Consider the following 288358-nt stretch of genomic DNA (forward strand, 5'->3'; position numbering starts at 1 on the left):
TCATAGCAGATAGGATAGGAACTTGGTAACACTGACCCCCCTCCAGGACACTCACTTCTTTGGGCCCAAGTTCTGAATTCCTTAGGTCACCACTTTCCAAGGAACTGCTATCTCTACAATGAGGCGCAAAATTTTGGGATGACTTTAGAGGTCTGACCTCTTGCACCAGCAAATAGAAGGTTTTGGATTTCTAAATGCAAGGGCTTGTAGTCAAGGCATCCGTACAAGTGACCATAAGGTTTTTACATGTCACGCGGACATTGAGGGAGACATGACACCATTATGACAACATATAAGACTCGTCGCTCACAACTTTCATCACAAACGCATTTATTTATAGTGGCTTGGCTTCAACCTGTTACCACTGGGTCATTCCCTCTCACAGAGCCTTAAGGGCTTCTCGAGAGGGAGACCCTCTAAAAGATAAAACAAAAAGAGCCTATTGCTCAAGACACAAAAGACATGGTTAATTTTAAAGCACCCATTGAAGTGTGATCTAATCTAAAAATTAAACAATTAGTTTTAAATCACAAATTATTCGACATGCATCCTACATCAAATAACATTAGCAGTCTCAAAATATGTCTTTGACACATGAGAATGGATGCCTTGCACAAGACAAAATTCAAAAGATCAGCCTCCCAAGATTTGAAGCAAACTCAACAAAGAAAACAAACCCTATAGCTAACCAAAAAAGTTCAAACTAATAACAGACAGCTCTATCTTAAAACAAGCTGGCTAACCTAAATAACAGGAAAAAAGTATGTAAAACAAATCTATCTAATCAATTAGCTAGATAATCTAAGTCAAAATTGATCTATTTAACCCAATTAAAAAAAATTAAACTCTGATTTAAAACAAACTAGATCCTAATCTAAAAAAAATCCTATTAAAAACTATATTAAAATCTAAAATAGAAAATCTCATAAAAATCTAATTTAAAATAATTAAAAAATCTAATTAAAATCTAATTAAAAAAAAGCTAAAATCTAATTTCTAATTTACAAAACTAAAATCTAATTTCTAATTTAAAAACTAAAAATCTAATTTAAGAAAAAAACTAAAAACAAAAAGTAAATTTAATTTTAAAACTAATTAAAAACTAACATAAAACTAATTTTAAGAAAACTAATTAAAAATTAATTATAAAAAACTACTTTAAGAAACCTTTATTAAAAATCTAATATAATAAAAAAAGGCTAAACTAATATAAGACAAGCCCAAGGAGGTTTCATGTGGGCCTCCAAGGAGCCTACGCGGGCCTTAAAAAAGGCATTGCGCGAGTCTTTTAATGGCTTACGCGGTCTATAAAAATAGCAAACACAAGCACAAAAATAGAAACGGTTACAGTTTATGCTTGCAGAGGCTAATCTCACACGTCCAGAAATGATTGCAGGATATGCACAAAATGGATTTGTTGAGAAAGCTTTTATTTTGCATGCATGAATAGACTGTTTGCAAAATGTTTAAAAGCAAAGACAAGGCGCGTGAATAGTTCCAATAAATGCCTCAATGAAACACCTCAAAGATGCATGTAAGCTGAAAATCTACAAAGTGTGGGGAAGAAAAGATACGTTGGCTGCACAAATAGTATGAGATGCCAAATATAATTATTATGGATGCGAAATATAGCAAGGTAGCGGTCATTGCTTTAACGTGGATGCTAAAACAACAAAGTGTTATAAAATTCTTTGATTGAACAAGAATTTGGTTCTATTGCACTCTTATCTATTAATTGTTTGATTGACTGATTTTTTTTAGATTGCTATTATTATTATTCTTCATTTAAAGATCTTATTTTCAATTTATATTTGACATTATAAATAACATTAAATTTTTACACTATAATATATTTTGACATATTTTTGAATTTATATTCAACATGTATATTTAAGACAAAATTATGAAAAAAAAAAAACTTTAATATTTATATTTTTCATGATAATATAATAATACAAATTAAAGTAACAATATACAAACTATAATTTAATAATATAAAAATGATAATATACTAATAATAATTTAATAATAATATAAAATAGTATATTAATAACAATGCATTTTTAATTATTACAATAGAAAATTGTTTATTATATTATCTTTTATGATATACTACCTTATATTGTTTTTATTGTAAATTCATGTTTGTTTTTCTTATTATTCTTATTATAATAATTAAAAATGTTTAATTAAAAATATTAGGGTTAGAGTTAATAATAAGGTTCAATTAGGATTGGAGTTGGTGTTCTTGAGATTTAAGATAACACAATTGTAGAAAGATAAATAATATAAAATAAAATAAATTAAATTGAACAATATACTAGTTACAATTAATAAATTACTATTTCAACTACAAATTAACAAGAAAGATAATCAACTACAAATTAACAAGGCAAGTACTGGCCACTATGTGGCACTTGTTTATAATGTTCTTAGGGTTGAATTCAAGTTTCAAGACGAATATGGGATAAAAGGTCACTTGTGGAAATGTAAATGTTTATCCCATATTGATTAGGTGGATGTAATAGATGGATATGAAGAATGATAAATAGGGAATGGATTGGGTATGCAAGAGATTTAGAAAATGGTTTTAATAATATAATATATTAATGGATTAAATGAATTAGTGGACAATAACTGAATATATGGATTTTACATGGATATTGTAATAAGAAATAAGATTTTTAAACAATGGATCCATTTAATTAAGAGGACATTATAATGAAAATTTTGATATGTCTACACACACACATACATACATACATACATACATACATACATGTATATATATACATATACATATACATATACATATACATATACATATACATATACATATACATGTATATGTATATGTATATGTGTATATGTATATGTGTATATGTATATATATATGTATATGTATATGTATATGTATACATGTATGTAGGTATGTATGTATGTATGTATGTATGTGTATATATATGCATGTATGTAATGTATGTATGTATACACACACACATATATGTGTATATATATATATATATATATATATATCCATACACACATATATATACACACATATATATATGTATACACACACACACATATGTGTGTGTATAGACATATATATATATATGTATGCATGTGTGTGTGTGTGTGTGTGTGTGTGTGTGTGTGTGTGTGTGTGTGTGTGTGTGTGTGTGTGTCTATATATATATATATATATGGAAATTAAGGTGAAGAAGAGTGAGAAGAACTTCAGAGACTGGAGCAATGAAACAAGGGAAAGCATGAGGAGGACAAAGAGAAATAACTAAAAAGGCATATGAAGATAGTAGAGTCTATCAAGGCAGTGGAGAAGTTCAACAATATAACAAGATCTGATTCATTTAGGGAGACATAAAAACACCACATTCACACAACTAATTTTAAGATTGGGTTGTGAGTCTTAAGCTATCGTTGTGTGAATGTTAGCAAGAGTATTTGCTTTCTAGTTTCCTTCCCTGAAAATATGATTTGCTATGACTAATTTGAAGTATTTTAATAATTCCTTAGCTATGTTCATCAATCTATCTAGCTTCTAGTTTTGAGTTCTACCCACTCTTAGAGCATTGATGATCACAACAAAGTGTCCCTCAATTTCCAATTTCTTAATGCTTAAATATTTACTAAGTAGGAGACCTTCTATTAGGGCACTAACTTTTTCTATATTGTTAGTTGATTCCCCAATAGGTCTTGCCAATCTAGCTACCTCCTCTCCATCCCAAAGATGCATAACATAGCCTATCTCAGCTTGACCTGAGTTTCCTCTAGAGGATCCATCGAAATTGAGTTTGTACCAACCTCTCTCTGAGGGCACCACCTACACTCCTCCCTCTTGTCTTTAGTAAATATCCCTCCTTTTCCTCTAAAAAGTAGAATTTTAAGTCTTGCCCATTAATTCCTGATCATCTCATCTCTGGTCAAGAAGGAACCTTCTATGTGCTGAGATTTACTCAGATTACTATTAGCAACTTCATAATAGAAACTTCAATCTTATTTAGGAGATTTTTTGATGTAGGAGCATTGTGCAAGTATTCTCCACTAGATTGAACACAAATCTTGTCGACACATCAGTAGGAGATCAAACAAAGAATGAGCGATTAATGAATAATGGAAAGAAGAAGTTACAAAAGATAATGTAATGGACATGAGAATCCAGACATTGAAGATTTGGAAGTAGCTGATTAATGTGGGTAGGCCGATAGAGAAAAGGAAGTTTTGGCTGAATTTGAACAATCAGAAGAAATTGAGTTGCCAAAAGAGAAATTGAAATGACTAGACAAACATAGGCTTTAAAAAGGGAGAGAGCGGTTTAATAAAGTAGAGGTGTGAGAAGGGGGCTTGGCTTGTAGGCCGAACCATAGAAGATGAAGTATATAATCGGCCTACAAATAGAGAAACCTGAATGATTGTTATATGTAATCATCCAATTTTATATGTAGCCATCTTCATTTGTTGTGTAATAATAAAGTTGTGATTTTGGCATTCATATATTGTCTTGTTGATTATTCCTGTTCCTATGTAACTGGGTGTTGAGAGAATAGTTAAATATTTTCTGGTATCGATTTCTGTTATTCTTTTGTTCTATTCCTATCACAAATCTGCCAGGAAGTCTGCAGATGCTAATTGTTTTCCCTAAACTCCCTATCATTATTGCCTGAGTTTGGAGTAAGTGTTTGGGGTTTAACTAAAGTCTACTACATCAATTGGTATCAGAGCATGTATTAGCCAAGTTTTTTATGTCAATTGGTATCATATCACGTATTAGCCAAGTTTGTTACGTCAATTGGTATCAAAGCAAGAAGATCTTGAGTATGTAGATAGATCGCCAAAGGAGGCAATCTACACTAGGACCTTGCTAAAAGGTTTGAGATTTTGTGTTGCTAAGTTCTTTGGTTGTAGGTTGATCTATCAAGGCTGCTATAAGGAAGAGGTTTGTGTAGGTGTGTGTGTGGCAAACATGAAAGAGGTTTGTGGTACTATCTCCAACAAGATGAAGCTAGGTAGAAGGCATAGAGAGAGAGAGAGACCACTAAGGAAGGATGGTAGTGAATCTTCCAGGATCTTGGATGGGTAGATGGTAGTATGTTTGTGATTGTGTGTGGAAGAAACAACATGAGTGATGAATATTTGAAACCTTTAAGTGTGCAACCTTGAGAGAGTTGTTATTATGCCATTGATGGGAGTAGTTGAAAGGACAACCTTGTGTCCTTGTGAAGATGTAGTTGTGAACTTGTTGAAAGAGGCATGAAGATGAAGACAAGGATAGGAAGATGAAGATTTATGAAGGATGAAGAAATAGTATAGAGGCACATGTTGATTAATAGCCCATGTGCAGGAGAACATGTTCTTTTGTCTCCTAGGGAGTTTGATGCAAGAGCATTGCACAAGTATTCTCCAATAGATTGAACACAAATCTTGTTGACACACTAGTAGGAGATCGAATAGAGAATGAGTGATTAATGAATAATGGAAAAAAACTATTAGAAAAGATAATGTAATGGATAAGAGAAGGCAGACATTGAATATTTGGAATTAGCCGATTAATGTGAGTAGGCTGATAGGCACAAGGAAGTTTTGGCTAAAGTCGAACAGTCAGAAGAAATCAAGCATCTAGAGGAGAAATTGAATTTACTAGACAAACGCAGGCTTTAGAATGGGAGAGAGTGGTTTAATAAAGTAGAGGTGTAAGAAGGGGGTTCAGAATGTAGGCCGAACCACAAAAGATGAATTATATAATCGAAACAAAACTAGAGAAACCCGAATAATTGTTATATGTAATCATCCAATTTTGTATGTAGCCACCTTCATTTGTTTTGTAATAATAAAGTTGTGATTTTGGCATTCATATATTATCATGTTGATTATTATTGTTCCTATGTAACTCTGTGTTAAGAGAATAGTTAAATATTTTGTTGTTATCGATTTCTGTTATTCTTCTATTATGTTCTTGTCACAAATCTACTAGGAATTTTAGAGATGCTGATTGTTTTCCATAAACTTCCTATCATTATTTCCTGAGTGTAGAGTAAGTGTTCGGGGTTTAGCTAAAGTCTACTACGTTAATTGGTATCAAAGCCTATATTAGCCAAGTCTGTTACGTCAATTGGTATTAGAGCATGTATTAGCCAAGTCTGTTACATCATTTTCTGAGGGTAAATGCTTCCCTTGAGGTATATTGGCCATGCCTTCAAGAGGCTTAGAAGATCTTTGGGGAAGATTGTATACTAGACGAGCTTACTTACTAACCACCTCCAACAATTAATTGTGAAATCACAGTTAAATATCAAATGATCCAAAGTTTCCTTAGATCTTTCACAAAGAGGACATCTAATAGGACCCTCGTACCCAAACTTCCTAAACCATTCCATGGTTAATATTTTACCTTGCATTATTGCCCATAGAAATAGACCTTCCTTAGGTAGGCACAACTTGTTCTAGAATAATGCAATTGGTAAGTCTGTTTTAAGATTTTGATGACCTTGATTAAGAAAATTATAGCCTTCCTTAACACTATATTTCCCAGTCTTCAACCTATCCTCACCCCCACCTAGGTTTAATTGCCTCCCCTTCAAGATATCCTTTAGCAGGTTAGACTTAGAGTTTGGCAAATTCATCTTATTCAAAGGTTTCCATCTCCACCCAAGGGCCGGATCAATGTTGTCTAGTATTACATAGTCTTTCACATGTTTTCCTACTTTCATTTCTAAAGTCTCCCTTAAGGTTGGATTATTTAGGAGGTTATTGATTGGGGGGAATCCCCCCCATGAGTCACTCTAGAATAGAGCTTTAATACCATATTCTATTCTCCATGATAGATGATTTGATATTATACTTCTACAATTCATTAGGAGATTCCAAATTCTGGACCCCTTAGGGGGATCAACGATTCTAAAGATGCTAATTGGATCCTTAGCATTAATATATTTATGATTCAGGATTCTAACCCATCTCAAATGAGGTTCCTTATACATTTTCCAAACCAACTTCTCTCCTAAAGTCTTGTTCTGATTAGATATGTTTCTTAGGCCTAGACCTCCCCTAGCCTTCGGTAAACACATTTTGTCCCATGCTATAAGAGCAAACTTTTTGTTTTTGAGAGCCCTTGCTAATAAAAGGTTCTAAGTTTTTTTGCCTAGCTTGTCTTTGATCCCTGTAGTTAGGGGAAGGCGAGACATTTGAAATTGGGGTATTGTTGATAAAATTGATTTTAGAATAATAACTCTTCCTACTGTTGACAACCATTTCCCTTTCCAAGATTAGATTCTTTTATCTAGTTTAGCTAACACATTATCACACAAATTTGTAGATTTAATTCCCTTTTCCAAGGAAAGTCCTAGATATTTACATGGGAGAGACCCTCTACTAAACCCTAGAATGTTTTGAATACCTCTTTCCTTCATCTTATTTGTATGAAAAAAAAAGATTTCAGATTTGGCCTTGATTGTTTTCCCAGAATCCCTCGAGTACCAATATAAAATAAGTTTATACTTTTTAGCTTCTTGCCTACTGCTTTCCCTAAACAACAATGTATCATCTACAAACTATTGATGGTTGATAGGGGGAAGGTTACTAGTGATCTTAATACCTACAACATTTCCTAACCCTTGATATTTCTATATTGTCCTACCTAATGCTTTAGCCATAATAATGAATAGGAAGGGGGAGATCAGGTCTCCCTGTCTCAAGCCTCTAGAGATACTAATGAAACATTTCGGGTTCCCATTAACTAAAACAGATATCCTTCAGCTTGAGATGCATTTGAAAACAAGATTAATCCATTATTTAGCAAAAGCAAAGGCCTCTAGACACTTGCATAGAAATATGCAATCCACCTTATCATAGGCTTTTTTAATGTCAAGCTTGACCAACATGCAAGGGGAGAGGTATCCTCTATGGCTTCCATGGATTGCTTCTATGGTGATAATTACCCCATTGTAGATGGACCTACTAGGGAAAAAACCTAACTGGTCTTCTGCTATTAAGTAGGGAAGTATCCCTCTCATTCTATTTGCTAGAGCACAAGGAAATGGGTTTGTATTCATCTAGATTCATAGACTTATCTACCTTGAAAATGAGAGTAATGAAGGTATTGTTGATTTCTCTCAAAAATCTTCCTAAATTCCTTGCACTCTCTAGGGCCTCCATCATCCCATCTCCAAGGAAATGCCAACACGTTTGAAAAAATCAAGCAAGGAAGCCATCAAGGACCAAAGCCTTATCCCGATGGAGTTGGTTAAGGGTTGCTTCTATTTCTTCCCTAGAAAATTTGCTCAACAAAATCTTGTTTTGTCCCGTGGTTACCACTTTAGGTATATTGTTAAGTAGACTGGACTGAGCTTCTAGGTCAGAAACCTCTTCATTGTTCAAGATTCTTTGAAACAAATCTACCGTGCCTCTATCAATGTCTTCTGGGTCTTCTAGGACTCTACCTACCTCATCCTTTAATTTAGTAATCTTGTTGACATTATTCCTAGCGTTGGCATTGTTATGATTTTTTTTTGTATTTCTATCTCCCTCCAAAAGCCAAGTCTCTCTCGATCACTATCTCTAGAAGATTTCCTCTTTGGATAGAATATCCTCATACTTTAATAATAGTTCCTTTTCTTTAAGGTAGCTCTCTTGATTCATACCTTCCTTCAGTACCTTTTCAGTCAGTCTCTCCATATCTTCCTCTATTTGGATTTTGATAGCAAAGATGTTCCCGAAATCTATTTTGTTCCATTCCTTTAATTTAGTCTTAATGGCTTTCAATTTAGACATAGAACAAAAGAGTTTGGATCCTGACACCTTCACCTCCATCCACCACTACTCCACCATTTCCATGAAGTTGTCCTCTTTCATCCACATCTTTTCAAATTTAAAAGGACATCTTTTGGGTCTTTGATCCTCTAAGAGAAATAGTTGGACTGGGTAGTGGTCTAATTCTGAGATGGGAATGATCGATGCTTTGAGGATATGATGGAAATTTGGCATATCCCCTTTGAAAAGGAATCTGTCCAATTTTTTAGCTATCTAGTTAAATCCTACCCTCCTATTACTCCAAGTATAAACCACATTACCCATCTTTATGTCCATTAAATTGTGAAGTTGTTTCTAGGCTCTAAAGTTAATTAGGGACCGAGGTTCTCTCTTTATACCCTCACCATTCTCTGATAGATCTAAGATAACATTAAAATGTCCACTTAGAATACTATTCCAACTAGGGTTTGAGGTCAACTGCTCCCCAATTTCATTCCATACCTCTATTTTCTTATGATTAGGGATGGGTCCATATACATTGAATAGAGTGAATGATAAATTTCTGCTCAAGCTCCTTACCATGGAGCAGATCCAAGATCTATTTTAAAGTACTACTTCTACAGAAACTCGGGGTTCTAAATGATCCCCGACCCTCCTGATGCTCCTTCAATTGATACCTCTTCCCATTTGTAACTTCCTATCTTCTTCCTAAACTCCTATAAATCAGAGTCATTCAACTTTGTTTCTTGAAGCATGAGAATGTTTTCCCTTGCTGAAAAAAAAGAAACACTTAAGTAAGCATTGCTTGTTAGGGGCATTCACTATAGAAGTTATCTTAGTTTGATCTATTTCTGCCCCTGCTTCATTTTGTAAGTTAGAGAGAGATTTTCTACCTCTTCTCTTAGGGATTTTGGCAGAGTCTGGTTTTGACCTTCCTTGGCTAGAATGAAAAATGCCAAACATACCTTCTTTGGTTACTTTATTCCTATCCATACCTCTTTCTACTAGATGCGTACCCTACTTGCCCTCCCCCATTGCTACTACTCTACCTTCCATATCTTGATCGAGTTGAGGGATACCAATGATCTCTGCTTCTCCTTCCTCTAGATCTATTGCGAGATTGTCCTCCAGTAACTCATAGGCTGCCTTTAAATCCGAGGGCATGTCTTCTTCTCCAGTATTGCCACATTCTAGGATAGGGGATGCTGGTTGATGCTTGAGCCCTGTTTCATGTAGTTGCACTAATTGTTCCATAACATTCACCTTGAATTCTTCAGCCTCTCTTAACAATTGATGTAGGGTTTCTTTACTCGACGTTGCCCTATCCACCCTATTCTCGTTGTTGCTCTTAGAATTTTTAGGGTTCTGAACTACTAGGATAGGGTTCTGGTTTAAGGCAGAGCCCTCTTTAGACTTATTCAATACTACTATGAAACCACTACTTGTATTATTAAGTCTAATAGAAACTCTCGGCTCTTGAGTCTTTTCAACCCTACCTGATTCCTCAATAGGATATTTTCTTTCGAGTATAATATCTGATTCGTCAATAACCCCACTATAGAAGATTGGCTGGAGGAGCCACCTTCCTTTCTCCATCTTAATTTCTAAGGGTTCTAATGAGATAATGTTTGAGTCTAATTCTACCAAGATTTTAACTTCTTTAGCGAAATTGCTACGGAGGATGCCTTCGCACCCTAGAAAGGAGCCCACCTTGCTTGTAGTCATATCTACAATTTTCGAGCAATGATATTCAGTAGGTATAATGTGAATATTAACCCACTTAGTCTGTTTTTCTGGTTTGTAACACCTAGGGTTAAAATTGGGCATCCAATCGATACAATGGAAGGGGTAACCTCTGAGAAGTCTTAAATTACCATAGAGAATGTCATGTTTGACAGTTTTATTATCACAAATTATCAGTAGGAAATTATTGTTCTAGGATAGAGATACTTACCTGGTCTGGATATTTCTCCTCCCACCACTCTGTGATTTCCTAGAGGGAAGGATCCGATCCATACCAGACTGCTATCACACCATACTCCGAGTAGAAGTACCAATGGGATTGCATAATGTTGGAATTAAGATCCAGTGAACTTCTGGTTTGGTTCCGTTTAGGATTTGGGTGGGCTCTTGATAGGGTAGGATCATTTCTGCCTCAAGGGTCATCCTTGGCCTTGAGATCCACCTTCGACCGAGAAATCGTAGGCTGCCCCACCTACCTTCTCTGATTAGCATTCCCTTGACGACCTCTCCCCCCGATAAAGTCTCGATGGCCACCATGATTTTTCTGCGCATGTATAAATCTATTCCAAGAAGGCCACAGCGGCTTCAGATAGAATGGTCTGCTTTGATCCTGAATGAAACTGCTCATAAACCTTGCATTTGAAAATCTTTGGGGCAAGAGGTTCAGATGGATGACTCTATTAGCCTCTCAAGGGGGTGGAAAAAAGGGAGCTTTGTCAACCGGTGGTAAAGTATGTCGATTAGGGTTTTCTGTAGAAAAATTCATAATCCCCGTTGACAATGAATTAACCCTTGACAGCGCTGGATCGAGAGGGTATTGATGAGCATCGAATCTAGCTTGCCTTTTGGCCTTCCTTCCCATTACCATTTGCCAACCACCTTCCTCATTGCTTGAAGAAGGATGGGTTTTCTGCAAAGGAAATTTCGTGATTCGCATGGAGAAGTTCGCAGATTCCGATACAATATCAACAAATCGGAGAAAAGTTAAAGATAATAAAAAATCTCTTTTTTAGTGTTATAGGCTTTATAAATTTAATTTAGATCCAAAAACAGTTAATTTTTTATCATGTCTATTTTTCTTTTCCCTTAACATTTATAAAAAGAAAAAATACTTATGAATTTTACTAATCTTCCAAAAAAAAATATTTTTGTTATGCCTAACCTTCTTTTCTCTTTACACTTCTACTACTACAATTGCTTTGGTGGTTAACTTATGATTTCCACTAAACTTACACTATATCTTACTAAGTTAATATTTATTATGCTTATAAAGAAAGTAATAATAGAAATTTAGGGTGAATTTTAGATTGTAAATCTTTAACTTTATGTGAGTCCTCTTCACCATGATTGTATCATTGTCACCGTTTATAAATATGTTTCTCTTATATTCTCACACTAAATTAATTAATGGTATCCAATTACTTGATTAGTCAATTGCCTCCATTCACTCAACATTCTTTGCTATATTCACTCAAGTATTCTCAACATTTCTTGGCTATATTCCCTCAGGTATTTTCGAAACCATTTCTTTGATATGAATATTGTCAAATTGGCTTCTAGAAAAATATTGATAGAGAATGATAAGAGTTTTTTACCATTAAATTAATAGTTCTACTATGTACATGATAGAGAATTACAATGGTTGTTTTTTTTTCGATAAAAGTGGATTATTCCACTAAACTTTTTTATTAATATTTTTTATTTTTTGCATAGGATTCAAAGAGCATACTAGAGGAAAGAACCCTAGGAAGAAAACCTCCGGTCACAGCTCATAAAATAAACCTATAGTATCTAACAGATCAGTTTATATATCCCACCCAAAACCACATACAAAATGCGGTCACAACACATATAATATCAGTTTTACATAGAGCCCATATGGCAATTTGCAAACCCATTGGATAATTTTCAAATGTAGACTCCACAACTGCTATCAATGGAAGAAGACATAATTTTCCAAAGCCCTGTGCTAAATCCCATGAGCCAAAAACCTTCCTGCCAATAAAGAAATTATCAAAAAACCTTTGGAAAAGCACTATTGTATCAAATACCATGAGATCAGACTCTCCTCCAAACAACGAACATGAATACTTGTTATGAAAAGGGAAAGCAAGAATAATTACCATCATAAAATTTTACATCAACATTACTCAAGAAAATCACATAACTATTGCTGCAAACCTTCCCATACCCTAGAAGGAATTTCCTCAAAACCCACCTCTCGCTGATTAGCATTTCTATCAATGGCTAAATTTGCCAAATAATCTGCAATCTTATTAACTTCTCTGTAACAATGGGATAATAAAAAAGATTCAAACAATTCTAATTTTTGTAAAATGAGATCAAGTATATATTGCAAATTCCAACAATTCGATTTCTTTTTCATAACACATTGAATCATCACCATAGAATCACCTTCAATTATTAAGTCCTTAATTCCCAAAGAGATTGCCATATCTAATCCAAAAGACAAAGCATGAAATTCCACATAATTGTTAGATTTTAAACCAATAGCATGACACTTAGCTTGAATAAAATTTGCATTGTGATCATAAATTACCATGCCTACCCCAATCAGCCTAGGGTTACCACGAGAGGCCCCATCAAAATTCAGTTTAAAGTGCCCCAGCAGAGGAGGTTTCCATCTAGTAGAGCATCTCTTACCTATTACATCATTCTTTTTAAAAATTAAACCATGAGAGGGTAAAACCGACAACATCTTCCAAACTCTAGTAACTCTACTATCCCAGTGCGAAAAAGAAGTAAGATTTTCCAAATTCTTATAAATAAATGACAAAACAACCTCAGAGATTGAAGACTCAATTTTTAATAGAACCTCAGACACAGGAGAACTTGTTTTTTTAAATATCCCATTGTTTCTCTCTAGCCAAACATTCCAAATAACAATAGATGGAGATATGATCCAAAGGCATGAATAAAAAGATGAGGCAAACATAAAGGGCCAAGATCTAAAATGGGAAATGAGATCCTTACCAATAACAAAGGATATATTTAACTTCTCAAACAACCATTACCAACATTCATAAGCATAATCACAATGTAGGAATAGGTGTGAAGAAGATTCCAAAGTTTTGTTACAAATGACACAAGGGAAAACAATAGTAATGCCAAGCCTGTCCAGTCTTATACCTATAAGGACTTTGTCCTGAACTGCCAATCAAGCAAAGGCTCCAGCTTTAGGAAGACAAGCCTAATGCCAAAACAAATTATAAGGCCGAGATGATAAACCTTTAGCAACCATAAGAGAGTTGTAACAATCTTAACAGTGTACTTACCAGAAATATTCTTTGTCCAAATAAGTTCATCCTCAGAATCAAAAAGAAATAAAGTTCTATCCCCCAAAATCTTCTCAAAATCTAATTTCATACTTTGATCAACATCTAAGAAATCAATCGACTTCCATCTAGCTAGCTTAAGGTGTCCACTAGTCACAATTTCAAAATAATCTGCTACAAAAACACCCCAAAGGGAGGAAAGAGTAGTGATCAGAGGAGACCAGTCCCTAATATTCACTAGAGATGTGTGTCCATTCCATACTTCATCCCAGAATCTGACCTTTCTACCATTATGAACAATCCATGAGAGATGAGGCAAAATAACTGATCTACATTTACAAAAGAAATTCCAAATAGCAGAACCCGAAGGCAAATTTGAAACTTTAAAAATGTACTCTCTCGGTCCATTATTTAAATATTTGGCAAGCATAATTTGTGCCCATAAGCAGCTAGGCTTGTCATATAATTTCCAAACCAACTTAGCACCTAAGGCTGAATTCTGATTCTCTAGACTCTGAATTCCTATTCCCCCAAGTTCCTTAGGCAAACATACCTTATGCCATGCAATTAAAGGGAGTTTCTTCTTGCTATCTTTATTATTGTTCCAAAGAAAATCTCTAAGGGTATCTTGTAAACTAACAATAGCTGCTTTTGGAGACTTCAAAATAGACATGAGATATATGGGAACAACATTCAAAGCAGACTTGATGAGAACAATTTTACCCGCCAAAGTTAACCATTTATGATTCCATGAGAGAATTCTTTTAGAAATGACCGAAATAATCTTATCCTATTTAACAAAGAAAGGAATTCCAAGGTAAGTACATGGAAGATTTCTAGTCTCAAATCCCCAAAAGGATTGCAACCTATGCTGAACCAGTTGTGATGTATTAAGGAAGAAAATCTTTGATTTATCACCATTCACTTTTTGACCAGAAAATGATGCATAATTCTTTATTATTCCTTTAATCACTTTTGCCTCAACTAATAAAGCATGCCCAAATAAAAGAGTATCATCTACAAAGAGACAATGAGAAATACTTTGGGGAATATTCTGAATCCTTATACCTTTCCAAAGCCCCCCCACTTTAGTAGCCTTAATAGCCCAACTAAAGGTTTCAGCTAGGAGAATAAACAAAAAGGGAGAAAGGGGATCTCCCTATCTCAAACCCCTGGAGGAAGTGAAAAAACCACAGGGAGAACCATTAATCAAAACTGAGAATCTTGCAGAAGAAATACATGCACGAATCCATTTGACCTAGGCCTTGGAAAAACCTAACTTCTCAAGAACAACACATAAAGCCCCCCACTCTACTCTATCATAAGCCTTCATCATGTCTAGTTTAAGTATCATGGTCAGGGTTCTCTAGGTGGAAATAGAATGTAGCACCTCATGTGCTATAATTGCACCCTCTGTCATCTCCCTGCCAGGAACAAAACCACCTTGCTCCAATGAAATGATCCTAGGTACAATTTTTTCCAACCTAAGGGAAATTGCCTTCGTAAATATCTTATACAAAGTGTTACATAAATCAATGGGGTGGAAGTCAGCAAAAGTCTTAGTATCCTCTTTTTTAGGAATAATTGCAATCATTGTAGTATTAAGTTCTTTTAAAACAGACCTATTTCTGCTAGCTTCCTCGAGAGCCAATATAACATCATTTCCCACAAAATCCCAACATTTATGAAAAAATAAAGGAGTAAAACCATCTGGTCCTGGACCTTTATCTAGATTCATGGCAAAGATAACACTCTTAACTTCTTGTAAGGAAAAGGGAGACATCAACATCTTATTGTCATCCAAAGATACTAAAGGAGGAATATTAGACATAATATCATTGCTGAGATTTCAATCTTCCAAAGATAATAATGACTTAAAAAACCTAACTACCTCTGAAGCAATGTCCTTTGGCTCTGTCAATAAATTCCCATTCTGACACTGAATACAAGATATCCTATTCTTACATCTTTTAATCTTAGTTGAAGAATGAAAAAATTTTGTGTTCCTGTCACCATCTGAAAGCCATAACTCTATAGATTTTTGTCTCCAATAGATTTCCTCTCAAGCTAACACCTCCTCAAGTTGGAGTTTTAGTGACTTCAATTCATTAAAAACTTGTGGCACCATACCATGTTGAAGCACATGAGTATTAAGACACTCAGTCATATCTTGAATCCTTTGTTTCTCCTGAAAAATGTTCTTAAAATGCGAGATATTTCGTTCCCTAATATTCAATTTCAAATAACTTAACTTCTTAGCAATCTGAAACATATGGGCCCCTGAACAAAAAGGAGCAGAATTTACTATTTCATAAGAAGAGGCAAAAATGAAGAATTCCTAAACCACATGGGCTCAAATTTAAATGGAGAGTTAAAAGAAGTCCTATCCTCAATAACTGAAAGGGAAATTGGAAAATGATCCGAACCCGAGATCGGTAGAATAGAGGAAGAGAATTCAAAATCTGAATCAATCTAATTCTTAGATAACAAAAACCGATATAATCTCTCAGCAATCTGAGAAAAATCCCTTCTCATGTTTATCCATGTGAAAACCCCATTCTGAGACTTACAATAAAAAGGGCTCATATTAGAAATGAAATCCCCAAAGTCATCCATAATCCTTTTATTAGGGACAACACCTCCTCGTTTCTCATGTAAATCAGTGATAGCATTAAAATCACCCTCAAAGATAATAAAGGAACCATGTCTTAAGGGAGAAGAAATCCTCTTTAATTCACCCCATAACTTAATCTTTCCTTGAATTCCTGACAGAGCATAAATGTTAAAAAGCCAAAATTTAACCTTCGAAAGCTTGCTTATAACTAAAGTCAACATCCAATTTGTAGTAGATGCCACTAAATCTATCTCAATATTATAATTATTCCAAAGCAGTGCCAAACCTCCTAAAGCACCACAAGCAAGAGAAGAAAGAAAATTTCACTTTCTCCAAGATTAAAAAACCAAATCAGCAAACTCCTTTGACAACTTTGTTTCTTGCAACATAAAAATATCACACTTAATTAAGTCCATCTGGGACTTAATTAAGCATCTCTTGTTAGGGGCATTTAAGCCCCTAACATTCCAAGAAATAATTCTCATTGTCCTCAAGGGGAGGCCGAATCTCCCCTCTTCCCATTAATCAGAGAATTTTTTATTTCCTCAAAGCAACCTTGCAAATTACGTTTCATAGCCCCTGATCTTGTCACAGGAGGACTAGTCACAAATCTTTTACTCCTCTTTCTTTTTACACTTACAGGAGTTAGGCATGTTTTCTTAGGCCTACCAAGAGAGACCGAATGCCTCCCTTGCCCACCAAAATGAGAAAGGGACAAAGTATTTTGAATTCCAACATCAATTTCCATTTGAGTCTTAAGATTATTTGGAGGCCTACCTCTCCTAGGAGAAACCATTGATGGTGAAAAAACCAAAGTTGTTTGGACAATTGGTAAACTCTTGCATGACTTTGGAGAAGCCAGGATAATTGGATTATCTTCAAAACCCAACTTCGTTGTAGCCAAAACCGCAAAAGGATTAGCATATGTAGAAATTGGAAGGGTCAATTTTATACCCCCCAAATCATTCTGAATTAAACAAACAACTCTATCAGTAATTCTCTCATCCATCTAATGTGCATGATTATTAAAAATATCATTTAGTTGTTATACCAAAATCTCATCTGGCATAATAACAGGGACAACCTCTGATAGATTACTATTCCCTAAGAAAGATTCATTAGCCATATTAATTTCAACATTCAAAGGGGAATTATTAGACACCAAATTCTTAATTTCCTGAACTAAAGAAGTATCATTAGGAAAACCTATGGCAGGTACCTCTTTAATAGTTTCCATATCAACCACTGCATTTTTATCTAAATTCACATTCTTTGAAGAATCCAAAACCTCCTTATGAGTGCATGAAGACAAATTGTTGTCCTCACCCTTTATGTGATTATTTTGCATCTTAGGGAAATCTATAGTCAATGGATGATCTACTCCATTTATCAGGTGATTACCATCCATCACTAAACCCCCGTTATTAGAAAATGTCTTCAGTAAAGATGAAAGTGAGACCGAACCCGAAGTGTGATCATTTGGTTTCCTAGAACTACAACACAATGGGTTATTTTCAAGATTAATGTGACCTATTTCTACCAATTTATGTGAAGAGACATTTCCACATTCTTCAACCAAAGGTCCCATCGACAAACTATCTTTATTAAGGGATTTAGGGACAGAGCCAACAACCTGTTGGTTTTTCTTAAAATCCATAAGTAACGGAGCATCCAAAGTTAAAGGAGACTTAAGAAGCTCCGTATCTAATTTCTCAATTGACTGGTGCCAAATACCATCATGAGACTTGATATTACAAGTATAGGGGCAAACATTGTTAGGGTTAATAAGAACACAAATTTTTACCAGAACCCCCCCTCCACAAAGTCCATTTTAGATGTTAAAAAAGTTCCAATAGTATTTCCAATTTTCTCAAGAACATCAAGATCCATAAATTCAAAAGGAATTTTAGGTAAACCAAACCAGAAAGGAATAAGTTTCGAACTAGACCAAGCAGGAACAAAAAAAGGTTTCCAAGCCGCAATTGATAATGTTTTCCAAACCAATGATGTGAAGTTCTTAATACCTCATCTCTGAAAGAAGAAGAATCAAAGACAATAATAAAAGCATTTGCAAACAATAATTGAAAATAATGCATATCCCCCCATCTTTTCTGCAATTTATGAGAAAGCTTTAAAAACTAATTTGATCTCTGCAAATTTTTCCAGAAATAGCATTCGTATGCAAACAATTCGCTTTCTTATCGACATAGGAACCCAGAAGATCGATACAAGGGAAAGGAGCCCAAACTTGTGATGAAGAAACCCCCAGCAGAATAGTATCACTAGGTATCTTACCTACCTTTTCCGGACTAGCTTCCTTGAGGTTCACAGTTACCTTATTTCCCACCTGCTATGAAGAAACAAAAATCCTAGCCGTAGTCTCCTTATTTCCTAAGCCAACAACCCTAGCAAACATTTTCTAATTGCCCAGATCCAAAGACCATTTCCCTAAAAATCCCTTCAATTGCTTCTCAGAATTCCCTTGACTCACACCATTATTAAAATGCCCTTGAGTGAATCTCCTTCCATTGTTATTCTGCCTCCATGCCACACTGCGTCTGTTTCGAAAGAAGCCTTGAAAGTATTTTGAAACTGGTCGAAAAACCTTGTTATTTCTGCTCTGATTTACCTGTATCACAATGTCCTTCCATCTGTCGTTCATGTAGACCCACTGCGGAACATGAGGCGGGTCTTCCCAACCCACATTTGCCCATGAACCCAAATGCCTTCTATCGGCCATTTCCAATCGCACAGAGTTATTCATCATTATAATATTACCTTAATTCAATTATGCCCTAAATTTTGACGAAGCTCTTGGCAAGAATTGGATGATCTTTACCACTGTAGTTCTGCTAGATTCGCTCTGCCACTACAAAAGGCTAGGGTTTTCTGAATCCAGATCTTTATTTTGGTATGGTTGTTGGTGTTGTTGCTTCTGGTCACTGTGTATCCTTCCACACAATTGTAATTATCCAGACTGCAGATCGCTTGAAATATAGACCATTTAAGGCCGCAAATTCGTCACAAAGATCAGCGCCAACTGAAGAAAAATCGACGCGTACCAATTCAGATGATTCTCTAATAATTTCCATCCGCAAAATAGATTTCCGCAGAAACCCTATCAATAATGGAGAGAATTACTATGGTTATTAGTTTGATGGAATTTCTCATTACCTATTCATTCATTACAATTAAAAAATATTTAATTACTATTACAAATATAAAGTGACAAGTACATTTTATTATTATATTATTATTAAAATATTATTATTAAACGTAATTATAATCAATATTGTCATATTTTTTTTGAGGGCTACTTATGTAAGAATTATTTTGATTAATAATTTATAAGAAAGTATTGAAATTATTTTAAATTTTAAATAAATACTTTATATTTAATTTGAATTGTCAATTTTTTGTGTCATGATATTTTTAATTGAATAATTATAATTTAATATGTTTTTTTAATATATACATTCTTTACATATTATTATGATGCTAATATTATTATTATATTACATAATATTTTATTTTATTTTATTATAAATTTTATATTATATTACGTTGATATAATTTACTAAATAAAATTATCTAAGATAATTATTGTACTATAACCTTAACTATTATTGTGTAAATGTATTCCTTTTTCTCTGGAGAAAAACACAATTAGATAGTATTGTAGAGTCAATATTTTTTTGGGGGGGGCTCATTTTGAGCCATTCAACATAGGAGAGCAAGGGCCCATATGCTTTTGTCACAATAAATATTATATTGGCATACATTTGGAATTATTTTAGTTAATATAAGCCTATTTAAATTTTTTTTAAATTTATTTTTTCATTTAAATTTTTTATTTTATTTACATAGATAATTATTCTATTTTATTTTGAAAGTAGTTAAGATTTTTTATTTTTTTTATTACTTACAGGTTATTTCAACAAAAGTAATTTAGGGGATAAGAAAAGAATCTTTTGAAAGAGTGATTAAGTTTAATATAAAATTATTTATGTGACAAATTATTTAAGAATCATCAATAGTAGGTTTTTACATTCTCTAAATTTCTAACCTCCAAAATATTATTGATATTTCTAATTATTTTTTAACCCTTCTCCAATAAACCTTTTCATCTCAAATAATTCATTTATATCTCACTATCAGCCTCACCCTTGCACCCTCTTTTGGTGCAAGTGCTAGTTTAATGTTTAGTGGTAGAAGTCCTCAAAATAGGCATTAATTGTATATTACTTGGAAGAGTAAGAATTGACATTGTTTTTGTTTGGTGTAATCTGTATTTTAAAGTATCAAGTACATAATATTTTAATACATATCTTTATTAGCAATCAATTAGATTGACTGAGCTCTTTGTTTATATATTTTTATAAGATGGTGAGTAGTTGTATACATTTTGGTGTTAAGATATATTATGATTAGTACTTTTAAAAATAATTATTGATATTTTTTTACTCAAACATTAATAACAATATTTTCAATTAATAGATCGAGCTAAGACAAGTATTGACTGATTTCTTATAGATGCACATGTTGAAATTTATTGTTATTTTCTATTTGTAATATGAAGAAAGAATCTTTTACTTTTGAAAACCAAAATAATCTTAATCTACCAAAAAGATAAATATTGTACAGAATTATTGTTATACTAATAAAATATAAATAATTTTTTCTCACTTGAATGAAAGAATAGAATTGAACTGAACCATAATCAAATTAAATATGTGCCATTATAAGACATATGTATCACGAGTTGTTACATACTATACATGTTCATTGTGCTCTAATTTATAGGCATCATCAAGGTGCTCACATCTAAAGGTTATTTTTTCATCTACGTGGGGTCATCTCTAAAATAATATCATCACACCATGGCATGAAACAGGTTCATTGGTTGCCTAGACTAACAGGAATATTTCTACCAACAGAAGATCAAACTTTCAAACTTTAGAAAGGTATTGCAAAGTCAACTCCAGAGGTGCAGATAAAGGTTCTTGAATTTTATTTATGTTACAAGTTGTCTGATCTATCCTCCATTGTCAGGCTCATGCTCCATGTCCACGATTTGCCATCTCCCCTGCTTGTAGTGTTGCCATTCTGTCCTGTAAGCTGCCAGTCTTTGATATATCCAGGGCGACATTGTGGTGGATTAATTTCCATTGCCCCTCCTAGCATGGCAACAACCTGTGACATTGAAGGTCGTTGCGTGGGAGTTGCCTGTGTACATAAAAGAGCCACGTGAATCACTCTCACAACATCTTCTGCGTAGCAACTGGAAAGAATGCTGGTATCAACCAATTCTAGAAGTCTCCCTTCCTCGTACAGTTGCCAGGCCTGCAAGTTCATTGAGGGGTAATATAAGACATTACTTTCTAAGAGTAAATATTAAATAGCGAATTTTTTTCAAACATCTGTTGAATCTTTGGTAAGTGTCAAATGATTCTAATTTGATAATTCAATAGAACAAATCACTTATGTTCGAAATCTAGAAGAAAACATTGCTACCAAATCGAGAAGATAGACCATCTCATCTGGCAAGTTCCTGTCTTCATGACTTCTGTTGCTAACAACTTCTAGAGCAACTACTCCAAAGCTAAAAACATCAACCTTCTCCGTGAGATGTCCACGCAAAGCATACTCGGGAGCTAGATATCCGCTGAAAGCATTATGAATTTAAACTTTTAGTATACATCCAAAGTACGGTGTCCGTCCTCATTTTAATTTTTAAACCTTATTAGCATTCTGTGTTAGGGTGTTTTCATTAGAACATTGAAATCAAAATAATCTGCTGACTGCTTCCGGCCAGTATCTGCTTGGAAAAATGAAAAAACATATGAAATGTGCTACAGCCACATCTTAAATTTCTCTTGGTATCTTGAGTCCTACAATTATTATAACTGGAAAAGAATTATTTCTCAATCGCAACGTGATCAACCTATCTGCTGACATAAATTTTTCAATTTAGGGAAACAACCACTGGGAAACTCTCTCTGTAAATATTAATAAGACAGAAATCTTACATTGTTCCTGCCACTCGAGTACTGATGTGAGTTTTCGCAGCATCATAGAGCCTCGCCAATCCAAAATCAGCTATTTTTGGATTTAAATATTCATCTAGAAGGATGTTATTTGGTTTAATGTCTCGATGTATAATTCTAATTCTCGATTCTTGATGAAGATATGCCAACCCACGTGCAACTTCAAGGCAAATGTTAAACCGTATAGGCCAATCAAGGCTTAGCTTAGATCGATTAGAACCTGAGGTTTATAAACAAAAATAATAGTAATATTAATTTTTATTTAAATGATCTCAAGACACAAAATGGACTCTTAGAGGTCGTAGTTAATATGTTAAAGAAATATAAGGCCATACCAAATAAAGCTCGCCCAAGACTGTTGTTGGGCAAATATTCATAGACCAAGAGTCGCTCTTCGTCTTCAATACAACACCCATAAAGTTTGACGAGATTCCGGTGTTGCACAGCAGATATTGTGGCTACCTCATTTAGAAATTCCCGTTTTCCTTGACCAGACGTGGACGACAGCTTCTTTACTGCCACAAGAATTCCATCTTGTAGGACACCCTACAATTGAAATCATATATTGTAATATAAGCACTTCAATTTTCTATTTGATTTATTTACCTTCTCTAAAAATAAAGCTTATACTCTAAATATAACTAAAGGTTGTATCTTAATTTACCTTATAAACTGCCCCAAACCCGCCCTCCCCTATCTTATTTTCAATATCAAAATCATTTGTAGCTATTTTCATTTCTGTTAAACTGAAAAGATGAGCTTTTCCAGCCATACTCTTCAAATCTGGAAAAACAAGCAACATAGAAATTATAAGATCCATGTTCATGGCAATCTATTGCTCAATATTATTTTCATTTACAGGAGAGAGAAAATGTTATTGAGCTGATCTCAAAACTGTAGGGATTTCTGTGTAAAGCTTAGCAACATGCATTATCACCTTCGCTATCATCGGCTGAAGAAAATTTTCTATTCCTTCTCTTGTTTCTTAAAACCACTAAGAATAAGCATAGTAGAACGCCAACCCCAACAACAACTCCAATAATAATTCCAGTGGATCTTGTTCGGCTGTGGTTGCTGGAACTTCCAATGCCAATTGTTGCCTTGAATTCTGCAACAAGCAAGAGAAAATAATTTCTGAAGTGACACATTCACAGCAATGCAAAGCAAAATCCAGAATGATTGTCTCTTATATTAAGGTTAGAAACTTATTAATCTCCATAGCAAATATCCTAAGAATAAAAACTGTATAATAACATATTTATGTAAGGCCAACATAGCATCTTACGAGGAATAACCCTAATTGCTGACAGTAGAGGTCCACGCGTCCAGTCCGACGGTATGCCAAAAGTTCCCTTCCCAGCCCAAAAAAGATGCACATCAAGGATGTTTTCAGTCACGTTGACATTAAAAGTCCTTATAATTGCAACGTTTGAGTCTCCAGCGGCCTGCTTGATATTGTAATTTCGCAACTTTCGAGTTCCCTGCACAAAAAAGTGTCGCAACAGTGAAAGACATGTCAAAGGTTAAAATGACAAAATCATAGTGCGAGACATATAACTATTCTAATATCTTCTCAACGTTTAAAATGTTGGAGGGTGTGGATTGTGGAAGTTGCTTAAGTTCAGCAAGAGAATGTTTTCTATTATGTAATTAGAATATTTTTTAGAGTTGTGAGGTTAACACCAAGAGCAGTTTTACGTGTGAGATGGTCTGAGTTATGTAAGAGTTTCCTTTCTCTTGCTTCATGTAAAGAAAATTCTAGTTTGCATCATGCAAGGAATGTTTCTCTTAGGTTGTGTTGTGTGATGAAAGTTTCTCTTCTCTTGCATAATTGATGTTTCATCAAGAAGTTTATATATGTAAGATCACTGTAACAACTAGGATTAGATTCTTAAAGAATTTGGAAAGAAAGTTTGCTCTTGAGATTGAATAGAAGATTCAACATTTCCAGGTTTTTCCCCACATTGGGGTTTACTAGGTATATCGGTGTTATCTGTGTTATTGTGATTGGCTCGTTATTTTTGCTTCTGATGTTATTAGCTATTAATTATCCTAATGTATTAATTGTTATAAATCAGATAGACCCAAATTGTTTTGGTTCTTTTTGTGAATTTATTGAGCAATTAATCTATTGCTAGATAATAAGAAATTAACATGGTATCGGAGCTTTAAACTTTGAATACAAAGCTAAGTTTTGTGACATAATTTTTTTAGATTTCAGTTTTCAATTTCTTTGAGGGTTTTATTTCACAATGGAAACCAGTGTTCGATATGAGGATAGGTTTGAAGGTGCATCTAACTTCTTACACTAGTGGATGGTTCGAATTATATCCATTCTCAAGGAGAACAAGTCACAGATCTATGCTAGTATAGAAGTGACTCCACCAACAAATAATCCTATTGCCCTAGATTCACATGAAATCAAGGAGGCCAAGGTTCAGAGGACTATCCTTCATGGGGTAAAATATCATTTGATTCCTCATCTATTTGAGAAAGAAACCACCAAAGAAATGTGGGATACACTCACAAAACTTTATCAGAGCAATGCTCAAAGATAAATTACATAACACCAAGATGTCCAAGGGCGAGAGTGTGACCTCTTGTCTAGATTGACATAGGTCAAGGACGAGTTGAGTATTGTTGGAGAGAATATTACTGATGATGAGCTTGTGCGGGTAGCCTTGAATGTTTTCTCAAAGAATTGGAAAGTGTTTGTCAAGTTTGTTGTCAGTAGAAATTGCTTACCTGACTGGGCGAGGCCTTGGGATGATTTTGTCTAGGAAGAGATCCGTGAAAATGCTCATTAGGGAGGTCAAACAAAGAGGTTGAAGATGAAGAAAATCTCGCTCTTGCAAGCAAGGGTAAGAAGAACTTCAATAAAGGGCAAACTAAAGGGTCTTCTTCCAAGGATGGGAAGAAGAAAGATCTAAGTAAGATAAAGTGTTTTTGTTGCCATTAGATGAGTTACTATACCAGTCAATGCCTAAATAAGAAAAAAAAGGGTAAGTCGAAGAAGCAAGTTGTGACTATTGCAGAGGTGGATGAGTTTGAAATATGGTTTGAGAATGAAGTTTTCACTCATTGCCTGTCTCTCAAGTTCAATTGCCAAAAGTGTATGGTATATTGATAGTGGGGCTTCTTGCCACATGACGGAAGTGAAGAGAATATTTCAGCAAATTGGAGGAGAAGAAGTTGGATTTTTGTATTGAGCTTTGAGACAATGCCAAGTACCATGCAACTAGTGTTGGCACGATCAAGTTTTAGAGGGAGTCTAACAAGCCTCTGTTGGTGGAGGACATGTTGTATGTCCCTGGAATGACCAAGAACTTAGCTTTGTTTCTACTCTGGAGGACAAGTGTTACATCGTGACCTTTGAAAAGAGAAAATTCTATCTTCTTCCTAATAATTCCAAGGTAGCAAAAGTAATTGGAGTTAGACATGGAAGCTTCTTTCAGTTACAGTTTGAGCTAGTATGTGCATTGGTAAGTAGTTGTAGAGGGCTTGGAGAATTGTGGCATAGGAGGATGACTCATCTTGACCATGGAGCACTTAATATGGTCAAGGAAATAGTGACGAAGCTTCCTGAGATGAAAGTTGAAAAGCATGAGGTGTGCAAGGGTTGTGCTCTTGGGAAATATGCCAAGACCAATTTTCCAAGTAGCGACACTAGATCCAAAAAGATTTTGGGTATCATACACTCAGATGTGTGTGGGCCCATGTCAACAACATCCTTGAATGGCTATAGGTATCATGTTACTTTCATGGATGATTTCTTCAGGAAGACATGGATATATTTAATATAGAATAAAGATGAAGTCTTTAGTAGGTTCAAAGAGTTTAAGGCTCTTGTTGAGAACCAAATAGGGAGGAAGATCAAGATAATGAGATCTGATAATGGAGGAAGATATCAAGAAAGAGTTGATAGTTTTGTACAACCCTCAACAAAATGGGGTCGCTAAATAGAAAAATAGGGCTATAGTTGGAGCAGCCAAGGCCATGCTTCATGATCAAGATCTGCCTTGGTTTTTGTAGGTAGAATCTTGCAATACAACTTTGTATTTCTAGAATATGAGCCTACACAAAGTGTTGGGAAAATTGACTCTAGAAGAGGTGTTCACTAGGAAGAAACCAAATTAGGAGAAAATTCGCATCTTTGGATGCCTTTTGTATTGTCATGTGTTACTGTGGAGAAGAGAACAAAGTTGGAGCCAACTACGGAGAAGGGTATCCTTGTTAGGTACAGTGAAACTTCTAAGGCCTATGATCGGGTTTAAACTCTTACCCTCAAGAAAATGGTTGTTCATAAAGATGTGAAGTTTGAGGAGTAAAAGGCTCTTTAAAAATTTCGATGCTTGATAAAGGTTCAGGAGGAGGCGTAGGCACCCAAGGTTGAGGCAGCACAGATTCCTCAAACTTTGGTCATGCAAGCTGGAGATCAGAGCAAGAAGACTGAGCAAGTTGATCAGTGAGAGGAACAAAGGATTCCTCAGTCTCAAAATTCTATCACACAGAGGAGGAGAAACAAAGAAGCTAAGCAGAAACTGAGAGAGGCCCAAGAGTATGTTGGTCATCCTCAGGATCCAGTCAGATAGAGAGAGGCTCCCAATTGATTTTTTGATTGTATGGCACTCATGGTTGAACTAATTGAGGTGGAGCCTTCTAGCTTGCAGGAGGTATCCAAGCATCAGGTATGGAAGGATGACATGGTGGAAGAGTATTCTTCCATCATGAAGAATAGTGTGTGGGAGGAAGTACCATGACCTGAAAATAAGTCAGTGGTAGTGTTGAGATGGTTGTATAAGATCAAGCATGCTATAGATGGTAGTGTAGAAAAGTTCAAAGTTTGGTTTATGGCTAAGGGGTCTCCTTAGAAGGAAGGGATCAACTATGATGAAACCTTTGGTCTAGTAGCTAGGTACTCTTCCATAAGGGCTATCATTTCTATAGTAGCACAAATGGGTTGGAGGATTCACTAGATGGATGTGAAGATGACCTTCCTCAATAAAGTAATTGAAGAAGAGATTTACATAGAACAAACAAAGGGTTTTGAGGTACATGGGAAGGATTCCCATGTGTGTAGGCTGAAGAGAGAGTTGTATGGATCAATTAGGCTCCCAGGACGTAGTATGTGCGTAATGATGGTTACTTGCAGAGAGTGGGCTTCACCAATAGTGAGGCTGATCCAAAATTGTACTATGTTTAGGTGAAGGGTGAGCTCCTCAAATTCGGGCTATATGTTGATGACTTGTTTCTTACATGATCAGAAGAGCTCATAGAACATTGCAAACAAGATATTGCAGGAGAGTTTGAGATGAAGGAATTGGGATTGATGCACTACATTTTGGGATTAGAGTTGTGGCAGAAAGAGGGAGCTAATCTTCCTTGGACAAGGGAAGTATAAAATTGAAATCTTGAAGTGATTTAGGATGGAAAACTCTAAGCCCATGTCCACACCACTTGTGACCAATTGGAAGAAGATTGATGCTTCCAAATCAGAGGTAGTGGACCCAAATTTGTACAGACAGTTGATAGGCTCTCTTATGTATCTAGTCAACACAAGGCTAGAGATTTGTTTTGTAGTGAATTCACTCAGTCAGTTTATGGTGGAACATAAATGTGTGCACTAGATAGCTACAAAGAATGTTTTGAGGTATCTCTGAGGCATATTTGATTATAGGTTGAAGTATATTCAATAGGATGGAGTGAAGTTCAAGGGGTTCACCAATGTAGATTGGGCAGGCAGTACCGCTGATAGGAAGAGCACTTGAAGCTGTTGTTTTAGCTTGGGATCAAGAGTGGTCTCTTGGTACAACAGGTAATAGAAGTCCATTGCACTAAGTTTTGTTAAGGCCGAGTATATGGCAGCCAGTATGACTACATGTAAGGCTATCTGGATTTTGAAACTTCTAGTTAGGATCTTTGATTAGGAGCTAGATTCAACCATCATTTATTATGATAATCAGAGTTGTATCAAACTCTCTGAGAATCTAGTGTTTTATGGAAAGTCAAATCATATTTATTTCAAGTATCACTTCCTTAGAGATTGTGTGGAGAAGGGAAGATTGAAGTTAAAATACATTCATATGGATGAATAGATAGTAGACATTCTAACTAAGGCCTTGATGAAGAGTAAGCTTGTATTATTCAAGGATATATTGGGTGTTGTGCATAATGCCTTCCTCACTAAGAGGGAGTGTTGATTTTTCTATAGTTCAGAAGGTGTTGATTATGTAAGTTGCTTAAGTGCATCTCGTGTTGGATGTTCAATAAGAGAATGTTTTCTATTTTTTAATTAGAATGTTTCCTAGAGTTGTGAGGTTAACAACAAGATCGGTTTTATGTGTGAGATAGTCTGAGTTATGTAAGGCGAGTTTCCTTTCTCTTGTTTCATGTATGGAAAGCTCCAGTTTTCATCATGCAATGAATGTTTCTCTTAGGTTGTATTGTGTGAGGAAAGTTTCTCTTCTCTTTCTTAAATGATGTTTCATCAAGAAGGCTATATATGTAACATCATTGTAGCAACTAGTATTATATTCTTGAAGTGATCAGAAATAAAGCTTGTTCTTGAGGCTGAATGGAAGATTCAACATTTGTATGTTTTTCCCCACATTGGGGTTTCTTGGGTATATCTATGTTATTGTGATTGGCTTGTTATTTTTAGTTCCACTATTGTTAGCTTTTAATTATCCTAGTATATTGATTGTTATAAATCAGATAGACAAATTATTTTGGTTCTTTCTGTGAGTTTATTGAGCAATTAATCTATTGCTAGATAATAAGAAATTAACACAAAAATAACAACTGCAATATGCGAGGCCCTAAGAAAATAGACCATAGTGAATTGATAAACATTATGCAACATTAGAAAATTATGGTGATAGTGTTTACCTTCTCAACAACAATTTATATTGCATGTCATCACATTCAGAAAGGCGATGACAATGTATGTTGTCCATATATTCCCATTTCTAGTTCATCAATCTTAAATTTCTTTGAGATTATTACATGGTTTGATGTGTGGCCTTGATCAAGCACAAATGGTTTTTTAAATAGTTTTTATGTATTTAAATATTTTTTGTGTATTTACATAATTTTTTTTAATGAATACATGTGTCAATTTTTATTAATTTATAAATATATACACATATCCACAAAAAAATATAGGAGGGCATGAGGTCACTTCTCAAAGTCACACAAAAAGCTCTCATTGATGGCCCCATTCTCCCCAAATAAAAATTGTTGTCTCTTTCTCTTGGTTATAAGGAGCAACGATTCTCCTACTTGTAAGCTAGTGGTAGACATCAACAACTTGGACCTTGCATATCCTTTTGAGAAAACATTAGCTATTGCTAATGTTTCTTCCACTGTCTTGGATGCCTTATTCAACTCCCCTCTCAAAAATTATTTTGTTGATGGACTTCGCAAACCCTCAAAAGTGTCATTCGCCCAGCCTGTGCCTCCTTTGTGTCAGAGTTTGTTCTTGAAAAGGAGGTGTTGGATTGTATTTCCTATTTTCAAAACTTGGCACTTATAAGAAGGTTTAATCACTTGTGGTCATCACTCCCTACAATACACTCCTAGATTTCTGAGCATTGGAACCCACTGGTTTTAAGTAAAGTTAAAATTTACCCTTGTGATTGTGGCTTCTTCATTATTTGTGTTAACTCTGCTAATGATAGGGATTATGTTCTGACCATGGGTGTTTCGAAATGGGGTTCACAGAATCTGTCCCTTCACCCTTCGTCACCCTCCTTCAATTCTCTGGTGGATCCTATTGAGTTTTCTCCTAACTAGGTAAGCCACTTTTGGTGCAATGCTACCTATAAAGCTATCAACAATAAGATAGGTCCCTTCATCATAGTTGACCTTAACACTAGCCTTTTCTTCCATACTTCCAACACTAGGATTTTGGCAGGTTTGGACCTTGCTAAGCTACTTCCTACTCATATTACACTTAAGGTTGATGAGCTACCTTGGAGATAGATTCCAGACTATCAAGGCATACCTTTTAATTGCACAGACTGTATTGCTACTGGGCACTTAGCCTCTCTATGCCCTATGGTTCCTGCCTTTGTTCCTCTCCTAACTAGTGGAAAGATGTGAAATGGTGCCATCTCCTAGCATTTCTTATAGATTGAGACTTTAGGTTAGACTCTCCTACAGACTTTGTGCCTCCCTCTCTAAGTGCTATACCCACTTCAGTGGATTGAGCTATCTTTTCTCATGTGGACCTTGCTCTTGCACCCCTATTTCGATGATTCATGTTGTTCCTACTTAAGCAGCCCCTTCTCTCATGACCCCTTTTTTGTCAGTTCATATTGTTAATGTCCATATGTCTTCTAGTTCTCTTTCAAGCTCTAGCCTCATTCCATCCATGGTTCTTGACTCTATCCTTGGACTGTCAAGTTCCCCTTCTTACCTTAGTAACCCACTTGTCAAACTTGTTTGCAACTTTCGATTTCACTTTTAGCACTGCTCCTTTAGATTATCTAGAGAAAGATGTTTCTTCTTGGATTGTTGTTTGCTGCTAGAAAAGGGATCATTGCCTCTCTACTTAGAGAAATTTGATTGTCTCATTGGGCCCACACTTGGATCCCAACTCTAATATTCAATAAATTATTTTGGAAAGTTTAGGTTTACTTTTTTCTTTTCTATATCGTATTTGGTTATCTTTTGGGTAACCCCGATGATCTTTCCTTCAACAACATTTTGTTCTATTGATCGTTTTTTATTCTATAATGGTTTGGGTTCCTTCCCCATTTACTTTAATAAAAAGCAATTTTATTTTTAATATTTCCATCAACCTATGCACTTACATACATAGTTGGACATATTGCATACATGCTATTGTAGATTATTGTGGATATTACATACAAATTAATGTTGTATATTGCTGAGAGTTTGTTGGAATGATGTGTTGTCATTGATGTCAACATATCCTTCTATGTTTTCTAGTGTTGCAGTCAGATTAAATAAGTTCGTTTGGCCAGTGTTTTGTAGTTGAGCTATTTCAGTTTGATGGGTTTAGAGATAAGTATATAAGTTTTAGTGGTCTTCATGATGGTTTGATCATGTTGTAAGATCCGGTATTGTGGTTGGTTTTTGTGTTGTTTGTATCATTCGATATTCTGGTTTCTGCTCCACATTGCTTCGAAATTACATTATCTTAATTTATGGATTTGGTAGAGTGTTTGGGATGTTCACATCTATCCTCAATATAGCTGGTTCATGATTTGGAAGTCTGCAAGTGAATATTATAATTTGACAGTCAGTTTATTTGATGTTCTTGAGGTTCGGTATATCGATGATGGAAATTCTAGTAAGTGGTGATATTGTAGGTGTTTCTTTGGTGATTCACATTGCTTGTGGATGTTTCTAGATTTTGTTTTATTCGTTTTGATGATCTGCATTGATTTTTGTGCATTTTATTGATCATTTTCTTGATCCGATGGTGTTCTTCATGTTATGCAATATTCTTGGTGATTGTAGCATGTTGCAAATGATTGAGACGTAATTCTTGGTGGTGTTTCTTGATTGTGCTATTGTTTTGGGTCCAGACTATGTCTTATCCGACATTGTTTCAGTCTACATGTATTGTTGTAGTGTGTGATGTTATATTCTTAATTTTTGTGTTGAGGGTTTAGCTGACCTTGAAATATAGGTTGATGATTTGTATAAATATATGTAATATTAATGTGAGAGATGTATTTGCATGTGTGAACATTGAATTAATCTTTCAATAGCAGAGGAGAAGTACGAAAGAGTGTGAATAAGTGTGATAGAGAAGAGTTTGAGTATATGTACTTAACGGGAACTGTAACCAGGCATGTGGAGATGCTATTTCATCAGCTCATGATTCTCTAGATCTATTCCAAATGTTTTTAGAAGACAGTGAGTCTTCCTCAAGGTTTTGGCCCTTCTTGTTTTGTGATTTGAGATGTGAGCTCTAGGCAGTGTGCCAAAATGCATGTGCATTCCCCATTGTAATATTTACACTTACTCCTAACAGGGTATTATCTCATTGTGGGTAGGTTTCTACCATGGTTTTTCCCTTAACCGAGTTTTCCACATCAAAAATATTGGTGTTATGTGTGTTATTGATGTGGTGTTGATTTGTTCTTTCATTGTTAATAATCAACTCTGAATTTAAGTTTGAGTTGTGTAGAGTTTGTGAGAAAACTGATTCACTCTCCCCTCTTAGTTTGCTACATTGATGCCAACAATTCGCATCAGAGATAGATCATCCAGAAGAAGCTTGACCATTTGAGGAGATCAAAGATGGCAACCTTTGATTTTAAGAATGATAATCCTAGATTCAATGGAATGAATTACACTCTCTGGAAGAATCAGATGGAATGTCATTTGAGATGCATCAATGAAGACTATTGGAAGATTACTAAGAATGTGAATACTTCTCCTCAAAATGGACCTACCACTCCACATGAGATAAAGGAAGCTAAAGTCAATATTGGAGCTAAAGAAGCATTGTTGAGTGTCTTGTCTAATTTTGAGATGACTATTGTGATGGATTTGCAAACTACTCATGAGATGTGGAGGAAGCTAGAGACTTTGTATGAAGGTGTGATCCATGTGAAAGTTTCTAAGTTCTAAATCTTAAAAGGAAAGTATGAAATGCTGAAGATGGGTGAAGATGAGAACATTACCTCCTTTATACAGAAAGTGAATGAGCTTGTGTTGAACATTGTATATGCTGATAGAGTATTGGAAGAATCTAAGATTGTGGCTAAAGTGTTGAGATCCTTGCCTCCTACTTACAAGCACAAGGATGCTGCTATTGAAGAGATCCAAATTGTGACAAATGTGACTAGAGATGTTGATTGAAAAGCTTATTGCTTTTGAGTTGAGCTAGTTTGCTGAAGCCCCTCCTAAATCTGAATCTGCATTTAAAGATACTGTATCCGGGAAGAAAAAATATGATCCAGGAGAAGTTCAACAAGAATATCCAGATATGAGAAGGAAATGAGAGAGATTGAAGAGATTGAAGCCTTGATTGTCAAAATATTGCCTAAAGTCCAGTAAGTATCAAGGAAAGTTGCCTCTTAAATATCTTTCATGCAATAAGATAGGACATTATGCCTCAAGGTATCCAGAAAGAGTTTCTAAGAAGCCATTTAAGCCATATAAGTCTAAATATCAGAATAAATGTTATTTTTCTATTGATGAAGGTGTGAGAGATGATGAGTCTAATAAAGGAAATTCAGGAGATCATTGGGTGTTCATTGCTATCAAACAAGATGATCTGATGACTATTGATTCTACTAGTTGCATTGTTGAAGAGAAAGCTTTAGTTGCTAGAGTTGAAGAGAAATATGAATGGGTTATTGATAGTGGTTTATCTCATCATATTACAGGTGATAAGAGTAAGTTTGTGATTATGGAAAAGTATGATGGTGGTGTAGTGAGGTTTGGTGATGACAAAGATGGTATAATTCATGGTAGAGGTTCTATTTCTCTTGATGGTAAGAGTAACACTAATGATGTCTTGTATGTTGAAGATCTAAAACATAATCTTTTGAGTGTTGGACATATGGTTGACAAGGGTTATGATTTGCAATTCAAGAATGGTAAATGTAATATCTTGAGTAGCTTTAGAATTGAAATTGCATTAGGTACAAAAACTAAAGGTAATATCTTTCACTTGAATGCTTGTGGTAAAATTTGTTTGATTTCCTAGGTTGATGAAAGTTGGTTATAGCATAGAAGGATATTTCATGTAAATTTTGACTACATGGTTAAGATAAGTTCTACTCAAGAAGGGAGAGATCTGCCTAAGAATACAAAGCCTTCTAGTCTGGTATGTAAGGAATGTCAGTTAGGGAAGCAGATAAGAGTTTCTTCCAAATGAAAACAATATACTTCTAATAGGATATTGGATTTTATGTATAATAATTTATGTGGTCCCTCTAGAGTAATAAGCTTGCAGGGTGATAGGTATTTCATGTTGTTGATTGAGGACTATTCAATAATAATGTGGGTTTCTTTCTTAAGGGAGAAGTCTAAAGCCTTGGAGAAGTTCAAGATTCTCAAAGATATGGTTGAGACTAAGACTAGATAGAATCTAAAGTGTCTGAGATTTGATAGAGGTGGTTAATTTACTTGTGGTGAGTTCAATTATTTTTGTGAAGAGCATGGGGTGAAGAGACAATTATCTACTCCATGGACCCGTCAACAGAATGGTGTTGTGGAGAGGAAGAACAGGACAATTCAGGAAGCTGCTAGAACCATGATGATTGAAGGAAATGTTCCACATATCTATTGGAGAGAAGCTGTGAGTATTACAATGTATACATTTAATTGGGTGCATATCAAAGGTGATATTGGTAAGACTCCTTATGAGTTATGGTTTGGTCATGGTCCTACAGTTAGATATTTCAAAATTTTTAATAGTAAATGATATATTAGAAGAGATTAAGATCTAGGGATGTTTGATGCTAGAAGTGATGAAGGAATCTTTCTTGGTTATTCCACTAAGAGTAAGGCCTACCGGTGTTACAATAAGAGATTGAGGAAGATAGTTGAAAGTGATAATGTGGAAGTTGATGAAGGAAATGAGAAGCAAATTACATCTTGTGGATATGATTCAGATGATCAAATTGTCAGTGCAGATAAAGGAAAGAAAGTGTAGACCTAGAACCAAGTTTAGAGTGCTCTGGAACATCTTGAGAATGAAGGAGAAGCTAGTGCAGAAGAAAAAGGTCAAGAGTCTGAAAATCATGAAAATCCTAAGACTCCTAGGTATGTAAGGTTAAATCATTTAGAATAGATTATAGATGATAAGAATAAAGGTGTGATCTCTAAGAGAAGAGTATTGTTTGATTTCTAAGATTGAACCTAAATATGTTGATGAAACTTGGAAAGATAAATATTGGGTTAAAGCTATGAAAGAAGAGTTGAATTAGATTGAAGAGAATAATAAATGGATTCTTGTTCCCAGACCTAAGGATAAAAATGTAATTGGAACTAAATGGGTGTTTAGGAATAAGTTGAATGAACAAGGTGAAATTGTAAGGAATATAGCATGACTTCTTTAAGGGTTTTTCTAAGATGGGAGGTATTGATTTTGAGGAGACTTTTGCTTCGGTAGCTAGAATTGAAGTTGTCAGAGTATTTCTTGCTTATGCTACTTATAAAGATTTCAAAGTTTACCAGATAGATGTCAAATTAATATTTCTTAATGGTGAGCTGCAAGAAGAGGTCTAAATTGAGAAACCAGATGGTTTTGAGTTGACAGATCAAAAAGATATGGTTTGGAAGTTCAAGAAAGCATTGTATGGATAGAAGCAACCTCCAAGAGCTTGGTATGCCAGATTGGATAAGTATTTGATGAAGCTTGAATTCAATAAAGGTACTACTAACAATCATTTGTACTTCAAGATTGATAATGATAACATCTTAATTGTTGAAGTTTTTGGTGATGATATTATTTTTGGTGGAAATGATAGTTTGTGCAAGAAGTTTGCTGATGATATGCAAAATAAGTTTGAGATGTCTATGATAGGAGAGATGAAATTCCTTTTGGGATTGCAAATTACTCAGTTCGATAAAGGTATCTTTATATCTCAATCTAAGTATGTGAAGGAATTGTTGAAGAAGTTTGGTTTGGATGATGTAAAGCCTGTTGGTACACCTATGGTGACTGGATGTAAGTTGACAAAGGATGATGATTCTCCAAAAGAAAATCAAACTAGATATAGATCTATGATTAGTGGTTTGTTATATTTGACTTAGACTAGACCAGATATTATGAATGTTGTGTGTCTTGTTGCTAGATTTCAAGCCAATCCTAAGGAATCTCATGTTGTTGCTGTGAAAATAATTTTCAAATATTTATAGGGAACAATTAATTTTGGTTTGTGATATCCTAGTGATGATGATTTCACTTTGAGTGCTTTTACAGATGTTGATTGGGAAGGTAATGTTGATGAGAGAAAGAGTACTAGTGGTGGTACATTTTTATTGGGTAAGAGATTAGTTTCATGGATGAGTAAGAAGTAAAATGCTATATCTTTGTCTACTATAGAAGCTAAATACATTATTTCTGCTCGCAACTGTACTTAGGTGATTTGGATGAAGTAGATGTTGAAGTATATCAGAGTTTCTTTTGAGGAGCCTATTCTTATATACTATGATAATTCGAGTGCTATTTAAATTTATAAGAATCCAGTGTTGCATTCAAAGACCAAGAATATATCGATCAATTTTCATTTCTTGAGAGAGAAGGTGAATGAAAAGGACGTTAGATTAGAGCATGTATCTACAAAGGAAGATATTATAGAGATGTTCACGAAACCTTTTACTAAGGATACTTTTGAGTATCTTAGACAGAAGCTAGGGTGATTTCCCCTCCTGATGAGAACTGAGATTCATGAAGTTACATCAGTCCAGTGGACTTCACAAAGATATCTTATGATCTAGATTGATGAGTTATGCTGCTACTAAGGGGGAGTAGTCAATGTGTGGTTTAGTTGTTCAGATTTGTGTGTTTATCTAAGGGGGAGAGATTATTTGGTAAGTGTGAGAGAATAATAATTCGTGTTGTATGTGCCTTTTACATTGATGTCAAAGGGGAAGAGAAGCATGTGAAAAAACCTTTGGGGGAGAGAATCATGAGAAAAACTGCTAAATCTTGTGTTGATCACAGGGGGAGATTTTTGTGAGTTATGAGGAGATTGTTAGTTGTTGATTTCTTTCTATGCATTGATTGTTTTTCACATTCATATGTTTCTATCAATGTAAAAGGGGGAGATTGTTGGATATTGCTAAGAGTTCACTGGAATGAGTCAGATTAAATAAGTTGGTTTGGCCAGTGTATTGCAGTTGAGTGATTGCAGTTTAATGGGATTAGAGATACTTATCTCTAGTTGATTTAGTAGAAGTTTTAGTGGTCTTCATGATGATTTTATCATGTTGTGAGATTCGTTATTATGCTTAGTTTTTCAGTTGTTCATAAATATCCTCAATTTAGATGGTTCATGATTTGCAATTTTGCAAGTGAATCTTTCAGTTTGACAGTCAGTTTAGTTGATGTTCTTGAGGTTCATTATATTGATTATGGAGATTCTAGTAAGTGGTGATGTTGCGGTTGTTTATGTGGTGATTCATGTTTCTTGTGTTTGTTTCTAGATCATGTTCTATCCATGTTGATGGTTCACATTGATCGTTGTGCATCTTATTGATCATTTTCTTGATCCAGTGGTGTTCTTCATGTTGTGCAATATTCTTGGTGATTGTAGTGTGTTGCAGATGATCGAGGCGTAATTATTGGTGGTGTTTCTCGTTTGTAGTATTGGTTTAGGTCTAGACTATGTTATATTATTGATTTTTGGGTTGAGGGTTTAGACGACCTTGAAATATAGGTTGATGATTTATATAAATATATGTAATATTCATGTGAGAGATGTATATATGTGTAAACATTGAATCAATCTTTTAGTAGTAGAAGAGAATTATGAAAGAGTATGAAGAAGTGTGATAGAGTAGAGTTTGAGTATATGTGCTTAACCAAAACTGTAACCAGGCATGGGGAGATGTTATTTCATCAGTTCATGATTCTCTAGATGCAATCCGAATTTTTTTGTAAGACAGTGAGTCTTCCTCAAGGTTATAGCCCTTCTTGTTTTGTGATTTGAGAAACAAGCTCTAGGCAGTGTGCCTGAATGCATGTGCATTCCCCGTTGTAATATTTACACTTACTCCTAACAGGGTATTATCTCATTGTGGGTAGGTTACCACTGTGGTTTTTCCCTTAATTGGTTTTTCCACGTTAAAAATATTGGTGTTACATGTGTTATTGATGTGGTGTTGATTTGTGCTTTCATTATTAATAATTGGATCTGAATTTAAGTTTGAGTTGTGTAGAGTTTGTGAGAAAACTAATTCAACCGCCCCTCTTAGTTTTCTCCAATGTTTCCAACACTTAAACCATCTCATAATACATTGTGAGAGGCATGAGAGGTTGAGTGGTACCATGCCAATAGACATAGTATATGGTAGACAAGATCAAATCAACTAGCATTCAAGGTAGCTAGATTAATGACCATTGATTAATTTTAAGAATATGAGGTCTACATGAAATTTGGCATATGTGAAAGGAATTACTTGGACAACCCAAGGAGGTATAAAAAATACCAAAATCTTGAAGGGCCCCATGCAATAATTTGGACACCTTTTGTAAATTTTTTGCTCGACCATTCAATGGCATAACATTCAATGTTACCAATAATCTATACTTTCTAATATGTCTACTTGGTTCCAAGTAGGTTTTATGGTAAGTGGATTTATTATGATGAAATCATCATATTCTTAGGAATTCTCTTTGTTTTATAGGCTTATCAAATGGCCTTATGACATGTTCTTTCCAAAATTAAAAAGCCTCTTTCCTTGATATGAAAATTTTAGGTTTGCTGAAAAATCCTTGTGACCACCCATATTTATTATTCCTCATATTGGTCTCCTTTCAAAGAATACTAAATGAAAATGTAAAATATCCTTTGAGGAATTCTATTCATCTCTTTAGAAAACAATAAGGGTTTTCATTGAGTTGCATAGGATTTTTATTGCCTCACTTGTGAATCAAAAGGGCTAGGGTTGCTATCCACTCAATAGCAAGGGTCGAATCTTTGTTTCAATGGATTATTTATGCATTTATTGCAAATGAAACCTAAAAATATATTATTCAACATTGTGTTTCTTCTGGATATCCAATTAATTATCCTATGTAAAAGGGGATTAATGAAGCTAAGTTTCCCTCTCTAATCTAAGTGAAAATAATATTGGTTGAACCATGCACATAGGGATTCTATAGGTAAACATATTCTAACAACTTACCAAAAAAGGGGGGAGAAAGAAAATTGAACCGAAAGAGGTGATCCACCAAGATTTAGAGTGATTCCTATTGCTCAAAACAACATGGAGAAAGAATAAGAATAAGATTATTAAAAATATTGCACAGTCCCTTTTTATTGCTACTTTTAAATTTTGAATTCAAGTTGAGGTTTAGAAGACACTAAGAGTAAGGAGATCCCTTCACAATTATAATTGTAGATGATTTCAACACAATATACAACAAGCGGGAACAATAAAGAGCCTATCCATTCATAGATATAAACAAATTACTAAGAATGAAGGTAACAAGGAGAGGCAAAAAATAATGAATTTTCTTGAATCTATGGCTTTAATGATAGTTTACAGTTCTACAAGTATAAAAATTATAGACATTTTCTCCAAAACATTTAGGAGGAATCCATTAAAAATGAGAAACAAAACTTCTTTTATTAATCAACAAACATGAGAGAGAGAGAGAGAGAGAGGTAATGGTGAGAGGAATATGAAACTTTGTAAAAAAAAATTCAATCTTTAGCTAGGAAAGAATATTCCAATGCCCTTTGGAAGGGCCGAGTTAATGAAAAGGTATAGAATCTTTAAGAGAATCACCTAATAGATCTACAAAAATTTTGATTGAGCATGGTCACACATCTAAAAGGAACCTAATAATATTCAATGCAATATGGGCACCACATTTTCCCTTTGAACCCATATCGGAGATAATATAATACCTGCCTTAAATTATTTAGATTGAGATTAGATCACCTAGAGAGAGTTATTACAACATTCAATGTGTCGCAAGGAAGTTTATGAGAGAGAGAACGCCAAAAAAAAATCAGATTGTCCTTACGAACAACCAAATGGGATTGTTTTTTAGATAATAAGGTCCAAGATGTAACCATGTACTCCCTCAACATGTTTTATTTTTTCAACTTGTCTTTCTCCAATTAGTTAAAATTTCCCATTGAAGTTGGATCTTAGGCTCACACATTATTTCATCCCCTAGCAGTGGGCTGGACGGGGGTCTCACTTTATCTTTTCAACATCTTCATTTATTCTCTAAGTCCATAGAAAACCTCTTTTTGGGGTCTAGCCTCATCTTCTTGTTCTTTATATTCTTTTCTCCATGGTTAATATTCTTCATATCATTAGGGGTCATTAGTTTTAAAGGAACATCGAACCTTTGACCCTTAGGATATTTCCTTAGCCCTTTTTCCTCAACATGTTCTCTATGACCACCTTCCTTTGTTTAGAGCTCCACTTGTCACTCATTAGAGGTTCCCAAGTAATATGGAACCTTCTAGGGGGTTTATATGGTTCCAAGAATTGTTGGAACCTCCATCACTTCTTACTTAGTTGATTTTTCCCTTTTCTCAAAATTTATTTTCCTAGGGCTTTTTCCCTATTAGCCTAAGCATCACTTAACCTATCAAGTTGCACTCTATACCTCTTCTTTTTTGCACTCAAGTTGCCCTTTGGTTGGCGATGTTGGTTCCCAAATCAATAGATCCATTAGATCCTAAAGAATAGCTACTTTCTTATGCTTACGCTCAAATGTGGTTTTGTCCAATGAACAAGATACATTCAAAAGATTGAAATCTTCTACACTTTTGGCTTTGCATGACCAAGGTGGGTAAAACTAATAATTTCTAAGGATTTAACACATATTTTTCATAGACATTGTACTTTTTTCATAGATAGTTCCCAATAAGATTCACCAAGGATAGTCTAAATAAATTTAAATCCAACTTTGATCTTGGTCATTTATACTTTACTCAACAGCTGGGAACAATTCCTACACTACACCTAAAACCTTCATTAAAAATTTAGAAGAGATTTTGATAATTTTAAATGTTGCTAAACTAGATCTGGGAAATATCACAAATCAATGCCTAATCCTCAGGTGTGCCAAAGTCAAATATAAAATCCTAAATGCAAATTCAAATAGAAAATTAGTGGCCCTTTTGACATTAATGCAACCCCTTATGCTACTAAAGAATCATACTTATAGATCTAGATTATATTCTGAAACCCACAACAATTTGCTTAAAGAATTTAATTTTTCCCTTGAAGGAAACCCATATACAAACCACACAACTACAAGGAAATTGCAATGAGAAATGTTAATACCCTTGGTATTATCAATTCATATGAATCTCCAGAATACAATATGGAGAAAAATTGTGCAATATTTCCACTATTTAAGTCAAAAACTAATTAGAATTGTTGCAATAACTACACATTCATTCCCCATTGAAAAAATTTCAGCCTAAGGTAAACATGCCTATTCTATTTCTCAAAAATCAGAAGTTTATAACCCTCACAAATGAGAAAAAGAATATATAGAAAAAAAAAACTCTAGATTTTTCCAGCTTCTGACACCTATCCCTTTATTTTTCAAATATTATTTGTTGCAAAATACTTTCCCTCTATACTTCTTTTAATATGCATTTTCATTCATTTTCAACCAAAATCCTTTTGTATTTTTTCTCTCCTCATCTTTCATCTCTGTGAAAAACATTTCACCTCTATAAGAGATAATCACTTTGTTGCAATCTTTTACTTTAGAATGGAAAATACCTATTCCCATGTGCTCTTTACCAAACACTAAATCTTTAGCCTTCTTTCACAATAACGAGCACCCTGAGTGAAATACTATCACTCGAGTGATAGTACCTTAATTTGTTGTTGCACATTAAATATTTGTAGTTAAATTTACTTGGCATCTTTTGTGAAAATATTTCACCCTCGAGTAAATCCATTTAACTTAACTTGTTTATCCTAGGAAAACATTTTCACTTACTGACACTATCCTATCTCGTAATTGCGCATTATTGTTGTTGGTGAAAATAAAATCCTTTAAATTTGAAAGATCTCTAAAATATTTTGTAACATATTTTTCCTTTCAAACCACTTTCCACATCATACCCTGCTCTGAAAACCTACATTCCACATCTACACCAAAACAAGCTCCACATAATATGATTTATTTCAAAACAATACTATGGTTATCATGAATCAAGAATGATTCACCATTTCAAACCTTTTTTTTAGTATATATTGTAGTCATGAGCTCAAACCATGGTCATAATGCTACTTTCAACATTTAACAAATGGATTACACCTTGATTTGCAAATTCAAACCTTGGATTTGAGCTTAAATCAACACAAAATACCATAGATACTAAACATAATTCTTGTTAGACACCGTTGCCATTTCCAAAAAGGTCGAGTTGTCGATGAATACCATAGTGACCAGAGACAAGGATCTATGAGAGGTGGTTAAGCATATGTCATGAATCTTGAGGTTACCACCGAATGTCTATTATAGACTAGAGGGTAACAATCCCCCCCTCAGCTTGAACTGTGGGATTCGAACCCGTAACCCAGTGCTTTGATATGACTTATTGGACATTGTTGTCGTTATGCCAAAATCTTGAGCTATCAGTGAACACCACAGCGGATAGAGACAAGGATCCATAGGAGGCGGTTAAGCATATGTCACAAATCTTGAGGTTAGTGTTGAACGTCTATTACAGACTAGAGGGTAACAATTCCCTATGTTAAAATTTGTAGTAATGTATTTTAATGTACATTCCTATCAAGTCAAGTGCCTCAATATTCATTCTTAGCCAACAAACATTTACATAGACACCTATTTGAATAATTAAACATTTCCTAGCAGTTGGATACTAAATTCTATAAATGCCTCTCTACATTACAAACATTTGCCTGCTGTGATGTCTCACATACCAGACTACTATATATTTTCTACAACTCTAGGATTTTTAACCCATCTCTTCCCTTCAAGAATAAAACATGAAAGGATGCATACTTGATTGTACTAGGTGTCGATCAGTACCTACGATCTATGTGAATGACCCAAGCCTCTTTCAAAAAATATGAACCTCTATTTCTTCATATCCACTCCAAAAAAAATCAATACAGAAATAACGATAGATAAACTATTGGGAACTTGATTGTCATTACACCAAAAGATTGACTTGTTAATGCCCAATACAATTGCGAGACTTAATTAATCCACAGGAGGTAGTTTAGACATTTTCACAAACCCAAGAACTACGTTGTATAGCACAAGGAGACCAAGGGAACACACCTAACAACAATCCCCCCAACACAAGCAAGGGGTTTGAACTTGTGACCTAGGCTCTGATACAACTTGTTGGAAACACAATTTTCGTTGCACCAAAAGATTGACCTGTTGCTGCCCGATACAATTGCGAGACTTAATGAATCCATGGGAGGTAGTTAAGCCATTGTTGCAAAATCAAGAATTGCAATGCACAACATAAGGAGACCAAGGGCACACACCTTGCAACAAAAATAACAAATTTTTGATATACAAAGCTATTCATATTTATAGTGTCATCTGAAAATGTGAATTCCCCATAAAATAGTGATAAACTTAATCACTCAGAATGAAATAGTTTGAAACACAATCTTCAAATTCAAAATGGAAAATGTCTTGATGGTATCACTGCAAAGACAATAATGATTCTACATATTAGAAATTGATCTATCCTAAAATTAACATATTATAGTGATGCCCTGTAAGAATAGTACAACATATCTCTAACTAGTCTAATAATGTCAATATCACAAGCTTTTGCATTTTAAAATCTTTTCACCCCTATGGAAAGATGATGAAGAAAACAACGAGTAGATTTTAAATTCTTATAATAGCCAAACATTCTCATACCTATCCAACTAGATGCCTCAAACCCTTCATAATGTGCCAATAATGGTGTTGACTTCAATGAATAACACCTACACAACCAACCTACAAGAAGAAAGTCAACAATAGAGAGAAACAAACCCTAACATACTGCTTTGCAAAGAAAATTAGGGTTCCATTTTTAACATTGTTGGAGCTATTAAAGTCATTGGAGCCCTTTCAAGCTCCCAACAAACAAACAATATGCCTTCCCCTAATATCATTCTCCAACCTACCTTTACATTGCTTTGAAACAAACCTAATCATTGGAAGTTAGCAAGTTGTTTGACCCTTAACAAGCATTCATCAATCTAGTGATGAACTTACATAATTGCCCCCTTTTGTTGGGTCAATGCATTTTGACCCTAATATGTGCACAAAAAATTATTCCTTTTTATTTTTGCTTTGCTACAAAACTCCCATCCTTCATCGTTGAAACATTAATATATTGTTGGATCACCTACGCCTTCTTCCCGACCTAATGATGAACAATCGAACTCGTTGACTTAGTCAATATTTATTGCTACTTCATTGTAAGAAAATCACATAAACTAGGGTATTATCCATAGTTGGGGCACATTCACATTTTCACCAACCCAATGATATAGATTGGAAATATTTTTATATTTCTACTTGATTGAACATTATACCTTTACTCAAATTTTAATCAGCCAACGCCTTTGGTTATTAGTGTAGGTATGGTTCATCAATGAGTACTTCTGGATTCCCACTGATCTATCTCATTGTCATGTGGAAAAATGAAAATGGGGCCCAACAATAATCAAATGTCCATTTAAGGTGATATCACTAACAAATACATTAAAATATCTAAATCATTTTTTAAATAAATCAAATAATTTTCCTTAGCCTAATAAACCCTTTCTTACCATTTCTTAAAATAAATTATTTTCTTGGATCTCTAGAAATAATATAGGATGCCAATAAACCCTTCCTGATCAATTGTGATGCTAATTATTAATTAAATAATGAAGTAATTTAAATAATAGAACCTTTTTAAATCAAGTGTCTAGATTAACCATAAAATTAGGATGCTTGTGAGGTTCCTTTGTGGGCTCGACTATTTTTATTTTTTTCTAAGTGTCTGACCCTAGAGATACTTGAAACCACAACTTTACACCCATTGAAGTCAAAATATTGAGTGCATTTTCATTTAACTTATGTTTGAGATTTATGCACTGTGACCAAAACAACCCAAGTAATCATTGGAACTGCCCTAAAAATTTCATCAAATATTACCCTTGGGTCCTAGAAATTGACATGCATGCTAAGTGTTATAATGAAATTAGACTACCAAGTAGACTCACATGACGATGCTCGAGGTGAAAATATTAATGTTCGAAGTGCTCACTTGAGCATTTTTTGAAATTACACATGCAAAACCCTTATGAACCTTGCCAAATCACCCTTTTGAAAACAAATACGAAACATTTCTCTTGAAAGATGCCACTAAAGAAATTGATTCATTTAGGTACAAAGAGGATGTGTTCGTAACAAATTTTTCTAACTCCACCAAATTTGTAAAATATTAATTGTCAAATTTGGGCTCTTCGAAACTTTCTGGAAGTGATGATGTCAAATGCATGCAAAATAAGTTTTATTTTGGCTTCAAAAACAATATCAAACAAAGTGCTATGGTGTTGCAACCAAGCAAGGGAGTACATGAATCTAAAAAGAATCATGAGAACCAACCCATTTGACGTGTAGGTCATTTGGTCTTGAAATATAAATCAAGGTCTGAGGCTACTTTGGTAGATTTAACACTGTTCAGACAAAAATCAAAGTAATTTGCATTTGATTTTGACTTTGTAAAAATATCAAATGAAGTCCTGGGGCCCTAAAAAACTGACAGATGAGCACATTAAGATATGAAAAATCACAAGAATCACTCATTCTTCCATGAAAATCATCTTGTAACAAAATATCATTCTCTAAAATTGGCTACTCTGACAAACTTAGTAATGTGCAGATATTCAAGTTTCTCAGAACCTCCAAACTAGATACTTTAAAAACTCATCATATCTGATTCTGGGAAGTTACAAATGGTCATGGACACTCACCAGTAATGGATGAACATATTCTTAAAGTGATTAGTCATGATAATCAAAAGGAGTCGGATTATTCATGCTCAAAGTAGGCTACCTGGGAATAATTTGTAGGTTTACTTTTGAGTGTTGCAATCAATTTCCTCATCATAGGGCCTCAAATTTTGGCAAAATTTTGAAGGTCCCAACAAGTGATGGAGGGTTCTTATGGAAATTAGAACCTTTTTAGGGCTTATAGTGGTCCTTGAAACCACCAAATCCTCTAACATTCCATAAAAGTAGTCAAATTTGTTTTCTTTTGCCATCCTTCAGTTCCTTTGTGGCTCCAATCCAATTAATTCTTTATTTATTTTACTTATAATTATTTTGTGATATCTTCCACTGAAAACATAATTTTGACATCAACATGCAAGAATAAAATCCTCCATGAGACTTCTTATTAGTAGTTGAAGTTTGAATAGGAACTTGGAACATGGTTAGTCATTTCCAATGGTTCTTGGAACCACTGAAACCTCTGACAAATTATACTAGAACCAATTTTTTTCTCTTCCCAACCTTCCACTTTGTGTTCATTAGACACAAGTGAGGAATGAAGAACAATTGGCAATTCCAATAGTTCCTAGAATTATTGTCAATGTTGATGATAGTTCCTCAAATTGGAAAAATATTTAACTAATCGTAAATTCCCAATTTTCCTCCATTTTTTGCCAAAATTGAAACATAGATATGCATTTGGCTATTTTACAATGGTTTTTTTCTAGTGGTATTTGAGTTGGTCAAATGCTTGAACAAAATTATCAAGTCATCCTTTATTGGAATGAATGTATAATAAAAGATATATCACAAAGATATGGAGTGGTTGCACGAGCACAAATGACAGGTCATGATCATATGTTTCCCCTTCAATTTTATTCACCCAAGTAGTTATTGAGTACTACAAAGGTGCATGATAGTTAATTATGGTATTAAAGGTATGATCATCTATTTTTATGGTATTTTTCATAAGAAGAAATATATGGTTGAAGGATTGTCATTCTTAAGAATTAACAAAAAAATTGTGAAGAATGTTTGTTTGGAAAACAACATAGAAATACTTTTATATTTGGTTTATCCAAAAAGGCATGATAAGCCATTTGAAGTTATTCATATTGATTTGTATGGTCCCATGGAAAATCCCTCACTAAATAAATCCAAGTATTAGATATCACTTTCGTTAAAGATTTTTCTCATAAAACATGGATCTACTATTTGACTTATAAACTAGAAGTTTTTGATAAGTTTGTTGAATACAAACAATTAGTTGAAAAACAAAGGGGGTCAATTCATTAAGGCCATCAGATTAGATAATAGGGAGAGCGTCTATCTCAAATACGTTTCTATATTTTTATAGATAACATGGGAGTCAAAGAAAATTTACTACTTCCTATACTCTACAACAAAATATGGTTGTTGAGGGAAAAAATAGAACTATTGTTCAAATGGCTAGAAGGATGATGAAAGAAAAGAATCTAGATAATATTTTTTGAGTAGAGGCATTCATTAATACAGTTTATTTGTTGAATAGGAGACCCACAAAAGTAGTACATTTAATAACTCTTGAACAACCTTGGTCTGGTTTTACACCATTTGTTGCTCATCTTAAGGTGTTTGGTTGTGTTGCTTATGCACATATTCATAAAGAAAAAGCAACACAATTGGATGAAAAAAATATTAAATACATTTTTATTAGTTATGATTCCAAAAAAATGCTTACAAATTATATGATCCTATCAATTAGGAATAATCATATGTAGAGATTTCATATTTGAGGAAAGAGTAGTACAATATACTCCTGATGAAAAAGGCTAATACATTTAGATTGATTTGAATAAATATAAGGTCTTCCTATGAATGATGTAGGTGAAGAGGACACTTATTTTCTTGTGTCTAGTGAATAGAAGTTGATAATGTAGAACATTCATCCTCAAATGTGGCAAGTAGGAAATATCATAAATATCAAAGAAGAACAGATAAAAATCATCCCTCATCTATCATCTTCATTACTAATTTTGATCAAATGACTACAATATCTCATAGAAAAGTTAACTAATCTCTCATGACTCATTTTGTGTAGAAGAATGAGCCAAAATATTTTGCAAAAGCTAGTGCAAAGGAAGAGTGAGTTGTAGCCATGAAGAGTGAAATGATGTCCATTGAGAAAAATGACACATAGGAGTTGGTTTAATTGCCTCGTGATAAGGATGTTGTTTGTAAAAAATGGATTTATAAAACTAAATATAAGTTTAATGGGACTATTGATAAATATAAAGCTAGACTAGTTGCAAAAGGATACACTTAGCAAGAAGGTATTGACTATACCAAAAGAATTTCTCCCATAGCTACAATGGATACTGTTATATTAGTCTCGTCTTTCAGTACTCAAAAGGGATGGAATGTTTATTAAATGGATGCCAAAACTTATTTCTTGAATGTTTATATTGATGAGGAAGTTTATGTTTCTCAACCTCATGGTTTTGAATTTTCTTCCAAAGAACATTTTGTTTATAGGTTGCAAAGGCTTTATATGGTAATAGGCACCTTGAGTATGGTAATCTAGAATTGATTCTTATCTTCTGCATAAAGGTTTTCTAAAAAGTCAATTAGATCCTAATCTTTATATTAGACATTTTGGTGAGGGTATTCTAATTGTTGTTCTATATGTGGATGATATTATCTATATTGGCAACAATTCTTCTTTTTTTCTAAAATTTAGAGCAACAATGGTTTCATAACTTGAAATGACTCATTTAGGAGAGATGCACTACTGTCTTGGTCTTGAGGTTTGGCAACATACTAATTTTATATTTTATCTTGATAGAAGTATGTTTCAGATATTCTTCAAAGGTCTTATATGCAAGATTGCAATCCCATGACCACACCTATGGAGGTTGGTGTTAAGTTGTCTAATTCAAATTATTCTTCTTTTGTAAATCCCACTCTTTATAGACAATTAGTTAGAAGTTGGCTTTATTTGACCACTACTAGACCAAATATTATATATTTGGTAAGTTGGTCTCTAGGTTCATGTCTAAAACCAAGGAAACACATTGGGGTATTGCTAAAAGAAATCTAATTTGTCTTAGAGGGATAATGCATTATTCATTCTTATTGCGTGATTGTCTTGGAGAAGTGTGACTTTTATGGGAGTGTGGATCTCGGGGATGTTGATATTTGTAATCAGTTCAATCTCTTCATGAGATTGTCTTGGTAAAGTGTGACTTTGATTGGGGTGTGGATACTGGGGATCATATTTGTAATCAGTTCATTTTTTCTCTTTAGGGAGGTATTTATTCTTTTGGGGGGTAGTGTGTGATGGCTTATGCTAGACTTGGTTAAGTGTTGTCATTGATGTCAACACTGTATCCCAGTTGGACCTATCTCTATTAGTCTTGGTGTTTATCTTGGTTTTGCCTTTGATTCTGATCTGGTATGATCAGATCCTTGGAATCAATTTTGAATACTTATTTTGGATAGTCATATACTTTCCATATTTTGTTGGTTCATGATTTGGTGCTCTGATAACTATCACTTATGATCCCAGTTGATATTTCTTGATACTGGTTAGCTTTACCAGCTAGCGATATTTGATGTTTTGATCAGATGATTTTGGTCTGGCTAATGGAATTAGTTTCTATCATGCTGAAGCTACTTCTTGATTGTGTCCTGAGTTTTTGGTGACTTTGGATTGGCTGGCATGCTATTATGGTGGTCCTATTTGGATCCGATTAGACTTTCTTTATTATTGCACTAAGGGTTTCTACTAGTTGGTGAAACGTGTTGCATTTTGGTCTTATTGAAATTTATAGCAGATATAATTGTTTGGATATTTAAATTAGGTCCATGCTATGTAATGTAAATCATAATATTGTTCTGGTGATATTGTGTGATGTAATTTTGTAATTATTGTTTTTGGGTTTAGGGTTTAGCCGACCTTATCATTAAGGTTGATCTGTATTTATAGGTAACTTATTCATGTAATTGGATGGTTTTGGGGATCAATGGTTATGTCTGCATTATGAGAGAAAGGTTTATGTGTGAATAAATTCATATCTTTTAGTGAAGGAATCAAAAGGATTTGGTATTACAGGGTAGACATCTATTCTTAACTAGAACTATATCAAACATTAGTGGATGATACTTTCCCAGTTCATCTTTTCTGGATTGTTGTCCGATGTTTTGTAAGTTAGTGAGACTTCTATTTTGTAATGAGTAGTGAGGTCTAGGCTATTGGCCTAAATGCAAGTGCAATCCCAATTCTAATTATTTTACATACTACTATAAAGGTATTATCTGATTGTGGGTAGGGTTTCCCACCATGGTTTTTCCCTTTATCGGGTTTTCCACATAAAATATAGGTGTCATGTGTACCGTGCTTTCTTGCTTCATCTTTCATTGTGTTGTGCTCTAGTATTAATCTTATTTTGCATTATCTACTATACTTGTGAGAAAAATGATTCACCCCCCCTCTCAGTTTTCTCCTGGTATTAGATCATCCCAATAGTTGGTATCAAAGCAAGGTCCTCTCTACAGAAGCTTAACCACTTGAGGAGATCCGATGGTATTAGCTTCAAGTTCTACATTCAATCCCTATCAGAAGGAGAGTCCTAGATTTGATAGTACAAATTACAAAATATGGAAGGAGTGAATGAAGATTCATTTGACACGTCATGGAGCTGAAGTTTGGGAGATAGTAGAGAAAGGGTATACACCTCATGATCCTAATTTTGGAACACTGGCACCTACTGATGAACATAAGAGAGCTAAAAATGATGATAGAGCAAAACAAGCATTGTTGAGTGCCCTATCTGATTAAAAGCTATTGAATGTCATAGAGTTGGAGAATGTTAAGAAGATATAGTTGAAGATTGAAACCCTTTATGAAGGAGACCAAGCAGTAAATATTGCAAAACTTGAAGGTTTCCGAGTAAGATATGAAACTTTGAAGATGGAAGAAGATGAGTAGATTAGTTCTTTCATCGATAGAATAAATGAAATTGTCATGGTAATCAAATTTTGTGGTGGATCAGTTAGTGAGGATGAGATTGTGTCAAATATTCTGAGAGTTCTACCTCCAGCTTACAAGATGAAGGCTAATGCAATTAATGAACTCCGAACAATGTCAGGTACCCCTATTACCAGAGATACATTACCTGGGAAATTGACTACTTTTGAACTTGAGGAACTTGGAGATCAAAGTGCTAATAAAACTGAAACTCCATTTAAAGAATTTGCCTCCAGTAAGCAGAAGATAGATTGTAAGGAATTGTATGCTAAATATTTGGAGGACATTGAAAAGGAAGAAAGAGAACTTGAAGAGCTAGAAGCCTTGGTTGCTAGAATAATTCCTAAAGGACTGGCTGGAAGTAAGTATGAAGGAAAAGTTCCTTTTAAATGTTTTTCATGCAATAATATTGGTCATTTTGTTTCTAGATGCTCTGAAAGAGCTGCTAGGAATCATGAAGGATTTGTAAAGAGTTATAAGCCTAAAACGGAATATTAGAGAAGACCTAGATTTAGAAGGAATAAGGATAAATCATTCTATTATGCTAGTGATGATGATTTTGGTATTAGTGATGATGAAGATGATGATGATAAAACCATAAGTGGATCTGGCAATGGAAGCTCCAGTAAAGATTGGGTCTTTATTGCTATCAAGGATGATTCTCTGAAACCTGTCATTGATTGAGGAGAAATCTTTAGCTGCAAAAATTGAAGAAAAGGATGAATGGGTTATAGATAGTGGATGCTCACATCACATGACCAGTGATAAGAGAAAGTTTCTAACACTGCAAGAATTTAATGGCAGACTAGTTTTGGAGACAACAAGGCATGTAGGATCAAAGGCAAAGGAACAATATCATTCGATGGTAAAACTAATATTGATAATGTTTATTATGTTGAAGGCTTAAAGCATAATATTTTAAGTGTAGGTCAGATGGTGGATAAAGGATTTCATTTGCAATTCAAGGATGGAAAATGCAAGATCATCAATAGATCTAGATTAGAAATTTCTTCTGAAATCTAGACTAGAGGAAACATTTTCCATTTAAATTATTGTGAGAAAGCTTGGTTGATTGCTCAGATTGATGAAAATTGGTAATGGCATAAGAGGATGTGTCGTATAAATTTTGATTGCATAGTAAAGATCAGTTCAAATAGGATGTCAGAGATTTTCCCAAGATTGTCAAACCTCATAATCCAGTATGTAGAGAATGTCAAATGGGTAAGAAAGTCAAAACTTCTTTTAGAAGCATACATGATAAATCTAATAAAATTATTGATCTTATTCATACTAATTTGTGTCGACCGAGAAGGACTAAAAGTTTTCAAGGTGATAGATATTTTATGTTACTTAATGATGACTATGCCCGAATGATGTGCGTTGCATTTTTAAAAGAAATATCATAAGCTCTTGAGATATTTAAAATATTCAAATCTATGGTTGAGACTGAGACATCACTGAAAATAAAATGTTTAAGATCAGATCAAGGTGGTGAGTTTACATCCAGTGAGTTCAACAACTTTTGTGAGAAAAGTGGAATCAACAGACAACTTTTTGCACCTAGAATCCCACAACAGAATGTATTGGCGGAAAGGAAGAATGGAACCATATTGGATGTGGCAAGGACAATGATGGATGAAGCTAAATTGCCTGATATCTATTGGAGGGAAGATGTCAATACCACTGTATACACTTTCAACATAGTACACATAAAAGACGATACCGGTAAGACTCCTTATGAATTATGGTTTGGTCATACTCGTACTGTTAGATATTTTGGAATTTTTGGAAGTAAATGCTACATTGGAAGAGATGATGCATTAGGAAAGTTTGATCATAGAAGTGATGAAAGGATATTTTTGGGTTATTCTACTAAGAGAAAAGCATATAGATGTTATAAAAACAGATTGAATAGGATAATGGAGAGCATAAATTTAAGGTAGATGAGAAACGCAATAATCAGATCAAATCATATGATTATGGATCAGAAGATGAATTTATCATACCAGAACCAGTAATGCAAGAATATGTTCAGAGCATAAAATCAATGACTCTGGCAACGTCAGAAAATTCAACAGTGACTGATGAACAACAGAAAGTGTACACCAGTAAATCAAGAAAATTCAAAGACTCCCAGGTATGTGAAACTAAATCATTCTGAAGACCAGATCATTGGAGATAAAAGGAAAGGTGCGATGACTAGACGAAGGATAACTACAGAAGAGGTATGTTTAATTTCTCAAATTGAACCAGAATCACTTATTGAAGCAAGTAAAGATGAAAATTGGATGAAAGCAATGGAAGAAGAACTAGATCAGATAGAAAAGAATAAGACATGGGAATTAGTCCCTAGACCTAAAGATAAGAATATTATTGGAACTAAATGAGTTTTTAGAACCAAATTAAATGAGGAAGGTCAAGTTGTAAGAAACGAGGATAGATTGGTTTGCAAAGGTTATTCACAGGAAGAAGGAGTTGATTATGGTGATATTTATGCTCTGGTTGCTAGAATTGAAGCAACAAGACTATTTCTTGACTATGTTGCACACAAGAACTACAAAGTATATCAGATGGATGTCAAATGTGCATTTCTAAATGGAGATCTTGAGGAGGAAGTCTACATTGAGCAACCTGATGGATTTTCTTTATTAGAAGACAAGGACATGGTTTACAGATTCAAGAAAGCTTTATATGAATTAAAATAGGTCCCTAGAGCATGGTATGCTAGATTGGATAGATATATTTCTAAGATCAGTTTTAGAAAAGGTAATGTTGACACTAACTTATATTGTAAAATTGAGCATGATGACATACTGATTATTGAATTCTTTGTGGATAAAATCATTTTTGGAGGAGAAGAAAGTCTATGCATGAAATTTTTTAATATTATGAAGAATGAATTTGAAATGTCTATGATTGGTGACATGAAATTTTTCTTAGGATTACAGATTACTCAGAATGATAAAGGTATTTTCATTTGTCAAACTAAGTATGCGAAGGAATTTCTTAAGAAATTTGGACTTGAGAATTTTAAACCCATCGGTACTCCTATGATAACCGGTTGCAAATTGTCAAAGGATGATGAATCTCCTAAAGTGAATCAAAGTAGATACAAATCAATGATTGGTGGATTGTTGTAATTAACTTAGGCTAGAGTTGATATAATGAATGTTGTTTGTATTGCTTCTAGATTTCTGTCAGATCCTAGAGGAACTCATGATATTGTTGTCAAGAGGATATTAAGATATTTGGTAGGTACAAAAAACCTTGGGTTATGGTATCCAAAGAATGATGATTTCAGACTATGTGCCTATATAGACTCTGATTGGGCAGGAGATGTGGATGAACAAAAGAGAGCTATTGGTGATGCATTATTTCTTGGGAAGAAGTTGGTTTCATGGCTGAGTAAGAAATAATCATGTACTTTATTATCTACTATTGAAACAAAATATGTAGTTGTTGCAGCCAACTGTACTAAGATTTTGTGGATGAAACAAATGGTGAAAGATATAAGGGTAAGTTATGATGAGACTATTGTTATTCACTGTGATAATACTATTGCTATTGATATGCCAAAGAATCCGGTATTTCATTCCAAATCAAAACACATTTCTATAAGGTATAATTTCTTGAAAGAAAAGGTTGAAGCAAAGGAAGTCAGACTGGTTTATGTTCTTACTAAGGAGCAGATTGCAGATAATCTAACTAAACCATTTATTAAAGATACCTTTTAACATCTCAGAGATCAGTTGGGGGTTACCATCCCCCCAAAAGAGACTTAGTGATGTAGGAATGCATCAATCCAGTAAGCTTATCAAATATTTTCTTTTATCCAGATTGATGAGATGATGCTACTACTCAAGGGGAGTAGTCATTTGTTTGGTTCAATATATTTGGTTTGGTATCGATCCTTTGTCATTGATGTCAAAGGGGGAGAGATGGTATTCATGTGAAAAACAATCAAATCTTTTGGAGAGATATTGGATGGGGGAGAGATATTTCAGATCAGCTTTTGGGGATTATTTGTATTCCTTGGCACTTGGATGCTTTTCACATTCAGTGTTGCCATCAATGCCAAAGGGGAAGATTGTTGGCTTATTCTGGATTTGGTTAACAATTGTCATTGATGTCAACACTGTATCCCAGTTGGATATGGTTCTGCTATCCCGGTTGGACCTATCTCCATTAGTCTTGGTGTTTATCTTGGTTTTGGCTTTGATTCTGATCTGGTATGATCAGATCCTTGGAATCGATTTTGGATTCTTATTGTGGATGTTTATATGCTTTCCATATTCTATTGGTTCATGTTTTGGCACTCTGGTAACTATTGCTTATGATCTTAGTTGATATTTCTTGATACCGGTTAGCGATATTTGATGTTTTGATCAGATGATTTTGGTCTAGCTTATGGAATTGGTTTCTATCATGTTGAAGGTGCTTCTTGATTGTGTCCTAATTGTTTGGTGACTTTGGATTGGCTAGTGTGCTGTTATAGTTTTCCTGTTTGGATCCGGTTGGACTTTTGTGTTATTACACTGAGGGTTTCTACCAGTTGGTGAAATGTGTTGGATTTTGGTCTTAACGGAATTTTCGATGGAAATAATTGTTTGGATATTTTAATTAGGTCCATGCTATGTAATGTAAATCATAATATTGGTTCAATGATACCGTGTGATTTAATTATGGTTTTTGGGTTTAGGGTTTAGCCAACCTTAACATTAAGGTTGATGATATGTATTTATAGGTAATTTATTCATATAATTGGATGATTTTTGGGATCGATGGTTATGTCTACATTATGAGAGGAAGGTTTATGTGAGAATAAAGTCATATCTTTTAGTGAAGGGATCAGAAGAATTTGGTATTACAAGGTAGACATCTGTGCTTAATCGAAACTATATCAAGCATTAGTGGATGCTACTTTCATAGTTCGTCTTTTCCGGATTGTAGTCAAATGTTTTGTAAGTTAGTGAGACTTCTCTTTTGTGATGAGAAGTGAGCTCTAGGTTCTTAGCGTGATTGTAAGTGCAATTCCCATTGTAATTATTTCACATACTGCTGCAGAAGTATTATCTGATTGTGGGTAGGGTTTCCCACCATGGTTTTTCCCTTTATCAGATTTTCCACATCAAATATTAGTGTCATGTGTACTGTGATTTATTTCTTCATATTTTATTGTGTTGTGCTCCAATATTAATCTTATAATTTGCATGATCTGCTATGTTTGTGAGAAAAATGATTCACTCCCCCTCTCAGTTTTCTCCCGGTATCAGATCATCCCAATAGTATGCTCGATAGATCATGAAAAATAGATGTCATCATTGTTTGTAGAGGATTAATAGGGGGGTGTTATTCCTCTCCTTCTCAAGGATTTTTGACACTTAACATTGATGATTCATCTCGGGGGAATCTTGGCCATGCTGGTATTGGTGGGGTGGGCCATGATAGCTTTGGAGATATTCAATTTATTTTCTCAATTTATAAGTTTTTTTAAACAATTTAATGGAGGCTCTTGCCATTTTGTATTCGATGGAGCATAGTTGTGTTCTTGGCTAGAAATGAATTATTTTTGAATTGGATTCTTAGGTGGTGGTAACTTTGCTGAATGAGGGACAATTAGACGAGGTTAGCTGGCACTTGGCTGTGGTGATTAGGAAAATTATTTGGTTGTGCAACTTTTTGGAATATGTTACTTTTAGTCACATTCCTAGGGAATGGAATGGAGTTATAAATTGTTGTACCAAATGAGCTTCTAATCATAGGCAGGGTTGGGATATTGTGGATAGGGGACAATTATCTTTGGAAATATCTTATTTGTTGGATCATTTAGTGGATAGAGTTGTGTATTTTTTACTTTTCTAGGCATGTGGCCCTTTTTGTTTTATATCTCTTTCTATGATTGATTAAATTTTTACCCCTCTTTAGTAAAAAAATGTATTATAGTATTTCTTTTTCAGCATTTCAAGGAGAGTAAATTGGTTGGATATATTAATTTTGATTAGGTAGGCTCTTAGATGATGAAAATTCTACTTTTTTCTATGCATTTAGTCTTATTTATGCAACCATTTCTTGGAAATCCAAGAAGCAACCCAGTGTACCTCTTTCTATTGTAGAGTCTAAATACAAAGTTACCACTTTTGTTGCTTGTCAGGTTTTTTGGTTGAGGAGAATGTTACAAGCTCTAGAATAGCTTTAGGATCATCCCACGGTGTTATATTGTGACAATCAAAGAACTATTTATATGAGTAAAAATCTAGTGTTTCATGGAAAGACTAAATACATTGACATCCAACACCACTAAATTTATGCATTGGTTCAAGAACGCTTGGTTGAACTTGTATATTATCCCACTACAACACAAATTTTTGATATTTTCACAAATCTCCTTGCTGGTGATCACTTCCAAACACTTTGGAGTTTACTTGGTGTTATTCACAATGTTCATTATGGGGGAGAAAAGGGATAATGAAAAATTTCTTCTTGTTTTTTAAATAATGTTCATTATAGGAGAGAATGAAAGATAGTAAACATTTTACTATTAGTTGTAATTAGAAATTAGTTATATCCAATTAGGTAGTGATTACTTCATTCAATTTTTCATGTATAAATAAATTTCATTCATGATCACAATAAATATTGGAGTGTCTCTACATTTTAATCTTTATTGATGATCAATATCTATTTGTAGACACCTAAAATTGTCTTGTCTAATTAAACAATTTTTTTTTTAATTTAATTATTTTATCCTAAGTCTTCTATTAATTAAATAAATCTTTATTTATTTAATTCATTCATTAATTATCTTCTAAGCCTTTTCTAATTTAAATAAATACTTTTATTTATTTAAATTATCCTTTTCCTAAACTAAATAAATATTTAATTTATTTAATTGATTCCACTTCTTCTATTAATTAAACAAATCTTTATTTATTTAATTAATTCACTAGCCTTTTCTACCCATGGCACGCCATTCATTTCTTAATTCCTACATCACCTACCCTTTCATTATTTTCTTATTTCTTCTACCTACCCTTTTAATCCTTGCTGACCATTTATCTTTACACCTTTTAATATTATCCCTCCATTTCTTAAAGTGTCTTCTATATAAGAGGATACTTGCTTCATTATCGACCCTAATCAATACATCTAATCAATCTTACGCAATTAATCCTTCTTATGATTAAACTGTCAACCACAATTTGTTCTTTATTGAGCTCTTGTGCACATATAAAATTTGAGAGAAAATATATTAAACAAGATCAATGCAGATAAGAGACAATGGAGATTGAAACTTGACTTGACATGTGAATGGTAATTTTGCATTATTTTGATGATTTGCATGATCTTAGGTATCTGTATTGGTGTATGGTAAATGTTTGGTTGTAGAAATAGGGTTTTGGTTGTGGTTGGATCTTTATGGTTTTACAATAGGTTTTCATCATCATATTGTCACTGTATACACTATCATTATAAGATTTTGTTTGTTTCTTGTAAATATTTGATACCTTCATTCTTTTGATAGATTTAAACTGCATGGTCTTATCAATCTACATAATTAATATCTCTTCCATGATTTTCTTTTCTTTTTGTTCAAAGTTGCAACTCCCTCAAGAACACTATAACCATTTCTAAGGCCAGAATGAAAATTCCTCATATGACTTACATTAATGCCTTAGACTGATTTTTAAAATACTTTTCTCTTTCCAACAACTTTGATCTACCATTTAAAAGAATGTCAACAAATTAGTAAAACTTTATTAACTAGGGCTTCTACAAGATTCGTGATCTTCTAGTTGGATTTTTAATTTTCTTCGAGGGTTGTGGCCTCTCTTGCTTTGTTGAAAACTATGATCTCCTTCATGCAATTCAGATTTTTAATGAATTGTGATCTTCCAATCTATGAATTGGACTTTGACAATATTTGCTACCTACTTTTTTTGAATGGAAATTTCCTTTGCATGTTGATTCTCTTATGGTGGTAGCTTCTTTGTCTTCAAAAAAAATCTGATCCTTACTTTTATTAACAATGTCTTTCTTTCTTCAAACTTTGACTGCAGAAGATTCCATTTAAATTGGTGACTTGGTTTTGATTATACAACTCCAACTCATGCAACAAATGAAGGCTTCATCTTGCACTACAACCTGTGTCTTCCTTTAGATAGAGCATCAAATTCTACTTTCTCATGATCTCTTCCTTTTCCCAACAGTGTTCTTTCTTAGAGATGATGACTTCTTGTTCATGCAAATTCCTATCTCAAACCAATGACTTCTCCTTATGGTAGTAGTCTTTCTTGAAGAAGCCTTATTATTTATCAGGTCTTAAACTCATGCAAAGACTATTCTAGAACTTAGATTTGATATGCTAAAAATAATAATTTTTCTTGCTATAGATTTGTGTCTTATTTATACAAATTCTAATTTAAACAATCTATTTTGTAGACTATAGTTCTTCTCAGACAACGTGAATGCCAAATATTCCAACAAAGAGATCTCTTTAAACCATATTATTAGAGGATTGAGCATATAGTAGTCCTATCCACTTTGATAGCCTATTGCTTCAGTAATATATATTATTATGGGGTTGATGAGTTCTACCACCATTCTTGCATGGTCTTTCTTAATTTAAATGAGCAAAGAAACCCATATGAATAATACAAAATAGTAGAAAGAAAATAACACAAGGACACGAGACACAAATTATAGTGGTTCACCATAAAACCTACATCCACTCTTAAGTAGGGAATGACTTCTATTAATCAATACCAATCCACATGGGATTCACATGACCATTTATATAATCATATTCAGCTATGAAACAAATAGTTGGGAGAAGAAGAATGGCCACATCACCATTGAGATTCACATACCCAACAATATCCCCTATGAGGGCCAACCGGTACATCCACGCAACGTGACATCCCTACTTCCATTTTAAGTCTCATATTGCAACCAGGCCCATCAAAATTTTTAGCTTCACCAAAGACTATTCTCGAACATTGCAGATAAGCCTTTACCAGCTCAGGTCAAAATTAATAATTCTCTTGTCAAAACCATCATCAAATACTACCTTTCCAAGCACAAACTTGTACAATAATCTATAATGCGGAACACCACTTTCTACAAATTCAAGGTATACTCCTCCTTCATCCATAATATCCATAAATCCTACAAGGCAGCACTTATAATTTTTTCTTTTTCTATCAAAAACAATGTCTTCACCTAGTAGTAGTTGATCCAACCTTTCTCTGAACAATTCAACATCAAATAAATAATTATAAGGCTTGTCATTGTTTCCTTTCGGTATGACTTCACATTATTTGCTAGTTTTCAATTGAACTGATACTCACTATAGAGTTCATGGTGTTGCTTTTGTAAATAACACAATTCTCAGTGACCACATCCCAAGCCCAATAGACAATGGCATTCTATTTATTCATTATAGAGCATGTTGCCTTCTTGATTAGACCCTCACTATGGCAAGAACCCAAAACTGTTGTAAAGATACGACTTGGGACCTTCTCAATGAACTTACAAAAATCATCATCTATAAGAATGATGCATTCAACACAACCAACATCATCTTCATCACTTCTCTTAGGAGGTAGGTGAACACCATGACCACTTTAGTGCAAACAAACAACATCTCCAAACATTGCACCTTCCACTAGGGCCACTAGGGCTCTCCTAATTTTCACCCTTGTGGGCTCCTTTAACCTATCATCCTTGTCGATAATTACTGTTATGTTTTCCACACGGAATCCAAATTGACCAGTCAGGCAATTGTACATTTTCTTCACATCATTCCCACATCCCTTCAATGCCCTTGTTTTATTCAAACTTTTGCTATGGGAAAGACAATGCTCCACATCCTTTATCTCTTCATATTTTTCAAGGGATTTAACTTTGGTCTCCTTCCACTACTCAACAGAAGAACCAATATCTATACTAATTATAGGACCCTCAGCTGAGCCTGCATTCAAGCCACCGAAGATTTGATTTTCACTAGCCAAAAAAGTAACATTGAAACACCCATTAACTGGAAAAAAACCCACCCAATAAACCTTGGGCTACCATGGTGGATCTTAGAATTGAACCTTTACCATGGGGAAAAGAAAGGTTGTTAGGGTCAAGAGGCCCTATAACCAAAGACAACACATTGCTCTTCTGTGTTTTATTCTCTATTGCTTAATCATAATTCATGGCTCATGGCATGGCCATAAATAGTCATGTTCATCTCTGGTGAAAATATCTTGCTATTTTTGCAGTCACTTTTACACTACAATTCCTTGGATGAAACCTCGTCATCCACTCTGCTAAAGCAATTTGTCATCGCCTTCTTTTCTTTAGAAACCAAACCCTGCTTTTGTTATTCCTTCTCAAGAAAGGTATCTAGTAAAGATACAAGGTTCACAAACCTCTTCTTTTTCTCCCAATATACAATGGCCTCACATGTGGAGGTTCATCTTTGTTCTCTATAGCATTGATCACCTATGGTTTCTTTCCACCAAGGATAATCTTCTCTATGAACAAAAGATACATTTTGTGAGGAAAGAGTTCTCTATCAAGTTCCACTGGGCCTTCCCATCACTTTCCTCTACCCGACTCAAGGTCTCTTGAAAATAATCCCACTATTTCTCATAGTTGTCTCTTTCCAAATTCATCATACAACACAAAACATCCAATTTTTGTTCCATACAAATCAGTTTGTCTATGAGTAACAAATTCTCTTCCTTCAACCTCACAATTTTGTTCTTTTGGTAGTCCTTCCAATTCTTGGTCTCATCTTCCTCAAGTTCATCTTCACTCACCTTAATGTCCTCCTCTTCAGCCAAATCCATATTGTCAAGAAATTCTTCAATAACAAAATCAACCTCATCATCTTCCTTCATCTCTTCTCAATCACTCACCAAGATTTGATCCCAATTATTAATTTAAATGAGAAAAGAAAACAATATGAATAATACAAAATAGAAAAAAAAAATTTAACAAAAGGACACGAGACATGAATTATAGTGGTTCACCATAAAGGCTACATCCACTATTAAGAAGGGAACAACTTCTATTAATTGATAAACCAATTTACATCATACATGGGCTTTGTACAACCATTTATATAATCGTATTTAACTATTAAACAAATAGTTGGGAGAAGGTGAATGGTCACGTGACTGTTGGGATTCATGTTCGCAACAGTCTTGTCTAAAAAAATGGGCTAGTAGTTTCAAGATCCAACATGATCATGCAAATTAAATAATCAATCATCTACCATAACACTCCAAAACCAATATTACATGAAGTTCCTAGAATATGGGGGTACATTCTTGAAACATTTGAAAAATTCTATGGAAGTTCTAGGAGATTTGGGTTTTGAAAAACTAATTAAAATATATAGTTTTGGATTAAAGAAAAAAAATGTTTTAAAGGGGCCTCGAAACCCTCTACAAAAAGATTCTAGGAGAATTAGATTCAAAGACTAACATAAATCCAAAACAAAATAGGCTGCGAAAGATAGACATTACAAATGGAAACTATAGAGACAACAAAAGCCCAGACGGGTAGCAAAAACCAACAAAGAGAATAAAACACAGAATTGGTAGCAAAACAGAGAGCAACGACCATAGTCAACAGAAACACAGACCCAATTACATGAAGTTCTTGAGGGTCTCAACCAACTCAGCCTCAAGGACACTCATATTTTCAGTAGCAGCTTTTATTTCTTTGTAGTCCACCTTTTGAACGTCAGTCTTCTTCTTCATTTTGCCACAGGTCCTTTTGTTGGTTTCTTCTTCAGCCTGAGTTGCATCAGTTTCATCTCCTATGGTGACAATAGCCCTTTCTTGCTGCTCCCAACTATGCACCATAATAGTCATCACATCAGCAGTATTCGTCACAATCTTGTGGTTGTTCGACATAATATCCTTATGCATAGCCTGGGTCTTATTGTATCCCTCTTCAACATTGGAGATGTGGTCTTCAAAATTTTTCTTAATCTAATCAACCCCTTCACCCATACTTTTAGTACATTCCAACATTGACTTCGTCTCCTCCATCGTCCACTGCCCCACATCCTTCTGATTGCTTTGATCATTCCCAACATGGATGGCCTCCATTTTACTGCTCAAGGCTCTCTAATTGAGTCTAACCTATTTAACTTCATGAAACAACCATTTAAACATAGTGAATGTGTCAATTTCATGCTCTCGAGCCATACCCAACACATTTTCATAATCTTCCTTTTTATCACTAAGCTTAACACATTTTTGATGAAGGTCCTCATGAGCCGCCACACCCACATTACCAAAAATTTTCGCCCATGGAGAACAATGGTCTTGTCCTTCCACTTCTTAGCAAAGTAATTCGTAACATCCTTGTTATAGCCCTGCAACCTCTTGATATAAGAGGCGAAACTCCCTTTCTCAAAAATCCTCCATAGTTTACATTCCTTCTTTAGCTTCATGCAACTAGGAGGTTCAATCCTTTTTTTGGTGCCCCCCATCTTCAAATTCTCTCTATCACTCTCATAACAATCATCTTGTAGAACAAAAAACAAAGTCTAAAGAATGCCAATAATCACCCACAAAACATGCAAGATAAAATCCCTCTTAATGTTATGTACTCTTTGGACACCTACCTTAATCGGAAAGGTTCTGATCTTTCTAGAATCGCTCTAAGTCATTATAGCTTGGGTCATCATTAATGTTATTGCCTCAGCTTCAATCATGAAGAAAATGCATCACAAAATCCTAGTCCAACCTATCACCATTGGTCTAGCTCAGCTGACTCTTACTTGTGACCCCTTCGTTAGAGTGATAGTCAGCCGCACCATTAGCTTATCTATACACATGAGATATAATGTATTTATCAAAAGTTTTAATTATATCCCTAGCTTTTTTAATCCACATTTCAACATTCCAAGATGGTTTAGAGGTACCCCTTAGGTAGTTAATAATATTTTTTGAATCCCCTTCCACCCAAGCACAACTAAAATTATGATTTTTAACAAGAATTAAGCTTTGATAAGCCTCTATGGCTTCAACAATATGGTTGGTCTGATTGCCAAGGGAAGCACCATCACTGAAAGAAAATTGCCATCAAGATCTCACAACACTCCCCAGCAATCGACTGGTCCAGGGTTCCCTTTGCTCACCCCATCAAAGTTGTTTTTGGCCCACCCTTGGTGATAGGGAGGTAGTGCAAGTGGAAAGCTCAAGTGACTTTTATGTTCACTAAGTATAGGTCCTTACTGATTTCCAGGTATTGTTACTGTAATCAGAGTGCAAGGTTCATAGACAACCTGAAACTTCCTCTTGATCCACCTCCCTAAGACAAGACTTCTTGGTTTCTCAAGGGCTTCAACCCCATAATCACTCTGGCTTGGTAAACTAACTCCTCATTCAGCCTCTTGGCTTTCATTCCTCTATCCCTAACTTGCTCCCTGACTACACAAGGTCTCCTTTTATTGGTTTACACATTGATACCAAGTTTTGCTCCCAATGGTGTCTTTTGTCTTCTACGTTTTGAGATGTAGAAGTCCTCCTCAAGTGCTAAAACTAAGTTTTTGGAGTCTACCCAACAAAAGGTGTCAAATTCATGTGAGGACAACTTGTTTCAATTGGAATTGATGAATTTTGTGTTTTACATCCACCATTTATGTACCCGATTTGATAAAAACTCAATTTTGAGGGCTAAAAAGGCTACAAGCAATTAACCCTCCTTTTGGGGTTTTGTGCTCACCCTACTCAAGTCATGGACTTCCAGACTGAAAGCATCACATATTTGGATACCCTTTGGGGGGTTCTTGAATATTTACCAAGTTTAGGGGTCCCTAAAGCCTTTTCCGTGACTGTCCAAAAAATGGGCATAAAAAGAGGGTTTTGGTAGGGCTTGTTGGCAAAAACCAAATTTCAAACTTGAGATCCTTCAAATGACTCAAGGACACCTAATTCTACTTTGTTGTTGACTAACCAGTCCATAAACAAGAAGGTTTAAACCTCACAAAGTGAAGAACAAGATTTTCATAAAATGCACAAAAGGGAAATGCAACATTTGACAACTTTTCACTTTTTGCCTTCTACAAACACAACTTTGCAAGAATTCCAATTACAAACTAAAGCATATGAACATGGCCAACATTACAGACAAGAAGGAACCCAATTTTCCCTACACAAAAGGCATTAGGCAATTACAAAATAGCAAATAGTTCACTGTCAAGCTAAATAGGACTGCACTTTTCTGTTTTCACTATTTTTCCCGCTTTGGACCTGCACTTTACAATGTTAAAAATCTTATTTGAAGGTCTGTTTGTGATTTCTTAGCAATGCCCTACCTTCTACATGCTTGAAGTCCTTCATACCTGCAACTTGGAGAGGAGAAATTCATGTACAACTTCAACAAACATGTAAAAATCAGTCATACTTGACTGTGACAGCCTGTTGGGCGTTTTTCATTTTGCCTAAAGAGATCATTGTTTGATCTTGGCATTTACAATACCCATGGGCAGGGCTTACACCTATCTTTGTTCTTGTTTTCAAACAAACAAAGTATTGACAGAGGTTTTCACACACCAATGAATGGTGGAGAGCAAACAAGGAAGGAAAACTACTACCAAACAGTGACTCACTATTTTGGTTTACAATTCACCAAATGGAAACATATAACCCTCCTTTTCTAGGCTTAGGAAGCCTCTTTGCTTACACATATCACTTGGACATCACATAGGTCTATTCACCAAAAGAATGCAATTGCTACGGGAGAACAAAGCATCAAACTTATGCAAGACCCTAGCCAAATGGCATACTTGCCTAGGGCTCCATGGCCACAAAACTCCTTGTACCTGCACTCTTGAAACCAAAACACATATTTACATAATTTAAAAATTGACCAACTGGTTCTTGAAAAGCCATAAACATTTTAGGACTTCAAGAAACCAAGTTGGTCAACCATCCTTGCCCAAATTCCTAGACAGGGCAGTGAAACTGTCAAATCAAACCAATTTTGCTACAACCTCAAAACTTAATCAAATTTAATGCCACCAAAGGGAGAAGTCTAATAAAAAATAGTAGAAACTGAAAATACAATAACAGTATGGAAAAGTACAGCAGGTGTATGGACTGTTGCTTACATCAAGTTAGAAACTAGGGAAAAACAAGGTAAAATGAGTGCAAACTTTCATAATGATTGATAACTCCGATTGAAAAACCCTTACAATAGCTCCAACAAGAGAATAAATACCAATCCAAGTTGGTTAACCTCCTGTACAGACATGTACATGTCCAAGCACACTAAATTTGACATTTTTAATGCCTAAAATGAGAACTTTTATGCCTAGAAGGTGTAGGGTTGAACTCAAAACCCACAAAACACCTAAGAACACTTCTCACACCTAAAAACCAAACACAAAACATGCCTAGACCTTTTCAAAACAAAATCACATTAAAAACTCACTTTTTACAACATTTTGCCAGGCAACTCCAAAATTGGCAATTTTGAGCAAAAGATGAAAACAGGAAAACAAAACCTCACAATGAGTTCAAAACTCATCCAAACAACTTAAAGCAACACAAAAAAATTTAAACAACCATTCCCACTCAAAGCTAATGAAAATCAAACTTACTCTCAAACCTGTGTTGAAAATGAGGCCTAGGTGCTCCTGCACCACTTAGGGAGGTAATTTCCAGCTAATGTTGGTTTTTTTATTTAACTTAGGCTTGGCTGAGTGAAAGAAATGATTTAATTCCCAAGCGTTGGCCACTCTAACCTGATAATCATTAACATTTCCATTTTGATTATGACTCTTGGTGCTCACTATAGAAAGATTTTCATTTATGGCCCTGGTGATTTTCTTGAAGACAATTTCAGGCTAAAGATAAATCTTCCTGAAAATTTTGTTTTTACACTCTTTCCATAAACCCCGCGCCACATGAGGAAACACAAAGGAACATAGAGTCTTCAAAAGATGATTCCTAGTAGGCGCTCTCCATTTATAAATAAACTCCTTAACAGACCGAGGGAAGATCCAACAAAGATCCCATTTCTAAAGCACTTGGCACCATATTTCCGTAGCATAAGAGTAGTGTAAGAAGAGATGATCAACTGATTCTGCTTCCTTCAAACATAAGTAGCTTATATTAGGTATGGAGAATCCCCTCTTAGGAAGATTATCCGTAGTCGGGATTTTGTTTAGGATAAGAAGCCAAAAAAACATGTTAACCTTAGGAATAAGACCTTTAAAACTAATAATAATATATAGTTTAACCCAATTTCTAAGCATAATATTTTTAACCCAATTACTAAGTACAATAAGATTTGATTGTAACTGGGTTAATATTAGATCATTAATAATAGTGAGATAACAACGACTTATAAGGAATTGCATTCTCCAAAAGATTTTTCAATGGGGAAAGAGGCTAGAAGTTGAGAAGCATAAAGTGGATGATTATATTCACCATTCCATCCCCATACTAACAGATGCTTGAAGAAGCTTGTGTGTTAAGTGAAGAGAACAATGCTATACTAAGAGGGGGGGAGGGGGGGGGGTGAATCAGTATAACAACTATTTTTACCAATTTAAACTTTTATCAACAATGATAGTATTATTCACTAGATTCCAACAATCATGCACATAGTAAGAACACAATAACACAATGCTTTACGTAGAAAACCTTATGGGAGAAAACCATGACAAATTAATGCTTTTATACAAATTTTCTTTTACAATTTTTGGAGGCACCGACCTACTAGAGGCTCCAACCATAAATCTATTTCTGAGCACCAACCCACTAGAATCACTAACTCGCAAATCTGATTTTGTGAGCGCCAACCCACTAGAGCACCAACTCCCAAATCTGATTTTGTGAACATCAACCCATGGGAAGCACCAACTCCCACTTCTAAATTTGTGAGCACCAACTCACTTCACATATACTGAATTTCCACCTTGATAATGTTGCTATAACAACAAATGATGGATGACTTTTCTTCCACAATCTACTATAATCTCTTCTACAAATCTACTATAATCTCTTCATAAATCTGTTATAAATTGTTCTTCAAAATTTGGTAAGTATTCCTCCACAAATCTGCTATAAAACTACTTTATACTTTTCATCAAATCTGCACTCTTATCTTATGTTCTTCTTAAATCTGCATTACATTAAAGAGCACATTCATTTTTCACAAGTAATTTGGATCTTCCTTATATACCTTCAAACTATACCTTTTATCTAAAAGACATGCCTTTTGATAACTTCTTTATATTTAATTAATATTTCCCACATAATTCATTTAATTTTTTTTATTGATTATTATATATTTTATTTCTCCACACCCTTCATATATTTTTCACACTCTATAATTGCATGCTTCACACAACACACCTATATGCAACACTCTACTCACATTCTTCTCCAAACTTCACACATACCTCATCACTCTCTTGATAGATCTCTTTTTATATATCTATTACTACACACTACACTTCTCTACAATTATCATTTATTTCTAAAAGATTGTATCCTTTCATAATTGTTGACATGCGTGGACCTCCCGCCAGACATATCTAATCTCCCCTACCTCCATAGCATATCTAGTCCACCAATTACATTTACTTCTCTCTTCTCCTATCTTCTTTCATACTCTTCGATGCATCTAGATTGTTCTTTTTGGGGACTTTTTCTTGAAGCTTCTCCCATAGCTGTTTGGAGAGCTCTATTTTGTAATACTTTGTTTTTAATATAGAAATGAATACTCTCTTTTTTTTTGAATGGATGTATGAGAGCATCGACAGATTTGTTTTGGCAATAATATAAATTGTTTATATCTCTTGATATTTCCATTTTCCTGCTTTTTGTGTTCTTTCTCCCCTTCAAACTAGTATTAGAGCCACAATGGGCATGCCCACTAGGAGTAGAGGATCATTGGCATCAGAAGAAGACCGTTAGTTTGTAGAAGCTATAGAAAAAGACTATTATATAACTTTAGTAGTGGTCAAAGGACAAAAATGTGCACAACTGTTGAAAAATATAAAGGCTACTAAAGAATCCCATGAAAGAGAATAAGAAGGAAGAGGGAGTGTACTAGTATAAAGACAAGTTTAAATGATGAAAGAAAAAAAGAACTTGTTGTAAAGGGTGATGTTACAAGTGACAAGGAAGCCATTTAAGGAAAAAAGCAGAGGATAAGTTGAAGCTAGAGTCAAAAGTGATGGTGATTTAACCAAAGAAACGGAAGCAAAAAAAGGTTCACAACCATATATGAATCTCATCTTAGTTTTGAGGATATAATTTAACAATAGTTCATAGCTTTTGAAGTTGTAGGAGATAAGATCTCGTGTTATTGAAGCTTGCCTAAGGTCAAATTTCAATTAAGGAAGAAGGGAATGTTGTAGAAACAAACATATAACCCTCCAAAGACAAAGTTTATTTATTTTTAAATCATGACAGGAACAAGTAGAAGCATTTCACAACCCTAAATTCCAATATTTAATGGCAAAAATTATAACTTTTTGGAGCATAAAAATGAAAACCCTGTTTTTCTCCCAAGATGTTTAGGACTTGGTTGAAAATGGGTTTCCTGAACTAGCAGACCAACAAGCTTATCAAGCTCTTCCACAAGCTAAGAAGGATTTGTTGAAGGAAAATAAGAAGAAGGATGCCAAGGCATTATTTCTAATTCAACAGGCAATGGAGGAACCATTTTTTCCAAAAGTATCAACTGCCACAAGTTCAAAGAAGGCATGGGAAAGTTTGCAAACAACATACCAAGGCACATGCAAGGTGTAAACAGCAAAATTATAAATTATCAGAAGGAATTTTGAAAACTTGCAAATGAAAGATTCAAATTTCGTAGATTCATTCTTCATTCATGCAAAGGAAATAGTAAATCAAATTAGATCGCACAGAGAAACCATTGGGGATCAAAAGGTTGTAGAGAAGATACTTAGAAGCTTACCTACAAAGTTCAACCTAGTTGTGGTGGCTATTGAGGAGTCCAAAGATCTCACTCAATTGTCAATAGATGAATTAATGGGATCACTCTTAGCACATGAGCAAAGATTAAATCGATTAGGAACATCATCATTAGAGAATGCGTTTGAGACACAACTTTCACTTGGAAAAACAAGAGGGAGATCATAGAAAAGGTAGAGGACATTTTACACCAAGCGGAGGAAGAGAAAATACACAATTTGAAAGCAGAAGACCAACATCAAGACCACATGCCCATTCTACACCAACAAGAGGAAGGGGGAGCAACCATTCTCATAGCCACCATCAAGGAGAAAGGTATGATAAATCCAACATTCAATATCATTATTGCAATAAATTTGGGCATTTTGCATCAAAAAGTAAGAAAAAGCAATATGACATGAATAAGAAAAAGGTACACTTTACAAACAAAAACCGACCCAATACTAGCGAACATAACACCATATTAATAACATTTAATGTAGCACAAGAGATAGTTCTAAAGAAGTATGGTTCCTAGATAGTGGTTGTAGTAATTCCATGAGTGGGAGTAAGGAGATGTTTGCAACAATGGATGATTTGGTAAAATTAGAATTAAAATTGGTAAAAGATCAACAAGTTTCAATCATGGGCAAAGGGTAAATTAATATAAGCTTCAACTAAGCAAGGTGAGGAGAAGTATATTTCTAATGTATACTATGTTCTTGGATTGCAACACAATCTTATAAGCATTGGAAAACTATTGCAAAAAGGATATAGAATATAGTTTGAAAATGGTGAATGTATGATTCTAAACAAGAAACCAAGCAATAGGCTAATTGCAAAAGTTGAAATGACAAAAAATAGGATGTTTCCACTTAGGATTCGAAGTGAACTATTCTTAGAGCCACAAGGATTGCAAAAGGTTGTTGAATTAGCTTTTAAGGCTTCATACAAACATGAATCTTGACTATGACATTTAAGACTTGGGCATTTAAACTTCAAAGGATTACAGTTGTTATATAAGAAAAGAATGGTATATGGATTGCCACCAATGGAACCACTTAAGACAACATGTGAGAGTTGCATATTGGCAAAACAACATAGAATCAAATTTTCGGTTGGGGAGTCTTATAGATAAAAACAACCACTTGAGATAGTGCATTTAGACCTTTGTGGACAGATGCAAACACCATCCATAAGTGGAATACTTTATTTCTTGACATTTATTGATGATTTTGGAAGGAAAGTATCGGTTTATTTTTTAAAATATAAATCAGATGCATTTGTTATTTTTAAAGAATTCAAGACAAAATTTGAGAAAGAAAGTAGTAACTATATCAAAACATTGAGAACCTATTGTGGTGGTGAATATATATCAAATGATTTTCAAAATTTTTGCAAAGAAAATGGCATAAGGAAACAATTTATAGCAAGGTATACTCCTCAACAAATGGAGTAGTTGAGAGAAAGAATAGAACAATTATGGAAATGGCACGAAATATGATAAAAGCAAAACATCTACCAAATGAGTACTGGGTTGAAGCAATTGCATGTTCAATATACATATTAAATAGAAGTCCAATAAAAGAAGTGATGAATAAAACACTAGAAGAAGCTTTAAGAAAAAGGAAGCACAATATGGCACATTTGAGAGTCTTTGAATGTGTGGCATACTCATTGATACCTCAAGAGTTGAGAAAGAAACTAGATGATAGAGGAGACAAGTGCATATTTGTGAGATATAGTAAACAATCCAAGGCATATAAGCTATACAATCCTATCACAAAGAAGCTAATAATAAGTCGTGATGTTCAGTTTGTTGAAGAAGAAGCATGGGATGGAAGCATATATAAAAACAACTACAATTGCAGCTAATTTTCCACAAGAGAATGAAGAGAATGTAACTCAAATTGTGAATCCTACTACACAAGAAAATGTTCCAACAATACTTACTAGGGAACCTACCACTCCAAATCCTACTACTCCAACAAGTAATAACAATAGTAAGTCCTCTAATCCAACACTTCAAAGAAGACACGAAGTCTAAGGGAGATATATGATGAAATACACGAGGCTGAAAATGATGATTTATGCTCTAATTTTGCATTCTTAACACAAGTTGATCCAATTTATTTTGAAGATGCCATAAATGATGACAAATGGATTATAGCCATGGATGAAGAAATTTAGTCAATAGAAAAGAATCAAACTTGGGATCTAGTAGAGCTTCCTAAAGGTAAGGATGTGATTGGAGTTAAATGGGTTTACAAGACAAAGTATAATGCTAATGGAAAAGTAGAGAAGCACAAGGCAACACTAGTAGCTAAAGGCTTCACACAACAGCCAAACATAGACTACAATGAAACTTTTGCACTATTGGTAAGATTGGATACCATTAGAATGGTCTTATCTATAGTAGCTCAAAAAAGTTGGAAGGTAAAACCAAATGGATGTTAAATGAGAATTCTTGAATGACATTTTAGAAGAAGAAGTGTATATAAATTGACCACTCGGTTATGAAGTTTTGGGCGAAGAACATAGGGTATACAAACTAAAAAAGACCCTATATGGTTTGAAGCAAGCTCCTAGAGCTTGGTACAGTACGATAGACTCTTATTTTCTAAACAATGGGTTTAGCAAGTGTGGAAATGAACCAACTTTGTATATCAAAGTGAATGATGAAGGAGAAATCTTGATAGTTTATTTATGTGTAGATGATTTGATATTCATAGGTAATATGTTAATTAAGTCATTTAAGGCAGCCATGGAAAGAGAATTTGATATGACTGATTTGGGGCTCATGAGATATTTTCTTGGGATAGATGTAAGTCAAAATGATCAAGGATTTTTTATATGTCAAAGCAACTATGCTAATGATTTGTTGAAGAGATTTAAGATGAGAAATGTGAATCCAGCTCCTACACCCATTACTTTGGGCTTAAAACTTAGCAAGGCTAAAAAAGGTCCTAGTGTTGATGCAACCTTATTCAAAAGATTAGTTGGCAGCCTACAAGATCGGATATCATGTATGGGGTTAGTCTCATTTCTAGATTCATGGACAAACCAAAGGAATCACATTCGAAAGTTGGAAAAAGAATTTTGAGGTATATAGTTGGAACAAAGAGGTTTGGAATTTTGTAGACATCTTCAAATGATTACAAACCAATCGGATATAAAGATAGTGACTAGGGAGGTAGTATGGATGATAGAAAATGTACTTTAGGGTATATCTTCCATCAAGGATCGGGTGCTATCTCTTGGGCAGCAAAGAAACAACCAATTGTGACACTGTCATTAGCTGAAGCAGAATATGTTGCAGCCACATCAACAACTTACCAAGTAGTATGGATGAGAAGAGTACTTTCAGACTCAAAACATCCACAAGAAGAACCTATAGAAATTTATTTTGATAACAATTTAGCAATTGCTTTATCTAAAAATCATGTCTATCATAACTAGAGCAAACATATTGATACAAGATATCATTTGATTTGAGACATCTTCAAAAAGCCACTGGTAAAGAATGGTTTTGAGCATCTTCGGAAAGGAATTGGTATTGCAGATATACCTGGAAGTGAAGATTAAGGGAGAGTGTTGGCGTACATGAACCTCCAGCTAGACACATCTAATCTTCTTTGCCTCCATAGCATATCTACTCCACCAGCTACATTTATAGCTCTATTCTCCTATCTTCTTTCATACTCTTCGATGCATCTAGATTGTTCTTTTTGAGACTTTTTTTGGAATCTGATCCTCTAGGATACTACCATCCAAAATCTTTTGTACCTTTCAAATATTTGACAATTCTCTTTACTACAACAACATGAGACTCTTTCGGATCTTGTTGAAATCTAGCTGCAAGACAACTACCATACATGATATCTAGTCTGGTAGCAGTCATGTATAATAATCCTCTGATCATTAATATGTACTTGCTTGCATCAATCTTAGGAGATTTATTATCATTAGTCAACTCACATTTGGATGTCATAGGAGTACATAGGTCGGTCTAGATTTCTTCAAACCAAACTTTTCAACAACTCTCTAAGATACTTTGACTGAGAAATAAAATTACCTTTTCCGTTTTGATTCACTTGCAATCCAAAAAAACAATTAAACCCACCAATCATAGACATTTCAAATTCCTTTTGCATTTCACCCGCAAACTTCTTACACATGCCATCATTTCCTCCAAATATTATGTCATCCACATATACAACAACAATCAGGATCTTATTTGATTCAACTTTAAAATAAAGATTGTTGTTGGTAAACTCTTTCTGAAATCTTTGATTCAATAAATACTTGTCTAACCTTCCATACCAAGCTCTAGATGCTTGCTTCAACCCATACAACACCTTCTTCAATTTGCAAAGAATATCCAGATCATCTGACAACTTAAATCCTTTCGGTTGATCAATGTAGACTTCTTTTAGTTCCCCATTCAAAAATGTTGACTTCACGTATATATGATTAAATTTGAATTCTTTGCATGCTGCAAAAGCTAAAAACATCCTCATAGCCTCCATTCAGGCAATAGGAAAATAAGTCTCTTCAAAATCAATACCTTCAACTTGCGTGTAACCTTTGCATACCAATCTACCCTTGTTTTTTATAACATGTCCATCTTCATCCAGCTCATTCCAAAACACCCACTTTATTCCAATGACATTCTTATTTGTCGATCTTGGGACTAGTTCCCAAGTCTAATTCTTCTCAATCTGATCTAACTCTTCCTTCATAGCCTTCATCCAATTCTGATTATTGCATGCTTCTTCAACTGTCTTAGGTTCATCTTCAGAAAGTAAACACAGTAGAATTTTTAATATAGCATATTAAAGACATACCTCTAATTATTTCGAAAGTCTTTATCTTAAACGCAGCGTTTTAAGAGATCGCACCTTCTCATGATGAACCACGTATTATCTTTTTAACTCACACCTTTATGTGCGGTCTCATTAACTAGGATCTCATTAATTGTTCAGTGAATACACGACACCTTTCATATTTGTTTTATGATTGTATTACTTCACAGTTAGACTCTTAAAAAATTGTTTGTTACAAACACGTAGATAGCACTTCATAATTGCAATGACACTTCATAATATCATTTGTTTCCTGATCGCTCTCACTTTGGAATTACTAATACGTAATCATTCCTCATATCTTAATGCCTTCAATAATACTATGCGATTTATACATAATTTATATGCCCATGTCTTCTTCTTTTTATCGCTGCCTTACTAATGATTATCACTGCCATTTAATAAACAAATCGGCACCTTAGATGTAATGAACTGCTGTGTAATCGTTGCCCATACATATATCACTGTATTTATTTACTGACTTCGTCGTTGCTTGATCATATTTTAATCGCACATTTTCACCAAGTCCATCGGATCAACATAGTAATTTTTATTCACTGCAGATATATAAACTTATTATTAATTCTGTTTATGACTTGTCAAAGTCGTGGTCTATAATGACTTTTCTAACATTATGAATTGAAGCACTGCATCTAGAATCGCATCATTTATTAGTTCTCATTCTATCCAATGTGGCAGCCTGTGTAATGCTGACTTTTATCATTATCGTTGTCTTAGATACTCCAGCGCTACTTCAATAATAATATCGGTCTTCCTGCTCCATAATACACACTAACTATGGTGCTTCTTCATTCTAACTTAAACACACAAGTATGGTCGACCAACGACCAAAGCATAGTCTTGTCTTCTTAAAAATCTTACTCCAATCGTTGATCAATAGTCCATTGCCTTTAATATCTCTGACATACCTTATCACCACATTTTTGAAGGATAGATGCTAATAAATAGATCGCATCATAATGAGTAGCTTCTAACAATCTATTCGACCACCTTTATATGTATCGCTACACATTATCAGTAAGTCGATGAGCTTTGTAGACAAGACTTCTATTGAACAATACCTTTGTTATTGCATTTGATCTTTTCTCATCCATGGTGAAACACTCCCGTATATCATATTGTTGTTTGCTCAAACTTCAAAAGTTATTAGTAACAATGAATATGAAAAGAATGTGAACGTGATTAGAACAGTGTTGATGATCGTGATATCAAACGTAAATAAGAGTTTGGGCTTCTAGAGTGACTTCGGCTATAACCATCGTTGTGGCCGTGTCTTCTGCTATGGCTATGATTGTGCCTCGAACCCATGATATATCCGTCTCCTGTCCACGTTCTTCTCTATACTCCACGCTAATAACTATAGAACAAATCAACCCGTGAATGCCAAATAGGATGGCAAGTGTATTTGCCTTAATAATCGCTGTTGTCTTTTATCATTGTTTAAACATAACATCACTGTTTGCAGACTGTAATTGCTAGTCCATGTTAATTTCTACTTTTGACTGTAATACATTCTCATAACTTTTATTACAAGGATCTTGTCTATAATCTTCTTACTTTCTTAACATCAATGACAACATTTCAAACATTAAGTGGGTTGTCTTATGTTGATTATTTAAAAATAAATAAAAAATACACGAGGAAAAGACCCTCAATTCCCCAGCTCCTCTCGGCAAGACACTCCATGCCAAGGCAAAGTGCATGATAAGAGGAATTTCTCTTATGCTGCATGGAGCTCCAAAAGAAAAACAAGTTTCTCATCAATAACTAAAGGCATTCTCACTTTGAGGGAATGGAGACTAGGATTCTCCACCGAGAGAAGACAAATTCCTTGAGCTAGTACTGCTTATTTCTTTGGAAAATGGCTCCCATCAAAATGAGAATGTAGAGACCGTACCCTCACATAATTTAGATTTAAATAATCCATGAGATAGATGGAATCGATGCAGATCGTCTTGTAGGAAAAAGTGATTGAGGTGACATTTAAAACAATCCTCCCTTTCTCGCCATGGTTGTCCAAATGGCTTTACCAAAGTTTCCATCTAATGATCTGATTTCAGAATTTTTTAGTCCCTTAGGACACAGAACTTGTCCTTTGTTGTTCGCGTGGTTTTAGCAAACTTTCTCAAGATTAATGTCTATAAAAAAATTGTTAGTAAGCGTAGCCTTTTCTAGGAGTGCATGCCCATTATGAGTTTCATGGGGTGCGATCCCTTTCTGCCCGTTTCTTTTACGCTAAGTTGTAATTGTTCCTTTGATTTTGAAGTAGCATAATCTAACATTTTGATAAGAATGAAGACACAGTACCCCTACATAATTTAGAGTGAAATAATCCATGAGATTGATGACAATTAAAACAATCTCCCTACCATTCCCTTTGGTTGTTTGAATCTTTACTTGTTCTAATTTGATAAATGGGGAGAAGGCATGAACTCTTACACAACAATCAATAGGAAGAAGAGAGGGATGTCATAAGAGAGGGATGTCATAAGGTGACCAAAAAATTAAAAAAAACATATACTTTTTTTTAGGACAAGAAGCTTTTGATTAGAGCAGCAAAATGGCTAGAAACAATAAATGTCACCTCAAACAGTGTTGAATTTCTCAAAGTGACTTCCAACAACATATCAAAACCTCATAACTACAACAACAACATATCAAAAAATGTAGAGCATAAACCAATCACTGAAACACAAAATCAGTACATTGACATCAATGACAACCATACTAATACACCATCAAATTCACATTTGCATCAATCTCCCCCTTTGTCATTGATGGCAACATTCATCAGTGACAAACACAAATTCAAATTCATAACTCATCTCTCCCACAAACATCTGCAATCAAACTCCCCAATCTCTCTCCCTTTGACATCAAAGACAAAGGTAAGCAACAACTCAAAGATTGTCAGATTCCACACAATTCGCCCTAAGAGGAAGCCCCAATCATTAGTTTAGACTAAAATATGCTTCAAGTTCCTTGGACTAATGCACTGCTAAATGCACTAGTTCAAATTAGGAAGGGGTGTTACCTCAAACTTTTTTCATAGATACTCAAAAGTATTTTTGCACAAAGGATTCGTAAAGATATCTGCAACCTATTCTTTTGTAGGAACATACTCAAGTTCTACTTCATTATCCAACACCTTCTCCATTAATAAGTGATATTGAATAGAGATATGCTTTGAACTAGAATGCAATACCAGATTCTTAAAGATATTTATTGCACTTGTATTATCACACATGATTGAGATCGGTTCATCAAACATCACGCCAATATCCTTTAATATCTATTTCATCCAAAGTATCTGAGTGCAACATGATATGGCTGCAATGTATTCAACTTATGTAGTTGATAAAGACACATATTCTTGCTTTTTACTTAACTATGCAACTAATCGAGAGCTAAGAAAAAATTCTTCACCATTGGTAATTTTTCTATCATCAACACTTCCTACCCAATTTGCATCAATTTAAGCTTTTAGAGTAAAATCTGATCCTCTAGAATACTACAGTCCAAAATTTTTTGTACCTTTCAAATATTTGATAATTCTCTTTACTACAACAACATGAGACTCTTTCAAATTTTGTTGAAATCTAGCTACAAGACAAATACCATACATGATATCTAGTCTGGTAGCAGTCATGTATAATAATCCTCTGATCATTAATATGTACTTTCTTGCATCAATCATAGGAGATTTATCATCATTAGTCAACTTGCATTTGGATGTCATAGGAGTACATAGGTCGGTTTAGATTTCTTCAATCCAAACTTTTCAACAACTCTCTAAGATACTTTGACTGAGGAATAAAAGTACCTTTTCTATTTTGATTCACTTGAAATCCAAGAAAACAATTCAACCCAACAATCATAGACATTTCAAATTCCTTTTGCATTGCACCTGCAAACTTCTTGCACATGCCATCATTTCCTCCAAATATTATATCATCCACATATACAACAACAGTCAGGATCCTATTTGATTCAACTTTAAAATAAAGATTGTTGTTGGTAGACTCTTTCTGAAATCTTTGATTCAGTAAATACTTGTCTAACCTTCCATACCAAGCTCTAGATGCTTGCTTCAACCCATACAACACCTTCTTCAATTTGCAAAAAATATCTAGATCATCTGACAACTTAAATCCTTTTGGTTGATCAATGTAGACTTCTTTTAGTTCCTCATTCAAAAATGTTGAATTCACGTATATATGATAAAATTTGAAATCTTTGCATGTTGCAAAAGCTAAAAATATCCTAATAGCTTCCATTCAGGCAATAGGAGCATAAGTCTCTTCAAAATCAATACCTTCAACTTGCGTGTAACCTTTGCATACCAATCTACCCTTATTTCTTATAACATGTCCATATTCATCTAGCTCATTCCAAAACACCCACTTTATTCTAATGACATTCTTATTTGTCGGTCTTGGGACTAGTTCCCAAGTCTAATTGTTTTCAATCCAATCTAACTCTTCCTTCATAGCCTTCATCCAATTCTGATTATTGCATGCTTCTTCAACTGTCTTTGGTTCATCTTTAGAAAGTAAACACAATAGAATTTTTTCTTCAACAACTTTACTTCTTGTAATAACACATATGCTCTTATCTCCTATAATTTGATTTTTCAGAGTGATTGTTTTGTACATACCTTGGGGTTTTAGATACAGTTACCGAAGCAACTTGATTTTGTTTCTTCTTTTCTTCTTCTTTGTTCTTCCCCTCTTCTCCTTTACCTGTAGACTCATGAAATTTATATTCTTCTTGTATACTTGACTATTTAGAAATGTTTTCATCAACTTTCACACTTGAAATTTCAACAATTTTGTTCAATCTCTTGTTAGAATATCCTAAGAATATATCATCATTTGCTCTGTTGTCAAACTTTCCAAGATTTCCTTAATCTCTTTGGATATAGCATTTAATTCCAGATACTTTGAAATATCTTACTGATGGAATCCTTCCATGCTATAACTCATATGATGTCTTCCCATGTTTCTTCCTAAAAAAAACTTTATTAAGAGTTTATATTGCAATATCTATTGCTTCTCTCCAATAGACTTCTGGTATATTTTCTTCTTTGATCATAGTTCTATTCAATTCTTGTATAGTCCTATTCATTATTTCCACTACACCATTCTACTGAGGTGTCCTAAGGGCAGACAAATGTCTCCTAATCCCATATTTGTCACCAAAAGTGTCAAAGTCATCAGAAACAGACTCTCCTCCTCTATTAGATATTAAGAATTTCAATCTTCTATCAACTTCATTTTTGACTCTAGCTTTGAATATCTTAAAATTTTCTAATACCTCTGACTTTTCTCTAAAAAATACAACCCAAGTCATTCTATAATGATCATCAATTAAGAGCATAGAATACTTCTCACCTTGTAAACTCCTTGTTCTAGTCGGACCTCATTAGTCCATGTGCACCAAATCTAATAGTCTAGTAGAAGATTGTTCCTTTCGTTTGAACATTCTCTTTGTCTGTTTTTCCAATTGGCATTTTTTAGAAACACTATTATACAATTTAGTCAATCTTGGTAAATCTCTTGCAACTCTTGTCAAGCTAATTTTCACCAAATTGTCAAAATTAATGTGACACATCCTTCGGTGCCATAGACAAACTTCATTGATCTGAGATAATAAGCAATACCCTGTAGCAGCCTCTAATTGATACATGTTTCTATTTGTCCTTTTTCATGCAACAATAATAGTTCTAGATCTCACAAACACCATCCTGAAAAACAACATTGTGACCATTTTTGCACATCTATCCAATACTCAAGAGATTATGATGTAATCCTTTCACATAATATAAATTGTTAGTGTTATGTTTTCCATGAAAATTAATAGTCTAACCTATTCCAACAATTTGAGCAGTTTGATTATCTTCAAATCTAATAGAACCACCATCATACTTTTTAAGTTTTGCAAACTTACTTTTGTCACTAGTCATATGATTTGAACATCCACTATCAATCAACCATTCATTTCTAACTCTTCTAACATGAAATGTTAATGCAATAGTTTCAAAAACCGTAGATATCTCCTTATTATTGCTAGGTTTAGATTCATCTTTCTCTACCATGAACAAACAATCACCTTCATAATTTGACTCATCTTCTGAAATGCCAACATCATCTTTAACATAGTAGGATTTCTTATTGAACTTTCCTTTGCTTTCTTTAAAATTTTATTTTGTTCCTCTCTCTAAACATCTAGATGCATAATGAACAATCTTTCCACACTTAAAAAATTTAAGAGGTAAAATACTTTAATACTTGTCGATTCCTCTCTTTAGCTTTCTCACAATGTTCACTTCCATTTCATCCAGGACTTCATCATCTGAATCTTCATCCAAAGTTTTTGTAGCTTTAAATCATCTCAGTTCTTTCTTTATCTTTACCAAACTTCCTCATCTCGAATGTAGTCAAGGTTCCATACAACTATTCTCTAGTAAATTTGGATGAATCATAAGTTTCTTCAATAGCTAAAATATTGTCACTATAATAGTCTTGTAAAGTCCTCATGATCTTCTCTATCACATCCTTATCATCCAAGGTACTGCCAAGATCCTTGATTTCATTCACTACACTATCAACCTTCTAAAATTAACTTGTTGTGTCTTCACCTTCTTCCATCCTCAATTTCTCATATCTGCCTTTAGCAGTCTATATCTTAGCTAGCTTAACTCTGTCATTTCCTTCATAGATGTTTCTCGATCTTTCCCAAACTTCATGAGCAGTATCTAATGCAACAACATTCAATAATTCAGTTTTAGATAGAGCACTAAAGATAGCATACCTTGCTCGTTCATTCTCTTCATAGGATTTAATCTCATTCGGGGTAGTAGGACCATTTTATAGCATCACATATTTTGTCTTGACAGCTATCCAAGTCTTGTAACTTGGGGAAATCAAATATCCTCTCATCTTCACTCTCCAAAAATTGTAGTCAAATCCTTCAAAGGCAGGAATAATTAATTTATGTGCCATCAGATCTTCCTCAAGTGGTTAGTCTCACTTTCTAGGAACCAAAGCTTTGATACCAATCATTGAATATCCCAAAACAACTTCCAACAACATATCAAAACCGCTTGACCACAACAACAACACATCAGAAATGTGAAGCATAAACCACTCACTAAAACATAGAATTAGTATGTTGACACCAATGAAAACTATACTGATACACCATCAACCTCACATGTGCAATAAACAAAGCTTGCAGGTTTTTCATCGAACCTTGAAACCTAAGATCAAAACCACCTTGAGCTGAAAATAAACACATCCCAAGGAAAGGAAAAGAAAAACCTATGTTACTAGAATCTTTAGAAGTTGCATATAAGAAACACATACAAATATACATTCCCCCCAAAATAAATATTTATACAAGTTCAAATTTGTGAGGCATTACTAATCTAATTTTAAAAATAAAAATTATAAAACTTATTTCTCTATTTTAATTTAATTTATAATTTATAACAAAATTAAGAATAATTTGTTTTTCAATATCATTTGAAAAAGAAAATGAAAAGTTTAAAACATTTGAAAAAATATTTAAGTTCCATTTTTTTTTAAAAATAATCTCTATAAGAATAAATTAATGTTGGAGTAACCCATTTTGGCATGCATTAATTGGGAATATTAATAATCCAAAAATTACTATCATATTTACCTACATATCGGGCTCAACATTGATAATCTAGGATCCTTCATTTAATTTAACTCTATGTTCAATTGAATAAAAAATGCACATTAATAATCTTTGATTCCTCAAAGTTAGGGAAACCTAAAATAATTGTAAGATTTTTTGTTTTTTTTAGAATGACTGTTTGAAATGATTTTATGCAATATGTTTAGGTTATTGAAATGTGAAATGAATGATTCCCATTGCTTTTCTAGTAACATAGATCAAAACACCATGTTTTAACATGAATCTTGAACCTTCTAATTTGTAGAACACTTTGTACTACATGACATACAACCAAAGAATAAACCTGAACAAAACTAGTCAACAAATTTTGAAAGGAATCCTAAAACATTCTACAAAAGGAACTACTACAAGGAAAAACATTCATAGAAAGGGAAAGGGGTAGAAATAAGCCCAAAAATATTTGAGAAGATTCCCCTACAAACACAACATATGGGTTGGTCTGTTTCTATGCTAGTCAACAAGAAAAGGGGCTAGGACACCCTATGCAGGCAAGATCTACAAATTGTACACCAAAGAATGACACCCGATAGAATAATAGAAAGAGCTCCATGTGTCCTCAGCATAGAAACAGACCAAAAGGAAGCAGAATCTTCTTGGGCTACAACTGCTCAAATCACATGACAGGTAAGTCTGATCTCTTTGTCAAATTAGATGATTCAATGAGAATTCAAGTTAAATTTAGGGATGACAAGAAGGTTGATGTATTTTAAAAAGGTACCCTTACAGTCAAGGCCAAAGAAAGGAGAAACTACCCATATTCATAATACTTTCTTTGTGCCAAATTTGCAGCATAGTCTTTTGAATATCAGACACTTTCTAGAAAAAAGAAAAATATAAAGTAGTTTTTGAAGATAATTGCTGCAAAAAAATTGATAAATATAATAATCATCATCTTGTAGCAAAGACTTATATGACAGAAAATAGATTGTTTCATCTCCAATTGGTTTCTCATAAGTTGAATTCAGTCCAGTCAACCGTACATGATTCATGGTTATAGAATCAATGATATTGTCATTTTAATTTTTAAGGGTTAACTTTGATAAATAAGAAGAATATGGTGAGACGGCTTCCTGCAATCAAAGCAAAAGAAGTTTCTTCAAGGTGTGCACTTGGCAAGCATCATTGAGACATTTTTTCAATGAACAAATCTTAGAGAGCCAAATATCCTCTAGAGCTTGTGCATGCTGACATCTATGACGACACGGAAGAGAAAACATTGGGTAAGAACCTTTATTTTTTAACATTCATCTATGATTACTCTCACCACTCTTGAATTTATTTTCTTAACTAAAAATTTGATGATTTTGCTTACTTCAAGAACATTAAAGAAATGGTTGAAAAGAAAAGTGAGTTACCTATCAAGATGGTTAGAGTAGATAGATGGGTAAAGTTTACTTCTAATGAGTTTGTTGATTTTTTCATTAATAATGGCATACGAAGACCACACAAAGACAACTTACTACTGCATATACACCTCAACAAAAGGTATTTCTATAACAATGAACTATACCATTATGAAAATGGCATGAAGCATTAAGCAAACAAAAAATCTTTGAAATAGTTTTTAAGGAGAATCAGTTGCCACAACAGTATATATTTTGAATCGTAGTTCCACAAAAGTAGTTCAAAACATCACTCCAAAGGAATTCTAGAGTGGTCAAAAGCCTCAAGCGGCTCATCTTCGACTCTTTGGTTGCTTGGCATGCTTGAATGTTTTACTTCAAAAGTGGAAGAAGTTGGATGCCAAATCGCAACTTTGTATCTTCATGGGATATTCTACTACAACTAAAAGAATATAGATTCTATAATCTTGAGCCAAAGCAATGGATTGTTGGTCGAAATGTATTTTTTTATGAAGGGGGAGTATGGTAGTGGAAAGATGATGTGCAACAAAATACATCAATAATCATAAACATGGAAGATGATAGTTCTCCTCTCCCCACAAGCTCAACTAGAAGTTCAAGCTAAATTTGGGGATGATAAGGAGGTTGGCGTATTGGGAAAAGGTACACTTGTAGTCAAGACTAAGAACGGAGAAACTACCCATATTCATAATACTTTCTTTGTGCCAAAGTTATAACATAGTCTTTTGAGTATTGGATAGTTTCGAGAAAGGTACGAAGTTTGGTTTTGAAGTTGTCTCTTGGAGTAGTACGAAACATGCAACAATGTCTCTTGCTTCAGTAGAAGCAAAATACATTGCAACTACATCGGCAAGTTCTCAAGTAGTATGGATTAGATGGATATTGGAAAATCTACATTTGGTTTAGGAGAATCCAATGACTATCTATTGTGATAAAATTAACACTATTGTCATGACAGAGAATCTTGTGTTTCATGCTAGAATGAAGCACATAGAGATCTGGTACATTACAAATTCATGACTTGGTTTCAATATGGGCAAATGGACTTTCAGTTCTGTCTTTCATCTGAACAAGTTTATGATATCTTCACCAAAGATCTTTCTAGGTCTAGTTTTATTCTCTTCAGAAATGAATTGGAACTCACCTCCATTGATCATTTAGGACGAGATTGAAGATAGGAATGATTCACGGAGGATCACATTTTTTCTGTTTTTTAGTTTTTTTGTTTTAATAGAACAACATTTCATAAACTATATTAAATTGTATTTTTTATTCTTTCATAAAACTTAGTGTGTATGTAGTAAGAAAAAACAACTTCATTTTTATGCTTTTGTAAATCAGCAATTTGCAAGATACTATGATAAGCCTAGTTTTTAGTTTATAGTTTTACGTTTCTTCCTATTCATAGGAAAGGAATCGTCTATAAAACAATTCTATGTTATTGTAATTTTTACATTCCAATTTTTCAATACAATGAGTTTTTGCACTCAGCTTAGTTTTGTGTAGATTTAGTTTACCATTGCAATAATAATATTTGAGTTTTTTCTTAGTTGAATATTGTTTCTTTGTTGTATGATTTAAATGTTTCAAAGATATAATCCTTCAAAGATGAAACCTAGAACTCAGTCTGACACATGATATCCAAAATGTTCTATAAAAGGAGGGCCTAGTGCACCAAACACCCGCACCAGAGGAAGGGCATTAAAATGACCTCTGCAATCCGCAACCACCACAACAAAGGAACCAAGGCCAAGAGAACCCTAGCACCAACAAACCCAACAACATCTGAGTCGTTGTCCTACTCTGCATTGCCCTCCTCAACTCCATCTCAAATCAAAACCCTAAAATCTCCACTCACCTCTTTCACCACTCAAAATGTATGTTGATTATAAATGCTTTACTTCTTAGTTTCCATCTAGTGATTAGATTTTCATGTTTGTTTGGTTCCGTTAGGATATAAAACTTCATCTCTTTTATGTTTATATGGTTTTAGCAAACTTTCTCAAGATTTAGACTATCAATATGACAATTATTAATATCGCTAGAATTTTCTAGGGATGCATGACGAATTTGACTTTGATGTCTTTGATCCATTTCTACTTGTTTCTTTTACGATAAGTTGTAATTTCTCCTTTCATTTTGCTAAAATAGGCTTAACATTTCAATAATGAACATCAAGAGTGAGGTGTTCTACTAGTAATAAAATGCCTTTACTTGAAGGTAGACAAAAGACAAATAGAAATAGAAATAAAATTATATTCGATGATTGAAGCCATTATAAATGCCTCTTATTTATAGAGGTCTTAGAAATATTTATAGTTCTACATATTCAAAGCACATGTGAAGACTATGACTAGAGGTCGATGCATAAATCTTCTAATTTAAATGTTGAACAAAATTTGTTGTAAGAAACTTCTATCTTAAATGCTTAGTTTGACAATGTGAAAATCTTTTGCGTAGGTGGACGGAGCAGGGAGAAATTAATTCCAATGAAATACCCTTTAATTTCGACCACATATGCTTGAGCATTCACAATGATCAAACTTTTTTATTTTACTCACTGGTGTATTCTTTTGTATTTTTCAAGTCTTCAAACACAATTCTTTCTCTTCTTGATTGAACCTTCTCTACGATCTTCAAGTTTTTTCTCAGTCACAATGCCTTTCTTTTGGCTTTGTCTAACTATTGTGGCAATTTCTCCAATCATTGTTTAACTCTTCAAAAAACTTCAATCCATAACTTCTCATGGTCTATAGGCATCTTGCTAGACAACAGATTCCTTTGAATCAAAATATTTCCTTCTTGAATATTCAGACGTTTGATGATTTGTATCAACATATGAGCATTTATACTTGAACAAGTTTTTATCATACCTGTAATCGTTTGCCAACAGGATCCATAAATCCATCCACAATCCATTTGCATACGTCCTATCATAGACTCATTCTTCCATGGTCTGTTCTAACACATATTTTCAGAATGGTTACACAATCCATAAATATTACAAGGATGTAAATCCCAACATATGTCTTTTTTGTGTCCTTCTCTTTTGCAATGAGAACACCTAACACAATATAGCGTTCTTTGGCTATTTTGTTTGAACAGGTAGCATCATTCTCTTTTCCTGTGACATATCCAAAGCCTTGATACTTTGACCTCATTATTGCCTCAACAGGCTCTCTAGTTCCTTGTTCCTGGTTCCTTGTTCCCGTTCTTTTCTTGTGACATATCCAAGGCCCTCATACTTTTAGTGAGATTCTTCTCTTAAATGATCGTGTTAATGTTGTTGACTGGAGGATAGAGAGATGAAAAGATCAGCTGGCACAATCAATGCACTGGTTATGATTACTATCTCCAACACTCCCCCTTAATCACAATTGTGCATTCTGATTGTTTTCTATAGTTTCATTCACTGATGCTTCGACATCTAGAATCTTCAAATACCAGTGATCAAACCTAGGAAATCTCATGCCATGAGCTCTGGCCCTTTTGGTTCCCAATCTTTTGTTAGTTTGGGTGTGAAACACATGTATTTCCTCAATACCTCTCATCGAGTCACATTGCAGGTGCTTGGGGATCCTAGCGTCAATGGGCTTTATTGACCTCATACGTTACTTTCATATAGAAACAAAATGTTGCGACATTCATATTATCTTTTGAATCCATGAACAACTTATCTTTTCATAACAAACACGTGACATGCTTCTTTCATGTTGTAATATCATTGTCAACTCTTCTTTCATGCTTTGTTAGTTTAAATATCATTAAAAAAACTTTTCTTATACACAATCTTTCATTCTCTCTCAACCTTTCTTCAGACATTGAATCTCTCTAATAAACTTCGCAACAGTTTGCTTCAACTGCAATGGCCTCTTTTCACAACGTTGAACACTTCTAGTCTTTTATCTCCAGACTTTTCAGATTTTGATCTGATCAAACTTCAAAATAACAGCCACGATCTGCTTCTCCCGTCAGCAGTGGCTTTAGAATGACTATGCCTTTCTCTTCTTTCTTATTGCTTTCTCTTCACCCACATATCACAGTTCACACAAACTACAACAAGAGAAACACAAACATACTGCCAATAACCACAGATAACCAATGAACAATTTGGAAATCCATCACGGTATTATCTAACTGTCAAAATAGAATTTTGATGGACTTCAGTTCAATCACGAAATAACCTCAGCTTGGGTGGCTTTCTTGACTATTTTCTCTGTATGCTACAACGGCTTCATTCCTTCTTTCCATCGCAAGCAACTTTCTGACGGCCGTGGCGGCTCGCTCTTCTTAGATCCGCCTTTATCCTTTATTGTCATCTATGGTAGGGACAATAAAAAGAGTCTTCCACTGGCAGTAACTTCTTTGACTCTCTTGAACTCCTTTGACAGGGCAAACATCCTTACTTCCGCGAGCTTACTTTTGTGGCAGTTTCTTTCAGCTTGTTGGCAGATTCGGGAGATGGAAACTACCTTTTTATCTCTGCAATTTTTGAACAGCATTACCTTTGAACGAAGAAAACAGCGATACCTCTCTCCTGTCTTCTGACGGCTCAGGAAAATATAACAAATGGACTTCTTACAATCTTCAGTGCTTAGCTTTCAGTGATTCCATCGGCAGCGGTTTCCACTATGGACATTGGCACCCTTAATACAATATGCGATCTAGATCAACACTTTTACCAGATTCTTCTTGCATTCACTTCACCACTTCTGGGTCTCAAGCTTTTTGGCTCTTCGGGATCCTCCACCATCGGCTTCTGCACAATTTCTGCACATATCTTCAGCGCCTTCCTCAGCTTTGAACACTCTAGATAGTGGTATACCACTCGCGCAGATTCTGCTGGCTCTCCAGGATCTACATGGCTACCATTGGCTCTCATACCAAACTGAAGGCAGACAGAAGACAAAAAAAAATAGAAAGCAAATTCTATTCGATGATTGAAGCCATTACAAATGCCTCTTATTTAAAGAGGTCTTGGAACGAGAAGACTAAGGCTGGAGGTCGATGCAGGAAGCTTCTGATTTAAATGCTAAACAGAATTAACTGTAAGAAACTTCTGTCTTAAATGCTTAGTTTGACAATGAGAAAAGCTTCTGTGTATGTGGAGGGAGCAGGGAGAAATTAATGCCAACATTACTATCTATGGGAAATGAATTCGTTGATTCAAAAAGTAATTGCACCTTCAACTTAAATATGTATTAACAGCCTTCATATAGTATTTACTATTGAGATGCCACACACACACATATTCCCTTGTCCCTAGGTTTACTGAGAAATACCTGTACAAAGGCGTCAAAGAAACGCAATCCAAGACTTCGCCAGACTTGTCCACTTGGAATCTGGATTTCATCAAAGTGGAGTTCTACACTGTATATGCCATTCTCAAGACCAAGTCCATAGTATCGCAGGGAAATGGGAGAAAGACGTGCAGTTTGATATATCGATGGGTTTTGATTGGCATTTGCTGTGTATTTATATTGGTCACTTCTTTCAATGCTTAAACCTGAACTATTTACAAAAAATCCCACTGAACCAACTCCCCAGCTCTCTTCAGAACTCATATAGAATGATGCAGCACTTAGTGTTTCGTTATCACTCTCAAAAAGAACTCTCGTTGAAGAATCAACCATCTTCGGACCTCCACAATTGATGGCCAAGGAAGAAACTGTCAAGAAAGAGATCAAGAGTCGTATCAGATAATGGAAACAGGCAGCAATAAATAATTCAGTTATACAAGAATACAAAGTAGAAGTCAGTAATCTGCTACATATTTAACTACTGTTGAATCGAAACTAATCAAATGTGGCATAATATTATGTATTGTAATTTCTAGGAAACTTACATTCTGATACGAATATTGCTCCTTAAAACTCCTGTCGTGGTTGACATTGGTGACTTAGCAATTATTCATGCATATATGATACGTTTATTGTCCCTAGTTATTTGTAGTTGGTTGATAGACAAACAATTGCCAGGCTTGTCCTAGTAAAAGATGAACTAGCCTTCTATAATCTAATCAATGTGATTTTTAAAGACTAACCTGATAATTTGTAAAACCTTGGAAACTATGTTTTGAAGGATTTAAGGAATGAAGCACTTACACAATGTTGAAGTTTAGAACATAAAAGAATTTCATAAAATCACTGATTACAAAAATAAAGATATCAAAGACAAATTGTTCTAAATGAACATTCAGCAGAGATTTTGAAGGGAAAATTTTACAATCGCTTCCTCCAAAATTTAATCTAGTTATAATTGCCATAAAGGAAATTGAAGATCTAACTACTTTCCAAGTTGCGGAATCGATGGGTTATTTGTAGTCACATGAGGAGCATATGCGGTGTTCTACATAGAGACTAGTGCAAAATTTCTAGACTACTATGGTAATCAAAGAAAATGATTTGAATCCTCCTTTTCACTCCAATAAATGTCAAGGAGAGCATTCTTCAAATAGTAGACATGGTAGAGGAAGAAGAATAGGCAACAACAGAGGAAGAGGAAGAAGTTTTTTGGATCCTAGAAACATCCACTGTTGATATTGTGACAGGGATGGGCACTATGAATCTGAATGCAAAAAGAAGAAATCTAATTTGAAAAAATCAAGAGCCAACTATGTTGAAGAGTCTTTTGAATAAGTCAAACACTCGACATTATTTGCATATAATTTTATAAATAAATGTGTGGTTCCTAGATAGTGGCTACTCAAATAATATGAGTGTCGGTGCAAAACTAAATTGATTGAAATTGGAATTAACAGTATAATTAAAAAAAGCACTAAAAATGCAAACTCCATATTATTCCCTTGATTTGATTATCCTTCAGTTTGATGTGTGCTTGATGATGTTATGGATGCTCGATTTTTCTCTATGATGTAGGATTATGCACATTGGACTCAAAATATGAATGCAATATGGTTGGATATGGGTATGCAAATTAACATGGTAATGGTATAGGAAGGTGAAAATGGATGAAAATTCTGTATTATGACGATATGGATATATAAAAGGTGGATTATTTTCTTAGAAAAGGGAGGGGTTATATAGAGTTGGAAGGAGAGATGAGAGGAGTTTGAACAAGAGATACCTGTCCTCAAAAATGACAAGTGGCAAGCCTCTAGGTGCCATGTGGAATGAGATTCCACACTTGTCCTCAAGTGACTCAACCTGGAGTGACAAGTGCCTTCAAGGAGGACAAATGTCAAAAAGGGGCATGACATGTGTCCTCAAAGACACATGTCAATTTTGGGAGTTGGCCACCCAAAATTGGTTGCAATTTTCTAAATATTTAGAAATTATGAATGTGCACACACATGTGAGGGGGAAGGTTAGAAATCATAGAGTTAGTTAGATGGATAGGGTTGGTTAGGACCCTAGGGTTAGGCTATGGGTTAGGTTAGAAGAAGATTTTATGTTAGGTGACATGTGGGGGAATTAATTAATTTAATTAATTAATTCAAGGATTAGAAAAAAATGATAAAATGAATAAAATAAAATAAATGAATTATTTTATTTAATAGAGGAAGGGCTTAGGGGAAGATTAATTAATTAAGAGATTACTTAATTAATTGGCTATGGGACATGAATTTATTAATTAAATTAATTAAGCCAAAAGGGGTGCTTGATTTAAATTAAATAATATGGATTGTTCAATTAATAGAAGTAACTTAGGAAATTCGATTTGATTAAATTAATCAGCCAAATTTAAGTGTCTACAATAGGTAAATCTAATGTCTTTGTCAAGTTAGATGACATTGTGAAAAGTCAAGAAAAATTGGGTGATGATAAAGAGGTTGATGTGATGGGAAGAGGTACTCTATCATTGAAAAATAAGCAAGGAGATACTACTTTAACTCATGATACTTTACATGTGGCAAAGTTAGAGCATATTCTCTTAAGTATGAGGCATCTTCTAAAAAAAATTATAAGGTTGAGTTTGAATATAAGTGCTGCCAAATATTTGATAAATCTACTAACCATCATCTTGTAGAATAGGCTTATGATAGAGAATAGGGTTTTTCCTCTCACATTGGGTTCTACTAGGATGCATGCTCTCAAAGCAACCACAAATGATTTGTGGTTATGGCACCAACAATATAGTCATCTAAATTTCCAAGGACTAAGTTGGCTTCAAAAAAAGAATATGGTGAGAGGACTCTCTGCAATTCAGGAAAAACAAGAAGTGTAGTGAGCTCAGGGTGTGCACTTTGCAAACAAAATTGAGATAGATTCCTCATGAATAAATAATGGAGGCCAAAAACTCCACTAGAGCTTGTGCATGTTGACATTTGTGGTGACATGCAAGAGGAATCTATGGGTTACTATAGCTTACTATAGCCTATACCCCCTAGCAAAATGGAGTTGTTGAAAGGAAGAATCATACCATTATGGAGATGGCACAAAGCATTTTGCGGTCCAAAAATCTTCCCAATTTTTATTGGGGAGTAGTCGTAACCACCACAGTATACATATTGAATAGAAGACCTACAAAGCTAGTTAGGAATATGACTCCAAAGGAAGCTTGGAGTGCTCACAAGCCTTCAATGGCTCACTTTCATATATTTGGTTGTCCAACCTATGTTCATTTTCTAGATCAAATGTGGAAGAAGTTGGATGCAAAACCTGAAATTTGTATATTTTGTGGGCTATTATGGTGCAACTAAAGGGTATAAATTATACAATCTTGACACAAAGAAATGGATCATCAATCAAGATGTCATTTTTGATGAAGGGGGAGTATGTCAATGAAAGCAAGGTATTCAACAAACCACACCATTCATCATGGGTATTGAAGATGACTATGCTCCTCCTCTCCCCCACACGTTCAAGTGGAAATTCAAGCACCAGTGATAGCTCAAGTGTGAGCCCTCCAAGCTCCAATGCACCAAGTTATCCAAATAGCTCATCATCAATTGATAGCTCAAGTGCATCATCTAGTCCAATCTCTAATACCAGTTGAAGGGTTAAAGGAATCAAGAACTTACATAATGTTGAAGATTAGAACATAAAAGAATTTAATAAAATCACTAATTACAAAAATAAAGATTTCAAAGACAAATTTCTTTGACTGTGCATATTGCAGAGATAAATGAAACAAACATATGTAAAAATGAACTCTATGTATTGAATTATAAAATTGCTTACAAATAAACAGAGCACAATTTCTGTAACATTGTTGTCGAAACAACTAATAATAGCAAACTTAAAATGGCTAACAACTAGTTCTAAACATAGGAGAACTTCATGCTTTCAAATGCATAGAAGTATTATTAAAAAAAACAAAAAAACTAAAGAGTAACATGCTGCATAAACTACAATTTGTAAACCAAAAAATAGAAAACTAAAAATATAACTAGTACCTAAAAGACTATATGCAACTACAATGATTCATTGTGCAAAAAATAAACTAAAAATAAAACTGCTAGTTCTGTTGTGAAGCTAACCGTGGCAAAAGGAAGGATGTCATAAGATAAAAGCTAAATATAAATCAATTTTGAAAAATCTAGGGTAGGATATGTGACCCTGACATATTTGTAAGTTCATGGGCTTGTCCTTAGGTTTAGTTTGTATAATATCTATCCGACATCCCATAATCAGTGAAAGCTGAAACTGTTGTTTTCATGTTTCATTGGACTTGTTTTATGCAATCACATTACTAGAACTACTAATGTTCTACTAGCAGTTTGCATTGTATAGGCTTCTCTTGGCATCTTCAAGATTCCAAGTATCATATTCTAATTAAAACAATTCAAAGGTTATTTATAGGATTTTTCTTGTTGGGGATAAACCCTATAGAGATTAATGATTCGATGGGATAAAATTCAAACAAAGACATGGAGTTGTTGTTCTATTTGTCAAATACTTGCAATAAAAACAAAAATAAATAGCTGGAGGAAAAATTCTATTTTCTATTAATCATGAAATGAGATTTACAAAACATTTTAAACTTAGTTTAAAAATTAAAAAAAAACTTATGTAGCGATCTAGAGATGCAAGCAATAACTGACTTTTGAAACTATGTAGAGTTGTATAGAACTCCACGTTCTTCTACTCATCTAGAGCTACCTGTTATCTTCTTCCTTCATCTAGAGTTGTTTATTGCTACACTACACACTCTCTTCACATATTGTACTAAACATTATCTCTTTGCAAGAGCATTCCTTTTGTTTCATTTGTTGTTGTTCTCCACACAAAAAATTCCCCCTTTTTTGAATTACCTTCATTAACCTTACTACCAAAATAATTTAACTATTGTTGCTATGCACTAGGGGATATAGGGATGAAGATCCCAAAAGATTTGTCAATTAGTTGACTGGAAGGCACGAGTAATAAATTCTGCCACTTCCCCTTCATCTTGAGCCTCTTTCATGTTCAATCTATAACTATATTCATGATGCCCAAACTATTTTTTAGGCACACAAAATTGTCTCTACTAAGTTATTTTTTTTAAATGTTCACAAGCTGCTGATCATACCTACAATATTTGATCTAGATTTCACTATTTCTCATTCTATGTGCTTGATTTTTTCATAAAATATTACTTTTTAAGTCAAATCTATTGATGATACATTGTCACAAAATATAGTTGTGCCCTCCTCTTGTTTTTTCTTCAAATATGCTAGGATTCTACTTAGCCAAATAGGTGACATGTTGCATTTGCTACTAAATACTCAGCGTTAGCTATGGAAACAAAAACAATGGGTTGTTTCTTGAAATCCAATTAGGTAGCTCCCAAACCTAAATGGAATATGTATCTTGAATTTTTTTTCTTATCATCTATACTTCCTACCCAATCATTGTTCATTTATCCAACTAGCCCAAACTCATTTGTTGTCTTATATAAAATACCACATCCCTTGGTTCCATTCACATATCAAGAAGGGTTCTCTTACCCAATTGCCAATGTGTGTCTTTTATTTCTACATAATTCTAAAAATCAAACCTATACATTCATTATATGAGGCCTAGTTACTATCAAATACATCAAAATTTCAACCAAACATTTGTACATACTTGGATTCACATTGTTGTTACAATATTCCTTGCTCAACTTCAAACCTATGCTGTTGGTGTTGGTGTTGTTGTTGGAATCAAGGAACACTGAGAGGGGGGGTGAATCAATGTTCTGCAAACTTTAACTTTATTAATATGTTCATTCTACCACTTAATACATTGAACCAAAAGAAAGATGCAAGAAAATGAGGCAATCAACCACATCACCATAACACAATCATATTATACATGGAAAACCAAGTCAAGGGAAAAACCACAATGGGGATCAGACCCACAAGATGTGTATACTCAAATATAAAGTTTTATAATGAGAATGCACATGCATTCAAGCACACTTCCTAGAGCTCACTACTCAAGAAAGAGAGGCTCACTACCTACAAATGAGTTACAACAAATCACTGAAGTACATGAACTAAATAATAGTATCTACAAATGTTGATTATAGTTTCAGTTAAGCATTTTTTATAAACATTTCCATACTTTGCCTTACATTGCTCTAATCCACTATTCTGCAATAATTCGAAGCATAAATCTCTAACCTACACATGTGAAACAACACACAATCAATCACCAACACCTTTCACATACCCAACAATATCCAAAATGATCATAATAATCGATCGTATATATCCGCAATAATAAATTACATCCATCGCTAATTGGCTCAAGAACACTTAGAACATTATTAAAACGTGTCCACGTAGTTGGCTCAATCCAAACTAAAATTCAAATGCGAACCAAAGCAATTTTCCACATGCTACCACAACCCTCAGACAAAATACCTATATCACAAAAACCATCGCCAAAATTGATCCACATAATCTGCATAAAGATTATCAACACAAGACTATCAAACTAAAAAACTAATACACAAAGGCTTCTAACTCACGAACCAATCAACACTAGAGGCTAAAAATCTAGAATAGAGCAATCTAGACATCTTAAAACCTTTCAAGAAATAAGAAACACAAGATATCAACCCGAAAAAAATATACCGATAAAAATACTAAACTTTGTTTGATGCTCTGATCTAAATTGTCAAACTTGAACCAATCTCCAATCCAACTTCCGGTAGGATCAAATTACACAGTGTGGATAGGGTATCTGACTTGGGTTTCTATCAATGACAACAAAGGATGACCTGTGCAGTGTCTCTTGCCAACAATCTCCCCTTTTGACATTGATGGAAACACTTAGTGAAAAATGACTGTGTCGGAATTGGTACCAACATATGAACACACTGCAAAACTCAAAAACTCAAAAATTCCAAAACTCTCAAAGCTCCCCTTGAGATGATTATGACATTTTTCATTTCCTTACACTCCCCCTTTGACATCAATGGTAAAGGTAAGCATTTGCATGCCAAAATTGATACAAAAAATCTATATACAACAACATATGTACACATAGGCTTTAATAACATATATAAACTTGAATATATTTGCAAAATTTGTATTCAATGAATTCAAATGATTGTCCCAACATTTCTTGAGACTCTCCAAAATTGAGATGTGACCACTGAAAAGATATGTCTGCATCTATACTGATTGAATATTTGAGGGATCATTTGTGGATATAACATCTTGTGATTCCTTTAAGGCACTGAGCATTGCTTCCATCTTAAGACCAATAAGGCTTCAGAGCTCACTAACTCTACCAAAAACCTTGTCCTTATCATGCATTAAACTCCTAATTTTTTCAAGCAAATAAATAACTTGACCTTCTTGACTAGCCACATAATTGGTCAAAGGATCAAAGAACTGAGAGATATTGGCCATTTGCTTCTCATGCTCCTTAATTTGCTTCTCAAGACCCTTCGTAAATTTGGAAAATGAAAAACATGATTTGTAGACACTACCTCCTTTAGATAAGGCATCTTGAGTACTCTTAATTCAAGCGTCTAACAAAACTCTATCATTTGCAATCATTCCCTTCAAATTATTGAATCTTTTTGCATCAAACTCATTTCGGACCTTGACCTTTGCTGACTTCTCAAGAGATTCAAAATGAGTACTTACAACATTGATTAGGTTTTTTAGCTAGCCGAAGGAAGTATCAGATGAGTCCTTGACAAATGTAGGCTTAAGCTTCTCCAAGATACATGATGCAATACTCAGCAGTTCACTATCCTCAATGTGGGATTTCAAAATCTCTTCCCTCACCTTAGCCTGAGAAAATGATGCTAATTGTAACTTATGAATAGGGGATAGAGAGGCCAAATTGATAGGACCTTGAGCTAAGTTCGGATCAAACAATCCTTTTTTATCCTTCTCCAAAAATTCTTTCATTGCTCTTGTAGTGTCTCTTGGTTCTGAAATAGGTTCTATGGCCTCAACCTCATTCTCCTTAGACACCTTCTCTGATTCTTCCTTTGTTGGGACTTCATTCTTCGTAGATGTATCAACTTGATCTACTAGAGTATTCTGAGTATCCTCAACTGTATCTATTGTCACCAACTCATCACCACCTTTATTCACCTCTCCCTCTTTTAGAAAAGAAGGAACATTCACCTCAACATGTTCATCTTTAGATTGCATTCCATGAGATTTTAGAATAGATAACTCATCACCAACAGGAGTCTCTTCTAAGACAACATCAATTGGTTCTTTAGTAGGACTGACTTCAAGACCTTCTTTGTTTCTTCAATCACTTCCTTAGTCTGCCCAATCATAAACTTGTTTATCCTTGTCTTTCTTCTAAACTCCTTCTTAGCTTCTTTGAATATGTTATTCATTTCTTTCATAGATATTACCAGACATATATTAACTAAGATAAACTATCTTAGTCTATCATCCTCAGCTTGAGTACCAACTCTTCTCATTTCCAAAACATAATATAGACTTTTAGGAACTTCTGACATAATCTCAACAAGAGCTCTATTAAATGTGTTCAAATATTTAATAGTGGCTTCTTCAAGAATTCTTTGACCAACATCATCAAACTTATCTTAGAATTTAGAGAGTAGTTTCAAGTCACCTTGAACCATCAAAGCTTTCTCCACATCTCCAACTGACATACTGGATTTGTCAGAATTAGCCATCATCTTCTTACTTGCTTTCTCTCCACTAGAGGGCTTGTCCTTAGAAACTTTTGATGCTTTGGTTCCCTTGGACTTCATCTCCTTCACATCTTCATCCAATTTAGTCTCTTCATCATCAGGAACAACTATATACACCCTTGTGCCCTTATCTTTCTTCGTCTTCCCTTCTCTACCGAATGATTTTGCTTTTTATTTCATAGAGTTGGTTGGATTTTGAGAGCCAAAGGAGGGTGTAGTGCTTTTGGATTGTCTTGATTTTGTGGAGGAGACTTCTAGATTATCTTTCTTAACCTTCACTTGCTCCTCTACAGCTAGTATATTCCTCTTTCTTTCCTCTCTGACTACTTCAACAGTAATTCCAATGCTCTCTACATATTGTTCTACCTCCTTTCTCACTTTCCCTGCCATTTTTGGCCTCTTTAATTACCTATGCAATTGCAATTCCTTCTCAATGAATGTGCCAAGCATTTCCTCAAGGGCATCAACAGGATTACTCAACAAATGTTGAGCATATTCCTCCAATATCTGCTCATCTACCTCATACCCCATGGGCATGATCCATATTGTCTTTGGCTCCACTGCTTCCATTAGGCATTGATACATTTCTATCATGAAGCATATTGTATCCTTGTATTTCTCCACAACATATTTAGGGATCATTTCCCTAGCCTGTATCATGTTCTAGAAGTTCTTGAAGTATCCCCAAAGTGTAGTTCTTTGGGTTTTTCTATCTCTAATGCTATACAAAAGATCTCTGATCTGGACTGCCACCAGTCTGTCACTAGCCTATTGAACATTACCAATACCCAGAATCTCATTCATGAAATAGAAGATAAACATAAGATCAAGGTTCCATATTTGAATGTATTATTCTTGTCCTTCTTGATTGAAGTGAGATTCTCCATCAACTGGCTTTGGAGTAGCTCACATAGATCATACTCCTTGTTCTCCTTTACTAATTGATATGCAGCATAGATAGTAGTACCAAATACCAAATTGGTGTAGGGAACCTAACACTCCCAGTATGAAATCTTTGTTTTCTTTTAAGTTTGTGTTTTATATTTGTGATGTAATAATGGACCAACCATTCAGGACTCAATAGAGCCATGGTTGAGTTGTCCAAGTTTTGGTATGAGTCAATTGTGTTCAGGATGTTGATAGCCTAAGAAGTGAGATGCTTAGGTAGTTCACAGGTAAAGTACTCCAGATGAATGTATTCATGTATTAGGGGTCAATTGAGTTGTGTTTAGGCCTTATAGGGTGTTTGAGGATCTTTAGGATTCTTAAAATGTATTAGAATGCAAAATTACATCCCAGAGCCAAAAGTTGTAAAAAGTTGTTGAGCAACATTTTGCAATTTCTTGCAAAAGTTGTATTTTTGGTTATAGGCATTAAAAGTTGGTTGAACCAAATGAAACAAAAGAATATAAGCCAAAATTAACTTCATTGTATGGGTTGGAGAATTGGAAATGCAAGAGCAAGTTTTTGGTTTGTGAAGCAGCCTTGTTTCCACCTGTTTTTGACAGTTTTACTCTTGTTTTCATTGCTTGTACGGTCCTGTACAGACTAGATGGTGTAAATTCATTGTAATTCTGAATTTTCATTGTATTTGTCTTCTTTAAGGTTGATTTTAAGGTTTTATTTTCCTAGGTTGTAGATATTTCTTACATTGTTTGCAACTAGGAGCAAAACCCTTGCAAGTAGGGTTGAAGAGCAAGAAAATGGCTCTAACCTAGGCATTCTTTGATGGCACCTGTTGAAATAACTTAGAATGCTAGGTTAGGGTCTGTAAATAGGTTTATAATAGGGTGTGTGGTGTTGCAGTTCCCGAAGGAAGAGAAACAATGAAGCTCTAGGCTCGCCAACCGGAGTAGGTGAGTTATGATAGCAAGAAAAGTGTGATTTATGAGCACATGGGGATTGGTGTAGGACCAAGTGACACACGAATGGAAATCCCTCAAAGTGCCCTTGAAGATTCCCAATTTTTTTGGAGTCGTATATTTGACTGGTGAAGAGTTTTAGCCCCATCTTGCCAAGTCACCAGTGAGGCCTAAACCCTTCAAAATAGTGCAACATTAGAAACCACACTTATATGGATAACCTAGAAGCACTTTTCTAGTATTGTTTGTAAATTCCAAAAGGGTACTCAAGTCCATGATTTGTTTCTAGGCTTGTTTGGTAGTTTTGCAAACTAAGACCCTAAAACCGCCTAGGGAGGGCTAATGCAATTAGGCCTATTTTGGTGCCGGTAGAGACATAGAAGGGTTAGGAAGCAAAGGTGATGGATTTGGTGAGCTTTAAACCTCAAAATACATTAAAGACACCTGGTAGATGCATTGGGAAACCATAAGAAGTGTTTGTGTGTTAAGATCCTTGCAGGAGTGGTTGGAGCCCAGGAGAGGAGTGTGTGAGTAACTGAGGTGGCAACCTCAAGTGGTGGAGTTGATTGTGCAGAAACCATTGGCTATACCTAGGTCACAAGTCAAGAAGGTTCAAACCTTGGAGGTCTCATTATCATAACCCTTACTAAGTGCCATAGGAAGGACTTGATTAGTTGAAGGGTTGAGTAGGAAAAGTCACTCAAGAAGGTGTATCAAGCAAAGCTCCAAGACTCTCTACATCAGAGTGGTATCAGAGCCATTCTTTGAAAAATTTGGTGTATGTTAGATTATGAAGAATCAGAAGCAAGTTCAATGCCTCCAAAGGCAATGAATCCAAAAGCCATCAGGCAGTTGGTGGCAGAGATGATAGAAGGATTGAACAATGCAGAAGGAAGTAGAGGAACCACAGAGGTTAAAAAGGAAAGGGGAAGGTTAAGACAAAATGGGGTGATGAGACTGATGAAGAAGTGGAAGATGGAGGGGAACCAGCTGTAGTAGCTATGCCTCAAGACCCAAAGCTATTCTTGGATGCATTCCAATCCATTTCTAAAGACAACTTGGATGGATTACCCACCTATGGAGGAAATCTCAATGGAGAAGAGTTGCTAGATTGGATAGAGGCTCTCAATAATCACTTTGATTACAAAGAGGTAGCAGAAGAGAAAAGAGTTAATGTGGCCAAATCAAGAATGAGAGGATCAACATTGGTTTGGTGGAATATGATGCAAGAGGAAAGGATTCAAGAAGGCAAAAAGAAGATAAATTCATGGGAGCATATGAAGATCAGACTTAAAGCACAATTCCTTCTAGGAGATTATGAAGTTCAAATCCATAAGAGAATGCAATATCTGAAACAAAGGGAGTTAGATGTCAATGCATACACTGAAGAATTCCACAAACTTAGTTTGAGGGCTAGGAAGAATGAGAATGAAGTGGAGACATTGGTCAAGTACATGAATGGCCTTAGGTAGAATATATAAGATGAGATAAGTATCCCCACACCAGACACTATCCATAATGTTTTGAATTTTCCCTAAGGGTAGAGGAGAAGATCAAAAGGAGGAGTGAACAAAATCATAAACATAGGGGGGGTAAGAGTTTCAGAGGTAGAGGAAACTTTGGTAGAGGGAAACAATCACCAAGAAATGAAGAGCAGGAAGGCCAAGAAGGCAATGGGGACTCTCAGAGAGGAGCATTTATAGGATCCTATAGAGGAAGGAGCAATTTTAGGGGCAAGTTTGGAAACTTAGGAAGAGGAAATATAGTCTTCACTGGTAGGTGTTATCATTGCAATCAAGTTGGGAATACCATGAGTAAGTGCCAAAGGAAACCCTCAAACTCCACAAGCTCATACACGGGGGAAAGAAGAACTCAATTGTTGCAAGAGGAGGACACTTAGAGTGTAACTTCTTCAATTAGCAAGGCAGAGCCAGTGACAGATGAAGAAAATTTGATGATGAGAAGAACAATGCTCAAGATACCCCAAGCTCAAGAGCCACTAGAAAGGAAAAGTTTGTTTAGGACCACTTGTACGTCACATGGAAAGATTTGTAAATTGATTGTAGATTCAGGTTCCACTAAGAATATTGTCTCAGTTGAAATGGTGGACAAAATCAAACTGGAAACATTGCCTCATCTCACTCCTTACAAGGTATGATGGCTCAACCGGGGTCAACATGTATTGGTTGATGAAAAGGCATGGGTGGATTTTGAAATTGGTGAGTATAAGGATAGATTACTATGTGACATATTTCCTATGGATGCTTGTTATTTTCTGTTAGGCCATCCATGGATATATGATGTGAGAGCTACTCATGATGGAGAAAATAATAGCTATGATATCACCAAGAATGGGAAGAAGTATCAAATGGATCCACTACCTGATCCGAAGGAAGAAAAATAAATAGGCTCAAGTGTGATGGCGATGAGAGGTAAAGAGTTTCTCAAAGTGTTGAAACAAGAAGGTCATCAAGGCCATGCTATAGTGTTGAAGCCTAGAGATGAAGCTAAGGCAGATCCAATGAGTGAAGTGCCTCAAGAGGTGCAAGGTCTACTCAAGAAATATGAAAAAGTGATAGGGGATGACATACCTTATAATTTACCTCCAATGACAGATGTGAATCATCAAATAGACTTAATACCAGGGGCCAATCTATCAAACAAAGTTGCCTACAAAATGACACCTAGTCAAAATGAAGAGATCACCAAACAAGTGCAAGAAGTCTTGGACAAAGGGTTTATCAAGAAAATTTTGATTCCATGTGTTGTTCCTACTATTTTAGTACCTAAAAAGGGAGGCAAATTGATGCAGAGCATCATGAAAATCCATAAAACCTTCATTCAAGGGTAAACTTTAAACTTGAATCAAGAGACATATAAAAAGATAAATCACTTTTCTCAACTTCAAAACAATTTAAAAGGTTATATTACATCCTTAAAACCCTTCATTCAATATTTCAGATCATAACATTCACCATAACATGAGAGAACAAATTCTTTATTGCCATGGAATACCCTAGTTTAGGGTTTCATCCCTTAACAACTGTTTTCACCAAAATAATCACAAAATATTCAATTCTTAACCAAATAAAGTAAGACCAAAATAACTGGAAATAAGATTCAGAGACCTTTCCAAAAAATATATACTTTCTTCAATATTATCCCTCATGTGACCACACCAAATGCTACAACTGGGTTGTTGCTGCCTCCACCAATCTGCTTTTCACCGTGAACTGTAACAAACAGTCATCAATAAAATTTTATATATTTCTCATAAAGACAATCACTTCGGTCATAATTTATATCACTGAGTTAAACAAGGTATCTCAAAATGTCAACCAGATCCAACGGTTAAATAAAAAGATATGATCATTTTCCCAAAACTGGGTAACCCTTGGCAAGGTTTTGACAATCATTGAAAAAACAAACATATCTTGCCAAATACTCCACAAAAATGCACAAGAAACGATTCATCTGAAAGATATTTAATCAATATATCATTAAATAAAATCTAAATATAAAAATTACATTAAATTTGATCCTCCATGGATCTATGACAGCCATAGATTCCTTAAAACCTCATGACAGTTTGAGGGTTTGATGGATAATCTTTGTCAAATCCCCTCCAAACTGATCTCCCTTCTTGATTTCGACCAAACATGGTTTTATAAACCATTTCCAACTCCTTTATAACTTCTCCAACAACCTCATAACCAATGGATTTCATTTTTACACTTTTGTTGCACTTTTGGCAATATTGCAACTTTGCAATTTTTACAATTTTTGACATAAATGACTCTAACTCTTACATGGACACTTTTAAAACTTCAATATGGACCAAATATGATATCTTTGGACAAAATGGCTCATTTATCCTTCCATATTATGATTCAATTGACTCAAATAACCTTAATATATTATGAATGACTCAAATACAATAAATTGTTCATATTATGACTTTTGACCTCCTGCTATGCTTGTGTGCTTAGGTGCCTCTGCACCATACTCCCGACCTTGAAAAGCTTCCAAGTCCCTTGGAAACATGGGTACAATGACCTGAAAGAAATTTTTTGAGTGAAATCTTCACCTTTGTCTTCATCTTTATCTCTTTATGCTTCTTTATGCTACTGCTTCCTTCTCAAACAATCTCTTTGTGACTCCTACCAATATAGTTTGTAGTGGCTGCCATCCAAGTGCTTTTACCAGCCATAAGTCCACCTCTCCATGCTGCATTACCTCACCAAAAACCTCTATGCCTCACCTAGGAGTTCTCCTCTTTGCCTCTCTCCCTAGTCTTTTGGCAATCAATGGACCATCCCTTTGGTCCTTGACAGACCTTCCTTGTCTGCCTTCTTGCAGCTAGATGGATGAGCACCTTGCAACCAAAAAATCATCAGCAAAAACCAAATAACAAATCCTTCATGGCTAGGTCCTGGTTTGGATTTCCTCCTTCGGCGCTCTACCCACACACTCAAGCTCTTCTAGCTCTGATACCAATTTGATGCAAAGCATCATGAAAATCCATAAAACCTTCATTCAAGGGTAAACTTTAAACTTGAATCAAGAGACATATAAAAAGATAAATCACTCTTCTCAACTTCAAAACAATTTCAAAGGTTATATTACATCCTTAAAACCCTTCATTCAATATTTCAGATCATAACATTCACCATAACATGAGAGAACAAATTCTTTATTGCCATGGAATACCCTAGTTTAGGGTTTCATCCCTTAACAACTGTTTTCACCAAAATAATCACAAAATATTCAATTCTTAACCAAATAAAGTAAGACAAAAAGAACTGGAAAGAAGATTCAGAGACCTTTCCAACACATATATCCTTTCTTCAATATTATCCCTCATGTGACCACACCAAATGCTACAACCAGGTTGTTGCTGCCTCCACCAATCTGCTTTTCACCGTGAACTGTAACAAACAGTCATCAATAAAATTTTACATATTTCTCATAAAGACAATCACTTCAGTCATAATTTATATCACTGAGTTAAACAAGTTATCTCAAAATTTCAACCATATCCAATGGTTAAATAAAAAGATATGATCATTTTCCCAAAATTGGGTAACCCTTGGCAAGGTTTTGACAATCATTGAAAAAACAAACATATCTTGCCAAATACTCCACAAAAATGCACAAGAAAGGATTCATCTGAAAGATATTTCATCAATCTATCATTAAATAACATCTACATATAAAAATTACATCAAATGTGATCCTCCATGGATCTATGACAGCCATAGATTCCTTAAAACCTCATGACAGTTTGAGGGTTTGATGGATAATCTTTGTCAAATCCCCTCCAAACTGATCTCCCTTCTTGATTTCGACCAAAAATGGTTTTATAAACCATTTCCAACTCCTTTCTAACTTCTCCAACATCCTCATAACCAATGGATTTCATTTTTACACTTTTGTTGCACTTTTGGCAATATTGCAACTTTGCAATTTTTACAATTTTTGACATAAATGACTCTAACTCTTACATGGACACTTTTAAAACTTCAATATGGACCAAATATGATATCTTTGGAAAAAATGGCTCATTTAGCCTTCCATATTATGATTCAATTGACTCAAATAACCTTAATATATTATGAATGACTCAAATACAATAAATTGTTCATATTATGACTTTTGACCTCCTACTATGCTTGTGTGCTTAGGTGCCTCTGCACCACAAATGGAGAATGTACATGGACTTCAGAGCAATCAACAAGATTACTATAAGGTATTAGACAATCTAGGACATGAAAGCTACTTCACAAAGGTGGACTTGAAGTCTGGTTATCATTAGATCAGAATCAGACCTGTGGATGAATGGAAGACAACCTTTAGAACCAATGCACACGTGTATGAGTGGTTGGTGATGCCATTTGGCCTCACCAATACACCTAGTACCTTTAAAAGGCTCATGAATGAAGTCTTAGATGAATTTATTGGTAGATTTGTTATTGTGTATCTTGATGACATTTTTATCTATAGTAGATTCAAGGAGGAACATCTCAAGCATTTGGAGATGGTTTTGAAGAAGTTGAAGGAGGCTCAACTCAAGATTAACCTTGAAAAATGTGAATTTTTAAAAACAGAGCTTGTATACCTTGGTTTTGTTATTTCTCATGGATGTTTAAAAATGGATCCAAGTAAGGTAGAAGAAATACTTAATTGGCCTATCCCTAGGGGCATAAGTGAAGTTAGAAGCTTTCATGGAATGGCATATTTTTATAAGAAATTTGTGAGAAATTTTAGCCATGTTTGTGCTCCTATTCTCAACAACATTAAAGGAGGGATTAAGTGTAACTTTAAGTGGATAGAGGAATCCAATAAGGGGTTTGAAATGTTGAAAACCAAGATAGCAGAGCTGCCAACCCTTAGATTGCCTGATTTCAATCAGTTGTTTACAGTAGAATGTGATGGAAGCCAAAGTGCAATAAGGGAAGTTTTAAGCCAAGAAGGACATCATATAGCTTTCTTCTCAGAAAAGTTAAATGAAGCTAAGAAAAATTACTCCACATATGTCTTGGTGTTGTATGCAATGGTTCAAGCATTGAAAAAATAGCATCACTACCTATTGCCCAAAGAATTTGTAGTCTTCACTGACAACCATGCCCTTAGTTTATTCAATGGGTAAGAGAAGTTGAACCAAAGACACCTAAAGTAGTTTGAGTACTTATAATCCTATACATTCACTATTAAACACAAGAAAGGGATAGCCAACAAAGTGGATGATGCACTAAGTAGGAGAGTCATGACTATGCATGAGATAAAATTGCAAAGTGTGGGTTTGAGTGAGTTAAAATACCTCTACAAGGATGATAAGGATTTTGCAGAGATATATAATGTTTGTACTAATTTTTCTAACACCTCACATGTCTCTTATTCAGAATACATGATACAAGAGGGTTTTTTGTTCAAATTTCATCTTGTTTGCATACCTCAATGTTCCATGAGGTAAAATATTTTTCAAGAGAAGCATCAAGGAGGTCTTGGAGGTCATTTTGGCATTGATAAGACTTTGGAGTAGGTTGGTAGGTTTTATTATTGGCCTAAGTTGCAGTCAGAAGTGAGAAGGTTTGTAGAGAAAAGTACCATCTGTCAAAGAGAAAAAGGAACCTCAAGTAATGTAGGTCTATATCAACCCTTGGTCATACCTCAAAGGCCTTGGGAATCTTTGAGCATGGGTTTTGTGTTAGGCTTGCCTAGGACACAAAAGGATTTGATAGTGTGTATGTGGTGATAGATAGGTTTAGAAAAATGGCACATTTCATACCTTGCAAGAGCACCAATTATGCCACCTATATTGCAGGCTTCTTCTTCAAGGAGATAGTCAGAATTCAAGGTGTTGGCATTTTTGATGTTTATGTTGTGATTGTCATTGATGGACACACACTTGTATTGAGATCTCCTTTATATGTATGAGCTCATGCTCAACCGGTATTTTTTCCAACTCGTATGTTGTATTCTAGTCTTTAGACTAGTAGTGATTTTGCAGAATGTGTTTCTCGGTCTGAAGCGGCATGTCGACCCCAAGCGGTTCGCAGATCACAAGCGGTACGAGGAAGCAAAGTGGTACAACACATTCTTACCAGTCTTCATTTTTTTCAAATCGGCAACCGATATTTAGTATGAACCGGTAATATACTCAACCGGTATTTTGTATGAACCGGTAATACTCTGTGATGAGTTACCAATCGACATTTTGTGATGAGTTACCAATCCATTGATTGTTTGACGGTGCCAACACATTGATTGTGATTCTTGTGTCGTGTTACTGAGTATATCTAGATTCACTAAACCTAGGAAATTGTAATGTAATCCTATTGGACCGATATGAAATCAAATTCCTTTAAAAGGACATCATGTCTAGGGTTTTTGAGTTGTTGAAGAAGTTGCGAATAGGGTTTATGTTGAGCTAGGGTTTAAGGTGGAAGTGGAGAGCGATCTTATCAGAGAAGATCGAGTTGTAACTGAGAGAGAGATAGAGGAGACTGAAGTAATGCTAGAATGCATTAGCTATGAGCAATACTGGATCTAACCAAGCAATTTGTGCTATTAGATAGATCAAACACTTGTTGATTACTCACATCTTTAACAAGTAAGTAGCCCCTAACTGGGTAGGCTGCAAAGCCTTTGTAAAATCCTCTAACAAGGTGGTTCACACATGTGAATCTAAAATCCTCTAACAAGGTAGTCTTTAATCAGACTTATCTCCTAACAGAGATTGAGATTCCTAACAGGATCTATTCTGGTGAAGAACATTGTAAGACCTTAACCAGTTTGACCTTAACGGGTCTAGTTTCTATTCTGCAGATAGTGATTTGTGAGTTCCATCTCACCATGGTTTTTCCTAGTTGGGTTTCCACGTCAAATATCTTGTGTTATGGTTGTATTGCTTTTGTGGGTGAATGTTTTATTCGCATTTTGGTTTGTATGTGTGGTAACTGGTTTGATTGTCAGACTGCTTTACCGGTTTATCTTTAAACTGTGTAGACTGCTTTACCAGTTTATCTTTAGACTGTGTAAGTGTTTTAGTGCAAAGATTTTTGGGATACTAATTCACCCCCCCCTCTTAGTATTCATCAATTGGTATCAAAGCCAACCTTTCTATAAGTTTAACCACTTGGAAAGAGATATGGGGGAATACACATTGAGGGAACTTACTCAATGACTCACTAAGTCTGAGCAAGCCTATGATGATCTTATAATCAAATACAAGGCATCTCAAGAAAAAAGAAGAGAACATGCAGAAAGGCTGATGGAACTATCTAAAAGTAGTTATGAAGATGAAGCTAACATGGAAGCTACGATTGCTGAAGTGAATAAGCTGAATGATTCAAACTCCAATCTGAGAAAGGAGTTGGAAGGACTGACTATTCAGTTCAGTCAAGAGCTTGAGAACTAGAGAAAAGATGAAGATCTGGTAAAAGATAGAGATCATGAGATCTCCAAGTTGAAACATGAGATTAGTGCTCTAACTGCTCGCCTTCATGAGAGTAGAATGGAAAAAGAAGATATGCAAGGAGAACTGAACATTGCCATCTCTGAAAATGCAAGTCTTATGGAGACAAACACTGCTATTTCCAAAGAACTCTTTGAGTTAAAGGAAATACTTGCTAAGTTTGGCAAAAGTATAGTCAAGCTAGAGCAAAAGCTTGAGTCATCTAGACCGGCAAAGAATAACAATGGTCTTGGTTTTTCTAGACATGAGGAAGGAGAATCCTCAGGAACAAATGCTGAAGCATCAAAGAAGCAACCGACACTCAAAGGAAAAGGTAAGCAAAAATTCAAACCTGTTTGCTTTAACTGTCTTAAAGAAGGACACACTGCCAATGTATGTAGGAGCAAAGCCTACAATAATTTTCCTTATTCTATCAACAATGTACCTAGATCCAATAAGTTCAAAGGTCATTGTTATGCATGCAACAAGTTTGGGCATAGAGCATTTAAATGTAGGTCTGTAATGGATAACACTGGAAGATATCCTCAGAGGACCAAAAGAACTGGTCCTGAATCTTTTATGAACCGGAACCACAACTATTTTAATGTCTTCAATCATCAGTCAAGAAGCAGTGGTTATCAAGCGGCAACCGGATGGAGAGAAAGTTGTATGATCTATCATGGTCATGATCACACTACTGCAACATGCAGAAGGAAGAATGGAAACATGTACAATGGACCTTGGAGAACACCTAGACTTGTTTGCTATCACTACAACAAACCGGGTCACATTGCAAGATTCTGCAGAAGCAGAAAAAGTATATCTGATGATATACCGATCACTTAGGAAGGAGAAATAGATGTTGAAAAAGTTCAAGGAGACATGAAGAGAATATGGAAGAAGAAACCAATATTATTGGAGGAGGAACTAGTTTCTGCACCTAGTGTGGAAATATCAGAACCAGCAAACTAAGCCTCAAAGGCTTAGGGGGAGCAAATGGCGAAATTCTTTCGAACCCCCAGTTAACACTAGTAAAAGACCTTAACTGGTATGCTACACCTATCGCTTGGTAGAAGACCGGAAATGGTAAAAAGGAAAATTAGGGTTTACGCCCTAATATAGGAGCATTAATGATGGTAGGTGAGAGACATGTATAAATGCATTTTTCAAATCATTTCTCACTATCTATTTTCGAGTGAAGAAATGTTTTCAAGTGCAGAGTGAGGAAAAGGTGATTTGAGCTTAGATTTCAAGAAATTGGATAGCTTTAAAAGAGATTCAAATCTAGTTTGCAAGCGGTAGTGGAGAACTCAAAGCAATGATTTGGCATCCAACAAAGAGCGAAGTAAAGTAGAATCAGGAAGCCCTAATTTTGTGTTTGAAAGGTATTTTTCATGTTCTCAAAATAATCTACAATGGCTTCCACATCTCATACCAGTTCAAGCACATCTATTGAGTTAGAAAGTTTCATTCAGAGGAAGTCCAAGTATAATGCTTTGTCACAAGTTCTAGTTGGAGTCATAGTCGAAGAAGGAATATCAGACTATATTGATTGCAAGATAGAAGACCTAGGGTCCTTAGCCATTCATACTCAATTAGGTCTATTTTGTGGAAAGGACAAAAGGATCAAACTGGAGTTCAGTATCTTAGAGAAGAAGAAACTCCATAATGTGGTGTATTTTCTGGAAGACTTCATAGAGGATCACATCAGAATCATCTTGAGCAGAGTCCATGGTGACAAGATGTACCTGGAGAGAACGCATGATATCATGCCTGAGGCAATTCATGCAGTCACCAATTTCTGCAACACAGGGGAAGTGCCAGCCCTGAGAATGGTAAGCAAAATGGAAATTGCCAAGCTCACTGGTTCGACAAGTGATTCATGAGGTGTGACAGTTAATCCTATCAAGGATGAACTGGTAAAATATGTCTGCATGGTGATAGGCTACAGAACATTCTCAGCTAGCAGGATTAATTTTGTATCTACTGCAACGGTAAATACCACTTACCAAATGATTACAGAGGATAAATCATTTGACTTATGCACCGGTATGCAGAGGCAACTCCTGTCAAATCTCAAGGCAATAAAAAAGGACAATTCACTGAGATTTAAGTTTGGACAACTACTGGTAGGGTTTTTTTTCTATTTCCAAAGCTACTTTCCTGGTGTAGGAGATGTTCAGTGGTCCCCTGACCAACCAGTAACCAAACAGATAAAGGAAAGTGTGCAAGCCATTGGAACCGGCTACCCTGAGGTACTGAACAAATACTTTGATGAGTCAGAGGGTACGAATCTCAGGTGACGTAGTGAAGAAGTATGAAGATGACATTTGTTTCACTATTCAAGTGGACAAATGTCTAATGGAGGCTATTGAGCCTAGAATGGAGGAAGTGGAGCCTATGGGCTATGAGGTCATGTTTGACATGCTAGAAGGGTATGCTTCAACCCTTATTTCCTTGCCTCTTGATCCAAAGGTGAAGCGAATCGGAACCTACTTGGAGAGGATCACACCGGTTGAAGAACCATCGGTAAAGAAGGGAAAAGAACCGGCAGCTAAGAAAGCTAAGGCAGTGCCTGCAGCATCAACACCGGCTACCACTGCGACTCCAAGAGTGACCAAGAAGTCACCGACAAAGAAGAAACCGAAGTTAACATCGGCAAAAGTCTTTGAAAGAAAGAGGAAGACTAAGGCAAATGAACCAGACTCCAAAGAAACTGAGTCTGATGAATAGCCAAAGAAGGCTAGACAGACCAAGAAGGTGAAGAAGAATGAACCGGCAACATCCACACCGGTAAATATAGATATCTCCTCTTACAAACCTTTGACACATTGTCAAAGAATAGAAAAGAATATTAGGAGAAAGGTACTTCATGATTTAATTGATTATTATGATGAATTCAATAGTAAAGAAAAAGATGAAGTACTACAAGAAATCATTCTTTATTTATGCAAAAATGACCAGTCACCATTAGAGATTAAATCTCAGACACTGGCTTCATTATTTAAAGCATTGGATTACAAATGGCGCATTGCCATTGAAAAGGAACAAGAGATTAGGGAGAAATTTTTTGCACAGTACTTCCCTAAACTCTCTAATTCAGAATTATTTGATGTATTGGATCAAAATAAAGGTCTCTTCTCCACAAGGAGAAGAAGACTCTGGTTGTTGGAAGGGAGAGTTGATGATGTAGAAAAGGATACACATCAACACATGGCCCATGCTATCAGCTCTCACAAAGCTCGAATGGCCAACCTCCAAGCGGAAAAGGAATCGGTTATTTCCAAATTGGATGAGGTTTTTGATGAGGAAGGAAACCTGGTGGAGGAACCAATCAACACCATAGATGTCGATGCCCTGGATATAGAAGATGTCACTCAGGACATACCTTCTGAGGGAACTGAACAGGGGCAACAGGCTGATCAGGGTGGTGAACAAGCTATGGACACATAGAAAGTGGCAAAAGAATAGGAAGAGAAAAAGAAGAAGGATGAAGATGAGAAACAGAGAAAAGAGGAAGAGGAGAAAAGAAAAGATGAAGAGAAGAAGAAGCAAGAAGAAGAAAGGAAGAAGAAAGAAGAAGAGGACAAGGAAGAAGAGAAGAAGAAGCAAGAAGAAGAAAGGAAGAAGAAAGAAGAAGAGGACAAGGAAGAAAAGAAGAAGAAGGAAGAAGAAGAAAAGAGAAAGAAGGAAGAGGAAGAAAAGAAGAAGAAAGAAGAGGAGAAGAAGAAGAAAAAGGAAGAGGAAGAGAAGAAGAAAAAGGAAGAGGAAGAGAAGAAGAAGAGGGAATAAGGAGAAAAGGAAGAGCAGAAGAGGAGAGCAGAGGAGAAGAAAAAGGCAGAAGAAGACAAGGAAGTAGAGAAGAGAAGAGAAGTAGAAAAGAAGAAAGCTGAAGATGCCAAGGAACAAGAAGCGGCCAAAAGCTCTCAGATGCAGACTCCGAAGGCAACCGGAAGTCAACCCTCACCGGTTGATCTTTCTAGTCCTATCGATCTCCAATCTGCAAGTGAGTCAGAGCTTATGTAGAGCATCAAGGTTGCTCAAGAGTGCCTTGAGATCATTCGCAGGAAAAAGGAACGGGACATCATTCAGGCAGTTGTAGACACACTTACCGGTTTAATCCCTGGTACTAATCTTCCTAACACTGATTCATCACTAGCACAACTCAAACTTCTGTGTACTTTAGTGGATGATTAGGTGCAGGGTCTAGAAGAAGCAGCAGAGGCCAATGTAAAGAAAGAGCACCAAAAGGCTCTTAATGTTGCTCTCGTGAAGAAATTAAATGAACTTAGGACTAAACTGTTAAAGGATCAAAAGGACATAAGGAGTGCCTTGGATGAGGGAAACATGCTACTCAGCAAAATCTGTCAACCTCATATGTTCTGTGATGATGTGCTAGCCAAGAAGCAAGAGCTTCAAATGGACTTACAGTCCTACTTAAGCACATTCAAAACTCTTTATGACTCCTTTGCAGCATATGGGCAAACCGTTCACCGGTTCCAGATCTAGTCAGCCAAGATAGAGCAAGAGATTAGCACAAGGTCTCTGGATTTGCAGGAGCTTCAATTGGTATTACTTCTACGACTACAAATTCTCCAGAAATTCTATCTGAACCTGGATGCCCTGACAGTCACTCAAGAACTAAGCACAATAGATGCCATGGAGGAATAGGTATCACAAATGCAGACAGAGAAGGAAGTGGCGACCTCCCTACTTGAGTCCTGGTCTCTTTCCATGAAACAATTTTTGCAGGACTACAAAGTGGTTTTTGACAAGTATTATTCATTATTGTCATAAACTCTTTTATATATACATGGAAACAGTTTTTTGCAGCGGTACTTTGTCATTGTTGGCAAAGGAGGACAAGTATATGGTTTTAAAATTTTGAAATTTTGATATATCAAAGGGAGAAGTATCTGTTTTCAAATTTTGATATATGCTATGATATATGCTATATGCTCTGATGATTATGCTCTGAATGCAAAATTGCTATACACTCTGTTGATTAAGGGATAGTGTATATGCTTAGGGGGAGCAATTTTGTTAATGGCAAGTTTTTGTTGTAAAACACTTAGATGTCAAAATTTTATTTTCCTAAGTGTTGCCATCAATGCCAAAGGGGGAGATTGTTGGCATTTTCGATGTTTATGTTGTGATTGTCATTGATGGACACACACTTGTATTGAGATCTCCTTTATATGTATGAGCTCATGCTCAACTGGTATGTTGTATTCTAGTCTTTAGACTAGTAGTGATTTTATAGAATGTGTTTCCTGGTCTGAAGCGGCATGTCAACCCCAAGCGGTTTGCAGATCACAAGCGGTACGAGGAAGCAAAGCGGCACAACACATTCTTACTAGTCTTCATTTTTGTCAAACTAGCAACTGGTAATATACTCAACTGGTATTTTGTATGAACCGGTAATACTCTGTGATGAGTTACCAACCGACATTTTGTGATGAGTTACCAATCCACCGATTGTTTGATGGTGTTGACACATTGATAGTGATTCTTGTGTTGTTTTACTGAGTATGTCAGGATTCATTGAACCTAGGAAATTGTAATGTAATCCTATTGGACCAACATGAAATCAGATTCCTTTAAAAGGACATCATGTCTAGGTGTTTTGAGTTGTTGAAGAAGTTGTGAATAGGGTTTATGTTGAGCTAGGGTTTAAGGTGGAAGTGGAGCGTGATCTTATCAAAGAAGATCGAGTTGTAACTGAGAGAGAGATAGAGGAGACTGAAGTAATGCTGGAATGCATTAGCTCTGAGCAATACTAGATCTAACCAAGCAATTTGTGCTATTAGATAGATCAAACACTTGTTGATTACTCACATCTTTAACAAGTCAGTAGCCCCTAATTGGGTAGGCCTCAAAGACTTTAGCTTTGGATTGATCAAGATCATCAAGTACAACTAGAAGCTATTTTTGAAGACCATCAAAATCCATTGAATCACCTTCTTGGATCCTCCTCAAGCTATTAGACTTCTTCTAAGGAACTAGGATCTGATACCAACTATTGGAATAAAGGAACAATGAGAGGGGGGGTGAATAAGTGTTATGCACACTTTAATTTTATTAATCTATTTATTCAACCACTTAATACATTAAATCAAAAGAAAGATGCAATAACACAAGGCAATCAACCACAAAACCATAACACAAAGATTTTATGCATGGAAAACCCAGTCAAGGGGAAAACCACAATGGGGATGAGACCCACAAGGTTATTATGCTCAAATATAAAGTTTTACAATGAGAATGCACATGCATTCAGGCAAACTATCTAGAGCTCACTACTCAAGAAAGAGAGGCTCACTACCTACAAATGAATAACAACAAATCACTGAAGTACATGAACTAAATAATAGCATCTACAAATCCTTGATTATAGTTTTGGTTAAGCACATTTTACAAACATTTCCATACTCTACCTTACACTTCTCTGATCCATTATTTTGCAATAATCTAGAGCATGAATCTCTAATCTACGTACATTAAATTGTGTACAACTGATCACCAACACCTTTTGCATACCCACTAATATCCAAAATGACCATAACAATCAATCTTATATTTTTGCAACAAGAAATGACATGCATTGCTAGTTGGCTCAAGAACACTTAGAACATTATTGAAATGTGTCCACATAGTTGGCTCAATCCAAACTCAAATACAAATGTGGACAAAACAATTTGTCAACACACTAGCACAACCCTCAGACAAAATACCTAGATCACAAAAACCATCACCAAAATTGATCCACATAATCCGCATAAGGATTAGCAACACAAGACTGTCATTCTACACTATCAAACTGAAAACTGATACACAGAGGTTTATAACTCACGAACCAATCACTACTAGAGGCTAAAACTCTAAAATAAAGCAATCCAGACATCCAAAAAACCTTCCCTGAAATCTGCAACACAAGATATCAACCCAAAAAGAAATATCGATCAAACACTGAACTCTGTCGGATGCTCTATTATAGCTTGGCAGACTTGAACCAATCTCCAATCTAACTTCTATTAGGATCAAATCATACAGTGCAAATGGGATAATTGACCTGAGTTGCCATCAATGACAACACTTGATGACCTATACAGTGTCTCTTGCCAAAAATTGTTGTAGACTTGCTATTTTTCATTTTATACCTCTTCAAAATCTTTGTTGCATATCTTGATTGGGAGATAAATATGTCACGTTTCATTTTCTTTTCTTCTATGCCTAGAAAGTATCTCAAGAGACCTACATTTTTCATCTCAAGCTATCTTTTTATGGTCTCTTTAAAAGGGTATGTGCAGGATCATGATGGGCTAGAAAGTGGCGATATTCTAACTAAAGTCCCGATTGATAAGTTGATTGAAAAATATCTATAACTTTCAAAGGGTATCATATTTTTTGAATCCAAAACATGTGTCACATTCTATTCTTTTTATACTATAAGATTAAAAAAAATTAAAAATTGAATTTCATAAAGGTTTGACCAATTTATGGTGGTCAGACATACAAGTTCTTATATTTTTAAAAGGTTGTAGTAAAAAAATCATAAATAATTATTTTTTCAAAAAAATACAAAAAAATATGTGTCACATCCAGACATGAGTCTTCTACTTATATCTAAAATCTTATAAAAAATATTATGATTTGATTGTGGTTAGTGTGGTCAGACAGACACCTGCTTGTTATCTTTTTCCTTAAATATTAGTACTACTGCATTGAAATTTCAATTTTTTGTCAAATAGATTTTTTTTTAGAAAATAACTAGTAGCTTAGAAATTACATTCAATTTTCTACAGATTCTATTCTTGCATATTTTTGAAATAATATTTGTAACTTATTCAAATTTTTTGTGTCAAGTTGCCTAACTCTGCTTTTCTAATTTTCATTGCCACTTAAGGGCCTGTTTGGCCCACCATGATCCCGCACATACCCAAAATCAGCAACAATTAAATCATCATTCCATATGAAAACTAAATCATCTACATACAAGACAACAATCAAAATTTTATTATCACTTACTTTGATGTAAAGAGTGAGCTCATGATCTCTTTTTCTAATAATAGTGCTCAAAAAATATGAGTCTATTTCAATATACCATGACTATGGTGCTTTCTTTATCCCATAAAGATATTTCTTCAGCCTATATACTTTGTTTTCTTGCCCTAAAAATTTAAAACTAGGTGGTTGATCCACATACATTTCCTCTTTCAACACCCCATTCAAGTAGGTTGACTTCACACCTATTTGAAATACCTTCATCTTGTGTTGGGTTGTTTGCATAGTTTTCATTTGTCTCATCATAATATCTTCCAAACTATTCTTTGTATCCATTAACAACCAACCAACCTTTCCTTATACCTTTATATCCTTCCTTTAACATTGTTCTTGGTCTTATAAATATAATTCACACTAATAAACTACTTATCTAGAGCTAAATCAATTAACTCCCATGTTTTAGTTCTCTTTACTACATCTATTTCATCATCCATGGCTTCACACGATTTATCTTCTTTCACAACATCTTTTAAATAAATTGGATCAGTATGAGAAAATAATGCAAAATTTAAATTTTCATCTAAATCTTCTTTGTACCTTTCATTTTGATAAATCTCCTTTAGACTTTTAGTCTTTCTTGGCATTAGGGAGGTGAGAGTGGATTTTGAACTCTCACCACTATCATTTCTTTATTGTGGAGGAATTATCTAAAGCAATCTATTCATTGTATTTGTTGATTGTGCAGTAGTTTAGAGATATTTAGAGGATTGTGTAATTGAGCTTTGTAACTATCTATTTGCATTTGGAGCTCTTTGGAGCTAGCTATGGACCTTCGTACCTTATGTAGCATCTCCTTGTTGCACTTCATGCACTTCTTCTTCTTCATCAAATGGGTACTCTAATAGAGACACCAAAAGAGGTGTCCACTATGCTATCCTATGAATCATTTTCTATAATATCAGCTTCCCTACTAATAACATTTTTCTTTGTGCGTAAGTTGTATAGCCTATATGCCTTAGGCTCTTAACTATAGCCCATGAAGATGCACTTTTCACCCTTGTCATCAAATTTTTGTCTCTTCTCATTTGGCACAAATGCATATGCAACACACTAAAATACTCTCAAGTGCTCAACTATCCACTTTGCATTTTATCCATGTCTCCTATGGAATCTTGTCATGTACTACAACCCTTGTAGAAATTCTATTTATTAAATACAATATTGTTTCTATAGCCTCACTCCAATATTCATTTGGGAGTTTCTTGGATTTCAATATACTTCTTGTTATCTCTATGATGGTCCTATTATTCCACTCAACGACTGTTAGTAAGATGAGAGGGGGGGTGAATCATATAAACTCACAATACAATTTAAACTTTAGATTCAACCTCGGTAGCCTTTACTGATATGCAACAATCACTGCTAATCATTCACACTCATAAATAGATACACTTAAAACATCATAACACATTTAACACCAAATTTAACATGGAAACCCAAATAGGGAAAAACCACTATGGGATTTTGGACCCACTAAGAAATATACCCTTCTAGAGTATGCTCAGTTAAAAGCCAATCCTATTATAGATTACATAAACACATTGCCAGATGTGACTCGGTTAAGGGATTTCCCTCAGATTTGTTAGAATCTTGCACTTTGTTAGAAGTGACCTTGTCAAAGGATTTCAAACACTCATTCAGAATGTTACCTTGCTAGAGGATTTACAAATAAGACTGTTAGGTCCACTCAGTCAAGAGATTTCTTATCACTTACAAAATAAATAATAGTATAAAATATATCTGCAACTTCACATCTAAAATGCTAAAGCAGACTCTATGTGCTCAAAATAATCTTGTTATAAGACTTATCTTGCTCCTTGTTGGGCTTCTCAATCTATTCTTTAATAAGATATTCAATCTTCTGCGCTCGATGACCACTGTTGTAGTATCACTGTTCTTCTATTTCCCCGCATTCATTGTTCATCAACAATTTCTTATTTATAAACAATTCCTAACTGCTGAATCTCCTTGATCACATTTCCCATGACCAATCTTAGCCATCAGATCTTCAAACTTGCCTAGGTTCATTGTATCCTTCGATCTAAAATTTTTTTACCTCACGTTGGAACTTGTATTCCTTCCTTGGAACTTGTGCAAGGTTATGACCGTTCAATCTACGCTGTAGATCTAACTCCTGTATTTTTGTTGTCGTAGATTCTCAACAAACATCTTGCATGACATACCAATCACCTATACATCTCTAGCTCATTGGCATCCTTCATTTAATAATGCTTTTATCCATCTAATGCATTCTATTATAACTCAGTTGTTACTCGGTAGACATTTTGCCTTCTTTAACCGATATCGATAACCTTAGGGTTTACTGACTAGCTTCTTTGCTCGGTAACATAGAACAGTATCAAACCTTAACTCATCTATTGAATGAAATATTTTCTTATTCTTATTCAGTCAATGAATACACATATATATGATATCAAAACAATCAAAACAACAAAATCTCATCATTGTCTTACTCGGTAATAGTTTCCCATTGTATAACTTATTACTCCCCTTCATTTTCATTTTTTCTTGTGTCACTTACCAACATCTTTATACTTAACAAAACATATGCATTAAGATATGGCAACATCATACTGAGTCAAAAAATCAATTGCTTGACATCAATGACAAAATAATATTATTAAGAAAGTAGACATCCTTTCTCAGTTATATCTACAATCTTCAACAACCTTCTTAATATCCTTATACCAACAATCTTACTAGAATGCCAACATTCTCCCTTTGTGAAATGCTAACAATCTCCCCCTTTGGCATTGATGGCAAAACCAACTTGATTTTATTTCAATTGATTTGGATTCAGATTGTTGTTAATCTTCTCATGTTATCCTTGAATTCTCCCCCAGTCATTAGTCTTCACTAATTAGTCATCTCCCCCTTTGACAACAATGCCAAAAAGTAAAACTAATTCATGATTTCTTCTGCTGTGAAGTAATTTTCTTTCTGAAAATACAAATGTATCCTCTCAGTCTTGGTCAGAGTAACTTGTCTTTAATCACTTTTACCACACAACTTTAGGTAACCTCCTAAAGTATGTAAAGCAGCATCAAGTCATAAATAGTGATCCTATAGATTCATAGAATTGATGCTTTCACTGAATTCTATCAGTGAGTACATGATAGGGGTAGGACCCCTAATTTACTTTTGAGATACTCAAAAGTGTCCCTTGGCAGTGGCTTTGTGAAAATGTCTGCTATTTGTTCCTTAGAACTAATATATTCCAGCACAACTTTCTTCTCTTGAACTTCTTCTCTCAGATAATGATACTTTATAGAGATGTGCTTTGTCTTAGAATGCATTACCAGATTCTTTGAAATGTTAATGGCACTAGACTATATTATCACAGAATATAGTTACTGGCTCGGTAACTTTCTCATTCGTTCCTTCCAACAGTTGTTTGATCCATGCAATATTGGTACAATTCAATGCTGCAGCAACATATTCAGCTTCAGCTGTTGACTGTGAAATGCATCCTTGTTTCTTGCTAACCCAACTTACTAGTCCGCCTCCCAGAAAGAAAGTTCCACCGCTTGTGCTTTTCCTATCATCAATGTTTCCTGCCCAATCAACATCAGTATAGACTTTTAAATCAAAATCATTCCTCTTTTTATATACTAAGCCATAATCTTCAGTGCCTCTCAAGTATCTAAAAATTCTCTTGATTGTTGTCATATGGGTTTCTTTGGGATCTGCAGAAAATCTTGCAACTATACCTATTGCATGTGCTATATTCGGCCTACTGTGAACCACATATTGCAACTTTCCAATCATAGATCAGTAAAGTGTCTCATCAACAGATGCAGATTCATCATTCTTTGATAGTTTACAATTGGTAGTCATAGGAGTACTTACAGGTTTAGAATCCTCCATTCCAAATTTCTTCAGTATTTCCTTTATATACTTGGATTGAGTAATGAAAATCTCATTTTTCATTTGCAGTATCTGTAAATCTATTAAATACTTTATTTCACCAATTAATGACATCTCAAATTCTTTGCACATTTCATTTACAAAGGTCTTGCATAAAGAGTCATTTCCACAAAAAATAATATCATCAACAAATATGGTTGAAAGCAGTATTCCATTGTCCTCATCATTCTTCATATACATGTTGTTGTTTTTACTTGTCCTTATAAATCCAATCTTGATTAAGTAAGAGTGCAGTCTTTCATACCATGCTCTAGGTGCTTGCTTTAGACCATATAATTCTTTGTTCAACTTACATACCTAATCTTTATTCATGTCTTCAATAAATCCTTTAGGCTGTTCAATATAAACTTCTTCTTCTAGTATACCATTTAAAAATGCAAATTTAGCATCCATTTGATATACTTAAAAAATTTTGTAAGTAGCATATCCCAAAAATGTTCTCACTCCTTCAAGTCTTGCCACAGGTGCAAAATTCTCACCATAATCTATTCCTTCTTCTTGAGCATAACCTTTGCAAACTATTCTAGCTTTATTCCGAATGACCTCTCCTTTTTTATTTAGCTTGTTTCTGAAAATCCATTTTGTACCGATTACATTTTTCTCTTTTGGTCTTGGGACCAATGTCCATGTTTCATTCTTCTTGATTTGTTCAATCTCTTTTGTCATAGCATTTCCCCAATCTTCATTACTAAATGCCTCTTTTACTATTCTCAGTTCAAATTCAGATATCAGACATGTGTTTTGTCTCAGTTTGTTCCTTGTCATTACTGGATCATCCTTATCTCCTATAATTTGACTTGACGCATGATTTCTTCTGACATACTTGGCAAATATAGGCTTGGTAGGATCTATATGATCTTCTTCATCACTGAGTAACTGGGTATTTTCTTCATTTTCTTCATCAACTTTCTCGGTAGGACTTCTTAGTTGAACATGTACAAACTCTTCATAATCTTCTGGTTCATTTGAATTTCCTTCATTATTTATACATTCTATCATTGTAATCATTAGATTCACCAAGATGAAAAGAACTGAATGTAGATTCAACTTTATTTACCGAAGACCCACTGTTATCAAAATTACTTGACTCAAATGCATGTAGCTTGCCGATAGTAGCATCCAAAGAGACTGGCATGTTTGGTATAGACCTTAATTCATTGATTGCAGAGACTCGAATGGCATAAGTAGGTAGAAGTGTTCTAAGCAACTTACTTGTTACATCCTTTTCTTCAATAGTTCCTCCTGCTCCTTTGATTTGATTGACAGTTTCTTTTAACCTTGTATTGTATTAGGTTATGTTCTCACCTTCATTCATTCTCATGGATTCAAGTTGACCTCTTAGACTGTCTACTTTTTTTCTCTGAACATGTTCATCACCACCATACACAGATATAAGCTTGTTCCATATTGCTTTGGCATCAATGCAGCCTTCTAGATCATTAAACTCTGAGTCGGTTAATGTTGATGTTATTTCAATCATTGGTTGAATATGTTCTTTCTTTTCCTTTATCTCTTCCACTGTCATTGGGTAGGGGCTAGGTGAAATGTAATCATTCTCCAGATAATATGTTGCATACTCTCCAATTCCTGATAATTGTAGCTTCATCCTTTTCTACCATGTGGAGAAACTGGACTTGTTCAGCTTTGGTGCATTCCTTTTATACATCTTCAGATCTTGCCTCAAGTACCTTTAAAATTTTCTTCTGGAGTCCAATGCTCTGATACCAATTGTTAGTAAGATGAGAGGGGGTGTGAATCATATAAACTCACAATACAATTTAAACTTTAGATTCAACCTCAGTAGCCTTTACTGATAAGCAACAATGCCTGTTAATCATTCAAACTCATAAACAGACACACTTAAAATATCATAACACATTTAACACCATATTTAACATGGAAACTCAAATAGGGAAAAACCACTATGGGATTTTAGACCCACTAAGAAATATACCCTTCTAGAGTATGCTCGGTTGAAAGCCAATCCTATTACAGATTACATAAACACATTGCTAGATGTGACCCGGTTAAGGGATTTCCCTCAGATTTGTTAGAATCTTGCACTTTGTTAAAAGTGACCTTGTTAAAGGATTTCAAACACTCATTCAAAATGTTACCTTACTAGAGGATTTACAAATAAAAATATTAGGTCCACTTGGTTAAGAGATTTCCTGTCACTTACAAAATAAATAATAGTATAAAATATATCTACAACTTCACATCTAAAATGCTAAAGCAGACTCTATGTGCTCAAAATAATCTTGTCATAAGACTTATCTTGCTCCTTGTTGGGCTTCTCAATCTGTTCTTTAATCAGATATTCAATCTTCTGTGCTCGGTGATCACTGTTGTAGTATCATTGTTCTTCTATTTTCCCGCATCCATTGTTCATCAACAACTTCTTATTTATAAACAATTCCTAACCGCTTAATCTCCGTGATCACATTTCCCATGATCAATCTTAGCCATCAAATCTTCAAACTTGAGTAGGTTCATTGTATCCTTCGATTTGAAAATGTTTTACCTCACCTTGGAACTTGTATTCCTTCCTTGGAACTTGTGCAAGGTTATGACCGTTTAATCTGTGTTGTAGATCTAACTCCTATATTTTCATTGTCGTAGATTCTCAACAAACTTCTTGCATGAGATACCAATCACCTATACATCTCTAGCTCATTGGCATCCTTCATTTAATAATGCAATTATCCATCCAATGTATTTTGTTATAACTCGGTTGTTACTCGGTAAATACTGAACCTTTACTCGGTAGACATTCTGCCTTCTTTAACTGATATCGATAACCTTAGGGTTTACCAACTAGCTTCTTTGCTCAGTGACATAGAACAGTATCAAACCTTAACTCATCTATTGAATGAAATCTTTTCTTATTCTTATTCAGTCAATGAGTACACATATATATGATATCAAAACAATCAAAACAACAAAATCTCATCATTGTCTTACTCGGTAATAGTTGCCCATTGAATAACTTATTACTCCCCTTCATTTTCATTCTTTCTATGTCACTTACCGACATCTTTATACTTAACAAAACATACTCATTAAGATATGGCAACATCACACTGAATCAGAAAATCAATTGCTTGACATCAATGACAAAATAACATTATTAAGACAGTAATCATCCTTTCTCAGTTATATCCACAATCTTCAACAACCTTCTCAATATCCTTATACCAACAATCTTACTGGAATGCCAACATTCTCCCTTTGAGAAATGCTAATAATAACTCAATTTTTCTGCACATGATACTTCAAATTTTAAAAATACATTGGAGGTATACTCTCCTTCTTGGTCCCATGATACTTCAAATTTTAAAAATACATTGGAGCTATCAACTCCTTCTTGATCCCATGATACTTCAAATTTTAAAAATACATTGGAGGTGTACTCTCCCCCCCTATCCAGCCTTAGGACCATAATGAAATGTCCACTTTTCTCTCAACTTAGGCCTTAAACACCTAAGACTTATCAAAGGCTTAAGAAATATGCTTCAAACAATAGACCCATATCTTCCAACTATAATCATCTATGAAGGTCATAAAATATTTACTCTTTCAAATAGAAATGATTTGAATAGGGCCACACAAATTAGTATTAACCAATTCAAATGATTCTCTTTCCATTCTAGAGTTTCTTGATTTAAAGGGTTTCCTATGTTATTTTCCTAAAGTGCAAGCTTCACATCTACTACTAGGTTCTATAATGGTTGCAAAACATCTAACCATACCCTTCTAGGACAAAATACTCAAACCAAAATAGCCTAAATTTTCATACCTTAGATGCCAAAATCTAGAGGGGTCTTGAATGATATTCTTAATGAGTTATTGCTATTATATCATTTTACATTTTTCGTATTTGGGAGGTCAACTATAGACTAGGCTAATAAACATATTTGTATCCTCAAGGGAAATATCTAATTCTTTTTCATTACTATTGTTGCAACAATATTATTTCTCCCATTCTTGTTAAAGATGACACACTCCTTTTTCCATCAACGGTTTGTAACATCTTTAGATAATTTTTCCAACACTCAAGAGGTTGAGATTAATACCAAGTGCAAAATAAACACTCTATCTCTTTCTTGTCACCTTGCTTGGTGCAAATCATAATAGACCCTTTTCCCATAGCTCCAACTATTTCATTGTTTCCAAAATGTTCTATCTTAGGCTTAATATTTTTATCAATAAATTCAAATAAAATTTTATTACCACTCGTGGTACTATTATCACTATTAACATACAAAAATTCAATGCTACCCTACTCACAAATGATGCACATGATAAAGGCATTTGAGTGATCACCTTTAATTACTTTTTCATCGACTACATTTGCACTTTGTTTTGACAAACAACATTACTTTTTCTATTATTCATTTTCATAATTACCAAACATATTATAGTAATAAAATTGTGCATTTGTCTTATCATACCTCTAACTTGAGCTACTATTGTTCTTCTTGGCTCCAAATTTGGACTGAGAGTTACTTGATCTCTCTTAGATATGTGTATGTTAAATCTATCTACAACAAAACTTCCTTATTTGGAATTGCTTATACTTCTAAATCTTAAGCTCTATCTAGGGCTATTCTTACTTATCTCCCCACATCTTGCATTGGACTAAGATTTAAAAGTTTTCTTTTGAGAAGAAGTTGTAGACCTATTTAGGAATTGCTTATAGGTTTGAAGAGAACCCATTAAATCATCAACTATGAATGTTGAGAGATCTTTGGCCTCTTCGTTAACAATCAAAATTGCATCAAACTTAAGAGGGTCGAATTTTGAGGATTTCTCCATGATCCTTTGCTCTTCCATTGTCTCACCATTTTTCCGTAGTTGGTTTATCAAACCAAAGACTCTTGTACATGAAAATTTGAAATGGACTCACCATCCTTCATTAAGAGAGTCTTAAAATCTCTTCAAAGCATCTATATCTTTACCAATATAACTTTATCAATCACTTTATAACATGTTTTTTAGGATTTTTCAATCCTCTTTTGTATAGTTAGCCACTGCTATTCTACGGAATATTGCCTTTGTCAGTGATAGCTCTATCAAACTTAATAATTTTGCATCTTTTCTCCTTTTCTCTTTCAAGCAAGTCTTTTGGGAATTTGTGAGAGTTGTGCACTGTGTTGGGTCAATCCCATAAGTGAACCCACTGAGCATTAGCTCCTAGAAATCATTGCAAGCATAATAGTCTTTATTTTCTTTTCCTAAACATCATAGTTTTATCCATTAATTTATGCTGGCTAGTTCCAACTCTTATTGTCATCTCTAGTCATGTCTGCAACTAATATTCAATACCTAGAAAAGATAAATGCCCAAAACTCTCTAATACGTAGGCCCTTCTAGCTCTAATACCTATTTTTTTAAAATAAAATCCACAAACACCAATGCTCTCATGTAATACAATCTAAAACAAATATCTACTACTCTATTTGCAAATCAATTTGCAATATAAACATAAAGAAGTCACAAATAGAGCTGGAGACAAAAATTATATTTTCTATTAATCATTAAATTAGAGTTACTAAATTTAACACTTAGTTTACAAACAAATATAACTTCTATAGTGATTTATAGTTGCAACCAATAACTAACTTCTAAAAATATTTAGAGCTTCACTAAATTCCACATTCTACTCTTTTGGAGATATTTGTTGTCTTCTTCCTTTGTCTTGAGTTACTTGCTATTGCACTACACTCTCTTCACAAACTTTGTTACTACTTCAAAAACATTATCTCTGATCTACCCAAAAACTTTTTTTCTATGTTTTTTTCCTCCACACAAAAAAAATCTACTCATCTTCAAATTCAAACTTACCTACCTTCCTTAAATTTACATCTAAGAACATTTAACTACTATTGATTTATGTTAGGGTGAAAAGAGACAAAGATCCCAAAAGATATTTGTTAGGTGGTTGTATGGCAAGTGGTTGACTAGAGTGCTTAGGAGTAATAAATTCCAACACTTTTGCCTATATAAAAGTAATAGCACTGCATTCACCAATGATGTAAAAATAAGCATATTGGCCAAATTTATTTCTATCACTTATATTTTGATGCACATTTTATGGAAATAGTTGTGTTATGTCTAGTTTCGCACATTAAAAACTAATAAACACTATTACTGCCTAAACTTCATTTTTCTCTACTTAGTATCCACCAATCCTTTACTATAGTAACTATCTAGGATGATCACAATGCATGAGAAATATTGATCCTAAATTATGTTGTTATATGGAGCCTAATCAGACTCGGAGGTTAAATTTTCCCTACTTCTATCGGTGTGGTTCCCCCCATATTTTTTGACGGGGGTTTGGAGGTAGCGCTCCCAACATGGGCTCAAGGGGTATCGCCCCTTGTGTGCTCCCAATTGCGATACAAGGCGGGATCGAGGGGCAAGGCCCCGTGAGGCCAAAAAGACTTATTATTTTATAAAGGCATCAGGTCTTATTTTTTTATTGGATGACATGTTGTAACCTTAATTTTGTAACTGACATAAGTCTTGATAAAAAGGCTAAGGGTTAGGGGTTTTGTGTAGAGAATTTTGTAGCATTTTGCAGTGGTATTGAGTTGCAAGGGTATTGCTAGTTGTAATTGGTTTGATTTACTAGATAATAATATTAGACTCTCTATTTGGTGGATGTAGCCTGAGTTTGGGTGAGCCACATTAAATATTGTCTCCTCTCTATTTTTATTTCTGTGTTTTTCATTCCTATGTCTAATATTTATCTGCATATAATTGATATTTTCTACATGCAATTCCTAACAAATTATTCATATAAGTTAGTAAATAATTCCCTAGGACAGGACAATTAGTGGAATTGGGAATTAAAAACTAGAAGTAGAAATGGTAGGATCAAGTAGTAGTCACAAACATTTCTTCAAAATAAGGGAACTATCATCCAGGTACAATAATTCTATGATAGATGAACCTTCTTCTTTCACAAGGCATCCATCAATAGGAAGGGATTTTGTTGATAGGAATAATCTTTCAATGAAGCAATCCAGCATCCACAAAGTACCCTAATGGTATCATGAATCAATAAGGATCCGGTCCACTACTGAGAGGCAGGGCGGTGAATCAATAAATAGAAAACTGATATAAACTTTTCACGAAACAAAAACAACCTCACAAGTCAAACTCAAAATTGACAAAATGCAATAGCACTGTCAAGTAAACTGGTTAACTGTCATAACAGAATAACAATAAAACAACTTTGAAACTCACAAACTATTTAACCAAAAAATTTAACTACTTTACTGACAAAAGTAAAAGCTCATTTCAGATTGTTGTCAGTCATCATGTCATATAGATATGGATTTAGCTATTAAGAAAATTAACCATATCAAACATAACCACAAAAACATTCGCTACTTGACACAATGATTTTGACGTGGAAACCCAAATGAGAAAAACCACAGTGGGGATGAATACCCACAAGTATTTTGAACTCATCTGAAGTTTGCCCTATTAGAAGCCAAGCTTGTTAAAGCTTTACAATAAGTCCTATTAAGAACAAATCCTGTTAGGGACCACCTGATTAAGGGATTGACTATAATGCCCTATTAGAAGCAATACCCTGTTAGGAGTAACCTCGATAGATGATTTGAAATCCAAGATAATGGACCACCTGGTTAGAGGATATAGATAACACTAAGCTTGTTAGAGCTTACCTAGTTAGGGGATCTGACCATTGTAATTGTTAGAGAATAGCAAGGGTTTGTTGATTTGTTTGAATAGCACTACACTTGTTTGTTCAGATCCTTTTCATGCTCCTATCTTCCTTTACACATACTATAGATACACAATCTAGTTCGACAACCAATCACTCTTACATTCAACCAAAATTGCCAACACTACAACAAAACAACTCATCGACCTTATAAACAAAACAATAGGTCACTAACACATCACAAACCTAATTATCTCATAGAGATTACAAACAAATTGGTTCAAGTATGACCATTGGATTACATAGAAATCATTGCACATCATTCAAGACAACCTTGATCGCTCCTTGATCATTGAACACCATAACTCATCATGTAGTTTCCATTACATGCAATGGACTTGCTCATTCCCAAGACAAAAACTGTTATCTATATGCACCAAAACCATTTGAAACTTCATCTCATACAACATGCATACTTTTCATAATCATTACCGCTCACCATTAGATCATAAACCAATACAATTGATTCACCAAAATCCATCGGTTAGGGTTTACCATATCAACAAGTAGGGTTTACGGTTGATCTCACTTTTTCTCTAGTAATATTGGTTTCCTTCACAAGCTCACTTACCAGTTATAATTCCCTTCACTAGCTCTTCCTACCGGTTACAAAACAACATCATTACCGATTATAATTAACATCAATGACAACATAGAAGTTCATCAATGCAATCTTTATGCAAATGCCAATAATCTCCCTCTTTGGCATTGATGGCAATACAAGTATCAATACCCTTGATTGCTATGATTGTGAATAGAAATCCTGGTTTACATTTTATCTTCTTCAACTAAGTCTCAATGTCTTCAGCTGGTAACTAGCTATAGATCTTCTCTCTATCAATCATACAATCCTTCTCCCCAATCATATAGTTCTTCTCCCCCTTTGACAACAATGCCAAAGTGAAAATAAAACATAAAACATGTAGTGTCATACTTCACTATTCTTCAACAACATCAACCTCCAACTTGATGCTCCCCCTATGGAATAACTCCACTCTACACCAATCCTGCTTCAAAATTTTCCAATTTTCTCTGGGACTGATGTATTCCACATCATTCTCAATTGACCTCAGGTAGGGACACAACCCCTAGCTGAACTCTAAAATACTAAAAATTAGTCTTAGGAGGAGGTTTAGTAAAGATATCTGCTAGCTTCTCCTTGGTAGATACATTCTCCAATAACACATCTTTACTTTACACTTTTTCTCTCAAAAAATGACATTTCAGCTCAATATGCTTGGTTCTAGCATGCAAAACAGGGTTCTTTGAAATATTAATTGCACTGGTGTTATCACATAAAATCTTTACTGGATTTGTAATCTTCATCTTGAATCCTTCTAGAACATGTTTCATCCAGATTACCTGGGTACAAGTCATATACATTGCAACATACTCAGCTTCAGCAGTGGACTATGATATACAGCTCTACTTCTTGTCACTCCATGAAACAAGTCTTCCTTCAAGAAAGAATACACCATTGGTTGTGCTCTTCCTATCATCAACATTACCTACCTAGTCTGCATCCGTATAAACCTTCAAATCAAAGTTACTTGCATATGGATACCATAATCCATAGTCAATAGTACCTTTCAAATATCTAAATATCCTCTTGGTTGCTATCAAATGTGTCTCCTTTGGATTCTTTTGAAATCTGGCAACTAAACCAATCGCATAAGCAATATCTAGTCTACTATGAACAACATAATGCAATTTCCCTATCATTGACCTATACTCCTTTTCATCAACATATGCGACTTTATACTCTTTAGAAAATTTACAACCTGTAACCATTGGTGCCCCAACTGGTTTACATTCACTCATTCCAAATGTCTTCAATACCTCTTTCACATACTTAGACTCTATGATAAAAATACCCCTCTTCATCTACTGAATTTGCAAACCTATGAATAATTTTATCTCTCCTACTAGAGACATTTCAAATTCATTTTTCATCTCATTTGCAAATTCATCACTCATGTCATCATTTCCTCCAAATATGATATCATCCACAAATACTTCACTAACTAGTATCTTATCTCCTTCAAATTTGATATATATGTTGTTGTCTTCACTATTCTCTAAAAACCTATCTTCATCAGGTGTGAATGTAACCTTTCATACCATGCTCTCGGTGCTTGCTTTAAACCATATACTGCCTTGTGCAATTTACATACCATATCCTTTACATTAGTCAAAGCATAACCATCTAGCTACTCAATGTATACTTCTTCTTCCAGTATTCCATTTAGAAATGCTGACATCACATCCATCTGATATACTTTGAATCCCTTATATGCTGCAAATACAAGTAAAGTCCTAACACCTTCCAATCTAGCAACTGGTGCAAATGTCTCACCATAGTCTTCTCTTTCTTCCTATCCATAACCTTTGCATGCCACTCTTGCTTTGTTTCTAACTACTACTCCCTCTTCATTCAATTTGTTCCTGAATACCCATTTAGTACCTATCACATTTTTATTCACCGATCTAGGTTCTAGGGCCAATCTGTTGTTCTTCTCAATCTGGTCAAGCTCCTCCTCCATAGCTTTAATCGAGTGATAATCTCCAAATGCTTCCTTAGCAGTTCTAGGCTCAATAGTGGAGATAATGCAAGAATTCTCTCTAATTCTTCTTCTGGTTAACACTCCAGCATCTTTACCTCCAATAATCTGGTCAGGATTATGATTGAGTCGCACATACCTTGGAATAACATGATCATTACGTTCAGGTTCTTCTTCTTCATTATCACCATCTTCTTCTAAATCTATCTGTTGTGGTTGTACTGGTACATCAGCATTCACTTCATCAGCTTCTGGCTTCACTAGTTTTGGTTCCAAAATCAGAATGCAAGGATCTTTATCCTTTTTCTCCTCACTAGTTTCTCCTGAGACTTCAGGATACTCATCCACTCGAACATCAACACTCTTAATGATTCTCTATGTCTGATTGTTGTAACATTTCTAGGCCTTACTCTTGGTGGAGTAACCAAGAAATATGCCTTCATCACTTTTAGCCTAAAACTTACTAACATAGTCACCTCTCTGAATAAAATATTTACTACAAAAAATATTAAAATAACTAACATTAGGTGATCTACCATACCAGTATTCATAAGGAGTTTTATCCTTACCTCTCTTTACCAATATTTGTTTCATAGTGTAGACAGTTGTGTTGACAGCTTCTTTCCAGAAAGTTTTTCTACTCCTCCTTGTATAAGCATCATTCTAGCAGCTTCAGCAACTGACCGATTGTTCTTCTCTGCAATACCATTCTGTTGTGGTGTCCTCAGTGCAGAAATTTGCCTCTTTATTTCATTGTCTTCACAATATCTAGTGAATTTCTCTGAAGTAAATTGACCACCTTGATCAGTCCTTAGACACTTTATCCTCTTACCACTTTCCTTTTTAGATAAGGCCCCGAATGCCTTGAAATTACTAAATGCTTTTGTTTTATCCTTCAAGAATGTGACCCACATCATTCTTGAGCAATCGTAAGTGAAAATCATAAAATATCTGCCACCTTGAATACTTTTAGTCCTTATGGGTCCATAGAGATCTATATGAACCAAATCTAATAGATGTTCTACTGAAAAATATTTTCCCTTAAAATTTGAGGATGTCATCTTTCCTAACTGACATTCCTTACACAGAGCATTCACTGGTTTTGTCCAACTAAGGAAAACCTCTCACCGACCTGGACTTACTGACCTTAACAACGTTATCAAAATTTATATGACAAAATCTCTGATGTCAAAGCCAACTATCATCTACTTTAGCAATTAAATAGTTGTTGACTTTAGGATTTAGGTGAAATAGGTTACCTTTTGTCTCCTTGCCAGTTGCAATTAGTTCACCTTTTATCCCATAGATTTTTCACATTCCATCCTTAAATTCCAATGGATAACCTTTGTCATTCAGTTGAGCTACACTTAAAAGATTGTTCTTTAATCCTTCAACCCAATAGACCTCATCTGCATTGCTCTTTGCATTGAGAGAAATGGTTCCCTTAAATTTTACCATGCAGGGTGAGTCATTTCCAAATCTCACAACTCCTCCATAAAATTCCTTCAAAGTAAGAAATTTACTTTGGTCACTAGTCATGTGGTGTGAACAACCACTATCAATGATCAAATCTTAATAACTATCCATGCAAGAAACTAATGCCTTCTGATTATATGTTTCCTCTTTAATGGCTATGAAGACAATGACTTTATTAGCATCACCCTCAGATTCCTCATTAGTGATACCACCATCAACTGCAATGAGACAATCTCTTTTTCCTTTTCCTTTGTACTTCTTGTACTTCTCACGCTTATGCTCGTTGTCACCATTAGGACAATTAGTTGCAATGTGTCCAATATTGTTACATGCAAAACATTTTAAAGGTAATTTACCTCTATACTTACTGATACCTCTGGGCAACTGCTTGGACAATAATGCTTCAAGCTCAACAAACTATCTTTGTCATCAACGTCTCTGCTAGATCAAGATTCATAGATGTGACTGGCATCTTTACTTTTCCTCATAGGAGGGTTAGAAACTAAAGCTCTAAATGTAGATTCAGATTTCTGAACACTAGCATCACAACCATTTAATTCAAATGCAGTAAGCTTACCAATGATGGAGTCATGGGTTACCTTATTTTTGTCAATAGACTTTAGCTCCTGAATGGCTACAACTCGGATAGCATAGACCGATAGAAGGGTTCTCAACACCTTACTAACCATTGTGGCATCTTCCACTTTACCACCAGCACTCTTAATCTCACCAATTATCTCTTTGATCCTCTGACCATACTATTGTATATTCTCACCTTTAGCCATCCGCATGTCATCAAATTTTCCTCTTAGACTCTCTTCTTTGGCAATCTTCACATGCTCATAACCGCTATAGATTTTTTCAAGTTTCTTTCACACCTCATAAGCAGTCTTGAAACCATGGACATCTACATACTCTAAATTAGACAAAGAACTGATAATGGCCTCCAATTCTTGATTATTTTCTTTTTGCTCTTTATTTTGATCACCAGTCATAATCCCACTAGGTGCAACATATTGAGTACCAACATGTTCCCAGTATTGACTTCCTAGACTCTTGATATAGATTTTAACTCTATCGCTCCATATTATGTAGTTTACCCTATTAAACTTTGGACCTTCTTTCTTCATTATGTTTAACAAGATCTTTACCTCAAGTTGTTAGGCTTAGACTTTAGAGGACCTGAAATGCTCTGATACCAATTAATGGTATGATGAATCAATAAGGATCTGGTCAACTACTGAGAGGGGGGGTGAATCAGTAAATAGAAAATTAATATAAACTTTTCACCAAACAAAAAACAAACTCACAAGTCAAACTCAAAACTGACAAAATGCAATATCACTGTCAAGTAAACTGGCTAACTGTCATAACAAAATAACTGTAAAATAACTCTAAAACTCACAAACCATTTAACCAAAACATCCAAATAATTTACTGACAAAAGAAAAATCTCATTTCAGATTGTTGTCGGTCATCATGTCATATCAAAGTTGATTTAGCTGTTAAGCAAATCAACCATATCAAACATAACCAAAAAAACATTCACCATTTGACATAGTGATTTTGGTGTGGAAACCCAAATGGGAAAAACTATGGTGGGGATGAATACCCACAAGTATTCTAAACTCTTCTGAAGTTCTCCCTATTAGGAGCCAAGCCTATTAAAGCTTTACAATAAGTCATGTCAAGAACAGATCCTGTTAGGGACCACTGGTTAAGGGATTGATTATAATGCTCTATTAGAAGCAATACCCTATTAGGAGTCACCTTGGTAGAGGATTTGAAATCCAAGCTAATGGACCACCTGGTTAGAGGATTTAGATAACACTAAGTTTGTTAGAGCTTACCCGGTTAGCGGATTTGACTATTGTAATTGTTAGAGAAAAATAGGGGTTTTCTGATCTATTTGAATAGAACTACACTTGCTTGTTCAGATCCTTTTCATGCTCCTATCTTCCTTTACATGTACTACACATACACCATCTGGTTCAACAACCAATCGCTCTTACATTCAACCAAAATTGCCAACATTACAATAAAACAACTCATTGAACTTATAAGAAAAACAACAGGTCAATAACACAACACAAACCTAATTATCTCATAGAGATTACAAACAAATAGGTTCAAGTATGACCATTGGATTACATAGAAATCATTACACATCATTCAAGACAACCTCGACCTTTCCTTGATCACTGCTTCATTGAACACTGTAACTCATCACACGGTTTCCATTACATGCAATGAAATTGCTCATTCCCAAGACAAAAACCATTATCTCTACATGCCAAAACCATTTGAAACTTCATCTCATACAACATGCATATGTGTCATAATTATTACCACTCACCATTAGATCATAAACCAATACAACCGATTCACCAAACTCCATCGGTTAGGGTTTAGCATATCAACAAGTAGAGTTTACTAGTTGATCTCACTTCTTCTCTAGTAATACTAGTTTCATTCACAAGCTCACTTATCGGTTACAATTCCCTTCACTAGCTCTTCCTACCAGTTACCAAAAACATTATTACAACATCATTACCGGTTATAATTGACATCAATGACAACATAGAAGTTCATCAATGCAATCTTTATGCAAATTCCAACACACCCATCATTACAAGAAATTTTTCCATCAAAATGCATCCATAAATGAGAAGGCACAATGTATCCACCATTAACAAGGTCATTTTCAATTACAACAACTCCATCAATAACATGGATTGTAGGATTTTTTACTTTCACTTTCACTTGTGAGTTTCCAAGTCATTTTAAGATGATTTTTATGAATAGATATTAGATGACCTTGATGAGTAATTATCATATTAATATATCTTTTATAAATGTTGGTAGTAACTAGTATAAATATCAAGTAAATATATCTATCTAAAAGATGGAAGGAGAAATGAATCTTCAATTTGTCACACATTACATTGATTAATGACTTCATTACCTTTTCTATGAGTCTAGCATTGATTGATGATAGATTCCCAAAATTTACCCACTCGAATAATTTGCAATGAAAAGTCTTTGCAAGAAAAATAAAATGGCTCCAAATTCTACAATATGCCCAAGATATAATTTTTTGATCTCCTCCTCCAAACAAGAAAAAAAGTCTCATATGATGATCAAATACATGTCAAATTTTGAATCAAATTTCTTTTGATGATCAAATGAACATACAATCCATCTTTAGTCATTTTATTAAAATATTAGCTTGTCTACCAAGACAGTTACACCTTCAACATAATTACACAACATTGGAACCACATAGCACACATACACCTCTAAACATTTGTTAGTTGAGGGGAGGATAGTAAATGTAATCTATCACCTACCCTACAACCACCTACTCGAATGGAAATTTTTTTACTAGATGTAGTTCCTAAGAACCTATATAGTTGTCTCAAAATTATTTTAAATGTGGAATTGACCCAATACATTTTATTTGTTAGGTATTTAGAGCTACTTGATCCTTTTTAAGTAGAGGTGGATCCCATTACAAATAATTTCTTAAAGGTCAATGTTTCTTACAGGCCACCTTTATTATTACCAACATAAATCAAATAAATGCCACCAAAGTAATTAATAGTAGAAATTGGTTATCATAGAGATGACTTAACTATAAAGGGGTCAAAATCGAATAATAAATAAACTAGTTACAAATCACTGTAAGAGCTCCAATTACTTAACAAAATAAAAGGTATCAAAAAGATTGGCTTCATCCCACAATGATAATAATTTTGAAACAAGGGCAACTCATAAGGGATCAAACACTCTAAAATAAGTAACAAATGGAAAATATAGGCTAGAGGGTGAAAAGTCCATTGAAGTAATGAATTTTTTTAATTAGAGTCATTAGGCTTCACCCTTACTAATAAATCTTTAAAATATTTTTTGTTTTGTGGGTTCCCTTGCCTTATAACTATTGCCAACTTACATGGATCAGAGTTCATCAAAATTTTATCATCTAAGAAATGACTTAAATATAAATAGATCAAAATTTGAACAAAACTAAACATCTAATAAAAAGCACGCATATAAACTTCAGATGTTTTATATTTTTCTAAATATAATTAAATTTTTTAACAAGAAAAATAAATTATGCATTAAAGATCATTTAACATGCATCTAAGGTTTTTAATTTTACCTTCTATGATAATTGGTAAGAACTAAAATTAAAATTGGAACTTCTATATTACTACAAAAGTGGTTTCAACTTAAATGAAGTGTATTCTATATATCTATCATTTTTCACTTGTGGATGACACAAATATATATATAAAAAAGGTCTATTAAGAAATTTATTGAGAAAAAGACTAACTCTTTGGTTTTCCTTTATGACATGGAAAGCTTCTTTGGAGACAAGCCAATGGTCTACAAAAAAGACAAACAAGAACTTTTCTTTAGATAATTTCAATACTTTTTCTAGCAAACCATATCAAAATAAACTATTCTATTGAAAATTCCCAAAACACAGTTGAAGATACAACAAAATTTAACAAAATAGATGTATGATAAATATACCTTTGATTTGTTGCGTTGCTCTCCAATAAATTTCCAATCAAGTTTCTATAAGTTGAATGCCAAATGGATATATTAATTACAAGTTTGTGCATATGAGAATAAAGAGATTCTTTCTATAATTCAAATCACAAAGAACTTATGTTTCTTTGAAGCTAGAAGATAAACTAAAGAAACATTGATGCAATATAAGAGAAAAGAGAAGTTTGTAGACTTTCTTTCTCTAATTCCTTCAAATAATCATACATAAATTGAAGGCCAATATAATTACTTAAAAGGAAGACACAAGAAAAAAATTCTATAAATGGAGATAAGTTCTTACATGGTTAGATTTTGGCCATTAAACCACACTGGAATTGACCCTGAAAAGTTGTTGTATGACAAATCTCTGAAAAAAAAAAAGAATTGCATCAATCAATCAATTGAAAGGAAAAAAACATTGTCAGCCATTCTTAGAGATGGCCACATGTTATATATGAATTGGCGTCTTAATGCATGTTTCATATTTTTATAAGAAAATAATGCATCCTTCTCCAACATATAATCTTAATGCCCCTTTTAAACTTAATACTACACTATCAACAACTACTAAAAAATAACTAGTGGAGAAGATGCTTCAAAATTAAAGTATATTATTCATTTATTATCATAAGATAATGCTTAGTACATATTTTTGTATTACAATCATGACTCAATACAAGTACATTTAACCCAACATAAATCATGTTATTCATGTGACAAGAATATGATTATAAACCATCATTAACAACTAAACATACTATCTTTACAAAAATATCTAATGGTAACAATACATATAATAACCACATAAAAATATTGGATACTACATAATATAATTCCTACAATACTAGTAACAATGATATATTAATATAATTATCTACATTATTGGCCCCCATAAAACTTATCAAACACCCTTCCCACACAAGCTAAATACATGAGAAAAGAAGAAGAGTGGGGATGGAAAACATTCCTATGGGAGGTATTTTGATGAATTGATTATGTTAGAAATCATTGCACCCTTCCTGAAAACATTTATATTAAGTTTGAACTTGAAAAAATGATGCACTTCAAGTTTGTTTGCAGAAAACCACTACTTAGCATGATTCAAAAAAAAAATAAAAATTTAACCACCAATTTTTTCTTCTTTTAAAACAATTCATCTAGATGTGAGAGTAAAATATTATGGATCATGCATTTAAACAACAATAAACCAAGGTATATGGTACATAGTTATACAAAAAGAAGGGTTGAATGAATGCATAAGTATCAAGGTATCATGAATGTCGAAGCAATAGGTTTGTGTGGTTGTATAAGTGGAAAGGTCATTAAAAATGGGAATGACATGGGTGTACTATTTGTTTGAATCTTAGAAATTGGTTTATGTGATAGAGGAAAATGTGCATTATAGGAGGGTGGATATATTCCTTTCTTTAGCATGGACATATAGTGCATAGTGTTTAACTAGTCATTGATACATGCATACATATTTACGACATACAATGAGGGATGAGACATATGGTGGAGGAATTTATTTAATATCACCATATGAACCTTCTATTCCAAGTATAACATTTTCTTATTTATGCAAGATCATGGTCAGTCAAACAGGTCCTTAAGTAGAAATGAAAATCAGAAAAACAAAGTTAGGCAACTTGATGTAAATATTTGAATAAATTACCAACATTATTTCAAAAATATGTAAGAATAGAATTTGTAGAAAACTGAATGTAGTTTTAAAGCTACTAGTTGTTTTGAAAAAAAAAAACTCTATTTGACAAAAAATTGAAATTTCAATGCAATAGTACTAAAATTTCAAGAAAAAGATAAGAAGCACATGTTTGTCTGACCACCCTAACCACAATCAAATCATAATATTTTTTTATAAAATTTTATATATAAGTAGAAGACTCATGTCCAGATGTGACACATAGTTTTTGTATTTTTTTTAAATAAATAATTAATTATTATTTTTTAACTAGAACATTTTAAAAATATAAAAAACTCATATGTCTAATCACCATAACTTGGTCAAAAATTTATGAAATTCAATTTTATTTTTCTTAATCCTATAGCATATGAAGCATAGAATGTGATGCATGTTTTAGATTTAAAAAATATGATATTGTTTAAAAGTTATATATATTTTTCAATCAGCCTATAATCAGGAATTTAGTCAGAATATCACCACTTTTTGGCCCCTCATGATCCTGCGCATACGCTTATATGCAAAGTTTATTACTCTTCCTTTTGTGTTTGATAATAACCATACTTTTTTGGATATATTTATTTTCTCCCTAGTGGGTCTTAATGACTTGAACCTTTTTTGGGTATATAATAAGACACTCAATATTAATAACATTAATATTTTCCTTTCTAAAACAACATAATTTTAATTTCAAGCCATTTCGAACATTTTTACATCCTATACTATCTAGATTCACAAGTTGTTCATTATTTAATTGATTTTGAATGGTTATACTCAAAGTACTTTAAATTTGTCCATCTTAAACTCCTATTGACCATTACTATATAATATAAACACCTTTAATGTGAACTTATTTGGCCATAATCATATATCAGACTTTTGCTTCCTTTGTATTTTTAACATTAGTTTCCTTGATTGAGAATTCATGCACCACAAGTTTTAGTTTTAATTATACTTACTCTACCTTGGCATGAGCTCAATAAAGAAATGCAACACTAGTCTCTGTTAATTCAAAATGAGCATATTCAAATAAATTTATAGTTAAAAAATATGATGGATTTCAGGAGGCTACACTTCACCTTCTATTGTATCTTTATCCTTTGACTGTGCACGTCAATGTTCATTGTAATTAGTTGTTTTATCTTAATGTTAGATACACCTTAAAATTGGTGAGACAATTTATCATTGAAATTTACATCCCTAATGTTTAATTGTATGAATTTGGGTGGTTAAGATAGCAGTAGCATTGGCCATTCAAAAGGAATCACAACACCAACTCTTGTTTACCATCATAATTTTGGAAGCATTCTTTGTTTCTCTTCTCAATTTTAACAATATTGCAATATGAATAATGCATTTCTTATCCTTACATTTTCTAATGAAACAAATGTTTGGGAGAGTTTACCTTAGATTCTAAGAACAATTGTAAGTCCAATAGCCCTTCATGATTTGGCTTCATACTACCTCAATTCAGGTACATTGAGTGTTCTTTGGAGGCCAAGTCTAATGACTTTAACAGGAGTAAAGTGAGGTATCTTTTTTCAAATATGAGTTTGTGTTGTCATTGATGTCAAAAATGTTGTCATTGATGTCAAACATGTTGTCATTGAGTAACATGGTCTAGATAATTGGTTATGAGTTCATGTATTTGTGTGAAGATCGATTGAGGTTTATTTAGATAACATATTTGGTTTTCTTATGAAATTTTTGGAACTTTGGAGGTGTATTTTGTGGTTCACAATTGAAGTTGGCTAAAGGTGACTATCCTAGTGAATAGTCTATCAAACTGGGTATAGTTTATGGTCTACATTATGGTGCATTTATTCATCATTAACTATGGTTGTAGTATGATTTTCCTAGCTAGTTTTTCTTGCTATTCCTATTCTTCTTCCACTTCATCTACTTCTTCACTTGCTGCAGCTTCTATTGGTACAGGAACACTAAGGTCTTTTGGGTGTTTGCAACTTGTTTCCTTCTTAACCGGTTCCTAGAAGGATACACCTGGTTCATCTTTTGCTTGCTTGCTACAGGTTTCCTCAGGCTCCTCAAGGGATTCATCAACCCTGACATTGATACTCTCAACAATTTTCTGAGCCCTATTGTTTTAGCATTTGAAAGCTTTGCTTTTAGCATCAAAATTACTCAAACACTCACCTCTCCTGATATAGCACTTGCTGCCAAATACTTTAAAAGAACTCACATTAGGAGTTCTCCCATTCCAGTACTCATAGGGGGTTTTGTCTTTACCTTTCTTGATGAGTACCCGGTTCATAGTATAGACTGTAGTTCTCACCACTTCTCTCTAAAAAGTGTGAGCAACCTTTCCTTGGATCAGTATAGTCCAGGCCGCTTCAACTACAGTCCTATTATTCCTTTCTGCTGTGGTGTCCTTGAGGAAGACAACTGCCTCTTGATTTCATTCTCTTCACAGTAATTGTTGAATTCATTAGAAGTGAATTCACCTCCTTGATCAATTCTTAGGCTAATTATTCTTCTACCACTCTCCTTCTCCACAGATGCTCTAAAGGCTTTGAACTTTCCAAACGCCTCAGACTTGTCTTTCAAGAATGTGACCCACATCATTCTTGAGTAGTCATCGGTAAGAATCATGAAATACCAATCTCCCTAAATGATTCTAGTTTTCATTGGATCACACGGATCAGTGTGCACAAGATCAAGTAAGTTCTCTGCTGAAAAAGACTTACCTTTGAATGTTGAGGAAGACATCTTCCCAAGTTGATATTCTCTGCATAAAGCATTCTCCAATTTGTTCAACAAAGGCAATCCTCTTACTGTCTTGATCTTACTCGCCTTTACAATATTATCAAAATTCATATGACAAAGTCTCTTATGTCATATCCAACTGTCATCAAATTTTTCCATCAAGCATTGACTAATCTTGGCATTTAGCTAAAACAAGTTTCCTCTGGTCTTCTTGCTGGTGGCAATAAGTTCACCACTCTTTCCAATTATTCTGCTAACTCCACCTTTGAACTCCAGAATGAATCCTTTGTCATTCAGCTGGGCAACACTCAAAAGGTTGTGCTTAAGGCCTTCCACCTAGTAGAGATCATCTGTACTGCTCTTTCCATTCAGTGAGATGGATCCTTTTCCTTTCACCATGCAAGGTGCATCGTTGCCAAACCAGATAACATCTCCATCATATTCTTCCAGAGACAAAAAATTTCTTTGGTCACCGGTCATGTGGTGAGAATGCCCGCTATCAATGATCCACTCATTAGAGTTGTCAATGCGAGAGACAAGGGATTTCTAATCAAACACCTCTTCCTTTACAGCTACAAACACTATATCCTCATTCTCTTCATCCTTAGATTCTTCATCGTTAACACCTTCATCCACTGCAACAAGACAATTTATCCTACCTCCTCCTTTATAGTTTCTAAATCTTTCCAGTGTATCCTTATTGTCATTGTTAGGATAGTTAATAGCTATATGTCCTATCTTATTGTAGGAAAAACATTTTAGAGGAAGCTTACCTCTATATTTTCTGATGCCTTTTGGAAGTCTCTTGGCAAGAAGAGCTTCAAACTCCATTAGAATCTCCTCATCATCCATGTCTTTGGTTGGCCTAGATTCATAGCTGGTGTTGACTTATTTTCCTTTCCTGGTTGGTGCAAAGGAAACAAATGCTCTAAAGGCTAACTTTGTCTTCTAAACATTACCATCATAGCTATTCAATTCATATGTAGTCAACTTTGCAATGATAGAGTCTAGAGATACCTTTATCTTGTCGATAGACCTTAACTCCTGAATAATAGCAACCCTGATTGCATAGAACGGTAACAATGATCTCAGAAATTTACTGACAATGGTGGCATCATCAATTGTTCCACCAATGCTCTTGATATCTCCAACCACAATCTTGATCCTTATTCCATATTGTTGAATGGTCTCACCTTCAACCATCATCATGTCATCAAATTTTCCTCTAAGGCTTTTTTCCTTAGCTTGCTTGACATGCTCATCACCGCCATAAATGGTTTTCAGTGTGTCCCATACATCCTTAGGAGTGTCCTTATCTTGTACATCAATGAACTCAATATCAGATAGGCTACTAATAAGGGCTTCCATGACTTGCCCATTTTCTTGAATCTCTTTTTTCTGATCATTGGTTAGAGTGCCAGTGGGGATTACATAGGCATTCTCAACATAGCTCCAATGTTGAGCACCCAAACTCCTGAAATAAATCTTCATTCTATCCTTCCATATTTTGAAGTTATCCCTATTGAACTTAGGACCTTCCCTCTTCATCATTAAAGAAGGATCTTTTACCTCAAGTGGTTAAGCTTATATCACTGAGGACCTAGAGTTGCTTTGATACCAATTGATGAATAATGATGAACAACTAATACCCTAACTAGTATTGAGAGGGGGGGGGAGGTGAATCAGTACAGACAAAAACTTTCTCAATAATTTATCATGTTAAAACACTGTTGACCACTTGTCTTCACCACTGAACTTAACCATGGGTATATTGGTTAAACATAGAAATTCTTCAAACATCTAAACCAATTAACCAAATGTACTTTAACAGATCTCATATTTTGATATCTACTTTACCAGTATAGTCATGCATGAGTTGTATCAATAATACCAAAATCATTTAGCACTACACACATATTCAACTTTAATAAAAAACTACTCAATCATCACAAAAAAACTCACAACCCATAACACAGAGATTGTTCACATGGAAACCCAAATGGGAAAAACCACAGTGGGGATGAATACCCACAAGCTTGTTTTGAACTATTTTGAAGTTCTCTCTATTAGGAGCCTAGTCCAGTTAAAGACTTTACAATAAGGTTTTGTTAGGAACCGATCCTGTTAGGGATCACCCAGTTAAGGGATGGCTATAAACCCTATTAAAAGTTGAAACCATGTTAAAGGTTACCTCGCTAGAGGATTTAAAGAACTCAATGAACTTGAGTCACCTGGTTTGAGGATTTACAACAAGCTTGTTAAAGCTACCCAGTCAAGGGAGTTTCCTTCTGTTGAAATGGTTAGATGTCAATAGGTAAAGCTCTGATCTGATAACAGCACTACCTGCTAAGGCAGATCCTTTTCAACTCCTCTCCTCTGCAATCACAATCTGCAGGTTCCACACTCTGGTTTGGCAAGTATCTTAAAACACAAACACATCATTTTCCAACAACAAAATAAAAAACATCATCAACCTTATAGACAATAATTAGGTCGGTATCATAAACCCTAAACCCTAAACAATTTAGGTTTATAATTACATGTGGTCCAATCCTGACTATTAGATCCATTACATAGAATGAAGCGATCTAAAACAGATCTCAAGTCATTCTGCATTGTTTCATCTTCACCACATTTGGAAATCAGTAACCCATCACGTGCACTTCATACACCGCTCAGAACATCGTGCATTCCCGAGGTAAACATTCAATGCATTCGATCTTCACGTGGAATATCCTCAAAGAAATCCTTCAGATGCACATAACTGACATGGCACCACGATCTCATCCTTATCTCTTAACTAACTCATCATAGAATGTCATCGATTGCACCGCATAAGCCAAACCGGAAACCCTAGAGTTGAACAAAGACTACCAACCAGTAGTCACACTTAGTGAACCCCAACATCGGTCCACTCCATCCTGATTGATCATAACTGCTTCCAATCTTCATACCAGTTCATACTAGTTCACCTATTGACATCAATGACAACAAACATTGTCACTTCTTCATCATATGCCAACACAACTTTGTCCAGATTTTCCATTCTTTGATCTTCTTTCTCCTTCAAATTTTTCATCAACTCTTTCCTCTTATCTCTTGAAGTGTTCACCTGATATTTCAAATCATTAATGAAATCTTTAGTTGCATTCAGGTTTCTCTTTAAGGAAATTATTTCATTTCTTGTTACATCAAGATCCCCATGTTCCACACAGAGTTGTCTTTGAAAACTGGAATCCATTGATTCAATCTTCCGGACCTTCCTCAAGCGGTTAGGCTTCCTCAGAGGAACTAGGCTCTGATACATATTGTTGGAATCAAGGATCACTGAGAGGGGGGGTGAATCAGTGATCTACCTAAAAACAATTTTTCTAACTTAATCTCAACCCACTACAACCAAATGCAACAAATTAAAAGGCTGAAACAGAAGACAATCAACCACAAAATTATAACTCTAGGATATTTACGTGGAAACCAAAAAAGGGAGAAACAATGGTGGGATTGGAACCCACAATATTCATATAATGTGATTAAGAGTACATAAATATTACATAAGGGGAATGTGCATGCATTCAGGCACATTGCCTAGAACCAAAGGTTCAATTACAATATGGAATTCTCACTTGTTGGCAATTGACACTCATCTGGTGATTTCAGGTGACTTCTAGTGGTTGATTATTTGTTTAGGGTTGTCATTGATGGAAAATCATCATGGTTATTTGATCTAGTAGTCGTGATCCATCTTATCTGGAAGATGGAGGTAACCCGTAGGTAGTTAACGAGTAAAACAGGGTATTTTAGTAATGTTTTTATCTGGAATGATCTCTAATGATTACGGTGTTTTTGGTGATTTTTTTTATGATCTCAATGATATGGAAGACATTTAGGAAGTGTATGGTTATAATATTTTTGTTTGGTTCTATGGTTTTTTCGAGATTGAAGCCGACTTAATCTACATGTTAAACTTATTGAAGCCTACTTGAAGGAGATTGTTTTTGTGGTAAGACCGGATATATAAGATCATTTTGGTAATTGATTTTAAGTGAGTTATGCATGTGGTGATCCATTTTGGTGCAACTAAGTACAATTTCATGGGTGCATTTTTCTTTTAGACCACCTAGAAGTTGATTGAGAATGAGACAGAGTATTTAGCAGAGCAGAGACAGATAGAGATTTAGAGCCTAACCGAAACTCATCTTTGCATAGTCGAATGCCGATTAAGAGATCATTTCATTATATTTACACATTGTAAACAAATTGTAAGTCAGTGAGACTTCCTTGAGGGTTGTAGGCCTCTGGGCAACTTAATTTGAGTAGTGAGCTCTATGTAGTAATGAGCCTGAATGCAAGTGCATTCCCATCTATGTAATATTTGTGTAGTCCTTGCCATAATATATGAATATTGTGGGTTCTCACACCAGTGTGGTTTTTCCCTTTCCGGGTTTCCATATAAATATTCTGGTGTTGTGGATTTGTGTATTTATTGTTGCATGTTTATGTTCTTATTTGTTATGCATTATGAGCCAGTTGATAAAGAATAAGTTTGTTGTTTCAATTTCTAATAGATCACTGATTCACCCCCCCTCTCAATGATCTTTGATTCTAACATCACTAACTTACAGATCAATTACAATGATTACTACAATGAATGAACTCCAAAATAGCATCAAACTATGCCTAGATGAGTTTTTATTAAGTGCATAACATCTGATTGTACCACTTTTGTAACTCTACTCTATTTTGCTTCTCTGTTAGCTATCAGATCAAGAATGCGCACATGCTACAGGGAGGCTCCTAGCCTCTTCATTGAAGGCAAAAATCCCTACAATGGTATAAGGGTTTTCCCTCTGGTACAAGCCATAATTGGGATGAATTAGGAGAGAAATTGTGTAGGCATTTTGAAGACAAAAGTGACCATCTGTCACTTATGGAGAAGTTGACTACAATCAAAAGAGAACCCCATGAATTCATGGGTGATTTTAATTATAGATTTCAGAAGATGGGATAGAATCTCATCACTAGTAAAGCCTTCATCAAACCATGCTTTTTTGTATTTTCTTAAGGCTTTAAATAGTGACATTACCACTATGATTCAATCTATGGGAGGAGTTAATCTTCTAGGGGCATATGATATTTCCATAAGGGTAGAAAATTATTTAATACAGGCTCATAAGTTGTCCCCTAGGTCTACAATGCCCTTATTTATAGAGGATCCTACCCAATAGCCTATTTTGGCTCCTGTTCTAGTGGCTTCCACAAGCCATCTACTTACACCTACACCTATTCCACTACCATCAAAGTTGCAAGAGCTTAGGAGTCTGATGTAGGGACTTAGCAATGAGTTCATGACCTTGAAGAGGCAACAATTTTAAAACAATAAGCCTCACCAGTAGAAAAAATAGAACTATCAGCCTCAAAGATCCAATTTTCAAGGATAGAACCAATGGAGTAATGTTAGGCCGTTGAATAGCTTGAATCCCTCAGTTGCAAGTACCTCAAAGGCTATAGTGCCAATTCAAAACAATCTTGCTCAGGAACAATATTGGTGTGTCCCATGCAATTAGCCACATAATCAAGCCGTATGTCAGAATGGTGAGTTCTCTCAAGCCTTTGTGGTACAAAATGATCTAACAACATCAGGGCAACAATAGTTTGTTGATGGCTCTAATCATCCATAGGGAGATACAAATTTTATGAATTGGTAGGAGGCTGATTCCTGTGGAATAAATCAGACAAGTGGGGACAATGTGGCCAACAATACAAGATCAAAAAAGAGGGCCATAGACCTTAGTACTTCTTCTACCACAACAAATCAAACTCCATAGGCTACCATGAAAACTACAATGTCAAAGATCCTTGATAAGGTGGCTTCCCCAAATATAGAACAAGATTTGAGTCAAAGGGTCACACAAGGGGATCAACCAAAGGTTTTTGCAATATCAAAGATTGATATTGTTGCTACAAGGGCTCCTACTAAGGCTATTGTTACTTTCAGTATAGTAGAACAAATGAAGAGGGCCAATTTCAATGTCTCTATGTGGGATGCACTTTCTATCCCATCATAGAGAGACCTACTTCAGGAGGCCCTAGAAGATATAAATATTGCAGAGGTTCCAAGAAAATGTAGTAGCTCTTCCACTCCTACAAGCTTGGTGTAGCCTTTGGAAACTGAAAATCAAAAGAAAAAATTAGTAAGCCTCCCCCCTTTTATCTATCATTAATCATAGGAGATAAACGTGTTCATGATTTCATGATAGATAGTGGGGCTAGTAATTAAGTTATTCCTAAGGGATTAGTTGACCACCTACGTATCAAGTATGAGCCTAAGACAAGAGGGTTTGTGCAACTTGATGGAAAATAAGTTCAGACTATTGGGTTCATTAAGGATTTTAATTTAACCTTTCATGCCTGCCTGAGTTGTAGTGTGTTGCAAGACATCTCAATGATTGAGCTTCCGACCCATTTTGCCATTTGTCTATATAGGGAATTCACTACTAAGATAGGTGGCTATCTATCATCTAATTGGCCTCACATGTTGTTTAGGACAAGATATGGTACCAAAGTAACCATTAGGGTTGAACCTATTGCCAATGATCATATAGAGCCCTATACCCCAAGTCCTATCAATATGAATTGTACCCTCCATGAAGATAAAGAAGAAATTTTGGTAAGATAGCTAGAAACTCATATAGAGGAGGTTACTGATTGCCTACTTGATGAATGGGCAAATGCATTTCAGTTTGATTCCATTGATGAGATCAAAGACACAAGCCTAGGTACCTATTGCATCCATGAGGAGGATGCCCCTACCCCAATCTGTCAAAAGAAGATAGTGACATGCATGTGCTATGGGATATGTTCTTTGATGGCTCAAGGAACAAAAATGGTGTAGGGACTGATGTGCTGAATGTACATGGAGACAATGAGTTGGTTGTGAATTAGATTAGAGCCCAAAGTACCACCAATAACAACCTTCTCAAAGATTACAAGCATAGAGCATGAGACCTAATTGAAGGTTTTGAGGCCTTCAATATTTCGTGTCCCTATAAATGAGAATAAAAATGATGATAGATTAGCAGCAATTGGTGCTCAACATGAAATCCCATCTCATGTTGAAGTAGAGAAAGAGCAACAGATTATACTTGTGGCGAGACCTTTAGTGCTTGATAACAAACTAAATTGGTAGGTCTTTGACTTTGATCAACAAATTGTGAGCTTCCTACAAGATGAAGCAGAGTTCTCACATAAGAAGACAAGCATGTTGCAGGACCAATATGGAGACCAGATTATGTAGCTAAGCTCAAACAAACTGCCTAAGGGATTGATCACCTTGGAGTGGATCTTCAACATTGATGATTATATGAAAGGGCAAGCAATGAACTTGGACGCAAAGAAAGTAGACTATAAATCATTCCCTATATCTGATGGGAGAGCTCTCAACTTGGGAAAGACATGTTCCCAGAGTGATCAAGGTAATTTTGTCAATCTTTGTCAAGAGTATAATGATATTTTTGCTTTTACATATTGTTGGTGGTACATATAAATTTCCATTTTAATACCGCCTTATTGAGTCATGTCCCTAACTGGTCCTTTGGTCGGGTTGTGTGCCTTGAATTTTCTATGCAATTCAGTCTTTATTGTTTTCTTTAAGTTTTATTGTGTTGAACTTGAACCTTTATCATTCAAGGTTTAAAGCTCAATGAGCGTCATGTTAAAGTTTATTTTCCCACACGACTTTATAAATTTTCTTTAGTATTTGTCGGTGTTTAGCATTGGTTGAACCTTGAACATGAACTTTTCTAGTTAAATGTTCAAAGTTCAATATTGGTCATGTATATGTTTTTGTGCCGCTGTTGTTTTTCAAGGTTCAAAGTTCAATATTTGATTTCTTGCAAATCATATGAATTTTCACGAGGTGGCGGTGCGGATTTTAAGATATGGCTGGTAGTGGCAGAAAAGGGGAATATTCTTCCTTAATGATTTAAAAGTTGTCATTTGTTGTAAGTATCGCGTGGGAATCCGTGTTTTCGGATATGAAGTGACTTGTTATTAAATGCATGCTCATTTGTGATCATTTCATAGTGATGTCACATGAGTGAAGAGTAATGCTAATAACTTATGGAAATCATGGGTAATATTTTCTTGGCTATTTGAAACTGAGCAGTTGTTTTGTCGAAGATTGTCATTTGTGAAACATAAGTTTTAAGGAGATTTTTGGAGAGAAAGGAAAATAGACTGTGATAGGGGTTTTGCAGATGACAAAGGAAGGTATGTTCAATGACTTTCCTAATTGCTGCAATTTTTAAAAGATTTGGGTATATTGTTTAGCATTTTTTTTTTACCCATTTTCTGCTTTATTTGTGCTGATTGGGGAAAGATTACAGGTTAAACATAAGGTCAACTTTGCCTAAATTAGCGAGCTCTTCTTCTGATGTGAGTTCCTTACCAGAGCTAGCAGATATGACTCTAGTTAAATTAGATTTAGATGTTTTCTTAGAGAGAGTAAGGATCCCAACTGTTGATTCTATGCTGAAAGATATTGCAAAAAGTGGTTTATTGGAAGTGGTGGCATTTCCCCTAGCTGCCCCTTGTCCTGAGTTGGTTTTAGAGTGCATTAATCACTATGACAAAGTTAATAGGTGCATTAGGCAAAATAATGGTGAGTTTCTATTGTCTATCGATAGAGAGACAGTAATGGCAGCCATGGGTATCCCACATCGGGAACCCTATGAGGATTGGACTATTGCAAAGTCTTATGGGATTTATTGCGAGAAGAAGCAGTATTACAGAACCATTATTCCATGAAATTGCCTTTTGAAGTTTCAAAAGAATGGCTCAAGGTTGCCAAGGCCATTAACACAAGAGCATTTGATTCCTGGAATTAGGGATTTGGTAATAATGTTGAGAAAAATTAGGGGAAATTCACACTCCTTCTATTGGGAGGAATGGATGTATTTCTTCATCTAATTCACTCTCGACAAAGACGAGTTCACTGACTGGGGCACTGTAATTGCAGAAAGGTTGCATGAGGGTTTGACCAATTACCCTAGGATGTCAAATTTTTATATGTCTTCATATATGTTCTATATGTTAGCTTGTGTGAGGGAGTGGCCTGGACTGTTCCATACAAAATGGGTTCAGGGTATAAAAATCTATGAATATCAACCCCATTTGACCCAAAAAAGACATGTTGACAATTACCTTCGCTAGAATGATATTTTTGCTGGGAGATTAAATTTTGAGTTACAAGGTAATTTGCACAGGAGAATGTCGGTTGAAGTTGTTGAACTAATTAACATCTATGGTAGCTTCTTTACTCAATTTAATCACTTCACTTATATAAGGGTAGGAGGCTTTCAAGGTGAACCCTTTAGGTTACCTAGATATGTTTTAGACTACTGTGTTATTGAAGTTTCCAGGCAATCAACCCATGTTGTAAAGGATTATGGTGAAGATTCTAGCACAAGTGGAATTTTTCCTATTGATTTAGGCAATTACAGTTGCAGGTTTGTTTTTGATGCACTGAATCTTGAGTTAGAATTTAAGAGGTTTCATTTGAAAACCTTCATGAAGAGAGATAATTTTGACAACAAAGGTTTTATTGCTCATTATGTGAAAAAGATAATGCTTGATCAACATGTCCCACAGTTGGAAGATTACTAGGAAGACTACTCAGATGAATTTGAAGTGAGAAAAAGAAATTGGTGTAGGTTAACTTTGAAGCAGATTCTCAATATGAAGTTGCAAATGGATACCTCTGGTGTGACCATTGGTAATCAAGATGTATTGGATCCAAAATTCATGAAACAGGTACACAATGAACCCCTTCCAGAGGTTGATTGGTGTAGAAAGATGGAAGATAGTGTTTAGACACGCACCTTCAGTATAATTCACAAAACAAAGAATTGGCTAAGGAGCTACAGATTTCATCCAAGACAGGCAACCAGTTCAAGAAATAAGGGTAGAAAAAAAGAGATTGTGAGAAAAATGACCGTTCTAACTAACATTCCTATTTCTATTGCAGGAAAGAAGCAAGTTAAGAGTAAAGAGGGAAAACTTGACTTTGAAGCTATGCATTCCATTGGTGGCTGAGTTACTAGGTCAAGGTACAAGAAGAAATTTCAGCCACCTCCCACTCATCTCATTCTTGATTTGGACACCGAAGAAGTATAGGACAATATGACAACACCTAATTCTGATGCTAACAAGGTCTTAACTGATGCTAATGCTAATATCTAGGATTTAGAGGTGCTTGATGTTCTGTCTAATACAAATAATGCTATGTTGCCGACTTCAAGAGGGCCTTAGCCCATGCAATCCAAGGATCTAACTATGGCTCCTAAATGGTTAAGTGATTCAATTACCAAGAAAAGGAATGTTGTGCCTATTTCTGTGTCAATGAAAGATGTCGTGAGTAAATGTCTAGGAAGAGCCACTAAGCCAAAGTGGCTAAAAGTGAAGACCATGATCAGTTTTGATGAGGGCACAAAACATTGGAATGCAGATATTGGTAAGCCTACATCTGATAAGGATGCTGCCACTGCCTCAGAGGTAGATTATACTATTGAGCGAGTTGATTTGGGGGTAGGAACTAGAGAGGTTGATGTGAAACATTTAGAGACTTCAACCAAAAGGATTATCTCCCACACTTGGAAGGATGAAAAGGATAAAGTAGAGTTGAAACAGATTTTAATGCAAATGGATAAATACATCCATTCTTTGAAAAATAGTCCGCTGCCATTGTCCAAAAGCTCTGTTCCCTTTAGTTCAAAATCCCCTGGTAATTAGAAGTTCTTGGATGAGGTTCAACAAAACAAGATGATTGTAGAGATTTTCTCTGAGTGGCTCACATCGATTGTGCATCAAGGAACTAATTATATATCACATTTAGTTCAAATTTTCAAGGATGCCAATGATGTTACCAAGGAACTGGATGCTGACTTAATCTCATGGCAGAACAAAAATACTAAATGGGCGGTGATTTCAAGGCAAATGCGTGATATTCAATGCTATGGCTTGATGAATTTTCTTGCCAAAAGACAAGTGCTAGGATTAGATGAAGACATAATGTTCATATGCAAAGAAAGTATAGAGTGGTGTAACCAAATCATTGAGCAAGATCATAGTGAGTCTGCCAGTCTACAAAGTGAACTAACAACCTTGAGAACAACCATGCAAAAAGATCTGCGCTGCATAGATGTTCAGTTGCTTAAAGAAGATGGCCAAACTTTAGAAGATATAGCAAAATTGGTCAATCAATTCAACAGTCACATTAAAAAAATTAAGGTGGAAAAATCCTTAGCCGTGGAGGATTTTACGAAAATTGCCAAAGTGGAGTCGATGCTTATAGTATGTCTAGACCACTTGGATTCTCACAGAGATAAAGTGCAACTGGTGAAAAGAAAGAAGGAACTCTGGAAGCAAAGGGTAATTCATATCAACCTATCACATGTAGTGGTAATCTAGGAATTCTCAAAGGTTCATTGGGAGTGGAGTACAACGAAAGAGGTTATGGTGTCCACCTAGAATAGCAACCTAGGCAATCTGACTAAAACAGAATCGACAACATGACTAGCACTGCTGGTAGTTGTATGCCAGCGTGTCCAACTTTCTTTTAATTTTTAGCTAGGCATTTAGGATAGTTTCTCATTAACTCATTTCGAGATAATTTTACCTTTGGTTAAACTATTGGTCTGGTGACCAATTTATAAGCTTTGTAATGACTTTACGCGGGTCCGCTAAGTTTTTCAAAAACTATCTCTTTAATTTTGGCAGAATACTTTATGTATGTGTTGGAAGTTGATGATCACTTATGAATTAAAATCAAATGACAGTTTATCTTTGACTAGAAATCTGTGTGTTTGGTGTTTGAAATTTGATTTTTGTGAGAATTTATTTCAAGAAATAATCTATCATAGCTTTCTATATGTATAGGAAAATATCAGTGAAATTCATCTTTAAAGGTTTTCATTTTGTTTTAGCATACATGTGAAGTCTATCGACTTTACACAAAGAATTATATATGAATCAATGCTTGTGTTCATTTGGTATTGACTGGTGAATACAATTACCTTTTTGTACTTTTTGGTGAAAAGTATAATGTTGGTTGTGTGTAATTTGGAGCTAATTAAATATCTATTAAAGGGAGTTCTATCTTAATTCAGAGGTTAATCAATATGATGATTTTCCAACTGTATGGTGAAATTTATCTTTCATTTCTTGGGCTAAAGAGTATAAAAATTGAATAAATTGGGGGAGACAAATCTATTTACCAACAGATTTTTTGGCGACTCTACTAGGGAAGCAAACCAAACAATTGGTTTTAAAAACTGTCATCTTTATGGTGATGCTTTGCTCTTTATAGATGGTGGTGCCTCACGGGTTCTTACCTATTTTACAACCAAATCTAAATTGGGTGCAAGAAGAGAAAAGTAACATTATATCTGAGTTGGATACTCTAGCTTGGAGACATAGAAGAAGTCGAGTTGAATACGATAGGATAAGTGCATTCCTCAATGAAGTAGAAAGGCGAGCAGACCATCTTGTGTTAGTTTTTGAGAGGTTGATTGTTCCTAGAGTTTTCTTTATTAGAATCCCTGATAATCAACCACAGAATCCCAGATGCTTATTACCCTGATTGCTTCTCACACTAGTTGCCTAGTTGCAAGACTGGAGTCAAGGAGATATACTAAGTCCCAAAGAAGGGAAGGGGTTTTTGATCCTGTCTTTGAAGAGTTGCAGAACCTAAATTTTCAACCCACTTTCTCACCTCAAAGAAGGGCTAGAAGTAGACCTCCTTCTCCATTGCCATCATCCCTGTGTCCTCGGTCTGTCAAGCTTTGACCCTGCATGGTGTTGCCTTACCAAATATATTCAACCTGACCCCCCTCAATATCATACTTCCAATGGGATCAAACAATCCTTAGGGGGCTTCTATAGGCCCATTGAACTTAGGTTTTAATCTTAACCCCTTGCAAAAGAGTGCTAGGGATCATTTGCCAAAATTTAGTGGGGATGGAATGATCACCATTGATGAACACTTGAATGCATTCAGTGTGTCTTGTGGGATAATAGCGGTTCAACATGAGGATGTTGCTATCAGGTTGTTTGTCCAAACATTGACTAGGGCAGCACCTGATTGGTTTTATCACTTACCAAATAGTGTGATAACAACTTGGCAAGATTTGAAAACAAGATTTGAGGCAAGATTTAAAGTGGTTGAGGATGAACATTCCCTCTTGGCTCAATTAGTCCAGTTTAAAAAAGAAATTCCTAAATCTATGTGGGACTTTGTAGCAAGATTTGATAAGATCTTACATAAGATTCTAGCTAATAAAAATCTCTCAGATGTCAACCTTAAGTGTTTCTTTATTAATTCTATGCCTTCTGAAATAGGTTTCATGATCCATAGGCAAAGAGTCACATATTTGAATGCTACTAAAACCCTTGCAGTTGAATTAGAAGATGATTTAATCACAGCAAGTAAATGGAAAAGGGAAGTATAGATACCTAGTGCTCAACCTTCAACTTCTTCTAATATTATCATCCAGCAGTTAATGAACGATGTGATTTCCCTAAAAAGACAAGCTCCTAAAGCAAGCACTTCATATTCTCAACCATATCAGGACATTCCAAGAAAATATCCCAATCAACAAGGAGGAAACTGAGGAAGACAATTATAATTACCTCCTGCATAACAAAGACTTGCTATTGAAGTCCCACCTCCTAAGACAAACACATGTGTGTTTCATTTAACTGATGAACATGATGGTTTTTCATGCCTAGAGATGGTTTGTTTTTCTCAAATGATCAGTAAAGGAGAAACAATGTTAGAAGCTAACGAAGGAGGCTCCCAAAGTATGTCTGGCGACTCTGAAGTTCATTATATGGAATATGTCTCTCACTCAGAAAGGGGAGGAAACATGTTGGTGACTTTGGAGGTTTCCTCATATGCAATTCTTACTAGAACTCAACAAAATTTGAAGTCTCAAGATGTTGTAATACTTGTCCATGACACTGCAAAGGGTAAGGAAATTTTGACTCATCCTGGAAGTGTTTCAAAAGTTGTTCAAGAAGTTTCTTCTTCAAGTTCTAATTCATTTAATAGTTCCTTTGATATCATTGAATTTTGCAAATCATCTTGTGTTCAGATTACTCTGGCTGAGTATATGAAGTTGAACCCTAAGGAGTTAGATAGACTAGTTGAATTTGTCAAGGGAAATGATACTCATACTTTAGCAAGTGAAACCCAAATGCCCTTGACTTGTAACTTTTCAGCACAAGAAAATATCAGCCCTACTTTAGTAATCCCTGAAGTCTCATCAAAAACTATTCCTCAACAAGTTGAATTAGTTGAACCTAGTCTTGAAGATGAGCCCGAACCTTTCTATGTGTCCTTGTTTATCAATGGGCATAAATTGAGTGATTGTATAATAGACTTTGGAGCATCAGACAATGTCATTTCCTCAGTAGTAGCAAAAGCTTTAGGTTTAACCTTAACAAATACCTTTGGCAAATGTTATTCCATGGAATCCAAATAGGTGCCTTTGTTAGGGAAAATTAAGGATGCACAAGTGGCTTTAGTAGCACATCCTAATAAAAGAATCAAGTTGACAATTCTGGTGGTTGACATCCCTACTAGTTATGGCATGTTATTGAGTCATACCTTTTGTAAAGACATGGGTGGGAAAATTAGAATGGATTGGTCTCAGGCGATGATCATAGTTGGAAAACAGAGAGTTGTCCTGCATCTTGAAACAAAAGCTAAATACACAGTCTTTCCTTCAGATGATTTGAAAGCTCAAATTTTGTATCAAGATTGTGGTTTTAGAAATTATATGATATCAACCAATTTTTAAGAGGTAGATAAGACCGTAGATTCAGGTATGTCTGATGAACTTTGGTCTATGGAATTTGACGGGAGTTGTTCATCTATTGGTTCAGGGCTTGGGGTAGTATTAATACCTCCTGAAGGTAAAGTTATTCCTTATGCTTTCAAATTGGAGTTTCAAAACACTAATAATACTGCTGAATCTGAAGCTCTATTATTAGGTCTTGCTAAAGTGAAGAAATTATAGATCAAAATGTTGAAGGTTAAAGGTGATGCTGAACTTATTGTAAACAAAGTGAGAGGTTTATTCACTGTTAAAAATGAGAGACTGAGACATTATAGAAACCATGTTTGGGATGAGATTGAAGCATTCGATGATTTCTCAATTGAAGCAATACCAAGGGAGTTCAACTCAAAGGCTGATTCTTTGGTGGTATCTGCAGCTCTATTAGCTCCTCATCCCGATTTCACAACAAATACCTATAGGGTAGAACTAGTTTATAGACCAAGCATCCCCAACAATTTTGAATCCTGGCAGGTGTTCATAAATGATAAATAGATTCAGAACTTTTTACGGTGTGCGGAGATTTTCACATCCTTGTTTTATGAAGGATCAAAAGTAAGTTGTAAAGATTTTTCTCCTGATTCACCAAAGGAACTGCATGATGGGGTATTACATTTGAAAGGAAATAAAATCCCAAAAGGCTTGGTGTCTCTTGAATGTCTTTTTGATAGAAATGATGGGTATGTTAAGAAAGGGGAGAAAGAGACTCCTGTAATTCAAAACTCTGGTGAGTATGAGCGAATCAACATTGGTACTGAGGAAGATCCTAAATTTGTTAATTTGGGTAAATGTTGTTCTAAAGAGGAGAAAAGGAGGTTCATCAGCCTGTTGATTGAGTTCAAAGATGATTTTGCATGGAGTTATGATGATTTAAAGAATTTCAGAGATGGTAATTTCCAACATCACATTCCTTTGAAACTCGGTGTTAATCCTTTCTGGCAGAAGTTGAGGAACTTTACTCCAAAGGTAGCAGAATTCATGAGGTAGACAAGATGTTGAAGGCCCAAATTATTTATCCTTTACATCATTCTACCTGGATTGCTAATATCATCCCTGTTCAGAAGAAAAATGGTGAAATACGGATCTATGTTGATTTCAGAAACTTGAACAAAGCAATCCTGAAGGATAATTATCCTCTACCAGCAATGGATCATATTTTACAAACTGTTTTAGGATTAGAGATGATGTCCATGTTGGATGGATTCTTTGGATATAACCAAATCAGTGTCTCAAAGCAAGATCAACACAAGATAACATTTATAACTCCTTGGGGCACCTTTGCATATAACAGGATGCCTTTCAGATTGATTAATGTAGGGGCAACATTTCTGAGGGCGATGGATATTTCCTTTGGGAATTTGAGGGATAAGATCATTGTAGTGTATTTAGATGATTTGACTGTGTTCTCTAGGAAGAGGAAACATCATCTGTGAGATTTGAGGAAAGTCCTAATGAGATGCAGAGAGCATGGAGTATCATTAAATCCTAAAAAAGTTTATTTTTGGTGTCACGGAAGGAAAACTTCTTAGACATATTTTTTCAAAGGAGGGAGTAAAGGTGGATCTGGAGAGAGTAAATGCAATACAACAACTCAGCCTTCCTTCCAACAGAAATTGAGTGAGGTCCTTTTTTGGACAGGTGAACTTTCTAAGACATTTTATTCCTGATTTTGCCGAGACTACTAAATATATCATAAATATGATGAGTGAGAAAGTAGTTTTTAAGTGGAATGAGGAAGGTAAAAGGGCTTTTGAAGAAATAAAAAGAGCAATTGTGCATGAACCTACTCTAGTTAACCCTGATTTTAGTAAAGATTTTATTATTTATTGTTATGCATCAGAACATACTATGTCTAGAATTTTAGTGCAGAAATGTGAAGATAATGAGGAAGTTCCAATCTCCTTCATGAGTGTACCTTTGAAGAAGCACGAGTTAAAATACTCACAGATAGAAAAGAAAGCTTATGCAGTAGTGAAAACCATGAAACAATTCAAGTACTAGATACTTCATTCACATGCAACTGTCTTTGTTCCAAACTCTGCAGTGAAAAGTGTTTTAACCTAGCAAGATGTTGGTATCAATAATAGAGCATCTTGGGTCTCTAAGACTCAATAATTTAATTTAGATATTAATCCCACTAAGCTAGTTAGAGGACAAGGCCTTTGTAAACTAATGGTGGAGAACAAGGGAATCTTCCCTTAACTTTATTTGTTAGTCATCAGGATTCCTAGATCACCGATGTTGCCTATTATCTTACTTATGGAGACTGTCCAAACCATCTTTCTCCTAGGGAGAAATGGAATTTGAAGTTGAAAGCTACAAAGTACATTATCTTTGATGATATACTATACAAGAAGGGTTTGGATGGCACATTTCTCAGGTGTGTAGATAAGCTACATCAAGAGCTTTTACTGAAAACTTTTCATGATGAGGCGTGCGGTGGTCATTTATCTTCTACGGTTACTACATATAAAATCTTGAGAAACTGTTACTATTGGCTAGGAATGTTTAAAGATGCATATGCTTGGGTGGTGAAGTGTGAAAAGTGCAAATTGTTTGCAAGTAAACCCCAGTTGGTTGCTTTTCCTTTAAGACCTGTAGTGATTGAGGAACCCTTTAAACAATGGGGATTAGATTGCATTGGTCCTTTGAACCCAAATTCCAATGCAAGACACACTCACATATTAGCAACAACAGATTATTTCACTAAATGGGTGGAATCTATCCTTGTGAAAAATACCACTTTAGAGGTTGTGTGTGCGTTCCTTAAGGACAATATTCTTGTTAGGTTTGGGGTTCCTCAAAAAATAGTCATGGATAATGCATCAAATTTCTCTTCGTTTGAATTAGTTTTATTTTTCTATGATCATGGAATTTCTTTGGTGCATGCTTTTGATTATTATCCACAAGGTAATGGCCAAGCATAATCAAGTAACAAAAACTTGATTAACATCATGAGGAAGTTGGTTAGCAAAAATTTCAGAGACTGGCACAAGAAGTTGCATGAAGCACTGTGGGCAAATCAAACCTCACCTAAACAAGCTATAGGGATGTCTCCTTTTAAGTTGGTATATGGCATTGATCCCCAAATCTCTCTTCCTCTAGAATTGGCAACTTCAAAATTGCAGATTGTAGTAGAAGATGCATTCTTTTAGAGCTCTTTTGAGAAGAGAATTATGTACTCAACTAAGATTGAGGAAGTAAGGGAAAGATTGGTTGATAGGATTACAGAACATTAGATGAGGGTGAAAAATATTTTTGATCAGAAGGCAAGACCTAGGAAGTTCATGAAAGGTGATCTAGTGTTATTATGGGATAAAAGGAGGGAGCTGAAAGGCACTCACGACAAATTCAAGTCACTGTGGAAAGGACCTTATGTAATTCATGAGGTAAAAGGTCCCAATTATTTTAAACTTTCTTATTAGGATGGATTTGAATTACCTCTGTCCTATAACGGGCAGGATTTAAAATTATATCAATTGTAAGCAGGAGTCCTCTGCCAGTTTGTACATACAATTTTTGTTGTGTTTATCTTAGGTGTGTGAGTTTTGGTCTGAGTTCGGCTTTAGTTTTGAGTCATTTACAAAACCAGAGATTCTGGGATTCATTGCTTGGTACTTTACAGTCCCAGTCCCCAAGCAGAGCAAATGTTGGCAGTACATATAAATTACCATTTTAATACCGCCTTATTGAGTCATGTCTCTAACTGGTTCTTTGCTCAGGTTGTGTGCCTTGAATTTTCTATGCAATTCAGTCTTTGTTGTTTTCTTTAAGTTTTACTCTGTTGAACTTGAACCTTGAACTTGAACCTTTCTGGTTCATGGTTCAAAGTTCAACGAGCATCATGTTAAAGTTTATTTTCCCGCGTGGCTTTATAAATCTTCTCTAGTATTTGTCGATGTTTAGCATTGGTTGAACACTGAACTTGAACCTTTTTGGTTCAAGGTTCAAAGTTCAATATGGGTCATGTATATGTTTTTGTGTCGCTATTGTTTTTCAAGGTTCAAAGTTCAATATTTGATTTCTTGCAAATCATATGACTTTTCACGAGGTGATGGCACAGATTTTAAGATACGGCTGATGGCAACAGAAAAGGGGAATATTCTTCCTTAATGATTAAAAAAATGTCATTTGTAGCAAGTATGGCATGGGAATCCATGTTTTCAGATATGAAGTGACCTGTTATTAAATGTATGCTCATCTGTGATCATTTTAGAGTGATGTCGCATGAGTGAAGAGTAATGATGATAACTTATGGAAATCATGGGTAATATTTTCTTGGCTATTTTAAATTGAGCAGTTGTTTTGTCGAAGATTGTCATTTGTGAAAAATAAGTTTTAAGGAGAGTTTTGGAGTGAAAAGAAAATAGATTGCGATAAGGGTTTTGCAGATGACAGAGGAAGGTATGATCAATGACTTTCCTAATTGCTACAGTTTTTAAAAGATCTGGGTATATTGTTTAGCTTCTTGTTTCTATTTTACCTATTTTTTTCTTTATTTGAATTGATTGGGGAAATATTATGGGTTAAACATGAGGCCGACTTTGCCTAAATTAGCGATCTCTTCTTCCCTTGTGAGTTCCTTACCAAAGCTAGCAGATACGGCTCTAGTTCAATTAGATTTAGATATTTTCTTAGAAAGAGTAAGGAACCCAGCTACTGATTTTATGTTGAAAGATATTGCACAAAGTGGTTTATTGGAAGCGGTGGCATTTCTCCCAGCTGCCCCTTGTCCTAAGTTGGTTTTAGAGTGCATGAATCACTATTAATAAGTTAAAAGGTGCATTAGGAGAAATAATGGTGAGGTTATGTTGTCTATTGATTGAGAGACAATAATAGCGGCCATGGGTATCCCACATCGGGAACCCTATGAGGATTGGACTATTGGAAAATATTGTGGGATTTATTCCGAGAAGAAGCAGTATTATAGAACTATTATTGTACAAAATTGGCTTTTGAAGTTTCAAAAGGGCAGCTCAAGGATGCCAAGGTCATTAACCCACGAGCATTTGATTCCTGGAATCAGGGATTTGGTAATAATGTTGAGCAGAATTAGGGGAAATTCACACTCCTATTGGGAAGACTGGATGTATTTCTTCACCCAAGTCACTCTTGACAAAGACTGGTTCATTGACTGGGGCACCATAATTGCAAAAAGGTTGCATGAGGGTTTGAGCAAATACCCTGGGATGTCAAAATTTTTATATGTCCTCATATATATTCTATATGTTAGCTTGTGTGAGGGAGTGACCTGGACTGTTCCATACAAAATGGGTTCAGGGTATAAAAATCTATGAATATCACCCCCATTTGACCTAAAAAGGACATGTTGACAATTACCTTTGCTAGAATGATATTTTTGCTGGGAGATTAACTTTTGAGTTACAAGGTAATTTGCACAGGAGAATGTCAGTTGAAGTTGTTGAACTAATTAACATCTATGGTAGCTTATTTACTCAATTTAATCACTTCACTTATATAAGGGTAGGAGGCTTTAAAGATGAACCCTTTAGATTACCTAGATATGTTTCAAACTACTATGTTTTGATTGAAGTTTCTAGGCAATTAGCCCATGTTGTAAAGGATTATGATGAAGATTCTAGCACAAGTGGGATTTTTCCTATTTATTTAGGCCATTATAGTTGCATGTCTGTTTCTGATGCATTGAATCTTGAGTTAGAATTTAAGAGGTTTCGTTTGAAAACTTTTGTGAAGTGAGATAATTTTGACAACAAAGGTTTTATTTTTCATTATGTGCAAAAGATAATGTGTGATCAACATGTCCCAAAGTTGGAAGATTATTGGGAAGACTATTTAGATGAATTTGAATTGAGAAAAAGAAATTGGTCCAGGTTAACTCTTAAGCAAATTCTCGATATGAAGTTGCAAATGGATACCTCTGGTGTGACCATTGGTAATGGAGATGTATTGGATCCAAAATTCCTGAAATGGGTACACAATGAACCCCTTCCAGAGGTTGACTAGAGTAGAAAGATGGAAGATAGCATATAGACACGTACCTTCAGTATAATTCGCAAAATAGAGAATTGGCTAAGGAGTTGCAGATTTCATCTGGGAAAGGCTACCAGTTCAAGAAATAAGGGTAGAAAAAGGGAGATTGTGAGAAAAACCACTATTTTAACTAACATTCCTATTTCCATTGCAAGAAAGAAGCAAGTTAAGATTAAAGAGGAAAAACTTGACTCTGAAGCTGCACACTCCATTGGTGGCCGAGTTACTAGGTCAAGATACAAGAAGAACTTTTAGCTACCTGCTGCTCATCTCATTGTTGATTTGGATGCCAAAAAAGTATAGGGAAATATGACAACACCTGTTTTTGATGCTAATAAGGTCTTAACCAATGCTGATGCTAATACCCAAGATTCACAGGTGCTTGATGTTTTGTCTAATACAGATAATGCTATCCTGCTGAATTCAGGAGGGCCTTCACCCATGCAATCCAAGGATCTAACTGTGGCTCCTAAATGGTTAAGTGATTCAATTAACAAGAAAAAGGAATTTTGTGCCTATTTCTATGTCAATGGAAGATGTCATGAGTAAATGTTTAGGAAGAGCCACTAAGACAAAGCGGCTAAAAGTGGAGACCATGATCGGTTTTGATGAGGGCACTAAACATTAGACTACAGATATTGCTAAGCCTACATCCGATAAGGATGTTGCCACTGCCTTACAGACCGATAATACTATTGAGCGAGTTGATTTGGGGGTAGGAACTAGAGCGGTTGATGTGAAACATTTAGAGACTTCAACCAAAAGGATTATCTCTCACACTTGGAAGTATGAAAAGGATAAAGCAGAGTTGAAAAAAAGTTTAATGCAAATAGCTCAATACATCCACGCTCTGCAAAATAGTCTGCTGCCATTGTCCCAAAGCTCTGTTCCCTTTAGTTCAAAATCCCCTGGTAATCAAAAGTTCTTCGATGAAGTTCAATGGAACAAGATGATTGTAGAGATTTTCTCGGAATGGCTCACATTGCTTGTGCATCAAGGAACTAATTATATATCACATTTAGTTCAAATTTTCAAGGATGCCAATGATTTTACCAAGGAATTGGATGCTTACTTAATCTCATGGCAGAACTAAAAGAGTAAATGGGCAGTGATTTCAAGGCAAATGCATGATATTCAACACTATGGCTTGATCAATTTTCTTGCCAAAAGACAAGTGCCAGGATTAGATGAAGACATAATGTTCATATTCAAAGAAAGTATAGAGTGGCGTAACAAAATCATTGAGAAAGGTTATAGTGAGTCTACCATTCTGCGAAGTGAACTAACAACCCTGAGAACAACCATGCAAAAAGATCTATGTTGTGTAGATGTTTAGTTGCTTAAAGAAGATGGCCAAACTTTGGAAGATACAACAAAAATGGTCAATCAATTCAGCAGTCACATTAAATAGATTAAGGTGAAGTCCTTAGCCATGGAGGATTTTATGAGGATTGCCAAAGTTGAGTCGATGCTTACAGTATGTCTAGACCACTTGGATTCTCACAGAGATAAAGTGCAACTGGTGAAAATAAAGAAAGAACTCTAGAAGCAAAGGGTAATTCATATTAGCCTGACACATGTAGTGGTAATCCAGAAGTTCTCAAAGGTTCATCGGGAGTGGAGTACTGCGAAAGCGGTTATGGTATCCGCCCAGAATAGCAACCTAGGCAATCTGACTGAAACAAAATCGACAACATGACTAGCACTACTGGCAGTTGTATGCCAGCGTGTCTAGCTTTCTTTTAATTTTCAGTTATGCAGTTAGGACAGTTTCACATTAACTCATTTTGAGTTAATTTTAGCTTTGGTTAAACTATTGGTCTGGTGACCTATTTATAAGCTTTGTAATGACTTTTCGCGGGTCCGATAAGTTTTTGAAAAACTATCTCTTTAATTTTTGCTAAATACTTTATGTATGTGTTGGAAGTTGATGATCATTTTTGAATGAAAATCAAATGACAATTTACTTTGACTAGAAATCTGTGTGTTTGGTGTTTGAAATTTGATTTCTATGAGAATTTATTTCAAGAAATAATCTGTCATAGCTTTCTATATGTATAGAAAATATCAGTGAAATTCATCTTTTAAGGTTTTCATTTTGTTTCAGCATACATGTGAAGTCTGTTGGCTTTACACAAAGAATTATATATGAATCAATTCTTGTGTTCATTTGGTATTGAATGGTGAATACAATTACCTTTTTGTACTTTTTGATGAAAAGCATAATGTTGGTTGTGTGTAATTTGGAGCTGATTGAATATCCATTAAAGGGAGTTGTACCTTAATTCAGAGGTTAATCAATATGATGATTTTCCAACTGTATTGTGAAATTTGTCTTTCATTTCTTGGGCTAAAGAGTATAAAAATTGAATAAATTGTGGGAGATAAATCTATTTACCAGCACATATGAGGATCTCAAAGGTTTGACCCTATCTTAGCTCAATATACCATAGAATTAGATCCTAATGCAAAGCTAGTTAGACAAAAGCAAAGACCTATAAACCCCAAAATTGAGCCTTTGGTGAGAAAAGAGATATCCAAGCTTATCGAATCCAATATTATTTTTCCAATCAAGAACTCTTCTTGGGTAGCTAGTCTTGTAGATAGTTAGGAAGAAGAATGGGGAAACTAGATTGTATGTAGACTGTAGGGACCTCAATAGAGCCTCCCTTAAAGATCATTATCCCCTCCCTTCTATGGAATGAATTTTAGCCAAAGTTGGTGGCTCAAAAATATTTTCATTCTTGGATGGATACTCAAGCTATAATTAGATCCTAGTCTAACAATCAGACCAATTTAAGACTACATTTACTACTAAGTGGGGAACCTATGCCTATTGTAAAATGCCCTTTGGACTAACAAATGTAGGTGCGAATTTTCAAAGAGACATGGATATGCCCTTTAAGGGAGTATTAATAAAATTTGTACTAGTATATCTTGATGATATCACTATATACTCCAAGCATGCAACAGACCACTTTGCTCACCTTAAGAAAGTATTCAAAAAATGCAGAGAATATGGAGTGTCTTTGAACCCTAACAAGTGCATATTTTCTAGTGATCAAGAAAAACTACTTGGACACATTGTATCCAAAGATGGTCTAGCCATAGACCTAGAGAGAGTGGAAGCTATTGTATCTCTTCCACTTCCACATCACAAGAAAGGTTGGGAAGAATCAAATTTGTTAGAAGGTTTATTCTAAGCCTTGTAGCCTTGGTTAAACCTCTCACTACCATGCTCAAGAAGGATTTGCCTTTCAAATGGACCAATGAAGGGAAAGAGGGCTTTGATCAAATCAAACAAGACATCTCTCAAGCTCCTAACTTAGTAAATCCAAACTATGAGAAGAGTTTCATCCTTTATACATTGGGAGGAGATGTAGGTATATCTATTGTCCTAACACAATTAAATCAGGAAAGATTGGAGCAACTCATAGCTTTTTTCAGTGAAGGCCTAAAGGACTATGAACTTGTGTACAACTACATGGAAAAGAAAGTCATCACAATGGTGAGAGAATTAAAAAAGTTTAGGCACATGCTCTCAAATGATAGGATTCGACTCCTAGTTCCACATGCCAGTGTTAAGGATTTCCTTTTCAATAAGGACATAGGTGAGAAAAGAGTTGGATGAATCACTAAGGTCATGGAGTATGACCTTGATATAAAAATTACAAGATTAGTGAGGAGAAGAGGACTCTATGAGTAGTTCAATTCATCTTTTGAGAAAGATTCAGAGGTCTCCCTCTTGCTATAGGAAGAAGGACAAGTTGAAAACTAGGAAATGTGCAAGCTAACTGGTTCTAGAATATGATTTCCTTCCTAAGGGATAGAAGCTATCCTCCTCTCTTTGATAGAACCAAGAGGAGAAATCTCAAGTTTCAGTCCATCCCCTATGCCTTGGTAGATGGGATTTTGTTCAAAAGGAACATAAATGGTGTCCTGCTAAGGTGCATTCAGGGTGATAGATCAATAGGTTGCTAAAGGAATTTCATAATGGACCCTCAGGTGGCCATTTCTCAGCAAGGACCACCACCATTAAAATCATAAGGGTATTCTATTATTGGCCCTACTTATTTGGTGATGCTCATAAATAGGTCAAGAAGTGCAAGGAGTCAACTCTTTGCAAGCAAACAGAGGTTGGCAGCCCTACAACTTCATCCCATTTTTGTTGATCAACCTTTTGCACAATGGGGGCTTGATTTTATTGGCTCTATCAGCCCAGTATCAAGTCCAGGCCACAAGTGGATTTTGGCCGCTATAGACTATTTCACAAGGTGGACATAGGTTGTTTTTTTGAAGGATGCAATTAAAAATTCAGTGGTTCAATTCCTTATGGGGAGTGCAACCAGATTTGGAGCCCCTTCCACTATTATATCAGACAATGCTAAGGCCTTTATGGGATCCTAGATCAGTCTATGGGCAGTCTAGCATGATGTATTTATGAAATAATTGTCAAATTACTATCCCCAAGGTAATGGCTTAGCTGAGTCCTCCAACAAAAATATTATTAGAATGATCAAGAGGACTCTTGAAGAGAATGAGAGGTCATGGCACCTCAAATTGGGAACAACCTTGTAGGCTGATAGAATCACCCCAAAAGAGCTTTAGGCAACTCACCCTTCATGCTAGTATATGGAAGGAAAGCTAGGTTTCCCTTATCCCTTGAGTTGTCATCTCTAGACCTAGATCATCAGTTGGAGCTCCTAGAATATAATGCCTTATTAATGTGGTATGCTGAACTTACAAAGTTGGGAAAGGTCAAAGAGAAAGATAAGAAGACCTTAAATATCTATCAGGGACATGTAAAGAAATATTTTGACAAAAAAAGCCATTTTTTGGGCCTTCTAGTTTGGAGATTTTATCCTAAAATGGGATGTTGATATAGCAAAACCAAGGAGGCACTCAAAGTTTGATGTCATATGGTGTGGTCCCTATGTGATCATAGGTTGAAAAGAAGCAAATTCCTTCAACCTAGCTATGCTAAATGGTGAAGGTCTCCCCATTGCAATCAATGTCATACATCTCAAAGTATGTGCTTAGGAGATTTGCAAACCTTTTTGTAAATATTGTGATATCTCTAATTTATGTTCTTTTTCTTTCCATAAGTGCTCGAACACAGGTCAATCCCTTTAGATTGGTCAACTTTTGATTTGTTGAATAAGGGCAGTCTCTTTCCTTTACTTACATGTTTTAACTCATGATCAATGGGTACCTAAGATATATGGTCTCTCCCTAAGAAGACTTTGGGCCCCCTCTGTGTCACAAGAAATGTTGGCATTTTTTATGCCAACCCTTGCAAAGTTAGCTGCTTCTTTTTTTAGTGTGCATAACATGAAGGTTATGCACAGGTCAATAACACAAGGGTTATTGACCCATGCCAATAGTTACATCAACAATCTCAGGTGAATAACACATTGTTTTATTCACCATCTTGTGTTTGCACTGCATGTTATTTGGCTAGCGGGATCCTCTTTTCTATTTTTTAGTTGGCCTCTTTAGCTGGTCAAAGTCACTTAGGGTGAACAACTGGAGGGTCCCTTGTCATCGGCATGCTAGTCTCTGCATTTGTTCCTACTGGCTGGCAGGTGGTGATGATGTGTCAACTACTCGGCACTTGGCAAGATGAGCTTCCCTCTTTGGTTGAGTGTCAAGTTCCGTTTGTTGTGCCCCGATGGATAGGTCGATACTGATGTGGTAGCTACTCGGGACGTGGACAAGCAAGGTTCTAGGCCTAGCTGGGTGTCGAGTTCTTTAGGATCTCTCTATTGGAGTTCACATGGCCCTCGTAATGGATTTGCTTGGGACTTGATCGAGTGTGCTTTTCTATCTACCCGAGGGTCGAGTGATAATGAATTGGTTGACATGTTGGCGGCCCTTCCATTGACTTCTTGGTGATGTGACCTTTTGGGCCAGTGCTCGAGGCTTAATGAGGACCCTCTTCCCGTTTGGCCAAGTGTCATGTTCTTTTTTATGTCAACTTGCCTATTGACTTAGATGCTTCTTCGACTACTGTCTACCCTTGTGGGGCCTGTTTTCTTATTCGATAGTGTGTGTGGCTACACGACCTCCATTTTTCTGATAGCTTTTTCCCCACTGAGGAACGTTGGTCATTTGATCATCTTGGGCTTGTGTAGTATCTATGGGCCTGACTCGATGCATGGCATGATCTTGGTCATATATTTTCACTTAGGGGTTGATCGAATGCCTATGTTTTAATCTTTCGTTGGGACCTTTTGGCGCACATATGGTGAGATCTCATGCATCCATCTGCATGCAAGATCTCTTTATCAATGACCAGAATTCAAATCTATGGTGGTCATTAGCATTTAAAACTTTTCCATAGAGGGGTTGTTGACCTGATGGTTGAGGACACTTTTCTTGCTCAGTCAATGCCTATTTTTGTAGGTTGATAGTCATCCAACCACTAGGGATTATCTCCATTTACTCTAGATGTGACCCCTATGGATCAATTTTAATGTCGCCCATTCTCATTCAGTGAAAAATGAGGACTTTTGTTCTTGCAGACGCCATCTCAGATGCACCATCTGTAGAGATTTCCCCTTTCTATAGGGAGCTTTTGCCTCTTTCCAGATATGGAGACTTTCTCAGAATTATTTTTACACACCATCGGATCATTCTCTAGTCTAATCTCCCTCTAAGATATTTTTGTAACATAGGTTTCCAGTTGTAGTTTTCATTTTTAATTATGCCTTAGCTATAAAGGCAATTTTTGGTATCTTTCAAAAAGGTTCTTTTTCTTCTTTTTGTCTTGTAGAATTCTTCTCTTCTACATCTGTAAAAAATTGCCTTGCCTTCACATTAATGAAATTTACTTATCTTGCCGGATTTTAGCTCTTATAATGTATGTATCCCTCTTACCTCATTGTTTGAATGCATTCTTTCTTGTTTTCTTGAGTTGTAGGTGACCATGTTAATCCCTCTTCGGATGTTATCTGTGAACTAGTTTGGTTCCTCTTTTCACCTTGAAAGAATTTTAACCTTCACTCACACTTAGGTGACCAATTATGATAGAATTTTGTGCATATCCATAGGTAGTTTTATTAATGTTTTGTGAAAACATAGGCAGGGAAGATCACCATTTTAGTCTGGGTGCAAATATTATTTCCCTTCTTTCATGCATTCCCTTTTTCTCCCTTTTCTTTATCAGGCCAATAGACTAGATTAATTAGTGTTTGGTTGGTTCAATACTTATATCATATTGAATAGGAAGACAGCCTTCTTCGGAGACTCAACCTCACTTTTGCAAATGTCACACTTAGGAGGTTATTTCCATGTTTCACAAGGTTGATGATCAGGGTTGGTCATCACAAGGTGCAACTTTTGAGACAACAATTACAAAGGTAATATATGCTATATGAGTATGAAATATAAAGGTGGAATGATGGAACTAGCTAAAATTGGATATAGGAACCTATTTAATTTTAGTGAGCAACAAAATCTTTGAAGTGTTTGTCCACCCCTTTTAAAATTTCATAGACCAATCGATCTCAAGCTATATCTCAAAATTTAGATTTGATTTTGACAGCATAAATTGAGCTTGGCAAACGTAAAAGAAGAATTATTCAAACATGTTTTGAGTATTGAGATCATAATTTTATAAATGAAGTTAGATTGATACATATTTATTTGAGGAAGTGTTATAATATTTAATATAGATATTAATATAGGGATTTTAATTAATATTGTGTGGTTTTTATTAAGGATCAAATAGGTTTTGAATGGACCAGAAACCCCTTAAAACGGGTTTTGAAGGGACTTGAAATCCATGAATTTTTCACGAGTCCAAAACCCAAAGATGAAACTTGTAACAAGATACAACATAGACAACCAACAGCCCAACCACAACCTAACAAAAAAGATTAAACATTGAAGAATCAACTATAAGAGAAAAAGGTCTAATCCATACACAAGAGTACTAAAAAAAACATGAGCATCGGGTTTTTTGAGCCCCCCTAAACCTTAATAATGGGTTTTAGCAAGGCTCCCATAATCTTAACCCTAATATTGTGCCACAATGAGTTCACTTCACCCTTCAAGGTCTCCACGTTAATAGGAGAGGAAGGAAAGAAGTCTAAAGAAAGGGCAAAAATAGCTCCCTTACACTCAAGAAATAGGGCACCATCGTTCCCCCACAACACCTCCTTCCATCTCCTACATCATCCATCTACACATCAGTAGAAGAAAGTTCACCACTAGCTACATTCATCTCCACCTCAATAGGAGATAGATCCATCTCAATAGGAAAGACTAGAGAAAACCAAAGAAGATGAAACAAAAGAAAGAGGTCAAAGCCAGAAACATTGATCCTACCACAGAAAATGAGGACAAGATCCTTAACTAGAAACAAAAGCCACCTGCAAGGGCAGTCCCAAAAGGAAAGGAAGGGATCAACAAAGAGAACCCAATAGCATCTATTCTAGTAGCATATTTACTATAGCCAAACAACAACCACCAGGATGAGTCCAAAGACAAACCAACTTCCTTCCCATGACACTTCCAAAGCCAAAGAAGCCTTGACAAAGAAACCTCAAAAAGGCATCTACATCCATTCCAAACCAAACCAAAAGTCCCAAATTTGAATAGAAGAAGCCATGTATGCAAAATCCCTAGTTGAAGGATAAGGATCAAAAGCTCGAGAAGGGCCTGCATTGTCGTAACAACTGGAAAATCATACTCCATTGATAGACCCCAACCAACTCCAAAGGTCATGCCTCGATTAGAACTTGAAAAACCATATCTGCAAAAAACTAGAAGGGCATCTAGGAAAATACAAGAAGCTCAAGATAGTTCCAAGGACACCACAAGTGAGATCATGAACCCAAAAGTAGGAGGAGGTCCCTCACACACCTCCTAGTAGTAGAGACAATAGAATCCCATGGACATATAGTAGGGTAGTCCCAGCCCTAGCAACACCGCCTTCCACCATGGCCATAGCTGGTGAAAAGTAGCCCATCTAACATCTCCCCACAAAAAAGAACACCACATCCATCCTGAAATAGGGGAGAGAAAAGAAGATGAGAGAGAAAATTAAGCACAATAAGAGATGAGGTGAGCTCGCACTACAAAATAAAGCCTTGTCCACCCACCATCAAAAAGGGAAACTCTAAGACAACCACACTCTAGCCACATGCGACCAAACAATAAGTGAAAATATTCCCACCATTCCCAACATCATCTACCTCATCTACATCATAATCATCTCCCTCAGCATTAGAAACCCTAACACCACTCCCACCACTCTCGTCTCTCTCGTTACTCTCATTTCTCACTCCCATTTAAAATTCCTAGAACAATTAATATTGTATGTTACTAGTCCTAACAATTAACAAATAATTATGAGAATTATATTTTTGTATTTAAAGGAAATATGTATAAATTGTCTTATGAATACGTGTGTTAGAATCTATTTATAAGAAAATATAGTATACATCCAAAAAAATGGTAGAGGGACACAAGGTCGCTCCTCAAAGTCATGCTGGCAGAGCTGAAAATCAAATTCTAGAAGGGCATAACCTAGAGAGCCAGAAACATAAATAAAAAAGAAAAGAACCCAACCCACAAAGCAAAAACACAATTATGCAACCAAACCACACATAGAAGGATGCTGAGGGGGGTCTTGATCATCCAATTTACTTCGTACATCAGTGGGGTCTAGGGTTACATCAAGCAAGGACCACCCCTTGTCAACAATCACCTTTTGGTGCAGGAGCACCTGAGGTCTAATTACTATGTCAATTAGGTGTTTTGAGTCTTAAGAGTTTGGGTTAGGTCCATTTTGATTAAATAAGGTCTATTGAGACCATTTGTAATGTTATTTCATGTCTCTAGGTTTGTATGTCAAAATTGGAGTCATGATTTTCAAATTTGTAAAGTTGCTCAAAAAGTTGTCAATGTTGTCATCGGGATAGTTAACCCGATAAAGCATCACTGTGGTAAAAAGTTGTCATTGGAATAGTTGACCTAATAAGATGTCATCAGGATAATTTGTTCCATTGGGGTTGCAAAATATTGTTCAACCGACTTTGATGGGCTATTCCGATAGAGCTTCAAATATCATGTTCAGTATAGCTATGCTGAAATAAGTGATATTAGGGTAGTTTGTACTATTCGGATTACTTGAAATTGTTTCTCCACCTTGAAGATTTATTCTGATGGGTGATCATGAAGTCATGATCGGATTTTCTATTTCGATATCAGTACCCAACGTCGATTTAGTAGATTGGCATTGGTATTCTGATGACAGTGTCCAGCAGTGGTTTGTCATTTCGATATTTTTATTCCGATACTTGTGTCCAACAGTGATTTATCAAATTTGGAAGTTGAATAATCATATAGTCTAATGGTCACTGCAAGAAAGTGCAAATTTGGTATAAATTGTATGAGCAACGGTTGGAAATGGGGAGAATTGGGGGGAATTATGCAATGTAAATTCAGTAACTATTTTTCAAATTTGAAATCATTGACACCAAAATTGGAAGCTCATTTTTTGTAATTCACTTTGTTTTTGTAATTTGCTCTATTTACTGTATTTACATATTGTTGTATGGATTCAAACGAGCAGTTTTTTATCTTCTTGTTGTCGATGATTGAAATACTTAATTGGTAAAAGGGTTTGCAGTTCTAATAGAAATTTGATTGTTTCTCCCTGACTCGATTGTCATAACACCTTGAAACTTGGTGTAAGGACCCAAGAGGGGCTAGAAGATAGAATTGTATAGTTACAATTATAGCTAATTTGATGAGCATATAAGCTTATGTTTTTTTGCAATCTGACTATTTATGTTGTGGCAAAGAGTCTCTGAAAGGGGTTTTTTGTGGTTCTAGTTTTGTAAGCTTGAAGGGGTGAGCCTCTTTATTTCATAAAGTGGTATCAGAGAAAGGGAGTAGATTCCTTGAAGGAGATACTTGAACTTGAGAGAAGAGTGAGTAAGAAGTGGAAGAAAAGATGCCTCCTAAGAATGTTGGTACTACCAGAGGGTTGCAGGAGTTGACAGAGAGGAATACAAGGTTGCAGGAGTCCTACAATGTCATGTTGGAAAGGCTTGAAGCCTTAGAGTCTAATCAGAGAATGAGTGTTTATTGGGAGATGTGAGTGAAGAGGAGGAGGAAGAAGAGTTCTAGGAAGAAAAAGGAGAAGAGCAATTGGACTGTGAGGAACAAAGGACAATCAGACTTTTAAAAGTAGTTCAAGGTGACAAACATAAGATGAAAGTTGAATTGCCTATGTATAGAGGTAATCTAGTTGATGAAGAGCTTCTAGATTGGATTGAAGCTATGGACAATCACTTTGAAAGTGAAGTTTTTCCTGATGAGCAATAGGTGAAGATAGAAAAGACAAAGTTGAAAGGATGTGCATTATTATGGTGGGACTATGAACAAGATGAGAGGAGAAAGAGAGGTAAGGAAAAAAATAGTTTCTTGGGACAGAATGGTTGCTAAACTTAAGGGTAAGTTTCTTCCTAAAGATTATGAAGTTCAATTGTATAAGAAAATCCAAGGTTTGAAACATAAAGAGATGGATGCTAGAACTTATGCTAATAAATTTTACAAGTTGAGCATAAGATTAGGTAGGATGGAAGATGAGGTTGAAAAGGTTTCTAGATACCTTGGTGGACTTAGATTTAACATTCAAGATGAACTAGTTGTGGAAAATCCAAGGATGGTGGAAGAGTGTTTTTAATTGGCAATTAGAGTGGAAGAAAAGTTGAAGAGAAGACAAGATAAGTCAAGTAGGGGTAGAGGCAGCACTGTTAGGGGCAGAGGAACATTTTCTACTTTAGGACACTCAAATGAAAGCCAAGAAGATGCAAACAAAAGTCAAGAGCAAGGTGTCGCTTTTAGAGGTAGATTTTGTGGAGGTAGGAATTCCAATATATTTTCATGTAGGTGATATAATTGTCAATAGTTTGGACACCCAACATTCAAGTGTCTTGAAAGAAAAGGATCTACATCAAGTGGTGAAAGAAGGGGTGAAAAGAGAGTTTTAATTGTGCAAGAAGATGACAGTGAAAGTGTCAGCTCCCCAAATCATGTTGTTGTTCCACAAGTAGGTGAATCATTGATGCTCAGAAGAACACTTTTCAAGGAATCTAAGGAGAAGGAGATTACTCAAAGAAGGAGCTTGTTCAGGACCATGTGCAAATGTAAAGGTAAAGTATGCAAGGCAGTGATAGATTTAGGTTCCATTGACAATATGGTGTCCAGAGAAATGGTAGATAAAATGAAACTAGAAAGAATTCCTCATGAAGAACCATACAAAGAATCTTGGGTAAATGATAATTAGTCACTTTTGGTAAATGAACAAGCCTATGTTGAGTTTTAGATTGGAGGATATAAAGATAGGATACTTTGGTGATATTTTACCCATGTATTGTTGCCATCTACTTCTTGGGAGGCCATGACAATTTGATAGTCAAGGACTTTATGATGGTAGAGGGAATACCTACACCATTAAGAAGGATGGAAATTTTTTTGTATTAACCCCATTGTAGGAGACTAAAAAAGCAAGAGGAAAGGAAATGAAAATCATCCTGGTTGGCAAGAAGGAGTCGGTGAAGGTAAGTGAAGATGAGTCAAGAAAAGTTGCAACCACTCCTATGTTTGGAGATACCAAATCAGAAGGTTTGTGGACTATTTCATTCAGGGATGATAGAGGTAAGGTGTTGATACCTAGAATAGACCAAACAAAGGCCAAAGATCAGATATATGTGTAGCCACAAGATGGGTGGAAGGAGGGAAAAAAAATCCTAGTTGGGAATTGATTCTATCCTATAGTGGAAAAAGAAGAAGTTAATCGGTCACATTTTGCAATACAAAGTATTTTAGGTCTGATAAACATGATGGATTAGGGGTTCTCACGACATAGAAGTTGATGCATAAAGGACAAGTGATTGGACAAGGAGCTGGGAGTGTTTGGCAAGCATGAAGCAGTTGTGATGGAGAAACCAGTTCAAGGAACCCAAGCAATGATGACAACTCAAAAGGTTAGAGATTGACAAGGGCAACCTGGTTTCCAAGGGACTTGGAAAATTTTCAAGCCCGGGTGTATGGTGCAGGAGAACCTAAGGTCTAGTTAATATGTCAATTAGGTGTTTTGAGTCTTAGGAGTTACTGTTAGGTCCATTTTGATTCAATAAGGTCTTTTGAGACCATTTGTAATGTTATTTCATGCTTTTAGGTCTGTATGTCAAAATTGGAGTCATGATTTTCAAATTTGTAAAGTTGCTCAAAATGTTGTCAATGTTGTCATCGGGATAGTTATCCCCATAAAGAATCATTGTGGTAAACATTTTTCATCAGAATAGTTAACCCAAGAAAATGTCATCGGGATAATTTGTTCCATCGAGAATGCAAAATATTGTTCATCCGACTTTGATGGGCTATTCTGATAGACCTGCAAATATCTTGTTCTGTATAGCTATGCTGAAATTAGTGACATCAGGGTAGTTTGTTCTATTGAGATTACTTGAAATTGTTGCTCCACCTTGAAGATTTATTTTGATGGGTGATTAGGAAGTCATCATCAGAGTTTATATTCTGATATTAATACCCAACGTTGACTTAGTAGACCGGCATTGTTATCCCAATGACGGAGTTTAGCAGTGATTTGTCATTTCGGTATTATTATTCTGATACCTGTGTCCGATAGTGATTTATCAAATTTGGAATTTGAATAGTCATGTAGTTGAATGGTCACCATAGGAAAGTGCAAATTTGGTATAAATTGTATGAGCAACGATTGGAAACAAGGAGATCTGGGGGGGATTCTACAATGTAAATTTTGTAATTGTTTTTCAAATTTGAAATCATTGGCACCAAAATTGGAAGCTCATTTTCTATAATTCACTTTGTTTATGTAATTTGCCCTATTTATTGTATTTTCATATTGTTGTATGGATTCAAATGAGCCATGTGTTATCTTCATGTTGCAAATGATTGAAATACTTAACTGGTAAAAGGGTTTGCAGTTCTAATAGAAATTTGACTATTTCTCTCTGACTTGATTGTCATAACATATTGAAACTTGGTGTGAGGACCCAAGAGGGGCTATAGGACAAACTTCTATAGTTACAATCATAGCTAATTTGATGAACATATAAGCTTATGTTTTTTTGCAATCTAACTATTTATGTTGTGGCAGAGAGTCTCTGGAAGGGTTTTTTTGTGGTTCGAGTTTTGTAAGCTTGAAGTGGTGAGCCTCTGTAGTGCATCACCTTTCCTCCCTCTTTATCCTCTAACCTTATAAGGGAAATAGAAAACTCCAACTAAGGGATCCACTTAGAAGAATCAGGCCATCCAACACCACCACTACTTGTAGGCCAATTATTGTCACCTCCACTAGTGGGCCCTGCACCACCCAAAACCCAAGTGGAGGTAGAGTGCTACCAAATTGAACCACCTCTGCCACCGAAGTGGTGGAAAGGGGCTTGGGATCTGGGAAAACTAGAGTGAAGAGCAGACAAACTTTTCCATCACCGACCATGAGAAGGTGAATGACCATACAAAGTGGATGTATCAAGAGGAACTCTAGCCACAATGCAAGGGAAATTTCCCTACTGATTAAGCAATACCTAAAGGCGAGCCACCTCCAAAGCAACTTTTTTAGTTTGAACTTGAATCTACAACATAACATTATTATAAATAATAGCTAAATAGCATAAAGAGAAACAAAAGTATCAATAGAGTTATGAGAAAAAAGAACAACTTTTATTTTTTTCCATAAATTAAAGATGACCTCCACTATGAAAGCATGCCAAATCTAGGTATACTTGAAGGGAACATGAGGCCAATCCCCCAAGAGCACCTAGATCTGGCATGAATCCAAATCCAAAAATGTTGAGAACGATGACAAAACCAAAAAAGGCTCAGGTCTAAAAGGGAAAAACAAATCATGGATCCAAATCCAAAAATATTGAGGATGATGACAAAACCAAAAAAATATGTTTCAAATTTTCTAGTTGGCCACAAAGAGGGCATTTGGGCTCCAAAACAACCAGATGTTGAAGTTGAGAGCCCAAGGGAAAGCCTTGGAAAAGAATACACCAGGAAAAATGGGAAAAATTATGGTCTATAATAATAGAACAAACCATCTAAAAATGGTGTTGCCAAATATATAAAGGTGACAACAAATGCCACCTAAAATTGAGGGTCTGAATCATAGGAAAATGCGGAGAAAGCCAATGGTAACCTAACTTTAGTTTATAATTTCAAAAGGTGGTGTCTATATGCCAATACTAATCCTTCTACCATGGATTCCCAGTGTGAACGCCTAAGTTATGCAACATATTCAAAGGTAGTGAGGACACCAAAGTGTCAAAAGTCTAGCGATCTGGGTGAGCAAGCCAAAACTAAACCCTCACATCTTCCCAAGTGCGAAGACTCATTGTGACTTTAGAAAAAAAATCCCTAGGAGTTCGAATGCCTTTTTTATGGAACCATAAGGCACACACCTAGGGAATGAAAGCTATAAAAATCTCTTGAAGGCGAATAAGTAGAGACCACCATAGATAGTGGTGATTAAAAGAAAAGCCATCCCTAAAACTAGATACAACCCACCAAATCTAGGGCTTAACTGCTTCCCAAGAACACCAAATAATTTTGGCCACAAAATTTCATTCAATTTGAATGCTCTATGGCATGAAAATAAGGTTTGAAAGCCAATCCTCTTCCAAGTTGGTTTGTATTGAGGAAAACTTGAAGAAATGCATTGCCTGAGAAGAACTTTCTAGGCCTCATTGCCAGAAATGGTATGAATAATTCATTTAGAACTGAGGGATAAACCCTATCTTTGAGAGGAGAGGAGACCAAGCCCACCAAATTCCCATGGGAGACAATAGAACTCCCAAGCAACATAATAAAAAAATTTATGATTTTTAGGATAATCTTAGAGGAAATCACGAAGAAGCTTCTCCAAATAGAGATAAAGGGTATTCAAAGGCACTCAACAAAAAAATTAATACACATGGGTGGCTACTAAAATCTTCGAGAAAACCTAGAATTTAAAAGCCAAAGAAAGAAGCTTGGTAATCCAATAAGAACACTTCATCTCAATTTTGGCCAAAACGACATTCTAGAGGTCAACAAGAGAAGCCTGAAAAGAAAAAGGGATGCCAAAAAAATGAAAGATTTCCACATGCGCAATCCACTTCTAGACATACTTATAAAGCCAAGGAGGCTTCGGAAGAAAGGATTAGTGATAACACTGGGTATTGCTCCACTAAATGACAAAACCCAAAGCCAAGCAAAAGGTATCCAAGCATTTAAGGGATGCTTTTATATTCTGCACCTGTTTGATGAGTGAGAGAAAAGAATCATCAGTGAAGTGACCATTGATGAGCTATTGCAATGAATTGGGAAGGGCTATGCCCCAAACAAGCCCTTTAGAAATGGCATCTGCCAGTAAATATCCAAACCCTTCCACCACAAGCACATACAAAGAGGGTGCAAGAAAGCACCCTTGAAGAATGGAATGAAAAAGCCCAAAAACAAAGGATTGTTTCTCATTAATGGTGATCAAAGACAAAGAATCCCCAAAAATAATCTACTCAAATTGAATAAATCTTAGGTCAAACCCAAGAGCTCCAAGCATCACAAGAATAAAGGGCCATTCAATGCGATCATAAGCTTTGGCAAAGTCAATCTTGAGAAAGAGAGTAAACTGTCCAGAGCCTTCAGCCCATTTCATTCCTTCCCAAACCACAATGATATTATCTAAGATAAATTTGGATTTGATGGAACCTATTTGTTTGTGATAAACAATGAGTGGGAGGAAATGGCAAATTTTCAAAGCCAAAGCATCTTATAGGAAACATTCAATAATGTGATAAGCCACCAATTATAAATATCCTCTAGATCACCAAGTTTGGGAAAAATTTTAATGTTACCTTTGTTGAAAATATGTCCTAAAGATTGGTTATTAAAGGCTTCAAGATAGACTTTTTGAATATCAACACCCACACAAGACCAAAGAGCTTGATAGAACTCACACAAAAACCCATCACAGCCACGAGCCTTATCGGCCACCATAGAGCTGATAGCCTCTTTAAGGTCATCCAAGGTGAGAATTTGTTCACAAAAATTGTATTGGACCTTTGAGATTTGATGTGGAACCACATAGAGGCAATCCTAAAGGGATTGAGCTCGCTTAGGAGAAGGAGCCTGCGCTGTGAAAAGTTGCTCATAATGGCAAACAAATTCCTAGAGAATCTCTGGTAGCTCCGAGAGCACTGTCTAACCATCTTTGATTTCTTGATACCTAAGAAAGAGTGATGTTCTCGAAGAGCCAAAAGAAAATCTTTAGAAGAACAATCTCCCACTTTTAACCAGTGAATTCTGGCCTTAATTTAGGCACCACACGCTGAGTGGGCATCGACAATTTTCTTTTACTAACGAAGCTGGGCCGCTTATATTTGCAAATCCATAGAGAACGGGTTGGAAGAAAGGGCCTCCATGGATCATCAAAGGCACAAAGTTATGGCCTCATAAGACCGCCGATGTAAGAGAGAAAGTTGTCAACCATAAATGCACAGAAAATGCACCGTACATTGAATAGTTCGGTTCCACCTACAATCTAGCCAGATTGATGAGCTAGACTACATTTAAGATTCCACACCCATATGATATGAGCCACTTTAGGGTGATGACTTAGCAAATAGGTTTTCATAAATAATTGAGTCTTCGAAGGACAAGCTAGGCCCACACACCACTCAATACCAAATTTAATGAGAAAGTGGTTAGACAGGGCGACCTTAGGGAGAGGGGCCGTTGGTAAATCATAACAATATTTGAATTAAAATAAGGATTGAGAAAAAATCATTGCAATATATAGCATTTAAGTACTCTTATCATTTCCTGGACGAAAATTACACCACGTATACTAAACCACTTGTGGATGATGGTGATAAGAATTGGGATCGAAATGCCCTAATTTATTGTGCATATAAAACCATGCTTTCTATTCGCCAGTTGTCTAATAGAAAGGCACTAAAACTTCTTTATCAACTGCCACTTGCACCATATTAAAGTCCCCACGTAAGACCCAAGTGGCAGGAGGCATTGAATTCACAATCTGATCTTTCAATAACATCATTGAGAGAATAAACATTAATGATCCAAAAAGAATGATTTTCAATTGATATGAGGATCCACATAGATCAAAAAGCCCTAATTTACTGTGCATATAAAACCATGCCTTCTATTCACCAGTTGTCTAATAGAAAGGCACTAAACCTTCTTTATCAACTGCCACTTGAACCATATTAAAGTCCCCATGCAGGACCCAAGTGGCAAGAGGCATTGAATTCACAATTTGATCTTTCAATAACATCATTGAGAGAATAAACATTAATGATCCAAAAAGAATGATTTTCAATTGATATGAGGATCCACACCAACTGACGATTAGGATCAAACCTATGGTAAAAAATGTAAGAATGCCAACATGAAGCAAGGAGAGTCACAACACCACCACATCCTGCCTCATGTTGAGAGACAAAAACAGGGCTATTTGGTCAAATAATATGGCATGCAACAGAAAGAATGAAAGAGAAAATTTTAATTTACTACAAGCACAAAACATCAAGACTAGGATAATTTTGTCAAGTATCCCACATAGAATACTTCTTGACAAGGTTAGTGAGACCTCATATATTCCATGAAAGTAAATTCATCTATGAACTTCTTGCATGCCACATTTTTCCCCAAGAGAGGAGAATTGGTTATGCAAAAAGGAAGCTACAAATTGAAAACTAGCCAACCCATTCCACCATTTGTTTTTGGAACAATTTTGTGTTCCTCGACATGTCTAGGTGGGATTCAAGAATACAAATTTATTAACTATCTAGCTACAATAATAGAATTCAACTGAAGATTTCACACCAAAGGTTGACAGACAACACCCTCAACAACAATATCTTTCCCCTTATCTAAAGGTTTTGAAATTAGAGGTGACACAGAATAAGGCTCTTGTTCTTTAGGAGTCATGCTACTAGCTGAAGGGACTTTCCCTTGTGAGTAACAATAGTTCTTTTTTCTTCATTGTTTACTACCTCAAGAGCAGGTCGAGAAGGCTCAACAACCTTGGGTGGGGAATTAACTTTGGGACTCCCCTGAGGACAACCCTTAATCTTGTGATGTGCCTAATGGAAATACAAACAAGTGTTAGGTAGATTTAGATAGAGAACTCACGAAGAATGGAGAAGGCCTCCAATTTGAATATCAATAGTCTGTTTTAAAACATGAGGCAAATCAACCTTAACAAAAAACCTCTTTTGAGAGAGAGCATGGTAGAACCATTTTGGTTTGAGGCAAATAACCTTCCCTATGAAAGAAGCAATAGAGAATAAATAATAAATAATGCCAACAAGGCAAAAGAAGACCCAAAAATTCTACCCAAATTAGGACTCAAGGTTTCTTGTCATCGGAGAAAGAGTAATCGCAGGACCAAGGTTGGAAAACAAGTAATGAAGACTTAACATACCAGGGGCCATATTGAAAGAGTACTCATGGTTAATATTAGCAAAGAGAAAAAGAAAAAACCCTTTGGTAAAGTTTTGGATGCCAACAAGGCAGATCCCATGAGGGGCCCATGCCTTGGCAACCCAATCCTGGATTTTAGGGGTGAACCTCCCAACAAAATAAACGATAAGCATATATTGCTCAAGCCATTGAAATGCATAATCAAAATCTTGTATAGAAAAAATGACAACCAAGGGACTATCAGACCAAATTTATGAGATCACTTGTTTAGAGGAGCCATTCACCCCAACTACCAATGAACCAATACTAGCATCAACTCTTGGATTGATGCCAAACATGGCCTTAAAACATTAAAAATTCTGCAATAAATGTGGTATGATGTAAGGCTAACACAAAAAATAAGTATGCAGAGAAAAATCACAAAACCCTAACATAACGCATCAACTACTAGTTTTAACAATGTTTTTTAATGTGTATAAATTTCTATTGTTTGACTTTTTATGTTATTTAAGTGAGATTTTTTCTATAATATTATTTAATATAATGATGAAGGTGATAAAATAGTTTTTCATAACAATAATGGCTACTAACTTTTAAAATTTGATTGATTTTTTTTATCAAACTAGATAAGACAAATTAATTAGAAACTCAAACTATTTTTAGCAAGATTCTACTACTATACCATCCCCCAATTATTTTATAGCCATATGTAATTTATTGTGTCAAAGCATATTGTCGAAAATATAGACTACATAAATGTCTTAAAATTGATTCAATGACATTCAAGTTTTGAAAATCCTCATTGTCTTGCTTAGCATGTCACAAAAAGTTTCTAATGAATAGATGTTCTCCAAAGCATCTCTATTGATCTAGAGCAACATCAACATGGAACAAGTTATCATTAATAAACTTGTGGTTTACTCCAATCAAATGTCTCATCGTAGAAAATTCAAGGTTGTAGGAAATAATTTCTCAACCTATAGGCTTACCAAAAAATCTCTCTTTAATGATAGAGATAGGCCCTCTTTTCGACACGAAAAAGAACACACTATAAAAAATAGTGAGGAGATTGCCTAATTTTAAATAACATAGGTATCTTTGTTTCTATTTCTCTAAAACTTGTAGTTTTAATACTATTGATCTTATTGCTATTGGGTGTAATTAAATTGGTTGATCATTAAGATATTTTTTATTTTGGATCCCAAAATTTGTTGTTAATGAGAGGAATTCCAAAGTAAATTTCATGATTGTATTTTCTTGTATACACCTCCATAATTGAAATAATATGAATGTACAAGCGTCTCTCTTTTATCTTGGTACCTTGGTAAAATACATGGACTTTTGTTTTCCAAGGTTCCTATGATGATACCTCAATTTACATAGGGAGTGTCTTCATTTAGAGTTTAAGTTATGTAAAAGTATATAATAGACGTACAAATTGTTCCTTGTATACAATACAATTTGATTCTAAAGTTCTTAATCAGAGTATAACTTTTTATTGTTAATTGTAATTTTGGATACACATCTATTTAAACAATGAAGCGAGTATAATTTCATTAACATAGAATAAATCAAAGAGCTAATGAGACTATCCATATCCATGAGGAAAGAAAGTAATACATAATTCATGAATTTTATAGTTCCCTCCAAACAAGAATGAGATAATTTTCATAAGATTGTGCTTTGTTAATATAAAAATATTACTCACACTTTTCTACCAGCTACATTGAGCCATGAAGGGAGTGGTCCTGTTAAAGAATTGCTACCAAGAAACCTGAAATGTAAATGTATTATTCACAAAATAAAATCATTATAATGTTCTTGCATGATTGAAACAATGGAATCAATTGTATAATTCACAAATGCCTTATTTTAAAATTTTATTTATTCTATTTATTTATTACTTACAAGTATTTCAAAGAGCTCAAATTTCTCAAGGAATCTGGTATTTGTCCTCTCAAATTGTTAAAGCTCAAATCCCTGTTAAATATTTGACAATCAAAAACATTTCAATTTCTAGACAATTTCAAGGCTTGAAATCATCCAAGCGTTTTGGAAAAAGATATATCATATCTCAATAAATCTATTATCTATATTTTAGAGAAAGTATATACACACACAAAAAGGCTTTTACTCTTTAGTTTTTTAATTTCTTTGGTTCCATTTCAAACCCATTTTAGTTAAACAATATAGAAGTATTCTAGACATTTAAATACTAACCACACAAAAGGCATTTCTATTTAATGTATAAATGTAATACAATCAATGTACCAAGAATCCTTCAAATTTTTCTCAATCATTAAGTTCATATAAATACATTAGTGATACAAAGTGTACAAGACTTGTACTAATTCATTCAATTTCATAAAACATACTTCTCTTTGGAAAATATAAATATTGAGAAACATACCACTTGGTCAAAATTGTTCAAAAAGAACTCATAATTTTATTTTATTTTTTAAACATTTTTAACTATAGTCATCTCTTACTTGTAGGTTACCTTCTTGAAAATCCATAAGAAATTAATTGAATTGTGCAAAATTAACTATTTTTCAAACAAGGAATCATTATCCTTTGGTGGGAAGGAGAGAAAGGAGATAGGGGCAAGGGATTAACACAAAATTGTTTCGCACTCATAATATTTCATTGTACCCAACACCTTGATCTTTAACTCAAGTTTTGTTTTTGATTATGGGAAAACAAGTTTTGAGGGGACTCGAAACCCCTTACAACAGGTTTTGAAGGGACCCAAAACCCTCAGATTTTAACAAGATTTGGAACCCATAGTATATCGCTACCACATAAAACAAACCATGGAAATCAACAGCCCTAACACAACTGAGATGACAAAAGCCAGCCAAACACCAGCACTTCCATAGGCAAAAAGAGACGGCCAGACACTTAAGATATGATTAAGACAAAACATGCTGGCCACACCAACTAGGTTACAACCTTAAACTTAAGAAATAGTGACATGGGTTAAGAGGCACCCTCAACCAAACAATAGGGATGTTCCCAGCTCCCTTAGCCTGAGACAAAGACTCCAGACAACAAAAAGCTAGACTAGACCATAACCAAAAACAACCACTATCTAAACTGGGCCCTTGAAAACTAGCAGCTTCCAACCAAACAACATTAGACATAAAAGACAAAACAAGATGAATAGAAACAAGGGGATTTTGAAAGGATTCCCTAACCTTAGAATTCGGTTTTGTAGTGGCTCCTAAAACCACAAAAATGGTTTTGAAGGGGCTCCCTCAACCGTCTTGAGTTGATTCAAAGGCTTTAAAATAACAACATCCAAGCAAATAAACATCACCGAAATATCCACCTCTATAGGAGAAGATAGAAAAGAACTTAAAAGCCTGGATCAAACAACCAGAAAGTCACTTGCCTTAAGAAAACCAGGCTCCCACAACCTAAAGAGATGGGTTTTAAAGTGGTACCCATAACCACTAGGATGAAGCTAGCAATAAGAACAACTTCCAACTGTAGAACAGAGTCCAACAACATAAGAAAAATCCATTTCGCTTAGCTGGAACAAAGGGTTTTGGCAAGCTCCCATAACCTAAAGATATAGGAGAAAGATCTCCTCTAAAACCCCAACAGTCCAGAAAAATGACAACACCACCCACCCGCCAGCACCATCCAACCACCATAGTAGCACTCAACTCCACCTCTATAGGAGAGAAGTTGTCTCTAGCACCGTCCTTTTCTGCCTTCGAAGAAGGAAGGGCCACCTCAATAAGGCAAGTTGAAAAAACCCCAGGCTGCATAGAGAGGGCATACCAACAGATTCTGTAAACAAAGGAATGATTGAGATGAAGAGGACAACCCATCAACAGATCTTCAACAAAGATTGAGGGTGCAAAAAATAAATAGATCACTCCTTCCCTCATGACCTTGGGCCATAGCTCCAAAAAGATCATTTCCTCTTTGATAGAAAAAAGAGTAGCAATGGGAAAAAATCCCCTAAGACCTAAGACAATAGAAGCCAAAACCTCATCAAAGAGAGAACAAGCACAAAAAGGGGCATCCCCAGCCTCGAGACCATCTCGGGAAACATCATTGTAGGAAACCCCTAAAACTGCAACCAAAACCGAAGTAGGCTTTGTCAACAACCACATCCAAATGAAACAGAAGGGCCAAAGATCCACCCCAGAGACAATACCACCACAGGGAGCCATCACCACCACAGTCCACTGAATGACCAAAGCAAAACAATCTCTGGCCGATGACAGACAAAGCATGGCAGACAAACACCATTGCCCCCAAATCCTCTCAACACCCTCTCTGATCCAAAACCACCAATCAATCTGCCAAGGTATAGAGCAGAGAAAGGGAAAAAGGGACGGCAATAGGATCATGAAGGAACCCTCGGCATCCTACCCACCATTTGGGTCGCCTTCATTCTCCTCCCCTACAGCATCTTCCACTACCCTAGCCACCCCTGCTCCTTGCACGCGCTCCATTTAACTCAAGTTTTGTTATGTTACTACTATTGTTGGTAATACTCCTATAAAGGCGTATGAGTGTTAAACTATTATATCTTCTTGGTTCTTTAAAATATGTTTTTATCTTATGGTGAGGAATCATATGGTGTCTAGTTTTCTAATTCAAATTATCCATTCTCCATCAAGTCTATTAAATCTTGAGATTAAAATAAAATTTTAATTTGTATACTCTAATTTGTCATACTTTTTAGTTTGGAAACAAGATCTTCAGTTTGGGTAATGTTGCTACTTACTCCAACCATCTCAAGTTATCAAACTCTTTGAGAAAACTAAAATTTCTAACCTTGATAACAAGGCTCTAATTATATTCCATATCTCATGATCCCCTGGAATATGAAACATATTTTTACAAAACTTTATATCCTACAATTTTAGTGTAATGTAATAGCTTTATAATATGGACTTGAATATCTATGATAAAATGGTTTTAAATGCTACTTTGTTTTCAAGAAGATTTCATAATGTTACACTTTGCATTATCCTATGATCCTAAACCTTTAAGAGTGATTTAACCTTATGATAAAATTAGTCTCAAATAGCATCTACAATCCAAGTGGTAATTGTAATATTTTACCATTTGAGACTCCAATTAGATCCTCTCCCTATCTTCCAAAAATTTAATCCAATAGAATAAATCAATAAGTATCTACAAATCTTAGCCAAATAAAAAAACTACTAAGATCATATTTCTTCATCTCAAGCTTATACCAGTAATATAATTTATCCAAAAAATACGACTCAATATAGATCTTGAGCCCAATAACAAGGTTTATCTATAACACGCTCACATTATGATAAAAAATCTTTCACATTATGATAAACAAGAAAAACACATGTCCAGGCTTGTGATAAATATAGAATGTGTTTTGCTGACATAAGGCTAGAAAAAACAAAACATAAACAAGTAATTTAACTTTCTTATACTTTAAGTTATATTTTTAAGTATATATTGGCAGGATATTTGAGAATGGCTTTAGATCTCTAGGAGTCATAATGTAGATTCTAGATTTTAGGAGATCTTATAATTTTTCAAACTAGTTAGATTTCATTAATTAGTAGGCTCATATCATCATTCTCTTGCTATCTTTCTATCTCATGCTCTTTGTCTCCCCCAAGCTCTAGACCTATCTATATTCCTATCTCTCTTCTTCCTCTCTACCTCTTTCTATCTCAATCTCTCCCCAAGATCTAGATTTTATATTTTCTCAAACTTAGTCAAATTTTAATAATAACTAAGCTCCTATTATCATTCTCTCTCTATATCTATTTGACTCTCTTTGTCCCCCTCGGTCTCATATCTATCTCTCTTCATATCACTCTCCATCTCCCCCTCTCTCCCTCATCTCTCTATCTATTTCTCTCCTCTCTCCCCCATCTCTCTATCTTATTCTCTCATCTCTCCCCAAGCTCAAAACCTATCTCTCCCACCCTTCCAAGTTCTATATCTCCCCTCTCTTCTCTACCTACCTCACACACATTCTCTCCTCTTTATCTCACCTCTCTCTCTCCTTTGCCACCTCTCTATCTACCTATCTCCATCTCATCTATCCCTCTCTCTACATACCTCCCCTCACTCCCTTCCTACCTTTGCTTCTCTACATACCTCCCCATCTCACACACATTTTCTCTCTCACCCTCCCATTCGCCCTCTCTCTACATAGCTCTACATCCCTCCATGCCTACCACTATTTATCTACATAAATCTTCCCCGCTCCTTCTCTCTTTCTCCCTCCCTCCCTCCTTCCCTCTTTATTTCTCTTTATCACACTCTCTTTGTCACCCTCAAGCTTTATGCCTATCTCTCTCCCTATCACTCTCCCTCTCCCCCCTCTCTAGATATCTCTTGCTAACTCAATCTCTCCTCTCCACTACAAGATATAGACCTACCTTTCTACCCCTATCTCTTATCCTTCATTCTCTACATGTACCTCTCTCTTCGTCTATTTTATACATAGCTCTTTTTCCCTCCTTCCCTCCTCTCTCCCCTTCTATCTCTACTTATATCTATCTCCCCTCTCCCTTTCTCTGTGCATACAGGTCTCTCCCTCCTCCCTTAACTACCTCTATCTCCCTAAATAAATCTCCCTCCCTCCTTCCCTCTCTCCAACTCTCTACTTATACATTTATCTCTATTCTTGACCTCTCCTCTCCATTTCTCTGTATGCATCTATCTTACCTCTCACACTTCTCTATCTCTCCCATTTCTAAGTCTCTCCCTTCTTATCTCATTACAAATATTTATTAATTCTCTCTATATCTCTCATCTCACTCTCTCTCCTACTACGCCTCTCACCTCTTGAGATAAACAGAGTGAGAGGAGATAAATAGGGAAAGGGAAAGGAGATATAGAGAGTAGAGATAGATGGATAAGTAGAAAGGTGAAGAGAGGGAAGGAGGGAGGGATGTAGGTATAAAGAGAGAGGTTAGGAAGGATATTTATGCAGAGAAGTAGAGGTAGGTAGGGGACGAGGGAGAGGTATGAATAGAGAGGGAGGAGAGGAGAGATAGATATAAGTAGAGGTAGAAGGGGAGAGAGAGGAGGGAAAGAGGGAAGGAGAGCTATGTAGAAAAATTGATGTAGGAAGGCATTGAGAGAGAAGGGGGTGAGGGAGAGAGGTTGAAAGATATGTCTAAATCTTGGGGTTGAAAGGAGGGAGAGTTGGAGAAAGAGAGAGGGATGAATAGATGTAGGGAGGGTGGGAAGTACATGTATGTGGAGAAAGGGAGAGTTGAGATTGAGGTAATTAGAAAGGAAAATGGTGAGAGTGAGATAAGTAGAGGGGGAGTATGGGAGGGTGGGATAGAGAGAAAGTGAGAAAGAGAGGGAGAGGTATGCAGAGAATTAGAGATAGGGTGAGAGTGAGGGGATTTATATATGGATAGGGATAGAGGAGATAGAGATAAGCAAAGAGAGGGAAGGAGGGAGATAGTTGGGTAGGGTAGAGAGAGGTAAGATAGAGAAAAGAGAATGTGTGTGATGTAGGTAGAGAAGAGAGTGGTGATATAGAGCTTGGAGAGAGAGAGAGAGAGAGAGAGAGAGAGAGAGATTAGTGGTTATTTAAATTTGATTGTCTAAGAAATTATAAGATCTATAGCTTGGGGAGAGCAAAGATAATGAGATGAAGAGAGGTACAAAAGGAGAAAAAGAAGAGATATAGGAAAATAGATAGGTCTAGATCTTAAGGGAGAAAAAGAGAATGAGATAGAGAGATAGAAAGAGAATGATGATATGAGCCTATTGATTACTAAAATTTGTCTGTTTGAAAAATTATAAGATCTCCTAAAATCTAGAATCTTCATTATGATTCCTAGAGATCTAATGTCATTCTCAAACATCCTGCCAGTATATAAATAAAATATAACTTAAAATATAAACTTATATTTAAATGTTATATTTTATGTATATATCTTGATGAAAAAAATTAAGGGAAGGCCAAAGGCATTAGCACCCAAGGGTATATTCTTTTTCTAGCTTTATGTCAGCAAAATGTGTACATGTTTTTTTCTTTTTTACCATAATGAGTATGTGCTATAACATGTGCATGCATTTCATCTCATAAAAGTGCACACATATTTTTATTTCAAATAAAATGTATAAATTTCTAATTAAAATAATGTGTACATGTTTTGGTTCATATTTTCTAAAGCATTAAAATGTATGTGTTGTTTGAGTTTATCAAAAATATGTACATATTCGATCTATTTTAGGCATTTTCTTGGCTAGTGGCCACTAAATTGTTTTCCATCTTGTTGCACATACCCAAAAGTAATATTTTCAGCCTTGCAGTTTGGAAGATAGAAATGATACACATGAAAAAAAATCTATTCAAGTTTAGAGGTGGAGCTCAAGAAGAAGAAAAGTTAAGGTTGATAGAGTGCTCATAGTGCTTGTCCACTATTTAAGTGTAGTGCCCCTAGTCAATGTGTCAGAGTATTGTAGTAGTGCTAGCGAGAGGAAGCACGTAAGGTTATTTGGGACCTGTAGAGTTCATGTTAGATGACGCATAGCGTGCCCCCACTCCTAGAGTACTATTTTGGATTTTGGATCGATCTGATTACACATTTAGTTAAGGAATGTGTTTGTGGCCAACTTACAGATATTGTAGCTATATTCTAGGCCAACTTAAGGAGGTAATTGATATTGAAATATATATATATATATATATATATATATATATATATATATATATATATATATATATATATATATATATATATATATATATAATGCCAATCAAATTGGTTCCAACGTGTAGTTGAGAGTGAGAAAAAGATAATTGTGAAAAATATTATGCAAGCTAATTACTCAACATATATACAATTATGCGTACAATGTAGATCTCATGCACACAATAAGAGTGTTCTGAAGCATTTCAAATTAGATAAATGTTGAAGGCTAAGTTTCAAAGATACACATGAGTTTTTTTAAAACGTTCTCATTAATGAATTGATGTTGTCATTGATGTCAATTCTTAACTTGTGTGTTGATGAGCTATGTGTTGTCCATTTGTGTCAACCCTTTGCTGATGGAAGTATATATTGTTGATGTATTGCGATGTGTCTACTGGAGATTGTTGGTAGTTTTTTCTATAACTATCATATGGTGCAGTTGTGTGCTGAGCTATGATGGGGATGACTAAGTGTTGCTATAAAAAATATATTGATGATGAGATTTGTTGTATATGTTGTTAATGATTGAGGCACATAGTTTTGATACGTTGATATCTCTAACATATGTAGCTATGATAGGGGTAACTGACTATTGTTATTAAAGATATGTTGATGATAAGATTTGTGATAACATTGTTGACAATGGAGGCACATAAGGCTGATATGTTAATATCTCTAGCATATGATGTTGAGTGTTGTGAGCATAAATCTTAGGTGGTGACTCAAATGTATGTATCAATGGTTGTGGATTTCCACCATTTTTGTGTTGATGTCTACATTTATTATGGTATAGTAATATGAAATACAGATGAATATTTAAGGAGATGTGTGATGTTATTAATGTTGAATGCAGATATGTGTTGTATAAATGATTCATGGTTATATCTACCTTCTTGGTGTTGATATCCATACTCGGGGTATTAGACAATATGATTATATTATCATTGATGATTATAGAAGTGGTATTCAAGTGAATATGTTGTTGACATGTTGGAATGATGATGATGATGATGATGATGATGATGATGATGATGATGATGATGATGATGATGATGATGATGATGATGATGATGATGGTGATGATGGTGATGGTGATGGTGATGGTGATGGTGATGGTGATGGTGATGGTGATGGTGATGGTGATGGTGATGGTGATGGTGATGGTGATGGTGATGCTGGTGGTGATGCTGGTGATGATGATGATGATGATGATGATGATGATGATGATGATGATGATGATGATGATGATGATGATGATGATGATGATGATGATGATGATGATGATGATGATGATGATGATGATGATGATGACGACGATGATGATGATGATGACGATGATGACGATGATGATGATGATGATGATGATGATGATGATGATGATGATGATGATGATGATGATGATGATGATGATGATGATGAATTGATATTTTCTAGATGATCTTGTGCATACTACAAGTTGTAGTATCCACTTTATTACTCCAAAGTGAACAACACATTTTCTGATGTTCAAAAGTTGATAAAGAGTAAAATTGCAGAAAAAATATGTCAAAGATAGTGTGGAAGAATTCCTCACATTCCTCCACATTTGTAGATATGGTCATGTGGTTTTAGATATAATTTATATGCTCAAAGTGGATGTTTCTCTCCTATGGTTTTTGGTCCCTAGTGTTGCAGCTATTATTTCTAGTGAGGGCAATATGTTTGTAGTCAATTGACTAGAGAATGCTCCTACATTGATGTTCCTTTTACTGTGACTTGGAGGATATTGTTATAATTTCTATGTAGTGTCTCAGTTCAAATTTTGAGCAATGAAATGTTCTAGAATTGTGTCTATCAACATTTATCTCATGATTGTGTTTCCTAGCACTCTAGTAATGAATAATTTTGTGTCAACTTAGATTTTTCAAACTTGTTTTGTCTTGACAACATGGAATAAAATTGTATGAGGACGTTGTTGATGGTTTGTAGAATGCCTCTATGTGGTTTGCATGATGTTGGATGATATGTTTGGTGTTACATTGTGTCTAATGTTGGTATTCAGTGTAATTTTTTAATTGTATGGAAGACGGGGTTTTTTCTCATGCTTGTGGTGTATCTCTGGGGGTCTCTTCCAGTTTTGGAGTTGGTGTTGAGTTGCATTTGGGTCCTACTATGATGCAGAGCCCTTGTCACACACCTGAGAACAAGTCCAATAATTTTAGTTTTGACCTCTTCAATGACCACAAGGATCCTACAAGGAAGGACTCCATAGCTTATGGCTAGAACTACTCACAAACCACTATGCTAGTATCTACTCAAGATGAGTAAAAGGCTTCAACTTCACTATTGCACCACTTCATGACTCCTACACTTGGGGGATTTGGAATTGGTCCATTCATTCATACTAAGGATTTTTCCAAACATTAGTTTTAGGTTTTGTCTTCAATACCTTATACCTCCTTTGGAAACCTACCCCTCTGGCTAGTAGCCCTATTTAGTGAGAGATTTGGCCTTAACTCCAAAATATTACATATGCCCTAGCAAACTACTTGCCTTTTTAGATACCCTTTTGAGAGTTACTTCCATCCCCAAAATGGTTTGGCAACATCTGCACTTTAAGGGTCTGAACCCTTTAGAAGCCTCGAGACCTAATTAGGGTGATTAGGCCTATTTTACAAAGCAACCATCATTTATTCATTGCAAACTGCAAAAAAAACTACATGGGAATATGGGGGATGGTAAATAACTTCTAATTCCAGGGTTGCACACTTGGAATCCATTGCTACAAGGTTTTAGGGTGAATGTCCTATTTTTGCATGAGGTAGTCACATTGAGATGCCTACCTACATTTGTCTCTTAGTCCTCACAACCAAGTCTTCCCTAAAAGAACCCCCAAAAATCCTAGAATACGTAGGCCAATCCTTCACTCCACCAAAGGAAGAAACTTCTAGGTGAAAGGAATGCAAGATATGCCCATTTTTGGCTAAAACCCTAGCCAACCCCTTACTTTCCAGGTAATAGTCAGAAATTTGAAGGGTTATCCTTACTCACAAACTTTCAAGAGCTTAGACCACCACCAAAAAAAAGGTGATTCAACCCTCCAACTACTCCATGAATGGTTTTGTTCAATTCAATTCGTACAAGGACGTACAATATCTGCAAACTCAGAATTCCTAGGAAAATTCAGTTTATTCAGTGTTTATTTGCTTCCAAACTTCAAATCACAATCAATATAACATTGGGAATCATGTCCATAAGTTTTATATCCCTCTCCAATGGTTTCCAACTTAATTTTTAAGAGGTTGGAGCCTTTCAGAGGCTTACAACAACCCAACTTTGAAAAGTTGCACTTTTTCTCTCAAAAGTTGCATTTTGACACAAAAGTTGTCAAACACCACAAGCTTGGGATCCAGACAACTTGGATCAACCAAACAACATTAACACACCCTAAAAAACCTATCAAACACTAAAACAAACTTTCTACTACCCCTATTGACCAAATTGTCCAAATTAGCTTATCAAGATGCCTAATTTGTGACATTGGTTTACATGGTGGGGTCTTTATTGAATACATGAAAAGTTCACACACAAAAGACATTCACAATGACCCTAATATCCTTGTCTTCATCATCAGTTGCATGATTAGCTTGTTGAAGAGGTGCCCCTGCACCATACTCCCCGGGAGAAGAAATCTCAAGCCCACTTGAGATCAAAGGTTGGAGATCTACACCATGATTGGAAATTTGTTTATCTATAATCCAAAATACTTCAAAGTTTGGTTCGCCCTACCATGCCACCAAATACTCAACATACTCCTTGTTCCTTGTTCTCTTTGTGACTCTTATTTCTAGAACCTTGCTCAATTTTGGTGAATCATGCCTTGGAATATCATTGTCTGTTGCAATCTGCATTGGTTCCTCCACTTCATGTCCATTGCCTTTGAAAGGTGTAAGATCACACACATTGAAAATGGGTGCCAATCCAAGATTAGGAGGAAGTTGGATTTCATAGGCATTCTGGCCACATTTCTTCAAAATATGACATGGTCCAATCTTCCTCTGCATGAGCTTGTTGTGCTTACCATTTGGGAGTCTCTCCTTCTTCAAATGTACCCATACCAAGTCCCCAAAACTAAACTGCACATCCCTCTTTTTCTTGTCAGCATAAGCCTTATACTTCTCTGCAGATTGTTGGAGATTAGACTTCACTTGATCATGTACCTCCTTGATGGCTGATGCAAAAGCTTCACCATGTACACTAATGGGCTCTTCCTTGGGAAAATCCCTCAACTCTAATACACCCCTTGGGTGGATGCCATACACAATTTGAAAAGGAGACTTCCGAGTGCTTCTATTTATGGTGTCATTGTATGAGAACTCTGCTTGTGACAGTATGTTGTCCCATTTTTCTTCATGTTGTCTAGTCAAACATCTTAATAGGTTCCCCAAGGACCTATTGACAACTTTAGTTTGTCCATCCGTTTGGGATGGTAGGCTAATGAGAAAGCTAGGTTGGTGCCCAACTTATTCCAAAGGATCCTCCAAAAGTGTCCTATCAACTTCACATCCCTGTATGAAACTATGTTTAGAGGCAATCCATGTATCTGGACTATCTCTTTGAAAAACAAATCTGCAACATATGAGGCATCACAAGAGGTTTTACATGGCAAGAAATGAGCCATTTTGCTAAATCTGTCCACCACTACAAAGACACTGTCAAACCCTCTCCTTGTCCTAGGTGGACCCAACACAAAATACATGCTTATGCTAGTCCATGGCCTAGAAGAAATGGGTAAGGGTTGGTACAAGCCTACATTGGTGGATTTTCCCTTGGCTTTTTGACAGATTACACATGTCTCCACAAACTTCCTTACATTTGCCTACAACTTAGGCTATTAATAATGTCTTTTCACAAGGTCAAGTATCTTGTCAAGACCAAAATGACTTGCCATTGCTCCACAATGCTTCTCCCTAATGATATTAAGTCTCATTTAACACTTAGGAATGCATAATTGTCCACCCTTGAATAGCAATCCCTCTTGGACCAAAAACTCAAAAAATTCAACATGATACCTCTCACCAAAAGACACATACCTTGTAGATCTCTCCAAAATCTTCATCAGTATCATACATGTTCTTCAAGGAGTCAATACAAACACTTTCCATCTTGATTTGGTTGATGGTTAAGACCCTCCTGCTCAAAGCATCTGCCACTTTGTTCTTGACCCCCTTCTTGTGCTTGAGGTTGAAGGTGAAGGCTTGTAGGGTCTCTACCCACTTCATGTGCTTGTGGCTTAACTTCTCTTGATTGTTTATGAAACTAGGTGCCTGATTATCATTCAACACTCTAAACTCTTTAGGCAATAAATAGTGCCTCCACTTCTTCAATGACTGAACCAAAGCATACATCTCCAAATCATAGGATGAGTATCTCCTCTTGGCATCATTTAGTTTTTCACTAAAAAAGGAAATTGGCCTTCCTTCCTGAATGAGTACTACTCCAATAGCCATGTGGCTTGCATCACATTATACTTGGAATATCTTGTTGAAGTCTGGTAGGGAAAGGACTAGTTGTTCTGCAACTTTCTTCTTCAAAGTTTCAAATCAATCATCTACCTCCTTGGTCCAGTTGAACCTGCACTTTTGTCCTCCCTTTATGGTTTCAAGAATTGGTGCACAAACATGACTAAATCCCCTTATAAACTTCCTATAAAAATTTTCTAAGCCATGGAAAATCTAGACATTATTCATAGTTTTAGGTGTAGGCCAAGACAATATAGCACTTACCTTCTCCTAGTCCATTTTCAACTCACCTTGTGAGAGTACAAAGCCCAAGTAGATGATCTCCTCTTGCATGAACAAACACTTATCCAAATTTATCATTAGCTGCTCTTCATGTAACCTTTTGAGGACCATATCTATATGTTTGAGGTGCTCTTCCCTTGAGTGGCTAAAGATCAAGATATCATCAAGGTATACTATCACAAACTTGCCTATGAACTCCACCAAGACCTCATTCATCAGCCTCATAAAGGTAATAGGCACGTTGGACAACCCAAATGGCATGACCTTCCACTCATACAACCCCTCATTGGTTTTAAAAGTTGTTTTCCATTCATCCCCTAGCCTTATTCTAATCTGATGGTATCCACTCTTTAGATCCATTTTGATGAAATACTTTGCACTCCCCAAGCAATCAAGTAAATCCTCTATCCTAGGGATTGGAAATGTATACCTTATGGTTATCTTGTTGATGGTCCTTGAGTATATGCATAGCCTCCAAGTGCCTTCTTTCTTGGGTGCAAGGATAGAAGGTACTGCACATGGGCTTATACTTTTGCTAATTAGCCCTGATTCTAGAAACTCCTCAATTTGTCTTGCCATCTCTGCATTCTGATCTGGGGTTAGCTTGTATGCTGCCTTATTTGGTAGGGTAGATCCAGTGAACAGATCTATGCAATGACTTATGTCTCTCACCGGTGGCAGGGATCTTGGAATTCCATCAGAGATGATTCCTTTGTCCTTGTTCTTTCCTCTCTACAAACTACTCCTTCCTTGTCACCTTAGACTTGGGAATTAGGGCATAGTAGACTGCATCCTTCTCTGCCATCTCCTTCATGAACTGCTTCCCTTCTATCAACAATACTTTGGCATCCTTTCCCTTAGGTTCCATCTCATTCTTCATTAGGGGTAAAATCTCTATCACCTTACCATCCTTGGTGATTGAATAGGTGTTTCTAACCCCATCATGATAAGCCTTCAAATCAAACTATCAGGGCCTCCCAAATAGGAGATGACATGCATCCATCTTGGCTATATCAAATAGCAGTCTGTCCTTGTATGATCCAATCTGAAAATCTACCAATGCATGCTCCTCTACCACTGCTTGCTGACCTTAGGTGAGCCATGAGACCTTTTAGGGGTAAAGATGTGGCAACCTTCTCAACTTAAGCTTCTCTATCATTTCAAGTGACACAAAAATTTTCAGTATACCTAGAGTCTATCAAGACCTTGCACACCTTTCCTCATGCCTTGTAGGTAGTTTTGAAAAAAGACTTTCTTTGCGGGGGCTCCTTGTCAGGTATCTTCATGTTGGTTACTTCTCTCCTCATCATTAGAGCCTCTCCTCTTTCAAGGTAGCCATAGCTATCAGGAACATTAACACTTTGATAGGTGTTTGCACTTGCCACACTTTGGCAATCTGATTCCCACACTAAATTGCTCCTCCTTTCTCCCATGGAGCTTGTAGCCTTCTTTGGACACCTATTGGCCATGTTCCCTTCTTGGTTGTAGTTTTAGCATCTAGGAGGTCCTCTACCTTGGGATCTTCCTCTAGAGAATGGTCTTCTACCCCTAAAGTTCCCTCTTTGATTGTAGCCTCCTCCTTGGTTGTAACTGTTGTTTCCTCTGGTTCCTTCTTGATTAGACTCACCTTGGTATACAAAACCACTTCCTTTGCCTCTGAAAGGAATTCTTCCCCCTCTTTGTTGTCTCCCTTTTCCTCTTCTATTTTTTTCCTACCTTCTCTTTATCTTCTCCTCCACCTTGAGTGCCAACTAAAAGCATTTTTGGATGGTCTTCGGGATGTGGAGCTTTAAATATTCTTGGATGACAAATATCAATCCGTTGAGATATCTTGCCACCTTCTCATCTTCACTCTCCTTTACCTTAGTCTTCACACACAACTTCATCAACTCCTCTACATAGGAACTCATGTCCATCTCCTTCTTCTTCAAATTATGTCCTCTTATGTAATTGGACATTATAATCCACTGGAACATAGGCTTCCTTCACCAAAGTCATCATCTTCTTCCAAGTAGCCACTTTTCTCTTTCCCTCTTTCACCCTCTCCTCTTGGATGAAATTCCACCAAGTCAGTGCAGCCCCTTTCATTTTGGATTAGGCCATCTTCACCCTTTGGTGCTCTGGTATGTCTTCACTCTCAAAGAAATTATCTAAGGAGCTTATCCACTCCATCACTATATCAGGCTCCATCTTGCTTGCAAGCACTAGCAGATCCAACTTTACATCCATTGTTCTTCTTTCCATGGACTTGAGAACACTCATCAGGAGTCTCTGGTCTACAAGAACCTCTAGTTCTTCCTGCCTAGGGATCTCCTCTTCATCCCCTTCTTCATCTCCTCCAGAGTCTCTCTCTCCCCTCTCCACTTTGCCCTTCAACTGGTCCATTTCATTTCTCAAGGCCTGATTCTCAGCCTTGATTGCTCTTGTCTCTGCCATCTACTTCTTTACTAAGATAGCCAACTCAACATTGGTCATCCTTTATGGGATATCTTGGGATCCCTCTTCCTCTGACATTTTGTCTTCTTCTGTAGTCCAAAGTACACTCCTAAGCTCTGACACCACTTGATGCAAAGCCCTTGTCACACACCTAAGAACAAGTCCAATAGGTTTATTTTTTACCTCTCCAATGACCAGAAGGATCCTATAAGGAAGGACTCCACACTTTATGGGTAGAACTACTCACAAACCACTATGCTAGTATCTACTCAAGATAAGTAAAAGGATTCAACTTCTCTATTGCATCACTCCATCACTCCTACACTTGGGGGCTTTGTAATTGGTGCATTCATGCCTAATAAGGACTATTCCAAACATTAGTTTTAGGTTTTTTCTTCAATACCTTATACCTCCTTTGGAAACCTACCCCTCTGGCTAGTAGCCCTATTTAGCAAATGATTTGGCCTTAAATCCAAAATATTACATACACCCAGGACAACTAATTGCCTTTTCAGATACCTAATTAAGGGTCTGAACCCCTTAGAAGCCTCGAGACCTAATTAGGGCGATTAGGCCTATTTTACAAAGAAACCATCATTTATTCATTCCAAATTGCAACACCAACTACATGGGAATGTGGGGGATGGTTAATAACTTCTAATTCCAGGGTTGTACACCTAGAATCCACTGCTAGAAGGTTTTAGGGTGATTGTCCTAATTTTGCATGAGGTAGTCACATGGAGATGCCTACCTAGATTTGTCTCTTACTCCTCAAAACTAACTCTTCCCTACAAGAACCCTTGAAAATAATAGAATAAATAGGCCAGTCCTGCACTCCACTAAAGGAATAAACTTCTAGGTGAAAGGAATGCAAGATATGGCCATTTTTGGCTAAAACTCTAGCCAAACCCTTACTTTCTGGGTAATAGTCAAAAATTTGAAAGGTTCTCATTACTCACAAACGTTCAAGACCTTAGACCACTTCCAAATCAAAGGTGATCAAACCCTCCACCTAATCCATTAATGGTTTTGTCCAATTCAATCCTTACAAGGACGTACAATCTCTACAAACTCAAAATTTCTGGGAAGTCTCAGTTTATTCAGTGTTTATTTGCTTCAAAACTTCAAACCACAATCAATATAACCTTGGGAATCATATCCACAAGTTTTATAGCCCTCTCCAACAGTTTCCAACTAAATTTTTAAGAGGTTGGAGCCATTGAGAGGCTTACGACAACCCAACTTTGAAAAGTTGCACTTTTGCTCTCAAAAGTTGCATTTTGACACAAAAGTTGTCAAACACCACAAGCTTGGGATCCACACAACTTGGATCAACCAAACACCATTAAGACACCCTAAAAACCTATCAAATACCGAAACAAACATCCTACTACCCCTATTGACCAAATTATCCAAATTGGCTTATCAAGATGCCTAATTTGTGACATTGGTTTACATGGTGGGGTCTTTATTGAATACATGAAAAGTTCTCACACAAAAGTCATTCACAATGACCCTAAGATCCTAGTCTTCATCATTAGTTGCATGATTAGCTTGTTGAAGAGGATCCCCTGCACCATACTATGTCATGTGGGGATCTACATTGTGTCGATTCATCTAGAAGAAGCATTTTTTCGTTGACTGGTTATGTGCTACATGTTTTGCTTACACATTACTATATTTCTAGTCGTGGAGGATGTTTGCCAATGTGTGTGTTGGTTGGGACTATATTGGATGATGCATTAAGATGTTTATAGGTCCTCTCCATCTCCTGGATAGGACTTATTTCACCACAATTATTTTGTGTGGATGACCTAATTGATGTTTTGAGAAGATCTAGATGCTATATAAAAAGGATCAAATTAATTGCATATGGTGTGGATTAGAGTGGAATGTGGAAGCTGTAAGGGTGTGTAGTGAAAGTGTTGGAGTTGAACTACCTAATAATTGCTTAAGTAAATGATTCAAGAGAAACTACATTTAGAGGAGATTGTTGAATGCAATGTTTTTGAAGGCTTATTTATTATAACTCATATATTCACATATCTTTCTCAAAGATGGTGACTTCCCTAGAAAGTCATTTTTATAGTTCCTTGGGTACGTGATCCTCTATCTGAAGTCCTTCTAGGAGTAGCAAACTTCCTTGGGTAGTGAGCCCTTCAAAAAATTGCAATACTATTTATATAGTGTGAGTTAATGCTTACCTTGGTTTTTCCCTTCTTGGGTTTTCCATGTAAATTTGGTGTTCTCTTGTGCATGTGTGTTCATTACTTATCTTTCTTTTCTCTTGACCAAATTAAAGTTTAAAGTTGAATTTGAATTGGGCTATAAAGGGTTAATATTTTTTCAAGACTAATTTACCCTCCCCCTCTCAATATTGGGTTGTGTTCAACAAAGTTATCTTTCATATATTTTATTTTAAGAAAGGCTAGTGTCTTATTATCTAAGTTTATTCTCTACTCTTGGATTAGGGGATTGTTCTCTCTTGTGGGTTAGTGTCTATGTCTAAGGTCAAGATTATTGTTGGTCGATGCCTACTAAATATTGTAATTTCTTTATTAACTTTGTGAGATTGGATTTGGGGAGTAGACAAGCATCTATTCTCACCATGGTTTGTCCCTTCAAGGTTTCCATGTAAATCAAATGTTCTTTTGAGTTGATGAATGTTTATCTTTTGCTTAGAAATTCCTATGATAGTTTGAGAAGTTATTAATGGTAATTAATGTTTAATTAAGGTAAAATTTACATACTCTAATTTACCCCCTCAATTGATCTATGTCTATAGAATTATTGTTGTGTGCAATTGGCCTGCTATTTTCTAATTTCTTCATTTGGTATCAAATCTTGGTCATAGATTTTTTATTTTACAGGTAGAAATTCTCTCTAAGAAACTTTAGAATAGATAATGGCAGTTCAATATTCCATTCCAGCTTACTTTGTTCACCAAAGATAGCTATGAATATTGGAGCATAAAGATCAAGACTCTACTATAATCCCAAGATCTCTCCCCAAAATAGTAGAAGTAGGATATAATGATCATGTAGATCAAAATTATTTGAATGCATTAGGTAAAAATCATTAAAAAATAATTGAAAGAAGATAAGAAGAAAAATTGAGCTCTCTTCACCCTCCAATTCGCATAGGATATTTCAATGTTTTTCAATATTTTTGGTATGACGAATTCAAGGGATGGATGGGAGGCTCTCTAAACTACATACTGAGCATTGGACAAAGTAAGCTCAGTAAGACTTCAAACCATTCAAAGATATTTTTAAAATATAAGGATGAAATAAGCTAAGTCTCTTCAAGAATTTATTACTAGGACTAAAGAAATTATAAACTAGTTTAGAATTCAAGAGGAAACTATCATAGAAGAAAAAAATATAGAAAATATTTTGAGATCTCTTCCTCTAATGTTTGATCTAGTGGTGATAGTCATTGAAGCAAATAGGAATCTAACTACTTTCAAAGTTGTAGATTCAATAAGGTGTTTTGTAGTCTCATGAGGAATGTATGAAACATTTTATGGAGATCCTAGTGCAAGATTTTCTATCTACTATAAGAATTCAAGATACATATAAAATGCCTCCCCACTCCCATAAATCTCAAGAGTATTATTCTACAATTAGAGGACATAGTAGAGAAAGATGAAGAGGTAGTAACAAACAAAGGGAGAAGATGAAGCTACCAATTTATATCACCTATCAAAGGTGGATCATGGGATTTCAATACTAACCACCCATTGTTTGATTGAAGTAGCTTTGTGAAGGTACCTTTAGTATAAAATCACCACAAAATCTTGCCAACAAAGTAGATTGCAAATAAAAAAAAGTAAAAAAACTCAAGAAAGACATGTAGATATTGGAATGTCCAAAAACACTCAAGTTCTTGCCAAAAAAAATCACAGCAAGGAAGCTACAGGTCAAAGAAATGATCACTACATTGCCACTAGTTTAAGTGTGAAAATATTCTTATGTCTATACTTTGTAGAAGAGAAGCTACCCAAGTTGAAAGGGTGAAGTACATTCAAAGCTAAGGAGTTTTGGAAACCAGATATAGAAGTTCTCTATCACTATAAAAAAGGAGATTCAACCAATAGGAAGGGAGGCCAATGAGATCGTAAATCACTATTTGTAATAAATTAGTCTGAGCCACCAATACAAATCCATGTGAGGAAGTCGGATCCAAGCCTTAGAAAAAAGCATAAAGGTGTTATAAACTCATTGGTATTGCATAAAGAGGGAAATTTGCAGCCTTCATGACAATAATTGAAGCCATCCATCAAAGGAGGAGATGAAGATTCCAAAAGGAATAAGTAACAGAGTCAGTTTGAAACCACCTTTGAGAAAGGTGAAGCCCTCGATTTTTAAGAGCAAGTCATAGGAAGCCACTAGTATTTTTGAGAGAAGATCTCAAGATTGCAAATATAATTTTTTTTTGTGTTGAAACAATTATTGCTTGAAATTGAGAGGGAGAATGTTGGAACTATATAATTCCTCTTATATTGCATGAGAAGACCTATAGTCTTATGCAGTTTTTTGAATGAGATAAAAAAATAGAATTTGCATGAAGAAGATAACTAGAGTTTTGCATATGCATGTGATCTCTTCTATATTTAGGTATTCTGAGCTCTATTGATTGAGGCTATAGTAGTGAGTTATTTATCTCTACTCTTTTGATTAGTTGATGCTTGATCATGTGATCAAGAAATCAAATCAATAAAAAAAATTATTTGAGTTATCATTGTGTAACAATTTATTTTCTAATTTCTTCATGTGTGACCTTTTTTAAGTTAGACATTATAGAAGTGTTTCAAAATGTTGCATTTATCATGCACACACTTGTCAAGATTGGTAATAGTAAACTTTTCAATGGATTTGACAACAAGATTAAATTTAATGTTAGGATGCCTTGAGAGACTCATATATATTGTTATTGACATGTTATAAAATCAATGTAAGATGCTAATAATAATTTATATATTTAAATCAATATTTTTCAATAAAAATTAGTTTGTGCTACTTATGTATTTTTTACACTATTCCTTCCCTACTTATTCTAATACTTGATATCAATTTGTTTGGAGAATTTAACAGAATTACGTAACTGTTTTGAACTCATAATCTGGTAAATATCTCACTTTTGATACAAGTACATATGACATGTATCGCATAGATGTCAGCCCCAATTTGTGAACCTGTGGGATGCGACCAAAACTTCTTAAATACACAGTTCTAAAGATGGTTTGTCTCTTTGGTATGTATGCTTATCTATCGTTTTTCTTTTTAATGTACAGCAGAGTGGACAGAGACATCTTCCGCCAAGTGTTTCACTAAAATCACCGAGAATCCACAAAAGGATTTCTCCCTTAACACAAATTCTTAGTTATTTAGCACCCATAACCTTTAAATTCTTAGTTACTTAGCATCTATAACCTTTAAATTCTTAGTTACGTAACACCCATAAGCTTTGAAGAATAACTTACAGCATCTGGAGTTCGTCCAATTCTCCAATGTATTCAGGAATTTGTCCAGAGATATTATTGTTTCTTAAAAATCTGCCAAATTTAGTCAAAAGCATTGTAGAATAAGTGAAACAGGTAAACAAAAGAATCAAATTCAGAAACAAACTCACATCAAGCATTTCAGCTTCATGACCATATTTCCGTACACAAGAAAAACACATTATCTTTTCACTCACAGTGTTTTGAGATTCGTTAGATTTCGTAAGAATGGAAGGGATGTGCCACCATTAGGTAAATCGCATAGGATACTGTTTAATCAGAATGAAAACATGTCATCCAACATAAAGATGTTAAATACACTATGTATGAAAAAAAAAAAATTAAAAATTAAAAAAACAAAAACCTATCTATGAAAAAGCAACTAGCAAAATTAGGATGACAGACAAAGAACTGTTTGCACTTGTGATTCTTAGTTAGTCAAATCCAAAAAGTAATGTTTGCATATAGAATTAATTAGGCGAGATGAAAAGGTGCTTATGCTTACAGACTAGTCAATTTAGTCAAATTTGATAGGGTTGAAGGAATTGGCCCTTCAAAAGAAGTGCCTTCCAGTTTCCTGCAATTAGAAGCACATTATGCACCCGGAAAAAGGAAAAACAAACGTGTATACAATTAAAACCAAATACAAGCAATAGTTCAAGAATCAGTAATCTCACAAGTCCTCAAGTTGAGTCCAGTTTCCAATAAGATTTGGAAGTTTTCCGGTGAAGTTGTTGCTAGATGCCCAACTGCAAAAAAAATCGAGTGATTTTGTAAGCAGATTTGACAACTTCAGAACTTCAATACAACAGAAAATGCAGAGTATGTAAAGTTAAGCTACTTACAGTGTTTTCAACTTCTTTAAATTGGAAAACGTTGAAGGTATTGTTCCACTGATTAGATTGCTTCGCATATAGCTGCCATGGAAAGGTAACTTATTATTTTATCATTTATATGGCACTGTACCAAATTGTTGACTCTTTGTGATAAAAATTCCATGAAATAGATATTAAGGATACAATCATCAACAATCCACAAGACTTTAGATGGCGTTTGGTAGAGCCATATATATGTGCGAAGGCGCTGCTACCAACCATATGAAACAAGACCACAATGCCCACAGTAATAATTGTAATATCTCCGCTTCAAAATTAAACATAAATTAAAATATTGAGAAATATTAAACTTATTAAAGCAATTTGAAAGGAGGAGCAGCTGTGAGCAGCCACTACATGAGAAGGAAGATTTACATTTTGACCACTACTGATTTTTGTATATGCCAGAGGGGATCAGAAGTGTTGAATAAGACAAAATCAAATCAACTTTAAAGACATGCTGAAAAGAAATGATTTGAACCCTTCTAAGCTTTGGCTAGCGGTACTCGCGAGAACTGAAAAGAAATTACAGTATTGGATCGCCAAGCTTCTCTTATGGGTCAGAAAATTTCAAATTTATTTCAAGATTTTGACTGTCTTGCATATTTATTATTCTTCTTGATGTGTTCCTTGCAAGGCTTCATATCTAAAGATTGAAAAAGCTCCTCAAAGACTTTATCTAAGCCTCGAGCTATGGGCACCATGGCTTCTATGAAGTGGTTTGGAATTATTGCTGATTGCCATGGGAGGTTGGAGGCCTTAGTTTATTTTCTATTTATCGGCAAGACATTACTCTATGCGCTAAACACTCACTAGCAATGAGGCCAGAAAAGTTTTGGTTCACCATTGCATTGGCACTAGCATTCTTCATGGCTGTCCAGCCTAGAAGGGCCTTGATCTTGGCACTTTTCTCACTATGAACGATCCAATCCATATACAGGGCACGTCTATCATCAAAAGCATCTAAAACGATTGGGAATCCATCATTAACAAATATTTCGTTTGGTGGTCTCATTTTTCAATTCTCAAGGGAGGTCTTTGCTTGGACTCTGGCACCAAATTTTTTTGAGCGAGGAACCAAAATATTGGAAGATTTTATCCATCTTGCCAATAAGAATTTCCTTCCTTGGCTGCATTTTAAAGTAAAAATACAAGCTTTCAGACTAGGATCAGGAACCTTATCAGACGGTTATTGACTCCATCCTCCACTAGTCATTGCACCAAGTAGCTATGTGTTTCTTTAGACATTGGTGGAAGAACTAGAAGTTGTTTCCCAACGCTCCTTTTTGGAATTACAGACCTTCCAAATGATATTTTTAGCAAACCTCATAGTTGCATGTGGTTGACCAACTTAATCTTTGTTAGCAACTACAAGCCTCCTATGGGTGGGGCAAAAGAGGTTTCAAGGGATTAGGGCTACTATTCTTGAGCCTAAATTGGCTCACTTTGCTTGGTGCTTGATGTATCAAGTCTTTTCATGGGGACCCATCTTGTTCATATGGGCATTCCCATTCTGAATTGTCCTTTCTATGGACAAATTGAGCATCTTCTAGTTTTGTCCTTGAGATCAAGAAGCTTGGAATTGGATTGATGAATTTATCAAGCCTTTTAGGCCTTTCCCTTTCTCATGGCATGACACTTCTTAGGGATTGACCTTTCCTTCGAGGACTCACAAGTTTTCTCAAATATGACACACTTTTAGGGTGGAAATCCTTTTCAATATTTAGGATAGTATGTTTTATTTAATCACAACTTTGTTGATGAATGTTTTTCTCTATGTACTCTAAATCACTAAATCATTCTAATGTTCTCATGTATATCCAAGTGCAGGCTAACAAAGTTGCACTTGAGACCACAACCACTAGTGGTACTTTCTAGGTTGTGTCCACCACAAAATAAATAAACACTATTGCAAACCTTCCCACAAAAAGGACATGTGAAACCTTCTTCCATGTGGTGACATGACTCAGTTTTTTCTACACTTTCAAACTTATGTGATACAATCATAGCATAAGCATTCAAAGTTCATATAGAAATACAAAATGCCTACAACAAAACTATTACCAAGCTAAGGCACATACATGTCAAGACCTTGCAAAAAATGGATGCAATTCTTCATAACTCATTATCTTCTTTAGAAAATTCTGACCTTTATCTCAATTTCCAATGTTACATGATGGTGATCCTTTTTCCAATTAGAAACCAAAGAAAACTAAATTTCCAACCCTAGCATAACTTTGGAAAGCTTCATAATCAACTTACCTTAAATGCCAAATTATCCTCTATCAAATTGGTCATAGAGTGACACACATATTTCTATTACATTGTCAATCAAAATAGCTCTTTGATACTATAAAAAATCCAAAGATTAACTTTTAGGTAATGTTTTCCAATTTGTAGTTGCAATTAAAGGGTATATGCTTATGTCTGAATACTGTGGAATTAAAAACACACAAAACTTGAACAAATTATTTAACACACAAACAAGATATATTATTTGTTTAAACGACTACATTATGCCTCAATATAGAGGTCTTATCTTTTTCTCTACATAAACAATACAATAAGACAATATTTTATAAATGCAACCTCTCACCAATAAAGAAAACTTATAAAACAAACACCTGAAAAAACCAATAAAACAAGGAGAGAAAACTAAAAACAAGATATAAAACATAAAACAAAGATGTGATCTCTAAGTTAGCCTAATATTTATCTTCAACACAACATCATGATCTTGCTTTCTTTCTATCCTTTCTTATGTTGATGTGTGCTCAACATCAGTTATCCAACATACTCGCCCTTGATGCTAAGGGGACTCATAAATTGAATCTTTGCAGCTCACTATGTAGAATTGCCATCACTATTGTATCTGGTCTTATAGATCCACAAGGTACTGTAGACACCTAAAATTAATATTTAATTAATTTAAGCCTATCAATATAATTGATTGACTTAATTGTGTTATCCTTATTCTTCTCACTGTTAATTAAATCTAATTTAATTAATTCTATCACTATTGTCCAATAATTAATTTATCAAATAAATAAATTAATCTCCTATTCTTCTAAAGTCATCTGAATAATTATTTCCTCTAAACCCACCCAATTAATTAAATTTAATTAATTAACCTAGTCATGTGATTCCTACAAATCACTTTTCCTAATCCCACTCAACCTAATTAATCCTTCTAGAATCCCTCAATGCATCCTTAGTTTAGAATTTTTAATTCTTCATATTTGAAATTCAAATTTCTCCCCCCTTTTCCCAAGGAATTTTATATTCCTGTTTGTTTTCCCAAACCACCCTTGATCCATGCCTTCTATCTAAAATCAATCTCAACCGCCTTCATGATCAAATCAATCTTGGCCCTCCATTGGCCTTCTCCAATCTATAAAATGGAGACTATTCTCCTCACAAATCATCCACTTCTCATGCATTGTCATGCTGCTCTTTTCTCCTCTCTCTTCTTTCTTCAATCTTTCAATTCAAATCTATCCAAAATCCATTCAATAATCCTATCAAATACATTATTCTTGTTGAGCAAAGGAGATCAATCCACATCCAAATCAAACAAGGAGCACATCAAGTGGAGCATCAAGGGCACATTCTCATCATCCATCCATTTCATCAAGCTCAATCCAAGGGAGAGGTAAAATAGCAAGGTATAAATGATCTTTTGATGTTTTAGTGTTTTCTTGCTTATTTCATTGTCTTTTTTATCATTTGACCTCTTATTCCATTTCCCCCTCTTTAGGTACACTTTTCCTATAGAAGTACTAATATCTCTCCTTCATGATAGATCACAAGGTTCATCCCCTCCTTTCTCTAACAAAGAGAAAACTCATGATACTTCAATTTTCCATTCACAACAAGTAGCTATCAACTACTTGACTCAAACCTGGAAACCTTGATTTACCATAGTTGTGATCGATGCATGAACATTTAGGTTTATACAACCTTTCAAACATATTTGTAACTTGTTTTCATCAAAATCCATTGATCCATTCATAATTTATCTACATACAATCTTTTATAGATTGTTTATCCCACTCTTTATTCCAACACAAATTCTCAGAGTGATTCTTTGCAAGAAGGATGAATATTGCAACACTTCTCTTCTTTATGTCCTCCTCAGTGACAATGAGAACACTGTATATGATTCATCCTTTGAGTTGATTTAGTTGAACTTGCAATACTTGCAACATTATTTGTATTTGTCTAACCATATCCGAGGCCTTCATAATTTGGCATCCTTGTTGGTTGAATGGGCTGTCTGATTCCTTGCCCATTTTTCTCAAACCTCTGCCATCATAACCCATTTTCTTCATAAGTTTTAAACGAACATTTTTTTTTTCAAAATATTTGACATTATCTTCACATCTTACAAGATCTGTAGATTCATTAACATGTTTATTTTCACATTCTTTGTCACAAACAACTTCATCATACTTACTAAATGATGAACATAAGTCTTTCGTCCCACATGAGACATCACGAACTAATGGGTTGGATCTCAAAAGCTCATTTTCCTTCTAGCATTCTGCAAGCAATTGATCTAACTGGACCTAATTTCACATTTCTGAAAATTAATTTTCGTTTGAAAGGTATCGTTTTCACATGAACTTTCATAAATATCCTTTCTCAATTGCTTTAAAATTTCTATCAATTCTAAATTAGACTTTTTCAATTTCAGCAATTCAGCTTTTAAAAAATCTTTTGGTCTTTATTCTTTTACCAGACTTTCCCATTGATAAATTACTTAAACTCGCCTTTTAAAAATATTGACGACTACACACCTCTCTTTCCACTTTGCTGCAATATCTTCAGACTTTCATTATTAGTGAAACATCTATAACTCTTTCCAATCTTCTTTGCTAGCTGCAATTTGTTTTATATCTCAATAGCACCCAAATCTTCTAAGATCACCTTTAACTTGATAATAGGCTTCTCAACAAAAAAATTCCAACCAGAGCATAAACAACTGACAGGCAATTAAAGCTTTCCAACGATATGTGATTTTTCCCTTCAACAGTGACTACATGTGATCGATATTTGATAGTTGTACTAGTAATAACTTCTATAAGCTTTTACTTACCTCTCTGCAACGATTCTTTTTCTTTATTTATGGCTTTGGCAGCAGCTCCTCTCTACACAAATTATTTCATCCCATCGAGCAAAGATTCCTTCTTGAGTGACTTTAATCAGATTTGCGTTTTTTTACACCACTGATGTCCTCCAACATGCACATCTCATGATCTGCCGACTTTAATAAATCTGGCTTGGTTTCACACCCACAATCCCACAAAGACTTTTTGAGCCTCAACACTTACTTGGATTTTCTATTTTGATATCATTTTGTAGAATTAAAATCACACAAAACACAAACAAATTATTTTACACACAAATAAGATATATGATTTATTCAAACGATTACATTATGCTTCAATGTAAAGGTCTTCACTTTTGCTCTATATAAACAATACAATAAGACAGGTATTTTATAGAGGTTGTAACCTCACCCAAAAAAAAAAAAAATACACTTCTAAAACGAACGGCTGAAAAACCCAATAAAACAAGGAAAAAAAACTAAAACAACATTATAAAAAAACATAAAACAGAGATGATCGCTGAGTCAACCTAATCTCCATCTCCATCTCCAGCACAACATTTTGATCATACTTTCTTTCTATCTTTTCCTATGTTGATGTGCGCATAGCATGACTTATCGAACAAATATAGAGCTAAACATTTAAATAAATTCGTCAGTTAGCAGTAGCACAATGGAGAATGAGACATTTTTAAAGCTATTCAAACAAATCTGGAAATAGATTATCTTCAAATTCTTGTTTGTAACTTATTCTCTCTAGACATGAGCATTTCATAGTTATAGCATTTGATTCACTCTTATTTTTTTTATTTTGGAGAATTATGAGCATCGAGGAGAAAAAGAAAATAAATTCTTAAAATTCTGTACGCTTCATTCTTATTTGTTCCCATCCATAAGCAATCTTTCCGAAATACGGAATCTGTTATGTTCAAGGGATCAAAGAGAGGATAGATTCCCTAGGAGAGGATAGATGTCTCGCGTAAGTTCATGTAGGATAAATTGAGGGCGAGGACAGAGTGAGAAGAGGGATGACAGGTAATGCCGGCTTTTGAAATTTCTGAGATTTTCGAGAATTTTCTTGTACCGTGCTTCATTCAGAAGCGGGCCTTCAGGCACACTAGTCTAGTCTAGTCTAAAGCCATCGCTATTATAATCTGGTTGCCCCATGCCTTTATTAGGCAATTTCGCAAAACAGTCGTCCGGCAGAGATGGCACCAGGTTCCCCAAATCTGGAGGCTTCTCTGCCAAGAATAGCGAAGGCAGACCAACAGAAGGCTTTCAGTTATGGCTATTGGTCGACCCCACATCATCCACAGCAAGCAATACGATTGCTGCAATTGCTTCTTGCACAGCCTCGGCTTCCAGGTCAAAGTGTTGCAGCACGCGAATTAGAGCGGGTAAAAGGCCCTCTGATCGCAGATGCCATCAGTTGCTTTTGTCCCTCGCTAAATTCCTCGAATTTGCAGGCGCTGCCTTTATCTATCTGCTCTATCATATCCTGCACTTTTTTGTTCTCCGCCGTGGGATCCAGTGTGCCTGACGTATTTGTGAGGTGCCATTTGTGTATTAGAGCGGCGATGGTGTGATTCGGAATAAGCTCGCGTGTGTGGAGCTTCTGACCTATCGTTGGACAGATTATTTTTCGATTACTTTTTTTTTTTGGCTTTTTTTTTAAATTTTGTTTACACTGGTGTATTGCATCCATTATGTGACTGAATACCCATTTCCAAACAAAATAAATAAAAAAATAAAATTAAGATCAATATCTAACATCCAATGACCTTCTTTCACAATTACTAAAAAATAATTTTAATTAGAATTTCCATGGAACCTTGCATAAACCTTTTTCCTAAATTCAAAATAAAACATAAACTTAGTTTGTAGTCGCAAAAATAAATCAATTTGAAATAACATAGGCAAACTTCAGAGTTAGGGGTAAAAATGCAGAGTCAGTTCAAAGTTAGTAAATAAAAATAAATAAAATTTAGAGTTCAATAAGGATAGCAGAGTTTAATTCCAAAATAACTAATCAAAATAAGCAAAGTTGAGAGTCCATCAAGGATAGCAGAAACATGAACTTACAGTTGTTCCAGATTTGTCAAATTCCCAAGCTGTGGCGGCAGCGTTCCCGATATACTATTCGTATCAAAACTCCTGTACGACATACAAACAAAACACGATTATTTCATCCAAATCAATATTAATATCTGGCTCTAATGTGCGAAGCGACAGTTGAAAAGATTACAGAGATATCAATTTAGTAAGATTCCCCAATTCCTTTGGAACTTCACCAGTTAAACGATTTTGCCCAAGCGACCTGTCATAACATGCAAATTACAACATAAATAATTGAAACCAAAACATCTTGAACAAAATAATGTAAATTTAAATGGATAAAGGCTCTTGCTCGCTCACAGATACTCAAGGCGCAATAGTGAGCCTAAAGCTGCAGGAATCGACCCGCTCAGAAAATTGTATCTCAAGTCACTGTTGTAAAGTTTATACAATTCAGGAAATTACACCTTTATTTTCCTCAATCCAGATGATTTAATTTGACAGGAAGAACAGACGTTTGAAAAGCTGTAAGTAGCACTTACATGCTTTGCAAGTAGGTAAGATTAGCCAATTCAGGGGGAACAATCCCTTGCAATTCTTCATACAACACTATTCTGCAATATAACAACATAAATGTGCGTCTCATTTCACAACTATAATGAGGAAAAACAAGCAAGATTTTAAAGGCGTGAGATACTTACAGCTTAACGACATGGCAAGTAGTGTTTCGCTTAAAAACACAGCTGCACATGACCCCAAGCGGGCCATCTGTGTCAGAAAGTGTATACCAATTTGTATCATCATTGTTGCACGGATCCAAATTGAAGTTCCATTTCGAAATCTTCATTTTGCTTGCAATTACTTTGAGCGTCTCGACTATCGACAATACAAACAGGCAAGCTAAAACAGATTAATTATTCTGAAATGAATCCCTATTAATTTATTTTGAGAAACCAATTCAAAATGAGGTTTTACCTTCTTTCGGATCAGTCGTTGCAGCAGCTTCACTAAGTTGAGGAAAAGGGCAGCAGCAATAAAGGATAAGACAGAAGAAAATTGCATAAGGGATCTGCAAATTATAGTTCGTGAGGCTGCCCATCTCAGAAGCTTGAAAAGTAAACTTGAAATGAATGATTACACGACTACAATGGTTACAGAGTACCACAGTATGTGGCTATGCCTTGCTGTTAGCTGATATATTATTATTGGTGACAATGTCCTGACCCGAAAGTAATGACTCACGCCACTTTTCTCACGGCTGTAGAAATATCCCACTGGACAAAAATAATAAATGTATACAGTATTTCAAATCATAAAGGAAATTAAATTTTCCACGCGATAAGCACCACAATTTTGTTTCAAGTACGTTGACAACATTTGATATTTTTTATTTAATTTTTTAAAGTGCATAAGTGTTTTTAATTATTTTTAAAATATTCTTCTGTCTCAACGAATACTCTTTCGATTGTATTTCCCCTTTATAATGTTTAGGTAATATCCACTAACAAGTTTGAATTTCATGTATATTTCAATAGGAGATATATATGGAAATTAGTGTGTTTTTTGTTTATTTAGGATCAAAATTATTAAATGGTATTATTTTTTATTAGATTATTTATTACGTTAAGGTGTTCTTTATATGAATTAAATCCTTTAACTTTTATGAGTGATGGTCCATGTCTATGGAGAGAATTGCAAGCCAATTGCAATGTTTAGAGCCACTGGATCATTTCAATAAGTTTCTAAACTGATATTAAAAAATATCCAAGATCTCATCTTTGAAATATTAAATAAACATTGTGATCTTATTTTTAAAATATTAAAATTTAGCATGTATTTTTTTAATAAATATTATAAAATGATATAAAAAACTTTCACACAAAATAAAAAACCTTAATTTACTATTAAATTGACAAAAAGTCTAAAACATATTCATGATCTAATATTTAAAATATCATAAAAGGACAAAAAACATAGTTTTAAATTGGTATGTATTTCTCTAATAAATATTTTATTTTATTTAAATTATTAATCATTTAAAATTCTAATATAAAATGATTTGCATGCAAAAGGCAATAAAATAGAATAGAAAGTTTCTTTTAAATCTAGATTTTAGTTTTAAATTATTTTATAATTATAATTAGTCATTGTTGATTTATTTTTAAATTTAATCTAATTTAATTTAATTTAATTGTGTTACATAATAACTATTTTATTAATTTTAAAACTTACAATTTATTATAATTTTAATTTTTTTTGGTGATTTGGTTAATAATTTTAAATTCAGTAATACTTAATCACACATAGATAAAAATATTTATCTTTTAAAAAAATATGTATCATTAATGAAATTTATAGTTAAGTTATTAGACAGAATACAATATCTGAAGATCTAATTTAAATAATGTGAGAACATACCATAATAAAACATTCAAGATATGATGAATACGAGGGTAAGAATTTGGATTGTGAAGGTACATATTTTATTAATATATTTTGACTTTGCATTTAGATTATTCTATTTTATTTTTTAATTAAGATTTAGGTTTGAACTTTATTTTTCAATTATTTATGTATTTTTATAAAAATACAAATGAAAAATTTAATGTATTTTTATAAAAGTACAAATGAAAAATAAAAATTATTAGAATGATTTAATTTATAATTATTTATCTTTTCAAAATTTTAATTTATTGTATATTTGTTATATTTTTATTTTTATTTTTAATTTTCTCTCTCTCTCTCTCTCTCTCTCTCTCTCTCTCTCTCTCTCTCTCTCTCTCTCTCTCTCTCTCTCTCTCTCTCTCTCTCTCTCTCTCTCTCTCTCCTCTCTCTCTCTCTCTCTCTCTCTCTCTCTCTCTCTCTCTCTCTCTATTGAAATGAAATTAATTTAAGACACTTCAAAAAAAAAACTCATTTATAATGTTAGATTTATAAAAATATTTTGAATTAAGTATATATTTTCATAACAAATTTAATAATATATTTACTTATAGTTTTCTTTAAAAATTTACTAATAATATCATCTATAATATTATGTTCATTAAATTATATATAAATTTTAAAAATCAAAATTATAGAATTTTATAAATTTTAAAATTTAAAATACAATCTTAAATTTAAATTATGTAGCAATATTCCTAATGGAATTTTCACTTGACAAAGGTCACACCTTTAAAGTGGTGGACACCCACATGAGAAGACAAGTTCTTTTGATTGCCTAATCCCTTCTCTCATATCTCCTCACTATTTTATTTAATTATTAAATCAAGCAAGTCAACAATTTCTTTGAAATAGACCACTCTCCCTTGTTCTTTTACTTAATTAAGATGAACTATGTCAAAATAGATTAAAAAAATTAGTGTGACATTTGACATCCAAATTAGCAATACAAAATGTTTCACGTAACACCGTCCAAGATTTGCAAGTCTCTCACCTTGCATGATCATTATTCTAGTGAAACTTTGTCATACACGTGAATAAAATAGGGTTTTACTTCAGTACTAAATTAGGCAAGAAAACATATCATTCATGTCTAGTTTGACAATTAAATTTTAAATTAATATTAACTGAAATTGATTAATTAAGAATGAAATTGATTAATTGACAAAAAATATATATTAAAATTGATTGAATTTACTTTGACTTTAGTGTAATGTCAATTTTTATTATTTTGATGTTGACCAAAATCTGTGTCCAAATATATATTTAAATTTTAAATTAATATGATCTAATATTGATTAATTAAGAATCAAATTGAGCAATTGACAAAAAAATATATATGTTAAATTGATTGAATTTAATTGGATTTAATTTGGCTTTAATGTAATGTTAATCTTGATTATTTTGATGATGACAAGATTTACAATCTCTCTCTCTCTCTCTCTCTCTCTCTCTCTCCCTCTCTCCCTCCATATATTTCACTACTTCTATCTCCCTATCTCTTTATCTCTCTCCTTATCCATTTCTATCTCTCTATATCACCCCTATCTATACCTCCCCCTCTCTAGATATCTCTCTTCCTCCCCTCGCTCTCTCTAGCCATATCTATCTATTTCTCTCTCTTTCCATCCCTCTCTCTCTCTCCCACTATATATTTCTATATATACTTCTCTTTGTTTGTCTATCTCTTTATCACTATCTCACTCTCCCTCTCCATATCATATCTCTATTATTATATCACTTTATCTCACCATCTATATAACTCTCTCCCTCTCCCTCTTCCCCTATATCTCTCTATCTCTTCCTCTCTATCTTTCCTTCTCTATCTTGTTATCTCTCTCTATATTTATTTCTCCTTCTACCTCTCACTATCTATGTATCTAATTGTCTCTCTTTTTCTCTCATTCTATCCTCATCTCTACCTCTATCTACCTCTCTCCTCCACTATTTTAAGACATGTCTCCCTTTCTCTCCCTCTCCCTCTTTCTAGACCTTTATATCTATATCTCTTTTCCTCTCTTTCTATCTCTCAATATTTATTCAATCTCTCTCTCTCTGTGTGTATATATATATATATATATATATATATATTTCACACCTTTTCAGTGTACCTATTGCACACTAAGGTGTGATTGCTATTTTTTAATTTTGGATTAGATTAGTAGATATAAGTTAAATTTTATTTATATTTGTAAGAAGATTGATTTTTAAAATTTGAAATTTATAATTATATTTTGATTTTAAGTTGATCATTTTTTTAAAACATTAATTATCAATCTAAATGTAAAATATTGAAATTAATTTGAAAATATTATATAAAAGGAAAAAAAATCATTTTAATCATTTAGAGGTTATATCAAGATCTATACTTAGCATTTCCATCATTCAAGTACTTACCTTCAATACTTGTGTCGATAAGAAAAAACTAGGAAGTTACATGACTACTTGAAGTGTCTTCAAACTTGTCAAAATTATTAAATCATCTCAAATAGTTAATTGTTAAAGCATATCAAATGGTTTGACTAAGGTCTAGATGGTGCAGGAGCCCCTAATAGGTCTTCATGCCTTAATGAGGCCATGATGCAATATCATAAGATTTTTGAGTTCCAATGATGTAATGAGATTAATCATTACCATTCTTGATGTAATAAGTGTTTTTGAGTTCATTAGATGGAGTTTTAGTCATATTGAAGTCTTATGGTCAAATTTGTCAATAATTGTGAAGGTATCACAAATGTGTGTCAATGATTCATGTACGGTATTTTATAATTTATGAGAGTATTTGTGGTCTATTTGGACCTATTTGAATCATTATTGGGTCATGGAAGTCATAGATAAGGTTTATGTTCAATTTGGAGCAAAAATTGTCAAAGTTGACAAAAGTGGTTATGCAACTTTTGAGTTTTTCAGGGGTAATTAGACATGGTTTGTCCAAAATAGGTGATGAGGGTGGTTGTAACCATATGAAAGACTGGAAGGAATTATAAAATCCTTGTACACATTTGGAGGTGGTTGTTGTTCAATGTATTGAAGAAGATAATCAATAAAATTTGTGATTTCCTGCACTTTCTTGTGTGTTTCGGACGTAACAGTTTGATATAAATAGTTTTTATTAATAAAAAATTATTCATTTTCATCAAGAAGTAATTGAGAATGATAGAGGGGTGAACCCTTAATATTTTGGTCTTTATTCCATTCTTTTTCATTAATTTTTGAGAGAGATCTACTAATTTTTGTAAAACATTGTAAAACCCTACTAGGGTAAATAGTAAGGTTGTAAAATGTATTACACTTCCATTACACATTGATCAAAGGCCAAGTCTTGGTGGAATGGAGGGAACTTTTATATATATTTTTTTACTTTTCTTGCAGGGATCCATGAATAATTTGCACGTGCAAACAAGTTGTAGAGTGTCTGGAATTGTACCCCAGTCAGGGTATAATAGGAAGAGAAGGGTGTAAATGATAAACCACATCCAAAAAGGGGTCATTGGGTGAGTGACAGAAGGAAGTAAGGAGTGTGTGAAGAATTTATTGAAGTGTTTCAAGAGAATTCAAGCCAAGGAAACAAGCCAAAAGTACAAACACAATGACTGATCCAGAATAACAGTGAATACATTAGTTTGTCAATGCAACACGAATTTGTGTTTGCATGAATGAATGTTGGTTGTATTTGTGGTCAGGGTTTGGAGGGGTGTAGGAAGGCCCTACTGAGTACCTAATAACCTTTTAAGGCATTGAGAAGTTGGATGGAAGACAAAGTCTATGACTATCGCTGCACTTAGTTGATTGTCTTAATTTGACAGTGATAAAAACATCTCCATTTTTTGTGCAAGATTGAGTGAGTGTTGATGAGAGTTAGAGTGGGGGAGAAATGAAGAAGATATAGGAAGTTCTTTGAAGCCTTGTGTAGTGTTTAAAATCCCTTGAGTGAGGAATGGTTTATGTCAACATGACTATCCTAAATGAGTGTTGTGGTTGTCTAGACCAGTATTGTTGTAGTAGTATTCATTGTGAGTTCTTGGGAGGTTGGATGGGTAGAAAGAGTCAGGTTTGAACATGTTGAGAATCCTTTTGGGGGTGACAAGAGAGTATGTGTGTTTGTAAGAGACTGTTGCATTGTAAGTTAGCATTGGTGGAAGAGTGGAGGTCCTAATTAGAGGTAGTCTAGGCTAAGTGACCATAAAAGGATTTGAAGGTATTTGAATACTTTAGAGAATAGATGTGGGTTCAAGATGGTTGAATATGTATGGAGGAATCTGTGTGAGTGGTTGGATAAGGGTGTGAGGAGATTGGATGTGTTCGGGCTATTGTAGCCTTGTGAGTGGATTAAGAGCCTAGTGAGGGATTTTTGAAGTTATGGAAGGACGAGACCTTTTATATAGGTAAGTTGGGAGAAAAAAATCTCCCTAATGTGGTTTTGGTGTGGATGCTCTACATCGATTGGTATCAGATCTAGAAACTAGATCAACTGAAGATTAAGAGGTTGAAGGAGTTGAAGCCATCATGCAGGAGGTTGAAGAAATGAGAGCAAGATATGCCAAGTTGAAGGGGATGACTCAGAGACAATCCATATTCAAGAAAAATTGAAATTCCAAGGTAAGATATGTAGGATGATTATTGACAATGGTTCATTTGATAAAATAGTTTTAGTGGAAATGGTTGAAAAACTGAATTTGCCAAGGAAACCTCATGAAATACCTTACAGAGCATATTGGGTTAATGATGATCAATGGGTTGATGTTAGAGAATAAGCATTTGTGGATTTCAATATTGGTTCATATCATGATATTGTACTTTGTGATGTTATGCCTTTGAAGGATTGTCATTTGATCTTGGGTAAAGGTTGGCACTTTGATAGATTTGGATTACATGGTGGTAGGAGGAATAGATATTCCATTGACAAAGATGGAAAAAAGTTTGTGTTGATTCCATTGTAGGATGTTGAGGCATCAATGAAGGTGGCAAGGATAGGGTTGATTGGAAGAAGAGAGTTCCTAATGCATCAGGAATATGAAGATGAAGATGAGCCAAAAGTAAGAGTTTATTCAATGAAGGCTGATGGTGTCTTGGAGTAGACAACCATGAAGATTGTAGAGGTATGTGAGATTGGGACAGAGATCCTAACAAGGAAAGAGGATAAGGAAATGAGAAAAGATAGTGAGTTGCAGCCTTGGGATAGTGAAGACATAAAGAAAGAGGTGATTTGTCTACTGAATGGACAAGAATGAAAGGTGCAACAAATAGTTGATGAAGAGGATAGTGAACCTATTGGCAAGGAGGTTCGAAACATTGAGATAAAGGTAAAGGATAGAGGTATTGAAGATGACAACAAAGAAACAAGTCTTGAAAGGCTTGAAGATGATAAGAAGATAATGATTGGGACTTTGTTGTGTCCATTAAAGATGGAAAAAGATACAGGACAACAAGGTACCAATATGATAGTGAGTTATGAAGCTGAAGATATAATGATACAGGTGGATAATGAGTTGGAAATGAGTGAGAAGGAGTGCCAAATGGAATGGCATGTAATGGAGAAGAAGTTGGTTGAATTAAACCAAGATGAGAGCATGACAAGTAGAGGTAATGAGGTTGAGAAAGAGCTGGAAGTTGTAGTCACCATGAAGGGTGAAGATGAGTAGGTAAAGACTAAGCAAAGGGTCTCAATGAGAAAGGAGACTAAGACTGAAAAGTTCATTGTGATGGGCCATGAGAAGGATAAAGAGTGTGTGTTGTCTCCAAGTAAGATGGAAAAGAGAGGATATGTTGATGTCAAGGAAATGAGATGCCTTTGGATGGTAATATTACTTATGATGCAGATTTATACTATTCTAACAGTGATTCCAAGCATAAGGAAGTTGGTAATGGTAGTGAGGAGGAAAGGTAAGAGGCAGATGGTGACAGGAGCTTGTTGTTGCTTCTTGATTTTGTTGATTTTGCTGATGAATGCTTAACCAAAGTTAAAAGTAAAACAAGATAGTGAGAGTGTAGATTGTTTTGTCATGAAGGAAGTTGAAGGACAGATTGGAAGAAGATGGAAGAAATAAAATCAGAGTTTAGAGTTGTAGATCCAAGTTGGTAGAGCAAGCATAAAGGATTAAAGAAGCCAAGCAAGTATGAAACTTCAAAGAGATGATATGTACAATCCTAAAGTGAAGATGAGATCATTTCAAGGATAGAGAGGAGCATCTAATCAAGATTTTTTTGCGGGTACAATAGTTCCAAGAGACTTGGAAAGATTTCAAGGCCGAGAGTATGGTGCAGGAGCACCTAATAGGTCTTCATGCCTTAATGAGGCCATGATGCAATATCATAAGGTTTGTGAGTTAATGTGATGTAATAATGTAAATCATTACCATTATTGATGTAATGAGTGTCTTTAAGTTCATTAGATGGAGTTTTGAGTCATATTAAAGTCTTATGGTCAAAATTATCAATAATTGTGAATGTATCACAAATGTGTGTCAATAGGTAATGTAGGGTATTTTATGATGTATGAGGGTCTTGGTGGTCTATTTGGACCTATATGAATCATTATTGGGTCATGGAAGTCATAGATAGGGTCTATGTTCAATTTGGAGCAAAAATTATCAAAGTTGACAAAAGTGGTTAAGCAACTTTTGAGTTTGTAAGGGGTAATTAGATATGGTTTGTCCAAAATAGATTATGAGGGTGGTTGTAATCATATGAAAGCCTAGAAGGAATTATAAAATCCTTGTACACATTTGGAGGTGGTTTTTGTTCAATTTATTGGAGAAGAATATGAGTAAAATTTGTGATTTCCTGCACTTTCTTTTGTGTTTCAGATGTAATAATATGATATCAGTAGTTTTTATTATTGGAAAATTATTCATTTTCATCAAGAATCAATTCAGAATGATAGAGGGGTGAAACCCCAATAGTTTGGTCTTTATTTCATTCTTTTTCACTAAGTTTTGAGAGAGATCTACTAATTTTTATAGAACCCCGTCAAAACCCTACTAGGGTAAACAATGAGGTTGTAAAATGTATTACACCTCCATTCTACATTGATCAAAGGCCAAATATTGGTGGAATGGAGGTTACTTGATATATTGCTTTTTAATTTTCTTGCAATGATCCATGTTTGATTTCCACAGGGCACTTGTATATATTTTGTTTTTACTTTTCTTGTAGGGATGAATGAATGATTGGCACATGCAAACAAGTTGTAGAGTGATTGAAATTGTGTCTCAGTTAGGCTATAACAACAAGAGAAGGGTGTAAATGATGAACCACATGAAAAAATGGGTCATTGGGTGAGTGAGGGAAGTAAGGAGTGTGTGAAGAGGTTATTGAAGTGTGTCAAGTGGTTGCAAGCCAAGGGAACAACCCAAAAGTACAAACACATTGACTGTTCTAGATTAACAATGAGTACATTAGTTTGTCAATGCAATAAGAACATGTATTTGCATGAATGAATGTTTGTTGGCTTTTTGGTCATGGTTTGGAGGGGTGTAGGAAGCCCCTATTGAGTACCTAATAACCTTCGAACGCATTGAGATGTGGGATGGAAGACAAAGTCTATGACTGTCCCTGACTTAGTTGACTATGTTAATTTGACAGTGATAAAAACATCTCCATTTTTTGTGCAAGATTGAGTGTTGATGAGAGTTAGAGTGAGGGAGAACCAAGGAAGATCAAGGAGGTTCTTTGAAGCCTTATGCAGTCTTTGAAATCCCTTGAGTGAGGAATGGTTTATGTCAACATGACTGTCCTAAATGAGTGTTGTGGTTGTCTAGACCAGTATTGTCACAACAATATTCATTGTGAGTTCTTGGGAGGTTGGATGAGTAGAGAGAGTCAATTTTGATAATGTTGAGAAGCCTTTTGGGGGTGACAAGAGAGTATGTGTGTTTGTAAGAAACCATTGCATATTGCGAGTTAGCATTGCTGGAAGAGTGGACATCCTAATTGGAGGTAGTCTAGGCTGAGTGACCATAAAAGCATTTGAAGGTATTTGAATGCTTTAGAGCATGGATGTGGGTTCAATATGGTTTAATGTGTATGGAGGAATGTGTGTGAGTGGTTGGATAAGGGTGTGAGGAGATTGGATGTGTTTGGGCTATTGTAGCCTTCTGAGTGGATTAAGAGCCTAGTGAGGGATTTGTGAAGTTATGGAAGGATGAGACCTTTTGGATAGGTAAGTTGGGAGAAAGAAATCTCCCTAATGTGGTTTTGGTGTGGATACTTTGCGCCACTAGATCTGTTACACAAATACTTGGGCACAATATCAATATATATCACCAAGTTTTTATTCATATGTTTATATAGGAATTCATATCTATTTTTCAATTTGTTGAACCAATCAACATTTAGAATTAAAAATTTTGATTGAAAATTCTATAGCTCATATTTATTTTATATTTTATCATAATTATAAATATTATTTTTCTTTATTTCCATCATCTCATATTGAAAACAATGGGTAAAAAAATATATTTTCTTTGTGTAAAATGATATATTCATCTTTTCATTAATTACATTGAAGTTGAGGAAGGCCCACCATTTTTACAATATAGTTAATGATTTAGTACTTAAAATCAAATTTTGGAGATTTGTTGAGGGTTGTAGGTAAGAAATGGAAAAAAATCTTTCCACCTAACATGCATTTGTACGTCTCCTATTGCAAACATGTACCATATGAATTAGCCTACAATTAATTACTTTTTATTCATCTAACATGTATAAATTTACCGATATTGCTTGTCATCATCAATTACCTAAGATGATTTGTAGAGTAGTTTGTACAATAAATAATAGAAAATATTATTTAAAGAGAAACTAGTTTTATTTATTTATTTATAGCTAATGACAATACAAAAATTAATGTAGGGTGTGAAAAAAAAGGAATTTAAATATTAATATTATTTAACTTTAAATTATATACAGATAAATGATAATATTTTTTAATAAATATGATTAATTTTTAAATAATAATAATAATATAATTATAGATAAGTTGAATTAAATAAATCATGGAGTAATTTTTTTATCTTATTTTGTTATTTAAATTTGATTTAGATATCATTTTTAGTATGAAAGTTATCATTTTAGTTTTCACAATTTAAAGATTTTTATTTTTATTTTTAATATTTTATTAGAAGTATGTTTTAATTGTTTAAATTTAATTATATTTATGTTTCAATTTATAATATTTTTTATTTTTTAATACTACGTTTATCTTTCCATCAATGTCAATCTTATTTCTATTGTACTAATTATATTAATTATAAATTTTGGGTATATATTAATTAATATTTCAGTTATAAAAAATTAAAAATTAACTTTAGTTTTCTATTTATTTATTGATTTAACTAGTCTGATATTCATTATAAAAATTTTAAAATTATTATTTCTATTAATATTTGAATTTCAATATATTTTATCTTTGCAATTTATTTTAATTATTTGTGTTTTTATGAAATTAGAAATAATAATTAAAATTTATTAGAATTTATTTAATTTAGATTTGTTTGTCTTATTTAACTTTTATCTAGTAATAAAGATAATATTAATTAATTAAAATTAATTTAATATTTAATATTTTCCTTTTACTTTATAATAAGATATTGTTTCTTTAAATGTGTTAGGTTTTTTTGGTCCAAACTCCAGGTAGTTATCAAAATAAAATAAATCTATGAAAGGATTAGGTGTTGCATATATTTTTGAATTTTCACATTAATGCACAAATATGTCATCTTTCATAAATATTCAAAGTCAAATTACTCTTGACGAATTCCTTCTCACTATCATACAAAATATTTTGAATCATATGGGTGGCATGAATTGTATGGGTGACTTGATGCAATAAATAATAAATATAACATGATTAGTTAGTTATATATTAAGAAAATAATTGATTTTAATAATAGTATTACATGATTAGTTAGTTATATATTTAGAAAATAATTGATTTTAATAATAGTATTACTTTTACATATCCCACTCCCCCCCTCTATCTTTCCCAAGTTATATTTATGTATCTACCTCTCCTTTCTATCCATATCTCTCCCTCTTTCTATACCCACCTCTCCCTCTTTCTATATCTCAAGCTAATTCTCTCTACACTCTGTTTCTCTGCCTTTCCCTCTCTCCCTCTATCTATTTATACACATCTATCTCCCTCAATATACCTCTCTCACTCATTCACACACACTCCTTATTTCTCCCTCCTTGTCTTTGTCTCTCTATATTTCCCTCTCTCTTCCTCTCTCTGTTACTTGTCTCTATAACCTTTTTCTCTCAATCTTTCCCCTCTCTATCAATATCTCATTATCTCTACCTCTGTCTCATTCACTCAATATCTCGTACTTTATATTTCTATCTCTTTATTTATCTCTCCCTCTATATCTCTCTCTCACTCCTCTCACTATGTCTTTTTTTCCTTATCTATCTAACCCCTATCTCTTTATCTCCCCTAGCCCCCCTTTCCCTCTAACCCTATATCTCTATCTCTTTTTTTCTCTCTTGACTTCTCCCTCACTGCTCTCTACCTCTATCTCCTTATCTCTCTCTCTCTCTCTCTCTCTCTCTCTCTCTCTCATTATATCATTACATCTTTATCAAGATCCATCTCTCTCTCTCTCTCTCTCTCTCTCTCTCTCTCTCTCTCTCTCTCTCTCTCTCTCTCTCTCTCTCTCTCTCTCTCTCTCTCTCTCTCTCTCTCTCTCTCTCTCCCCCCCCCCCCCCCCACTCCCTTTGTATCCCTTATCCATCTCTCCATCTCTACATGATCTCCATCTATTTATCTCCCTCTTCCCCTCTCACTCTATCTTCATATCTACCTCTATCTCCCTCTCTCCCCCTCCCACCTTGTTGGTAGGAATTTTACGCATTACATATCTTGTTAATAAGTGTGTTGTTTAACCTCCCGGTCTCACCTTAGGCATACATACAGAGGCTTAGGGTCCAGAGCCCATCCTTTCAAATTATTAACTAATTTCCCTATACTAAAAATTTCCCCTTATCCAGTCATCTCATAGACCAAAAAAATAAAATGAAGACATGGTAATTTAAATTAGAGAAATGTACCCACACCCTTTTAAATAAAAAGATTAAAGAAATGTCAAAATTTGGAAAAGATAAGGGGAGTCATGCCCACATAAGGAAATGAGTATATAATTTTATTTTATTTTGGAATAAGAACTTTTTTTTTTTTTGGTCGGTAATAAGATTATTTTATTAATAGATCCAGGATTGAAACTGGCCTGAACCAGTGGTGGCTACAATTAGGGAGCCACCTCCCCAAGAACACCTCCACCCTCTAGCAGAGGGGCAATACAAACACTTCTAACCAAACCCTTCTTACCTTTCTTCCATTTCACCTCAATCCATCCATCTGCTTGAGGATTCTCCAGTAACTTCAAATTTTGGATCCCAGCATAATCCACTTTCTGAATAGCATGGTGCCCCTCCCTAAAATCTACAACACAATCTCCTTGAGAATGAAACACATCCTCCAACTTTTGTTCAGCCATGACTTCACCCTCCATCTTCTTCTTGGATGCACAACCAACCTATGTAGAGCTGCCACCCAAAAGAGAACCTCCATTATTTGCACACCCCAAACCACTGACTACCCTTTGCATATTAATTGTTGGGTCCAAACCCTTATCACTAGAAATATCCCCCATGATTTGGGGGGGGGGGAGAGCAATGGGTCTCCAACCACCTTATCCATCGTATAAAATTGTGGAGTAACCTCTTTCCACCAAGACGTTGAATGCTTCACCCTAAGCCTAGTGCAAGAATCAACAGTATGCCCAGTCTCGAAACATCTCCTACATCTAAAAGGAATCCCTTCATAATCTATAAACTAAAGGCAACTCCCTTTGGAGGATGTAATAGAAATTTTAGAAGGGAAGCCCATGGAAACATCCACCACAACCAACAGACGAGTGAAAGTAGTATGCAACAGATTTAAAGAGTCATCATCTAGCATTAAAAATGTACCTAGGGAGTTCTTGAAATCTTCAAAATAGGAGTTGAACCAATACTGCATTGGAAGGTTTGGAAGTCTGATCGAAGGACTTCGATTCAGGGTTTAAATTCAAATGCCACAGTTTCAACATCAACATTTATTTGTCCTCCCAACTCCAATGACCACAACCAAGGACTTTGTTTTTGTCTGCCACACTTTGGAAGACCACAAAAAAAAATCCATGAGCATGTGGATAAATTTGAACATAATCCTTCACCAAGGGTTCCCAATTAACTGAGATCCATTTGTGTAAATCACCAAGACTCGACCATCTTCCTATAAAGCACCCAATAAGCCCTAAATCTAAAAAAACCACTTCATTATGTGCAACTTCCATCTCAACCTCCTTCAATAGAAAAACAGAAGCAAATTTGGCTGTTGGGACCAAAGTCGTAGCAGCCAGGGCTGGGTTAACCATTCCATGGGACACACCTCCCAACGGAAGATGAGAATCCCTCTAGACCAACGCCTTCCCATCGCTTCTCCCCTTCCACCTGTCCTTCTTAGAAATGGGCCAAGAGTAGGTTTGAAAATCAAAACCCTAATGAATGCCATCATCCCAAGCATCTAAATGATGTTGGTTTCGCACTGCCACAGAACCTCCAGTTGACTCCACACCTAAACGGGTTCGAGACCTACCTCCCTTCACCACAGTCGCCGAGCTTCGGGCCTCTTGACCAGGGGAAGAAGAAACCCTAGCCCACGGGGCGACTTGAAACAACATTCTGATTTCCTTTGGAATAAGAACTTTATTTAAATATAATAAGGGGAATAATTCATTAAGAGCTTCGTTGAAAAAATTATAATTTTTTTTATAAATTAGGATTTTACTTAACATAAAATTAATTTATATTTATACAGATATAGATATATTATAATTTATTAATGTTAATTTATATGGGGATTAAAGAGGAGATTATTTAGTTTAATTTTGATTAAGTAGAGTTAACTACATATAAAATTATTTATCCATATTCTAATTGACATCTTTTAATTTTGTTTGTATTTTAATTTTTATGAAAATTAGTAAATAAATAAGGAAATGATAATAATAAAATATTTGTATAGAGAATGGTAAAAATAACTACATAAATAACCTAAGAATGAATATGAATGAGTTTTAATATTGAGATAAAAAATTGGGAGGATTAGAAAAATTAAAAACTATATGCTAGAGAAAATATAGTCAAGTGCCCTTGTAATCATATTGCATCATTTACCCTATGGAAATTGTGTGGTGCCATGAACTATAAATAATTAGTTAAAATAAACATTTGGAGAGTTTGGACTATTTTATTTACCATATGCATATGTGGAAAGCATACCATACCGCACACCTTAAAATTTAAGTAAAAATATTGTTGCAAAGAAATTCGCTCAATTTTATTTGAATTACCCTTAAAAACAATAATGGGTCTATGATTGTCTCAATGGGTATTGAAGATAGGATCTTTGACAATAAAATTGAAATGCAAACAAGTAGACCATCTAGGCTATAAATTGTAGAGGTTTTTAAAATGGTTTATTAAAATATATTTCTAAGAGCGCATGCTTGACAATGGGAAAGAGTAGATGTAACAGTTGAATCACTCTAATACCATGGGGACAATATATAAAGTAACTTGTCCTCGTAGAAATAGTATAAGAATACATTTTTGAAGGACCTTTTATGAAGAGATATGTCACCTCTACCATTACATATTATGAAAATAAGGTTCCATAAAACTATTAGGTAAGGGAAAATTTATATTTATAGATGAAAATTTATATTTATAGATAAGTATTCATATGACTCTAGGGCTCACATAGAGTATTGTATGAAAATTTAGTATTGTACTTGAGTCATGAGAAACAAGATGATTGGATGTTAGCCCCAATTTTCTCGAACCAAGTTTTCAATTTCTTAGTCTCTTGCATATCAACATCTATAGATAGGTATGTAGTATTTCATGCGCTTAGCACCTTTTCATTATATTAAAAAACCCAACCATTCCTGATAGTGAGAACAATTGTTTCTTGTAGGTGATACTTTTGCTGAAGTTGATTACCTTCCTTTTATAGTGTTGTTCCCTATAGAGTGATATCTATGGTTGTCTCAAACATATACAAAAATGTTATGGTACATCTAAGAACTCTTTTCCCATCTCTTATCCATACTATGGAGCTTGAATTGACATAAATGACAATTCCAATAACTTCACTAGTTGAATTGTTACTCTTTTTTGTAATTTTGTTGATAGGTGTAAATGAAAATTGATGTTTTGGAATAGGAAGCTCATCTTCACAAAGAGTGAGCTTTGATTCTATCAACAAGGAAATTTCCAGCCTAGTATTAAACTTGTTGTAAAGTCTATTAGCATATTGTTCCACCAAATAATGTATACATTCCTCCAATATGAATATTTTGGTAATTAAGATGAGCTACTTCATTCAAATTATTCAACCATTCAATCACAACAAGTATTGCAACAAGCACCAAGACCAAAATAGCTAATGCAACTAATGATGAACAACTAAAAAAATAGGTACTACTTTGCAAAGGCCAATGCATCATACTCACAACCAATATATTGACATAAGAAGGACTTGTGAATGGAGATCTTAGCAAATTTATTGACATCGTTTACAACCCAAGTTGTAAACCACTAGATTTTTTAATGTATGTTGTAGCAAAGATCAATAGTTACAAAGGGGCACCATGAAACCAAGAATACCCAAAAAGGACACCAATAATACCTATATCACTAGGAAATCGAGGGCAGATATGACTCACAATGACATGGTCTATTACCATACACAAATCCGAAGGTCTCACACTACAAAAAGAAATTATCAATATTGGGAGGATGAAAAGATAGGGACTAACATTTACAATTATATCCAAAGTCTATTCATTAACTGACATTGACTTTTAACCAACATTCTCCTTCGAGTGATACTTGAAAAATGTAAAATATTCCATACACAATTATAAGGAAAAAAGAGGAATCTCAACTACAACAACTATCTCTCCAAAATAATCAATGGTATGCAACTATTAGTGCTATCTCCCTCATAATTTCCTGAATTATTCATGAAGCACCAATTTTAGTTTTATAAATTTCTCTTTTATGGAAATCTACTCTAAGACATGTCAAACTCATCTACAAGGAGGCAATATCAAGACTATATGCTACAAATGACACATCTAACCAACTGACAATGAATACATTTAGTACAATCAATTTCTTAAGGTAATCATGTTCACTAATTGTGAAAAATATTTTGTAATAATGATAATAATCTAAATAAAATACTCATAAATGATATCATTTAACATTATCTTGCATTACTTATAGATTATATCATTTTATAATAACTTTGGCTTCATACTAAATTTTCAACTTAAGAACCCTTTAGATTTTCTTTTTTTTTTTTTTTCAAATTTATAAGTAACATACAATATAAAGATTTAAATTTAAGATTAGTGATCAAAATCTCTTAATTTTCCCTCTTTTAGAATCTTACATTTTACCTACTTACTTAGACTATACACGCTCTTCATAAAATATTACACATACTCTAAGCATCTAATTATTTTGGTGTTTATGATGTACAAGTTTTTCTAGGATGAATGCCATTTATCACAAAACATCAGTGCATAGAAGGTAACCAAATTTTTATTCATATCTACCTATAATTTTTGTTGGTGTAAATAAATATTCATCATGGACATTATTACACCTTACTTAAGGTTACTTAGGTACATGCATTTCATAGTAGTTTGGGTATGAGACACTTGGTTGTTTGTGCCACATTGGGATAGTGTGTGTAGGAGAATTTCCACCTTTTGTGGACTTATCTTGTTGTTACATTCCACATTCAGTGGGTGATCCACCTCATGTGGAATATTATATTGTTTCTCCTACCTACCCTTGTTTCTTATTGAGCCACATGTCATGTTTGTGTGCTCACATATCCATATTGCCTTGCCTATATAAGCAAGCTCATCTACATTGTTTGTATGGGCAATCATTGAACATCTTGTAATAATCCAGTTGATCATTTGCATATTGATGAGAATACAGTTTGTTCTTGTCATTCTTTTGTCTCTCTTTTATACTTTTCATTGTGCCCTTGATCTTGGAAAAATCTCACATTTTTAAAGAATAATCAAAATCATTCCTTTCACTAATAATACCTTGAATCATTGGTTTGTATACAATGCTAACAATCATAGTTGCCCAAAATCAAGATTTACAAGCATTCCAAAACTCTAATATATCATGTCAGGAAGTGATAGTTCTAGCTCTCACTAATAAGTCATATTATTGTGGCTAGACAATCATGTTTAATGAATGTAGGTTGCCAAACATCATAATTAAAATTGGAATTGATGCATGGACATAAATTGGAATAATGTCACTGCCAAAGACAATACAAAGGAATTAATCAAATTAATCCTAATTTTTTGGCCACACTGTTACAAAATGATGGTCTTCAGTTGTACACATGCTACAAAGTTTCTAGGAACACTAATCACTATAATTATGGATGATCATATGGATGAATATGGCACAAAAGGGTTTCCTACCAAAAAACTTATTTTCAATTATAGTGAAGCAATAGTTAAAATGACATCTTGGAACAAAAAGAGAAAATAGATTTTGGAGGACAAGACAAAGGATGAACAAGCCTACATATCCTTGAAGTTAATAATACAAAATTTTGTATTTTTTTTAAAATTGTGACACTTGTATAGAAGATGTCTTAGCAACCAGCAAAAAATATACTTAATGTAATAAATCTCTTAAGCTAACATCTTCATACATTGTAAAAATAATTTATAATACAAAAAAAATCTGCACAACTTACCGATTTAAATTAAGTTGCATTTGTTTATATTAATCTTTTGCATATTTAAAGATCACTTGACATATATTGTAAATAATTACTCCTAACAAAGGCAATTTTCATTTCTTGCAATTTTCTTTTGCCCTCCAATATATTACCCAGAGTATATCTTACTATCAGTGTAACCATTGCACCTTGTTTGGGTGCAAGTGCTAGTTATCTGAAGAATTTATTTATTTTTAAAATATTTTGGTTGGGTGGGGTCTTGTTACCCATAGTTTTTAAATTTTTAAAATCATTGTTCCCCCCTTACTTATTCCCCTCTCATTTTCTCTTGTCGTGATCTTTCTGCGTTTCTAAACCTTGTTACAGATTTATTAACTTTGAGAAATACTCGATTGACCGATATGCTTAGGAGGATTGTAGAATAGAATGCCGCGATGAAGTCGGGTTGGCGGTCACTTTTGAAAGAGTTAGTTAGCTGCAAGTTTGCTTGATCTACCTATTTCCCAATAACCTTGTGCCATGTTAAGACTGATCTTACTTTAAGTTTGTTTAAAGGACATTCCTTTTTCTCAAGGTGAGAGTATTCTTATAAATGAAAAGTGGTGATCAAAGGTGGGCCAGACCCAAGACACCATCAGGAATAAGTAAGCTTTCTAAGTCGTTAAGAAAGATTTCTCTCTACCTTCACCAACTTCGACCTCATTGGTTGACACGTCACATGAACAAATCATGAGAAGATCTATAAAGCACTGTCATTAATAGAAACTAAGGACACGCAAAGGTGATGGAATGCGTTATAGCATTAGATATTATCACTTTTGCAGAGAACATTAAATATGATATTTTCAAGAATGCCATAGTTTACCTATGACAGGATGGTTCAGCCTTATGATGGCGAGTTGTCATTTCATAACCTAGATTTAAACTGGTCAGAAAAAGAACAAGAAGATATAGTTTAACAATTGTTATCTTTTGCATGGAAAGAACATATTGATTTTGGCAAATATAGGAAAGTTGTTGCTATTCTAAGGAAGATCACATAACAAGCTGAAAACCATGAACAATATTTGCAAGATGAGCTAGTAGCAAGAAGAAACCCGAACAATTAACTTCGGCAAAATGGTGCTCCATACTAGGAAAGGTCCCATGGCACAACTAGATGTTGAGTCAGTGCATAGACATATTCTTTTGAACCTATCTAACTTTTTCCAAGCTACTATTTTTGATTGGGATGAATTTGAAGATATCATGTTGACACCGATCAAAGAAGAAGAGAAGGTAGATGAGATTGATAGATGGATTGTAGAGCGAACCCGACACCTAATGTTGGAGCCTGACTTTAGTGACCTAATAGCTTCTCCATTGTGAATAGGTTCTTCTTTTAATGTTCCTCTATGATAGTTCTATTTTGAAATGGTTGCTTTCAAGACCATTTTAGTAACCATTTCTTGAAATGGGAAAGACAAGATATGAAAGAGTTATAAATAGGTAGTTTAGGAAATTTTGAGGGATCTTTTGGGAAAAAGTTTGATTTTACTCTTAAGAGAAAGACTTCTTTATCTAGGTTTTTGTTTTCATTGTTTTGATATAGAAGGACTACTGATGGCCTTCATATATTCATACTCTTTGAGTTATGGTGTGTGAATTTTTTATTTTCTTTTAAATGGATGTTAGTTGGTGAATTCATATTGAGATAGTGGATGATTTGAACTTTCATTTACTACAAATATTGTATGTGAATGATATTCAGTGGTAATGTAGCTATTTGAAATCTAAAAACCTAAAAAGTAGTTAATATTGTGAATGCCTTTGCAAAGCTTTCTATTTAAAAGCTCTTTCCTTTATTTTCTTTTTGGTTAAAAGCATATGGGCTATTTATTTATTCATTGAAAATCATTAGAAGGTAGCTTTCACCTTGTTAGATAAGAAAATAATCGGTTAGTAAATGGTTTGTTAGACTGATTCAACTATGGTTACATTTGTCATCTCCATGGGCATGAGAATATAGAGTTAGGTGACAAATCTTTTAACCAACTAATTTTTGGTGACTCTGCTAGGGATGGATCAATTCAAGGATCGATGCCCTCTTGTTTTAAACATTCAATGATGCTTTCCTAGAAATGAAGGCTGGTGAAGTTTTGTTTATGAACATGATTTAAAAAGTAATTCTTGATGACTTATGGTAATTATGTCTATGTATGATCTCGAGAAATGGTTCAAGGTCATTGTTAGAAGAAATGATAGATCCTTTGGGCAGTGAAAATTAGTGACCATTGGAGAAAACATAAGAATTGTCCTCTTGCAATTCTTTTGTTCTTAAATGGTGGGAGATTGAGGCTGCATTTCTTAGGTCATCCATACTATGGAATCCAATCCAACAGACAAAAAAAAGAAGTACACCCAAGCAGAAGCACAGGGTTTGGATCTTTCCAACCATGCATGTCAGTCAAGATGGAAGAGTTGTCCTCTTTTACTCCTAAAGAAGAAAAAGAGAATCCTGCCATCGTCTTTACTCCCAAAACATTGTTTAAGGACCAAGAGACAGAAATCAAATGAGGTCTTTTAAATCCTCTGTATTTCCTTATGGAATCTTTTCAGGATATAAAAGTTAGAGATAACCTTCTTTTTGAATTTCTTATTCCCCAACCCATTGATGAAAGGCCACTATCTCAGAAATTTTAGTTGGTAGAAAAGACCTTTTCTTAAAAAAAAATTAAATGATAAATTCATTTTTCTGCCTAGTAGCATGCAAATGTCAAGTGATGGTGTTCGTCGCCTGAGTCAAATCTATAGATTCCTCATTGGTGGTGACTTGTCCTCTATTGAGACTACTAATGAACCCTCACCCACAAAAAATTTAAGCACAAAGTTATTCTTGGATGAAGTTAACATATTCAGCTATGATGACTGTGCCACTATCTTTTATCAAATGTGGGAAATGTGTTGTAAAAAAGATGTACTAGTTAAAGTTTTTTAGAGAGGCTATTCATGGTCCCTTCAAGCAAATTTTAAGGAGACAGGAAGGTATGTTCCAGAAGTATGCTGTGAAGAATGGATTTTTGAATATGGTTATAAATTCAAGAGATTTATGTAGGGCATGGATTAGAAGTCCATCTTTGGAGTCGTCATCCCACGTCAGTCATCTTTCATCGAGCTACATGGTTGCACTCCTCTATTTCACTCGGGTATATATTTTTTCCAACTCATTAATGGTTTCAGTTGAATGATATTACACTCCTATAGTATAAGGCCCTTATGGTCGTGTATATATTTAGGTGATTTTGGCTTCCAATTAGTTCTCTCTTATTTTGAGTCTATTTGACTATGGTTGTGCGCGATTCCCCTCCACCCATCTACATAGCCTCGTCCTTCCCTTCTACTTTTTCTTCTAACTCTGTATTTCAATACTTTGGCATTGGTCTTACTTAAGATTCTGAGTTTCTCTACATCCTATTAGTCCTTGTCCCTATTCAAAGCCAATATACCCATAGTTTTTAAAATTTTAAAATCAATGTTCCCCCCTTACTTAGTCTCCTCTCATTTTCTCTTGTCGTGATCCTTTTACATTTTTGAACCTTTTTGTGGATTTCTTAACTTTGAGAAATACCCAATTGGTTGTTATGCTTGGGAGGATTGTAGAATGAGATGTCATGATGAAGTCAGGCTGGCAATCACTTTTGAAAGAGCTAGTTAGCTGCAAATTTACCCAATCTCCCGATTTCTTGATAACCTTGTCTCGTGTTGAGATTGATCTTACTTTAATTTTATTTAAAGGAAATTCCCTTTTCCCAAGGTGTGAGTATTCTTAATAATGAAAAGTGGTGATCAAAGGTGGGCCATACCTAGGACGCCGCTAGGAATAAGTAAGCTTGCTAAGTCATTAAGATATATTGCTCTCTGCCTTCATCAACTTCGACCTCATCGGTCGACGTATCATAGGAACAAATCATGTGAAGATCTATAAAGTATAGTCATTAATAGAAATTAAGGACATGCAAAGGTGATGACATGCATTATAGCATTAGATATTATCATTTTTGCAAACATTATATATGATATTTTCAAGAATCCCATAGTTTACCTATGACATGATGGTTTTACCTTATGACAACGAGTTTCCATTTCATAACCCACATTTAAATTGGCTAGAGAAAGAACAGGAAGATATAGTTCAATAGTTGTTGTCTTTTGTATTTAAAGCACGTACTCATTTCGGAGAATATAGGAAATTTATTGCTATTTTAAGTAAAATTGCAGAACAAGCTGAAAACCATGAACAATATTTGCAAGACTAGCTAGCAGCAAGAAGAAACCCAAACAATTAACTTCAATGAAATGGTGCTCCAAGCTAGGCAAGGTCTCGTGGTGCAACTAGATGTTGAGCTAGTGTAGGGACATATTATTTTTAACCTGTCTAACTTTTTCTAAGCTATTGTTTTTGATTGGGAAGAATTTGAAGATATCCTACTAACACTGATCGAAGAAGAAGAGAAGGTAGAAGAGATTGATAGACGCATTGCAGAGCAGAACCCGACACCCGATGTTGGAGCTTGAGTTTAGTGACTTCATAGCTTCTCTATTGTCAATAGGTCCTTCTTTTAATGATTCTCTATGATAGTTCTATTTCGAAACGGTCGCTTTCAAGACCGTTACTTTAGTAACTATTTCTTGAAACAGGAAAGACAAGATATGAAAGGGTTATAAATAGGTAGTTTAGGAAATTTTGAGGGATCCTTTTGGGAAAAACTTTGATTTTAATATTAAGAGAAAGACTTCTTTATCCAGGTTTCTTTTTTCACTATATTGATATAGAAGAACTATTGATGGCCTTCACATATTCACAATCTTTTAATTATGGTGTGTGAATGTTTTCTATTCTTTGAAATAGATGTCAGTTGGTAAATTCATACTGAGATGGTGGATGATTTGAACTTTCATTTACAAAGCAATATCAACTGTTTCAAGACAAAGAAGTATCAAAATCATCTGTTCCTTTCAAATATTGAAATATTCTTTTCACAGTAGTTACATGTGACTCCTTAGGATCAGCTTGAAATCTAGCAACAAAACATACAATATTCATTATATTAGGTCTAGTTGTGTCAAATACAACAAACCACCAATCATAGATCTATATCTGGTCTAATTAGCTTTTGGAGAGCCATCTTATTTTGTTAGCTTACATATAGTCACCATAGGTGTACCAACAAGCTTTAAGTCATCCAAACCAAATTTCTTTAGCAGTTCTTTCACATACTTGCTCTGAGATATTAAAATACCTTTATAAAATTGAGCAATTTGCAATCCTAGAAAGAATTTCATTCGACCACTCATAAACATTTCAAATTCCTTCTACATATCTTCAAAAAATTTCTTAGACAAGTAATCATTTCCTCCAAAGATAATATCATCAACAAAAACTTCAACAATCAAAATGTTATTCTGATCCTTCTTGAAATACAAATTTGATGCAAAGCCCTGAGAGGGTAGAGTAAATCGGGACACTTTTTGGACACAAATTCCCAAACCATATGGATCCATTTGGATTAGAATCTTAATAGTCCACAACCCCTCACAAGGATCAACGCATCAATGACAACATACCAAGTATGATGGACAACTCATCATACAACGCCAAGCCTAATTCCCTTTGGGCTTCAATACTCAATCACAAGACAAACTTGAGTATGACATGGTGAACATTGGGTAGTGATTAGGAAACCCTTGAACATGTTTATTGCAACCTTTATGGACCCCAAAAGGAGACTATATTGATCACAACCTTCTATCTAGGGTTTGACTCAATGAAACCCACAATTTGGCCTAGTAGCCCTCTTACCATTGGATAGTTCCAAAACAAACAACCACAAAGGTGTTGACACAACTTGTTAGCATGAAATGAATAATTTCAAAGAGGAAAAAAATATATCACAAATCCAACCTTTGGTACTTCAGATTTCCTTTGAGAACCAATACTAACCTACTAGGCCTAGAGCCCCCAATTACGTCACTTTTACAAAGGAACTACCCTAAAAACTTATCAAAGGAACAAACCACCACTTTTAACACCTCCAATACACCTCCAAACCACCAAATTCCATAACATTTTGGGTCCACCCCTCCAAGTTTATGCCCAGTCTACAAATTTGTAGTCAAATGATAACCTATCACATAGAGATGCTAGGTGAATATTTCTTGGATCTTATTTATCCCTTTACAACCATCCATGTAACCTTTATAATCCGATAGTACACATTTATTCCTAAAATTATACCAAGTGTTGTGAATTTTAGATAGGGGAATGTCAAGTTATTAGCATTTTGGTTCAAAACCCTAGGTTTAGGGGTTTTCTTGACTCAGTAAGATAAAATTGATTGGATCTATCTCAAATATGCACCAAAACTCCTCAAACCAATTGGAAATGAAATTTATTTCAATACTCTAACATCCCATGCTTATCTTATGCATCCACCAATCCGTACAAGAAAGTACAGAGGTCTGAAACGCATGATTAGTAGCAAAATTCAAGGAAAATAGAGATGTCTTTATTGGCAATCTTCAAAATATACATCAAAAACCATTGCATCAGTTGGAAAGAGACTCATATAGGCCCATACACAACTACCAACTAGAAATAACCATTTTTTGAACCAACTAGCTGTTGGAAGACAACTTTGGCAAAAGTTGCAAATGCAACTTTTGGAGCAAATTTTACAACAGTGACCTCCAACTAATCCAACTCACCTAGATACATGAAAATATCTCAAGTAGGCCACATATGGCTCGGAGATGACAAAAACATTAATCTTGACAACATGAAAACATTGAAGATATCATATCGGAATAACTATACACAATCGGCTGAACAAGATTGTGCTATCCCGATAGTACAAGCTATCCTAATAAAATCAAGAAATGGTCCAATGGACCTTATTACATCACAAGAACATGAAAAACTAGAAACACAAAATCAAACAAGGGGTCTTCATTAGCCTCCTAGGTCCTCCTACACCAAGATTACTACCAGTGGTACCTTTATTGAGTTTAAGCTTCATCAAATATTTATCCAATCTAGCATACTAGGCTCGAGGGGCTTGCTTCAATCCATACAATTCTTTCTTTAACTAGAAAACCATGTCCTTTTCATCTGTCAACTGAAATCCATCAGGTTGTTCAATATAAACTTCTTCTTCCAACTCATCATTTAGAAAGGCACATTTGACATCCATCTAATAAACTTTGAAATATTTATGAGCAACATATGTAAGAAATAATCTAACAAATTCAATTCTAGCTATCGAAGCAAAAGTCTCCTCAAAATCAATTCCTTGTTCTTGAGAGTATCCCTTACACACAAGTCTAGCTTTATTTCTGACAACTTCACCCTATTCATTCAACTTATTTCAAAAAAACCCATTTAGTACCAGTTATATTTCTATCCTTAGGTCTAGGAACAAGTTCCCATGTCTCATTCTTCTCAATTTGATTAAGTTCTTCTTCCATAACTTTAATCCAATTTTCATTTTACATGCTTCATCAACATTTTTAGGCTCAATCTTAGAAATCAAACAAATTTCTTCTACAAGTCTTCTCCTAGTCATCACACCTCTATTCTTATCACCAATAATCTGATTTTCTAGTTCTTGAACTCTTTCTTCAACATTTTCAACTTCTCCTTGATTCTCTATCTTTTCTAGATCAGTTTGAATTTGATTCACATTTTGTACTTTCTTTCCTTTATCTAAACTGACATATTCATCATCAGAATCATATCCGCAAGGTCTCACCTATCTCATATTTCCTTAATCAACCTTCACATTAACACCTTCAACAATTTTTCACAGCCTTTTGTTATAACATCAGTAGGCTTTACGTCTAGAAAAATAACTAAGAAAAATTCCTTCATCACATCTAGCATCAAATTTCCCTAGATCTTCATCTCTTTTAATGTAGCATTTCCTTCCAAAATTTTTAAAATATCTAACAGTAGGAGCGTGACCAAACCATAACTCATAGGGAGTCTTACCAGTATCACCTTTGATATTTACCCAGTTAAGAGTGTATACTGCAGTACTCATAGCTTCTCTCTAATACATATGTGGTAGATTTCCCTCAATCATCATGGTTCGAGCAACTTATTGAATTGTTTTGTTCTTCCTTTCCACAACTCCATTCTGCTATGGCATTCTAGGAGCATATAACTATCTCTTAACTCCACGCTCTTTATAGTATGCATTAAACTCACCAAAAGTGAATTCTCCACCTCTATCAGATTTCAAACACCTTATCTTCACTCCTGTCTCAGTCTCATCCATAGCTTTAAAAAAATTTAACTTCTCCGATGCTTCAAATTTCTCCCTTAGAAAGGTAACCCACATCATCCTTGAATAGTCATCAATCAACAACATGAAATATCTTTCAACTGCAAGCTTCTCACTCTAGAAGGACCACACAAATTAGTATACACAAGAACCAACAACCCATTAGAATTATACAATTTTCTCTTATATGTAATTCTTGTCTACTTCCCTAATTGGCATTCCTTACATACCAGATTAAAAGGCTTTATCAACTTAGGCAGAACTCTCATTGCTTGAGTGGAACTTATCTTAACCATTCTATCAAAATTTGCATGACACATCCTTCTATGCCATAACCAACATTCATCAATCTGAGCAATCAAGTAACTTTTACCACCAACATTCAAGTGAAAGATGTTACCTTTAGTCTTTGTACCTGATGCAATTTCAGTTCTTGAGCTACTCAAGATCTTGCATTTTCCATTCTTGAATTGCAGGTCATATCCCTCATTAATCATCTAACCAAAACTCAAAAGATTATTCTTTAAACCTTCAACATAGAATACATCATCAAAATTATGCTTACCATCAAGAGAAATAAAACCTCTACCATGGATAACACAAGCTTTGTTATTACCAAATCTTACCACATCGCCATCATACTTTTCCATATTCACAAATTTACTCCTATCACCTATCATATGATGAGAGCAACCATTGTCAATAACACATTCATATTTCTCCTCAACTTTAGCAGCTAGAGCTTTCTCCTCATTAATGCAACTTGTAGAATCTATAGTAACCGGACCATCTTCCTTGATAGAAATGAACACAAATTTATCTCTAGAGTTTCCTTTATCAAACTCATCATTTTTCACACCTTCATCAACATCATAATAAAACTTCTTCTAATATTTAGACTTATAAGGATTAAATGGCTTCTTAGGATTCCTATCTCTTTCCGAACACCTTGATGCAAAATGTCCTATCTTATTACATGAAAAACATTTAAGAGGTAACTTTCCTTCATACTTAAAGGCACCTTTAGACAATCTTCTAGAAATAAGTGCTTCAAGCTCCTCAAGATCTCTTTCTTCATCTTCCATCTCTTTCATCTCTTTCTCATATCTAGATTTTCTTACAAAACTTTCTCCCAGATCATATCTCTACTTCCCAAAAATAGTAGCTTTGAATGTAGACTTAGTCTTGGGAAGAGAGTCACCAAACTCACTCAACTCTAAAGAAACAAGTTTACCAACCAACATGTCTCTTGTCACATTTGTCACAATCTGGATCTCATTAATAGCAGTAGCTAAATATGTTTGTAAACAAGAGGCAAGGATCTCAACACTTTAACAATAATCTCTGATTCTTCAATAACTCCACCAGCACATCTGATTTCACACACAATCCCATTCACTTTCTACATAAAAGAGGTAATATTTTGATCTTCAGTCATCTCCAGGTTCTCATATTTTCCCTTTAGGCTCTATAACTTAGCAACTTTCACATGACTATCACCTTCATGCAAGGTCTCTAACTTTACCTATATCTCATGAGAGGTCTCAAGATGCATCACATTAGTAATCTCAGAATCTGTCAAGGTACTTAGTAATGCTTCCTTGGCTATAATATTATATTTTGGTTCCTTCAACTCATCCAGAGTAGTAGGACCATTATGAGGAGCATTATATACATTCTTAGTGATCTTCCAGTACTCTTCTCCAAAGCATCTCAAATGACATTGCATCCAGCTCTTCCAGAGAGTGTAGTTTGTTCCATCAAATCTTGGACTATCCTTCTTAAAAGAAAAGGTTTCCATCCCGGATCTCCTCAAGAGGTCAATCTTCTTATGAAGGATCTAGATTTGATACCAATTGTTGGCAACAATGTAGCAAACTATGAGGGGGGACGGGCTAAATAAATTTTCTCTAAAATTTCTACAACTTAAACCACAACACAAATATGGTAATGAACTGTTAAAGCATAAAACAAAACCACATCAATAACACACACAACACCAAGATTTTTGATGTGGAAAACCTAGTTAAGGGAAAAACCATGGTGGGAAGACACCCACAATCAGATAATACCCTATTAGGAGTAAGTGAAATATTACAATGGGGAATGCACATGCATTTAGGAACAATTCCTAGAGCTCACTGCTCAAAATACAAAATCCTAGAAGGCTATAGCCTTGAGGGAAGGTTAACTACCTTACATGAAGTCTCATTGACTTACAAAAGCATTCGAATTATATCCGAAGAATCATGAACTGATAAAATAGCATCTCAACATGCTTGAGTACAGTTCTGGTTAAGTTCACTGTCTGAGATACTCTACAACACTTCTTCACACTTCCGAAGGATCAAATCTCTTGTTCACACACTTATTCAATCACACACATTCATATTCACTCGCAGATACCTCTCACAATGATTATAACATATATTTATACAAGTCATCAACCTATGTTTCAAGGTCGGCTCACCACACACTACATATTACAAAGATATAATCACACATGCTACAATTATGAATGCAGACCAAAGCGATGTTAGCTAAGACATAGTTTGGACCTAAACAACCACCAGAAACATGAAATAATTCCTAGAATTATGCCTTGATCATCTACAACACACTACACCACCATGAAAGTTGCATAACATGAAGAATATCATCAGATCAAAAAATATTCAATAACGTGCACAAAGATCAATGTAGAGCACAAATACGCATAGCACATGAGCTAGAAATGTCCATACACAACTTGAATGTTTGATGAGACCCCTGGGTTAGATGAGGGTTGAGTTAGACAAAAAGTCTCTAACCATGCCAAAAGGGTTAGTTAACCATTAATGGTTTGGAAGACTTTGGGGACAAATTTGTAAGAGTCCTTCCAAATTTGGGGGAACTCAACAAGTTAGCTTGTTGAAGGCATAAAGGCTTTAATGCCTTTGGAAGAATTTACTCCAAATTCGAGAAGTGACATCGTCAAATTTAGGGAAAGGGGATAATTGAAGGGTTTAGGATAATTGATTAGGATTAGATATGTTCTAGAAGAATCTAGAAAGACGTTTAGGAGGCAAGTAGGAGATGTAGGAGAATGCAAGTGGATGGAGGATAATTTTAATTAAAATAAATTGATTTATTTCAACAAAATAGATGAAAGTGGGGGCTTTAAATTAATTAGATTTATTTATTTGAAGTGAATAATTTAATTAAATGTAATTTTAATTAAAAGGAGAGAGAAGGGATTTAATTAAATAAAATGATTTATTCAATTAAATAACATGAAAGGCTTAGGTGAATTTAAATAAATAAATTGAATAATTTATTTAATCAAATAGAGGAATGTGGATAATTTAATTAAATTAAATTTAACTAAATAGAGGAATGAGAATAAAATGAACATTAAATATTCATTTAGGAAAGTGGTCATTTTTATACGTCTACAATACCATTACGTTATAATGGTTGAATCAATTAGAGATATCATTTTAGCTTAGTGAATGCTTACTTTTTACAATCATACTATTGAACTAGTTTATATTAGATTACAAGTTTCTCACATAGAGAAGGTGAGAAGTAAAAAAATCATTCTCCCCACTTGTGATGTAAAAGATATGAAATTATAAGCATTAGTTGAAGATCGGTATATTATATACTTATCAATAACAAAATTAAATTTGTATTGATATGTACTTTAAAATATATAAACTAGATGTTGTTAAAGCACCTTAAAAACAACCTAAAAACCAATAGAAATCTTCACAACAACAAAGAGAAGAAACACTCACGGTGCTATTTCACCAAATGTGAATAATAAAATTGAGATTACTACAAATTTAAAAACACCCTATATAGATAGAAGAGGTGTCATGTGGTAGGAGCCAACAACTAGCTACCTACCTGCATCAAATATCAAATGCACTAACATATTATTTATATTATTAAATAATATGTGACTAATATCTAATAAAGTGATATGTTGAACACCTAAGTACTCTTAAGTAAATGTTAGTGGAATAAAACCACTTTCACAACAACACCCCACTTCAATGCAACTTAGGGAGTGAAATTATTATGCAATATTAGATGCAAGATGGGTCCCAAAAGCTAAGCCATGTTAAGTACCCATGTACAACTACAATGTAATACAATATTTGACAAATGAAGAAAAGGAGAAAGCCCCTCTAGGAGAAAACTCCTCTCCGAAAGTGAGAACTTGAAGGACTAAGAATTCTCAAAAGCTATCTCCCAATAATAAGAGCATGAAGAACATCATTGAAGCATGAAGAAGCTATAAATAACTATCAAAGAAGATTAATATGTCCATGTAACTGAAGAACATCCTTTGAAATAAGATGATGATCAAGATCAAGAAGACAAAAATCTACACAAGTTCCTTAAATAATACTACTCAAAAAATGATCAAATGGAAAAAACTATAAAAACATCTATAAATTCAATCAAAAATACGAATGGAACATGAATCTACATCAGTGATACCAATGACACTACTCAACCAATGAATATGAATGATTGATTTCATCATCACTACTCAACTAATGAAGTTGCATGAATGATCTCATCATCACTACTCAACCAATGCAAGTTGAAAATATAGGGGCAATTGTCTAAAGAGACATTATCAACAGGGGATAGAAGGTTGCCTCCATAAAATAGGAATGCAATAATTCTTAACTCACTCCAAGTGAAACCAAGAAAGAATTGGAATTAGTATAATATCCTCTAACAATGCTAGCTAGGGAGAGGAAAGATAGGTCTACTAAAACTATTTCATCAAACAATTTATGAAGGAGACGATACAACATTTGAAGTGACCTAGAGAGTACCTACAAGTGAAAAAAGGTGTGCACCAAGACTACACATGCATGAGGTAAGAATACCAACGTGTTGGTAATATGCATGATTAGGTTAAGTATTGTTATTGATGTCAATACTATATCCCGGTTGGACCTATCCCGGTTAGACTTGGTGTTTGTCTTGGTTTTGGCTATGATTCTGATTCGGTGTGATCAGATCCTTGGATTCAGTTTTGGATGGTTAATTAGGATGGTTATATGCTTGTCATAGTCATTTGGTTCATGATTTGGTGCTCTGGAAGCTATCGCTTATGTTCTCGGTTGATATTTCTTGGTACCAGTTAGCTTTACCCATTAGCGATATTTGGTGATTTGGTTAGGTGATTTTGGTTCATCTTATGGGAACTATTTCTAACATGTTGAAGGTGCTTCTTGATTGTGTTCTAATTGTTTGGTGACTTCGCATTGGTTGACGTGCTGATATGGTGGTCCTATTTGGATCCGGTTAGATATTTTGTGTTATTGAGGGTTTCTATTGGTTAGTGAAATGTGTTGGATATTGGTCTTAGCGTGATTTCTTGCAGATGTAATTATTTGGGAATTTAAATTAGGTCTATGCAATGTAATGTGAATAATAATATTGGTCTAATGATATCTTGTGATGTAAGTTTTGTAATTATGGGTTTATGGGTTTAGGGTTTAGCCGACCGTATCAATAAGGTTGATGATTTGTATTTATAGGTGACTTATTCATGTAATTGGGTAAGGTTTTTGGGTTTCAATGGTTATGTTTACATTATTAGAGAAACGTTAATGTGTGAATAATGATATATCATTCGACAGAAGGTTGTGGAAGATTTGGTGTTGCAGGGTAGACATTTGTACTTAGTCAAAACTGTATCAAGCATTAGGAGATGCTACTTTCACAATTCATTCTTTGTGGATTGTAGTCCCATATTTATGTAAGTCAGTGAGACTTGTCTTTTGTGATGAGAAGTGTGCTCCAAGAAGTTGGCCTAATTGCAAATGCAACCCCCATTTTAATTATTTCACATACTACTACAAAAGTATTATCTGATTGTGGGTAGAGTTTCCCACCATCGTTTTCTCCTTTACCGGGTTTTCCATGTAAAAAATATTGGTGTTCTGCATACTGTGCTTTCATGTTTTATCTTTCATTGTGTTGGTTTCTTAGTGCTCTGGTATAAAGTTTATAATATGCATTAACTATTAATATTGGTAGAAAATTGATTCACCCCCCCTCTTAGTTTTCTCTCGATATCTGAATTGTTTAACAATTAGTATCAGAGCCTGGTCCTCTCTACAAAAGCTTAACTTCTTAAGGAGATCCGATGGTATCAAGTTCTACATTTAACTCCTATTGGAAGGAGGGTCCTAGATTTGATGGTACAAATTACAAAATATGGAAGGCATGAATGAAGATTCATCTAAGATGTCTTGGAGTTGAAGTTTGGGAGATAGTGGACAAAGGGTATATACCTCATGATCCTAATTCTGGAACACCAGCACCTGTTGATGAACAAAAGAGAGCTCAAAATGATGTCAGAGTGAAAGAAGCATTGCTAAGTACCCTATCTGATGAGAAGTTATTGAATGTGATAGAGTTGGAGAATGCAAAGAAGACCTAGATAAAGCTTGAAACTCTTTATGAAGGTGACCAAGTAGTAAAGATTGCAAAACTTTAAGGTTTCCAAGTGAGATATGAAACTTTAAAGATGGATGAAGATGAGAAGATAAATTCTTTCATGGATAGAGTGAATGAGATTGTCATGGGAATCAAATGTTGTGGCAGATCAGCTAGTGAAGATGAGGTTGTGTCAAAGATTCTAAGAGTTCTACCTCTGGCTTACAAGATGAAGGCTACTGCAACTAATAAACTCCAGACAATGTTAAGTACCCCTATTACCAGAGATACATTACTTGGGAAATTGACTGCTTTTGAGCTTGAGGAACTTGGAGATCATAATGCTACTAAAATAGAGACTGGATTTAAATCATCTATCTCCAGTAAGAAGAAGATAGATTGGAAAGAGTTATGTGCAAAATAGTTGGAAGACATTGAGAGAGAAGACATAGAGCTTGAATAATTCGAAACCTTAATTGCTAGAAGAATCCCTAAACGACCAGCTGGAAGTAAGTATGAAGGAAAAGTACCTTTTAAATGCTTTTCATGTAATAAAATTGGTCATTTTTCTTCTAGATGTCCTAAAAGAGCTGCTAGGAATCAAGAAAGATTTATGAGGAATTATAAGACTAATCCAAAATATCAGAGCAGATCTATATTTAGGAGGAGTAAGGATAAATCATGTTACTATGTTGGTGATGATGATTTTGGTATTACTGACGATGATGATGATGATGATGATGATGATGATGAACCTGTAAGTGGATCCGGTAATGGAAGCTCCGGTAAAGATTGGGTCTTTATTGCTATCAAGGATGATTCTCCCAAACCTATCATTGAAGCTACTGATATTGAGGAGAAGGCTTTGACTACTAAAATTGAAGGAAAAGATGAATGGGTTATGGAAATTGGTGCTCACATCATATGACTGGTGACAAGACGAAATTCCTAACTCTACAAGAATTTGATGGTGGATTAGTTAGATTTGGAGACAACAAGGCATGCAGCATCAAAGGCAAAGGAACAATATTCTTGGATGGTAAGACTAATACTGATAATATTTATTATGTTAAAGGATTGAAGTATAATATTTTTAGTACAGGTAAGATGGTGGATAGAGGATTTCATTTGCAATTTCAGGATGTAAAATGCAAGATTATCAATATATATAGATTAGAAATTGCATCAGGAACTCAGACCAGAGGTAACATCTTTCATTTGAACTCCAGTGAGAAGGCTTGCTTGATTTCTCATATAGATGAAAGTTGGTTATAGCATAAAAGGATTTGTCATGTAAAATTTGATTGCATTGTAAATACTAGTTCAACACAAGCTGTCAGAGATTTGCCCAAGATTGTTAAACCTCATAATCTAGTATGTAGAGAATGTCAAATGGGTAAGAAAGTTAGAACTTCTTTTAGAAGCATACATGATAGTTCTAATGAAATTATTGATCTTATTCATACTGATATGTGTGGACCAACAAGGACTAAAAGCTTTCAAGGTGATAGATGCTTTATGTTGATTATTGATGATTATTCTAGAATTATATGGGTTGCATTTTTGAAAGAAAAATCTGAAGCTCTTAAGAAATTCAATTTTTTTAAATCTATGGTTGAGATAGAAATAGGATTGACGATAAAATGTTTAAGATCGGATCAAGGTGATGAGTTTACATCTGGTGAGTTCAACAACTTTTGTGAAAAGAATGGAATCAGAAGACAATTTTCTACACCTAGAACCCCACAACAGAATGGAATAGTTGAAAGGAAGACCAAAACTATCTTGGATGCTGCAAGGACAATGATGATGGAAGCCAAATTGCCTGATATCTATTGGAGAGAAGCTGTCAATAATGGAGTATACACTTTCAACAGAATACACATAAAAGGTGATATCAGTAAGACTCCTTATGAATTAAGGTTTTGTCATACTCCTACTACCAGATATTTTAGAATTTTTGGAAGTAATGCTATATTAGAAGAGATGATGCATTAGGAAAATTTGATCCTAGAAGTGATGAAGGAATATTTTTGGGTTATTCTACTAAAAGCAAAGCATACAAATATTATAACAAAAGATTGAATAGGATAATGGAAAGCATAAATGTCAAGGTGGATGAGCAAGATAACAATCAGATAAGTTCATATGATTATAGACCAGAAGATGAATTTGTTAGATCAGAACTAGTAGTGCAAGAATAATTTTAGAGCATAGATCCAATTGCTTTGGTAACATCAAAAAAATCCATAGTGACTAATGAAGGACAAAAAGAATCAGAAAATCAAGACACTCCAAAAAACCCCAAATATGTGAAGTTGAATCATTCTAAAGATCAAATAATTAGAGATAAAAGGAAAGGTGTGATGACAAGAAGAAGGTTAGTTGTTGAAGAGGTATGTTTAATTTCTCAAATTGAATTGAAATCTTTTATTGAAGCTAGTAAAGATGAGAACTTGATGAAAGCAATTGAAGAGGAACTAGATCAAATAGAAAATAATAAGACTTGGGAATTGGTTCCTAGGCCTAAAGATAAAAATATTATTGGAACTAAATGGGTTTTCAAGAATAAACTAAATGAGGAAGGTCACGTTGTAAGAAATAAGACTAGATTGGTTTGCAAAGGGTATTCACAAGAGGAAGGATTTGATTATGATGAGACTTATTCTCTGATTGTAAGAATTGAAGCGATAAGACCATTTCTTGCCTATGCTGCACATAAGAACTACAAGGTATATCAAATGGATGTCAAATGTGCATTTCTAAATGGATATCTTGAAGAGGAATTCTACATTGAATAGCCTAATATATTTTCTTTATCAAGGGACAAAGACATGGTTTGCAAATTGAAGAAAGCTTTATATGGATTGAAACAAGCCCCTAGAGCATGGTATGCTAGATTAGATAAATATCTTTCTAAGATCGATTTTCGCAAAGGTAATGTTGATACCAACTTCTATTATAAGATTAAGCATGATGACATATTGATCATTGAAGTCTTTGTGGATGATATCATTTTTTGGTGGAGAAGAAAGTTGTTCATAAAATTTGTTGATGATATGAATAATGAATTTGAAATGTCTATGATTGGTGAGATGAAATTTTTCTTAGAAATGTAGATTACTTAGACTGATAAAGGTATTTTTATTTGTCAAACTAAATATGTGAAGGAATTGCTTAAGAAATTTGGATTAGAAAAATCTAAACCCGTTGTTACTCCTATGATAACTGGTTGCAAATTGTCAAAGGATGATGAATCTCCTAGAGTGAATCCAAGTAGATACAAATCAATGATTGGTGATTGCTGCACTTAACTTAGACTAGAACTAATATAATGAATTTTGTTTGTATTGCTTCTAGATTTCAGTCAGATCCTAGAGGAACTCATGATATTGTTGTTAAAAGAATATTCAGCAATTTAGCAGGTACAACAGATTATGGGTTATGGTATCCAAAGGATGATGATTTCAGACTATGTGCATATACCGACTTTGATTGGGCAGGAGATGTGGATGACTAGAAGAGAACTACAAGTGGTGAATTCTTTCTTGAAAAGAAACTATTTTCATGGCTTAGCAAGAAACAATATTCATGCACTTCATTATCTATTGTTGAAGCTGAGTATGTAGCTATTGCGACTAACTATACTCAAATCTTATGGATGAAACAGATTTTGAAATACATAAGGGTAAGTTATGATGAGCCAATTTTTATTCACTATGATAATTGTATATGGTGAAAATGGATAAGACAATATTGAAAGACTAAATGAATTCAACCACAAAACCCCAGCCTAACAACAACAAAGATCCACCATACCATATGAAGATTACGTAAGACAATGCAAATCAAATGAAATCACAAAGATTATACCATCACATGTCCAATAGGGTTTGAATCTCCATTCTTCCTATCTCCATTGATCTTTCTTGATATATTTGCTCTCATATTTTATATGCCCAAGAGCTCAATAAAGAACGGAGATGTGGTTGCAAGTAGGATCACATATGAAAATTCAAATGCTAGGATGCTTGATTAGAATGTATATGTCCCGAGGGTTGATAATGAAGGAAGCATCTCCTTATATAGAAGACATTATAAGAAATGGAGGGATAAGATTGAGAGGTGTAAGAGATAAATGGTCGGCTCTGATTAGAGGGTAGGTAGAGGAAATAAGAAGTGTATGAATTAAGAGATGAATGACATGTGTCATAGGTAGAAAAGGTTAATGAATTAATTAAATAAATAAAGATTTATTTAATTAATAGAGGAAGTGGGATCAATTAAATAAATAAGATATTTATTTAATTTAGGAAAAAGGATAATTTAAATAAATAAAGGTATTTATTTAAATGAGAAATAAGGCTAGAAGAGGATAAATGAATTAAGTAAATAAATAAATATTTATTCAATTAATAAAAGAATTAGGCTTAAAATAATTAAATAAATAAAATATTTATTTAATTAGACTAGACAATTTTAGGTGTTTACATTTTGCCCCTCTTTGAGACAATGCAGCTTGTCGCGTTGTTTCAAAGAAGATAATATGAACTGATACATAGTTGGCCCAAGATGGGAATGATATGCCCCCTCGAGAGATTGGATGAAAATGTTTGAAAAGATCACAAAAAATCTCTCGATAAGAAATAAAGGGTAGAATGGACTAACCAGATAGGATAGAGTGACAGAGTCATGGGATAAAGAAGACTGACACGGGAGACTAGGGCTAGGGCTAGGGCTAGGGTAGTCTATAAAATATGTACATGATGAAATGCAATATTTTTGTTCTTTTATGTTTTTAATATGTTATGCCAATGCAAATGTGAATGTATGAAATACAGATCAATATGATAATACAAATGTAAAATGTGCTTAACATGTGTTGTGTGCAGAGTGTGATGCAATTTTGATAGCTATATGTATGTATGAAATGCTTAATATGTGGTAATGCAGGTGCAAACTACATGAAATACTGATATTTTTGGTGTGTCATTATACTTAGTCATTTGATAATAGGATAAGAAGACTTGGGAAGGATGATGGAGGTCAATCAAGAAAGGGGGATGAAAGGTAGAAGATATGAAAGTGAAAGAGCTTCTTGTGCATTATCATCATTGAGCTTTATTATGGCAAGTAGGTTATGACAATCGAGGCATATGTTTGACACAGAAAGTTATTGTACCTGTTTGCATTGAGATAAGACAGTTGCAAACAAGGAATGCCCTAGTTCATACTAGACTTACAGTGTCCTCATATCCTTGGACAAGTCATAGCATTACTAAGAGACAATCTACAGATAGCAAAGAAAAATAGGTGATGATACCCCATCCTCACCTTTCTAGTCAAAGACATCCTGGAGATAAAATCTCTAGTCAGAGACATCTTGGAAAAGCTAAAAGACATGTCACTAGAAAGATAAAATCAAAATAAAAACCAAGACTCGACACCAACATCCACTGTAGTCCTCAAGTTTAGTGTCTCTTGTCACTTGTATAAGTCTATTTGATTGTGGTCACAATGTTTACTTTCACAAAAAGGATAGATAGCACTGAACCATAATTTTGTCTGAGTCTGTTGAAAGATTTGATTTGTTGAAGCCCATTGTTGCTATTGTGTCTCATCTGAAACTGATTGAATCCATGCAATTGATACTTTATTGCAGAGAAATCAAAACTTTTATTGCGGATTGTGATGCAAATGTTGCTTTATTACGGATTGTGTGCAGATAGACTGAAGAAAAATGGAAGAAATTGTACTCCTCAGAACATGTGATGTTCTTAGTTCCAAACCCATCACTAGACGTAGGATTTCCCTTAGCCACAAATAGGAGCTGATTTATTATGGAATGGAAAGGGGTGAAAAGGGAGGTTTATTGTGAATGGCTAACCAATCTTGGGTAGATCAATAATGAGCCATGATGGGAATGGGTAAGTTTATCATGGATGGATAAGTTGTGAGTGTGTGCAAAGTGAAAGGATGAAATGGAATCCTGAAGGAGGGAGGAGCAATGTCTCTACACATGGCGCCAATGACCCAGTTTTCACCATGGTACTTGCCTAGGGCGCTATCGAAGTGGTTTTCACCATTGGATGAAATTTTTTTCTATTTTTGATTTTTCAATTTTTTTTTTGTGTCACAAGGCGCCTGTTTGCCAGGTTTTCACCAAGTAACGATTTTTTATTTTTATGATTTTTTTGTATTTTTGAATTTTTTTTTATTTTTTTGTATTTTTGAATTAGGATAGTCTGAAGAGCTATGTGTAAAACCTGTGAAGGTGCATGATGTTGATAGGATCCTCAAAAGGCTCACCCTCTATGGTTGAGAGTTGATATGCACCAGATCCATATGCTGCTGTGATGATGTAAGGACCAAGCCAATTTGGTTTGAACTTGCCCTTCTTCTCTCTGTCTTGTTGATTTTTAGGATTTTCTCTGAGAACCAAATCACCTACCTCAAATGTGAGAGGCTTAACTTTATGATTGTAGCTGTGACTCATTCATTGTTGATAAGCCTTGAGATGATTAAAAGTAGTTTGTCTTCGTTCATCCAATAGTTCAAGTTCTTGTAAGCGAGAGACCCTGTAGTCTTCGTCACTGATAATGTTTTTCAAAGAGACTCATAAAGAGGGTAACTCAACCTCAATAGGCAAGATAGCTTCAATTCCATAAACAAGTGAAAAAGGGGTAGCTCCTGTAGGTGTGCAGACGGTTGTGCAGTAAGCCCAAAGTACGTTATTAAGTTGGATATGCCAATTGCGGCCAGTGCTGTTGACTGTCCTTTTTAGGATTTTAAGGATTATTTTATTAGACACCTTAGCTTGACCATTACCTTCGGGTTAATAAGGTGTGGAAAAATGATGGGTAATATGGAAGCGATCACAGAGTTCATGAGCATCCTCATTTTTGAAGGGACACCCATTATCGGTGATGATGGAAACAAGAATATCGTATCGACAAATGATATAGTTGAGAATGAATGTAGCAATTTATTTTCTAGTGACCTATGTAAGAGGCACAGCTTTGATCCATTTTGTGAAATACTCTGTGGTAGTGATGATGAATTTATGACCATTTGAGGAAGGAGGGTGAATCTTGCCTATGAGATCGAGTCCCCACTACCAAAAGGGCCAAGGAGTCGCAATTGGTTGAAGTTCTTGCACTGGTGCATGAATGAGGCCTCCATGAAGTTGACACTACTTACATTTATTGACAAACTGATATGAGTCTTTTTCCATATTGGGCCAGTAATATCCAGTCTGGATGAGTTTCTTGGCTAAGGTAGGACCACTAGAATGTGGACCACATATCCCTTCATGAACTTTGTGTAATGCAATTTGAGCTTCATCCCTTTCTAAACATCTAAGAAGAGTGCCGTCTAGACCTCGACGGTATAGGATATCGGCTAAAATGACATATCAAGAAGATTGGCGAATGAAAGTGCGACGTTGGTTATTAGATAAGTCAGGAGGAATGGTATTGTCATGAAGGTATGTGAAAATGGAGCCATATAATGAGGAATCAGGACTAATGATACATATCATTTCAGTAGGAGTGATCTCATACAAGGAAACCAAAAGGCTATCCACCAAGAACTCATAGTGGGTTTCATTCTATGGTAGATCGATTAGTGAAGCAATTGTAACCATAGCATCCGCGGCTCGATTCTACTCTCTTGGTATCTGCTCAAAGTCTAACTTTGTGAAATGTTGTTTCAGGTCATCCACCATTCTTTTGTAAGGCATTAATTTCTCATCCTTTGTTTGGTAGTTATCAGTTGCTTGACAAATTACAAGTTGAGAGTGTCGCTCTTGCACCATGTTGTGTGTATGAGCCATCAAAGTATAGTTGCCAAGGCTTTGCGTGTGACACTATTAAGATGGATTCATCTAGAAATTCTAAAGTTAGAGGGACATCATCTATCATGAGAGCATCTGCTAACTGATCCATGATAGTTTTTCCTTTTATTGCTTTTTTGTCCACATATTCAATGTTGAATTTACTCAGGAGCATCACCCATTTGGCTAGTCGACCAATAAGTGTTGCTTTGTTTAGAAGATATTTCAATAGATCGATCCTTGTGACCAACTTAGTTTTATGAGTTAGCATGTAATGTCATAATTTTTGCGAAGCAAAGACCACAACGAGACATGCATGCTCAATTGGTGTGTAGTTTAGCTCATATCCCACCAATGTGCGATTGATGTAGTAGACTGCCTTTTCTTTGCCCTCAGCAACGTGTTGTGCCAAGAGTGCCCCTAGTGCTGTTGATCTGGAACTGGTGGCATCAATACTAGCTGATTCAGAAGATAATCTTTGAGTGTCTGGAAAGCCTATTGACAGTTATCATCCCATTTGAATTTGATGTTTTTGTGTAGCAAGTGCTGAAAAGGATTACATTTATCTGCAAGTTGTGCTATGAATCTTCGTATGGACTGGAGTCTCCCTTGCAAAGATCGAAGTTGACTGATATTTCTTGGTGGTTGCATCTCTAGGATGTCCTTGACTTTTGTTGGATCATCTGTGATCCCTCTTTATGAGACAATGAATCCCAGGAGCTTCCTGGAGGTTACTCCAAAGACACATTTCTTGGCGTTTAATCTTACTTTGTATTATTCCAACCAATCAAAAATGACTGAAAGTATGTCCAAATGTGTATCTCTGTCTATTGATTTACCCAAGAGGTCATCAACATAATCTTCCATAGTAACGTGCATGAGATCATGAAAGATAGTAGTCATGGCTCTTTGATATGTAGCGCCTACATTTTTTAGCCCAAAGGGCATGACATTCCAGCAAAAAGTTTCCCAAGGACAAGTGAATGTTGTTTTGTGTTGATCCTCAGATGCGATTTTTATTTGATTATAACCAGAGAATCCATCCATCAAAGATAACATTGCATGACCTGCTGTGAGATCTACGATCAAGTCAACATTTGGTAATGGAAAGTCATCCTTAGGACAAGTTTTGTTGATGTCTTTGAAATCTGTACATATTCTGATGCTACGATCTGGTTTACTGATAGGCACTAAGTTGGAGATCCATTCAGGATAATCAATTGGGTGTATGAATCCGACATCCAATAATTTTTCAAGCTCTGCTTTGACTAATAATGCCACTTGTGGATGCATCTTTCTTAATTTTTGTTTCACTAGTTTTGCCCCTGGTTTAACTGTCAAATGATGCATTACCAGATCCGGATCCAATCCAGGTATATCAGCCTATGACCATGCAAAATTGATTTGTCGCTCTATGAAGAAACTTATGAACTTCAATCTTTCTGTCTCTATCAGGGAATGTGCTAGGAATATGTAATGTGGAATTTCTTCTATACCAATGTTTGTTTTGATGGTCTCCTCTATCAACATGGATGATTTTTCTTCATATGATGTTGGGAGAATGTCAAGCCTTCCATACTTGGGTGCCTCAGAGAGGCTTTAGCCCTCAGATATGTCCTTTCTTTTTATTTTTTTGGGGCCAGACAACGCCATAACGTGGTTTTCACCATAAGACCCTTCATTTGTTTTTAATTTTATATTTTTACAAATGGAAGGCCCAACGCCCTCACCAAAATATGTTGGAAATATTACATTATAACAGACAATGAGAGATTGTTGACATTTCAATAAGGAAATTGAGAAGGTTGTTGATGATTATGGACATAACTAATTAAAGATGTTTTACTATCTTGATATTATTATTTTGTCATTGATGTCAAGAAATTGATTTTCTAATTCAGTATGATGTTGCCATATCTTAAGAAGCATGATATGAAGATTATAAAGAAGTCGGTAAAGACAGAGGAAAGAATATGATGAATAAGGGGATAAGATATTCAATGGGCAACTACTACCGAGTTAGACAATGATGAGATCTTGATGTTTTAGATTGTTTTAACATCATACATATGTTGTAAAATGTAAAGGTTAATACTATACTATGTTATCAAGCAAAGAACCTAGTCGGTAAACCCTAAGGTTATCATAGTCGATTAATGAAGACAGAATGTCTACCGAGTGAAGTTTAGTATTCACCAAGTTGTAACTGAGCTATAACATAATGCATTAAATGTTTACATGTGATATTTAATGAAAGAAGCTGATGAGATAGAGCAGATCAATGATTGGCAAGCCGTGGAAGAAGTTTGTTAAGCGAATCTAAGGCAATGGAAAGTTGGCAAGAAGATCTACAACTCAGATTGAACCGCATTACCCTAACACAAGTTCCAAGGTGAATGTGCAAGTTCCAAGGTGGGGTAAAACATTTTCAGATCGAAAGATACAATGAACCTGGACAAGATTGAAGATCTGATGGCTATGATTGATCATGGGAAATGTGATCAAGGAGATTAAGTGGTTAGAAGATTGTTTATAAATAGGAAATTTCTGATAAACAATGTATGTGGGCAAGTGTATGCACAGGGATGCTACATAGTGATAACCGAGCACAGAAGCTTGAAGACCTATTAGAATAATAGAGTATTGATGCCTAGCAGATAGACAAGGTTAGTTCTATATCTAGATTGTATTCAACAAATAGGAATCTGTTTAGCATTTTAGATGTGAAGTTGCAGACAGATTGTATTACTATTATTTTGTGAAAGTGACAGGTAATCTCTTAACCAAGTGGACTTAACAGTCTTATATGTAAATCCTCTAACAAGGTGACATTCTGATTGAGTGTTTAAAATCCTTTGACAAGGTCACTTCTAACAAAGTGAAGATCCTAACAGATCTGAGGAAAATCCCTTAACCGGTTCACATCTAGCAATGTGTTTGTAATCTTTAATAGGATTTGCTTTTAACCGAGCATACTCTAGAAGAGTATATTTCTTAGTGGGTCCGAAATCCCATAGTGGTTTTTCCCTATTTGGGTTTCCATGTTAAATCTGGTGTTATGAGGTTTATATTGTTCATATGCTTTTGAGTTTGCATGTTTGATAGTTGTTGGTTATATGACTGATATATATATATATATATATATATATATATATATATATATATATATATATATATATATATATATATATATATATATATATATATATATATATATATATGTTACCGAGGTTGAATCTGATGTTTTTATGGATGATTAACTTTGTATGATTCACCCCCCCTCTCATCTTTTTGGCTATTAGATCTGTACTTATATTAAGTATCAGAACTATCAATTGGTATCAAAGCTTGGACTCTGAAAGAAAAGTTTAAAGGCACTTGAGTTAAAGATCCAAAGATGTATAAGAGGGATGCACCTAAGCTGAATAAGTCAAGTTTCTCCACATGGTAGAAAAAGATGAAGCTATATCTATCAGGAGTTGGAGAATATGCTATATACTATCTAGAGAATGATTTTGTTGCACCGAGCACCTATCCATTGACTATGGAAGAGATAAAGGCGAACCAAGAACATATTCAAGCAATGATTGAAATAACATCTGCATTGACCGATTCTGAGTTTAATGATCTAGAAGGCTGCAATGATAGAAAGGCAATGTGGACTAAGCTCATATCTGTATATGGAGGAGATGAACATGTTCAAAGAACAAAAGTAGACAGTTTAAGAGGACAACTTGAATCTATGAGGATGAATGAAGATGAGAACATAACCCAGTACAATACAAGACTAAAGGAGATTGTAAATCAAATCAAAGGAGCAAGAGGAACTATTGAAGAAAAGGATGTGACAAGTAAGTTGTTAAGAACCCTTCTACTTGCCTATGCAATCCGAGTCTCTGCAATCAATGAATTGAGGTCTATACCTAATATGCCAGTTTCCTTGGATGCTACTATTGGTAAGCTACATGCATTTGAGTTAAGTAATTTTGATAATAGTGGGTCATCGGTAAATAAAGTTGAATCTGCATTTAGTTCTTTTCATCTGAATGAATCTAATGATTACAATGAAAGAAAGTATAAGTACTCTGAAGGAGATCATAGTGGAGCAAGTGAAAGATTTCGGAAGAACATGGAGGAGGTACACAAACTGTATGAAGAAATCAGAAAGCAAGAAGAGTTTGAAGCACTATTGGCGAAAAGGTTAGTAAGAGGTAAAGGTAAGTATAAAGGAAAACTACCTTTGAAATGTTTCAATTGTGATAAGATTGGACATATGGCTTCTAACTGTCCTAAGAAAGATTTCACTAAAAAGAGAGATTACCAAGATGACAGACAAAAAGATAATCATTACAGAGGACACCGAGACTTCAGAAGAAGAGATAGAAAGACATGCTTAATTGCTGATGAGGAATCTAATGATGATAAATTAGATGAGACTGATACGAAGGAAGTTGTTTATGTGGCTATCAAGGATGGATCAGATGAAGAAAGGTATGAAGAAAAAGCCCTAATATCTCACATAAACACTAATGATTGTTGGATTATAGATAGTGGATGCTCACATCATATGATAGGAGATAAACACAAGTTTGTTATGTTAGAAGATTATGATGGAGGCTATGTTAGATTTGGTAATGATGCACCATGTCCGGTAAGAGGTAAAGGATCCATAACACTTCTTGATAATGCAAGATGCAATGATGTTTATTGGGTTGAAGGTTTGAAATATAATTTGCTGAGTGTAGCACAGCTAAACAACATAGGTTACTGAATAGAATTTCAGAAAGGAATTGTCAAAGTTCATGACAAGAATGGAAAGTTAGCTGCTACCAGGACACAAACAAAAGGTAATACATTTCACCTTGACTCAACTCAAAATAAGTGTTTGCATGCAAAGATTGATAATACCTAGTTATGGCATAAAAGGTTTTGTCATGTTAATTTTGATAAGCTGATCAAAATAAGTAAGAAGCACCGAGTAAGAGGTCTACCGAGTCTTGAAAAACCTAAGAATGCTATGTGTCAAGGATGCCAGATGGGTAAGATGACAAGATCTAGCTTTACAAGTAAGTCCTACACTTCTAAGGGATTTTTAGATCTTGTGGACACTAATCTTTGTGGTCCTATGAAAGTTCAAAGTTATTATGGTGATAAGTATTTCATATTATTTATGGATGATTATTCAAGGATGATGTCAGTAATGTTTTTAAAAGAAAAATCAAAAGCTTTTCAAATGTTTAAATGGTACAAGGCAAGAGTTGAAAATGAAATAGGAAGACAACTAAAATGTCTTAGATCAGATAGAGGAGGAGAGTTTACATCTGATGAGTTCAACCTTTTTTGCATTGATCCTGGTATAAAAAGACAAGTCTCTGCACTGAGAACTCCACAGGAGAATGGAATAGCTGAAAGAAGAAATAGATCTATTGTGGATTGTGCTAGAACATTGATGATTGAGAAGAAGGTTCCACAAACATTTTGGAGAGAAGAAATAAGCACATCTATTTACACCTTGAACCGAGTTCAATTGAAAAAAGGTACTTTGAAGACACCTTATGAAATCTGGTATGGCAAGAAACCTAATGTAAGTTATTTTAAGATCTTTGGAAGTAAATACTATGTTCATAAAGATGATAGAAATGGAAAGTTTGATCAGAAAATTGAAGAAGGAACATTTCTAGGATATTCTTCTAGAAGCAAAGCATTTAAATGTCTGATCAAATCATCTAACAAAATAGTAGAAAGTGCAAATGTGAAAATTGATGCACTTGCGGAAAGAAATGATGAAGGAAATTCCAAAGAATCGGAAGACTATGATGAATTTGTCTATGTGCAACCGAGAAGTCCTACCGAGATAACTATTGAAGAAAATGAAGAAAATGAAGAAAATATCTAGTTACCGAGTGATGAAGAAGATCATACAGAGCCTACCGAGCCTATATTAGCCAAGTATGTCAGAAGGCACCATGCACCTGTTGGCAATATTACGAGGATATTGAGAAGGTTGTTGATGATTATGGACATAACTGATTAAAGATGTTTTACTATCTTGATATTATTATTTTGTCATTGATGTCAAGAAATTGATTTCCTAATTCAGTATGATGTTGCCATATCTTAAGAAATATGATATGAAGATTATAAAGAAGTCGGTAAAGACACAGGAAAGAATATGATGAATAAAGGGATAAGTTATTCAATGGGCAACTCTACCGAGTCAAACAATGATGAGATCTTGATGTTTTAGATTGTTCTAACATCATACATATGTTTTAAAATGTAAAGGTTAATACTATATTATGTTATCAAGCAAAGAACCTAGTTGGCAAACCCTAAGGAACCTAGTTGGTAAACCCTAAGGTTATTGCAGTTGGTTAATAAAGACAGAATGTCTACCGAGTAAAGTTTAGTATTCACCGAGCTATAACCGAGCTATAACAGAATGCATTAAATGTTGACATGTGATATTTAATGAAAGATGCTGATGAGCTGGAATGGATCAATGATTGGCAAGTCGTAGAAAAAGTTTGTTAACGAATCTAAAGCAATGGAAAGTCGGCAAGAAGATCTACAACTCAGATTGAACCGCATTACCCTAACAAAAGTTCCAAGATGAATGTGCAAGTTTCGAGGCGGGGTAAAATGTTTTCAGATCGTAAGATACAATGAACCTAGACAAGATTGAAGATCTGATGGCTATGATTGATCATGGGAAATGTGATCAAGGAGATTAAGCGGTTAGAAGATTGTTTATAAATAAGGAACTATTGATAAACAATGTATGCGGGCAAGTGTATGCACAGGGATGCTACATAGTGATTACCGAGCACAGAAGCTTGAAGACCTATCAGAATAACAAAGTATTGATGCCCAGCAGATAGACAAGATTAGTTCTATGTCTAGATTGTATTGAACAAATAAGAATCTGCTTTAGCATTTTAGATTTGAAGTTGCAGATAGATTGTATTACTGTTATTTTGTGAAAGTGATAGGAAATCTCTTAACCAAGTGGACTTAATAGTCTTATATGTAAATCCTCTAACAAGGTGACATTCTAAATGAGTGTTTGAAATCCTTTGACAAGGTCACTTCTAACAAAGTGAAGATCCTAACAGATCTAAGGGAAATCCCTTAACCGGGTCACATCTAGCAATGTGTTTTGTAATCTTTAATAGGATTGGCTTTTAACCGAGCATACTCTAGAAGAGTATATTTCTTAGTGGGTCTGAAATTTCATAGTGGTTTTTCCCTATTTGGGTTTCCATGTTAAATCTGGTGTTATGAGGTTTATATTGTTCATATGCTTTTCAGTTTGCATGTTTGACAATTTTTGATTATATGACTGATATATGTTACCGATGTTGAATCTGATGTTTTTATAGATGAATAAGTTTGTATGATTCACCCCCCCCCCCCCTCTCATCTTGTTGGCTATTGGTTATGTACTTATATTAAGTATCAAAACTATCAATTGGTATCGAAGCATTGGACTCCAAAAGGAAAGTTTAAAGGCACTTGAGTTAAAGATCCAAAGATGTATAAGAGGGATGCACCTAAGCTAAATAAGTCAAGTTTCTCTACATGGCAGAAAAGGATGAAGCTACATCTATCAGGAGTTGGAGAATATGCTTTATAATATATGGAGAATGATTTTGTTGCACCGAGCACCTATCCATTGACTATGGAAGAGATAAAGGCAAAGCAAGAGCACATTCAAGCAATGATTGAAATAACATCTGCATTGACTGATTCTAAGTTTAATGATCTAGAAGGCTGCAATGATGCAAAGGTAATGTGGAATAAGCTCATATCTATATATGGAGGAGATGAACATGTTCATAGAGAAAAATTTGATAGTCTAAGAGGACAAATTGAATCTATGAGGATGAATGAAGGTGAGAACATAACCCAGTACAGTACAAGACTAAAGGAGATTGTAAATCAAATCAAAGGAGCAGGAGGAACTATTGAAGAAAAGGATGTGACAAGTAAGTTGTTAAGAACCCTTCTACCTGCCTATGCAATCTGAGTCTCTGCAATCAATGAATTGAGGCCTGTACCTAATATGCCAATTTCCTTGGATGCCACTATTGGTAAGCTTCATGCATTTGAGTTAAGTAATTTTGATAATAGTGGGACATTGGTAAATAAAGTTGAATCTGCATTTAGTTCTTTTCATGTAAATGAATCTAATGATTACAATAAGAGAATGTATAAGTACTCTGAAGGCGATCACAGTGGAGGAAGTGAAAGATTTCGGAAGAACATGGAGGAGGTACATAAACTGTATGAAGAAATCAAAAAGCAAGAATAATTTGAAGCACTATTGGCCAAAAGGTTACCAAGAGGCAAATGTAAGTATAAAGGAAAACTACCTTTGAAATGTTTCAATTGTGATAAGATTGGACATATGGCTTCTAACTATCCTGACAAAGATTTCACTGAAAAGAGAGATTACCGAGATGACAGACAGAAAGATAATCATTATAGAGGTCACCGAGACTTCAGAATAAGAGATAGAAAGACATGCTTAATTACTGGTGAGGAATCTGAAGATGATAAATCAGATGAGACTGATACGAAGGAAGTTGTTTATTTGGCTATCAAGGATGGATCAGATGAAGAAAGGTATGAAGAAAAAACCCTAATATTTCACATAAACACTAATTATTGTTGGATTATAGATAGTGGATGCTCACATCATATGACAGGAGATAAACGTGAGTTTGTTATGTTAGAAGATTATGATGGAGGCTATGTTATATTTGGTAATGATGCACCATGTCTAGTAAGAGGTAAAGGATCCATAACACTTCTTGATAAAGCAAGATGCAATGATGTTTATTGGGTTGAAGGTTTGAAATATAATTTGTTAAGTGTAGCACAACTAAACAACATAGGTTACCGAATAAAGTTTCAGAAATGAATTGTCAAAGTTCATGACAAAAATGGAAAGTTAGCTACTACCAGGACACAAACAAAAGGTAATACATTTCACCTTGACTCTACTCACAACAAGTGTTTGCATGCAAAGATTGATAATACCTGGTTATGGCATAAAAGGTTTTGTCATGTTAATTTTGATAAACTGATCAAGTTAAGTAAGAAGCACAGAGTAAGAGGTCTATCGAGTCTTGAAAAACCTAAGATTGCTATGTGCTGAGGACGCCAGATGGGTAAGATGACAAGATCTAGCTTTACAAGTAAGTCCTACACTTCTAAGGTAATTTTAGATCTTGTGCACACTAGTCTTTGTGGTCCTATGAAAGTTCAAAGTTATTATGGTGATAAGTACTTCATATTATTTGTGGATGATTATTCAAGGATGATGTCAGTAATGTTTTTAAAAGAAAAATCAAAAGCTTTTCAAATGTTTAAGTGGTACAAGGCTAGAGTTGAAATTGAAACAAGAAGACAACTAAAATGTCTTAGATCAGATAGAGGAGGAGAATTCACTTCTGATGATTTCAACCTATTTTGTAATTATCATGGTATTAAAAGACAAGTCTCTACATCGAGGACTCCATAGCAAAATGGAATAGCTGAAAGAAGAAATAGATCTATTATGGATTGTGCTAGAACACTGATGATTGAGAAGAAGGTTTCACAAACATTTTGGAGAGAAGCAATAAGCAAAACTGTTTACACCTTGAACCGAGTTCAATTGAAGAAAGGTACTTTGAAGACACCTTATGAAATCTGGTATGGCAAGAAACCTAATGTAAGTTATTTTAAGATCTTTGGAAGCAAATGCTATGTTCATAAAGATGATAGAAATGGCAAGTTTGATCAAAAAAGTGAAGAAGGAACATTTCTAGGATATTCTTCTAGAAGCAAAGCATTTAAATGTCTGATCAAATCGTCTAACAAAATAGTAGAAAGTGCAAATGTGAAAATTGATGAATTTGCAGAAAGAACTAACGACAGGAATTCCAAGGAACCAAAAGACTATGATGAATTTGTCTATGTGCAACTAAGAAGTCCTACCGAGATAACTGTTGAAGGAAATGAGGAAGATATCCAATTAACGAGTGATGAAGAGTATCATATAGAGCCTACCGAGCTTGTATTAGCGAAATATGTTAGAAGACATCATGCACCAAGTCAGATTATAGGAGATAAGGATGATCTAGTGATGACAAGGAACAAACTAAGATAGAACACATGTTTGATATCTGAATTTGAACCAAGAATAGTGAAAGAGGCATTTAACAGTGAAGATTGGTGTAAAGCAGAAAATCGCGGTCGAACCCTAGTTGTTCTCCCCTCTTCCGACTCCGAGGAGAGAGAAGGGAGGTTCGCTAGGATTTGATGGGTTTTCACTTAGGGGGAAGACTTTACATTCAAAAGAGGGGTTGAAACTCATAAGATTCAATCCCACACAATGTAAGATTGGATGCTAAATGAATTTCAAGGGTTAGGAAAGCAAGGCTACCGTCTTTTGTAAAGAATGTGCATAGAAGAATTAAGCTAAGCATGCATAGAAAGTCATAAAGATTCGCTTATAAACTGAGTTAGGTTATAGGATGAAGCTGCGGACCTGGAATTAGTAGTAAAATGTCGATACGGCGCTGTCCTGCAAATTTGAGCAAAAGTTGTCGGGACGATGGCGCCCGGCGCCACGGTCCTCCGAAAAATCCGTCAAACGAAGGGGGATCGGTTCGTCTCTGCACAAGGATTCCAGATCTTCAATTTCAGCCGCGTACCTGCAACCTACACACAGAAAAGCGAAGACGATTGGGGGGTTAGGGATTAGGGGTTTGCCTTTAGGTCAAACCCCGGTTTTGGAATTAACCAAGAAATGAGCAAGAGCTGTAAATGTAAATGACTGTAATGTAAACAAGTACTAATACCTTGTTCTAAGGATGTTGGTATCCTTATGTGCGAAGGTTTAGATGTTGTATGTTGTAGTATGTAGTATGTTGTATGTAGCATGTAGTAAGTGATCTCCTCTTCAATGGTTGAATCCTTGACTTGAATGCAACACTTAGCCTTGAATGGAGACTTGAAATGATTGATTGCTTGAATGCTTGAGTATAATTTCCACGCTTTGTACACATATCCTCCTCATCCCAAATGAGAGAGAAAAATGTAGTTTATATACTTCTCAATTAGGGCTGATAGACTGATTTTCCCGACCTTAGGCCGACCAGGGAAGTATATTTCCAAATTGCAATCAAAAAGACCCGATATCACTTAGGAGACCGGGCCCAAAATAGGACCCAGGGACCAGGGCGCTGGGCGCTCTGGTCCCACCTCCGGGACAGCGGGGTGCAAGGAGGTTCAGGCCAAGGTGCTTGAAAAATGCAATTTTTGGTGTCGTGAGCAAGTTTTGGGGTCTCCATTCAGGTTGCGTGTTGCGTCGCCATCGTGAAGACCAAAATGCAGTCGAAATTGCAAGTGTCGCAATTTTAGGACGCTACAATTGGATAAATTCTATGACTGAAGAGATTGATCAAATCAAGAAGAATGACACATGGACACTGGTCCCAAGACTGAAGGACAAAAATGTAATCGGTACAAAGTGGATCTTCAAAAACAAGCTAAATGAGAAAGGTGAGGTCATTCAGAACAAAGCAAGATTGGTTTGCAAAGGTTATGCCCAAGAAGAAGGAATTGATTATGGTGAGACTTTTGCACCTGTTGCTAGACTTGAAGGAGTTAGAACATTGTTGGCATATGCTGCTTTCAAAAACTTCAAGGTATATCAAATGGATGTAAAATCTACATTTCTGAATGGAATATTACAAGAAGAAGTTTTCATTGAACAACTTGAAGGATTTGTTGAAGACTATAATAAAGATCAGGTATGTAAATTGAACAAAGCTTTATACGGTCTAAAACAAGCACCTAGAGCATGGTATGAAAGATTGCACTCTTATTTGATTAAGATTGGTTTTATAAGGACAAGTGAGAACAACAACATGTACATGAAGAATGATGAAAATGGAATACTAATCTCAGCCATATTTGTTGATGATATTATATTTTGCGGAAATGACTCTTTATGCAAGAACTTTGGTAATGAAATGAGCAAAGAATTTGATATGTCATTAATCGGTGAGATAAAGTATTTTATAGGCTTATAGATACTGCAAATGAAAAATGAAATTTTCATTACTCAATCAAAATACATAAAGGAAATCTTGAAGAAATTTGGAATGGAGGATTCAAAACCAGTAAGTACTCCTATGACTACAAACTACAAACTATCAAAGAATGATGAATCTGCATCTATTGATGAGACACTCTACCAATCCATGATTGGAAAAATACAATATGTTGTTCACGGCAGGCCAGATATAGCACATGTAGTAGGTATTGTTGCAAGATTCTCTGTAGATCCTAAAGAAATACACATGACAAAAATCAAAAGAATTTTTAGATACTTGAAAGGAACTGAAGATTATGGCTTAGTATATCAGAAAGGAAATAATTTTGATTTAAAAGTTTATACTGATGCTGATTGGGCAGGCAACATTGATGACAGAAAAAGCACAAGTGGAGGAGCTTTCTTCTTAGGAGAAAGACTAGTGAGTTGGCTTAGCAAGAAACAAGGATGTGTTTCTCAGTCAACAGCCGAAGCTGGATATGTTGCTACAACACTGAATTGTACCAACATTGCATGGATCAAACAATTGTTGGAAGGTATAAATGAGAAAGTTACCGAGCTAGTAACTATATTCTGTGACAATACTAGTGCCATTAATATTTCAAAGAACCTTGTTATGCACTCTAAAACAAAGCACATATCTATCAAATATCATTATCTTAGAGAAGAAGCTCAAGAGAAGAAAGTGGTGTTGGAATATGTTAACACAAAGGAACAAATAGCTGATATCTTCACCAAGCCACTACCAAAGGACACTTTTGAATATCTCAGAAGTAAGTTAGGGGTCCTACCCCTATCTTTTACTCACTGACTGAGATCGGTGAAAGAATCACTTCAATGACTCTATTGAATATCTTTTTGGGAGCTGATGCTGGAGTGATACACTTTAGAATATTTTTTTTGAAAGTGTACTGGAAATAATACTGGGATAATATAGAAAAAGATATAGAATTGTAAACAAATGCTCTGACCGAGACTCAGTTGATACACAACAGCATGAAATAACTTCTTACAGCAAGAAATTATGTTTTAGTTCTATTCTTTTTGGCATTGTTGTCAAAGGGGGAGAAGACCAAGGAGAAGACCAAGGAGAACACCAAGGAGAAGACCAAGGAGAAGACCTACCCAGGTGGAGAAAACTGAGAAAAGACTACAGAAGAGAAGTCTGATGTATGGGGGAGAGCATTTCAGCATTTCAGAATGACAGCAATCCGAATTCTTAAAGGTCAAATCAATTGGTTTCGCCATCAATGCCAAAGGGGGAGATTGTTGGCAATATTACAAGGATATTGAGAAAGTTGTTGATGATTATGGACATAACTGATTAAAGATGTTTTACTATCTTCATATTATTATTTTGTCATTCATGTCAAGAAATTGATTTTCTAATTTAGTATGATGTTGCCATATCTTAAGAAATATGATATGAAGATTATAAAGAAGTCGGTAAAGACACATGAAAGAATATGATGAATAAAGGGATAAGTTATTCAATGGGCAACTCTACCGAGTTAGACAATGATGAGAACTTGATGTTTTAGATTGTTCTAACATCATACATATGTTTTAAAATGTAAAGGTTAATACTATACTATGTTATCAAGCAAAGAACCTAGTCTGTAAACCCTAAGCTTATCGTAGTCAGTTAATAAAGACAGAATGTCTACCGAGTAAAGTTTAGTATTCACCGAGTTGTAACTGAGCTATAACAGAATGCATTAAATGTTTACATGTGATATTTAATGAAAGATGTTGATGAGCTAGAACAGATCAATCATTGCCAAGCCATAGAAAAAGTTTGTTAATGAATCTAAAGCAATGGAAAGTCAACAAGAAGATCTACAGCTCAGATTGAACCGCATTACCCTAACACAAGTTCCAAGATGAATGTGCAAGTTCCGAGGTGGGGTAAAACATTTTCAGATCATAAGATACAATGAACCTAGACAAGATTGAAGATCTGATGGCTATGATTGATCATGGGAAATGTGATCAAGGAGATTAAGCAGTTAGAAGATTGTTTATAAATAAGGAACTGTTGATAAACAATGTATGCAGGCAAGTGTATGCACAGGGATGCTACATAGTGATTACCGAGCACAAAAGCTTGAAGACCTCTTAGAATAACAGAGTATTGATGCCCAGCAGATAGACAAGATTAGTTCTATGTCTAGATTGTATTGAACAAATAAGAATCTACTTTAGTATTTTATATGTGAAGTTGCAGATAGATTGTATTACTGTTATTTTGTGAAAGTGATAGGAAATCTCTTAACCAAGTGGACTTAACAGTCTTATATGTAAATCCTCTAACAAGGTGACATTCTAAATGAGTGTTTGAAATCATTTGACAAGGTCACTTCTAACAAAGTGAAGATCCTAACAGATCTGAGGGAAATCCCTTAACCGGGTCACATCTAGCAATGTGTTTTGTAATCTTTAACAGGATTGGCTTTTAACTGAGCATACTCTAGAAGAGTATATTTCTTAGTGGGTCCAAAATCCCATAGTGGTTTTTCCCTATTTGGGTTTCCACGTTAAATCTGGTGTTATGAGGTTTATATTGTTCATATGCTTTTGAGTTTGCATGTTTGACAGTTTTTGATTATGACTAATATATGTTACTGAGGTTGAATTTTCATGTTTCTATAGATGAATAAGTTTGTATGATTCACCCCCCCCACTCATCTTGTTGGCTATTGGATCTATACTTATATTAAGTATCAGAACTATCAGCACCAAGTCAGATTATAGGAGATAAGGTTGATCCAGTGATGACAAGGAACAAACTAAGATAGAACACATGTTTGATATCTGAATTTGAACCAAGAATAGTGAAAGAGGCATTTAACAGTGAAGATTGGATAAATGCTATGACAGAAGAGATTGATCAAATCAAGAAGAATGACACATGGACACTGGTCTCAAGACCGAAGGACAAAAATGTATTTAGTACAAAGTGGATCTTCAGAAACAAGCTAAATGAAAAAGGTGAGGTCATTTGGAACAAAGCAAGATTAGTTTGCAAAGGTTATGCCCAAGAAGAAGGAATTGATTATGGTGAGACTTTTGCACCTATTGCTAGACTTGAAGGAGTAAGAACATTGTTGGCATGTGCTACTTTCAAGAACTTCAAGGTATATCAAATGGATGTCAAATATGCATTTCTGAATGGAATATTAGATGAAGAAGTTTTCATTGAACAACCTAAGGGATTTGTTGAAGACAATAATAAAGATCAGGTATATAAATTGAAAAAAGCTTTATATGGTCTGAAACAAGCACCTAGAGCATGGTATGAGAGATTGCACTCTTATTTTATTAAGATTGGTTTTATAAGGACAAGTGAGAACAACAACATGTACATGAAGAATGATGAAAATGGAATACTAATCTCAGCCATATTTGTTGATGATACTATATTTTGTGGAAATGACTCTTTATGCAAGAACTTTGGAAATGAAATGAGCAAAGAATTTGAGATGTCATTAATCAGTGAGATAAACTATTTTATAGGCTTACAGATACTACAAATGAAAAATGAGATTTTCATTACTCAATCCAAGTACATAAAGGAAATCTTGAAGAAATTTGGAATGGAGGATTCAAAACTAGTAAGTACTCCTATGACTACCAATAGTAAACTATCAAAGAATGATGAATTTGCATCTGTTGATGAGACACTCTACCAGTCTATGATTGGAAAACTACAATATGTTGTTCACAATAGTCTAGATATAGCATATGCAGTAGGTATTGTTGCAAGATTCTCTGCAGATCCTAAGGAATTCCACATGACAGCAATCAAAAGAATTTTTAGATACTTAAAAGGCACTGAAGATTATGGCTTAGTATATTAGAAAGGAAATGATTTTGATTTAAAAGTTTATACTGATGCTGATTGGGTAGGCAACATTGATGACAGAAAAAGCAGAAGTGGAGGAGCTTTCTTCTTAGGAGAAAGACTAGTGAGTTGGCTTAGCAAGAAACAAGGATGTGTTTCTCATTCAACAGCCGAAGCTAAATATGTTGCAGCAGCACTGAATTGTACCAACATTGCATGGATCAAACAACTGTTGGAAGGTATAAATGAGAAAGTTACTAAGCCAGTAACTATATTCTATGACAATACTAGTGTCATTAACATTTCAAAGAACCCTGTTATGCACTCTAAGACAAAGCACGTATCTATCAAATATCATTATCTTAGAGAAGAAGCTCAAGAGAAAAAAGTGGTGTTGGAATATGTTAACACAAAGGAGAAAATAGTTGATATCTTCACCAAGCCACTACCAAAGGACACTTTTGAATATCTCAAAAGTAAGTTAGGGGTCCTACCCCTATCTTTTACTCACTAACCGAATTCAGTGAAAGCATCACTTTGATGACTCTATTGAATATCTTTTGGGGAGTTGATGCTGGAGTGATACACTTTAGAATATTTTTCTGAAAGTGTACTGGAATTAATACTGCAATAATACAGAGAATGATATAGGGAACAGGAATTGTAAACAAATGCTCTGACTGAGACTCAGTTGATACACAACAGCAGGCAATAACTTCTTACAGAAACAAATTTTCTTTTTTTTCTTTTTGGCATTGTTGTCAAAGGGGGAGAAGACCTACCCAGAGGGAGAAGACCTACCTAAGGGAGAGAAGACCTAAGGAGGAGAAGACCGAGAGAAGACTAGAAGACTAAAGATTGAAATAAAGACTGAAACAGAAGAGAAATCTAATGTATGGGGGAGAGCATTTCAAGCATTTCAAAATCACAACAATCTGAATCTTTTAAAGGTCAAATCAATTGATTTTTCCATCAATGCCAAAGGGGGAGATTGTCGGCAATATTACATTATAACAGACAATGAGAGATTGTTGACATTTCAATAAGGATATTGAGAAGGTTGTTGATGATTATGGACATAATTGATTAAAGATGTTTTACTATCTTGATATTTTTATTTTGTCATTCATGTCAAGAAATTGATTTTCTAATTCAGTATGATGTTGCCATATCTTGAGAAGTATGATATGAAGATTATAAAGAAGTCGGTAAAGAGACAGAAGAGAATATGATGAATAAGGGGATAAGATATTCAATGGACAACTACTACCAAGTTAGACAATGATGAGATCTTGATGTTTTAGGTTGTTTTAACATCATACATATGTTGTAAAATGTAAAGGTTAATACTATACTATGTTATCAAGCAAAGAACCTAGTCGGTAAACCCTAAGGTTATCGCAGTCGATTAATGAAGACAAAATGTCTACCGAGTGAAGTTTAGTATTCACCAAGTTGTAACCGAGCTATAACAGAATGCATTAAATGTTTACATGTGATATTTAATGAAAGAAGCTGATGAGCTGGAGTGGATCAATGATTGGCAAGCCATGAAAGAAGTTTGTTAAGTGAATCTAAGGCAATGGAAAGTTGGCAAGAAGATCTACAGCTTAGATTGAACCACATTACCCTAACACAAGTTCCAAGGTGAATGTGCAAGTTCCAAGGTAGGGTAAAACATTTTCAGATCAAAAGATATAATGATCCTGGACAAGATTGAAGATCTAATGGCTATGATTGATCATGGGAAATGTGATCAAGGAGATTAAGCGGTTAGAAGATTGTTTATAAATAGGAAACTATTAATAAACAATGTATGTGGGCAAGTGTATGCATAGGGATGCTACATAGTGATAACCAAGCACAAAAGCTCGAAGACCTGTTAGAATAACAGAGTATTGATGCCCAACAGATAGACAATATTAGTTCTATGTCTAGATTGTATTGAACAAATAGGAAACTGCTTTAGCATTTTAGATGTGAAGTTACAGACAGATTGTATTACTGTGATTTTGTGAAAGTGACAGGAAATCTCTTAACCAAGTGGACTTAACAGTCTTATATGTAAATCCTCTAACAAGGTGACATTCTGATTGAGTGTTTGAAATCCTTTGACAAGGTCACTTCTAAAAAAGTGAAGATCCTAATAGATTTGAGGGAAATTCCTTAATCAGGTCACATCTAGCAATGTGTTTGTAATCTTTAATAGGATTTGCTTTTAACCGAGCATACTCTAGAAGAGTATATTTCTTAGTGGGTCCGAAATCCCACAGTGGTTTTTTCCTATTTGGGTTTCCATGTTAAATCTGGTGTTATGAGGTTTATATTGTTCATATGCTTTTGAGTTTGCATGTTTGACAGTTTTTGGTTATATGACTGATATATATGTTATCGAGGTTGAATCTGGTGTTTTTATGGATGATTAAGTTTGTATGATTCATTCTCCCCTCTCATCTTGTTGGCTATTGGATCTGTACTTATATTAAGTATCAAAACTATAAAAATATGTAACGCTATTGAGTTCTATAGTGTATCTTGCGTTATGGTCCCCAGGCGCAAGATCATCTTGTATGCCAAGATAGTCAATAAAGGCTTCATCATTTTGGAATGTGTCAAACTATGCAGGTCCTTCATGGTCCCAATCAATAAGTTGGTGGTGAAAAAGGGGAAGGCCTTTGATGTCTTTGAAGTTAGCGGGGCTAAGGGTGAAGATGCAGTTCTATTCAGGTATGTCGAGGTAGTTATCAAGGTAATCGTTGGGACTCTCCTCATCTGTCTCGATCGTAAATGAATCTAAATTTTCATCACTAGAAGCGCATTCTAGGACATGTGTTCTCATTCTTCATGATTTCAACCTAGAACCTAGAGGCAAGAACTATGTCAGATCCTCGAGGGTTATCTCTTGACCAACTTTAAATTTTCTGTAAAATTCCTCTTCTTCTGTGGGTTCACCTGGTTCTCTGAATGTCTCGGTGAGTTCATAGTCACTGGAGGATTTGTTTAAATCCCTTTCCCATTCATTGGAGTTTGTGGAATAGCGATTCTTTTGTTGAATTTTGACATCTTTGATTTGTAATGCTTCTCCTATCTTTTGAGTATTTACCTTGGAAGACATGAAACCAAGTCCTTTCGAGCATTCCTTTTTGAATGTCAATTCAGGCTGTAAAGGTTCAATGATGCCTTCCTTTCTTAAGCCAAGAGGACTTTTGCCATCATACCCAAATTTTTGTAGGATCGTGAACCCTTTGCCATATTTTTCACATGGTATGCTGATGTGATCTTGTGTACCATTTTTAGGGTCTTTTTAAAGCATTTTTTATAAGTCTTCTTCTTCCATTTCAACCCACTTTTGGAAGATTGTAGGATCCCATTTGAGTGTAATGATAGAGACCCACTTAGTAGGATGTGGTTGTCCATACTCTTTTGGTGAACTCATTACTTGTTGTAAGCACATAGTTTGATTCAAATTGTATTCACCCATGCCCTTATCCTAGAATTTCCCTTTAAGCTCACCTTGTTTTGACGTTGAAGGTTTTAATGATTCAGGATCAATTTATGCAGAAGAAGGGACAACTTCCCTATTACTTGGAATGATCGTCTCAGTTTTCAGTCTCAAGTTATTGTAGTATATGACTAGATTAGGATCACCATTAACTGGTATTTCAACTCCATTGTGAGGAAACTTAATGCATTGGTGATATGTAGATGGGACTGCCCTCATTTCATGAATCCTAGGACTTCCTAGTAATATATTGTATGTGAGATCCAAGTCTAGGACTTAACAAACCACATCCTTGATAATTGGCCCAACTCTGAGAGGCAAGGTGATTGTGCCTTTGGATGAACATTCTTCATCATAATATGCTTTGATGGTAATTTTGTTTGTAGAATTCACAACTTTATCTGAATATCCCAATTGTTTAATAGTGCTCAATGTACAAATGTTTAGACCCACTCCTCCATCTATCAGGACTCATTTTATCTGGTGTTTGTGTAGAAAGGCTTCAATTTGTAAAGGTGCATTATGTGGTTGGTTCACAGAGGGGTCATCAACTTCTATGAATGTAAAGGAGTGTGGAATGGAAAGGTATCCCACCATGGCTTGAAACTAGTCCACGTTCAGATTGGTAGGGACGGAAGTGTCTCTCAAGGTTTTGTCAAGAATGGCTTTATGTGCAGGGGATATGTGTAAGAGCTCAAGGATTGAGATAAGTGTGGGTGTCTTCCCCAACTATTCTACAAGGTCATACTTAGGTTTGGTTGATGAGGAAGTAGTGTTTTTAGCTAGAGCACCTTGCAAAGTGAATTTACCTCGACGAGTTGTAACATTACATTCAGAGGTTGGTTCCAAAGAAGATCCAATGCCTTTTAAGACAATCTTGGGTCTTTGGGTGGAATTCTCAGGTGTTTTGTCCTGGATGATAATGGTAGAGACATAATTGTCCATCAAAATGTGATTTATAGTTGAATCATAGTTATAAGATGCTCTGGTATAGTTGGTTTGGTCATTTGTGGCTTTGGATTTTCCCTTGTCATGTTTTGGGAATGGTTCGTTAAACATCTCATGTTCTTGATTGGATGAATGTCCTTCAATCTCAATGTCACCTCTATCAATGAGATCTTGTATGATGTTTTTCAATCGATGACAATTTCCTGTTTTATGTCCTTTTCTCTTATGAAATTCACAATATTCATCATCATTCCACCAATTTGGTTTGACCTTTGGCTCATATGGAGGAAAATCTGGAATTGTTATTATTTTGTTTGCCACTAGTTTCTTGAAAACTGACTCAAGTGGTTCTCCCAATGGAGTGTACTTCCTTCGTGACTTGGAAGTTGTTTGAGTATTCACCTAATTGTTTGTAGAGCTTGATCTAGAAAAAAATATTTTGGGTCATACTGTATTGGCATCAACAACACCATCATTGACTATGTTCTTGTTTTTATTCCAAAATCTTGGCTTGTCTTTTCCTTTATAGTCCTCTTTGTTTTCTTTGAATATTTTGATGACTCCTTGTTCAATTAAGACCTTTTTTGTTGCTAATACTTTTTCAATGACGTCCTTGAAGGTGGACAAACAAGCTTTTCTTAGGTCATAACCAATGTCTTTGTTAACATTTTGGATGAACATATCTACCATTTGTTTTTGTGGAATTTCACAAGAGCATCTACTAGCTAGATTCCTCCATCTTTGTGAAAATGATGAAAAATACTTTACATCCTTTTGTTTGGTGTTGCAGAAAGTAGTGATTGATATGTTTGTCTCTATGTTGTATGATAAATGCTAGATAAATGCCTCTGCTAAGTCACCCCATGACTTAATTCCAGGTGGGAGTTGGGAGAACCATTCTATAGCTTGATCACCTAAGCTCTGTGGGAATAATCTCATCAAATATGTCTCTTCTACTGCTACCTCAATTCAAGCAGTCAAAAATTGTCTTATATGTGCCTTAGGGTCCCCTTTTCCTCTGTACTTATCGAACTTAGGTGTCACAAAGTGTGTAGGGAATGGAGGCATTGGAATGCTTTTGTCAAATGGATAAGGACATATGTATCTCATTGTGTAAGTTGGCTTTGGTGTATTTATGTCCTCCATTTTCTTTTGTAAGTCCTTAATTTGCTGTTCCAAATTGTTCTTAGGTGGAGACTGACTTCTTGGACCATATCTCATGCCTGAGCCACCGGGTGGAGGAGAAGCATGTTGCATATATGGATGATATTGATCATACACATGTTCATATGGAGGAGGTCTATAGTGATGTTGCATATATGGACCACTTGGTATAGAGTCACAATGAGGAATAGAATATCTTCTTTGTCCATGTATACCATACTCTATAGGCATGTCATGAGTTTGTTCTAGTGTGTTGCCCCCAAATTTTATGTAGGGTTTCCTTGTGTCCAAATTTTGACCATGCCTTTGGATATCCAATTGCTTTGGTGGTTGGTCCTTAGCATTGACATGCGATTGAGTATATTTTTCTGCATAAGACTTCCATAATGGTCTGCAAAGGTGAGTATCATATGCTTGACCATGTGTATGTAGGACCTCTGGTTTTTGAAACAAAGATGATGGTGATTCAGGCACCATATGTGGTCCTCTATTGCCTCCACTATTAGGCCTCCTTTGATCCAAGTTGGGCTGAGGTTGTTGCAAAGGTTGATTTTCCATTATTTGAGACATGTCAAAATCATGAGGGATCTTGGCTCCACTTTGTGCCATCACTTGTAAGAAATATTGTCTATCTCTCCTCATTATTTCCTCAACCAATCTATTGAAACAGGGATCCATAATGGAGTCTTCCACTTTTGCTGAATGTACTGAAATGTTATCCATATTGTCATTGTGTGTATCATTGTTGTTTGTAGTGTCCATGTTCTCAACATTTGGAATGTTTCTATAGGCATCCATGTCAAGTAATGTAGTATGATCAGAATTGAAAAAGACATCATTATCATACTCATAGGAACTCATGTTTGCGGACTCTTGAGCCTCTTTAGCTTCTCTCCTAGATTTTTGGGAATGGGTTTCAACCATGAACTAGGTATTGACCAAGATGTTTGAGACTAGATGAAAATGGAAAGAGTATGGAAGACCAAGAGTTGGATGAAGTGTAAATGAATCTGAGGTGTACTTGCAATGTCCAAAGTGTAAGACCAAGTATGTATGTAGTAGAGTAGGTGTGGCTTCCAAAGAGATGATAGTTTCTCTTGATGAGGTAAGTTGACCTTGACTCTAAGTAAGACCAAATGAGACCCAAAGGTGATTGACCTTGATGAGGGACCACTTAGCAAAATGTTGTTGTATGTAGTGTGTTGACAAAGTATGATGAGGACAAGCAAGTGACCTTTTGACTCAAGTTTAGACAAATGTGAATGTAATGTAAGGTGTAAAGCAATGATGGACTTTATGAAACCTAGAGAGATACCTAGGAAGCTCAATAAGTCTAAAACTGACTATTTCTTGTTTGGTGGATTATGAAAGTTTTCAATTCTGAACACAGACGTGTCTGTATACTTCACAAACGCGCTTAAATGACATAGACGTGGTTCTGTTAGACACAGATGCATTTCTAAGATTTTGTAAAGGTAATGTTGCTCAAGAGAACATAGACATGTTTCTGCCCTTCACAGACGCATTTTCGAAAACTGAGTGCAATTTTTTTCAATCCATGAAGTGACTTGTTGTGACCAATTCTGAATGTTTGACTATTTTTCGTGACAAGAGGACATAGTGTTGATGAGGACTCAATGTTTGCAAGTGTTTAGACTCAAAATGACTTAAAGAAAAGTGTGTTGTTTGATGTAAAATTGTTTTTCATACACTTGAAGACAGAAAAGACACAATGTTTTGATGTTTGGTCTTGAATGTTGATTGTTTAAAATAAGTCAAGCACAATTCTTATGGTTGGCCAGGACAATAGTTGTTGATCCCACATGGGGTTTCCCCCGATGGTATGCTATTCAGAGTAGATACTTAGATGCTTGACCCCTATTACCACGTCATTTATTCTTCATGCCAAGAATGGGTCATAATTTCCTTTTTTTTTAATGTTGGAGTCCTAGTTCATACCATATTACCTTGGTTCGAGTCTTTAAATGCGGCCTCAAGTCCTTTCTCTAGTCATTTTCGTTCAAGTTCGGACAATTCATTGTACTCCTTGAACACGTCGAACCGTTCTGAACTAGGTTCAAGATGTTCATTTAGGTTCAATAGGTTCCGAAGTGTTCAGAAAAGGTTCTTCGTACTAACATTTTCTCTAAGTTTTTGCAGTGGCTCTTTAATAAGTTTTTCTTGTTCGGTGACATAATATTTGTGTTGAACTTGTTGAACTAAGTTCAAAGGGTTCAAATATGTTCAATGTGTTCAACACGGCAAATTGGTCAACAGTTTGACATGGCGTACATCTTGAACTACTTGAACACTCAAGAAGTTGGTTCAAGATGTTCACACAGGTTCGATGCTGGTGGGTCCCACGGTTTCTAATGTTTTGAAAAGGGCATTTATTGCTAAATACGGAGAGGCAAAACCATATTGTAAAGTGATGTCGTTCTTTGGTTTTTTTCGAAGTAAGTGAACATTGCGTGAACTGGCAGTTTCTTAAAGTACGCCGCCATGCATTCAATGCATGCGTGCGGGGGTCTAATCTACCAATTTGCCGCGTTTGGAATGAAAGTGTGAAATCATTGCATTTAATGTGTCTGCATTATTACCTTTCCTTATAAGGTATGAAAATCATTTGTGTTCTGCGTTTGCTCTTGCTACTGGATTTGTGTTTATATTGTCCCTGGATAGGAGTTTTTTTTTTGCTGCTAGCTGTCGTTCAATTATACAGCTGTGAAGGTGCATTTTTCCTTATTCTCTCCAGTGTTTTCCCTTGCATTTTCTCTCATACAAAGGTTTGGTTTCATTGCAATCAAGTTTGGGTTTCTTGTTTTGAAATCATGAAGTCCACCTTGCACTTGTTTGGAAACATCTTTAGCATGGCGTCCACAGAAGCCATAGTTAGTGATACTGACCTCAAGGGTGAGAACCTTGAAGATTTGAAAGAAAGGGTGTTCAGGGGTGTTGATAAGTCTTTATGTATAGAGATTTTGAGTAGTGGACTTTTAGAAGCTGCAGCCTTTCCTCTGGCAATCCCTTGTTCAGAGCTTGTTCGAGAGTGTATTGTCAGATACGACCCTGTATCTGAAACCATCAAAAGAGATAATGGTGAAACCCTTCTCACCATTAACCGAGAAGTGATTGCTTCAGTGTTCAAAATACCTGATTATCAGTTTTCTAATTTCTCCCCTACTCAGTCAATTAGTGAGTTCAATGCAGATAGAGCTGGACACAGGAATAATGTGGTGAAGTACTGGTTGAAAGTCCCTTAGAGAGGTGGTTCAAGACTGCCTAAAAATCCTAACAAGAACCACATGTTGCCACATATCCATGATGTAATGCTTCTGTTACATCAAGCTAGAGGTTCTGCCGAGGCTTACAACTTTGATGATTGGATATATTGCTATGTACAATTAGTTCTGGAAGGAAAACAATATCTGGATTGGGCAGAGTTAATTGCTGATTCGATGAAAGAGCAGTTGAGTCTAGCCAAGCAATTTCAACAAAATTTCTTCATGTCCTCGTATCTTTTGTATTGTCTGGCCTGTGTTAAGGAGTTAACCGGCGTACCCAAGCAGCCCACTAAGGAAGATGTTCTGATGTATGAGTTTTATCCAATGCTACAAAAGGACAATGCCCTACAAGATTTTAGAAGGGTACATAATGCATTCTTGGGCGATATGTGTCATGAACTGAAAGGTACAAAAGCCAAACGGATTTCAGATGAGGCGCAGGCTTTGATTAAGAAGTTCGGAAGCTTTTACATCTAGTTTCCATGCTTTTGCTATATACGAGTGGGAGGCTTTGAAGAGGAACCCTTCAAGCTTCCACATTTCTGTTTTGATTGTTTTGTCCTAGCAGAAGTATGCAGACAACTGACTTCCATGGTCAAGAAGGCACAACCAAAGGACAAGTGGGAAGGTCATTTTCCAATACATTTGGGAGTGTTATCCTATAATTCAATGTCTGATGCACTAAGTATAGGAGCAGACCTTCAAAATTTTAATTTCTCTCTGTATGCTGAAAGAAAAGGGTTTGACAACAAAGGATTTTCTCAGAGCCTTGGTTTAATGCCTTATCTTCCCACACCACAGTTAGAAGATTTCTGGGAAGACTGTTCAGATGAACTTGAAGTCTTCAAAAGAGAAAATATGAGACTGGTGCTAGAACAGGTTATTTCTTTATAAATCAAGATAGATATTAAAGGGCTTGAAGAATATTATCTTGAACTATTTGAACCAGGGTATTTAGCCCATGCAGAGACTGAAATGCCCCCAATTAATTGGGATGAAGACGAAAATGATGACATTCAATTGAGAACCAAATGAGTTCTGGATAGAACAGTGGCATGGGTGGCCAAGAAGAAAGCAATGAAGCCAGACTCCAAGCCTCTTTCTACGAGAAGTATGTCTTCACCAAAGCATCCTTCTAACAGTGCTCCTGTTCGTGTAGGTAAGGAAATCAAGTCGGGTCCGCCTAGACGCAGACCTAGCCCAACTCTGGATTTTAATACCCCTCGGTATACTCGATCACGTAGTGTCACCCAGAAGAGGATGGACCAGGTCAAGGATATGGGAGCCAAAGATGTCGTGCTTGAAGCTTAGATCTTTGAAATTGAAGATTTGGATGGTGAAGCTGCTTGTGCTCTAGACTCCCAAACGGTGACTGTGGCTATGATGCCACCCCCAAAGATGATTAAAGGAACTTCTCATTCTATTGTGACTCCTAAATGGTTAACAACCTCAGTGAATAGGAAAAGGAGCTCTCTTCCTATGACCATTCCAATTCAGGAGATGGTTGCCAAGTACTCTAAGAAGAATCCAAAGCCAAAGAGGTTCAAGACCACCATGCACCTAAAGAACGATGAGGAAACTGGTAAGTGGACGACAGAAATTGCTTCTTACAAATCGAGAGATGAGAACAAAGAGGCCGGTTCTGATGATTTTGAAATAAGAAAAATAGAATTGGGAAAGATGAGCAGGGATATAGATAACCATTTTTTTCAAGTATTAGTGAAGAAGATGCTTACCCGGTCAGAGAAGGATGGATGGGAGAAAAGAGAACTTAAAAGACATATAAGTGTTTTGGCTCAGTTCATCGAGAGCATCGGTTACCTTGGAGCAATGCCAATATCCCATGCCACTGAGAATTTTGACCCAACTTCTCCGGAAAATAGGAAGTTGATGGATCAAGTTCAACGGGCTAAGAGCATCATTGAAGCGGTTGAAAAATGGATTGAACAAGTGATCAAAGATCGTGAAAAATACATTACCGACTCCCAAAAGTTATGTGATGAGGTACAGGGCCTGATTTCTAAAATTCAAAATCAGCTTGTACCATGGGAGAAAGAAGAGCACAAATGGAAAAATGTCTTGCCTCTGTTTACCAAAATCGAAGAGTACGGAACTACCAGATTTCTCACAGAACATTCAATTAAGCTGGTATCTGATGAATGCCAACTTTTCGTGCTTAAGAAGACTATCATGTGGCGGTTGCTCACCTTTCAGTTGGTAATTGCGGATGCGAAAACCTCCGTCTATGAACTCCAGGATTTGCAGAGCAGTATTGTCAAAGATAATAAAGTGGTTAATCCCGATCATGACTGGGAACTAGGAATCTGTGGGGCAAGTACACAGGAAGTAGTCAAGTCGTTCTGATTGAACATGGAGAAGATCAGAGTTAGGAGTAGTTTCACGCCGGAGGATATAACCAAAGTGGCTAGGATCGAATCAATGGTATTCATTGGGAATGATCAATTGCCGAAGCATTCAAAGAAAATGGTGCAACACAGGTGGAATAAAGAGGTGGCAAAGGCGAAGCTTAATGCAATGAAAATCCTAAGCCAATCAATGATCCAAGAACTCACAGCTGCTCATGACACTCGCGAAGACAGAGAAGAGGGTGATGATGAGATATAACACAATGCATCCGCTTTGGGCTTGTTTTCTTTATTTTTTAAAAACAAAACATTTTTCATAGTTATGCAAAAACTTCGGGACAACTGTCCCAAAATAATTTATGTTGGTTTCGTAACTATTTTATTGGGGAGTGGTCGAGTTTTCAGGGAGACCTCCCCTGTTTAGACTATAAATTAAGTAGAATCGATGGTAGAAGGGTTAGATTTTTAATAACTGATTTTACAAAAAAAAAACTGGAATGTGTGTTTGTTTTTGTATTTTCTTATTCCTAATCAAAGGAGAGATCAGATGGTTGAAATCTATGGTGGAAAAAGATTAGCAGATGTATCATTATGTCTTTGATTACATAAAGATATATATATGAAATCTGGTGATATTGTTTTGGGGAGAAGAAAGATCTATGCATTTTGAATCCGAATAGATAACATGTCTTTACACATGTTTATCCGATCAAGAAATAATATTTGATTATTTCATTATAGTTTTTCATTATTCCTCTGATGTTCTTTCCTTTGAATGTGTTGATTACTCTAGAAAAGATTCATGTTTGTGGGTGCATTCATGTTCTCTTAATTTGTTCATCTTTATTTGGATGAAGTATATTGAACTTTGTTTAGTTTGTTGTAATTACATACTTTGAAAATTAAGAAGATAGTTTCCGTTATTTATGAGATATGAGGAAAGTTATAGCCTTTCATCCAAGAATGATATAGGCGGCCTTATACACTTTCTGGTTAAAATCTTTCATTTGGATATAAATATAAAAAACAGAAACATACTTTATGAAAATCTAGATAGGGAGTTGTACCTAGGCAAAAATTTAGAGGGAGGTGATTGAACAAATGCCGACCCAACTGTTCAGTGAACCATTTGTTCTTAAAAGAAGGTAACAGAGTCCTAAAATTAATCATTTAAATGCAAAGAGCAAAATCTGTTCACTAACAACCCCATTGGCTCCACCCTCGGCACTCACTTCTCAGGGCAGCCAAGCATCAGTCCCCATGAAAACTCCCCATGGTGAACTTTGTATCTCTACTAAGAACCGTATGTGTGTGGGTTGCTCTAGAGGTCTAACCTCCTGACCCAACAACTAGAAGGATTTTGGCTTCTAAAACAAAGAGGTGCTAGTAAGGGCATCCTCTCATGTGGCCATACATGTGGCACTTTCAACTCTGTAAATACAGAAGGCTCCTAGTCGGTAGGGGTTATGCCCTACACCTGATCAAATAAATTTTATCAAACGGGTTTATGGGGAGACATAGTGTCTATATGAACTAATCAACACATGTTACCCATGGTTTTCACCATGGATACAGTTGTTTATAGTGGTTCAGAAGAGGTGGGTTTTCCTCGCTACCACTTGGGTCATTCACTCCTCACTAGTAGTCCTAATGACCACACGGGGAGACAGGCCCTCTAAAGATTAAACAAAAAGAGCCCATTGCTCAAGACAGAAAAGACACTAGTTCAATTTTAGTGCACCAATTGAAGTGTTTGCTAGTCTATAAAAACAAGGCACACAATAAAGATCAAAAACCCTTGTCAAGATCTTGCAACAAAGATTTGTTAGTAGTTTGGATTTTTTGAAATGATCACCCCTTCCTGCAAGCACACAAGCTAGGTAAATTTTAGATCCAAAAGACTTTGTGAAATAGGGGCCTTCAATAAAATGATTTTTCTTTCAAGACAAGCTGCACCAATTTCGTTAGCTAGATCTGAAGATGTTATCTCAATATAAACCAGATCTGAAATCTGAATGATGCAAAACCGAATCAAAGAAACCAAAATGCAAGAATTGAACACAGACACGATAATGAGTAACACAAACGCTATACAAATATGCAAATGCAGCTAGATCTGATGCAAACGTGGTTCCTGAACACAGACGCGGTTCTTGAACATAGATGTGTCTGGAGTCCTCGCAAACATGATTAGGGAACAGAGATGCAATTCCTGCAATCTGCAAAAAAAAAGAATAATGTCGAAGACGTAGACGCAATTCCAGATGTCACAAATGCAACAAAAAATCAAAAACACAATCTGAAGGTACATAGACGTGAAAATGTCGAAATGTTGTCGGAAATGTCAGATCTGCAACTTCAAAACCACAAAATCTGCACAAAAGATGTTAAATGCAAAAGGGACAAGTGTCCCACCAGGCGTGCCAAAATGTATATGGTGAAAATGGATAAGACAATATTGAAAGACTAAATGAATTCAACCACAAAACCCTAGCCTAAAAACAACAAAGATCCATCATAACATATGAAGATTACCTAAGACAATGCAAATCAAATGAAATCACAAGGATTATACCATCACATGTCCAATAGGGTTTGGATCTCCATTCTTCCTATCTCCATTGATCTTGCTTGATATATTTGCTCTCAGATTTTATGTGCACAAGAGCTCAACAAAGAACGAAAATGTGGTTGCAAGTAGGATCACATATGAAAATTCGAATGCTAGGATGCTTGATTAGAATGTATATGTCCTGGGGATTGATAATGAAGGAAGCATCTCCTTATATAGAAGACACTATAAGAGATGGAGGGATAAATTGAGAAGTGTAAGAGATAAATGGTCGGCTCTGATTAGAGGGTAGGTAGAGGAAATAAAAAAATAATGAGAGGGTAGGTAGTGTATGAATTAAGAGATGAATAACATGTGTCATAGGTAGAAAAGGTTAATGAATTAATTAAATAAATAAATATTTATTTAATGAATAGAGGAAGTGGGATCAATTAAATAAATAAGATATTTATTTAATTTAGGAAGAAGGATAATTTAAATAAATAAAGGTATTTATTTAAATGAGAAATAAGGCTAGAAGAGGATAAATGAATTAATTAAATAAATAAAGATTTATTCAATTAATAGAAGAATTAGGCTTAAAATAATTAAATAAATAAAATATTTATTTAATTAGACTCAACAATTTTAGGTGTCTACAATAATAGTGCTGCTATTGATATGTCAAAAAATCTAGTATTTCATTTCAAATCAAAACACATTTCTATAACGTTAATTTCTTGAGGGAAAAGGTTGAAGTAAAGGAAGTTAGATTGGTTTATATACCTACTAGGGAACAGATTGAAGATATTCTAGCAAAACCATTGCCTAAAGATACTTTTGAATATCTCAGAGATTAGTTGGGGGTAACCACCCCTTCGAAAGAAACTTACAGATGCAAGAATGCATCAATCCGGTGAACCTATCAGACATATTTTATGTTCTATGTTGATGGATTGATGCCACTAGTCAGGAGGAGTATTCTACTATTTGGTTTAGTATTTTTTTTGGTTTGGTATCTGTCCTTTGTTATTGATGTCAAATGGGGAGATGGTGTTCATGTGAAAAATAATTAATCCCTGGGAAGATGGTGTTTTTGTGTTTATCGATTAATCAAAGGGGGTGATATATTTCAGATCAATCTTTAGGAGATTGTTGGCATTCCTTAGCACTTGGATGTTTTTCACATTCAATTTTTCCATGAATGCCAAAGGGGTAGATTGTTGGAATTATGGAGGATTTGGCTAAGTGTTGTCATTGATGTCAAAACTATATCCCGGTTGGACCTATCTTGGCTAGACTTGGTGTTTGTCTTGGTTTTGGTTGTGATTCTGATCCATTATGATTAGATCCTTGGATTTGGTTGTGGATGATTAATTGGGATGGTTATATGCTTTTCATATTCAGTTGGTTCATGATTTGGTTCTCTAAATATCTATCACTTATGTTCTCGGTTGATATTTGTTGGTACTAGTTAGCTTCACCGGTTAGTGATATTTGGTGATTTGGTTAGGTGATTGTGGTCTGGCTTATGAAAAAGGTTTCTAACATGCTAAAGGTGCTTCTTGATCATGTTCTAATTGTTTGGTGACTTTGCATTGGCTAGCATCTTGATATGGTGGTCCTATTTGGATCGGATTAGGTATTATGTGTTACTGAGGGTTTCTATCAGTTAGTGAAACGTGTTGGATATTGGTCTTAGAATGAAATTTTATGGATGTAATTGTTTGGGAATTTGAATTAGGTCCATGAAATGTAATGTGAATCAAAATATTGGTCAGATGATATCGTGTGATTTAATTTTTGTAATTATGGGTTTAGGGTTTAACTGACCTTATCAATAAGGTTGATGATCTATATTTATAGGTGACTTATTCATGTAATTGGATAAGGTTTTTGGGTGTCAATGGTTATGTCTACATTATTAGAGAAAGGTTTATGTGCAAACAATGATATATCATTCAATAGAAGGTTGTGGAGGATTTGGTGTTATAGGGTAGACATCTATACTTAACCGGAACTGTATCAAGCATTAGGAGATGCTACTTTCATAGTTCATTCTTTCCAGATTGTAGTCTGATGTTTATGTAAGTCAGTGAGACTTCTCTTTTGTGATGAGCAATGCACTCTAGGTGGTTGGCTTGATTGCAAGTGCAATCCCCATTGTAATTATTTCACATACTACTACAGAAGTATTACCTAATTGTAGGTAGAGTTTCCCACCATGGTTTTTCCCTTTATCGGGTTTTCCACGTCAAAAATATTGGTGTTGTGCATAATGTGATTTCATGCTTTATCTTTCATTATCTTGTTTTCTTAGTGCTCCAGTATAAAGTTTATAATCTGCATTAATTGTTAATATTGGTAGAAAACTGATTCATCCCCCCCTCTCAGTTTTCTTCTAGTATCTGAATTGTTTAACACAACAATCCTATTTTTGTCATGGAGGGATTGTCACTTGACAAAGCTATGATTGACAAACAACAAAGAAACTACACAAACTCTCATCAAACTTTAAAATATAGTGTGAGTGCAATAATATGGCACAACATTTATGTAAAATCCCCCAAATATATGAACAAGATGTGGCACTTTACCTCAATGTGTCTACAAAATAAATTTCTTACAAAAGATGATCAAATGATCCATAAGGACAAAAAAGCCATATATACATATGACACATCCCAAAAGAAGCTATCCCATGTAAAAAAAACTGTTTCCAAGTAAAACAACCAAACAATTAACTAGAGTGTCAAAATGCAAACTATTAAATTAATTATCCTTAGGGAAAAATATAAAAAAAATTACATGGATAAATTGAAAATTATTTTAAAGTTATTTTCAATGTTACAAAAATCACGAGAAATAGAGAAACCGGTCAAAAGAAAATCTGGTTTTCATGTTGAAATTTTTTGTTATGGTCTAAAACAATCCCCTAGGATGTGGTACCAAAATTTTGATACCTAGATATGTTGAGTTTTGAATTTTAGAGCGCTAAATCCAATCATTTTGTTTATTTGAAAACTGATTAGGGTCACATTTCCATTATTGTATTATATGTGGATGATATGTTACTATTTGGTAATGGATATTTTATTTATGACTTGAAACTTCCCAGTTGTTAGCACAATTTAAGATGACAGATTTAGGTGCATCTAGGTATATTCTAGGGACAAATATTAGAAGATTCTAACCTAATAGAAAGCTTTGGTGTAGCTAGAGTAAGTATACTAATTTAGTGTTGGAGAGATTCAACATGACATCTTGTAGATCTATGATAATTCCTATTTCACTAGGAATATCCAAAATACCCTACTAAGGTGCAGGACATGGTCACTATACCATATGTGAGTGTTTTTGGCAATCTTATGTACACTATGGTCTATAGAAGATGACATTTCCCAAGTAATGGGAGTCCTAAGTTGATACATGAGTAATCTTGGATGTGTGCATTAAGATGTTGTCAAGAGAGTGTTGAGATACTTAAGGTGTACTTTTGAGTATTCCTTGTGTTTTCATGGTTATCCTACTAGACCTCAACATTTTGTGAGTATCCATGGATATGTAGATTTAGATTGTAAAGGTCATATTGATAATAGAAGATCCACCAGTTCTTATGTTCTTGCTATGTATGGTGGTACTATTAGTTGAATGATTAAGTGGAAACTTTTATTTTCTTTGTCTACAATAGAAGAAGAATATATTATAGCTATTCATGCTTTCAAGAGATCCATTTGGCTTAGACCATTGTTCTTGAATACTATTTTTGATGCAAGATTGATTACTATTTGTTGTGATAGTTAGAGTGTTATTTGTTTAACAAAGAATCTAACTTTCCATACTAGAATAAATCATCTAGGTGCTCATTTCTATCTTTCTCAAGATATGGTAGAGAATGGGAAGGTAAAACTGGGAAAGGTTCATGCTTTGATGAATGTTGTAGACGTATTGATGAAGCTTGTGAATACAAAGAAGTTCAAATGGTGTTCTAGTCATATGGGCCTCTCAACCCCATGCAGTTAATCAAGTGTGGCTCTTAAAAGTATTTAACAGGTGGGAGAATTATGGGATTAAGGTGTCACAACCTTTGCAATTCC

At 35.0% G+C, this 288358-nt stretch overlaps 1 protein-coding gene across 2 annotated transcripts; it reads right to left on the minus strand.

Moving 5' to 3' along the window:
• Positions 1 to 21123: 21123 nt before the first annotated feature.
• Positions 21124 to 213871, minus strand: LOC131050665 (probable LRR receptor-like serine/threonine-protein kinase At1g56140). Of its 2 annotated transcripts, none has more exons than XM_057984877.2 (24): positions 213576 to 213871; positions 213302 to 213476; positions 213143 to 213214; positions 212961 to 213032; positions 212791 to 212862; positions 212628 to 212699; positions 205406 to 205477; positions 205238 to 205309; positions 205066 to 205137; positions 204758 to 204829; positions 204543 to 204614; positions 184063 to 184134; positions 183863 to 183928; positions 137627 to 137692; positions 137308 to 137352; positions 137105 to 137157; positions 89352 to 89737; positions 23752 to 23947; positions 23404 to 23574; positions 23131 to 23249; positions 22802 to 23012; positions 22449 to 22686; positions 21934 to 22084; positions 21124 to 21762 (listed from the first exon to the last, which is right to left on the minus strand). In XM_057984877.2, the coding sequence occupies exons 1-24, from the start codon at positions 213697 to 213699 to the stop codon at positions 21439 to 21441; spliced, it is 3045 nt and encodes a 1014-aa protein (XP_057840860.1). In that variant the 5' UTR covers positions 213700 to 213871; the 3' UTR covers positions 21124 to 21438. The 2 variants fall into 2 exon arrangements, with proteins under 2 accessions (XP_057840860.1, XP_057840859.1); XM_057984876.2 differs by having other exon boundaries at positions 213302 to 213500.
• Between the last annotated feature and the right edge of the window lie 74487 nt (positions 213872 to 288358).

This window comes from Cryptomeria japonica, chromosome 9, assembly GCF_030272615.1.
Source record: "Cryptomeria japonica chromosome 9, Sugi_1.0, whole genome shotgun sequence".
Taxonomy (NCBI): Eukaryota; Viridiplantae; Streptophyta; class Pinopsida; order Cupressales; family Cupressaceae; genus Cryptomeria; species Cryptomeria japonica.

Bases quoted from the DNA above. Each gene is read 5' to 3' on its own strand.
- LOC131050665 (XM_057984876.2), bottom strand. From the start codon at position 213,699: ATGGGCAGCCTCACGAACTATAATTTGCAGATCCCTTATGCAATTTTC. The intron at 213,501-213,575 runs GTAAAACCTCAT...AATCTGTTTTAG, and splicing joins AACGACTGATCCGAAAGAAG to CTTGCCTGTTTGTATTGTCG. The intron at 183,929-184,062 runs GTAAGTAATAAA...TTTACATTTCAG, and splicing joins TTGAGCTCTTTGAAATACTT to GTTTCTTGGTAGCAATTCTT.